The 288358-nt window shown below is 44.7% G+C and overlaps 1 protein-coding gene across 3 annotated transcripts; it reads right to left on the bottom strand.

The window, feature by feature from the left end:
- Positions 1-92925: 92925 nt before the first annotated feature.
- DNAJB6 (DnaJ heat shock protein family (Hsp40) member B6) lies at positions 92926-230939 on the bottom strand. Of its 3 annotated transcripts, none has more exons than XM_068235859.1 (10): positions 230832-230939; positions 189013-189100; positions 186701-186810; positions 182704-182769; positions 180703-180813; positions 173469-173603; positions 170080-170224; positions 164946-165016; positions 108403-108603; positions 92926-96945 (listed from the first exon to the last, which is right to left on the bottom strand). In XM_068235859.1, exons 2-10 carry the CDS (start codon positions 189075-189077, stop codon positions 96863-96865), a joined length of 987 nt encoding a protein of 328 aa, XP_068091960.1. In that variant the 5' UTR covers positions 189078-189100; positions 230832-230939; the 3' UTR covers positions 92926-96862. The 3 variants fall into 3 exon arrangements, with proteins under 3 accessions (XP_068091960.1, XP_068091959.1, XP_068091961.1); XM_068235858.1 differs by having other exon boundaries at positions 173469-173606; XM_068235860.1 differs by lacking the exons at positions 92926-96945; positions 108403-108603 and having other exon boundaries at positions 164186-165016.
- Positions 230940-288358: the final 57419 nt, after the last annotated feature.

A 288358-nucleotide genomic window follows, 5' to 3' on the forward strand; every position in this document is an offset into this window, starting at 1 on the left:
ATAGTCTGGCTGAGCGGTGTACACAGAGTGTCAGTAAACAATGGTATATAGTGTGGCTGAGTGGTGTACACAGAGTGTCAGTAAACAATGGTATATAGTCTGGCTGAGCGGTGTACACAGAGTGGCAGTAAACACAATGCTATATACTCTGGCTGAGCGAGCGGTGTACTACTGTTCCCAGCAGACACAGAACAGTAAACAGAATGCTATATAGTGTGGCTGAGCGAGCGGTGTACCACTATTCCCAGCAGACACAGAACAGTGAACAGAATGCTATATAGTGTGGCTGAGCGAGCGGTGTACCACTATTCCCAGCAGACACAGAACAGTAAACAGAATGCTATATAGTGTGGCTGAGCGAGCGGTGTACCACTATTCCAAGCAGACACAGAACAGTGAACAGAATGCTATATAGTGTGGCTGAGCGAGCGGTGTACCACTATTCCCAGCAGACACAGAGTGGCAGTAAACAGAATGCTATATAGTGTGGCTGAGCGAGGTACACAGAGTGGCAGTAAACAGAATGCTATATAGTGTGGCTGAGCGAGCGGTGTACCACTATTCCCAGCAGACACAGAACAGTGAACAGAATGCTATATAGTGTGGCTGAGCGAGCGGTGTACCACTATTCCCAGCAGACACAGAACAGTGAACAGAATGCTATATAGTGTGGATGAGCGAGCGGTGTACCACTATTCCCAGCAGACACAGAACAGTAAACAGAATGCTATATAGTGTGGCTGAGCGAGCGGTGTACCACTATTCCCAGCAGACACAGAACAGTGAACAGAATGCTATATAGTGTGGCTGAGCGAGCGGTGTACCACTATTCCCAGCAGACACAGAACAGTGAACAGAATGCTATATAGTGTGGCTGAGCGAGCGGTGTACTACTGTTCCCAGCAGACACAGAACAGTACACAGAATGCTATATAGTGTGGCTGAACGAGCGGTGTACTACTGTTCCCAGCAGACACAGAACAGTACACAGAATGCTATATAGTGTGGCTGAACGAGCGGTGTACCACTATTCCAAGCAGACACAGAACAGTGAACAGAATGCTATATAGTGTGGCTGAGCGAGCGGTGTACCACTATTCCCAGCAGACACAGAGTGGCAGTAAACAGAATGCTATATAGTGTGGCTGAGCGAGGTACACAGAGTGGCAGTAAACAGAATGCTATATAGTGTGGCTGTGCAAGCGGTGTACTACTATTCCCAGCAGACACAGAGTGGCAGTAAACAGAATGCTATATAGTGTGGCTGAGCGAGGTACACAGAGTGGCAGTAAACAGAATGCTGAGCGAGCGGTGTACTACTATTCCCAGCAGCGACACACAATGACTGGGGGGGACCCTGGCTAGCGTGGCTGGAGCGCGAACTACCCTGCCTGCCTACCCAAAGCTAAACCCACAGACAAATGGCGGAGATATGACGTGGTTCGGGTATTTATTTACCCGAACCACGTGACAGTTCGGCCAATCAGAGCGCGTTCGGGTCCGAACCACGTGACCCGTTCGGCCAATCACAGCGCTAGCCGAACGTTCGGGGAACGTTCGGCCATGCGCTCTTAGTTCGGCCATATGGCCGAACGGTTTGGCCGAGCACCGTCAGGTGTTCGGCCGAACTCGAACATCACCCGAACAGGGTGATGTTCTGCAGAACCCGAACAGTGGCGAACACTGTTCGCCCAACACTAGCTGTAACTGAACAGCTTCTGTAACAAAAACGCTTGGAAAATCGCTCTGATCTAGCTTTTTTCAGAGGGATTTTCCACTTTCCTATGCTTAACATTGAGGCTGAATCGCCTCAAAAATCAGCAGAAATGCTGCAGGATTCGCGTTTGCGTTTGGGAGAAAATCACATAGCTCTGGTGTGATCCATACCATTTAAATACATTAGCCAAGCGCTTTTAAAAGCGCTCAGAAGCGCTCTTGGTGTGCACCAGCCCATAGCGCTTGGCTTAAAAGTGATCGCCTGGTGCTCAAATTATACTCCGCTGGCACCCAAATTAAGAACAACTGAAGTGAGAGGCATATGGAGGCTGCCATATCAATTTCCTTTTAACCTATTTTAGTTCCTGGACGTAGAAACTACTTCCAGGAACCATGCGCGCTCCTGCGGCCGATCGCGCGCGTGCACGCGTGCTCCCGGCCCGCGGTTCGTTAGCCAGGCAATCAGTGAATCGGGCTATGGTGCCCGATCACTGATTCCTCTCCCCCGCTGAAAAAGCGACAGCTTCTCTCGGAAGCTGCGCCTTTTCTGGCTGTTACCTCCCCCATGCGTCTCTCTAAGCGTATTAAGCGTATGTTACGCTTAGAGTGACGTCATGTAAACAAACTCATGGCCGCCATCTTGTGGCCAAAAAGTAATACTATAACTAAAAGTAAAAAAAAAATAAAAATCAACACACATTTACATTATAAACCTATAGTTTACATCCCACCCAAATAAAATGTTTAATATTAAAAAAAAAAAACCATTACAATAAAAAAAAAAAAACATGTAAATATTTACCTAAGGGTCTAAACTTTTTAAATATCAATGTAAAGATGAAATATTTCTATATTTTTTTTATTTTAAACTTGTAAATAGTGATAGATGCAAAACGGAAAAAATGCACCTTTATTTCCAAATAAAATATTGTCGCCATACATTGTGATAGGGACATAATTTTAACGGTGTAATAACCGGGACATATGGGCAAATACAAAACGTGAGTTTTAATTATGGAGGCATGTATTATTTTAAAACTATAATGGCTGAAAACTGAGAAATAATGAATTTTTTCCGTTTTTTTTCTTATTCTTCCTGTTAAAAAGCATTTACAGTAAAGTGACTCTTAGCAAAATGTACCCCCCAAAGAAAGCCTAATTGGTGGCGGAAAAAACAAGATATAGATCAGTTCATTGTGATAAGTAGTGATAAAGTTATAGGCTAATGAATGGGAGGTGAACATTTCTCAAGTGAAAACGACGGAACGCAAATGGGTTAAGCAATACCAGTTATCTGGCAGCCATGCTGATCCTCTTTCTCTATTACTTTTAGCCATAGACCCTTAACAAGCATATGCAGATCAGGTGTTTCTGACATTGTCAGATCTGACATTAGCTTCATGGTTGTTTCTGGTGTGATTTAGACACTACTGAAGCCAAATAGATCAACTGGGCTGCCAGGCAGGTAACTGGTATTGTTTTAAAAGGAAATAAATATAGCAGCCTCCATATTTTTCTACAGTTGTACTCTAAACATACGCTATACGGTTGTCCTGACGCTTTTTTTTTTCCTGTGTATGGGCCGAGTTTCTGAAACACTCTGAAAGCATCTTAAATGCAGAGTTTTTGAATATTGAATTAGATCTGAAGCAGTGTTCAACTTAAATGTTTGTGTTGAAAATTGGTTATGTCGAGTTTTTCCAAATGAAGACTGTGCTGTGCTGGAGTTCACTATTGATTGCGCTGATCTCTGTGGGTGGCTGACTGCAATGCAAATGGGTTTGCGAACATTTCTTAACAAGTTGCAATGGCAATGTATTTCAATCAATGTATTTCTGATATACCTATTCTTCCTTAGAATACAGTACCTAAAGCAGGGTCCCCAAATGTCCCTTTTTTGGAGGGACAGTCCCTCGTTTTGAAACCCTCATGTCTCACTTTACTCTTTATTTGTCCCTCTTTTGGAAAAGATGATGAGCAGACCTGCATAAATGTATTAATTTTTCAAGGACATATAAAAAGGGCCACCTGTTGAACTGGGTGCCGGTTGATGCTGATAAAGTATTGGTAATGTAAGATTACTGATATTTTACTACAGACTTAGCTGGTCCCCTATTCTCACTCTAAACATGCAGCCCCATGCCTAACACTAACCTCACCTCCTAATACCCAACACAGAGGCCTAGTGCACACCGGAGCGTTTCCGCTGCGGTTTGCGATCTGCTTGCGGGTGCGGATCCGCTAGGGTAATGTATTTCAATGGGCTGGTGCACACCAGAGCGGGAGGCGTTTTGCAGAAACGCATACTCCCGGGCTGCTGCAGATTTTGGATTGCGGATGCGTTTCTGCCTCAATGTTAAGTATAGGAAAACCGCAAACCGCTCTGAAAAACGGCACTTCAGAGTGGTTTGCCAGGCGTTTTTTTTTACAGTAGCTGTTCAGTAACAGCTTTACTGTAACAATACATGAAATCTACTACACCAAAAACGCTTCACAAAACCGCAAAATGCTAGGTGAAACGCTACAGAAAAAGAAGAAAAAGCGTTTCAAAATCTGCTAGCATTTTGCGGATCTGCTAGCGGTTTTTGGTGTGCACCAGGCCTAAGTCCCTTCTTAAAAGGAACCAAGCACCCCTTTTTTCCCCTGTAGTTTCTCCTGGTTTCTTATAGCTATAGGACCTGCCAAGTTCCCCTCTCCACTTCTATCTGGCCTTTTTTATCCAGGGGCTGGTGTAAAGCAGAGATGGCCCGAACCTCCGATTTTCGGTTCGCGAACTTCCACAAACTTTCACGAACCGCAATAGACTTCAATGGGGAGGCGAACTTTGAAAACTAGAAACACTTATGCTGGCCACAAAAGTGATGGAAAATATGTTTCAAGAGGTCTAACACCTGGAGGGGGGCATGGCGGAATGGGATGGATGCCAAAAGTCCCGGGGAAAAATCAGGATTTGACGCAAAGCAGCGGTTTAAGGGCAGAAATCACATTGAATGCTAAATTGCAGGCCTAAAGTACTTTAAAACATCTTGCATGTGTATACATCAATCAGGGAGTGTAATTGGAGTACTGCTTCACACTGACACACCAAACTCACTGTGTAGCGCACCGCAAACAGCTGTTTGTGACAGTGCTGCTCGGATACCACTTTTCACTATCTGGAACTAATTCGGATCCGGATAACTCTCTATCCGTTCCGGGTCGGATATCTGGATCAAAAATGTTCCAATCCGAATCTGGGTCGGATATCCGACCCCACTATCCGTCCGGATTCAGATATCTGGATCAAAAAACCGGAAGTGCCCTTTAAATTGCTTTAAAAATGTTTTAAAGGGTCAATGAGGCATGTAGCATCATTATTTTTGAAAGGGGAACACTAATTGATGATGTGGGGACTTAAAATCTCCCCCCCCCCAAAAAAAATGGCTGTCAAAGGGCCAGGGGCCAAGTGCAAAGGGCCTAGTGCCAAATGCAAAGGGCCAATTGCAAAGGGCCAGGGGCCCAGTGCAAAGGGCCAAGTGCAAAGTGCGAAGTGCCAACACGTGCAAAGTGCCATGTGCAAAGTGACAAGTGCAAAGTGGCAACAGCTGGCATGGTGTGTGCACAGCACACACACACACAAACACATAGCAGCTGCAGCAGCACTGCAGCACACACTCTAAATGTCACATTTATGACATCAATCAAGCAAATTAATGATTTACCTATACTGTAGAGATAGTAAAGGGGTCAATCACTGAACAGCTTAGGTTTATAACTGTGTACAGCCCTTTGTAGGGCAGCAGCACTGGAGCAGGAGCATGTCCCTCAGCAAGCCATCATGGCAGCTCTCCTTATTATACAAGGGGGGCTGGCCAGTGTTCCTTTCTGTGATTGGGTGCCAGGGCTTAGGCTGGGAGGCCTCTGATTGGCTCAATGAGGTCATGTGGGGCTGGCCCTCTGATTGGCTCCCATGACGTCCTGGACCTCATACAGTATTTCAATGGTCCAGATATCCACGGATATCCGCATAGCCCAGCCAACTATCCGCAGATAGCTATCCGGATACTGGGACAGCTATCCGGAATCTGGATAGGCCTAAAAAGTTCAGCTATCCGGGTCTACCCGGATATCTGGAATCCTGATGAGCAGCACTGTTTGTGTAGTGATGGCAGTGCTGGACTGGAACGCACCATGGGCAGAGCGCAGGCCGTGGCGGATTTCAAACCCATATGGTCGCCGGGCTGTGGTAGCTCAGTGATCGAACAACAGTGACTGTCCAGCTGATCAAATTTGGTCTGTCCACAATGAAGCAACAACCTTACTATCTTGGGTGCGCCCCTCACCAACCCCCCCCCCCATCCCCATCCCCCTACCTCCCCCCCGCCCCCCCACCCCCAAAAGGGGAATTGACACATGTACATGCCTTTTGTTTTGTTGTTGCAGCCAGAAAAATTAGGCAGGCATGTACACGCACCAGAAAAATTATTATAGCGGTGGCTGCTAGCAGCGGCCTTAAAAATTCAGGAAGCCCCCTGGAGTTTTGGACCCTGTTGGTGGTGGCGGAGAAGGCAGTCAAGCGGCCTGCAGGCAGAGGTGCTGTATAGGGAGCGACTTAGTCTTGGGTCAGGCAGTCACACGGCGTGCAGACAGAGATGCTGTGTGTGGGAACTGACTTAGTTTTGGGGTGGGCAGTAGCCCCCCGGGATCCATGCCTCATTCATTTTGATAAAGGTGAGTTACTGAACACTTTTGTGACTTAGGCGACTTCTCAGTGACAATGCCTCCAGCTGCGCTGAAGGTTCATTCTGATAGGACGCTTGAGGCAGGGCAAGACGGAAGTTGGATGGCAAACTGGGACAGCTCTGGCCACAGGTCAAGCGTGCGCACCCAGTAGTCCAAGGGTTCATCGCTGCTCACAGTGTCTACATCCACACTTAAAGCCAGGTAGTTGGCTACCTGCCGGTCCAGGCGTTGGTGGAGGGTAGATCTTTGATCCACCACCCTACGCATGTCACGCTCCAGGAAGTAAGCGTACGGATCAAGTCGCAGATGGTGCCTTTACTGAGACTCACCAGGTTGGGCACCTCCTCATTTGGCATGAGTGTCCAGCTGTTGGGCCAGAACATCCCCATCTCCCCAGATTGTGTCCTTCTACTGAAATTGTAGAGGTGCTGGTTGACAGCTTTCTCCTGAGAACATAAGGAGGGTCAAATTACAGCGAGTCGGGCTATCACAAATGAGGAGTCTCACCGGCAACTTGTCTTGCAAAGTGTGGCATGGCCATGTAAGACCGCCTGAAATGCCCACACAACTTCCTGGCCTGCTTCAGGACGTCCTCTAAGCCTGGGTACTTTGACACAAATCTTTGAATGACTAGATTCAGCACATGTGCCATGCAGGGTACGTGTCAGCTTTCCCAAATTCAAAGCGGAAATGAGATTGCTGCCGTTGTCACACACCACGTTGCCGATCTCCAGCTGGTGCGGGGTCAGCCACTGATCCACCTGTTTGTTAAGAGCAGCCAGGAGAGCTGCTCGAGTGTGACTCTCCGCTTTGAGGCAAGACATATCTAAGATGGAGTGACACCATCGTACCTGGCATGCAGCATAGACCCTGGGGAGCTGGGGCTGTGTAGCTGGAGAGAAGATCGCAGCACCAGTAGAGTTGAACTGACACTCAGCCAAGGAGGAGGACGATGACAGCGAAGAGAATGTAGCAGGAGGAGAGGAGGTGGCAGCAGGCCTGCCTGCAAGCCGTGGAGGTGTCACAAGTTGGTCCGCTGCACAGCCACATACTCCCCGCTTGCCACCGGTCACCAGGTTGACCCAATGGGCTGTGTAAGTAATGTACCTGCCCTGACCGTGCTTGGCAGACCAGGCATCCCTGGTTAGGTGGACCATTGACCAACGCTGTGTGCCAGAGATGACACCACTTGCCTCTCAACTTCACGGTACAGTTTGGGTATCGCCTTTTTAGAGAAATAATTGCGGCCTGGCATCTTTCACTGCGGTGTCCTAATGGCCACAAATTTATGGAAGGCCTCAGAGTACACCAGCTGGTATGGTAACAGCTGGCGAGCTAACAGTTCCGCCAAGCCAGCTGTCAGACGCCAGGCAAGGGGGTGACGGGCAGAAATTGGCTTTTTCCACTCAAAGATTTCCTTCAGACACCTGGCTGCTGTGGGCAGAGGAGCATGAACCGCTCAAGGTCAGAGGCAGAGTGGAGGAGGGTGGCTGTGAAGGTGTAAGGGAGAAAGCGGCTGAAGAGGATGCACCTGAAGGAGGAAGAGTAGAAGGAGGGCTGCTTTTCTTTTGTGTGCTGCTTTTGCTCAGGTGCTCTTCCCATTGCAGTTTGTGCCTTTTCTCCACGTGCATTTGTAAGGCACTTGTCCCTACGTTGGTGTTGGACTTTCCACGGCTCAATTTTTGGAGGCAGAAAGAATAGATGGCATTGCTCCGATCTGAGGCAGATACATTAAAACATTTCCAAACCGCTGAGCCCCCCTGGGGTGATGGCACTATGGTGGCGTCAGCAGCTGACGTTGAAGGGCATGTTGGCTGGCTGTACATAGGTGGCGATACATGGCGCCGTACACTGCCACCAGCTGTTTCTGATGACGAGCTCACCCTGCTTCTTTCAGGAACTCATCTCCTCCTACTCCTCTCTGACTCCCCCTCTGAACTGCCCCCCTGTTCATCTGCTCTATTGGGAACATTCGTGGGATCCGTATCATCGTCATAATCATCCTGCCCAGCTTCACTTGCCTCAGACACCTCCAAAACTGCACCAACAGCAGGTACTTCATCCTCCTCCTCCTCACACGTTACATCCATAGTGTCGCCTAACTCAGACATATGAGGTGGTGTAACTTGCTTAGCGCCTTCATCTGGTTGTAACAATAATGGCTGTGCATCAGTGATTTCCCCACCAAATAACTCCTGCGAACTGTCAAATGTAGTGGATGTGGTACTTGAAGTAGCACTGGTGGCTGCGGAAGATGAGGTGTTCTGTGTTAAATGGTCAACCACGTCCTGACAATCGTGGGAGTTGATGGGACGTGCCTTCTTCTGAGCACTGTACTTTGGTCCAGGGCCGCACGAAATCACATCACCACGACCTCGCACAGACCTGCTGGGTGGCCTTCCTCTGGGTCTACCTCTACCTCTACCTGTTTTGTCCGTTGTGTCCATATCGGGGGGGATGAAGTGAAGTGTATGCACTGACTTGAGTAATACAATGTGCAGTCACACAGGTGCAGTTAACAGGTATGCACGGCGTGGTATATCACACTACGTGAACTCACGTAGGTAGGTGGGAGCACTGTACACAACAGGTAGGTATATGTAGTGATGGGTATTACAATGTGCACCTGTCACACACAGACAGGTACCGGACAGGCACAGTGACACTGTGTGCGCTCACGTAGGTAGGTGGGTGCACTGACTGAAATAAACAACAGGTAGGTATATGCAGTGATGGGTATTACAATGTGCACCTGGCACACACACAGGTAGTCGCTGAATGTGCTGGGCCTGGCAGTGGCACACACAGTAGGAATTACCAAGGCTTTCTATGCAACACATGTGTCAGTGGGCCACAAAAAAAAAATTGATCACAAGAACAAGATTAGTTCTCAAAAGAGCTGTTGAGGGGTGCTTTTTTAGCAATAAGAATCTTAAGCTAAGAAGCCTACAAGAGCCTAACTAATCTTTCCCTATGAGAGTCTGCAGCAGCTTTCCCTTCTCTTATTAATGCAGGTACACGAGTGAGTCCAACGCTTGATGCTGCCTGCCTTTTATAAGGGGGGGTGGGACTCCAGGAGGGAGTGTAGCCTAATTGGCTACAATGTGCATGCTGACTGATGCAGAGGGTCAAAGTTGACCCTCATGATGCTCTATGGGGGCGAACCGAACTTCCGGAAAAGTTTGCGGTTCTCTGCGATCGCGAACCACGGAAGTTTGCCAGGAACTGTTCGCCTGCGAACAGTTCAGGCCGTCTCTAGTGTGAAGATAGCATGTGTGACATGAAAGCTTTTGCTTGTTCTCTGATAATGCGTGCAATAAAATAGTTACACCAGTCCTCATCTGCCTGAAATTTCTGCGGTCGGCAAGGCCTTGCTGCAGAAGTAGGCAATCTGCTAAACTGAAGAGATAAAATGGACTTTTTTTTATTAATGAGCCATATTGTTCGCATGCATTTTTAATATGCTATTGAAATGGCCTGGGTGCTGAAAATTGTGCTCAGTTCATTAATGAGCACCCAGTATGCCCACATAGAGCCACCACAGCACCCAGCATAACACTATTGATGCGCTACAGCTCCCAGCATGCCCACCATTGAGGCAACACAGCTGACTCTCTGCCTGGGGGACACCTGGGGCACCCCAGAATAGATCCAGGGCATGTGCCACTGATCTTTCGGGCTAGCAACACCCCTGGAGAAGTGACTGCTTGGCCAGCCAGGACATTTGCATTGCGGTTCAGCGGGTGTTTGTAGGGTCATGGAGGGCAAAGTGTAGGGTGCCAGGACATCTGTGCCTATAGACTCCTGGGATGTGAATCTGGGCCTGATCATCGGTGATCATTGGTTTACGAACGTATGTACGTAGCTTTAGGCTCATTCTCTACAACCCAATTCCTGAATACAGACCAAAAGAGATGAATATTTTACATCCAAGTGAGTGAATCTGCCTGGATTTATCCATTGTTACAAATGAGCCCCTCACTCCGCTGAGCCCTTTCACCCCAGTAATGCATAATTCCAGCGTGTTTAATTAAATCTAATAATGAGCCAATAATTGCAACCACATTTGTTGTGGGAGAGCTTCCATTTATTTATTTATATCCTTTAAAAGTTTATTTTAAAATGTAATCACACAAAGGCAAAATAATGAATACCAAGGCACAAAAAATGACAAATGCTGTTTATAAAGTTGATAGATTTAATTAGTTTTTAACATTTTAATTTGCAGCGAGAGAGCTGAAATAACAGGGAAGATGTGAAGCTGTTTATCTCACTTTGTTCAACTAGTTGAAATAAAACACAATGTAGCTAAGTAGGTCAAGGGAAATGTGCTTAAATTATGGATTATTTCCACTTGTATTTATATACAGCTGGGCTAGTCAATAGGTCTGGCTTTCAGCTAGCAAGCTAAGTTCTTGGAATTTAAAGGGATCCTTGAGTTCCATGTGACATGATGAGATAGACATGTGCATGTAAAGTGCATAGCACACACATACAGTACATATGCTATGATGCTTTTCTTATTTCTCTGCCTGAAAGAGTTAATATTCTACTACCGTTTTTCTCCAGTCGGGACCCAGTCGGACTACTGATAAGGAATTACAGCCATAAAATACTTCGCTCTAGGAAGCCTAGTTCTCTGCCAGGAGAGCATAGATGAAAAAAGTCAATTTTCCATATATTTAAGCACTCTGAGACACAGAGACAGACTGTTTACATAGAGCTGAAACAAAACAATAAATCTGCTTTTTTTTAAGTTTTTATAAACCGGACATAAAACTGTGGGATATCAAAGTCCTTTTTAGGAGTAGGAGGATAGATGCAATCGTTTATCTCTTCACTTTCAAGTGTCACTTTAAAGAACAACTCCACCTCTGAGGCCACAAAAAAATACAAACCAGATGGATATAAAGCTAGAACATACTGTATTCGTCGTCATCGTCCCCCATCCCCCACAACCAAGAAATCCTACACCGGACTACTTCCGGATCCTTACTCCATGTACCTACGCCCCTGTATATTTCACTTGTGGATCAGGGACGTAGATATACCTATTGCTTATTTACCGCTGCTGTTTGCAATCACTGTGTCACTCCTGTTTGCCTTCATCGCAATCCCACCATTCCGTGATTGGTGAATTTGTAACAGGTATTCCCAAACCCGATCCATGCCTGTGATGAATAAAAGTCAGTGTCAGCGAGACATTATTTACAAAGTGAAAGTAAACACACACTTGTTCCCATTTACTTTACTCAGGAACTAAGTGTGTTTTGTGGCAAAAAAGTAAAAATGCACCCAAATACACTATTATACGCTATTACAGCAGAAAAAATAAATACATATTATTCTTTAACCCCTTTCACCCCTACCCCATAGTTACCAAAATAAAAAAAATGTAATAGCCGGGACAAATGGGCAAATAAAATGTGTAGGTTTTATCTACAATAGTACATTTTATTTTTAAACTATAATGTCTGAAAGCTGAGAAATGGTGCACTTTTTTTCAAAAAAATTGTTTGTTCTTCTTCCCTGTTAAATGCATCTAAAATAAAAGAATTCTATCAAAAAGTACTGCCCAAACAAATCCTAGTTTGTCCCACAAAAAATATATACTGTAGATCAGTTCAGTGTGATAAATAGCGATAAAGTTTTGAAGGGGAAAAAAAGTGCTGTCCCTCCTCGGGTTATTTTTATACAAAGTATTAATTTAGTGATAAAGACTTTGTCTAGACAAATCTAGAATCATATTAATACTCAAATATCATAAAAAAAAATGGCACAAGATACCATAACATTAAAAATGTAAATTGATAAAAATTAGTTGATAACCATTAGCTCCTATTGTGACACACACTCCTATCTCCCAGGAGCTCTGTTAAAACATCGCAGGAGATTTGGGCCCCGCTGGTGCCACCATAGGCCATAATAGGAATTACGGCTATAGCGGCGCTCCGTAAGTAATTTGGGCGCTGTCAAAAGACGGAGCACAAATTACTATAAAAGCACTTTATTTCAGCGATGGGTGGAAGCCGAATTACATAATTCCCCACCATTCATGGCAGCCTGGAGGGGGAATAGTAATAAATGCTGCCGGGACTTGTACAGGAGCAAGGTGAGCTGTTTTTATTGGCTTTATCCTGCGCCCAAATCTCCAGGCAGCTGTATAATAGTTACGCATCCCCTACCCCTTTGCGCGTGCGCACACACCACTCCCAGGAGGACAGTTCATGCTTCAATTAAATAAAAAATCCACAGGCACCATTATAGTTGCAGAGGGTCTTCTATACATTCGAGTCTCACGCTTGCATGATGTAACGTTTATTTTCACATCCCCATTAGTTCCAAAAGATGAAAGGCTCACAATGCTGATTCTACCACTACCAGGCTCTTTTCAGTAAATGACATACGCAGCCTATCATCATATAGTATGGTGCAATCCCCCAGTGCTCAATCCGTTTCATTTCCTTGACGTCTCCATGGTCTTTTCACATTATGTGCATGTGATTTTTTATTTATTTTATTTTTATTTTTTTCCATAGAAAAACTATATTCGCTTTCAGACTTGTGCACTCATATTTTTCCCGGTTTGAAAGCACACCATGATATGCTGCATATGTTTTTGTTTTTTTTATCTTACTGGATCCGGTATGGTTGCTCTGGTATAGACAAAACAGGTGTGGCTAAAATGTATCCACAAAAACACCTGATCTGGAGGAAAGACAGGGGGATCGGAGGGGTTTGGGGCTCTGCACAGCTCTGGGCCCCAATATGGTTACAGGGGCTGCTCCCCTGTAGCTACACCCCTAAGTGAGACCTACATTATGAGACTTCTTCCTCTTTACAAAATCCTCATGTGAGTCAGAGACACAGACAGGGGTGTTGCTAGGATCGTAAGAGATTCAGGGCACATCATCTGGAAAATGGGTATAGCCAGAACTCTGGGTGTGGTCATGGTCATATTTACATGAGCTTAACAGCGGTCTTAGTAGGCTTGCCCAGCAAAATGTTTGATGAAGCCCCCTCTCCATTAATACAAAAAAAATCCATGCTGGGGCATGCGGTGTGCCATGCTGGGTGCTGTGGTGCTATGCTGGGTGCTGTGGTGCTCTATGAGGCATACTGGTGCTGTGGTGTCTTTATGGGGCATACTGGGTGTTGTGGTGATATGCTGGAAGCTGTGGAGCCTCAATAGGGATCACGTACCATTGTGTGTCCTCACTGTTCCTCCCCCCGAAACCCCCTTTACAGCAGAGTATCACAGAGGAGGAACTACTCATCTTCTCAATCCACTCTCCAAGTCTGGAGACATCCTCTGTAGCTGGCGATTCTACCCACACTAGGAGAAGCCCAGAAGAAAAGTCTGCAGAATCTGGAGACTAGGTGGCAGGGCCGTACCTAGAAAGCCCCGGGCCCCACTGCAAAAAAAAACCTCCTTCTGGCCGGAGGTCTCCGATCACTAAGAGCTTCATAGAACTTCCTGTTTACACAGGAAGTTCCATAAAGAACTTAGTGATCGGAGACCGGCCAGAAGGAGGTATGTGCTCAGCTTGCCTGCCGCCGCCGTTGCTGCCACGAGCACCGCCAATTATTGCAGGAGGGGGAGCGCTAAGAGGAGAGCCCGAGGTAAGGGGGGGGGGGATTTCCCCCCTCCCCACCGATCTGTGGCCACAGCTCTCCTCTTATGCTGCGACCCGTCCTGCCCCCAAAAAGTCCCCGAGCGGGTCCTAGGGGGACCCCGGGCCCCCCTGCGATGGCGGGGGTCGTATCCCCTATTGTTACGCCAGTGCTAGGTGGCCAGAGATGAGTACTGCTGGCCCACTGCCTAATTCTGCCTGGGGGACATCTGGGGCACCCCAGAATAGATCCGGGCATGTGCCACTGATCTTTGGGGCTAGCAACACCCCTGGATCCAGATATATATAGAACACCTTCTACAACTGTGATGGTGTCCTTGTTTTTCTGGATTGGCTGGGGTGGTCAGTACATCGGGTGAATTCTATGACACTGAGCACAGAGCACGTTGTCTTTCCTCAGTGAAACGGTTTGTTGCGCTTCACAGTCTTGTAATGCACTGTGATATTTAATTTAATATGGAGTGTGTGCACTAATGTAAGGTAAGCTTCATATGTGCAGAAATATTACCGGGGGCTATGCAAATTATATAACACTTTTTACGTAAATAACATTACTTGTTTTATACAGACATTTCTGTTGCTTTAAAGAGAATCTGTACTCTAAAATTCTTACAATAAAAAGCATACCATTCTATTCATTATGTTCTCCTGGGCCCCTCTTTGCTGTTTCTGCCACTCCCTGCTGCAATCCTGGCTTGTAATTGCCAGGTTTAGGCAGTGTTTACAATCAAAAAACATGGCTGCTACCAGCATGTGATAGGCTCAGAGAAGCTCAGTCTGTGACTCATACAGAGCCTGGAGGGGGTGTGGAGAGGGTGTGTATAACTTCTACCTATCACAGCAGAGCAGGAAATTCCTGCCTGAGCCGACAAAGCTGACAAAGGAAAGAAGATTAGATTATGTAACAGAGATAATACAGCCACTGTGCAACTAGGAAAGGCTGCTGTAAGACAGGCCACATTAGAACAGGTATAGGAACTTATAGGATAGAAGAAATAAGGCTGAAAATTTTGTTACAGAGTCTCTTTAACAATGTAAGTCGCTGACCAAATTAGTTAATGTTAGCCGTAACATAAATTGGGTAACAATTGGTTCCTCAAAAGGACATACAGTAACATACATAATACAAGCAAGGCATATCTTGTTTGTAAAGCTTGAGCTATGCTACATAGTCAACCAGTTTTCTTCCTTCTCTCCGCATGTGACCTGACACAATTGCTCTTATCATTATAAAGAGGGTAATGTTGTGTGCCCAGGAATATTGTTTGAAATTTGGGACCTTGTGGTTGGTTGGTTGGGGATGAGGTGGAAACGTCCTTTCTCCTATGCATGAGTATGGTATTATTCTTTGTGTAGCAAGTGCCTCTATGCTTGCTACACAGCCAAAACAATTAGGGCACCTGTTTTTTCACTAACCTGAGGAAGCAGACAAGTACCCACAAAAAGCGTTTTTTATGTGCTCAACCTTTTTTTCAATAAACTGGTCAAATTCTTCAAGACAGGTAAGATTCCCTCTTTGTTTAAAAGGTCAACAGCTTCATTAGCCTATCTTTTATGTGTTGGACACCTCCACCCCTGTTTTAAGTTTCTTCTCATACCTCTTTAGAGGTGATAGAATGTTCCTCAGGACAAACAAAAAAACGGAGTTCGACCAACCAGTTCCTGTTACAGACCTGGAAAACCGAGTGGGGCTGTTTAATTTCCCGTCTGCTCTTATGGTGATTGCAAGGATTTGTGAGTATATACATACTTAGCATTTCGCCTTTCTGAGTCTTACATGATTCTGCACTATTCGGCTCCTGGTCTCCTTTTGTTTTTTAGATGAACCTGGGGATAATACAATCACAGGAACCATGGGCATAAAATATCTGTACACTGATTGGTTCAGGGACCCGACCCCATGATCCTGTGCACCAATCATTGCTGCCTTGGGGGAGCTCATTACAATTTATTTTCTTTCTTTTTTTAACTTTGTTGTGAACTTTTTATTTTATTTATTTATCTTATTTTAACAATCATCATGGTTACCAACTGTAACCATGATCAGTGAGGGACAGGGAGGACATTGATTGCTCAAGGGCTATTTTCGGACATACAGTAGGTGCTACATTCTGGCGGCATGGGCGGATGCTTTTCAGGATGTAGGACCTAGGTCCTCACGGCATAGTTGATTTAAAAGACATTTTACTGATTAGGTGTGAAAATATTACCTAGGAGAAAACTTAGGAGAAAAAGTGAATTGAACAAGGGCCATAGGGGCTGATTCACAAAGCTTTTCTGTTGAATTTTCCCACCTCACTTTTTAACTCACAATGGGGTTATTGCACAAAACAGTGCATGGCAATATTACCCTTACTACCGGTAGCTTCTACCACAAGTTACGCTATTACAGTTCTCAAGTAGTGTAAGCAATGTTATGGTAATGCACATTACTAACGAGCGTTACCATTTGTAATGCTCATTAATGTAGCAATACTTGTACTACTCGAGTACCACAGGTTGTGCTTATAGCGTAACTCATGGTATACGCCTTCGGTAATATTACCATGCGCTGTCTGACCATGGCAATATTAACACACTTTTGTGCATCAAGCCCATTGGCTTTGATACAAATCAAGTTTTCTACTGATATTTTGTCACCTTATCACAATGCCTTTTAACCTCCCTAGCGTTCTGGACGAGCTAGGCGCCAGAGACGCCGGACGTCACCGCTCAGGCCTCGCTGGGCCGATTTGAATATTTTTTTTTTTTTAAAACACGCAGCAAGCACTTTGCTTGCTGCGTGCCTCACTCGATCGCTGCCGCCCGCCGCCGATCCGCCGCTACCCGTCGCGATGCAGGTCCCCCCCAGGCGAGACCCCGTGCGCTGCCTGGCCAATCAGTGCCAGGCAGCGCTGAGGGGTGGATCGGGTCTCCCTGTGACGTCACGGCGTCGATGACGTCACAACGTGCGTCGTCATGGCGACGGGGGAAGCCCTTCTGGAAATCCCGTTCAGAACGGGATTTCCTGACGGGCCATTGCGCCGGCAGCGATCGGAGGGGTGGGAGGGACGCCGCAGGGAGGGGGGAATCATGTAGCTAGCGCTAGGCTAGCTACATGATAAATTAAAAAAAAATTTGCAAAAAACTTTCCCGCGGCCGCAGGGCCATGGGAATCAGAACGCCAGGCAGGTTAAGTAATCAATCAAGCAAGAAAATAATATTGACAGTACTTTTTCAATCCCAGAGTGCTGCATTTATTTTAAACAGAAGATGGAATTAGGAATTAAATTAATTAAATAGGAGCCAATTTATATCCCCTTAAATGACTTAAAACTCATGATTTATCTCTCCTTAACTGATTTAACTCTCTACTTATTTGACTTAAAGTGTACCTGAGACAAGAAGCATCTCAGGTACCATACTTACCTGGAGCTTCCTCAAGCCTCCTTCAGGCCACTCGTCCCTCGCCGTCTCCCTTGGTTGCTCCTGTCACCCGCAATACTGCCCGAAAGTCGCGTTTCGTCATGCATGCGTGGCCTGGCCCACTTCCCCATCGCACTCCCACGGCTGGGAGCGTTCTGCGCTTACTTGGTACCAGTGGCGTCCCTACCATTGGGCGCAGGGGGGCGTGGCGCCCCGGGTGACTGACACCCAAGGGGGTGTCGCCACGACCACCCATGGTAGGGGAAGAGGAGCGCTAGAAGGAGGGGTGGGGACAGCGGCGGGGAGGGGGGACAGATTCCCCCCCCCCCTCACCTGGGTCCCCTCCTTCTGCCTCTCTTCCCCGCTGCCCGCCCGCGCCCGGGACCCCCTAGGTGTTCAACTCCCCGCAGCCCACTGCGGGGACTGCCTGCCTGAGGCAGAGCAGGGCTACGGGAAGATGGCTGCCGAAGCCCTGCACTGGAGACTATTTGTGTCTCCATCTTCCCGTAGCCCTGCACTCTGCCTGTCAGCGCGGGAGATTTGGCTGCAGGAGGATCGTCGCTAAAGGATAGTCGGGGAGCTGCGCGCCAGAGGCCGGCCAGCCAGCCAGGTGAGTGATTTTTTTTTTTTTTACAGGTTTATTTTCAGGTGACTGTTGCCCACTTAATGATTATTGTCTGAATGCTCCCCAAATAGCGATTCTTTTCTGGTGAATGCTCCCCAAATAGCGATTATTTTCTGGTGGATGCTCCCCAAATAGTGATTATTTTCTAGTGAATGCTCCCCAAAGAGCGATTATTTTCTGGTGAATGCTCTCCACATAGCGATTATTTTCTGGTGAATGCTCCCCACATAGCGATTATTTTCTGGTGAATGCTCCCCACATAGCGATATGCTTCAGTTTCTCTTTAACTCATGATTTATCTCTCCTTATCTGTATCTCCACTAACCAGTCCCTATGTGAATGAACTGTAAAAAAAAAAAAAAAAAAAAGCCATAGGTGCACCTTGAGAATAATGAATTGCTGTGCATACAGTACAGTTCTCTATCAAAAGACATATGTTTGACCTTATTTTAATCACAATTGACATGATTTACAAAGCCTTTCACCTGTTTTTTGCATATAGGAGAAGTAATTTTAAAGTGACGTTAATCAGGAACAACTTACTCTGAGTGATTATTTTGCTCGTAAATGGGCTGAAAGGGTATTTTAATCAAATAGAGCCCCTTCAGGTGTAGAATACATTTTGCTGTGTCTTTTAGTTTGGGCCAATGTCACATAAAAAATAGGCAGGGACAAACTCAATCCATCATTCAAAAATGTAATTTTCAAAATTATGATCAAACTTGGTAAAGTTTCAGCAAAACTACAGGGGTTAGTAGCTTACAAAACACCTACTTTTGAATAGCCCTGGTTGTTAGCTTTCCATAATGGTGACATTTAGGCCTTTTTTCTGTTGTCCAGACTCTTCTGGGCCTATGCAATGTATGGAGCTATGGTACTTTGCTAACAAAATTGTCTTGTTCAAATTCACATGCACACTTTGGAGTTTATGGTATGCAAGATGCCCAACTAGCTATCGGCTGAGGGATATGTAGTATTATTTTAACCATGATACCATTTTAGGTTGTTTTAGCATTGAGTACCAAAATAAAAAGCTTGTAAAAAGTATACAAAGTGACAGAATTTAAAATAGGATATAAAAATTGCTACCTTAGGGACTCCGTTTTTTAAATATGTATGCCATTAGGGGGTATATTACTGTTATTTTTGCAAATAAGGGCTTGCAATAACTGCTAGGGTACAATAAGAAAAAAAAATGCAACATTGAAAAAATACACCTTTATTTCCAAATAATATATTTCTCCATACATTGCACTAGGGACATAGTTTAAGGCTACTTGCACACCAAGACGTTGCGTTAGGTGCTACGTTAAGGTTGCATAACGTGCACCTAACGCAAGGCCTGATGCTCTTCGATGTGGACGTCAGAGTGAGCCGCGTTGTGCAGCTCACTCTGTCGTCCGCGATGCCGTGATGCGCACTCTTGGACGCATGCGGCATCATGTGGTCCCGCCGGCGAATCGCCGCACAGATCGGCCGCACCAGGAAGTAAACACTGCACGTCACAACGTGCAGTGAATATTAATTAGCCATGTGCCTGGCCGCTCTCCTCTCCTCCCCAACATGACTGCGCATGTGCAAACAGTCTAACAGTCTTAAGCCGCTGTAACGCTGTAGCATGCTGCACTTTCGGCAGAACGTGCAGCGTTACATGTAACGCAACGTGGGCTGTGTGAACAGCCCACTTGTGTTACATTGCTGTGCGTTGTGGGAGCGTTACAGGCTGCACTAACGTGCGCCTGTAACGTCCCTGTGTGTAAGCAGCCTAAATGTTGGAATAACCAGGACAAATGGCCATATAAAAGTGATGGTTTTCTATGGATGTCTAAGGTGTCATTGTTTATTTTAAAACCAGTGGAGGGAAATGAAAAAATAGTGTGCCGTGTTTGGGTTTTTTCATTTTTTTTTCTCTTCTTTTTCCCTTTTAATAATGCATAGAAAATAAAGTAATTACTACTAAAAAAAATATTGGCTATAAAGTCTAATTTATGGCAAAAAAACAAGATATAGATCATTTAGGTGAGAGGAGTAGTAATAAAGTTATTGGCAAATGAATGGAAGGGATGCTGAAATATAAAAATTGCTTACGTCCATAAGGTGACAACAACCCTGAGGGCTGAAGTGATTAAGGAAATATTCAGGATTTCACATTTATGTGCATAACGTGCAATAGCTTGTTTTGTAACTGCAACATTCAACATTAAATCATTGTTATGCATGTGCTTTCTGGTGTGAGTGAAGATGATATACATGCTTACCTTTCCTGCAATGCTGATCCAATTTCTGTAAGCAAAACTGGAGCTGCCCTTTAAAGGGGAACTGAAGAGAGAGGTATATGGAGGCTGTCATGTTTATTTCCTTTTAATCAATACCAGTTGCCTGGCAGCCCTGCTGGTCTATTTCTCTGCAGTAGTATCTGATTAAAACCAGAAACAAGCATGCAGCTAGTCTTGTCAGATCAGACTTATAAGTCTGAAACACCTGATCTGCTGCATGCTTGTTCAGGGGCTATGGCTAATAGTATTAGAGGCAGAGGATCAGCAGGACTGCCAGGCAACTGGTATTGTCTAAAAGGAAATAAACATGACAGCCTCCATATACCTCTCTCTTCAGTTCCCCTTTAAATGATTAAGCAGTGTTTGTTGCAGGGACTGCAGGAAGAAACACTTAAAAGACATGACCAGACTAAAGATTTCCCAGCTCAAAATAATCATTTCAGAAAAGGCTGTCCTTTCTGTTTCTTAACAACCCGTTCTCTGATTTCTCAAGACCCTGTAAGGAGTCAATCCCATCTAAAGCTGCCAATTCCCGAGATCCAGCGTTCTGGAACATTGCACACTTTAAGGCACTTGTGCTATAATAGAGGACTGTACACAACATGGGGCCCTGTTTGAATGCAAGCGAATGCATTTAGTGATCACTAAAAATACACTCTGTGCTAAAAAACACAATGGTGGGTAATATACTTGATAACTGTCTTATTATAACTTGTTGAGAACAAATTTCTGCTGGAAAAAAATGTCTTTTCATTTAATGCAAATCTCAATTTAAGGTAACTAGTTTGATTCCCCCCACACTTTTGTTTCCTGAAATAATCCTTTCTATTGAATGCGCTCGGCTGATCACACAGAGCTCTGACGCCCACACTTACGCACGTAGTTACTCTGTGCACACTGATCACTCTGATCCCCAGCAGCTCGGAGGAGAAGCAACGGGAAGAACATACACATTTACCTTGAAAATTCCTAACCTGGCATTTTACACAAAATGATGCTATTGTGTGTATTCTATTATATTTTTTATTATTATTATTTATATAGTGCCAACATCTTACATAGTGCTTTACATCGTACAAAACAAATATTGGGGAACATATATACATGAGAAGTTCAAGACACTGTACTGTCATGACATCCAGTTATACATACATACAGTACATACATACAGTGGGTTGCAAAAGTATTCGGCCCCCTTGAAGTTTTCCACATTTTGTCATATTACTGCCACAAACATGACTCAATTTTACTGGAATTCCACATGAAAGACCAACACAAAGTGCTGTACACATGAGAAGTGGAACGAAAATCATACATGATTCCAAACATTTTTTACAAATAAATAACTGCAAAGTGGTGTGTGCATAATTATTCGGCCCCCTTTGATCTGAGTGCAGTCAGTTGCCTATAGACATTGCCTGATGAGTGCTAATGACTAAATAGAGTGCACCTGTGTGTAATCTAATGTCAGTACAAATACAGCTGCTCTGTGAGGGCCTCAGAGGTTGTCTAAGAGAATATTGGGAGCAACAACACCGTGAAGTCCAAAGAACACACAAGACAGGTCAGGGATCAAGTTATTGAGAAATTTAAAGCAGGCTTAGGCTACAAAAAGATTTCCAAAGCCTTGAACATCCCACGGAGCACTGTTTAAGCCAGGCATGGGCAAACTTGGCCCTCCAGCTGTTGAGGAACTACAAGTCCCAAAATGCATTGCAGGAGTCTGACAGCAACAGTCATGACTCATAAAGGCAAATGCATTGTGGGATTTGTAGTTCCTTAACAGCTGGAGGGCCAAGTTTGCACATGCTTGGTTTAAGCAATCATTCAGAAATGGAAGGAGTATGGCACAACTGTACATCTACCAAGACAAGGCCATCCACCTAAACTCACAGGCCGAACAAGGAGAGCGCTGATCAGAAATGCAGTCAAGAAGCCCATGGTGACTCTGGACGAGCTGCAGAGATCTACAGCTCAGGTGGGAGACTCTGTCCATAGAACAACTATTAGTCATGCACTGTACAAAGTTGGCCTTTATGGAAGAGTGGCAAGAAGAAAGGCATTGTTAACAGAAAGCATAAAAAGTCCCGTTTGCAGTTTGCCACAAGCCATGTGGGGGACAAAGCAACCATGTGGAAGAAGCTGCTTTGGTCAGATGAGACTAAAATGGAACTTTTTGGCCAAAATGCAATTCGCTATGTGTGGCGGAAAACTAACACTGCACATCACTCTGAACACACCATCCCCACTGTCAAATATGGTGGTGGCAGCATCATCCTCGGGGGGTGCAAGGCTCGTCTGAACAGGTGTGTTTTTAAAGTACAGTACATTTTAAGGTTTCCAGGCTTGGAGCATGACGGACAGGCTGTGGGAGGAAGTTCTAAAGAAGAGGGGCTGGATGTGAGCGTGAGAGGAGGTGACCAAACTAGAGGACACAAACGGTCTCCTGGGAGGATTGAAGGTCAATTCTCCAAGCTGATCCAGGCAAATCCGAAAACAGCTTAAAAACTAGTTAAGTATTCATCTAAATGAACCTTTGACTACATGAGAAAAACATAAATGCATAGCCAACGTAGGCTGCTGCTGCCCAGAGCACTACCTACTGAGCCTGATGGGGCACAAAGAAATCATTCAAACAAAGTATGCTGTTCTTTATGGAATTAATTTTATGCAACTTTTAGTTACACTTGGTATGGTTAGTATGGTATTCCCTCACGGAGTACTGTGTTTTGAGTGTGCCTGAGCCAAACCTCGGCTACTAAATCCCATACTTCAGAAGAGGGAAGCCTGGATCCTAATGGGGCTTCACTCACTGTCCTCTGGTCCCCCGTCACCAAGCACGGACCCCACAAAGATTACCAACAATATGATCAGGTCCGAGCTCCTCTTCAAGCACGTGCAGCCGTACTGCACCTGCGTAAGTATGGCCATGCCTGTGCAGCTACAGCACGACCCCGCTCGTGCCAGAAGAGAGGCTTAGCCTTGATCAGATGGAGGGTCCCAGGCAGCAATGAAGGACCAGAGGACAGTGAGGGAAACCTCTGAAGGATCCAGAGGCTTCCTTCTCCTTAGATATATATGTATTTCTGAACCCAAACTTTGGCTTGGGTGCTCTTTAAGAAAGAAACAGGCACACCTGCTTATCCATGCATTATCTAGTCAGCCAATCTCATAGTAGCCAGGGGTGTAACTTGAACATCACAACCACCCCTTCCACCCCTCCCGCACACACACATAACCAGGTCCTAACATGTTCAGAGGGTCCATGCGTGGCAATAGTGGGGGCGAGGAGGACATAGGAAGCCTCTGGAGATCCCTCTACCTAGGTAAGTATCCAGCAAGGCAAAGCTCCATAAGGTAAGCACAGAGGTATATTAACACTGGATTCATATACCCCTGTGCCTTGTCTGTTCCTCGCCACGTTTCCCTCAGTTCCTGTCACCACATGTGGAAAATTTGACTTCAGGCTAAAGTCAAGTTTTTTTGACAGGAAGAGGCAGACTTTCTGTTCTCTTTCTCCATTCCCTCCCTGGTCCCTTACCTGGTCTGATAAGTCTCAATTTCAGCTGTGACATTCAGTAGGGACAGATTTGGCATAAACCACATGAAAGCATGGATCCATCCTGCCTTGTGTCTACAGTTCAGGCTACTGGTGGTAGTAAAATTGTTAGGGGCATTTTCTTGGCATACTTTGGGCCGCTTAGTACCCATTGAGCATTGTTTAAATACCACAGCCTACCTAAACATTGTTGCTGGTGGAACAGGAGATTTGCATCATGGATGTGCAGGTGGCAAATCTGCAGCGAAGGCATGACATTATCAAGTCAGTATGGACCACAATCTCTGAGAAATGCTTACAACACCTTTTTGAACCTCTCCCATGAAGAATTAAGGCAGTGCTGAAGGCAAAAGTGGGCCCACAGGTAAACCGTGCTAGGCTCATGAATATTTGGTCCCACCCACTTTTCACAATGGCACAGTACGTAAGGCATACATTTTCCCCTTTGTTGGTGCTCAGAATCTTCTGGGACCCTACAAGGCCCCTGATTGTCCATTATCTGTTTGATTCTTTTGTTAACAGTTAGCAATAAAAACACCTTCCTTATCCCAGAGAACTATGGTCATGACTTTTGCTGATGACCAGGAAAGGATATACCTCACAGGAGCCTATAGGCACAGATGTTCTGGCACCTTAGACTTCGCCCTCCATGAATGGGCAAACTCCAGCCGAACCGCACCACAAGTGTGCTGGCTGGTCCAGCTGTCACTTCTCCCTTACTTCCCTTGCCTGTTATCGGTAGCTAAAGGTGACCCTAAGTATTAGGTAGCCAGAAGTACCCTCAATATTAAGTAGCTAGAGGTGCCACCAAGTATTTTTTAGGTATCTACAGGAACCTCAGTGTCAAGTAGCTAGAGGTCTCCCCAGGTATTAGGTAGCTAGAGGAACATCAGTAACTATTAAGAACTATTAAGTAGCTAGAGGTGCCCTTGACTGAAGGGAGATCTTGTCAGTGGAATGCAGAGAGCAGGGTGATTAACCTCTCATTTACACTCTCATCAAGACTCTGCATAGAAGGGAGGGGGGCACTCGGGGAGGAGAGTGAGCTACAGTGCCTTATGGTAAATCCGGCCCTGCTGATGACATTTGGGTCTTCAGTTTCTTCTAAGATTGTTGTTTGGTCTCAGGATGATGGTGGTGTAGCTATGTTTTATGCACAGAGATGAGTTTGCCAGAAAAATGATCACTAGATCACTCAGAATGCTGTAGTATCACCTTAGAGGTGTCTATTAAAGGTTGTTGTTGGTTTTCAAACATTTCAGCAGCCAATTAGCTGACAGCTTCTGCATACTCAACTGCTCGTTAATTAGAAGCCCAGCATGTATGCTGTATTTTAGCTAAAATTCACTGATGTGCCAAAATCAGGTCTTGAACATGATCAAAAATTTCACGAGTTGACACAATTGAATATCTTCAGTTTTAAAATCTCCATGCAGAAAGTTGGCGTACCATTCTTTCATAGTTGAGTATGGCAGGCGATTGTCACTCATACAGTCATGGATTTCTTTTGAAGTTTTCTTCTGAAGACACAGGAACTTGATGATGGCTCATAGTTCAACATTTGAAATTGCCACAGTTTGTTGTTGGTCTAAAAAAAAAAAATAGTGCTATGATCCTGCTTGTTGTCTCTTTACAATATAAAATAACCATCTCTCCATTATTGCTTTCAGATTTTGAAACGTGGGTTGGGTCAAGAACTTTTCAGCATTCACTGTAGTGACTAGCTGCACAGTCACAACCCCCTGTTGCCATGCACTACTCTGACAGGAATATGGAGACAGTCATCTACTCTTATTAGCAACACCAATTGTGTGTCATACTTGTCTTTTTGTTTAGTAGTAGTGGTTAGCGCTCTCGCCTTGCAACGCTGGGTCCCCAGTTTGAATCCCAGACCGGTCAACATCTGCAAGGAGTTTGTATGTTCTCCCCGTGTCTGCGTGAGTTTCCTCTGTGTACTCTGGTTTCCTCACACATTTCAAAAACATACAGATAAGTTAATTGGCCTCCCCCAAAAATTGGCCCTAGACTATGATACCTACACTACATTATACATACATAGACATATGACTATGGTAGGGATTAGATTGTGAGACGTTCTGAGGGACAGTTAAGTGACAAGACAATATATTCTTTACAGCGCTGCGAAAGATGTCGGCACTATATAAATATTAAATAATAATAACAATAATAAAGGGTTAGGGGTCCTGCTTGGTAATGAGGGGGAATGTGATCATTTGTAGAGTGGTCCCCCTTCTCCTTAACCTTGGGGAGGGGACTACCTTGAGCCTGAAGGTGCAGGTTCCAGGTTCCAAGCCAGTATGCAGTGAAGACAGTCAATAAATATACCAAGATCTCAAATGATTTTGGCCATGATTTTGTGAGATTTGGCCATATTGCAGAGGAGTGCAGGGCCAGCGCTACAAGTAAAGGCAAGGGGCCCATTGCCCCCGAGCCCCAGAGTCCATAGGTGCCCCCCAAGCATCTTCCAAATAAAATGTAACATGTCTATAAGGGTTGCCAGGTTTTGCAGCATGTGGTGCAGGGGAGGCAGCAGGCAGATGGAGGCAAGTGGAAGACCAGGGTACAACTCGCCTGTTAACATCCTGGGAACTAGTGATGGGTTGTTCGCGAACGAGCCGGGTCTAAGATGCTGCGAATAACAAGAGCCGGCGCCCATTTTGAGGAGAGCCGGTGCCTCAGCCACCCCACACAGCTCTGCTTTGCTCTGTAATAAAGGGTGCTGAGGCATGCCAGGATATGTAGTCCTCCTTTTGCAGCTTGTAGGAGTGTATGGGGCAGAGCAGAGCAGTAGCAGGAGGGATTGCCCCAGTCAGAGAAGCAGTCTGGAGTTGTCATGGAGATGGGGCGGGGCTTTTACTCCGATTCTGAGTGGTGTCTAGTGATATTTAATGAAGAGCCGATTTAATGGGAGCCGATTCAGAAGAACCGATTTTCTGAGAAGAGCCGGAATTCCCATCACTACTGGGAACTTCAGCACATCTTTTTCCCCTTGTATAGTCACAGCGTCTCCTCTGGCTCCCTCTAGTGGGTCGTCTCATTACTGTACAGCATTGGTACTAAATAAGGAACTACTAATTACAGTGACAAAAGTAACATGATAAAATTTCAAGAGACAAAAGGGTGGGAGAGCCCTGTCCTTGAGAGCTTACAATCTAAAGAACATTTGTGAAAACACATGGGCATGCATGATAAAATTCACTTTGGCCAAATGTATAAGTCCACAAGAATAAACAAAAACATATTTTTACACAGATGAGACCATGGGTGAAAATACATGGACATGCATGCAAAAACATATTTTTCCTAAATGCATTAGTCAGTGGGTATGAGGAAACACAGTTTCAAGAAAGTTCTCCTTTTCACAAAAATCCATAGTTTTTTTCCTACAACCATTAAAGCGGATCCGAGATGAAAAACGAACTATAACAAGTAACTTGTCTATATATCTTATCTAAAGTTTAGATAGTTTACACAGCAAATCTAGCTGCAATCAGATTTAAATGATTATTTCTTCCTGTGATACAATGACAGCAGTCCTGTTGTTTGTAAACATTACACAGAGGCAGGCTTATCTGAATCATCAGCACTCAGACTGTGAAAATAACCTAATCCCCCCTCCTCCCTCCTCTCCTCTGCCTTTGAAATCAATGGCTAGCAACACCTCCTCCTCCTGCCCAGACTGAGCTCCCATGAGCCCTTGCTACTGCCAAGGCTCTCTGAAAACCTGTGGGCGTGGTTTATTTAGTTTATAAGGAATTAAAGCATTAAGACAAAAACAAAAAAGTATTTGGCTTGAGGAATGCCCTATAAACAATAGGAAAGGAACACAATTATGCAATGAGTAAAAGTTCGTATCTACTTTAAGTCAGGCGAAAATGCAAATTTTACTACGAAAGTGAAAAATTTGAGCTCCTCCCTATTCTTGACCTTTGTTTGGCCCTATAGCAACTTAGGTGGTCAAGGCCCCATTACCACCTCTATATGTATGAATTGAGGAAATACCACGATTCTGGGACTCAGATGCCCATTGCTCTCTTCCCTGTAGCAGATAAGGCCAGAGGGGCCTTGTGACCAGGGATGCTCATTCGGATCTCGGGTACCCGAATGAATCCAGATATCCGACCTTTTTCTATTATCCGGGTCGGATCCGGATTCCAGATAGTTCTGCTGATATCCGGATAGCTATCTGCAGATAGTTCCACCACTGATCCGGATACCCGCGGATATCCGAATTACCCGGACTACCCGAGTCACCTCTTCCTCCTCCTCCTCCTCCTCCTCCTCCTCCTCCTCCTCCTCCTCCTCCTCCTCCTCCTCCTCCTCCTCCTCCTCCTCCTCCTCCTCCTCCTCCTCCTCCTCCTCCTCCTCCTCCTCTAGTGGGTAAGACAAATACCTACTACACACTGAGTCCTGGGTTCTAATCCCAGCTATGGTATGTGAGCTGGCTTTTCAAAAAGTACAAATCCTTAATCATGCTACTTTTTCTATTGAATTGATCATAATGGTAGTATGGTACAATGATTGCTAGGCCAGCTTTAGCATGTAGTGTGGCTGATGGTCTAGTGGGTAAGACAGATACCTACTACACACTGAGTCCTGGGTTCTAATCCCAGCTATGGTATGTAAGCTGTTTTGAAAAACTGCAATTTTCTACAGGATGATATAAGAGGATGAGAGAGAGAGAGAGAGAGAGAGAGAGAGAGAGAGGTATCCGAATCCGGCCGGATAGTATAGATAATAGAGTCGGATATCCGAATTCTGTTCGGGTAGAAAAAAATTCCAATTTTGGATATCCGAATCGGATTCGGATAACTGGGTACCTGGATCCGGATTCGGGCGGGTAGTAAAAAGTACTACCCGAGCATCCCTGCTTGTGACCAAAACTTCAGTATTTAGGTGTGTTTTCTGTTTATTTTTAACACAGTTCAGTACTGGGAGGTTAGAAGGGGCCATGCCAGGATGCTTCCTTTGGAAATTAAAAGAGGAACTGTAGTGAAAATAACGTAATGAATAAAATTGTTTTTTTTTTGGTTTGTTTGTTTTTTTACAATATTTATTTATATATGATTTAGTTGTTGTTTGCCCATTGTCAAATCTTTTTCTCTCATTCTGAAATTTATCACAGGTGGCAACACGTTAACCCTCCTGGCGGTATATTAAAAACCGCCAGGGGGCAGCGCAGCCGTTTTTTTTTTTTTTTTTATATCATGTAGCGAGCCGAGGGCTCGCTACATGATAGCCGCTGCTCAACGGCATCCCCCCAGCCCCGAAGAACGGGATTTCCTGGAGGGCTTCCCCCGTCGCCATGGCGACGGGGCGGGATGACGTCACCGACGTCATGGACGTCGTGACGTCTAAGGGAGTCCCGATCTACCCCTTGCTGCTGCCTGGCGCTGATAGGCCAGGCAGCGCAGGGGTCTGGGGGGGGGCTGTCCTGCGACGCGGATAGCAGCGATCGAGCGCGGGGCAGCGGCGATCGAAGTGCTGACGCAGCTAGCAAAGTGCTAGCTGCGTTCAGCAAAAAAAAAATTATTCAAATCGGCCCAGCAGGGCCTGAGAAAACCTCCTGCGCGGCTTACCCCGAACTACGTTCGGGGTTACCGCCAGAAAGGTTAAAGTGAACCTTAAGCCAGAAAAAAAAATGAGTTTTACTCACCTGGGTCTTCTACCAGCCCCCTGCAGCAGTCCTGAGCTCTCGCAGCCACTCACTAAGCCTCTGGTCCCCCGCTGCCAGCTAGTTTCGTTTTTGCCAACAGGCCCGTCAGGACTGGCCACGCGTAGCTTTTTCCGCATTCTAGACTGTAATTAGCGCTATTGCGGACCACAACACGTACAAAAATACGCGTTGTCGCATATCTACGCGTAGTTAATGTGGCAACGAGTATCTTTGTACGCGTTGCGGTCCGCAGTAGCGCTAATTACAGTTGGGAATGCGGAAACAGACATGCGTGGCCAGTCCTGACGGGCCTATCGGCAAAAACGAAACTAGCTGGCAGCGGGGGACCAGAGATTTAGTGAGTGGCTGCGAGAGCTCAGGACTGCTGCAGGGGGCTGGTAGAAGCCCCAGGTGAGTAAAACTCATTTTTTTTTCTGGCTTAAGGTTCACTTTAAGTCCTCATGTCAGGTGATCTCTGCAGAATGTTTGTTTCTGAAAATTCCGAGACCAGTGAAAATAACACCTGGGCCCATATGCAATTAACTTTTTCATCTGAGTATTCTCCTAGGAGATAATTTTCATATTCTCTTTAAAATAACTTTTAAGCATTTTACAATTGAAAAAAAAAGTACTTAAAAGTTGTTGAAAAAGTACTTTCAAAAGTATTTTGAGTATGTTCTAGCTTGCTGGTGGTGTAAAAGGCATTTTATCACAAGTTGTGATAATATCACCTAGGAGAAAACTCAGGAGAAAAATCGAATTGCATATGGCCCCTGGTCTCTTAGATTGCTCTTGGTCTGGGGCACAAAATAATAAAAATCTTAGAAAAAAAGTACTACCCAAAGAAAGCCTGATTTGTGGGGAAAAAACAATATATAGAATATTTTGGTGTAATCAGTGCTGGGCCGAAATTACGCATGAGCGTAATTAAGCATCGTAATTCAAAGTAAATTTACACGTAAGCGCTACGCGTAACTTACGGTCTTACGCGTAATTATTTACGCGTAAGCAGTAAAGTGGTATCGTAATGACACTGTCTACCGTAATTGCTAGGTATGCGTAATTTTACGAACACTTACGCGTAATTTTACGCGTAATTACTAACGTAAAAACTTCCCTTTTCTAAGAGTAGCCAATCAGTCAACATCCTAAGCAACCAATAGTATCTTCTCCCGCCCTTCAGTATAAGCGTACGTTTTGACGCATACGAATGATATGTACGCAATAACTGTTACATTGAAGGCTATTGAGTACATATCGTCCGTATGCGTCAAAAAATACGCATTAATGGGTATTATGGCACTACGCGTAACATCGTAGTGTAAGCGCCTACATTACGGTATCCTTAAGCGTAACTGCGTAAGTTTACGTGTAATTACAGTGATGTACCGTAGATAATTTCCTACGCCGTAACCATAATTGCGTAATGCGTAATAGCGTAAAATTACGCGTAATGATCCGTAAGCGTAGATTTTTCCATTACGACCAGCACTGGGTGTAATAAGTAACAATACAGTTATTGGTTAATGAATGGAAGAAGCATGATGTGAAACGTGCTCTGGTTTTTAAGGGGAAAAAACTGTGGCTGGGAAGTGGTTAATCAGCATCCATGAAAAACGTAAAATATCAGCCTTGACTTACTGAACCTGTCATTTCAAACTCTTACAGCAAAATTACACAACCTTTAAGTAAATGTAATAAGCGAAATGAATTATGAGCTGATGATCTTTGCCACTGGTGACAGCTATAATTATGCTGAGAGCAAACATAGAAGAGGTGTAAAGGAGTTGTTTTAATACTCTTGCTAATCCTGGTGATAAATGACATACCAGCGTTTGTGTTGAGAAGAGAGGGCAATGCCGGTGACAAGGAGACAGTGATGAATGGATTCCAGTGAATGGGAGATTCCATGAGACCTGCCTGCGATACCTCTTCTGTAATGATATCCAGCTCTGCAACGTCGCTCATAAAAAGAGCTTATCATTTAATGTCCATTTATACTTTCTCTGTGCCTTATGCCTCAGTGATGAATACAAACTCTCTGCTATTGGCACAGATGCTTCTAATGGTAATAGCAATAACTGAAGTTGTGCATAGACACCAGAGGACTGACAATCATGCAGGCATAGGCCAGGGTATACTCTCTTTTTCTATTGGAATATGAGATGATGGCCAGGGGCATAACTGCAGGAGAGCAGCCCCTGTGACCACAGGGCAGCCAAGAGCTGTAAAGGGGAGCCACCTACTACTTCACGTCTTCCGATAAAGTGGTCCATCCTTCAAATCAGGTGTTCTGTGGCTACACTTGTTATGGATTAGATGACTATGATGGCCTCACTTGTTTTATGACACTTGCAAGACAGGCCTCTAGGCAGTGAGGATCACCAAGGGTAGGCAGGGAAAAGGGTCTGAACATTGGGGGGGGGGGGGGTAGTCTGAACATCGGAGCACTAACCTTCCACAGAAGCTGCTGGTTAAGGAGGATCCGAGATGAAAAACTAACTATAACAAGTAACTTGTCTATATATCTTGACAATAAAGTGCTTGAATATTGATTCTTCATTAACCCCTGCTTTACCAAGCTTAAACCAAACCTCCCTAACCTGCCTATCCCCTTATTTATTCCTAACACCGATCTTCACATCTCTCTTCCACCTAACATTAAAGTTTCGTACACACTCTAGATAAATTCGTCTGAGGTGGCTAATAACGACCGCTCCTGCTTAGAATCTAGAGCAGGCTTGGGCAAACTTGGCCCTCCAGCTGTTAAGGAACTACAAATCCCACAATACATTTGCCTTTATGAGTCATGACTGTGGCTGTCAGACTCCTGCAATGCATTGTGGGACTTGTAGTTCCTCAACAGCTGGAGGGCCAAGTTTGCCCATGCCTGGTCTAGAGTGTCTAGCCGCAATACCCCTCGGCATGCCGGCGACCAATCAACCCACTCAGATAAACCCACTCTGTGTTGCTACTTGTGCATCACAGTCACGTCGCCAGCCTGGAAAACAAAAGAAATGCAATGTAATGAACCGCACCACCTTCAGGAATATATCTTCATCTGTTTATTAGGTAAAACACATACAAACTTTAGGGCCTGTTTCCACTATCGCGAATTTGCATGCGCTTGCCGCATGCAAATTCGCATAGCCAATACAAGTGGATGGGCCTGTTTCCACTTGTCAGGATTCATTTGCGTTTTTCTGTGCAGAAAAAATCTGCATGGCAGAGCCATCAGAATTCGCATACCGCTATGCGAATCACATACAATGTATTTAATAGGGAATTCGCATGTGGTATTGGTATGCGAATTTTCATGCGAATTCGCATGAAACCAATGGAAAAGCACACAGGCACTGCCATGGTTAAATTAATTATACATCGTCATCCATGCGAAATCGTATGTGAATTCACATGAAAATTTGCATATAACCGCATGCGAAATTCGCATCCGCATGCGAAATTTTACCGCGGCGATTCCCACCGCACAAGTGGAAACGGGCCCTAAAAAGAACTGTTAGGGAAGACAGTCCACTGTTTCGGGCTCCTGCCCATCTTCATGTTGCCCAGTTCTGAAGTGACATACAAGCATATATATATATATAACCAATCACAGGCCACAGTATATACTAATTGGAGGACCTGATGGGGAACTGCCTATCTGCATGTCAAAACACTCCTCCCATATTCCTATTGGTGGAGTAAGTTTAAATCAAAAATATACTAAAGACACTAAATATAAAAGCCAAAAGACATCAGGCATACCTCCTAAGTATGTCTGAGATGGTAGTTCCAATGATAGCACAACTATCTCTTCCTGAGTTGTATTGGACTCCTCTGTTTGACTCCGGTTGCGCTTGTGTTTCTTACCCCCGCGTCTGTTCCTGTGTCTCCTACTTCCGGGGAAGGATACCTGGAGGAAAAAAAAAATCGGTGATGACCCACCAGAAGAGTTCACACCAGATCGATTTTGGAACTTTTTTCTAATGTTCTTTGGTCTACCCCTCTCTTAGGAGCTGATTGGAAGGGTTTCCTTATGGTTTTGCCGTATGTTTGTCACTATGGTGACACTATGACGCTTTTTCTGATAGGATGACTATCCCTTGTGTGACGGTTACGGCGCTTTCCCCTTTTTAGTGCGACGTTTTCGGCGCATCACAGGCTATAGCGTGATGATAGGCTGCTGGGTAGTTGTTCCACGCCCCTTCAGATAGGCAGTTACCCATCAGGTCCTCCAATTAGTATATGAAAAAACAAAAAAAGCTTGGGCTCTGGGTGTCAACAAGGAATACAAAATTTATTGAATATCATACTGACAAACCTATCTCCAAGAACAATACTGAGCAATCAACTGTTACCAACAACACAAAGGGTTAAAAACAAGAACATAGCAGATAGCTCCATGCGTCAGCTGTTTTAGTTGAAATATATACGCATCAATTGCAACATGTGTGTGATAACATAGCAATCATGCATTCATCACTTGCCCGTGCATTCACCTCAAAGTGCACCGTGCCCAGTAGCGTGTCCAATTGTTGGGGGGCCCCCTTAAACCTTTTAACAACAGGGATTGTAATCCACTCACAGCAGTGATTTAGATCGTTTGTTTATGGCAGTCGCATCCCATTATATTCCCCTATTGTGCAATAGGTAAGGCTGTGACATGGGGAGATCTCACCAACTTGGCCGCTTGTGTTACTCCCATCCAGAAACGCCGCCTCACGTAGACCCAGCTGATCCTGGAAGTCCCGTCAACCCTGCTCAATCGCAGCAGGGGATTTTTTGGTGATGATTCACCGGCAAGGAGAGAGAGCGCGCCAGACGTGGAGCAATAGCGGGCACACGTTGCTCTGATGCGATCAGCTGACCGAAGCTCCGCCCACCGATGCGTTTCGAACCACCTAGGTTCTTTCTCAAGGTGTGGCTCGTTCCTAATGCGTCACCCTTTTCACTGCATGTGTCACGCCCATCCCTCATTCCAGCATGCATTGAAAGGAGGAGGAGAGCAAAGAAAGAGAGGGAGGAGGGAGGCAAGACCGCGCGTCCTGACCAATCCCTGGATATCTCACACCCTGCATCATCATAACATAGGCAACCCGGGAAAGCTTTACGTACTGCAGCAGCCTGAAGCAGCAACAAGATTCAGCTGTAAGAGTCCATAGCAGTGCATATATCATCATAGTTTCAATTATTTTGGTTTTTCTCATCATAATTGCCTCCAATTAGTATATAGCCTGTGATTGGTTATTTATGTATATATATATATACATATATATATATATATATATATATATATATGTATATATATATATATATATATGTATATATATATATATGTATATATATATATATATATATATATGTATATATATATATATATATATATATATATATATATATATATATATATATATATATACTTGTATGTCACTTCAGAACTGGGCAACATGAAGATGGGCAGGAGCCCGAAAAAGGTGGTGCAGATCATTACATTTCTTTTGCAGACTATTTGTCCTGTGGTGTCTGGGACTTTTGATCTGCACACCTCACCATCTAATGTTGATGGATGACCAGTGAGTGCGACTTCATACAAAGAACTTTTAGCCAGCTTAGAAAACAGCATTGCATCTGTACAGCCTGAGCCTTGGCCCTGCCCCTGTACTTTCACTCAAGGGTTTGAGTCCAGGGCAAAGTGCCTTCTACGCAGTGGCATAGCTAAGGAGCTATGGGCCCCAAGTTTTACATGCACACTATAGATAACAATTGATACGGCGCACCAAAACTTGCCAAGGACAACAACAGTGTCAGAGGTGCAAGTAGGGGATGGGAAATAGTTTTGTTATGATTACTAATATTTAAAACATCTATAGAAGAGATTATTACAAACACAGGGCCAATAGAGAGCTAATATTGTGCTTGAGGGAGGGCCCCTCAGGGCCCCTCTGACCCAAGGGCCCCGATGCGGTCGCTACCTCTGCACCCCCTATTCCTATGCCCCTGCTTCTACGTGTGTATGAGCAGAGCCGGATTTACCATAAGGCACTGTAGGCACGATCCTACAAGCGGCTGATGGAAAGGCGGCTCACTCCCCTGCCCAAGTGCCTCCCTCCTGCTTTACCTTTGCAGAGCCCTGATGAGAGTATGAATGAGAGGTTACTCACTTGGTTCTCGGCATTCCACTAATGAAATCTCCCTTCAGTCAGGGGCACCTCTGGCTACTTAATATTGAGGGTACCTCTGGCTACCTAATACTAAGGGGCACCTGTAGCCACCTATCACAGGCAGTGGAATTAAGGGAGAAGTGATAGCTGGGACAGCCAGCATACTTGCGGTGCGGTTTTGGTGGGGGTTTCTAGGTTAATGGAGGGTGAAGTTCTGGGTTCAAGGATATCTGTGCATATAGGCTGTGATGTAAATCCAGGCCTGTGTATGAGGCTTGAAAAAAAATCTGTCAAATAAATACATATTTATACATACGGTATATTGTTCCAGAGTGAAAATAACTGTAAATAACTTTTTTTTTCTGTGTAGCTGCAATTTACAGAAGCTAACATAATTCTGACAGCTCCAAACATCTTATTGCGACAGTCTCTGGTCTCCGGGACGTGTCTGACTCTGTACAGTATCACAGTCACCTGTGAGACAATTCAGGGTACCAGTTCAGGTCCGCTTTTAAAGAGAAAAACTCCTTCCTGACTCCAGGTGGCAGTTAGATAAAATCTCTGGATCAACTTTGTTGGGAATAAACTAGTAATTATAGCTGCGGACGTCCTTCAATGCAAAGAAACCATCTAAACCTCTTTTAAATGCAGGTATACAGACTTCCTGTGGTAAAATATTCCACATTTTAACAAAAGAACCCATTCCTAAACATATGGCAAAATCTTTTTCCCTCCATACACAGATCATGTCCCCTTTGTACAAATTTAGAGGCAAAAAGCTAATCTGCCAGATTTTTGTAGTGCCCTCTGATGTATTTATACATGTGAATCATGTCACCAATTAGCCGTCTTTTTCAAAGCTAAATAAACCCAGCTCATCCAACCTCACGTGATGTCAGGTGATGCCCTTAAGTGCAGAAGAGGAGAGGACCAAGTGATGGACAAGATAATTGTGCCCCACTGCAGCTTCTTAGCATATTTATACTAGGGACTCTACATCAGCTTGCACTTGGGGGGGGGGGGCAGATGCAGGGGTGCTGGCTGGGGTGATTCTCCAAATGCAGAAAGAAAAACTTTAGAACTAGGAGGCCCTGGAAGCTTAATGTCGTGGTACAGTTCTTGCTGGCACAATAAGACAGACTTCCGGGGTGTAGTGAGCCAGTTTATTCCTTCAAAAACATTTTAAACATTTTTGAAAACAAGAGTCTGCTGTTAGAAGTCACGTGGCTCATCCATAGGACCAGAAGGTAATTTTTGACTGTTCTTCTCCTTTAAGGCTGCTTTCACAGTTAGACGTTGCAGGCGCACGTTAGAGCAGCCTGTAACGCACCCCAACACACAGCAATGAAAAATCAATGGGCTGTTCACAGTGCCCACGTTACGTTACACAGTAACGCTGCACGTTCTTTTGAAGTGCAGCATACTGTGCGTTCTAGCCGCGTTAGACTGTTTGCACATGCTCAGTATGGGTGATTTTTTATTTTTTATTTTATGGGCGGAAAGGAGGCAGGGAGAGTCCGCTACGTAGCCAGGCACATGGCTACTTATTATTCACTGCACTTGCAGTGTTTACTTCCTGGAGCGGCCGCTGATTGGCTGGCGGGACCACGTGATGCGGAGAGCTCTGCTCACGTGGTCTCCGCAGCTTATCCGACAGAACAGGCGCACCAAGAGCTGCTTTTAACGCGGCTCTTGGTAGCATCCTGCTCTACCACCACCAGGCGTTGCGTTAGGGGCACGTTATGTGACCTTAACGTGTCATCTAACGCAACGTCTTACTGTGAAAGCAGCCTAAAGCAGGAGGATTAGCCATACCATGCCAGGGAAAAAATACAAACATATAAGTAGATAAATACTTGATCTACTTACATAACAGATGAATTGTACTGGCCACATTTTGATTTCAGTAAATGTTATATAGTAAATGAAGAGAATTCTGTTCCTGGTGGGAACCATATATTTTGCCCATAGTTTGAGGCTGAATCCTGATGTCATTTCTTCCCTTAAGTTTTTTTTCTTTTCTCTTCCAATCGCTGAGTCACCTCCGCCTTGCTTGTAAACACGAGTGGGCAGAGGATCATGTTTCAGCTAGGCAGCTTCACTCTGCAGTCTGCTCAGCCAATTAGTGAGAAGCAGGAAGGTGGGAGGAGAGATAAGCCTCCCTTCTATCACTATGGTTAGGGATGGCACAGAATAGAGCCTGGGGGACAAAGAGAATATAATAACAGCAGAGACATTTCTGAATAGATAGTAGAGCCTGTACTGCACGGTGAGATGTCCGGCAGCATTTTAAAAACACTGCAGTGTTTAAATAGAATTTGGTTTTGTGGCTGCACTGGCTGACAAGGTAACAGTAAAAAAGGGCGCAGGAGGCTAGTGGACAAATCGGGCGCCGCCATTCACTTCTATACTAATTATCGTTTACTGGGCGCCGAACAGGAAAAAAGGGCGCCCGAGAATAATAACGTTTTCCAACGGCGCCCGAAGATTTTTCATGTTTTATAACTGCTTGTGATGATTTACATTTCTTATTTCAATAAAACATTATTTTAAATGTTATCCCTTACTGTTTGTAAAACATTATTATTCACGAAACAAAGCGATCAGTACGTAATGTAAATTGTAATATATTTTATCCCTTACTGTTTTTAAAACATTATTCTACACACAATACAGTGAGCACTAAGGAGGGTCTTAGGTTTAGGCACCAACAGGGGGGTCTTAGGTTTAGGCACCAACAGGGGGGTCTTAGGTTTAGGCACCAACAGGGGGGTCTTAGGTTTAGGCACCAACAGGGGGGTCTTAGGTTTAGGCACCAACAGGGGGGGTCTTAGGTTTAGGCACCACCAGGGGGGTCTTAGGTTTAGGCACCACCAGGGGGGTCTTAGGTTTAGGCACCAACAGGGGGGTCTTAGGTTTAGGCACCAACAGGGGGGTCTTAGGTTTAGGCACCAACAGGGGGGTCTTAGGTTTAGGCACCAACAGGGGGGTCTTAGGTTTAGGCACCAACAGGGGGGTCTTAGGTTTAGGCACCAACAGGGAGGTCTTAGGTTTAGGCACCAACAGGGGGGTCTAGGGGTTAGGCACCAACAGGGGGGTCTAGGGGTTAGGGGTAGGTACAGGGAGGGTTACTTAGTAATTTTTTTTTAAACGTTATTATACGTTTCACTATTTAAACGAAAGATTAACGTTTTTACAATTGCCGATTTAATGCACATTATTTAATGATTTATAACTTTTTAAAACATTAATTTTAAACGAAATACAGTACAATACATTTTTAAACGTTATCCATGCTTATCGTTTAAAACCCTGCGCCCTTTTTTCCCAGCGCCCCTTTTAAACGTACGCGGCTGACAATCCCTCTTTAAGAAAACCGTAGACATTTTTGTGTACAGATCCAAAACTAGCTGCACAATAATTTTCTATTTCTGAGCATGGTAAATGATCTCTGCATTCAAGGTCAGCTAGTACATATCTTCTACATCGCTAGCAATGATCATGCTGTGTATGGGCAGAAAGGTTATTCAGAAACTCAATAATCACAGAACACAGTATAAAAGCAACCTACTACCCTGGCATTTCCAGAAGGCTCAAAGCAGTTAAAGAAAGCAGGAGCCTGGTAGTATTTCCAAGATTATTCCTCAAGGGTGAAAACAAATACTGAAAATTATTTGCAGAAATAAATGCAATCTTCCTTCTTTCTGCTGCCTGCTCTGTAATCTCAAATAATTGATCACACTTGTTCTTTTTACATAAAGAAATTCTGCACTTACTTTCGTCAGAACCCCAGTTTCATGTTTATCAAGCCAGACATGGGCAGCGTGGTAAGAAAATAACGATAATACGCAATAGTAATAACTGCAGTGATAGGTGGAATGATGAAAACTAGGATTTTGGCAAGCGAAGCAGGAAAAAAGGGCGCAGGAGCCCATTCATGGAAAAAATGGCGCCACCATAGGTGCCTATTATAAAAGCTGCGATTAGCGGCAAAAGGAAATTTGGGTGCCCGGTGGGGGCCACTATTAGTTGCTTCCGGGTGCCGAAATTTACCACCTTTTCGCAGCTTCTATAATGGCTGTAATATGCTGCAAACAAGGTCAATTTTGTCGCTTGGAGGCTCCTGATTAGTGGTAATTATTTGAAATATCAGGTGCCGCCCGCTATGCAACGCCGCTATTTGCATTTCTGCAAGCCCCTGGGGCCCAGGATTCTATCAGGGGCTGATAATACAAATCATTACCGCTAATCAGGCGCCAAAATGTACCTACTTTTCTGCACATCACGGATTTGTGGTGTGGGGGAGGGGCCACCAGGGAGGATTAGGCACCACCAGGCGGTGGTCTTAAGGTTAGGCACCACCAGGGGGAGGGTCTTCGGGTTAGGCATCGGTAGAGGGAGTACTCTGTGTGAAAGTAGGGTTAGGTTTAAGCCATAGAAAAATATCAGTAGTAGAATATTGCTAATTCTAGCAAGATTATACTAGCGGCAAACCCCTGCTCCCTTTTTTTCCAGGCACCTTGTTTACATGTATGCCTTGGTGAGGACACATGGACAAGGACAATCACATCAGCTCGATTTTATATACCGTACATCTATATATTGTGTGCGCAGGTAGTCCCCGACTTACGAACATCCCGAAAATGGGAACAAGTCAAAAACTTTTTTTTAAAAAGACCTTGTGGTTTTTGAGAAAATAATTTTTAAAAAACTTCAAAGAAAAAATGTTTAATAAATATGGTAAAATGATATTTAGCTGGGGTACATGATCCTTTAAACTGAGTTCCGCATTCTGTATACATATTTTATACATTTAAAACCAAACCTGGGACCCTCTGGAAGTTTGTGTGGATTATGTGAAATAATAAATTCAATTTCAAAATCATAATTATGTATAATTGCAAAATGTTGCATGAAATGATGCTCCTCACTAGGGCAGAAGTAGGCACAAAGGGGGGCAGAGGTGGTGCAGAAGCTACAGTGGAGGCAGAGGGTGAAGCAAGTGGTGATTGCTGGACCCCGAATTTCATCTCCCTCCGAGTTGCGAGGTGGAGTAGTATTGTATGCCCGCCGGGGATTTGAGCGGCAGCAGGGTGAGCCGACATTCAGCTCACCCTGCGCCCAGCTCACTGGCAGCGTACATGTACGTACGCGCAAAGGGAGACACTGGGGGAACAGGGGGAAGGAGGTGACATAGTGGGGTGGCACAGAGAGGGACACTGAGGGCACAAGGGAATAAAGGTGACAGAAGGGGACACTGAAGGCACAGGAGGGCACAGAGGAGGTACAGGGGACAGAGATGACACAGTGTTCTGACATAAGAACGGATTCAGGCTAAGAACAAACCTACAGTCCCTCTCTCATTCTTTAAGGCCTCTTTTCCACAGACTGTTGAGCTGTGTGCTCAGCTAGCAGTTACCAGGCAGCAGTGAGCAGTTACCAGGCAGCAACAAGCAGTTACCAGGCAGCAATGAGCAGTTGTGCGAGTTTGAGAGGCATTTCACTGCCTATCAACAGGAAAAGAGGCCTTAGTGGGGAGTAGGGACTACCTGTATATTATTCTAACTTACCAAGATTGAGTGGGGTTTGTTTATTAAGATGCAAACACATAATTACAAAATTACTATTGCCCACAGGGATCGGGACTGTTGGGGGAAGGTTTGAACCTGAGTGCTGTACCAACACACTGGTAGCCTACAGGGTTGTGACACATTCTGTTACAGAGTGGGTAGGAGGGACGACAGCCCAGCACATGACAGAGTGGCTTTCAGAGGGCTGGGTGAGTAGAGGAATGTGCTTGGCCTGCACTCAGTTGAGGCAATCTGGCAGTCCAGATGTTTTGGGGCTGCCAAATACTCACAAGACTCTTGGCCTCCGCTGAGAACCATCCAGCATGTGTACGAGGCTTTAGGATGGAACTGAGAATTTAAGATGTTTTATAAAAAAAAAGTGAAAAAAGCAGTAATGAACATGTAAAGCTTTAGAGAAGACCAGAGATGTCGCATTACAAAGATTTTTTTTTTACTTACCCAGGGCTTCCTCCAGCCCCAGAAGCATGGATGCGTCTCTCGTCGTCCTCCTGTTGTCCTCCGTTTCATCCCCGGTAACTGGCTCAGTCGGCTCCAGTCTGGCTCGGCCGGGGTCTTCTGCGTTACTGAGCCAGATACCGGGGCTGATAACCGCTAAACGGATTACCGCGGGAGGACATCGAGGGACGCATCCATGCCTTTGGGGCTGGAGGAAGCCCTGGGTAAGTCAAAAATCTTTGTAATGCAACATCTCTGGTACACTATGGTTATTCTAAACGTCAGGCGGTTTTCTTTTTTTAAGAGCCTGCGATTTTCAAAATCGCTCTAAAAGCGCTTGTGCAATGATTCCCTATGAAAGTGTTCACATCTGAGCGGTTCCTTCGTTACCTGTACACTCACACACACACACACACGCACGCACGCACGCACACACACACCACCTTCCCCAACTTGTGTGTGCAAAGCCGGACCAGAGAAGAGAAACACATCGGGCTGTGCATTGCAGGCATCATGCTTGCCCCCTCTGCTTCCTCCTAAACAGCATCTCCTCCCTGCTGACCCGCAGCATCCGATCCCCAGGATGCCGGCTATGTGCTGCACCGGTGCCGCATCACTCACCCGCTCTCAGCAGATTGGCGATGGTATCACCAACCATAAGTGAAGCCCTGCTTCCTCTCTGACTACAGCGACGCCTCATGTGACCCAGCAGCACGTAACAGGTCCCATGAGGCACCACTGTAGCCATAGATGCAGGATGCTGGATGGACAAATCGTTCCATCGCTGGAACGCTGAGAGCAGGTAAGTGAAGCATCGGTGGGGGTAAGATGGAGAGTGCGAGAAGGGGGACATTTGGGGAGAAGAGATACCTCTTGCCACCCTCTAATTGTTGCCGCCCTGAAGCATGTGATTCACATTGCTTCATGGAAGAACCGCCCCTGTCCTGATGTGACAATGAATGTGCCAAAATGTACATGCTAAAGTCATTTCACAATAATGTAAACAACTGTACCATTGAAGCAAGGCCATGTTTGCTATGCATAACCAGACATGTTTAAATAATTAATGTTACATGCCTATAAACCAGGTATGTGCTCATTGATATACTGAATCCCTTTTCTCCATATACCACTACGTAGACTAGAAACACTGTAAGTTTAAATAATTCCACAAACCATGTTTTGCGCACTCCTCCATCTCTTCATTATTTCAGACATTTTATCTTCTTTTTATTGATAAACACACGAAGCTCGGGGAATAGTGCTTTGTGGTAATTCATATATATTTAAAGTGATATGGTACGTACAAACATGAGCACATTCTTAATCAGGCTGGGGAGTCGTTCTCATTCCGATCACATCAATTCCCGCAGGACCCTCCCCGAACTGCATGAATATCAATAAGTGGTGGAAGTAAAGAGGAAGGGGACAAGTACAGAATGGAGAATGGAGTGTTAGACACTCAATTACAGACCAGGAGATGGAATCCTACAAACTAAATAATGTAAATGATGCTGCGCCGCTGTTGTATAGCCTGTATTCCCTCATGTGCAAGGAAAGTAAGGTAGAGAATATATACATATACAGACACAGACACAGACGGGGATGGGCTCATGCCGGATAAGGGTGCTTTCTGGTTGCTTGAGGGTCATTGTTAAAAATAGGCCTAGCTAATACAGTGCTATACCCCACTCCTATATACATTACATGCCATGTGCTCTGTATTAATGGTTAACCGCTTGAGGACCACAGTCTTACACTCCCCTAGTGGCCATTTTTTACAATTCAGGCCACTGCAGCTTTAACAGTTGCTAATAAACTGAACGGCCATACAACTTAGCACACAAATGAATCTGCCCTCCTTTTCTTGCCACCAACAGAGCTTTGTTGGTGGCATCTGATTGTTGCTGCAACATTTTTTTTTTATTTATTTAAATGTTGTTTTATATTTAATAAAAATATTGTTTTTTCCCCCTTATACCCAATGTTATAGGCTTTTATAGGCATCAGCCTATGAGAGCAATTCGTTTGTGAGCCGTTAGAGGGGACAGCTCAGTGACCGAGCTGTCCCTCGTACAGCAATGCACTAGATCGCAGCGCTGTACAAGCCATTTCGGTCGGTTTTTGGCTTTTTTTCAGCCTGCCAGCCTTCATTGCGGCTGGCAGTTTGTAACTCAGCGGGCATGAATGTGCATTGGCAGCCGCGATTCCCTCTAATCTTCGCCCCCAGAACTTGACGCTGAGCGTTAGGCGGCCGACAGCCTATCAGCGTTAGGCTGTTGGGAAGGGGTTAAAATACAGTAAATTACCGTTTTAACCACAGTGTTAAACCACCTTAGTGACCAGGCAATTTTCAGCTCTGTGCTGGTGGGGTCTGACTGCCCCCGAATGTTTGTTTGTTTGTTTATTTATTGTTATGTATTTGTTTTTTGTTAAAATGTCCTGTTTTTTTGTTTTTGTTTTTTTTAAAGCGGAATATAACCCTGCATTTCAACTTTGCTTTAAAACATTATTTACAGCATATTATATGCAAAAAGCATTTTTTTTTACTAGATCAGCATTGGAAGGGTTAAACACAGAGGTTTAAAGTTCCGTGAAGAGATATGCAGAAGTTCAGATTGTTACATTCTATTTAGTTAAATATATCTATTGAGAAATGTTACACACTCTTTGGCTGTCCTCCAGCTCCTTCTCAGTCAGAGAGAGTGAGTCACATTCAACACTTAGATACATTTATGTAAACAAAATGTATCTATGTCAGCTTCGGATGCGTCTGCAGAAATCTCCAGGAACTTTAAAGCCCTGTGTAACCCTTCCAATGCTGGTCTAGTAAAAAAAAAAAATGCTGGTTGCATATAATATACTGTAAATAATGTTTTAGAGCATAGTTGAAATGCAGGGTTATATTCCGCTTTAATATACATATTTACATATTCCCCCCTCCCTATCCCCCCCCCCCCCCCCCCCCCCGCGCCAGCCAATCCCCATGATCAGCTGTCATAGGCTTTAGCCTGTGACAGCCGATCACCGCCAAGAGTCAGGAGGGGACAGCCGTGTCACGCGGCTGTCCCCAGTACATCGTTGCTGCAGTCGTGTAGAAGTTAAGCAGTCTGTCGGTTTTGCAGGAAGAGGCTAAGCACAGCAGAGCCCACAAATAGCCTAATGGAGGCCATTAATGATCCAATCTTTTTCTTACTTTTTTTTTTCACCCAAAAGTATCCATTCTATATATTCTTCTTGTTAAAAAAACAAACATCAGTTTATTGAGCATTGATTAATAGGACATAGCAGTTTTTAAACATTGTACAACAGTAAAGCATCAGAAGGTACATCAATCCATTCAATGGGCTTGATTCACAAAGCCGTGCTAACTGTTAGCACGCTGGTGAAAATCCCATTATCACGCCTAAACTCAGTTTAGTCGTGATAAAAATAAACTCGCGCGCAAAGTTTTGTGCGCAGCGCCATTAATCCCTATGCGCGCACCTGTGATCAGCAGCACAAAGTGTTGCTAACTCAGCTAGTGCAAAGGTAAGCATGCCTAAAAGTTTTTAGGCGTGCTAACTGGGTTAGAACCGCTTTGTGAATCAGGCCCATTATATTCACTCAGTCCTGGTGCACACCAAAAACCGCTAGCAGATCCGCAAAATGCTAGCAGATTTTGAAACGCTTTTTCTTATTTTTCTGTAGCGTTTCAGCTAGCATTTTGCGGTTTTGGGAAGCGTTTTTGGTGTAGTAGATTTCTTATATTGTTACAGTAAAGCCATTACTGAACAGCTTCTGTAACAAAAACGCCTGCAAAACCGCTCTGAACTGCCGTTTTTCAGAGCGGTTTGCGTTTTTCCTATACTTTACATTGGAGGCAGAAACGCATCCGCAATCCAAAATCTGCAGCAGCCCCGGAGTATGCGTTTCTGCAAAACGCCTTCCGCTCTGGTGTGCACCAGCCCATTGAAATACATTACCCAAGCGTTTCCACATCCGTAAGTGGATCGCAAAACGCTGCTGAACCGCTCTGGTGTGCTCTAGGCCTCAGTTTGCCCTTCTGTTACATAGATTTGGAAAGATTGGACAAAAAAGATAAGCTCATCAGTGGCTACCATAAGAAGTTTGCCTTCACCACTGGCAATTCAAAGAATAAGTGGTGTTTACACATTTCGCCTGAAGATGGCACTGTGAATACTGCATGCCTGTATAAGATTACCTAGACTGTTGTGGATCGTTGGTTCTTGTTTTCAGGTAGCTAGGAACAAGGAGTTAAATTGCTGCTTCATGTATAGGGCTGCTGAATCCTGTAAATAAACCTAGTTTACGTTACCCTGCCTCCGTGCCTACTGAACCCCATAGAATGGGACCAAGGGGTCAACCACCAGGTACATATCTCAATTCTGATTTACTCTGTAGATGGAAATCCATTTTATTCCACAGTTAAAATTTTTGAGAGATGAGTGATTTTGTTTCATTAAAAGAAAAGAAAACGACTCCTGGCAAGTTAATCAGCGCAATCAGGTTAAAGAGGACTATTTATTGTAACATCTTTTATAGTATTTGTTTCGCTCTTTTATACAGATTCATTTCGTATTGCACTTAACATAATAAGGGATTCAAAGCAATTTATGTAACAAGCAACAAAATTATGTGCGGCAACGTAACATAATCATACACATTTATCATGTAGAATTGTATTTGAAAATAGGCCTAGGTTTCAGCATACCGAAACTCTCCTGCAAGTAATAAGCTGAAATATTTGATTATCTTGGTGTGTTTGAGTGTTCCCTCCTAAGATTCATAATAACACCGGTATTTATTGCCGGGAAAGAACAGAGAATTTTTTTCTTTTCTTTTTTTTAATGTTCTCCCATGTTTCCGAGTATCGCAGTAGGGATTATTAATTTATGTTGCACAGATGCTACAAAGTATTAACCTAGTGGGTGCATGAGCCTAGATTAATCAATATTATTAACAGCAGCGATCTAAGCAAACAATATTTAATACAGAATAATTAGCCAGAGGTGATCTAATGTTACTTGTCTGTCCGATCAGTAAATGGCTGGCTGTAAAAAAAAAATATATTTTTTTGGTGGTAAAGAGCTCCTCTAAGTGGTCATTTGAGATATTGCGGTTATGAAAAGACAATGGCTAATCACACATTGGTGGTCTGTTTGTGTGAAGTCAGCACTCTTTAAAATAAAAATGATGAAAAAAGCAAGTGTATTAAAATATTATCAGCTAAAGCGTATGTGTGTGCGTGTGAGTGTGTGTGTGTGTGTGTGTGTGTGTGTGTGTGTGTGTGTGTGTGTGTGTGTGTGTGTGTGTGTGTGTGTGTGTGTCGGAAAGATGTTATTACATGTGTGCGTGTGTGTGCCGTGTCGGAAAGATGTTATTACATGTGCGCGTGTGTGTACCGTGTCGGAAAGATGTTATTACATGTGCGCGTGTGTGTACCGTGTCGGAAAGATGTTATTACATGTGCGCATGTGTGTGCCGTGTCGGAAAGATGTTATTACATGTGTGCGTGCGTGCGTGTGTGTGCCGTGTCGGAAAGATGTTGTTACATGTGTGCGTGTGTGTGCCGTGTCGGAAAGATGTTATTACATGTGTGCGTGTGTGTGCCGTGTCGGAAAGATGTTATTACATGTGTGCGTGTGTGTGCCGTGTCGGAAAGATGTTATTACATATGTGCGTGTGTGTGCCGTGTCGGAAAGATGTTATTACATGTGTGCGTGTGTGTGCCGTGTCGGAAAGATGTTATTACATGTGTGCGTGTGTGTGCCGTGTCGGAAAGATGTTATTACATGTGTGCGTGTGTGTGCCGTGTCGGAAAGATGTTATTACATGTGTGCGTGTGTGTGCCGTGTCGGAAAGATGTTATTACATGTGTGCGTGTGTGTGCCGTGTCGGAAAGATGTTATTACATGTGTGCGTATGTGTGCCGTGTCGGAAAGATGTTATTACATGTGTGCGTGTGTGTGCCGTGTCGGAAAGATGTTACTTCATTAAGTCTGGGGAACCTGGAAGGTATTCACTTGAAGAGGAATTGTAATAAAAAAAAAAAAAATTTCATACAATATTACTCTTCAAATGATATATATTCTGAAATGGCGTCAGGTGCAGCTCTGTGAAATGTATGGTTACTGAGAGGTCCAAATCCAGTACAAAATACAGGCCTGCTTTTATGTGCGGGCGAGGCAAATCATTGCCTAGGGTGCAGCGGTGGGGGAGGGGGGGACGAGCGCATGCAGGAGGAGCGATACATTCACTCACCTGCTTGTATCCGCACACATCCTATATGACTCTGGGTCCGATCTAATGGTAACGGCGCCCCCTACATCACAGGGGGCGCTGTTACCATTAGACGGGACCAAGAACCAGGAAGACAAATGCGGCGCGTGTGGATGCAAGCAGATGATTGAGTGTATCACTCCTGCTGCATGCATCCCCCAAACGCTGCTTCCCCCCTCCCGGATACCAAACAAGAAGCAGCTCTCCGCCTGCCTCTCTAGCTACCAACAGTGGGGTCTCTCTTGTTCCCTGTGGGCTGCTCCTTAGCTACCAATGGGGGGGATCTCTCTGGCTACTAATGGGGGTATCTTTGGCTCCCTGGGGCAGCACTCTCACTACCTACAAGGGGTGGCTCCCTGGCTACTGGGGGGGGGGGGCTCTTAGCTGGGGTTGGGGGTTGGCTCTCTGGCTACTGACAGGGGTCTCTAGCTCCTTACAGGGGGGTGGCTATCTGGCTCCCTATGGGGGGGGGGAGGCAGCTCTCTGGCTACCTAAAGGGGGTGTCTCTGGCTACCAACGGGGAAGGGTGGGCAGCTCTCTGGCTACCTAAAAGGATTCTCTCTGGCTACCAATGGGGGGGGGGGGGTCTCTGGCTCCGTACAGGGGGGGGGGGGGGAGGCAAGACTCTCTGGCTACTTACAGTGGATCTCACCAGAGGCTTCCCCCTCCTGAGGCAAGTATCTGCATTGTTTGCATGCAAACCTCAGAGGTTTACTTTAAAGCATAATCTCAATGAGATGCCGGTATGGATGTATTTCCACTGCTACGGTATCCACACCATTTCCCCTCAAGAGATTTGAGTGGGGGAACGCTGCCTATTCCGCCAATAGCCTTGCTGACCGAATCCCATGGTGGTGCAGTTTGGATGGCATGCTATATTATACCGCAGCACAAACCTGAGTCCCTATAGTTGTGCATGGCCCGGCTACAGGGATTCAGATGCAGACTCACATCGCTGCAAGTGCCAGTGTGTGTCTTGCAGGATGCATGCCGGCTTACTGGAAACCCTAATTCCCAGAGTGATGCAGGATTCCATATGCAAATTCATACAACTTGCAAATATGACCACTGGAGTTCCACCTTGGCGGAAATCATTGGTCAATTTTCAAGCTGCATAAATTTGCATACATTTGCATGAGCTTGGAAATCTTTTCATTGACATTCCTACTTCATTCTTCACAAATTCTGCTCTGGTACGTTCAGATTTTAGTAATCCACACCCATTTTTTCCAGTGGCACCCCTCAGAGGCGGCCTTAGAGTATGCGGGGCCTGGGGCGAGTGTCACATGGCCTAGAGCCATAAGTGTAGGCCATATACCGTATCGCCACGTTCATGGGCTTGTCCGCCTTTAATGCAGTATTCCTTATTATTATTGTTTGAAAACAATTGTGTCAGGTAAAGGCCACTAAGCCAACCAATATAAAAACAAACATTTGCATGGTGGTTTTAAGTGCGGGGGTGGGGGAGCTCATGCTTCAATTAATTTGGAAATTCTAAGGTTCATGTTTCACAAAATTCACATTGTTGTAGTAACTTTTGTCTTGCAAAATTCAACAAATTCAGCAATCATGAGGCCCCCAACATGACCAACTCAGCAATCATGAGGCCCCCAACATGACCAACTCAGCAATCATGAGGCCCCCAACAAGACAAATTCAGCAATCATGAGGCCCCCAACATGACCAACTCAGCAATCATGAGGCCCCCAACATGACCAACTCAGCAATCATGAGGCCTCCAACATGACCAACTCAGCAATCATGAGGCCCCCAACAAACAAATTCAGCAATCATGAGGCCCCCAACAAGACAAATTCAGCGATCTTGAGGCCCCAACAAATCATGAGGCTCCCAACAAGACAAATTTAGTAACCATGAGGCCCCCAACAAGACAAATTCAGCAGTCATGAGGCACATAAATAGACAGCATTTCACATAAATAGGCAGAATACCCCCTTAATATGGTAGACACCTCTCACCTGGCAGCAGTTCCCCAAAATACACTCAGTCTGACAGCAGTGGTTCCCCAAAAATAGGTAGCCCCAGGTCTATAGGTGTCCCCAGAATAGGTGGCCAGCGGTATAGATGTCCCCAGAACAGGTGGCCAGGAGTAGAGATGTGCCGAGAACAGGTAGCCAGGGGTATATGTGCCCAGTATATGTAGTCAGGGGTATATGTCCCCAGTATATGTAGCCAGAGCCAGAGGTATATGTGCCCAGTATATGTAGTCAGGGGTATATGTCCCCAGTATATGTAGCCAGAGGTATATGTGCCCAGTATATGTAGCCAGAGGTATATGTGCCCAGTATATGTAGCCAGAGGTATATGTGCCCGGTATATGTAGTCAGAGGTATATGTGCCCAGTATATGTAGCCAGGGGTATATGTGCCCACTATATGTAGCCAGGGGTATATGTGCCCAGTATATGTAGCCAGGGGTATATGTGCCCAGTATATGTAGGCAGGGGTATATGTGCCCAGTATATGTAGGCAGGGGTATATGTGCCAAGTATATGTAGCCAGGGGTATATGTGCCCAGTATATGTAGGCAGGGGTATATGTGCCCAGTATATGTAGGCAGGGGTATATGTGCCCAGTATATGTAGGCAGGGGTATATGTGCCCAGTATATGTAGCCAGGGGTATATGTGCCCAGTATATGTAGCCAGGGGTATATGTGCCCAGTATATGTAGCCAGGGGTGTATGTGCCCAGTATATGTAGCCAGGGGTATATGTGCCCAGTATATGTAGCCAGGGGGATATGTGTCCAGTCAGTCATGAAAGAGAGACAAATGAGGAGGACGGAGGGACAGGGCTCCCAGAGGGACAGTTGGGACTTGGGAGTGTGACTGACTGAGCTATGAAATAATCCTACCGGCTACCGGACCGTCTGCTCTGCCTCTCTGCAATATGTTCAGCCGGGCCAGTCCAGCGGCTCAGTCAGTGATTCTCTGACTCTCTGTGTCAGTTCGGGACCCGGGGTCGGCTCTTCAGGTCGGCTGCCGCGGGGAGCGCTCTCGGCACATGCATCTGACGTCAATCGTGATGTCACGCGCAGAGCGCACACCCCAGCAGCTGGGCAGACAGAGGAAGGATTCATTGACAAGTCACGCAGCGAGCCGTCCGGATGCCGATGTGCGCTCCACTGCCACCACATACAGGAAGTCTGGGGCTTTCAGGTGACAGGTCAGTGAGCGATCGGCGGCCCGGCCAGTGGCGGTGCGCGGGGCCTCTTGAAGCGCAGGGCCTGGGGTGATTGCCCCACTTGCCCTTCCCCCCCCCCCCCCCCAAAGGCTGGCTCTGGCACCCCTTCGGTAGCAGTAACTGTTGTCCCAGGCCAGGGCAGTAAAGCTGACTGCAATGTCAACTACTTGTCAACCACAGGCTTAAAGAGAACCTGTACTGAGTTAAATTATGTAAAATAAACACATGAGGTAACTTCAAATGAACATTACATTGCCATCAGTTCCTCTCAGAAGCTCACCATTTTCTTCTGACAATGATCCCTTCCAGTTCTGACAACATTTTGTCAGAACTGAAATATATCAGTTGCTGTCAGTCATATATAAGTTGCTGTCAGTTATAGCTGAGAGGACAACTGATGTGTCATGTATCCCTATGGCTCAAGTGGGCGATGTTACAGTTTAACTGTGTGCTGACCAGAAAGCTATGGAGTAATGGCCATTTTCAAAATGGAGGACAGAGAATTTAATTGATCACAGTGGACGAACAGGACGCAGGAGAGGAGAAAGAGATTGATAAGTAGAGTAGAGTACACAGGGGTAAGTATTACTTGTGCATGTTTATTTTGACTTTTAATTTTCAGTTCAGGTTTTCTTTCAAGGGACACTTAAGTCAAACAAAAAAAATGAGTTTTACTCACCTGGGGCTTCCAATAGCCCCCTGCAGCTGTCCGGTGCCCTCGCCGTCTCCCTCCGATCCTCCTGGCCCCGCCGGCAGCCTCTTCCTGTTTCAGTGACAGGAGCTGACAGGCTGGGGACGCGAGTGATTCTTCGCGTTCCTGGCCACAATAGCACCATCTATGCTGCTATAGCATACATCATATACCATATAGCAGCATAGAGGGTGCTAATGTGTCTGGGAACGCGAAGAATCACTCGCGTCCCCAGCCTGTCAGCTCCTGTCACCAAAACAGGAAGTAGCTGCTGGCGGGGCCAGGGGGATCGGAGGGAGACGGCAAGGGCACCGGACAGCTGCAGGGGGCTATTGGAAGCCCTAGGTGAGTACAACTCATTTTTTTTGTTTGACTTAAGTGTCCCTTTAACCCTCCTGGCGGTCTATTAGAAACCGCCAGGGGGCAGCGCAGCAGTGTTTTTTATTTATTTTTAAATCATGTAGCGAGCCTAGTGTTCGCTACATGATATCCGCTGTGCAGCGGCATCCCCCCGCCCGCTTCGATCGCCTCCGGCAATCTTTGATCAGGAAATCCCGTTCAAAGAACGGGATTTCCTGAAGGTCATCAATGTCGTGACGTCAAAGGGAGTCCCGATCCACCCCTCAGAGCTTTGGCGGCGATCGGAATGCACACGCAGCTAGCAAAGTGCTAGCTGCGTGTTGCAAAAAAAAAAATTATGCGAATCGGCCCAGCAGGGCCTGAGAAATCCTCCTGCGCGGCATAGCCCGTGCTCGGCACAGGCTTACCGCCAGGGAGGTTAAAACCCTCTAAAGACCAGGCTATTTTTCACAATAGAGGGCTGCAATTAGTCAGGGTGCTGCACAGCCCTGCAACTTAGCACATACATGATTTTTACCTCCTTAATAAGACACTCTGCCGAAGGGATCTGATCGCTGCTGCAATCTTTTTTTATTTTATTTTATCTAATAAGAAAGGGGAGGCTTTTCCCTCCCTCCTTCCTCCCTCTCCCTCCCTCCCCCCTGTGCCATCCTAATCTCCATATGTAGGCGATTGGCACTCATCTCCGCCTCTCATAGTCATCAGCCTATGAGAGGGCTCCATTCGCCAGCCAATCCAGGGGACAGCCGAGTGTCAGCCGTACAGTGCTGCAGGAGATCGCAGTGCTGTACAAAGGTAAACAAAGGGGAATTACTTCTCCTTTTGGCGGAAAACGGCCTTTCAGCCGTGATCGTGGCTAGCAGGCTGATCACGGAGCTCCACTCCGAGAACCGGCAGGGAACGATCGTGCGCATGTGTTCCCTGCTAAACTGCAGCTCCAGGACTTGATGCCAATCGGCGTTAGGCGGTCCTGGGGCTTCCACCGCGGTCACGCTCATTGGTGTAACGCGGCCATTAAGTAGTTAAGGCTCTAACCCACCTTGCAATTTTTCCGAGGATTTTCTTCAACCTGTGATCTATTTATTTATTCATTTTGAACGAGCGGTCGTGTCCACAATCTCACAACGTCGGTACAGGCATGCCATCAGACGAACGTCCTTTAGCATTGCACAGCGATAACAACCATCACGGCAGATCTTTAAGATCCCCAATGACTCCCGCGCAAAGTACCATGATCGTTTAAAGTTTTGTTCGCGCACGGTGTGTGCCGTTGCATGACATCGCGCATACCCACGGGCCGTAAGATGTTACGGGGAGCGTTCTTTGTCGTGGAACATCGTTGGGTTCCATCTTCCTGAGTCGCAAGGTGAGTATGTAGCTTACAGGGACACTGTAGGGGGGTCGGGGGAAAAGGAGTTGAACTTACCCGGGGCTTCTAATGGTCCCCCGCAGACATTCTGTGCCCGCGCAGCCACTCATCGATGCTCCGGCCCCGCCTCCGGTTCACTTCTGGAATTTCAGACTTTAAAGTCTGAAACCCACTGCGCCTGCGTTGTCATGTCCTCGATCCCGCTGATGTCACCAGGAGCGTACTGCGCAAGCCCAGTATGGTCTGTGTCTGCGCAGTACGCTCCTGGTGACATCAGGGGGTTTGAGGACATGGCAATGCAGGCACAGTGGTTTTCAGACTTTAAAGTCTGAAATTCCAGAAGTGAACCGGAGGCGGGGCCGGAGCATCGGTGAGTGGCTGCGCGGGCACAGTATGTCTGCGGGGGACCGTTAGAAGCCCCGGGTAAGTTCAACTCATTTTTCCCCGACCCCCCTACAGTATCCCTTTAAGGTGGAGATTGGGGAAGGGGAAATATTCGTTTTAATCTGGAGGAAGCTCATCTTCCTGACGTGCCTGGAGATGCCGGCCATAGATTGTACCGCATGTTTGTAACTGGGATATAATGAGGAAGTGCTGATTCATTAAAAGGTGAGGAAAATCTGAGATCGGCTTTCAGCCCCTGAGCGCTTTTGCAATTATTTGTGGAATCAATGTTAAATCCATTTCAGTGACATTTACACGTGTGATAAGCAACGTGTTGTGACACATTCTTCTATCTTAGCCTTATTGCAACACATCCAGTCTGCAGCATCTGCTTGATTTGGATATTCTCTGTACATATTGATCTGATCATGTGTATTTACAGCTTTCAGATGGGATTATACCAGCTATTGTTTTTTGTTTATAAACTTTTTTATATTTAGCAGTAAATAAATGGATGAAAAACTCCAAGAAAGATACTTAAAGAGGAATTGTAGTGAAAATAACATAATGAACAAAATTGCTAATTATTTACAGTATTTATAAATTATTTAGTCAATGTTTGCCCACCGCCGGGCCAGCGCAGGCTTACTACTCCGGGTCATAGCGACCCGGAGTAGCACACATAGCACAGAGAGACTGAGATGTTCGCCGGTGAATGGTTTGGGAACCGTTCACGACGTCCTGGCAGGTACAGCTCTGTGGAATGTTTGTTTACTGAGCTTTCCAAAGCCAGTACAAAATATACCTGCTCTCCCAGAATGCTCTAGGAGTAGAGATGTCGGCCAACGGTTCGGAAACCGTTCGCCGGCGAACACCTCACCCTGTACTACTTCCGGGTCGCTATGACCCAGAGTAGTACGGCTGCACTAGGCCGGCGGTGGGCATCCTTGATTGCGCGCCTGTTGCCGGGCATTTTCTGCGCATGTGCGGAACGTCATGAGTGACATCACGCTTATGCGCAGAGATTTGCCGGCAACAGGCGCACGATCAAAGACGCGCACCGCCGGCCCAGCGCAGCCGTACTACTCTGGGTCATAGCGACCCGGAAGTAGTAGCAGCCCATAGGGGTTCGCCCGCGAACGGTTCACCTACATCCCTATCTAGGGGGAGAATTCCACATAGCTAAACAGCTAAGATAGCTAAAGGGTTAAGCATCACTGGGAAGGGTTACACACCAATATACAGCAATATATAGATATAGGAAGTGGTTTTGATGCTGAAACCAGGAATAGTGACATCAAAGTGGGTATCCTGGATAATTTAATGTATTCTACTATATGTCACTACAGGGCCTCTTTAAGGTGTATTAGAGATGCCACATATGTCTTGTTTTTCCAGCTCAATATACCGGTGATGTCTCCCAGCTTTCCAAAGGCGAGCCAGCACTCTATTTTATGAAAGCTAAAATACCAGTGTCCTCTAATATAACAGTAGTAGCAGTAGGGTATTGTACCGTGTTAGCCATCAGTAAAAGCAAGAAGTTTTAAATCAGGATGATACCATTTATTGGCTAACTACAAATGAATAAGAATGAACAAGCTTTCGGCCTTGCAGCCTTCGTCAGGTTTACATCCTGTTAGTTTGCAAGCTGGTGGTACAGACAGCTTATATACATGCAACATCAAAAGGGAAAACAGATATTTTTTTCAAGCATAAATACATCATGAAGATGCCTTAATACAAACAGACCATCTAAATGGGGTAAGATAAGGATCCTTGTTTACTTTATTGCTCACAGACCTGGTATTAGGATTGACCCAGAGGTATCGTAAATTCTTAGTTCACAAGTTCAGCTAGGGTGACTGAGACAGTTCATATATCATCAATCTCATACCAATATAGAAAGTTGTTGTCCTTATTCAAACCCTTCTGCACAGCTTTGAAACAATTTATAAATTTTGTTTCTGCTATTAATCGGTCATTTGACGTTTTGAAGCCGCCCTTCAGGGCAGTGACACGAAGATCATCCATGCTGTGTCCGTTGGACCGAAAGTGTGTAGCAACTGGGAGTCCAGATTTGGTATCATTAATAGTGTGCCTGTGTCCATTCATACGTTTGCGCAGAGTTTGTCCAGTTTCTCCCACGTACATAACATTGGGGCATTTAGCACACATGATCAGATATACCAGATTGGTGGACCCACAAGAAAATTTACCTTGTACTCTGTACTCCTGTTGTGAACCTGGTATCGTTACCCTGTCAGTGGAGTAAATGTGTCTGCAGGTCCCACATATTTTTTGTCGGCAGGGTGATGTTCCGTTTTGTTGAGGCCTATTCAAAGAGCTCCTGACAATCATCTGTTTTAGATTGTGTGGTTGCCGATATGACAAGAGTGGAGGTTTAGGGAATATCGTTCTCAGTCTGTGATCCTTGTGTAAAATGGGATGAAGTTCCTTAGCAATCCTCCTTAAGATTTCCAGGTGTGGGTTGTAGGTGACAACCAAAGGGACACGTTCCTCTTTCTGGTTTTGCTTATATTTCAGGAGTTCAGTCCTGGGGATGTTGCTGGCTTTCCTGATTTGGGCCTCAGCCATGGGAGGACTGTAACCTTGTTTAATGAAAGTGTTCTTAAGGTGATCCAGGTGCTTGTCTCTGTCCATCCTGTCAGAACAAATCCGGTTGTACCTTATAGCTTGGCTGTAAATTATAGAGTTCTTAATGTGCTTGGGATGAAAACTGTCATATCTTAGGTATGTGGGATGGTCTGTAGGTTTGCGATACACAGAGGTTTGTATGTTGTTACCCCTGATGTATATGGTGGTGTCCAGAAAGTTAATCTCTGTGTGAGAGTAGGTAAGTTTCAATTTGATTGTATGATGGAAGGCATTGAAGTTCCTGTGGAACTGGAGAAGATCATCCTCACTTGCGGACCAGATGATTAAAATATCATCAATGAAGCGGAAGTAGGCCAAGGGTTTTATGCCACATGCATTGAGGTATTCCTCTTCGATTTTGGCCATGAATAGATTTGCATACTGTGGAGCGAATCGCGAACCCATTGCCACGCCCATCTGCTGTAAATAGAGGTCCTGTCCAAAAGTGAAATAATTATGAGTGAGAATGAATTTGATCAGTCCAGTAATAGGCTTTACAGGTATGCCCTGACCCTGAAGATATTTACGGCAGGCCGAAATACCATCACCATGGGGAATGTTCGTGTACAGGAACTCCACGTCCATCGTGGCCAGTATGGTTCCCTCAGGTACTGGGCCGATGGCTGACAGTTTGTTCAGGAGGTGGGTGGTATCCTGTAAGTAGCTGGGTCTTTTACAGACAAGAGGTTTCAAGATGTTTTCCAGCCACCCTGAGATGTTCTCTGTAAGAGTTCCGCTCCCTGAGATTATGGGCCTGCCTGGGTTTCCCTCTTTGTGGATCTTGGGAAGCATGTAAAAGCAGGCTGTTCTAGGCTCTTCAGGGATAAGGGTCCTTACATGTAGTCTGATGTTTGCAGGCAATCTGTTAACCATCCTATTAAGTGCCATCCTGTAGCCTTTTGTGGGGTTCCCCTGTAATTTGGCATAGTGAGCGGTATTGGATAATTGTCTTTGTGCCTATTACTGGACTGATCAAATCCATTCTCACTCATAATAATTTCACTTTTGGACAGGACCTCTATTTACAGCAGATGGGCGTGGCAATGGGTTCGCGATTCGCTCCACAGTATGCAAATCTATTCATGGCCAAAATCGAAGAGGAATACCTCAATGCATGTGGCATAAAACCCTTGGCCTACTTCCGCTTCATTGATGATATTTTAATCATCTGGTCCGCAAGTGAGGATGATCTTCTCCAGTTCCACAGGAACTTCAATGCAGGGCCGGCGCTACCATTAAGGCAAAGGAGGCAGCTGCCCTAGGGCCCCAGAGCTTGTAGGGGCCCCCAGTGGCTACAAGAGGAAAAAAAAAATTTCAAATCGGCCTTATAGTTTTTGAGAAAATCGATTTTAAAGTTTCAAAGGAAAAAAAAGAAATACACATTTAAAAACCTGCCGACTTTAATGGTTAATAGCAAATCCACCTTAAATGCTAAAAACTCTAAATTTGCAGGATATGTTAAGGAGATCATTAGGAATAAGAGGAAAAAACTATTTTTCAAAAAGACCTTATAGTTTTTGAGAAAATCGATTTTAAAGTTTCGAAGGAAAAAAGTATACTTTTAAATGCGGTAAATGTCACTTTTAGTAGCAAACCTAACGGTAGTGTAATTTTACATGCATCAAACGAAAGTGCAATAATTTTCCTGACGGGGTTTCCAGGGGGGTCTATACGCAGCCGCAGCGCTTTGGCCAGGGATCGCTATACAGCCGCAATATGGCTGTATGAAGATCCCTGGCATTTTTTCCTATTTTCCCAATTTTTTTTTTATGTTTAGAGTGTGGGAATTTTTTTTTTTTTTAATTATGTGGGGTCCCCCTCCTGAAACTTTTTAACCCCTTGTCCCCCATGCAGGCTGGGATAGCCAGAATGTGGAGCTCCGACCGATTGGGACTTCACACCCTGTTATACCAGCTGCAAAAAAGGTCCCCTAATGCCGATTTTTGTTCCGGGGTATATGTTGGGGGGGGGGGCCCCCAGGTTTATTTTGCCCTGGGGCCTCATTGTTGCTTAAACCGGCCCTGCTTCAATGCCTTCCATCCTACAATCAAATTGAAACTTACCTACTCTCACACAGAGATTAACTTTCTGGACACCACCATATACATCAGGGGTAACAACATACAAACCTCTGTGTATCGCAAACCTACAGACCGTCCCACATACCTAAGATATGACAGTTTTCATCCCAAGCACATTAAGAACTCTATAATTTACAGCCAAGCTATAAGGTACAACCGGATTTGTTCTGACAGGATGGACAGAGACAAGCACCTGGATCACCTTAAGAACACTTTCATTAAACAAGGTTACAGTCCTCCCATGGCTGAGGCCCAAATCAGGAAAGCCAGCAACATCCCCAGGACTGAACTCCTGAAATATAAGCAAAACCAGAAAGAGGAACGTGTCCCTTTGGTTGTCACCTACAACCCACACCTGGAAATCTTAAGGAGGATTGCTAAGGAACTTCATCCCATTTTACACAAGGATCACAGACTGAGAACGATATTCCCTAAACCTCCACTCTTGTCATATCGGCAACCACACAATCTAAAACAGATGATTGTCAGGAGCTCTTTGAATAGGCCTCAACAAAACGGAACATCACCCTGCCGACAAAAAATATGTGGGACCTGCAGACACATTTACTCCACTGACAGGGTAACGATACCAGGTTCACAACAGGAGTACAGAGTACAAGGTAAATTTTCTTGTGGGTCCACCAATCTGGTATATCTGATCATGTGTGCTAAATGCCCCAATGTTATGTACGTGGGAGAAACTGGACAAACTCAGCGCAAACGTATGAATGGACACAGGCACACTATTAATGATACCAAATCTGGACTCCCAGTTGCTACACACTTTCGGTCCAACGGACACAGCATGGATGATCTTCGTGTCACTGCCCTGAAGGGCGGCTTCAAAACGTCAAATGACCGATTAATAGCAGAAACAAAATTTATAAATTGTTTCAAAGCTGTGCAGAAGGGTTTGAATAAGGACAACAACTTTCTATATTGGTATGAGATTGATGATATATGAACTGTCTCAGCCACCCTAGCTGAACTTGTGAACTAAGAATTTACGATACCTCTGGGTCAATCCTAATACCAGGTCTGTGAGCAATAAAGTAAACAAGGATCCTTATCTTACCCCATTTAGATGGTCTGTTTGTATTAAGGCATCTTCATGATGTATTTATGCTTGTCTGTTTTCCCTTTTGATGTTGCATGTATATAAGCTGTCTGTACCACCAGCTTGCAAACTAACAGGATGTAAACCTGACGAAGGCTGCAAGGCCGAAAGCTTGTTCATTCTTATTCATTTGTAGTTAGCCAATAAATGGTATCATCCTGATTTAAAACTTCTTGCTAATATAACAGGTGAAACAGTCAAAACAACAGCATTCAGTGTGCGCCACAGTGATGCGCTCGGTTACTGTGAAGAAAATGCTTTATTGATGTGGGTTTTTTTCAGTACATAAATCGCTGAAGGCATGGGGGAACAGAGTTGGCATGGGGGAACAGAGTTGGCACAGAGGGACATAGAGGTAGTACAGGGGACAGAGTTGGCACATAGAGATGGCCCAAACGGTTCGCCGGCAAACAGGAACCTGTGAACTTTGGTGGTTCGCGTTCGCGGAGAACCGCAAACTTTTCCGGAAGTTTCGATTCGCCCCCATAGTGCATCATTAGGGTCAACTTTGACCCTCTACATCACAGTCAGCAGGCACATTGTAGCCAATCAGGCTACACTCTCTCCTGGAACCCCCCCCCCCCCCACTCCCCCCCCTTATAAAAGGCAGAGTCAGGCATTGGACTAATTTGTGTGCCTGCAGTAATTAGAGAAGGGAGAGCTGCTGTGCAGAGACCTATAGGGAAAGCTTAGTTAGGCGTCTTAGCTTGCTCCTTGCTGATTCTTATTGCTAAAAAAGCATCCCTCAACAGCTCTTTTGAGAGCTAATCTTGTTCTTGTGATCTTTATTTGTGTGTGTGTGTGTCCCACAGACACTTGTGTTGCATAGACAGCCTTGGTAATTCCTACTGTGTGTGCCACTGCCAGGCCCAGCACATTCAGCGATTACCTGTGTGTGTGACAGGTGCACATTGTAATACCCATCACTGCATATACCTACCTGTTGTTCACAGTGCACCCATCCACATACGTGAGCGCACGCAGTGTGATATTTAATACCACCAGTCACTGTACCTGTTCACTGTACGTGTGTGTGAGACAGGTGCACATTTGTAATACCCATCACTGCATATACCTACCTGTTGTGTTCAATGCACCCACCTACCTACGTGAGTGCACGCAGTGTGATATACCACTCCATGCATACCTGTTAACTGCACCGTGACTGCACATTGTATTAGTCAAGTCAGTGCATACCTTTCACTTCATCCCCCCCAATATTGACAAAACAAAAGACAGAGGCAGGCCACCTGGCAGGTCTGTTCGAGGTCGCACTGCCGTGATTTCGTGCGACCCTCGACCAAAGTACAGTGTTCAGAAGAAGGCACGTGCCATCAACCCCCAATATTGTCAGGACGTAGTTGACTATTTAACACAGAACACCTCATCTTTCTCAGCTTTCGCACGGAAGCATGACATATCTTCCTCCTCCTGCTCTGATTCTGGCACCCCACTTAACACTCAGTTGGCCGCCACCACCAAAGTGCCATCACCCCAGGGCTCAGCATTGTGGAATTTTTTTTTGTATCTGCCTCAGATGAGAGCAATGCCATCTGTACTCTTTGCCACCAAAAATTGAGCCATGGAAAGACCAAGACCCGCGTAGGGACAACTACCTTACGAAGGCACATGATTACAAAGCACAAACTGCAATGGGATGACCACCTGAGGAAAAGCAGCACACAAAAGCAAAGCCACACACCGCAGTGGAAGATACCAGGCCGCAATTTTTTCTCAAAAAAGGCGATACCTAAACTGTACCGTGATGTTGAAAGGCAAGTGGTGACATCTCTGGCACACAGCGTTGGGTCAAGGGTCCATCTAACTACGGATGCCTGGTCTGCAAAGCACGCTCAGGCCTGCCCGAAGACTAAGTCAGTCCCCACACACAGCATCTCTGCCTGCACGCCGTGTGACTGCCTGCCCCATGACTAAGTCCCTCCCCACACAGCATCTCTGCCTGCAGGCCACTTGACTGCCTTCTCCGCCACCACCAACAGGGTCCAGGACTCCAGGTGGATTCCTGAATTTTTAAAGAGACTCCGTAACAAAAATTGCATCCTGTTTTTTATCATCCTACAAGTTCAAAAAGCTATTCTAATGTGTTCTGGCTTACTGCAGCACTTTATACTATCACTGTCTCTGTAATAAACCAATGTATCTTTCCCCTGTCAGACTTGTTGGCCTGTGTCTGGAAGGCTGCCAAGTTCTTCAGTGTTGTGGTTCTGCTATGAACTCCCCCTTCCAGGCCCCTCTATGCACACTGCCTGTGTATTATTTAAATTAGGGCAGCTTCTCTCTTCTCTATTATCTTTTACAAGCTGGATAAATCGTCCTCTGAGCTGGCTGGGCTTTCACATACTGAAGAATTACAGACAAGGGCAAAGCTGTTTGCAGGAAGAAACAAGCAGCCTGAAACTTCAGTGCATGAGAGATGCAGGGGGAAAGAAACACACAAATGATCTCTTGAAGATTCAAAAGGAAGGCTGTATACAGCCTGCTTGTGTATGGATGTATTTTCTATGTGTGGACATACTGTACATAAACCTACTTCCTGTTTTGGTGGCCATTTTGTTTGTTTATAAACAAACTTTTAAAAACTGTTTTTAACCACTTTTAAAACACTGTACCATCTCTGTTGGTACAGTGTTTTGACTAAAGAACGGATTCAGATTAAGAACAATCCTACTGTCCCTATTGCGTTTGTTAACCGACTACCTGTACATACAAAACTAGCAGCTTGGTGGGAAGGAATGATTATAATGAGGGACTATTTAAGCAAAGAAGCATGGAAGTCCCTTTTTCAAGATGAACACATTTTTAAACAACCCATTTGTGGGCTTTATTTTTACAGGAAGTACCGTATGTTGTTTCTGTTTATGCTCTGTTAATAATTATCAGCTGCACTGCTCTTCTTGTCCACACAGAGGTGCTGAAACTGAGGAGGACTGGTCATGTCCATCAACTTGTTTAAGAGTGCCAGTTTCCGATGAAGTTTGTTTATGTGGACTGGTATTTTGACTCATGATTTAATAATTAAAGCTTGCCAGTTACTGTGTGTCGGTTAGAAGTCATGCAGTTGGAGTCTTTTTTGAATAATTTGTTTTGTATGTTTTATTTGATCATTGCCTAGATTGGGTTTGAGTGTACGGTCGCATGTGAAGTAACTGTAACAGAAATTACTAAGATCACCAGAAATCAGTACCCTGATAATCAACGCATAAGACTGATAAATTATTTGCCTGGATTTTGTACTTTGCCTGTAACAAATACCGGTATCTATATATACCTGAGTGAGTGGCAGTCTGGTATCTCCCATTTTAAGGAGGTGACCACCAGACAGTATCATAACCTACACACTGAGGTGGGGAAGAGTGATTAGTCTCTCAACATTGGGACTATGGTCTTCTAAAACTGGAAGCAGGACTTTTTTCCCCACTATCTCACAAGGTATTCCCCAGTGTTGCGCATCATGTGGTTGAGTGTAGCTTAGGGGGAGAGACACCAGCATGCTCACTGGCTGGAAAAGGGGTTAGTGACTATTGGGGGAAAGCTGTACTGTTTTTTGTTTTTTTTCTTTGATCTTTGGAAACTAATGGCTTAAAATTCAAAAGGCAGTATTGCCAGCTAGTGGCAGACAAAGTCAACAGTGTGCCCCTGTGCAGGATAAATGTAGAGGGCCCCATGTGAGTGGGCGTGGTCAATAGATCATGGATGGATCCAAAAAAGTATAAAGTATGTGAACCGTCTTTGCATTCTGTGAGCATTGTATGTCTGAAGCACAAATTTTAACCTATTTATTATTATGTCTCATACATGACTGAGATACAAGCAATTACCACTGCTCCTCCTGCAGCAGTGTCACAGATGAAAATATATGTATATATATGTATGTGTGTGTGTGTGTGTGTGGAAAGATATCTTGCTGATATCTCCCACAGTGCTTTTTACATAGCAGGGGCTTACGTAACTAGCGGGGACTCAGGGAGCAGCACCTGGAATCGCAGGGCGGCCCAGAGCTGTGGGGACCCCAACTACTAACCTTCTCTTCCTCTAATACAGGGAACTATACTTCAGATCAGGTGTTTTTGTGGCTACACTTGTTATGGGTGTGCACAGTCCATAGAGTCGAGCAAGCACACCAGGCTGGGTACTTGATACAGACAGTGGCAAGTAGATGCAGAGGATATCAGCACACCAAGTTTCAATGAATAGCATGCTTTTTATTGTGCTCTGTATCTACAAAGGTCCAACAATGCGACAATGTGGTGCGACACTGTATAACAGAGCTTGTTTTAACATATTTATTGGCTCTTAAGAATAGTTGCATCTAGTTACTTGGTAGATCGAGATCTGAGTAGTATGCCAAGACTAAAGGACTGAATTAGCAAAATGCTTCTTTCCCCCCTGGGGGAGGAGGTGTTTCTGGATGCCTGAGTTAGGTGTGAAGGGCCAGGTGAAACTTTCTGTTTGTTGTGAAGTTCCAAGGCTGTCATCCTTATTTCCACTGCTTAGTCACTGACCTGCAGACAGCATGTTATTCCAAAAACTTCACTATAGGCCTGAAAGATAAATCGAATTTAAACCGAAATCACGATCACCAAGATCACAATTTCAGAATCGTCAAAGCGGCGATTATCGCTATCACATCATTTCCACATGAGGAAAGTTTGAAGAAGCGGCTTCAAACGTCCCCAAAGTCCCGGCGCGTGCGGCCCGCAGCGTTGGACATACCTTCAGCACGAGTCCAACGCTGTCCATCCTCCATCGCCATCTGCCGGCTCTTGTGCTTGGCAAAACTCTGTCATGTGACATACAGGAAGTATTCCGTGCATTAGAGCCTGCAGGAGGCGAAGTGGTCCATGTCAGGAGACGAATGTCCAGTACTGATGCAGCTTGAGAGACAGAGGAGGCACAGAGAGACACAGAGTGGGCACAGAGACAGAGCGGGCACAGAGACAGAGCAGGCACAAAAGGGGCACAGAGACACAAAGAGGACAAGAGAGACCCAGAGGAGGCACAAAGAGAGACAGGGGGACAGAGGGGAAACAAATAGTCACAGAGGGGGAACTAAGCTTGATTTGAAGGAAATCGTGAATCGATCGAAATCGTAATTTTGGACAGAAATCGCTCCATTACATGTTTTCCTAAAGGCAGCTGCACATTTGTAATCCCAATCACTGCACCTGTTCAATGTTCAGTGCACCTACCTACCTACGTGAGTTCACGCATATTATTATTATTTATTATTATTATTTATTGTATTTATAAAGCGCCAACATATTACGCAGCGCTGGACAATAAATATATACAATGATACAAGGATGACATACATAGGGTTATACACATAGAACAAAGTTATACATACAAATTGTACAAAATACATGATCATGCAATATGGGCTGGTTAGGTAGGCCCAGTAATACAAGTACAGGCTGTCATAGGACAGGAGCACATGATCCTGTAGATTACACTAGGGAGTGGAGGACCCTGCCAGAGGCTTACAATCTAAAGGGAGGGGTGGAAACACTAGGGGGGGCTGTTAAATATTCCTTAGAGAGTTACTGTGTGGTAGGAGGTGGGTAGGCCATCATAAAGAGGTGGGTTTTGAGGGCTTGCTTGAATGTGTTGAAAGAGGGAGCAAGTCTGATGGGTGGTGGAAGGGCATTCCAGAGGGTGGGGGCAGCTCTTGAGAAATCCTGGAGGCGGGCATGGGAGTGTGAAATGCGCGGGGTGGTGAGGCGAAGGTCGTTGGAGGAACGGAGGGGGCGACCTGGTGTATACTTGTGGACAAGCTGCGAGATGTAGGTAGGGCATGTTTTGTGCACAGATTTATACGCCAGGCATAGAATCTTGAAACTTATCCTGAGACGGATAGGGAGCCAGTGCAGGGATTCACAAAGGGGAGATGTGGATGCAGAGCGGTGCGAAGAATGGATGAGTCTTGCAGCCGCGTTCATCACTGATTGAAGGGGGGCAGTGCGTTTCAGGGGGAGGCCAGAAAGGAGTGAGTTACAGTAATCAAGGCGGGAGATGATGAGGGCATGGATGAGCAGTTTGGTCGTGTCCGGGGTTAAGAATGGGCGGATCTTGGAGATATTACGGAGGTGGAAATTGCAGGCTCTTGTGATGTTTTGGATGTGTGGGATGAAGGAGAGGTCAGAGTCCAAGGTGACACCCAGGCAGCGGGCCTGGGAGGTAGGGAGAATGGTTGTGTTGTCGATTGTGAGGTGGAAACCTGGGATGGGTGCAGCAGCATGGGGTGGAAGGATCAGGAGCTCAGTTTTGTCTAGGTTAAGCTTTAGGAACCTAGCTGACATCCAGGAGGAAATTGCTGAGAGACACGAGGAGACCTTGTTTATGGTGGTGGCTGAGAGATCGGGGGTATGGAGGTAAATCTGAGTGTCATCTGCATAAAGGTGGTAATTGAAGCCCAGGGAGGAGATAAGCTTGCCAATTGAGGAAGTGTATATGGAGAAAAGAAGGGGGCCTAGAACAGAGCCCTGGGGGACCCCAACTGAAAGGGGGGCAGGAGTTGAGGAGGAGCCATTGAAGGAAGTGGTGAAGGAGCGATTGGATAGGTAGGAGGAGATCCAGGCCAAGGCAAGCCCATGGATGCCCATGGACTGTAGTGATTGGAGGAGGAGGGAGTGGTCAACAGTGTCAAATGCTGCAGAGAGGTCAAGGAGGAGCAGGATGGAATAACTGCCTTTGGCCTTGGCAAGGGTAAGGTCGTTGACCACCTTGGCGAGGGCTGTTTCAGTTGAGTGCGCAGGTCGGAATCCAGACTGTAGGGGGTCAAGTAGGGCATTGGTGTTGATGTATTGGGTAATGCGCTGGTGGACTAGGCGTTCGAGGAGTTTAGAAGCATAGGGAAGGAGGGAGATTGGGCGGTAGTTTGAGGGTAGGGATGGGTCGAGTGAGGGTTTTTTCAGCAGGGGAAGCACAGTGGCCTGTTTGAATGCTTTGGGGAAGATGCCTGTGGAAAGGGAGAGATTGAACAAGGAGGTGAGGACTGGGGCCAGGTCAGAGAAGTGGGGACGAAGAGTATTCGCGGGTACCGGATCACAGGGAGAGGATGTGGGGGGGGAAGCCACTAGCAGCAGGCTGACTTCATCAATGGTGGCAGGAGCAAAAGAGGCGAGGGGTGGATGAGACAAGGGAGCCGCTGGGAGGGAAGGCAAGGGGACAACCTGAGACGCATTGGTAAGGGAGGGATGGAGGAGGGAAATTTCATTGCGTATTGTTGCAATTTTAGTGGTGAAGTGGTTGGCAAGGTCATTGGCTGAGAGGGAGGAGCTGGGAGGGGGAGGAGTGGGGTTGAGGAGGGAATTGAAGGTAGCAAAAAGCTGTCGAGGGTTGGAAGCTTAGTTAATACCACCAGTCATTGCACCTGTTCATAGTACCTGTGTGTGTGTGTGTGACAGGCAGCTGCACATTTGTAATCCCAATCACTGAACCTGTTCACTGTTCAGTGCATCTACCTAACTATACCTACATGAGTGCACACATAGTTAATACCACCAGTCATTGCACCTGTTCACGGTACCTGTGTGTGTATGTGCGACAGGTAGCTGCACATTTGTAATCCCAATCACTGCACCTGTTCACTGTTTAGTGCACCTATACCTACGTGAGCACACACATAGTTAATACCACCAGTCATTGCACCTGTTCACGGTACCTATGTGTGTGTGTGTGACAGGCAGCTGCACATTTTTAATCCCATCACTGCAGTGCATACCTGTAACCTGTTCAGTGCACCTACGTAAACGCAAGCAGTGTAATATACCACCTGTTCGAGGTTGTGCTGACGTGATTTTGTGCGGCCCTGGCCCAAAATACAGTGGTCAGAAGAAGGCATGTCCCATCAACTCCCAAGATTGTCAGGACGTGGTTGACTATTTAACCATCTGGGGGATAATCCCGAGCTGAGCTCGGGGTAAGCCGCCACAGAGGTTTTCTCAGGCCCTGGTGGGCCGATTTGCATAATTTTTTTTTTGTTGCACGCAGCTAGCACTTTGCTAGCTGCGTGTATATACCGATCGCCGCCGCTCCGCGCTGATTCGCCGCTACTCGCCGTGCCGTGCCGCTCCCCCCCCCAAGACCCCCTGCGCAGCCTGGCCAATCAGTGCCAGGCAGCGCTGAGGGGTGGATCGAGACTCCCTCTGACGTCACAACGTCGTTGACGTCGATGACGTCATCCCGATCGTCGCCATGGTGACGGGGGAAGCCAAACAGGAAATCCCATTCTGAACGGGATTTCCTGTTTGCTTTGTATGCCGGAGGCGATCGGAGGGGGTGGGGGGATGCCGCTGCACAGCGGCTATCATGTAGCGAGCCCTGGGCTCGCTACATGATTTAAAAAATAAATTTTTTTAAAAAATAGTGCTGTGCCACCTCCTGGGCGATATAATTGTATCCCCCAGGAGGTTAACACAGAACACCTCATCTTCTGCAGCCACCAGCGCTACTCCAAGTACCACATCCACTACATTTGACACTTCGCAGGAGTTATTTGGTGGGGAAATCACTGATTCACAGCCATTATTGTTACAACCAGATGAAGGCGCTAAGTAAGTTACACCACCTCATATGTCTGAGTTAGGCGACACTATGGATGTAAGGTGTGAGGAGGAGGATGATGAAGTACCTGCTGTTGGTGCAGTTTTGGGGGTGTTTGATACAAGTGAAGCTGGAGAGGATGATGATGATGATGATTATGATGATACGGAAGCCACGTGGGTTCCCAATAGAGGAGATGAACAGGGGGACAGTTCAGAGGGGGAGTCAGAGAGGGGTAGGAGGAGACGAGTTGCTGAAAGAAGCAGGGGGAGCTCCTCATCAGAAACAGCTGATGGCAGTGTCTGGCGCCATGTATTGCCGCCTATGGACAGCCAGCCAACATGCCCTTCAACGTCAGCTGCTGACGCCACCATAGTGCCAACACCCCAGGGTGGATCAGCGGTGTGGAAATTTTTTTAGTGTGTATGCCAAAGATCAGAGCAATGCCATCTGTACTCTCTGCCACCAAAAATTGAGCCATGGAAAAGCCAGCACCCATGTAGGGACAACTGCCTTACGAAGGCACATGCAGAAAAGGCACAAACTGCAATGGGAAGACCACCTGAGCAAAAGCAGCACACAAAAGCAAAGCCACCCTCCTTCTCCTCTTCCTCCTTCAGGTGCATCAACTTCTTCAGCCGCTTTCTCCCTGGCACCTTCACAATTACAGCCAACCTCCTCCACTCCGCCTCTCACCTTGCGCGTCTCCTGCTCCTCTGCCCACAGCAGCAGTCAGGTGTCCGTGAGGGAAATCTTTGAGCGGAAGAAGCCAATGTCTGCCAGTCACCCCCTTGCCCGGCGTCTGACAGCTGGCTTGTCGGAACTGTTACCCTGCCAGCTGTTACCATACCAGCTGGTGGACTCTGAGGCCTTCCGAAAATTTGTGGCCATTGAGACACCGCAGTGGAAGATACCAGGCCACAATTATTTCTCAAAAAAGGCAATACCCAAACTGTTCTTGGGAAGTAGAAAGGCAAGTGGTGTCATCTCTGGCAACCAGCGTTGGGACAAGGGTCCATCTGACCACGGATGCCTGGTCTGCCAAGCACGGTCAGGGCAGGTACATTACTTACACAGCCCATTGGGTCAACCTGGTGACCGATGGCAAGCAGGGAGTACGTGGCTGTGCAGCGGACCAACTTGTGACACCTCCACGGCTTGCAGGCAGGCCTGCTGCCACCTCCTCTCCTTCTACTCCTCCTGCTACATCCTCTTCACTGTCGTCCCCCTCCTCCTCCTTGGCTGAGTGGCAGTGCAACTCTACTGGTGCTGCGATCTCCTCTCCAGCTACACAGCCTCAGCTCCCCAGGACCTATGCTGCATGCCGGTGTCACGCCATCTTAGACATGTCTTGCCTCAAAGCGGAGAGTCACACTGGAGCAGCTGCTCTGAACAAACAGGTGGATCAGTGGCTGACCCCGCACCAACTGGAGATCGGCAACGTGGAGTGTGACAACGGCAGCAATCTCATTTCGGCTTTGAATTTGGGAAAGTTGACACATGTACCCTGCATGGCACATGTGCTCAATCTCATAATCCAGAGATTTGTGTCTAAGTACCCAGGCTTACGGGACGTCCTGAAGCAGGCCAGTAAGTTGTGTGGGCATTTCAGGCGGTCTTACACGGCCATGGCATGCTTTGCCGATATTCAGCGGAGAAATAACTTGCCGGTGAGGCGCTTGATTTGTGATAGCCCGACTCGCTGGAATTCGACCCTCCTGATGTTCGACCGCCTGCTATAACAGGAGAAAGCCGTCAAACAGTATCTCTACAACTACAGTCAAAGGACACAGTCTGGGGAGATGGGGATGTTCTGGCCGAAGTACTGGACACTCATGTGAAATGCCTGCAGGCTCATGCGGCCATTTGAGGAGGTGACAAACATGGTGAGTCGCCGTGCGTAGAGTGGTGGATGAGCATGAACCGGAACAGTTACAGGAGGAAGCATTGTGGGATCAATTCTCATCAGAACCAGATGTTTCCTCAACACCTGTGGCAGCACAGAGGGGGGAGGAGGAGGAGGAAGAGTTGTGTGTGGAAGAGGAGTCAGATGGTGAGGAAGGTGTTTGTTTGATTTTTGAGGAGGAGGCAGCAGAAGAGCAACCACAGCAGGCATCGCAGGGGGCTTGTGCTGCTCAACGTTCCCATGGTATTTGTGGCTGGGGGGAGGAGGAGAACTTACCTGACATCACTGAGGTAGAGCAAGAGGAGTTGGATAGTACGTCTGGATCCAACTTTGTGCAGATGGCGTCTTTCATGCTGTCCAGCCTGTTGAGGGACCCCCTATAAAAAAAAACTCAAGGGAAATGAGCTGTACTGGGTGGCCACGCTACTAGACCCTCGGTATAGGCACAAAGTGGCGGACATGTTACCAACTCACCTCAAGGCAAAAAGGATGCTGCACATGCCGAACAAGCTGGCAACTATGCTTTACAGTGCATTTAAGGGTGATGGTGTAATGGTTAAGGGCTCTGCCTCTGACACAGGAGACCAGGGTTCGAATCTCGGCTCTGCCTGTTCAGTAAGCCAGCACCTATTCAGTGGGAGACCTTTGGCAAGTCTCCCTAACACTGCTACTGCCTATAGAGCGCGCCCTAGTGGATGCTGCTCTGGCGCTTTGAGTCCGCCAGGAGAAAAGCGCGATATAAATGTTATTTGTCTTGTCTTTTCTTGTCTTGTGATGTCACAGCACAATGGAATAAAGGTGCAACTGCCAGTAATCCTCCTCCTCCCCTGTCCACGCAGGCAAGTACAGGACGCTCCAGCGATCTCATGGTGATGTCGGACATGCGGATATTCTTTAGTCCAACGCTTTGCCTTAGCCCTTCCGGATCCACCCTCCACCAACGCCTGGACCAGCAGGTAGCCGACTACCTGGCCTTAAGTGTGGATGTAGACACTGTGAGCAGCGATGAACCCTTGGACTACTGGATGCGCAGGCTTGACCTGTGGCCAGAGCTGTCACAATTTGCCATCCATCTTCTGTCTTGCCCTGCCTCAAGCGTCCTGTCAGAAAGGACCTTCAGCACAGCTGGAGGCATTGTCACTGAGAAGAGAAGTCGCCTAAGTCACAAGAGTGTTCAGTACCTCACCTTAATCAAAATGAATGAGGCATGGATCCCGGAGGGTTACTGCCCGCCCGAAGGCTAAGTCAGTCCCCACACACAGCATCTCTGCCTGTACGCCGTGTGACTGGCTGCCTGCCCCAAAACTAGGTCGCTCCCCACACAGCACCTCTGCCCGCCGGCCGCTTGACTGCCGTCTCCGCCACCACCAACAGGGTCCAGGACTCAAGGCGGATTCCTGAATTTTTAAGGCCGCTGTTAGCAGCGGCTGCTATAATAATTTTTCTGGTTCGTGTAGATGCCTGCCTAATTTTTCTGGCTGCACTGCAGCTGCAACAAAAAAACAAAAGGTATGTACACGTGTCAATTCCCCTTCGTGATCGTTACCTTGCCGCGGTGAAGGGGCTTGCGTATCACAATGAAGCAATGACCGACGGCTATATGAGTGTGTTGGGGCTGGGGGGCACACCTGAGAGAGATCTGTTGGTGGGGGGGAAAGGGGGGGGGGAATCACTCGTGTGCTGTGTTGTGCGGCCCTGCAGCTTGGCCTTAAAGAGGAACTCCAGTGAAAATAATGTAATAAAAAAGTGCTTCATTTTTACAATAATTATGTATAAATTATTTAGTCAGTGTTTGCCCATTGTAAAATATTTTAAATCCCTGATTTATATTCTGACATTTATCACATGGTGACATTTTTACTGCTGGCAAGTGATGTAGCTGCTGCTTGCTGTTTTGGCAGTTGGAGACAGCTGTAAACAGCTATTTCCCACAATGCAACAGGGTTCACAGCCAGGAAACTGCCAAGAGTACGTACTTGGAATTTCTTCGTGGGAGGGGTTTCACCACAATATCAGCCATACAGCGCCCCCTGATGGTCTGTTTGTGAAAAGGAATAGATTTCTCATGTAAAAGAGGGTATCAGCTACTGATTGGGATAAAGTTCAATTCTTGATTGGAGTTTCTCTTTAAAGCTGCAGTGGCCAATTTAGTAAAAATGTGCCTGGTCTTTAGGGGGGGTTACCACTGTGGTCCTCAAGTGGTTAAAGTCCTTTGGGGCTTTTTCTCATCCTTTTTAATACTGTATGTTCTAGCTTTGGGGTATTCTTTTTTATACTGTTTGTTGAAATATGGCACCTGGCCCCTTTCCGCTTTATTATTTAGAATAAACATACAAGTAATATAAAAGGCTTGACTAAATCCAGCTTCCTAGGCACAGGCTGTATTGACTTTCACAGATCTGATCCTGAGCGATATAAAGCAGGCAAGGAGTTCAAGGAGTGAAGTACAAAAGATGACATCTGGATAAACCAAAGTTCTGCTTTGGTTTGTTTGTTTCACTTTTCATAAACCAGACCCGGTATATTTTATTTGTTGCTGTTGCTATCATAGCCATTCTTCTATACTTGTCTGTGCCAGCTCTTATACACGTGTTTTTTGGGGAATAAGGTACGACTTCCTTTTATCATTTTTTCTTTTTCATAAGTTGTAAATGTGTGTTACTGAAACCAACATGTTCCGTGTTATCCATCCACATCTTTAGCACAGCATACTGTATATTGATGTTCACTCTTCAGACAAACCTAAGATGTGCTTTCGAAACACAAGTCGTGAACACAATCCTCCAATATCTGCTGTGCCTATTAAGGTGCAGAGAATTTGCTGCATGACTCGACAACTCAATCTTTAAGCCTTACCATCCATATTCTAAACAGGATATGACCCAGAGGGATATACCACCCGGGATATAAAACTTTTTCCATCTACTTTACTTCAGTTCTTGTCTACTTGCCTTTGCAACTAATGAAAATATAGGACAAGCATCTTCTAAAAAACCCAATCTTTTGGTATGGTCTGTACCACTATGTGGCAAACTTAACCTAAGACATTTTATTTTGTTTGGCACTTCAGTAGGGCCAATGTTACTAGTCGGACAGAGAGCCCTACAAAGAGTGCTACATTATGCAACATTTCAAATTAAAATACACCTTTACTTCTATTTAAACAATTCACTAAAAAAATATTTAAGGAATCTCTTAAAGCGGACCCAAACCAAACTTTTTTTTAATTCAAAATATTTAGTTGCACCACTCTGATACATACAAAGATAAATAAACACTCCTTCAAGCCTATGAGCATTTCAGTGCATGCTTTTCACCCTTCTCTTTTCATAACTAGGATTATACAGGTGGCAGCCATTAGCAATTCCTCCATTGCCGGACACTACCTACTCCAGCATTTTGCCGGATTCTGTCCCGGCAATTTGAAAGGAAGGGAGGGGTTTTCCAATAAATGTAAAATATTTTATATTTGTCATCATGCAGCTGAAAAAAGGCTGCTATTTATTATTATAATTTAGAAAATACATTTTATTTCTGAAATCTTGTATTTTTAATTTAGGTCCACGTTAAGAGAGAAGAAAACCATGTTTTTCACATTCTATGATCATATCTGAAACGTTAGCAATGTTGGATGAGGTGGTCTTCCATAAAAATTCCTGGGAGTTAGACTTTGGGAAAATTCAGAATTGCCAAAAGAGGAAAGGGATTGGTTGGGTTAAATGGTAAATAATTTGGAGCATAACTTCTATTTTAATTTTAGCTTGTTCCAACTTTTTAGGGAAATCTTGGTGGTATCGGAGGCTGTTCTTCTAACAACCAAAATAGGTTTTAAAATCAAAACTAATTAATAGAACTGTTTCCCATACATATTTAGCCAATTTGGAAAATTGTCTTTAGAAGCAATGGCAGATAGCTGAGCTATCATAGCTGATTCATAATATTAGTAGAAGTATGGGACACCCAATCCACCCATGGACTGTTTTTCTTGTCATCATTTTATTATTATTATTTTTTTCAAACAATTATAATTTTATTGGAAGATGTGCAACAACCACATATATATACATGGTCAGGTAAGTTCAACATATAATCAAGAGCATGACAATTTTGTGTACATACATATCTTCTGATAAGAACAGACTTCACACTTAAAGAGACTCCGTAACAAAAATTGCATCCTGTTTTTTATCATCCTACATGTTCCAAAAGCTATTCTAATGTGTTCTGGCTAACTGCAGCACGTTCTACTATCACCATCTCTGTAATAAATCAACGTATCTTTCCCCTGTCAGACTTGTCGGCCTGTGTCTGGAAGGCTGCCAAGTTCTTCAGTGTTGTGGTTCTGCTATGAACCCACCCTTCCTGGCACCTCTATGCACACTGCCTGTGTGTTATTTAGATAAGAGAGAAGAGAGAAGCTGCTCTAATCAGCTGGATAAATCGTCCTCTGAGCTGGCTGGGCTTTCACATACTGAGGAATTACAAACAAGGGCAAAGCTGTTTGCAGGAAGAAAAGAGCAGCCTGAAACTTCAGTGCATGGGGGAAAGAAACACACAAATGATCTCTTGAGATTCAAAAGGAATGCTGTATACAGCCTGCTTATGTATGGATGTATTTTCTATGTGTGGACATACTGTACATCAACCTACTTCCTGTTTTGGTGGCCATTTTGTTTGTTTACAAACAAACTTTTTAAAACTGTTTTTAACCACTTTTAATGCGGCGAGGAGCGGCAAAATTGTGACAGAGGGTAATAGGAGATGTCCCCTAACGCACTGGTATGTTTACTTTTGAGCGATTTTAACAATACAGATTCTCTTTAAGGGACAAAGGTAATACAGAAGATAGTACTGAAAACAGAGACAAAGGGCTTGATTCACAAAGCGGTGCAAAGTGTTTGCACGCCTGTGAAAAGCCCTTTATCACGCCTAAACTCAGTTTAGGCGTGATAAGAAGAAACTCGCGCGATCTCCCGCGCGCAAAGTTTTGCGCGCGTAGCGCACCGCGCTGCGCGCGCAGTGTGCCGTGCTTCGCGCGCAGCGTCCATTGAGCCCTATGGGACTTTGCGCGCGGGAGCTTCGCGCGAAGAGCAGCACAAATCGGTGATAACTCAGCTTTGCACCGCTTATCACGCCTAAAGTCTTTTAGGCGTGATAACTGAGTTATCACCGCTTTGTGAATCAAGCCCAAAGTGTCCCATAATAAACAGAATGATAAAAAGTACTATACTATAAATCTTAACCGTTCACAATTATATATTCACATAAGAGCTGGTGGTTGTTCAATTATGAGATATAGATGAGTAGAGATAAAAAGAATACACATCTATGCACATTGTAATGAAAATAATAACACCTGCATAGTATATGTATTGACCATAGAAGATACAATCTTAATTAGAAGCAACCTAATAGAGAATGTAAATTATCAGAAATTAAAGCTATTGATTAGGTCCATAATGGAGTTTGAGATATTTCATGATATCTGGGAGGGTGGGATAACAGTTGGGCCTAAACACAGATGCGCATTGAGGGGAGGCCTTGATTGCCTATCTATCATTAAGTCTCGATATTCCTGGCTATCTAAGAAGTCAAACCATTGGGCCCACATAATCACATATTTTTCAACCTCCTCTGTGGTGGAGTGGCGTTGTCATCATTTTAAAGGGGATTGTAGCCTATTTATTACCTCTGACTGAATAGAGGCTGTTTTGAAAAGGGAAGAAATATGGATTAGTATAGTAATTTAGGTCTTCCGTAGTACTTTACAGAGAGTATATTGTCAAGTGACTGACTGCCCCTCCGAGGTTCTTACAATCTAATCCTTACCATTGTCATGTGTCCTTATTGTAGTCTAAGGTCAATATTTGGTGGGGAACCACTTAACTGTATGTTTTTGAAATGTGGATGAGGTGGGGATGAGGAAACCCATACAAACACAGGGAGAACATACAACTTTCATGCATGAGGTGTCCTAGCTGGGCTTGAACTGGGGACCCTAGTGCTGCAAGGCCAGAGTGCTATCCACTTCACCACTGTGACTTCAATGGCGAACATCCACACTCCACCGAGATAATGTCCTGGTCAGTATTCAAACCAGCTGCAAATTCAAAGCGTTCATTCATGTTGCCACTTACCTTGTCTTAAATACTATGTAGGAAAAAATATTAATTAAGGCTAGGCATACAGCGCGATCGATATACCAAGCTGATCAATCCCTCCCTGATCGTAATGCAATGAAATGTTCCACTACATGGCAAACTCAATTTAAATAGATTGAAGTGGAAATTAGAGATGGCCCGAACGGTTCGCCGGTGAACAGTTCCAGGGGAACTTCCGGGGGTTCGCGATCGCGGAGAACCGCAAACTTAGCCTTACCGGAAGTTCGAATCACCCCCATAGTGCACCATTAGGGTCAATTTTGACCCTCTACATCACAGTCAGCAGGCACATTGTAGCCAATCAGGCTACACTCCCTCCTGGAGCCACTCCCCCCCCCTTATAAAAGGCAGGCAGCACCAGCCATTTTTCTCACTCGTATCCCTGCAGTAAATAGAGAAGGGACAGCTGCTGCAGACTCTCATAGGGAAAGATTAGTTAGGCTTTTGTAGGCTTCTTAGCTTGCTCCTTGCTGATTCTTATTGCTAAAAAAGCACCCCACATCAGCTATTTTGATCTATTTTTTTATCTTCTTTTTTTTTCTGTGTGTCCCACTGACACTTGTGTTGCATAGACAGACTTGATAATTCATACTGTGTGTGCCACTGCTAGGCCCAGCCTACCTGTTGTTCACAGTGCACCCACCTACCTACGCGAGCTGAGCTCACGCAGTGTCACTGTGCCTGTCCGCTACCTGTCTGTGTGTGACAGGTGCACATTGTAATACCCATTACTGCATATACCTACCTACCTGTTGTTCACAGTGCACCCACCTACCTATGTGAGTTGAGCGCACGCAGTGTCACTGTGCCTGTCCGCTACCTGTCTGTGTGTGACAGGTGCACATTGTAATACCCATTACTGCATATACTTACCTACCTTTTTTTTACAGTGAACCCACCTACCTACGTGAGTTGAGCGCACGCAGTGTCACTGTGCCTCTCCGCTACCTGTCTGTGTGTGACAGGTGCACATTGTAATACCCACTGCATATACCTACCTGCTGTTCACTGTGCACCCACCCACCTAAGTGAGCACACGCAGTGTCACTGTGCCTGTCCAGTACCTGTCTGTGTGTGACAGGTGCACATTGTAATACCCACGGCATATACCTACCTGTTGTTCACTGTGCACCCACCCACCTACGTGAGTGCATGCAGTGTCACTGTGCCTGTCCGGTACCTGTCTATGGGTGACAGGTGCACATTGTAATACCCACTGCATTAGGGCTGCACGATATATCGATTTTTTATCGAAATGGCGATGTGCGCTAGGACGATTTCAGTATCGTCAGAGCGGCGATTTTTTTTTCTTTGCGGCCGTTTTTCCGTGTTCAATGCGTCCGTTGTGCAGGCTGAACAGGTGACTCTAATCGCTGTTATTTATTCCCTCTTACTCCCTCCGTTTGGGAGTAAAATGCTCCGGTATTCCTAGGTGACCCGGAAGTAGATTAGTCTGTGCATTTCCTCTATCAATGCACTTGTATGGGGCACAGCTGAGGGCAAGGAACACGTGGTGTTTGCCCTCACATTGCATCATTTCCACCCACTATCTGTCTGCCTATTGCCTCCTCCCTGCAGTGTGCGAGCTCCCAGCACAGCTTATCTGTGTCTGAGAGAGCGAGCAAAGTGTGAACGGCAGGCTTGTCCGAGCAGGGCTTAAAATAGCCCAGTGCTCCGAGACAAAAAAAGCAAAGAGAGCTGCCGATGCCTGTGTTCCACAACATTCCGGTGTTCCGCGCTGCGTCCCACACAGTCATAAATTATAAACTGTGCCTGCGTTCCTTATATGGCTTTCCGGGTCAGTGCACCCGACCTCGGAGGTCGGGTGATGAATCGCCGCTCAACGCTGCTGTGGAGGGGGGATATGAATTACACAGGCATGACAGGCTGAAGATAAGGATTTAAGAAAGGTGTGACATGACAAAAATACATCTGCTTGGACCTTCCCTTTAATTGTGTAGTGTTAGCTGCGTCTACAGTGCACTTCCTCCTTCTGTTGTGAAAAACCGTGGAAAAAATCGAAATCGCAATTTCTAAGAGAAAAATCGCAATTTCAATTTTTTCCTAAAATCGTGCAGCCCTACACTGCATATACCTACCTGTTGTTCATTGTGCACCCACCCACCTACGTGAGCGCACGCAGTGTCACTGTACCTGTCCGGTACCTGTCTGTATGTGACAGGTGCACATTGTAATACCCATCACTGCATATCCCTACTACTACCTGTTGTTCACTTCAGTGCACCCACCCACCTGCGTGAGTGCACGCAGTGTGATATACCACTCCGTGCATACCCGTTAACTGCACCTGTGTGACTGCACATTGTATTACTCAAGTCAGTGCATACCTTTCACTTCATCCCCCCTCCCGACATGGACAAAACAGACAAAACCGGTAGAGGCAGAGGTAGAGGCAGACCCAGAGGAAGGCCACCCGGCAGGTCTGTGCGAGGTCGTGGTGATGTGATTTCGTGCGGCCCTGGCCCAAACTACAGTGCTCAGAAGAAGGCACGTCCCATCAACTCCCAAGATTGTCAGGATGTGGTTGACTATTTAACACAGAACACCTCATCTTCCACAGCCACCAGCGCTACTCCAAGTACCACATCCGCTACATTTGACACTTCGCAGGAGTTATTTGGTGGAGAAATCACTGATGCACAGCCATTATTGTTACAACCAGATGAAGGCGCTAAGCAAGTTACAACACCTCATATGTCTTATTTAGGCGACACTAACGTGTGCGGAGGGGGATGATGAAGTACCTGCTGTTGGTGCAGTTTTGGAGGTGTCTGAGGCAAGCAAAGCTGGACAGGATGATTATGATCATGACAATGATACGGATCCCACGTATGTTCCCAGTAGAGGAGATAAACAGGGGGACAGTTCAGAGGGGGAGTCAGAGAGGAGTAGGAGGAGACTAGTTCCTGAAAGAAGCACAGGGAGCTTGTCATCAGAAACAGCTGGTGGCAGTGTCCGGTGCCATGCATCGCCACCTATGTACAGCCAGCCAACATCCCAGGGGGGCTCAGCGGTTTGGACATTTTTTAATGTGTCTGCCTCAGATCTGTTCTCTCTGCCTCCAAAAATTGAGCCATGGAAAGGCCAACACCCACATAGGGACAAGTGCCTTACGAAGGCACATGGAGAAAAGGCACAAACTGCAATGGGAAGAGCACCTGAGCAAAAGCAGCACACAAAAGAAAAGCCACCCTCCTTCTACTCTTCCTCCTTCAGGTGCATTATCTTCAGCCGCTTTCTCCCTTGCACCTTCACGGCCACCCTCCTCCACTCCGCCTCTGACCTTGAGCGGTTCCTGCTCCTCTGCCCACAGCAGCCAGGTGTCTGTGAAAGAAATCTTTGAGTGGAAGAAGCCAATTTCTGCCAGTCACCCCCTTGCCCGGCATCTGACAGCTGGCTTGGTGGAACTGTTAGCTCGCCAGCTGTTACCATACCAGCTGGTGGACTCTGAGGCCTTCCGTAAATTTGTGGCCATTGGGACACCACAGTGGAAGATGCCAGGCCGCAAATATTTCTCTAAAAAGGCGATACCCAAACTGTACCGGGAAGTTGAGAGGCAAGTGGTGTCATCTCTGGCACACAGTGTTGGGTCAAGGGTCCACCTGACCACGGATGCCTGGTCTGCCAAGCACGGTTAGAGCAGGTACATTACTTACACAGCCTATTGGGTCAACCTGGTGACCGATGACAAGCAGGGACTACGTGGTTGTGCAGCGGACCAACTTGTGACAGCTCCACGGCTTGCAGGCAGTTAGCCGTTCCTGATTTTTTTTGCCCACAGCATGTCTGCTGCCTTCCTTGGATGTGTGGTGGTGGTAGCCGTTTCTTAGGCTCCCACTCCGGACCGGAATCGAACCCTGATTTCCTGGCCATTACCCGTGGTCACTCACAATGGCAGACTTGCCCTCCATAACAGATTCTTGTTGCAGGTACTGAACAGCAAGCAGAACAAGTATTTAAAAAAATAGATGTAAGCTTTAACAATGGTAGAGAAAGAACCATCGAAAGTTGATAAGGCAGTCAGACATTACCTGATATCACTTAGGAAGAGCAATCTCGCCATAGTCCACTACTACTGTAGTGGGAGACTTGAGATGGTGTGTGCTGGAAAAGGTGTTCTCACAGGAGGGGGTGGATCCCCAAATCTCCTTGTTACGCAGGGAGAGTAGGTGGATTGATGACCTTGGTACTTTGGCGCCAAATGGCATGAACGAGGCATACAATTTAAAATGTTTCCTGTGATTCTGATTTAATGTGGCCTGTCTCTTTAAGTTATGTGCCCGCCCTTTGATGGGTGTGTTTTAATTGTCTATATATGTGACTGTTGCACAAGTACCTGTAAGCACTTGATAAAGACCACTAGGTCGAAACGTTGTGCTTTTGCACTGTGGTTTCTGCACAATAAAATTGGCCAATCGGCCTAAAATCCAGGTCGAGACCCAGTCTTTTTTTATTCTGGTGTGGTGGCCATGCCCTGCACCCCTTTACAGTGCTGCGCCGGGGACATGTCCCCCCCTTGCCCACCCATAGGCTTCCCGATCCATCCAAGAGCCCACCGTTGCTGCACTGCACAGGGTGCCTCTGAACATATGCAACAAGAGCTTGTCTGATATTTTTGTCATGGCCATACTCCCCTCCATGCACGAGATGGCCTTATTGTGAATGCAGGAGTACAGCTGCACCTGCACAGTAAGCCAAAACTGCTCATTCACGAGTGGCTTTGTGCGACGGCGGAGGTGCACTCATACTCTCATATGCACAGTACAGGACCGTGCCCAACAACAAGAAGAGTGTTGGCCAGAGGTGTTGGGGTTGAGGAGGACATGGGCAGTCCAAGGCCGGATTATTACTTTTTCTGCCCCTTGGCAGCAGAGCCCCTCCCATTCCATGTGTAGCCTCCTCTTCCATGTGTAACATCCATTTACGGTAGCTCCTTTCTTTCACATGCAATTCCCTTGGGCATCATCTCCCCTTTTTCATATGTTGTTTCCCAATTGCAGCCTTCTCTCTTTTTTGTGTAGCAACCCCTATTTCACATCCAGGTGCCTCCTTGGGTTGCAGCCACCCAAGGCCCAGACCTTTGTGGCCTTTCCAGAAATCTGACCCTGGGGCAGTCTCTGCACCATTAAAAAGCTAACCTCACCTTAGGTATGTAACCTTTTTGTTTTTTCCTCTTTAAAGAGACTCTGTAACATTAAAAAGATCCCCTGGGGGGTACTCACATCGGGTGGGGGAAGCCTCCGGATCCTAATGAGGCTTCCCACGCCGTCCTCTGTCCCACGGGGGTCTCGCCGCAGCCCTCCGAACAGCCGGCGACTGTGCCGACTGTCAGTTCAATATTTACCTTTGCTGGCTCCAGCGGGGGCGCTGTGGCGACTTTCTGCACGGAAATAGACGGAAATACCCGATCTCCGTCGGATCCGCTCTACTGCGCAGGCGCCGGAAACTTGCGCCTTCGCAGTAGAGCAGACCCGACGGTGATCGGGTATTTCCGCCTACTTCGGCGCCAAGAGGCATCAGAGCGCCTGCGCAGGAGCCAGGAAGGTAAATATTGTGTCACGGCTGTACGGAGGGCTACAGCGAGACCCCCGAGGGACGCAGAACGGCGTGGGAAGCCTCATTAGGATCCTAAGGCTTCCCCCACCCGAGGGGAGTACCCCCCAGGGGCCGTTTTGTCGTTACAGTTCCTCTTTAAGCTGTAAGCTATTGAAAAACAGTCTGTCACAATTGCAGCTTAGCAAATGTTTAGTTCTTATAACATTAACATCTGTATAACGTTAGAGCTACTGGAAGACTACAGTAATAATTATCTGTGAGTTCATGGATCTTGTTTTACACTTGATTAGTAACTGCTTTATATAAGGAGAAGTGCAGATGTGCAGATGGGAAATAAGCTGTAATCAAGCCCACACAGACAGCGCAACCTCTGTTCCCCAACACATTCTTCTGCAGGTGGAAGCAAGACAAATGGCACAAGTTGGTTGTAGTCTGAGTCTTTATTATAATTATGAGGCATGAGTCACAATGAATCTTAACTGAAAGGGCTCATAGACTGGAACAGCCTCTCGGGAATACAAAGAGCAGTATTTTTAAGTAGAATGTAAATATACACAAACACAATAATGAAGAGTTTTGTCATTCCTTCTATTTCCACCCATTGTAGTTAATCTACATGTTCATTATCTGGAATAAAGGGAAGGAAAGCAATAACAGGTCAACTTGCGAAAACCTAACTTCAGCCCACAGTTTTGCTTTGGAGGGATGGGAGGAGGTGCCCAGTCTAGGGTTAAAAACGATAAAGTTATAAAGGTTTAAAAACTATTAGTATCTGCTTTTCCATATTCTGTATATTTATTGGACTCTAAAAAAACAACAATGCGTTTCATGGGTCATTCCCCCTTCCTCAGGTCAATTTCAAGCAGTGTCTTAGAGTAGTACAGCTACAGTAGCAAGTAAAAGTATGTGAACCCTTTGGAATTATATGGATCTCTGCACAAATTGGTCATAAAATGTGATCTGACCTTTATCTAAGTCACAGCAATAGACAATATCAGTCTGCTTAAACTAATACCATACAAATAATTAAATGTTGCCATGTTTTTATTGAACACACCATGTAAACATTCACAGTGCAGGTGAAAAAACTATGTGAACCCATGGATTTAATAACTGGTTGAACTTCCTTTGGCAGCAATAACCAAACGTTTCCTGTAGTTGCAGATCAGACGTGCACAATGGTCTGGAGTAATTCTTGATTATTCCTCTTTATAGAACTATTTCAGTTCAGCAATATTCTTGAGATGTCTGGTGTAAATCGCTTTTTTGAGGTCATGCCACAGCATCTCAATTGGGTTGAGGTCAGGACTCTGACTGGGCCACTCCAGAAGGTGTATTTTCGTCTGTTTAAGCCATTCTGTTGTTGATTTACATCTATGCTTTGGGTCGATGTCCCGTTGTGCAACACACATCTTCTGCTGTGCTTCAGCTGGTTTATTAGTTTAAAACGGACCTGAACTCAGAACTTCCTCTCTGCTCTAAAAGATACACAACAGCATAATACCCTTTAAACAAAAAAGATTTCTTTGTTACAGCTGATACAAATCCTGCAATAAATCTGCAGTGTCAGATTCATGGAAGCAGACATCTTGTTAACAGCCTGTGCTTTCAAATGAGCTTATCTGCCGTGGCAGTCATGTGACACAGGGGATAGATCCGATTACAACTTGTGATTAGACACAAATGAGGGGGAATTAAACAGGCTAAACTCTAAATACATCCAGGGTGCATTTCTCTATGTTTTCCTTCTGTCCTGTGCAAGAGTTCAGGTTCACTTTAAGCAGACTGTGATTGTCTATTGTGACTTAGATGAAGATCAGATCACATTTTATGACCTATTTGTGCAGAAATCCATATGATTCCAAAGGGTTCACATACTTTATCTTGCTACTGTATATGCCCCTAGGGCGCCCTCCTCTCATCCCTCCAGTTCTTCCCATTAGTTAAAGAGAACCAGAGACCATGAGAAAAAGATGTTATACATACCTGGGGCTTCCTCCAGCCCCATAAGCCTGGATTGCTCTCACGCCGCCGTCCTCCGCTGCCTCTGTTCGCCGTACCGGGTCCCGTCATTTCGGCCAGTCGATGCAAGCGCATGCGTACAGAGCTAGAGGGAGCCCCTGGGCATGCGGAAGACTGGTCGCGTCCGGCGGAAGTGACGGGACCCGGTACTGGTGATAGAGGCAGCGGAGGACGGCGACGTAGGAGCGATCCAGGCCTATGGGGCTGGAGGAAGCCCCAGGTATATATAACATCTTTTTTTCATTTTTTAGAGAATGTTCGTCTCTGGTTCCCTTTAAGGGTTTTCTGTGAGAGTAACATCAGGGGATATTTTTTTTTGTGTGTGTGTGTTTTTTTTCTGAAGAATAATCCTTGAGGGCCCATTTCCACTTGTGCGGTGCGAATCGCCGCGGTAAAAATTCGCATGCGGATCCGAATTTCGCATGTGGTTGTATGCTAATTTTCATGCGAATTCGCATGGATGACAATGTATACGAATTTAACCATGGCAGTGCTGGTGTGATTTTCCATTGTTTCTATGCGAATTCGCATGAAAATTCGCATACCTAAACCGCATGCGAATTTCCTATTAAATACATTGTATGCGATTTGCATAGCGGTATGCGAATTCTGATGGCTCTGCCATGCTAATTTTTTCTGCACAGAAAAACGCAAAGGAATCCTGACAAGTGGATACAGTCCCATTCACTTGTATTGCTATGTGAATTTGCATGCGAAAAAACGCATGCGAATGCGCGCTAGTGGAAATGGGCCCTGACACATCCGCTCAGAGACAGTATTGTATTGTCTATTATTGTGATTGCCTTTCAGCAATCACAGGACTGTTCCCAGGAGTCGCGAGTTGAAGTTGACAGACCGGACACACCCACAATTTTATTTTCTCTTTGTAGAGAGTAGGAAATGGTTAGAATGATTTGGAATTTTTAGCCCTTGCTGTAGCCCCATTGAAATTTCCCCCACTTCCAGTTCTGTTAGGCGTCAAAAGAAAATGGGATAATGGTCTCCAAATGTGACAGCCAGCAAGATGACATTCCGGACTCGCAACAAAGCCAAATCAGATCCCAACACCAGGACAGGAAATAAGAGTCATTTTCCCCAATGGATACGCAGACAGCATTAATACCCTGGTAGACATTGCAACCTTTCCTCACTCTATGCAAAATGAAATAGTTTTGCCAACAACATGAAAACTGAATGCTGGATTGTGATTGGTTGATATGGATATCTGCTTTTGACCTACAGTGGTTTGTAACTCTGTAATGGTGTGCCTCCTTGCAGACAAGGGGCTTGATTCACAAAGCGGTGCTAACTGTTAGCACGCCTGTGAAAACCCCCTTAGCACATGTAAACGAGCCTTTGGCGCGTAAAACTTTACGCGCGCACTGCACAGAGCGCAGGGCGCTCCGCGCAAAGTGCCCATTAAAGCCTATGGGACTTAGCACGCGCATAGGACTTTGCGCGCGCAAAACTTTGCGCACAAAACTTTGTGCACGATCTGATTGAGAAATCTGGTGCTAACCTACTTGGCACGTCTAAAGACTTTAGACGTGCTAAGTAGGTTAGCACCGCTTTGTGAATCAAGCCCAAGGACTGTAAAAATCCACTTGCTCTAAAACTGTAGGATACATCTAGCATTTTTGCCACCTGATCAACCATCCGATTGAATAATTTTATCAAATGGGATGAAAATCTGTGCCACAACAAGCATGTGTGATAGACAATTCGACTGATTTTGGCCTGAAATTATTCAAATGTATCAAACAAGCAAAATCTTGCTCCAGTGTGATTGATCAGGGGTGTGCAGCGGTAACAGTCAGTGATATTGCGATGATTGAATGCGGCAAACCCTAGCTGCTGTCCCCCCAAATGTAAATGGGCCCCCCTGGTGCCCCGTGCATTGTAAATCTCACCTGCTCCAGTGATTCCTGGTTATGTCCGCTGCCTCTCCTGAGCGCCACCTGGTGCATGTTTGTGATATCACACATGCACCATGTGCTATACATGCTCCCCTATGGTGGCTCCATGTGATGGCAGTGCTCGTGAGAGACTAGGAGGAGGTGCAGGTGGAGCAGGTGAGATTACAATGCATAGGCACTGGGGGGGGGGGGGGGGGATATTTACATTTGGGTAGACAATGACAAGGAATCGGCCTGCGGTGAATGGGCAGTAAACAGAGCTCTCTCCAATCCGAGAGAGATCTGTCTCGACTCTTAACTCCGTCCATACATCGCTATATGTAGGAGCACCGTAAGTCTCCATGAAGAGGCACAATGACATTTACATTGATGCTCAGGGAGGCTTGATAAATATTTAATTAGTGGCCTCTTTATTGTTTTCACACAAACAAAATCCACTTGAAACACCTCATAACAGAGACTTGTGGAAGCTGCCATTTTGGCTTCCTAAAATTCGAATTGCTTGTCTGTAACGCTAATCCTCTGGCCACAATATGTACAAAATCACAGGTATGCAGATCAGGGGCTTGATTCATAAAGCGGTGCAAACTGTTAGCACGCTGGTGAAAAGCCCTTGATCACGCCTAAACTCAGTTTAGGTGTGATAAAAACAAACTCGCGTGAAATTCCCGCGCGCAAAGTTTAGTGCGTATAAAGTTTTGCGCACGTAAAGTTTTATGCACCCATTAAACCCTATGCAACTTTCTGCGCGCACCGGACTTTGCGCGCGTAAAACTTTGCATGCTTTTTTCCTGAAAACGGTGCTAACCTACTAGTGCAAAGGTTAGCACGCCTAAACTTCTTTAGGCGTGCTAAGTAGGTTAGCACCGCTTTGTGAATTAAGCCCATGGTGTTCTGACTTTTACAGTTAAGGTATTTCTTGCAGGATATACTATATTCAGGGGTCCGGCGTTTATGCCAGGAGATTGGCTCCCTAAGAAGCAAACCCAGTACCCATTACAACTTAAGCATCACTATAGCAATTGAAGGACAGTCCAAGATGGACCCCTTTGGTCCACGTAGGTGCAGTCACAATCTATGCCTGCCCTGCTACACCACAATTATGTGTTCTATGTGCATGGCGGGTACTGTACTCCTTGCTATTGATGAATATTTGCTGGGACTTCCTCAGTCCTCTCTGACCAGTGACCACTACGAGTCCAGCCTGAATTGGTCATACTTCACCTGGTAAGTCTGGGAGGGGAATTCACTTTAGAGAGAACATTTATACCCCTACTTTACTTGAGAAATACTAAATAAATGGTAATTGGGCCATTTTTTAAACAGGTCAGTTGTGTGATCTTTAAGCTGATAGCAAAAGTGGAGTTGCCACAAGAGTGTTGATTTGTTTTATCCCTCCAGCTGGAACTTTGTGAATGGGTCAGTTTACATGGTGTTACTTGTAGTACTTGTTTACAATGATCATAAGCAGACTGATATCTTAGGATGGGTTCACACTAGAGCCAAAATTGTACTGTTTTCCACAATGGAGTCCTATGGATAAATGGACATGTCTATGGATCCTATGCTATTTATTGGATCTATAGGAGCCATTAGGGGTGCCCGTTGCAAAGATCGTGATCTACCAGTAGATTGCAAAGACATATAGGTAGATCCCACACTGCCCACCTGTACGGGTCGTACTCTCTCTTAGGCAGGGAACACACTTGACTTTCAGTTTTTCGCGCGCGTTTTTCTGCATACTTTTTCTGCACACCAAGTGTGTTTCCATGCAGGAAAACGTGCTTGTTTTTTCACAGACACTGATGTAAATGATAGAGGAAACTGCCAAAATGTGCAGAATCATCATGCAGAATGTCAGTTTTTTTTCTGCGTGCGAACAACACAGTAAGTGTGCACTAGCACATTGATTAACATGAGTTCTCAGTTTTTCTGTGCAGAAAACGCGCACGAAAACAGTCAAGTGTGTTCCCTGCCTAACTCTCTCTTTGACTTGGATGAACTTAGTGCGATATGTTGCTAAGTTTTGCACAGCCATGTAGAGGATTATGAGGTTGCAAGGTGGGTAGCCATACATTTAGAAGCATTATGTGCTGCTGCTGATTATAGTGTTGCCAGACACTGAGCACGATATTGTAAGCATGATATTGTGACTTTTTGGTCAAGCACTGTTTTATTTGGCTTATTGAGGAGGACTCTAAGGTATGAATCTAACTGGCGGCTTGTGGTAATCACTGAAGGACTGTCGTTCTGCATGTGCTGCAGTTGTGGCTAGCATCTGTAGGTAAATTTTACCTGTAGATCATTTTCAATTCATAATTTTCAAAGTAGCTCGCAAGCTAAAAAGGTGTGGGCACCTCTGGAACTTTAGAACATAGACGTTGCAGTACCAAAAACCGGTCCAATTGAGATTATTTACAACCAATCCGATCAGAATTTCTGATCACGCAAACAATTTTTCACTAGAAATTTGACCGCTAGTGGCCACCTTTAGGCTTTGGAAAGCTAATGATTGATACCGGTCGGTCAGGTAATAATAATTTCTAAAGCTGCTTAGCTTTGCACCAGTTCTGTAAACAGGAATTCTGCTTCATATGGAGCAAGAAAATGTACCCAAAGTTGACTGTTCAGCCCATCTATACTACTGAATTCTCATCCTGATGCAATGCTAGGGAAAAAATTGGTCATGCATGGCTCCCCCCTCACGCCCCCCTTCAGCGCTCCCCGGCTCCCCCCTCCAGAAATGATGGCAGACGGAGGTCTGTGTGCCTATGTCTCCAATGCCGCTTTTTCTACTTCCTGTCAGAGGTGTTGGAGACATATAAGAAGCAGGGACGCAGAGGGGTGGGGGCCCCATCCAAAGTTTTGCAGGTAGGCCCAGTGAGTCCTAGTTACACGCCTACTCACTACATAGGGATTGTAGCAAAATCGCAGTGTGGTGGGTCTGATCCTTTCCTCTTTTTGAGGTGCCCATGCATCAGAAGATGTATGGTCAGATCAACCAAGAGACCGATCTCTCTCTGATCTGGCTGCCCATACAACCCAGGACGATTCCCCTATCGATTTCAGTATGTAATCTCTCAGGAATCGGCCTTGTGACGCCACATTCATTGCCTCGCTGCACCCTATGCTGTCCCCCCTAATGTAAAATGTTCCCCTTGGAGCAGTATACTTTACTTGTCCATTGCTGGCTCCGTCCGCATACATGCGCCACTCGTGCTTGCCGGCGTAACATGGGCGCGTGCACATTACAACCGCAGCCACGTGGGACACGTGTATGTGGCTCGATATCGGTCACATCGTCCATCGAGCATGCTCTCGGAGGCATCTTTACTGCTAAGGAGTATAATGCGGACACTTGCCATCTACCTACCACTTCATTAATCAAGAAAAGGGGCATTATTAGTAAATCAGGCCATCGATGCTAATTATTTTGGAAGTAAGATGGTACATCTAATATACAGCCCAATATTTCATCGCTTATTCTGCTCTGACAAACATACAAAACAAAAGATCTCATTCATTAAGCTGTTTACTTGAACTAGTTTCGTTCCAGACAGAGAGCTGAGTAAAGTGATGTCAAGCAGTCCAGCATGCAGGTGTAATTAATAGATTAGTTGGTTCTAAGGAAGTGGTAAATACTTCTCTTCAAATGCGCAACTAAACCAGGCAATCAGCATAGCAGATTAGTCACTGGAGGCCTAAATTGCTGATACTGTAATTGTCATATTTATTGTTGATTAAAGTGAACCTCCAGACTAAAAATCTACTCAGCAGAACTGAAAAGGCTTGGTGTTTCTTTAACAGTTTCACGGCATCAAAACTTTGTTTTTCTTACCAAAGCATCATTTTTAGCTGCATTTTTAGCTAAGCTCCACCCATCAAAGAGACCTCCCGGGGCGTTTTTTCCCTGATGCTGTGCAAAGCATGATGGGATTTCCTATGTTGTTATTCACATTGCCTAGCAACTGGGAGGGGTGATCAGGACACAGGACAGTTGGAACTGTGTCTCATGCTCCCTGTCACCTCCTTTCAACCAAAAAGATGGCTGCCATCATGAAATCAAACATTTGCCTGTTCTTTTAAAACAGGGTGGGTAAGAGATTATATTACCTATCTATTTTAATTAACATAACTAATGTAACTTAATAACAGTATGTTTGTTTAGGCTGGAGTTCCTCTTTAATAATATACAGCTGACCACCATTAGAAATATAACACTACAACAGAAAATGTGGCTGCTTCATAACTAGGGATGGCCAATGAGATGCAAATAATTCTAAGTTAATGCATGCTTATGCCATTTTCTATACAATTGTATCCATCTTCAAAATGGACCAATCAAAACCCATACAGGCTTGATTTAAATGGTCCATTTTCAAGATGCATACATTTGCAGTGAAAAAAATTGCATAATCCTGCATCAGCTCAGAATTATTTGCATCTCTGTGACCAGTAACAGACTTTGTTGTCACTTGTCCAGTTCAGGGTCCTTTTATATTTGGTGCACGGTGGTGTGATTTGGAATAATCGCACCGCAGTTTAAAATTTTCGCTGTGTGTCATAGCCACGGTGCAATGCAAGAAAAAAAAAAAATAACGTGGAACTTCCGGTGCACTTTCCGGATAACCACGGAAATCACATGGTAATACACTGCAGCTTCTGCGTTACCCGGAACACTTCCCCCACACTGCATCGTACGCAGTGTATCATGTGCTTGTAATGGCCATTGCTACTACAAGCTGCAGCAGGAGAGATTATCGTGACACAAATCCCCCCACCCAGACCCGGATTTACATCACAATAGCCTATAGGCTCAGAAGTCCTAGACTGCGCAGTAGAGTGGACCTGATCAGGCTCAGCTATCTCCACCAGAGCCCATCAGAAAGCTGCTGCTGCGTCTACGCTGGACTGGGGAAGGTAATTATTTACATGTCCGATCTTCCACTGCTGACAGCACTGGGTCCTGGAGGGTGAAGAGGATGGGGGAAGCTTCATTAGAATCCAGAGGTTTCCTCCTACCAGGGGAAGTTTTCTTTATTACAGCACCTCACAAAGGTAAAGTGGGAAGGTGGCATTTAGTGAGCCGCTTTTCCATCATCAGGCACCTGTAGGCATGTGCCTACAGTGACTTATGGTAAATCTGGGCCTGACCCCCACCAGTGTAAAAGGACCCTTAGTATTTTCCATATACACAGATGTTTCAGATCTAGCAACAAATGAGCGCACACAAATTTGTAAATGGTCTGGTTTCGCTAAATCATTGAAAAGAACAAAACATAAGATAAATAAATTTCTGTTCAATCGATGTTCGATTGTTTCATTAAGTGAAGATTGCTACGAGAGGCCATTCTTAATGATCAAGGAGTGCAGGAGAAAGGCAAGTTCACACTGCAATCTGTTGCATTTCTAAATTGGCGTCTTCCAGCATTGCACGTGTTGCCTACATCGGCCTGTATATTACAGAAGAGCCTGGCACACCATGGTGGCCAAACACAAATGTAAATGTAACCCACTAGCAGTCTTTTCTAAGCACTAGTGATTTGAAAGGCTGTTGCTAATGCAATGCTATGGGGGATTTTTATAAAATCACATCGCTCAAGTGGGATCACTCCCATAGCATTACATTAGCAAGAGCTTTTCAAATCACAAGCGCTTAAAAACAGCTTAGTAACGTACTGCTGGTGGATTCAAGGCCTGAACGAGCTAATGGTGGGACCATTGCAGTGCATCGCTGTGTATAACTTGTGTTATTATACCTCAGCCCAACACGTGTAGAATAGGCATAACCAATGCGAAGTGGGGTATAGCGGCTGGCAGGGGCGGTGCTTGTGAACGGCTGGATTAGCTTTGTATTGCATGCAGCTGAACTGGTGCGAATGACATTAGATCTCAGCAGAGCTATGATCTAATATTGAGCAAGGCTACATAAGCACATGATCGATATCAGGTACATATCAAACTTTAACCCTTTTCAATCCATTTTATCAATCAATTTTTTTCCTGCTGTCTGGGGGGGGATGTGGGTGATTGATGTGTGCTGCTGCCGTGGGTGCTAGGCAGTTGCCTAGGACCCGTAGAGAGTCTAGGGGCCTGGTGGATGCTAGCTACCACCAAATTTAAAAAAAAAAAAAAAGCAAGGAGGCCATCAGCGATGGGCAAAAACTACTATCATGGCTAGGGCCCCATTTCCTCTTAATACATTTCTAGGTACCGCTGGGGCATGGGAGGGGGGGGGGGGCATGGCCAGCTCTTGCGCTGTAGCCAACATAGGATTGGACATATGTAAGGCCAGATTTATACTTTTTTTCACCCCTAGGCCAAGTATATTGGGACTCCCCTTCCATGTGCAGCAGCAGCACCCCTCCCATTCCATGCCCATCCCCTCTTCCAAGTGTATCAACCCTGTATTGCTGCTCCTCCCTTTCATGCACAGCTCCCTTGGGCATCAGCTTCCCTTTTCATGTGTTACTCCCCATTTGCAGCCTTTTCTTTCATATATAGGCAACCCCTATTTCATGTCCAGGTGCCCCTTGTGCTATAGCCGCCCAAGGCGTGGGCCTAGGTGGCCTTTCCAGAAATCTGGCCCTGGGCATAGGACATAGTCATCATAGGATTGGAAAGGGTTGATAAGATTACAGCAGAAAGCCTTTCATACATACAGTCACGATAAAGTCACATCATAAAGTTAAACTTCAGCCAACAAAAACTATATCCTCTAGTTTGAATGCAAACATGGACTACAGAAACTTCCACAAGTAGAAAGAGAAAGTATTCTTTACACGTTTCCCTACAGAAGTCACCTCTAGCACTGAAACAGAACACTGACAAACAGTTTAAGGGAGAACTTATTTATTATTTAAGCTTAAATGTCTCATAAAAAAAACCTCAGGATCCCTCTGAAGGTAACAATCTTCTCTCACTTGCCAACTTCGAGAGATATTTGTCATGTTTTTACTTCTTTTAGTCTGATATACATGTGTTTGCTCTGAACATAATACAGCAGTACAATCCTGTCTTATTAACACAAATGGAGAAAACATTTCTTCAAATAAATACAAAGGATGGGGGGGGGGGGGAGGAAAAAGCATAAAAACGAGAGAAAGAAACAAAACACATCAGCTGTATGCTTAGGAGTTCAGTCTTGCATTTTGTGTTTTGGATGTACCTTTTTATTTACTTAGATAATTCACTTAAATCTAGAAACAAGGCTTCACACATCGTGGTTGGGAGCCCTGAAGTAAAAAAAATCAAAACCAGAAACAAAGTGACCTTGCAGGGCAAGAAGGTAAAGGCATGGTAGGGGGAATTTGGGGGGAAAGGGATGCAGAAAGGTGGGTGGTGGGTGGGTAAATAGGTCAACACTAAAAAAGGATGAATGAGGTATGTGGCATAATTAAACTAAAACAGAACGAGGCCTGCAATGTTCAAGCATAAAAAAAGAAAACAAAAACTATTGGCCACCAGAACCGTACAAATGTATGCTAAACTTTTCTAGTGTATATAATACAAGGTTCAATAGAACTAGGGTAATGCAGGTACCTAACCACTTAAGAAAGGGTGACGAAGCAGGTGGTTTTGGTGTGCGCACCCGGGCACCAGTAATTCGGGTTTTTAGCAATCGCCGGACCCTGAATTGCTTCTCCCTCCTAGTTGCTACGATTCAACTGGGGAATAGTATTTAACGCCGCTGAGGATTTAAGCGGCAGCAGAGTGAGCCGTCATTTGGCTTACCCTGTGCCCAACTCATCGGCGGCCAACTCATTGGCGTACACATAGGTACGCATTAATGATGCTTTCTTATGGAAGCCACCATAACACAAGTGAAATGCACTGGATAGTGTAGGCAAAGTCAGCTCTCCAATATGGATCCAAATTGAGGTCAATAAGAGGATTAAACAAACTGAAGCGAGCTGCTGCTGTGGATGATTTTCAAGTAGCTTGCGGTCTTGAGGAAACCGGTTGTAAGTGGTGAAACCCCCATTTTCACCCTGGATTGGTCCATATTTCATCATGCTTCACATCATCACCTTTCATTTTGTAGTTAAATATCTGCATAGGCCTCATTCCCTTCTGGGTTGTGAGATTTTACATTTAACATTGCATCTCACATTCTCCATTATACAGGTATATATATATATATATATATATATATATATATATATATATATATATATATATATATATATATATATATATATATGGTATATATTAATAGAAGTTGTTTTACAATTATTGTGCAGCATACATGGTTGATCCCTTCTGTGTTTGCACCTTTTATCCATCCCATTTCCATTCCTTTATTTTTTTTAATTCCCTTCCATGTATCATTTTAACTACCTTTCCCCCATCAGTTTCTTTCTCCTTTCCCATCCTGTATGGTCAGTTTGTTTCTGGGTTTCCTAAAATTCACAGAAAATTAAATTGTATCTGTACATAGACCAGACTCAAAAAGGAGGTCTTCATTTGGTGGCATGAGCCAAAATCCAGGCAAACAATTCACTAAGTTTTTTTTTTCTCCTACTTAAAGTTCCACCTCACATTCATTTTTCCATAGTCAATGAGAGACAATGAGAAGACAACTGTTACAAACTGCTTGTGAGGAACTCTACAAGTGATCTATGCATAAATTGTATAAACACTTTTTTAAATCTCAGTTTGAAATTACAGATCAAACATACTCTTATTAATTAACTACAAATTCTGTTGGCAGCATCTTTTCCAAGCTGTCCTTCAATACAACAGCCATGCACCTAAACGTATAGCATGAGTGTCAGATAAACCAGCAGATAGACCTGCCAACCAGAAGGTGTTCATATTTTGCGAGAGAACCTGGACATTTAAGTCTCTTCATTGCAAATATCCTGGTAGAAATATAGGAGCACTGATTTTACATTTAGAAAGAGTCCTCCTAGCATGTCTCTATAGGTGGGGTTCAAAAATGTTCCATACTCTTTGGGCTGTCAGTGTCCCACCTGATTTTTCTACTTGGGTCAAAAAAACTTAGTAGGGTGGAACTTATACTGATTTATGACTACAGGGGAACTATATCAGCTGCCATCTAAAATTAAGGGGTGAAAGAACAGGATTGTATATTAATTTACATTTAGAGCAGAAAGCTGAAAACATTGATTGGCTAATAGATTGAGCAAGCAAGTCAATAAATGTTAGAATCCTTTTTCAAAACTCTCTGCTTTGACTAATAACTAACACATTACAATACTCTACTACGGTTTACATTTAGATAAAAGAGTGTATACAGATCGGACCTATAGATCGTTTAATGCAGTCACACATCTGATGTCATCACTCTGAAGGAAGAAGAGCAACATAGGGTATCTTAAAGAGTTGAGGGGAATTCTTACCAGTTGGGGCAAAGACAGAAATAGAAGCTTTGCAGAGGCACCAACTCTTCCCCAGACCATCCAAACTTTTTAATGGAAGATGGGTTTTCAGATTCCATACTGTGAAGAACAGCTAGGAATTTCATATAGAGAACATTACCATCAAATTATCTGGATGATTTAGAGTACAAAAAAAAATCTACCCATAATGAACATCAGCTTTGGATGGACTTCCAATTCATTTATAGATTGACTTTAGAAAATAATCTGTGGAGGCTGGGTAGATTAAATGTTATTGACAATGTTATACTTACCTCTTGCCTTCAGAGAACAAGAAATTCAATGTTCAGGTCCCATAAACTTATGAGCGGCCACAACACTCCATCATTCAGCCACATCACATAACCAACTAAGACCCTCATATTGAGGCCTATGAAGCCTTCTCACAGACAATGACGCAGTGCAACTGCGGAGAAGTGTTTGAGAACTGAACTTATAAAGTCCTGATTGACCAGATGGTTGTAGGTGAGGCAAGGGTAATCAGGACTTTAACACTGACCTCCTTGTCCTCCAGAGAATAATAACACTTCCAGGAGGACTTCTTTAATTACTTGACAAAAGATAAGCCCAGCTACAGTAATCCTAAAATTTAGACTTCAATTTTGAGTAGTGTTGTCCTTATACTATCAAATTTCTAGGTTAACTCATTAAAATCAAGACATAACCTAATGTTCATGTCAACAACTTATTTTCTTGTCCTACGCTGTCAAACTAAGCACCCACCAGTCAACCAAGAAGATCAATTCACTGCAAATGTACTAGAACAAATACATTCTAAGAATAGAAAAATGAAAATCACTCCAGTTCCTGAAAACAGTCCAGCAGAGTGGTGAGAATCACAGCTGATGAAGATCAAACACAATACAAACAGCATTTCACAAGAACCAACAGCAACAGCTGTACATTCAGAGTAGGAAAGATTGACAAATGATACCTACTGCCAAAAAGAAATCTTGGCTGTGATACTTTAAAGTACCAACTGCTTTAATCCCTATGACACAAAGTGAAATATTTCTAGTGCAATCACAATATTATTTGAGTTTGTTCATACTGATGGGAATTCATGAAAACTTGAACAGAACAAATTGGAGCTGGAAGCTGTTCAGCCTGTTGTGAAGATACTTCCCTGTGCTGGACAGTATTGCGGTCTACCGGCTGGACACCAGTCACTGTACCAGCAGAGGGAAACTCAATCACGGTGTGTAGACAGATGGGCCAGTGCTGCCAGCAGCCATCTATCATTATATAATTAGTCTGGTGACAAAGCTATAAGGGAATATACAAAATAAAACAAAGAAGGTGTTAATGATGCAGCCAAGGAGCTGTGTTGCACTCTAGTGTGGGGTAACTAGAACTGGTGAGTCCAGGTTAGTGGTATGGTCTGGAAGGCTTCAGTTTCTTCTGCTCCTCTCGAAGCTTCTGTCTCCTTCTCTTGTTGCTGTCTTTGAGTCCTGAGAAAACATGGTCAGTGAGGAACTATTGAAGGTCACATGCTTTATCTTGTAAAATGTAATATTAGGGAACAACATTCTGGCTTACGGTATGTGTTTCACTCATTAACAAGGGCTCATATGCTGGTAAGAGATTAAGAAGAGTATTGCATTTTGGAACTAATGTACCAATTCACCAGAATATGATAAGATACATATCCACTTAGACACTGCACAAATAGAAATGATAAAAGAGGCACTTTTATAGGACATACTAATTAAAGCAATACTGAAGCGGGACGAAAAAAAATGAGTTAGATACTCACCTATGGAGAGGGAAGGCTCTGGGTCTCAAAGCCTTTCTGATCCTCTCTCTGTCCCCTCATTCCACCACTGGGCCCCGATGAAGTTCTTCAAACCAGCTTGGTTGAATACCTCTTCGGCCCTCCTCCGGCAGCCTTTAGAAGTATTTGTGTCCATGAGTACTTCCAGAGACCAGCAGATCTATACGGCACACATCTGAGTTTGGACTTGCCCATTTGCAGTACAGATGCTCCCGTCTTCGGAAGCTCTTGAGGACGCCAAGGAGTCCCAAAGGCATGGAAATTCAAGGCGGGACATCGGTGGAATGAGGGGACAGAGAGAGGACAGGGAAGGCTCCATGGGGTCCAGAGCCATCCCTCTCCATAACTGAGTATCTAAACAATTTTTTGAAGCTCATTTCAGTATTGCTTTAACACCTGTTGGCCTTGAAACCATTTCTGGAGAAGAATAGATGGATGCACTGTATCCAAAATATAAAATACAACATGGATTACTGGAAGACAGAGGGGAAGGTTGTAAAAAGAAAGAAATTTGGGAATGGCGATTGATAATCAAGCCTATGATTAGGAGAAGTAATATTGTGTGCAGTGTGTCACTGGAGGACACTATCTAATGTGAGGTGTTACGGGTCTAACCTACAGCTCAAACCTAAAAATGTACAATTTGGACAGAGGCAAGAATGGAGCTACCAGATTCTTACTAGAGATGGTCAATCAGATGCAAATAATTCCCAGCTGATGTAGCAGTACGCAAATTCTGTATGCAGATTTACGTAGCTTGAAAATGGACCAATCAAAGCTGGAATTCCATTGGTCCACTTTCAAGCTGCAGAAATTTGCATGAAGAATTTAAATAGTACAGCATCAACCACCTCTACTTCTTATATCTCATAAGAACAGCAGAACGTCTACCTACTAAGAACAGTAGTAGCGCGTCTCTCTTTACCTGGTGATTTTGGGCACTGCGGTGATTTGGTGATCTGTATAGTAAATCCAGGGGTAAATATGGCTATCAAACTTGAGCTAAACATGGCAGTCTTCATAGAATTCTCTGTTCTGGTACTCTTTAACCACTTGAGGACCGCGGTGTTCCCCTAGTGACCAGGCCATTTTTACTTAATTGGGCCACTGCAGCTTTAAGGCAAAGCTGCAGGGCCACACAACACAGCACACAAGTGATTCCCCCCTCCTTTTCCCCCCACCAACAGAGCTCTCTGTTGGTGGGGTCTGATCGCCCCCACATTGTTTATTTTATCAATATTTATTTCATTTATTTTTAAATACATTTTACTATTTTTTTTTCCCCATTCCCGTCCCTCCCTCCCCCAGCCAGCCAATCATGTGATCGGCTGTCATAAGCTTCAGCCGATCGCTCTCCTGTGAGCCAGGGGGACAGCCATGTCACACGGCTGTCCCCAGTACAGCGCTGCTGCAGATCGCAGCGCTGTACAAAGTAATTAGACGTCGAAACCGCTGTCTAACAGTCTCTTGAGCGGCAATCGCCCTTGGCGCTTGGGAGACTGAAGGCGGGGTGGAGCTCTGCCCCTCAAGCATGAGATGCATGCACAGCCTGCGCGCGATCTCCTGCTAGCCCCATAGACGGCCGTTCACGCCAATCGGCGTGGAGCGGTCCTGGGGCTGCCGCACTGCTCACGCCAATTGGCGTGGAGCAGTCGGCAAGTAGTATAAGTAAACTTATAACTTTTGGTAACTCAACCCCAAGTTTCCCCTCGATCAATAATGCAGTTAAATAGTATTCTTAATTTTGCAGTGACCTGTGGAGTGATCTTTGGTCTGAAAGACATGGACAGGTGTGAATGCCAAAAACTGCCCTTCCTTTTACACAACACAAATACCAGCCTGCTTTGGTATATTCAAATTCACTAACTGAGTCCTTGCCATTGGTGGCTAAAAATTGCTGCAGGGATGTGTTTCAAACATTTTTTTTCTCTGTCAAGGGAATTCTCCATACAAAATCCCTACAACTTTATTATTTTTAAAAAGATGTTTTTCCGTTAATTACAACATAAAAAAAAAAAACATGCCCACCCCTCTTATCAAAAATCCATGCTGTATTCCCCAAAGAGATCGGAAGCACACTACTAAGTGTCTCCACACCACCCCTTGCCCCTCCCCCTAGCAATACTAACCTATTGGGGGGTACTTTGCTAAAGAAAACCTGCCCCCACCCCCAGCAGAGCGCCCTAGTCAAATGTTAGAGTATCTCCCCTCATGCTTATGCTGGAAGGGGCAGGGTGAATTTATATTGAAATCTGGAAGCCCCTTTAATAAGGAAAACCAGAAGTCTTTCCCTGCCCAGGTTAGTAGATAAGTGCATACAGGTACAGGTGAACACTTCCCCATTAACGCCTGGTCTACATAAACAAGATTAATCGTCTGACATCAAGAGCTTTAACTCCTTGTCAACTCACTTGTCTATACGGGATAAAATATTTTGCCGTTAAACAATTAATCTACTTTCTGTAGCCCGGGCCTAAGGCCACACTACTAATCCAAATCGATAATCACCTCATGCATCATACATGAGACTTCTTCCCAAATCAGACTAAAAATCTGGAATCTCTCTTATAAAAGCACAAATAAAAATAATTTAAAGTACCCTTGAATTGGGGAAAACCCTGTTTATTAAAGCCTGTGGTGGGCTAAATTACTTGACACTGCTCATCATTGTCCCATTGGTGTCCCCACCTCCTGTTCCCTGTGCCTGGTCCTCTTATTTCCACAGTCTTCCAGAAATTCCTCCGAGAGGTACAGAGTGATTCTGAACAGTGAAAGTGCCAGTTTTGAACGTTGCCTGCACAGTGAAAGTGCTCAAGTACCAACGATTGCTTTCCCTGTGCTCACGCAGTTTGAAACTTGCACCTGAACAGTTCTGAATTGAACGCCACAGATAGAGGGGGCCTTCCTAGTTTTAATATTAAATGGAATTCTCCAGGATCATGCACTTTTGGGGGGTGGCAGTCTGCATACTATACAGACACAGAACAGCTACCAACTATATACTGTATGGGCAGACACTAAAGCAGTAAAACATCTCACATCTGACACACAAGACTGGCAAAAATATGACACTGTCCACCAAGAATGACCTCAGCAGAGATAACCTTAATGCTAATTAAGATTCTTGACTTCCAGGGTTGGGACAAGGTCATTCAGTGCTGAAGGCAGAGATGCTAAAGTGCAACTCCGCCCATCAAACCTTGATTGCTTGCTCAGGCCTCGGGTGCCCACACCACTTCCTCCTCCAATCACTTTCTTATGCTAATACTGAAAGGTGCTCCTCATTATGTCCACTCCACTTCAAATGACACCCTGCTTGCATGTACTCATTTAGGCTGACTAAAAGAGATGCTCCCCCATTCAATCCCCCTGACTCTGATCGTCCCCCCATACAACCCGCATAGCAACATAGCGCATCGTCCGCTACAAAGCTACCATGCAATTGTGCAACCCGGCCCAGCAATGTTGCCCAAGGGGATCAGGTCCTGATCCCCAACGAGCGACATCAGTCAAAGGTGTGTACCTTTAGCACTATGTTATTAACGATTGACAGCAGGAAATCAGAGCATGGTTAGGCTGTGTCTCTACTGTGCAACTGTACCCAACTGCAGCTTCACTGATTCAATTAAGCCTCATTAACCTCTCCTCACAACAGCACACAAGGCTGGAGGCCCTGCACGCCTGGTCCTGATGGCTTCCAATTTTCATGAACAGGAGCCATCTAAACAGTAGGTGTAGTGCCTTCTCAGGGGATAAACTGCTATTGCAAACAGTAATGCTGTACAGTACCAAAGTGTAATCAACTATAATCAATGTGTTCCAACAAAAGAGATAAATTAGTTTCAAATGGACACGTTGTGTTCTACAAGACATTTTGCCTAGTACAAAGCAACTTCTTAAGTTCAAATGAGGTTCAATTTGCAATGGAAAAAGCCACTAGTACAACGGTCAGGAACCTTTTTGGCTGAGAGAGCCATAAACGCCACTAATTTTAAAATGTAATTACGTGACAGCCACACAATATGTTTCAAACTGGCACAGTGCGCATGCGCAGCAGAGGGCTCGCGTCCCTGCTGCCATGGTGATGTGTATACAGTTGATCCTCCTGGCAGCAGAAGTGTCAGACACGTCTTCAGCTTCTCTTGCGTTTCAGCAACCTCAGCAAATTTCCCAGAGAGCCAGACAGGAGAAATACCGACTAACCACTTGCACAATTAGCTAGATGACTTGGGGGTTTATTTACTTTGTAGGACAGGTGACAGGCAGCCTATTGGGCCAATCAAAGTGCAGGGATCTCGTCCTACAAAGTCACTGGACTTGACAGGATTCAAGGTAGGACAATTGGAGCAGTCAGTTTTGGGGGTAGCGCGAGTAAGTTAGTAGTGCATGCTACAGCAGTAGCGTGCCTACTCTGAAAACTTTACTTGCACTGCCACACTAAGATGTGCTGCTTGAGCAGTGTAGCTTAGTGAATCAACCCCTACTGATGTGTATGTGAGCCAGATGTAGCCATCAAAAGAGCCACGTCTGGCTCCCGAGCAATATGTTCCCTACCCCTTACTAGTAGTTGTGACGAAAAATTGTGTGGCTTTGGATATAATATAATCTTGAATAAATTAGAGGCTTTACAGAAATACAAATAAAGCAACTGCAAAGCCTTGATTCCAATAAAGCCCTGAGAGCTTTTACCAGACATTGCACATTATTGATATGTAAGAGCGATAGGATTTCAGCTAATAATACTGACGTACAACAAGCAGCCCAAAGCAACCAATTACATGTTGGCTTTAACGATATTATAGTAATGATTTTTGATTGGATGTTGTAGGTTGTTGCATGTCCATCTTAGATCACTGAATTCTGCCCAAAGCTAACGGGCTGTTTTGCAATAAAATTAAACCTTAAAGGAATCCTATCGATTCACATATGTTTTTCAATTGACACAGGAATTGTTTGGGAAGTGCTGCTAAGTACTGGTATATACATTTTAGTAGCAACTTCTTTGTTTACGGTTATCAAAATACATTCAAACTTTACTGACGCCAAAACTGACGGCTGACTGAGCCATGAGGAGAGGGGAAATTCCTCACACTTTATCAGTTAACTCTGTGTGACAGAGAGAGAGAGCCCCCAACAGCTGAAGATCCTGTGTCCTGTGTTTCTGTCTGAAGTGTCTGAAAAGAGCAGAGGAAATGTAACTAATTGTCACAGCTTTTAATACTGTTTTTGCTTTCAGAGTTTGATATGTTTGATATTTGCTTTCTGTAGTCTGATATGCAACTCTGGCTGTGCATTGAAGCAGACACCCCTTCTGCAATTAATTTGTTCCAATATAGCTAAATCCTACCCTTTAATAAATTACAGCTTTTTCCTCTGATATTTAACATGAAAAGTAGGAAAATGTTTACACAGCTACTTAGACATTATTTGCACACTGTCATTTTAGAACACTTGGGTATCGATAGTATTCCTTTAAATATGCTTAAGCGTTAATTACCGAGATTACAAATAAACAGTGACAAACCGATCCACTTCCATAGAGCTTGGAAAATGGAGAAAAGGTTTAAAGGCACCATGCTGTGAAAATGGCTGTGATTTAGGGAGATAAAGGGTGGTGCAGTGGTAGAAGTTACGTTGCAGTTAGTGTATCAGTCAAGTGTAAATATAAAGCATTCATATTCATTTCTGAAGTACACTGATGCTTTCACATCAGAAGCCAAAGCATGCCCAATAATCCTGTATAAATGATGTTAATCCTGTGCAGAAACCGATGGGATCTCTGGATTATTAGCTAAAATGCCTGCCCTGGTCACATTAAATGAAATATCATTTCTCCTCTCTTGTGGACTCTCCATGAGGACTTCTCCTCCATGCTATGTGGCACAGACTACAAGCAGTTTTCTGGCCAAGCAAACTATGATCTAACAACCATTCAGCCAGACCAGCACATCACCAGACAGTAAACTCTGAATGATCCTGAATTGAACTTGGCCAACATAAAATCAGCAGTCTTAAAACATAACCTAGACTACCTTCCTTGAAAACCAAAGAACAAAGCCTTTGTTTGTTTCAGGGCTAGACCCAGCAGAAGTGCGGCTGTTGATGAGTGTCAAGAGGAAGCACCTCCATGTCAGGGGTGATTTTTCAAGCCATCCTATTGGTCCTTCAATGTGCTGGATCATTCACTGACCTGTAAAGAGGCTTAGGAACATCTGGAAATATTGACAATGCCAACATTTTGTTGTTTTCACCAGTGGTTTTATAATTTTTTTTTATCATACACTTAGTTCATATTGCTATAATCCGGAAGTGGAGTGAGCAGGGCAGCAACAGAGAAGACTGGAGCTCCATTGCACGGAACCCGAAAGAGGTGAGTAGTCCCGTAGTCCCTGCCTGCTGCTGTAATTTCTTGTTTCTGGAGGGGAGAGCGCTGATGTGGGCCGGAGGTGAGAGGGGAGGCCGTTTTCACCCGCTGCTCACCCCTCCAGGCTACCTAAATTAGGGGCACCTATACCAGGCTAGGCTACCTATACTGGTAGCACCTATACCAGGCTACCTATACTGGGGGGCACCTATACCAGGCTACCTATACTGGGGCACCTACACCAAGCTGCCTATACTGGGGGCTCCTATACTAGGCTACCTATACTGGGGCACCTACACCAGGCTACCTATACTGGGGGGCACCTATACCAGGCTACCTATACTGGGGGGCACCTATACTAGGCTACCTATACTGGGGGCACCTACACCAGGCTACCTATACCGGGGGCACCTACACCAGGCTACCTATACCGGGGGCACCTACACCAGGCTACCTATACCGGGGGCACCTACACCAGGCTACCTATACTGGGGGCTCCTATACTAGGCTACCTATACTGGGGCACCTACACCAGGCTACCTATACCGGGGGCACCTACACCAGGCTACCTATACCGGGGGCACCTACACCAGGCTACCTATACTGGAGGCTCCTATACTAGGCTACCTATACTGGGGCACCTAAACCAGGCTACCTATACCGGGGGCACCTACACCAGGCTACCTATACTGGGGGCTCCTATACTAGGCTACCTATACTAGGGCACCTACACCAGGTTACCTATGCTGGGGGAACTTATACCAGGCTGCCTATACAGGGGGCACCTATAACTGGCTATCTATACTTTAAGTATGTGTTTTTTTAGTATACTGCTTTTCCATTTTGTTTTTTGTTTTTTGGTTTTTTTTTGGGGGGGGGGGGGGGGGGGGTGCCCATGAAAAGTTTTGCAAGGGGACCCAGTGATTTCTAGTAATGCCCCTGGATGACACCATGTAAATAAATGGAGCAGCAATAGGGACAAGATGGGTCTCTCCTGCCTCAGGGTTCCATGGCAGCTTCTACACCCCTGTCTCAATGTTAAATATTCAATTCCTGGGTGAGAACGCCTGTACCACAGAGCTCCATTCATTCTAAGCAATGCAAACACCAGCTGCTTTGATTTCACTGGTCTGTGCAGAAGCAGGACTGCAGAGAGACTTGCAGTATATAAATATTGGAGAAGATTATCTAAAGTATACGTCATATTCTGTTTGCTGTGCAAATGTCAGCATCCAATGAGGGACAGCTTAGCACAGGGCATGACATTCACTTATCTATCAGCACTATTTTCTGGCAAGAACTTAAAGGGAACCTGAAATGAGAGGTATAAGGATTTACATTTATCTCCTTTTAAACAATACCAGTTGCCTCACATCCTGCTGATCTCTGGCTGCAGTACTGTATTTTTGTGATCTGCATGTATGTTCATTCCATCATTATAGGTCATATTACCTTCTCAACTACCACCTCTACACTATCGACACCCAAATCAACCTTCGCACCCCTGATCTCTTCCCCCGTACTTTGGATAAAATCTCCACTTCCTTGTCCACTATCTCTACCTGGATGTCTGACAGATTTTTTTAAACTCAACCCGGAAAAGACTGAACTTATGATTTTCCCATCCCATTCATTTAGTCCCCGTTTTGATGTCTTTATTACTATCAATGACCCGTTCATCCGCCCTGTCCCTCAAACCCATTGTCTGGGTGTCATCCTCGACTCAGCAATCTCCTTTCCCCCCCAAAACATCTCCAGGTTGTGCCACTTCCATTTCTGCAGCATTGCCAAAATTCACTCCCAACTAATCCCTGATACCGCCAAACTCCTAGTCCATGATCTGGTCACCTCCCTCATCTGGACTACTGAACCACCCTCCTTTCTGGACTTCCCAAGACTAGATTGCAATTCCTGCAATCCGTTATGAGTGCAGCTGCCAGGCTCATTCACTCCTCCCATTGCTCCTCATCAGCTGCCCCACATTGCAAGTCCCTTCACTGGCTCCCTGTCCCCCTCATCATTAAATTTAAAGTTTAAACTGATCTGCCTGGCATGCAAATCCATCCACCATATCTCCCCTTCTTACATCTCCGATCTCATCCTAAGATACTCCCCAACTTGCTCAACCATGACTCTATGGATGTTCACTTCTCGCATCACCTCGCAAGGCTCCAGGATAAAGCCGCCCTTACTCTATGGAAGTCGCTCCATCCATTAGGCTTGCCCCACCTTTCAAATCATTCAAGCAGGCCTTAAATCCCCATCTGTTTACCATCGCTTGCCCGCCATCTTCATAGCTCCAATCCCCTTCCTTGGACTTACACTCCACCTCCTCCATGTGTCCCTCTCCCCCACCCCTTAGATTGTAAACCTTTTTTGGAAGGGCCCTCTTCCCTGCATGCTCTTCTCCACCACCATCTGAACTCAGTGACTTGGCCTCTGTATCTATCGCTTCCTTGCAATCTGCCCACCATTGTTTCTTGTTGTTTCACTTTTTTGTGTACTATTGTTTAACGCTTTGAATGTTCCCGTAAATGTTGTTTAAAGTTGTATTATCTCCCCTGTTGTATTATATTGTACAGCACTGCGTAATGTCAGCACTTTATAAAGCTGAATAATAATAATTTGCAGTACCACTGTAAATGAAAAGTATATCCTCCACCATGGTTGTTCTATTTGTAACTTTGCAAACTCTGTTATATATTGTGTGTTTCAATGTATTTATAAGAAACCTAAAGTCAATAATATAAAAAAAATGCAGATGAACTTACCTGAGGCTTCTACCGTCCCCCTGCAGCCGCTTGTGCGCGCGCCAGGACAAACCGATCCTCTGGTTCCCCGCAGTTTCGATTTTCAGCGACTCAGCCAGTCGATGGCCACTGTGCCTGCGCGGCCCTGGTTGCGTACATCCTTGTTCACGATCCTGGCGCCGGGAGCGTCCTGCGCATGCGCAGTATGAGATTCTCCCATACTGTGCATGCGCAGGTCTACCCCCCAAAAAAGAAACTTTGTCGCTGCGGGGGACTGGAGGATCAGTTTGTCCTGGCGCGGGCACAAGCGGCTGCAGGGGGACGGTAGAATCCCCAGGTAAGTTGAACTGGATTTTATTCATTGACTTTAGGTTTCCTCTAAATATATTGAAACACACAATATATAACAGAGTTTGCAAAGTTACAAATAGAACAACCATGGTGGAGGATACACTTTTCATTTTCAGTGGTACTGCAAATTATTATTATAATTATTCTGCTTTATAAAGTGCTAACATTAGCAGCACAAGCAGCTAGAGGACCAAGGTAGAAGCTGGCTGGTATTTTAAATATATTTACGGCAAAAAGTACAGACATGCTGACTTTGCGCATTGCTAGTTAATGCAAATTGCGTATTGCATGTATTAAAGAAAATCCTAGACTAAATTAGGGTTCTACATTCTGCACTCCTCTTCAACCTTGGGAAACCTTGGGAAATGAAGCCCATAATGGTACCGAACCCTTACACAAGCAATTTTCTAGACAATCTGATAGGTCTAGTTTACATGGACATTTTTTTTTTTTAAAGTGCGTACAGTGCTTGTATGTGTTTATCAAGGCATTCCTTAAGGCAGGGTTCACACTTATTAGTGTGGAAAACACAACACTTTCTTTTGCAATTTCCAGTCACTATTTGTGTTTGAATGAGTTTTTCGCAGGAGCTTTTTCACAATTGCACAATTTTCCAATTTTTAAACAGGAATCCAAATCTCCTTCAACTTCCATTGCATGTGTGGCGATTGCGTTCTTGAAAATTTGCACACCACTTTAGATAAGTGTGAATCTTGCCTAAGTGAGTCTCAGGCAGCACCAGACAATTGAACATGCAGCATTTTTATCAAGTTTGCATGTATTTAACTTGTTAGGGTTTGCGTGGGTTTTTCCTGATCAACGGTTGCTGGACACATTGGACATCAAATATAATGGCCTAAAAGGCTTTTTTTGTGTTCAGGCTGATTGCCATTTCACATTACAGCATTTTATGGCTTTACTGCACACCTGAAGTGAGAGAGACACGAAGGCTGACATATTTATTTCCTTTTAAACAATGCAAATTGCCTGGCTGTCCTGCTGATCCTCTGCCTCCCATACTTTTAACCATAGACCCTGAACAAGCATGGAGATCAGGTGCTCTGACTGAAGTCTGACTAGATATGCCCCATGCTTGTTTTAGGTGTGTGATTCGGACACTACTGCAACCAAAGCGATCAGCAGGACAGCTAGGCAACTGGTATTGTTTAAAATGAAATAAATATGGCAGCCTCCATATCACTACCAGGTCTAGGGTTCTTTAAATGTGGCGTTTAACTGTTTGAAAAACCTCTGTAAGGCTCCCTGCACTCTGCATGAGATTCCGATTTTTAATCGTTTTTTACATCCGATACCGATTCCGACTTTTAATCGTTACTGCATGCTGCGTTTTTTACTCCGTTTTTCTGTTGATTGCATTCAGGGAAAATTGGAATTGCAAATCGGAATCGGAAAACGGGTTTGCAGTGTGCAGGGAGCCTAAACTGGGCCTTATAGATAAGTACAGCCAAGTGTTACTCATTTGTGGCTATGCTCTCAGCAGTATGCATGCCTGTATTCTGTGCATTAGTACAGACTTGTGCTGTGCAGGTGGATTACATCAGTGAACAGCAGCTTTTCTGTGTCTTTTCTGGCAGTGTTGTGCATTTACTTGACTGGCTGATATACACATTACCATCGTTAGGACCTTCATTATGTGGTCTGTGCACACCTGCTGAATAATGAGATTCCCCAATGATGTTTGTGCCCCTCAGTTTATCTTGCTCCTCCTCCTCGTCGCTGATTAAGCTGTGAGTGTGCCTGGAGACAGCGGGAGGTCGGTGAGGCCTGGAGGGCCGGCTGCTGCTGGACGGTAGAGCGTTCTGTCCGCGACGCCTGCACTCCTCTGCAAGGCCCAGCTCATCGGCTACACCTGAAAACAAGCAAAGGAACTCACGTCAAAATGTACACGTCATACCTCCCGACACTTTAAGACACACCCCTGCCGCACCCCTAGTCACGCCCCCACTACACTCCTAGTCACTGATACCGGAAAGAAATCAGAAGCAAAAGACAAAGTTTTAACATTTAGACCACACTGGTCCTCTTTCTCATCATTAGTTCTCCTTCATTTTTACATTTACGATAAGAAATATGTCAATTTAAATTATAAAAATAATACTTGGGGTCTATTAAACACAAATGAGGGAAATAGAGGGATTTAGTTCCCAAAGAGGATAAGAAGACACAGAGAGCCCAATATAGTGTAGTATGTACTGAATTTATGAGGAATGAAAGGGTAAGTATAGTGTTATACTCACAAATCTGGGTTACCGTCCAAGTAACCACTATGTAGGCAGGTGGGGAGTATTAGACCTGTCCCCACTCAGGATTAAGAAGTCGCTCTCTGTAGATTGGAAATCCCCTCCACCAGGGGTGGACACAATGATTGTACAGTTGTACAGAGGCGCCACAAGTATAAAAAGAGGTAAAATATTTTAAAAAGAACACTGGGGGGTTAGCGGTGGACTTACCTCCCCAAAGTAGACATGAAATGTTGTTGAGAACTTCAACAAATAAACACTCTATTTACGTACTCCGGGTAAGTGCGATGCATTTCGTGTGATATGCCCACAAAACGCGTTGCACTTACCCGAAGTATGTAAATAAATTGTTTATTTGTTGAAATTATCAACAACATTTTGTGTCTACTTTGGGGAGGTAAGTCCACCGCTAAAATATTTTACATCTTTTTATACTTGTGGCGCCTCTGTACAACTGTACAATAGATCCCAAAGAGGGACTGTCCCTCAGGACAGTAGGGAGCCATGAGATGTTAAAATAACAAAAATGAATCGACGAGTCCACTGTTACATAAATGTTACAATGAGTCTGTTACATTAATATACAGTGGGTTGCAAAAGTATTCGGCCCCCTTGAAGTTTTCCACATTTTGTCATATTACTGCCACAAACATGAATCAATTTTATTTGAATTCCACATGAAAGACTAGTCCCCTCCCCAGCATAGACAGATGTGCCTCCAGTATTTGCAGCCCCCTCCCCAGCATAGACAGATGTGCCTCCAGTATTTGCAGCCCCCTCCCCAGCATAGACAGATGTGCCTCCAATATTTGCAGCCCCCTCCCCAGCATAGACAGATGTGCCTCCAATATTTGCAGCCCCCTCCCCAGCATAGACAGATGTGCCTCCAATATTTGCAGCCTCCTCCCCAGCATAGACAGATGTGCCTCCAATATTTGCAGCCCCCTCCCCAGCATAGACAGATGTGCCTCCAATATTTGCAGCCTCCTCCCCAGCATAGACAGATGTGCCTCCAGTATTTGCAGCCTCCTCCCCAGCATAGACAGATGTGCCTCCAATATTTGCAGCCCCCTCCCCAGCATAGACAGATGTGCCTCCAATATTTGCAGCCCCCTCCCCAGCATAGACCGATGTGCCTCCAGTATTTGCAGCCCCCTCCCCAGCATAGACCGATGTGCCTCTAATATTTGCAGCGTCCTCCCCAACATAGACAGATGTGCCTCCAATATTTGCAGCCTCCTCCCCAGCATAGACAGATGTGCCTCCAATATTTGCAGCCTCCTCCCCAGCATAGACAGATGTGCCTCCAATATTTGCAGCCTCCTCCCCAGCATAGACCGATGTGTCTCCAATATTTGCAGCCTCCTCCCCAGCATACTAATGCACTGCACTTTGTCCCTTGAGAAAGCTTCCATTAGGAAGTGAAACATGTCGTTTTTTTTTTATATGGTGGGGGGTCTTTGTAATTTGTAACTAAGTACTCTGAGTTGAAGTAGGAGGAGAGTTTTCTCCAATATAATTTACCTACTGTATCAACTTTGATTGTAGCCAATAGTATGACAGTCCTACTCTAATTTTAACTGGACCAATAAATGTTAAGTTTTATTCCCCTGAAAGGGAACTATTTTGTTAGTTGTTGTTTAACTCAGGATCTGTGTTGTTATTTTTTCCTCCCCAGCATAGACAGATGTGCCCCCAGTATTTGCAGCCTCCTCCCCAACATAGACAGATGTGCCTCCAATATTTGCAGCCCCCTCCCCAACATAGTCAGATGTGCCTCCAATATTTGCAGCCTCCTCCCCATCATAGACAGATGCGCCCCCAGTGTTCGCAACCCCCCCTCCCCATCATAGACAGCCACTTGTGCCCTCAGTATTGGCAGCCCCCCTTTCCCACGTACTGACAGTATTTGCAGTCTCCCTCTCCAGCATAGACAGCCACATGCGCCACCAGTATTTTCAGCTGCCATCCCCAGCATAGATAGTCGCATGTGCCCCCAGCATAGAAAGCCATACGTGCCCCCAGTATTTGCAGCCCCCCCTTCCCAGCATAAACAACCCCTGTGCCCCCAGTGTAGCTTCCCCCTCCCATATGCAGAGCAGAACAGCAGACTCGATTCACTCACCAATCTACACAGCCAGGATTCCTTTACAGCTCTGCCATGCACAGTGTCATCTCTATGAGCCCTCCAGCAGCGCATGTAATGAGAGATACCACTAGAGGGCATCAGAGATGAGGCTGTGCAACAGAGCTTAAAGGGAATCCCGGCGATGCTGATAGTTGAGTGATGCACATCCGCTAGCTCACTCCACTTCTATGGTTTCATCGCTTGGGGCCCAGAGCAACCAGAGCCGGATTAAGGCTAAATGGGGCCCTAAGCAAAGTAACTGATTTGGGCCCCCTATCATGTCGTAATAGAATCAGAAGATGCAGCTGCACAGCAACATACTGCACACACCGGGGCAGCCGAGCTACTGGTTGCTATGAGCAACAGTCCGCTTTCCTCTGTGGGTGCACAATGCAGGGAATAGCAACGGCAAAATGCAGAGTGAGAGATGAATGGCTGGGACATTTGCACTCAGGGACTGGGACACCCCTGTGAAGAGGGCGCCAGATATCACAGCAGCTGCACTTTCCCCCTGCATCTCCAGCCTGGCAATAGCAGAAAGCTCTGGACACCGCCAAACCGGAAGCCGTTCCCCAGACAGAATTACATAACCACCCCCACCACCGAACAACCGATTTCCTCCCAAACTAGACAGCCACCATGCAGCCTCCATCCCAGTGAATACGATAGTCCAGCAGAGAAGGCAGCCGCAGCGGGGGAGAAGGACAGCACCAGATGACTCACATTCACCTATTGCGATCCAAGCAATAGAGGTCCCGTCATCCGGAGCCCATCTGTCTCCTCTAGAGTGCTGCCGCTCTGTTACTACTACTATTACTACTTCCTGTCTGATCTGAGAATCAGGAAGTTCAGAGCGAGCGGCTGCACTGTAGAAGAGACAGATGGGTTTCAGATGACGGGATCTCTATCGCTTGGATCATGGATAGGTGAGTGAGCATTTGCTATTTGTTGCTATCATTCTTGCTGCAGCTGTGGTTCTCTGTGGGAAGGGAGGGAGGAGTTGGCAGCGGCAGAGCGCACAGTAGCAGGAGGGGGACCTAGGAGGAGAGCCTGGCTCTGAAGACAATCAGCAGCGCACGGCATCATTTGACAAGACAAGACAAATAACATTTATATTGTGCTTTTCTCCTGGCGGACTCAAAGCGCCAGAGCTGCAGCCACTAGGACGCGCCCTATAGGCAGTAGCAGTGTTAGAAAGACTTGCCTAAGGTCTCCTACTGAATAGGTGCTGGCTTACTGAACAGGCAGAGCCGAGATTCGAACCCTGGTCTCCTGTGTCACAGGCAGAGCCCTTAAAGGGACTCCGAGCAGTGCCTGTGGGTATGCCTTTAAGCATACCCACAACTAATTACATCCTCACACCTACCAGCATGATGTTTGTAATTATATCCCCCTGGGTTCCTTATATTTCATTGCATTGTGCTGAATCGAGCTGCCGACTTTGGAGAAAAGTCATCCTGTGGCCGAAATTTAAATCGCGAAAATAGCGAAAACTAAAAGGCATAGGACGACCGTTTATATATCATTGGAAAGAGGAGAAAGAGAGCTTTAAAATGATATGCATCTTTCCATAGTTACTGCACTGCTCAGAGTCCCTTTAACCATTATACCATCCAGCCACTGCTGACAGGATGGCGAGGGCTGGTTTAGGTGCTGATGGGGCCCCTTTGACTCAGAATGGGGCCCCAAGCGACTGCTTTTGTTGCCTGGTTGGTAATCCGGCCCTGAGAGCAACTTCAGCGTTCTCGCTCGTTGGCATGCGCAACCACGATCTACTAAGCAGTCCTTTGCGATCGACCATTAGGTCGCGATCAGGCCTGGATTTACCTCGCAGTAGCTTATAGGCACAAAAGGCCTAGCACCTTACACTTCGACCTACATGAACCTAGAAACCCCTGCCGAACCGCACTGCTCACCCAGCTGTCACTTCTCCCTTACCTACCTTGCCTGTCATAGGTAGCAACAGATGTCCTTTAGTATTAAGAGGCCATAAGTACACTCAATATTAAGTAGCCAGAGGAGCCCCCAAGTATTAGCTAGTTAGAGGAACCTCGGTATTAAGTAGCTAGACATGCCCCTAACTGAAGTGAGATATCGTCAGTGGAATGCCGAGAACAGGGTGAGTAACCTCTCATTTACGCTCTCATTAGGACTCTGCATAGGGAGAAAGGGAGGTGCTCAGAGAGGGGAGGGAGCCGCCTTTCCATCATCAGGCACCTGTTGGCACGTGCCTACAGTGCCTTATGTTAACTCGGACCCTAGTCGCGATGGACGTATTGGGAATCGCTATAGCAGTCACTCAGTAGTGCTATGCGATCCACATCTAGTTGCTACCATTTAGTTCTTCCACCTCCAGAGATCCCATATGGGTGCAGGTTGTACCTGGATGTGCAACTCAGTGCACAAAAATACAATGGAAAAGTGAATCTCTCAGTGGAATGTTCAAGAAGACACTTTTATTTGAGCATAAAATTCCAGATATGCAGTAAAAACAATCACATTCAGAGGGTCCTACTCTAGTAGGGACCCTCTTGACAAATACACTTCCCACCCAATGTGGTACTATATCAATGTTACTTGCGATCAGATGTGCAGTATTGCCCGCTTTCGTCCCGACTAGTTTCTGCCTTCCGCCATCATCAGGGTATGACCCCTGAATGTGAGTGTTTTTACTGCATATCTGGAATTTTATGCTCAAATAAAAGTGTCTTCTTGAACAATCCACTGAGAGATTCCCTTTTCCATTGTATTTTTGTGCACTGAGTTGCACATCCAGGTACAACCTACACCCATATGGGATCTCTGGAGTTGGAAGAACTAATCTCTGGAGGTGGAAGAACTAAATGGTAGCAACTAGATGTGGATCGCAGTGCGCTACTGAGTGACTGCTATACTCTATTTGTGGTGTCCAGGATACGCCTTGCAGTAGCTGGCAATTGGAATACAGCACAGCTACCACTCTGGGGCGCCTCTTATACAAAGACTAGTATTGGGAATCCCTGGCCTAAAACCAAATTGCATTAATGCAGTGGATGCAGTACTGCACCCTGAATGCTAAAGGGCAACCTTAGCCTTTACCTGGACAGCCTGTGCATAGAAACAGCCCTGATTTTGAAGGTTTGCACTGTTTAATCAAACCTTACACTGGTTACACACAAACAGACTAATAAGACTGTGTGTTGCCATTTGCCATCAAAAGAATCAAGAGAAAACTCTGATATAATCATGCTGTCTCTCTCTCTGTTGGAGAGATTTTCCTGCATTTGTCTGGACAGGAAGTGGCTTGAGTTGAACTATAACATAAAGCTGAAAGACTATAAGGAAAGGAACATAGACACTCTGAACTCTGGGAAATGAGTAAACTCCAGCACAAAGGTGTTCTGCCAGTGGTAAAATCACAAGCGTGAGATAAAAGTATACGTAAATGGTTAACTTTAAGAAAACATCAACTTTTGTTCCAGCTATCATAAATGTTACTGCTATAAAATAAAAATATAGTTGCCGATTTAGAAAACAAAAAGTTCCCAAGTGTGCTGCTCACAAAGTGGCAATGATAAAGTCACACTGAGTTGAAATATCAATATCTATGCCTCTGAACCAGAGCAGGATTACCCACCAGGCAACCTTGGCAGGTGCCTGGGGACTAGTGGGTGTTGAGGGGTCCATCAGCCACCTTCCCTGACCTCTCTCCACTTCAGCTTACCAAAAAGACCACAAGAGGCTCCAAATCTACTATGTTGCCTAAGGCCTCCTTACATCTTAGTCCCTCTCTGCTCTGAACCAAATATTCAACCGCTTGTGGAACTACAAATACAAGTGGAAGCCTGGGAGCGCCGCAGCGAGTGAACATTTGGTTCAGAGGCGTAGATAGTAGATATAGAATATAAATAGCCACAGGTCTTCAGCTGTTAGGAGTGAAGTTACAGACATAACAAACACAAGGCTCTTTATTTAGGCTGCTGATATCACAACACAGCCTGTCGCTTATCAGCGCCGACTGCATTTTACTTTTCAGCACGGAGGAGTCTCTGGCCTTGTGAATCGCATCTATTTTCATCACTTTGTTAAATGATTTGCTAATGAAATGGTATTTGCTTCTGCTAAAAGGTTAAAGCAGCCCTGAACTGAAAATTAAATGTCAAAGTAAACAAGTCATTCTTACCTCCTGTGTAGTCTACTCATTAATCTCTCTCCTCCCCTGTGCCCTGTTTGCTCACTGTGAGCAATGGAATTCTGGACATTTGATTGGGATGAAGTTCAATCTTAGGTTAAAGTTCCTTTTTTAAGTCTGACTTAATCTATTCAGACTTCAGTTGCAAGTTGCATGCTTGCTTCAGGTGTGTCATCCAGATACTCCTGTAGCCAAAGAAATGAGCAGGACTGCCGGGCAGTGATGCTCGGATACCCCCAATCACGAATTCGAGTAAATCCGGCCATGATTGTGATCCGGATTTGAATCGGAGCTCCGGATTAGACTTGGATTTTAGCGTGATTACATGTAGAATTTCACTTTAACGTTAATAGCACAGCCCCCATACATGCTACAATAACCAAAATTGCGTGGATTTTAAAGGTGATCAGTGGCTGCAACCTAAAAAATTTTTTTCAAAAAGACCTTATAGTTTTTGAGAAAATAGATTTTAACCACTTTACCCCAAGCGGTGTGGATATCTCCGTCCCTTTTTCCACCCTGTAAACACCAGGGACGGAGATATCCGCACCTCCCGCCGCTGTCCGCGCTCCCGCTCGCTTGTGCACGCTGCCACCCGCTCGCCCGGAGATCAATGAACGGGAAAAAACGTTCCTGTTCGTTGATCTAAGCCTCCGCAATGATCAGCTGCTTCTATGAGAAGCAGCGCGATCATTGTAATTTTCCCAGCCTCATTGTGCTTCCTGTAAGCGTACTTCTGGACGCTTACAGGTCGCAAAAACAAAGTTACTGTGGCCATCTTGTGGCCAAATAGTAACTCTATACCCTAAAGCATTTTTCATATACAAATACATTAGTTTTACACTAAAAATTAACTCATTACCCAGTGTTCTCCCCAGAATTATTTTCCAGCCGGGTGGCATGAAATTGTAGCCGGGTGGCATGAAAAAGCAGCCGGGTGGGGAGAGATGAAAATGCAGGTCAACTCTGCTTACAGCATAGGAGGTGGTGAGGAGGTGAGCCAATGACAGCCGGGTGGTCAACAAATCTAGCCGGGTGGAGCACCCGGCTAAAAGAGCCTGGGGAGAACACTGTTACCTCCCACACTCCCCAATTATTATTTTTTTTGTAATAAAAAAAAAAAATTACAATAAAAAAAAAAATACATAAATAGTTACCTTAGGGACTGAGCTTTTTAAATATTTATGTCAAGAGGGTATAACACTGTTACTTTATAAACTATGGGCTTGGAATTAGGGATGGACGCAAAACTGAAAAAAAGCACCTTTATTTCCAAATAAAATATTGGTGCCAAACATTGTGATAGGGACATAATTTAAACGTTTTTATAACCGGGACAAATGGGCAAATACATTTTATGGGTTTTAATTACAGTAGCATGCATTATTTAAAAACTATAATAGCCGAAAACTGAAAAATAATGAATTTTTTCCCACATTTTTTCCTATTTTCCCAATAAAACACATTTAGAATAAAATAATTCTTGGCATAATGTCTCACCTAAAGAAAGCCTAATTGGTGGCGAAAAAAACAAGATATAGTTCATTTCATTGTGATAAGTAATAACGTCATAGACGAATGAATGGAAGGAGCGCTGAAAGGTGAAAATTGCTCTGTTGCTCAAGTAGTAAAACCCCTCAGTTGTGAAGTGGTTAAAGTTTCAAATGAAAAAAGTATTTGTGATTTAAAACCGCCAAAACCCGCCATTGTTAATAGCAAAGCTCCCTTATATGGTAGAAACACCAAATTTGCCAGATATGTTAAGAAGAACAGTGGGGACAAGGGGGGAACATTTTTTTTTTTTCAAAAAGACCATATAGTTTTTGAGAAAATTGATTTTAAAATTTCAAAGGAAAAAAGTATACACGTAAATGCGGTAAATTAACATTAACTGTCATTTACCGCTATCACCGCATTTAAATGTATACTATTTTCCTTTGAAACTTAAAGATTTTCTCAAAAACTATAAGGTCTTTTTGAAAAAAAAAATCCCTCTTGTTCTCACTATTCTTCTTAAGGTGGACCCAAATTAAAAATACAAGATTTCAGAAATAAAATCTATTTTCTAAATTATAATAATAAATAGCAGCCTTTTTTCATCTGCATGATGACAAATATAAAATATTTTACATTTATTGGAGGAACCCCTCCCTTCCTTTCAAATTGCCGGGATTTTTCCGGCAAACTGGTGGATTAGATGGTGTCCGGCAAAGGAGGAATTGCTAATGGCTGCCACCTGTATAACCCTAGTTATGAAAAGAGAAGGGTGAAAAGCATGCACTGAAATGCTCATAGGCTTGCAGGAGTGTTTATTTATCTTTGTATGTGTCAGAGTGGTGCAACTAAATATTTTTAATTAAAAAAATGTTTGGTTTGGGTCCGCTTTAACATATCTGGCAAATTTGGTGTTTCTACCATTTAAGCAAGTTTTCAGGTGATCATCACAAATACCGGGCCGAATACTTGGAATAACGGCTGAATTTGTGATTGACTGCTGTGATTGATTCCCGATCACGGATTCGGATCACAATGTCAAAAATGCTGGTGAATCACGGCTATGCTGTGATCACAGATTGTATCCAAGCAACACTACTGCTAGGCAACTGAAATGATTTATAGGGTAATAAATATGGCAGCCTCCATATACGTCTCAGTTTAGGGGTCCCAGATGAGTAAGATGGACCAGGCGGAGCCTCTGATTTACAGTCAGTACACAGGATTACAATGTAACAGGTCCTGCATTAATGTTTACACCTATAGCCAGGGGTGTAACTACAAATCATGGGGCACCCCAATGGACACGCACTTTCCCTTGCCTACCCCTGGTGAGCCTCATAGCCTGGGAGCCATCTTCCAAGGGTCATAATATTTACACCCATAATAATTGTAGCCACAAAAAACCCTGATCTGAAGCATGGACCCTTTATGAGAGGGTGTAGTAGTAGTTAGGGCCCCCTTACAGCCATGGGCCCCCCTGTGGTCATAGAGGGGGCTGCTCCCCTGCAGTTACACCCCTGCCTAAAAGCCCCATTTTACCTAAAACCATCCCTGTGGAGATACTATTAACATTATGGGAAACATGCCTAGTGCAGTATATGTGCCCTGCTACTGGATATCTCTCTGCCTGTACTTACAGAAGAGTCTGAAACTGAGAAACAGGCTACCTCTTGGGCTTAGTTCACATCAAATAGCTAAACCTCTGTGTCTTACTAGCCCTAAACTGCATAGTGAGGAAGACAGTCAGCTGAATGCAGAGGCGTATCTAGAGGGGTATAGGCATGACTCATGCCATGGGCACCACAGCACCATGGGCGCCATCCTGTGCTGGGCCACTATGGCTGCTCCTGCGCTGCACCACCATGCCTTCCCCCGTGCCTACCCATCACTTAGATCTCATATCAGATTAATTCTGTTATCTGGGGTACTTGGTAGTGTTAGAAAAAAAGAGGACAGTGAGAGTATAGGAAGAGACATGTATAGAAAATTAACTTCAGCAATATCCCGAGCCAAAAAACACAGGCAACCATAACACATGTATGCGAGAAAGGATGCTGTTTTTAGATGGGAAGTGGGCTCTAAAGGGAGGGGTGGGGAGGAGGGGCGCAATTTCAGTGTTTGCCATAGGCTCTATATTACCCAGGTACTCCCCTGGCTGAATGGGGTCACACAACTACAAAGTAGGGAGCAGCATAGTTGAGGTAGGTCAGAAAATAGCAATGTGCAGTATTCATTTTGTGGAGCTGTGGGGTAACGAAGTATGAGTGTATCACAAAGTGTTCCTCATTCATCTGCCTAAGTTCTAAGATAGTTGTCACCTTCTCATCAAGCTGCTTGGTGATAGTCTTGTAGCCTAGTCCAGCTGAGTGCATATCCACAATCTTGTCCCTGACATCTCTTGGACAGCTCTTTGGTTTTGACCACGGTGGCTAGTTTGGAAAAAGGATTGATTGCTTCTGTGGACATGTGTCTTTTATTTAGGTCCTATAACAAGCTGAAATTAGGAGGAGACGCATACAGTGAAGACACCTGCAAGAGTGAAATCTTGCTGGTTGATAAGGGACCAAATACTTATTAGAGATGTCACTTTACCAACAAAAATCAGGATAGTTAAAACTATGGTCTTACCAGTAGTAATATATGGCTGTGAAAGATGGACTTTAAATAAGGTCATGTGTAGAAGAACTGATCCTTTTGAATTGTGTGTTTGGAGAAAGCCTCTGTGAGTCCCATGGATTGCCAGAAGAACAAGTCCATAGTTAAATGATAAACCTACCATTAAAAGTATAGACTGGTCATTTCAGCTCAGCTCGTCCATCACCGCCGGAGGCTGCCGCTCAGGCCCTGCTGGGCCGATTTTCTTCAAATAAAAAGCAGCACACGCAGCCGGCACTTTGCCAGCCGCGTGTGCTGCCGGCGATCCGCCGCGAGCAGCGGCGAAAGAGGGTCCCCCCAGCCGCCCGAGCCCTGCGCAGCCGGACCAATCAGTTCCGGCCAGCGCTAAGGGCTGGATCGGAGGCAGCTGACGTCAGGACGTCGGCTGACGTCCATGACGTCACTCCGCTCGTCGCCATGGCGACGAGGAAAGCCAAACAAGTAAGGCTGCTCATTGCGGCCTTCCTTGTTTATTCTGGGCGCCGGAGGCGATCGGAAGAACGCCTCCGGAGCGCCCTCTAGTGGGCTTTCATGCAGCCAACTTTCAGTTGGCTGCATGAAATAGTTTTTTTTTAATTAAAAAAAAACCCTCCCGCAGCCTCCCTGGCGATCTCAATAGAATGCCGGGGAGGTTAAAGTGAACTAGAGCTGGTATAAACAAATGGATACTTACCCGGGGCTTCCTCCAGCACCATAAGCACATGCGAGTCCCACACCGTCCTCCCGCGGTCTGCCGTTCAGCTGCGATCAGCTTTGGTAACAGCTCAGTCCTGTCCAGTCTGGGACTACTGTGCATAGGCGCCTATGATAAAAGCCGCATTTTGCGTCATAACATGAAACTTTGGGCACATGACGGCAGCCTCAGGGTGCCCAATTTTACCCTTTTTTGCCACAATTGCAGCTTCCGTAAAGCCGCGACATGCAGCTATGAAGGTAAATTTGGTCGCCCAGAGGTGGCCAATTAGCGGCAAGAGGGGCCATTTGTTGCAGATAGGCTTGTGGAAAAAAAATGTCTTTCGGGTGCAGAGCATGAACGGGAAAGGGGGGGGGGGGTTGCTGAAGAAGGGGGATTTAGGGTTAGGTGCTACCTTTTTTCCAGGTGTCTTTATTACATGTATGCATCAAATACTTCTTTCCCTCACTGTAAATAGGTGGTTTGGTTCTTTGGGAGAGCAGTATTGCCCTGGTGGCACCACTAAAAAACCCTTACAAGAACTTGGGGTGTCTGTGTGAACGTTATTATTACTTCTACTGTATGTTATACAACACATCAATGTGGAATGTAACTATTATACACAAGAAGGTACATGTTTGTAATTCTGCCTTTTTTCAGTTTGTCAATGTCTATAGCCATGGATTCCCCTCACAAGTCCCTCCTACCCCTTCAGTCAAGGATTTTCTTTGCTCTTTGCATGATTAGGTATAAATATGCTGACTGATGGGGAAAGTGGGCTCTGACTCACCTTGTTAGAGTTTTATATAGGGTGGATCACAGCTGAGTAGACAACTTCTGATTGACAGTCCCAAATTTCCCCAGTCAGGAAGGGAGTGTTGTACCGGAATAGAGCACACCTTGCTGGCAAAGTCTACCGTATTCAAATACATATTGCAATGTTTGGAAGTGCGCAATCAGAGGTGATGCAAAAAGGAACCCGAGGTGAGAAATATATGAAGGTTATCATATGTCTCTCACCTTAGCTTAAAGCGGACCAGAACTCAGAACTTCCACTCTGCTCTAAAAGGAAGTCAACAGCAGAATAACCCTTAAAAATATTTTTGTTACAGCTTTTATCATATTTGCTTTTGTGCGCAAATAGTATTGTCTTTTTACAAATTACAAGTTCCCAAAATACAGTTTATTTGCTCTGAAAGCTGCCATTGCATTTTCTTGCATAACGGCTGTATTTATATATTAAAGAGACTGTAATATCAAAAAGATCCCCTGGGGGGTACTCACCTCGGGTGGGGGAAGCCTCGGGATCCTAATGAGGCTTCCCACGCCGTCCTCTGTCCCACGGGGGTCTCGCTGCAGCCCTCTGAACAGCCGGCGACAGACCCGACTGTCAAGGCTCCAGCAGGCTCCAGCGGGGGCGATGTGGATGCTTTCGGCTCGGAACTAGACGGAAATACCCGATCTCCGCCGGGTCCGCTCTACTGCGCAGGCGCCGGAGACTTGCGCCTGCGCAGTAGAGCAGACCCGACGACGATCGGGTATTTCCGCCTACTTCGGAGCCGACAGCCACCAGAGCGCCTGCGCAGGAGCCGGGAAGGTAAATATTTACGTCGCCGCTGTACGGAGGGCTGCAGCGAGACCCCCGAGGGATGGAGGACAGCGTGGGAAGCCTCATTAGGATCCCGAGGCTTCCCCCACCCGAGGTGAGTACCCCCCAGGGGACAGTTTGATGTTACAGTTCCTCTTTAAAATGTATGTAGTGATCACTTCTCAGCTGCACACATACTAGAAGCAGAGAGCTCAGTTGCAGCACTTTACTAATGTTTACTAAATGTATCTGACAAATAAATGTAAACAAAAGTTGTTATCACCTCTCCGGGTGTGGTCAGAAGCTTTCCACTGAAGCAAGGAGCTTTCCACGGAAGATAAAGTGCTGTGTTTAACTGTATGAATGCTGTTCTGCTACAATTTTTTTTTTGTGGCAGTAGATTTTATGCTGTAAATAATGTTTTAGAACAAAGAGGAAATGCTGAGTTTCATACCACTTTAACATGCTCAGCCAAGCATATGGTGGTGCTTCAAAGCTTGTGAACCCTTTAAAATGTTCTATATTTTATATAAATGTGATCTAAAACATCATCTTTTTTTAAGTCCTAAAAGTATATGAAGAGTAACCATTTAAGCAAATGTAACAAAAATTCTTATATCTGGTCATGTGTATGCTGCAGCTAACATTCTGTATGTGGGGAAAAATACCGTATATTCCGGCATATAAGACGACTCCCCAAATTTTCCAGTTAAAATATAGAGTTTGTGATATACTCGATGTATAGGACTACCCCTCTTCCAATGCACACCAAATAAAAATTTTAAAAAATTGTATACTGGTGCTATGCATAAACAGATACTGGTGTGGTGCTATATGTGGTACCCAGTATACAGGCGATTGGCTGGTTGGAGTGGCCAACTCTCACCCTCTCTAAGTGGATTGGTCAGCTCTCCTCGTCTACCTTTATCAGAGCGGTATGAAATAATAGATCGCCTGTGCCCATAAAACACGCCTCTTTCACCCTTTTGGCCCGCCCTTGTATCCTATTTACCTCCTTCTCTGCCTCTCAGATCTCGCACATGTGCGCCTGCCCCGCTTCACTACAGTCCTCAGCAGCAAGATCTGAAAGGCGGTAACAGGATAGGCATATCACCTGGCATCAATGACACCCGGCGTATAAGACGACCCCTGACTTTTCAGAAGATTTTCAAGGGTTAAAAAGTAGCCTTATACGCCAGAATATACAGTAAGTGAATCCTTGGGATTATCATATAATTGGAAGGTGGAATTAGAGCCTGGTATCAGCACAAAACTGATCAAACTGTCAATCGGGCATGCGGCATAGGCTTTCAGATCTGATAATTATCGAATCTGATGGTCTATCAGCCACTTTAAAGAAGAATAAGGTGAGTGTTTTGGAATGGTCAAGTCAGGTTCCTGAGCTTAAACCAGTTGAAATGTTGTGGAAAGACCTAAAGCAAGCAGATTAAATGAGAAAATCCCCAAACATCCATGAGTGGAAGCTGTTCTGCATGGAGGAATGGGCTTAAATGCCTCTGAATCAATGGGGCTAATTCATGAAACTGCGTTGCTATAGCAGCGGGAGCTCCATGACAGCACTGCACTCTAAATCCAAGGCTGCAAGGGTGAGCGTAGCGTGCAGACCTGAATTTAGAGTGAGGCTAGAGCAGCGCAGCTTCATGAATCAGCCCCAATGTGTAGGACTGATCAACAGTCTTCTAGAGTACTAAAAGTTATCCAGATTAAGTCACTTTATTTTTTCTTACATGACATTTTCAGTTGCCCATGAAATGAAAGCAGTGGCCAGCAAATTAGCCGATCCACACTATAAGTGCTTTTCTGAGCGCTTGTGATTGCTGAGTGATTTTCTAAGCGCTTTTTAAAAATCACTCCCATTCACTTTCATTAAAATCAGGGTAAAAATCACGTTAAAAAAAAAAAAAACGAGCACATTGCATATGCAGAGATTTTTACGTGATTTTTATGAAGTGAATGGGTGTGATTTTTAAAAGGCGCTCAGCAAGCGCTCAGAAAAGTGCTTATAGTGTGGATCCAGCCTAACCGCTGATCAAGAGTATTTTTCTAGTCAGACGCTCTCTAACTGATTGATGCTAATGGCATTGATTTGCTAGCCACTGTTTTTGTTTCCTGGGTGATAATATGCATCCATGGCAAATTCTCCTCTCACTCCTGTTTATCAGCAAAGGATCAATTATGCACCAGAATTCCTGGTTTTATCACATACACTATATATTGCGTTTCACTTTCTTTTAGAAATTATAAATACACTTCCATAACAAAAACTGAATTTTTAGAGCAACGCATATGAGCCTGAAAGACTCTGGGCCATACGTATACATGCATACAATGTTACTGAAAGCAAAAGGCAAGATATGACATGTCCCTGTACAACATAGATAAGGAACATTTCCATGTACAATGAAACATCTCTGACACGGTTCAGGTGGGGGTCATCATGTAATGCTAGACACACAGCTCCAGGTCATGGAGGAAATTACATTCCAAGGCATCAGCAGATATTGAGCAACATTTCCATTTTATAAGTCCTTGCCAATTTACGCAAACGAAAGAGGTTTACATTGACCAAGCTTTGTATATTTCAGATGTCAAGGGATTATGGGAAAATTTAATGACTAGGTTATGCTTTGACATTGCATTTAAAGGACAACTGAAGTGAGTCTATGGAGGCTGCCATTTTTATTTCTTTTTAAAGAGACACTGAAGCGAAAAAAATATATGATATAATGAATTGGTTGTGTAGTACGGATAATTACTAGAGCATTAGTACCAAAGAAAATATTCTCATATTTTTCTTTCCAGTTATATCGGGTTTTTTTGTTTTTTTTAAATAATATTGCATCATTCTCTAATATTTGCAATTCACACACTATTTAGCATTCTAAATGATTATACAGAGCAGGCTAGTGAACTTTTGAACTGTCCTCTGCAGAAAAAAAAAATACAGTGACAGACACTTGAGATAATAAGCTTCAGAAGACAGAGCTCTCTGCGACTTTGAAAGTCGTGGAGCTCAATGGCTCTTTTGCATAGATAACAACTGGAGTCTCTTAACTCTTCCTATACTGGAAACAATATTAGACTTATGTCTCTGCTCCTTATGTTTTATTTCTTAGCTGTACTACACATACAAATCATATCATAATTTTTTTTCCTTCAGTGTCTTTTTAAAGTTAGTACACATGATACAATTTTCCATCAGATTGAGGGTTGTGTTGATTGTTTCCAACAGGTCAGATCTGAATTTTCTGATCACTTCTATACAAAATCAATCAGAAAAACATTACCAGTGTTCTACAATCAACTCCGCCAACCTACTCTCACATTAACACCCCTCACCACCACCACCTAATTCTATCTTTTCCTCTATTTACCAGCCCTATCCAGACTCCTCGCTACTCCTCACAGTTCGATTATCAAGGAGTGATGTAGCCAAAGCCCTCTGACGCTACCTCATAGCTGCTGCTTCTCCATCGCAAGACTATGCGGAGTTCCCTGAACTCCACCACCCATCCACTGTAACCACTACCACCTTTGCAAATTCAAGCGTATTCTCCCATGGACCCACCAACTTTAGTTTTGGCTTAACTATAGTTGAACTCTGGCATGGTACTGCTACAAGGTGCTGAAATCTTCCCTGCATCCGCTAGCCAGAGTTTGGTTATGCTATAGTTGAACTTCAGCACCAAAATTACCTCATCAGTACTGCCATAGCCGCAGTTTACATTGTGGTCTATGGCGGCACTCCTCACACGGGCCTCAGTTGGGAATCACTGTGCCTAGTGTGCCCCCTACTCACCTTTCCGAGCGTCAGTGCATCTTCCTGGTCACCTATACCGAGTGAGGGGGGCCCAGTAGGGTTGCCCTATACGGAGTCCAAAAACTTCTGATAGCAGCCCTGGGGTCAGAGGCTGCTCTACGCATGATGGATTCTCATTATTATCAGACGGTCATTATCAGCTACCTCGGCTAAGTTTCATATAGCGTGGCTTAATGCTGCCACCCTGATTGGTAACCTGATCGCTAACCTGGTGCGAATATTTAGATCAGGCCTTCTGACTTTCCTTATTTGCATGCTTGTTCCAGGTAACACCTCAGAAGGCGTTAGATGTAGAGGTTCAATAATACTATAGGGAAACTAGAATTTTGCTATTTAGGAGCCTTAGCTGCATTCTAACGCAAGGTGTCCTTTGAGAGACGCGATGAGAAGAAAGAGCGGGCCTGTCACTCACAGCAGCTTCTCACATTCCAGAAATACTTGAAAGGTTACACTTGATTGGTTGCTTTGTGTCACCTCATCATTTTTTGCTCTTTTTTTTCTCCCTCGGCTGTCATAATTAAGTTCTAAAGTATGTTTTTCCTGTCGGTCGGGAAGCCTGTGATACTGTGGTTTCTTGGCAAGTTAGAATGTTTTACTTAACATTTCATCGTTGGTTCAATGGCTGCTAATTGCTAGGTGTCAGTGCTATCTTCCTCATAAGTCTTTCCAAGCTACAGGAGCGTTAAGCTTCCTTAAGAGATCTTATGGGATTACCAATGATAGTGAGTCATGGTGGCTCTGCAGCTATGGTTCACACAAGGTTTTCTTCAATGCTGTCGGCTGAGGAGTTAACAGCCGTGTGGGTGTATCTTTCTGCTCACATCTCCCCTGCTGCTGCTGCTAGCTGTAATTTTTAGAGACTACCTTGATGTTGCCATGGTAACTGTGAATCAGAATTCTGCAGGCCTAGACCTACAGCTAGAACTCAGGGTGCAGAGCAAGAACCTTAGGCAGTAATTAAACTTAAATGAAGTTTTACTTATTTTTACTTTCTTTAAAAAAAATGTTTCACCCCCTCTTAGGTTGGCATGCTTTTGTCAGGCTTTTTAGAATTGATGGCAAACCACAAAGATGATTACTGTATATACTCGCATATAAGCCTAATTTTTCAGCACAAAAAATGAGCTGAAAAGTTACCCCCTAGGCTTATATGTGAGCTAGTGGAGCAGAACGGATGGTGGAACAGGTTTTGTTACTGGCAGAGGAGCGTAAGGATCATGTACTAGTGATAGTGCTCTTGCCAGCTGGCTCCCTGCTGTTTCTGTGCTCCCCATCCCCTGCAACATGGTGTGCAGAGTGCACTGCTCAAGACTACCTGCATCCCTTAGACTTGCATACCAGCAACGTGTCAGCGGTGCAATAAACAGGGACACAACTTTATCATTCTTGGGAGACATATGGCTACGGGGAGAGGGGCTGACTTGCACTGGGGGCACATCAAGCTACTGTGGAGTGGGCTATACTGGGCAGGGGGCTTATATGAGAGTCAATCACTTTTTCCTGGTTTCTGAGGGAAAAATGGGTACCTCGGGTTATACGCGGGTCGGCTTATATGCGAGTAGGTATTCCATCTCTTGATGTGTTTTAATGAAAAAACCCATGAGGCTGCTTCAGATTGGGGTTTAAATATCCTTTATGCCTTTTTACATGTTTTTACTCATCAAAAGTTACCAGCTGCAAAACTTTTTTAATATTCTCTCAGCTTAATTTGGAACAACTAGGGATGCGAGAACTAGGCAGGCCTCCTCTGATGTGTCCTAGAATTTCTAGTTGCAGATAGAGGTTACTGGCATCATGACATTAAACGAATAACTGTTATCTGGCTGCAGAAGGTTTGGTACTCAGGGCCAGATTTCTCTATAGATCACACAGTTTAGGCTTTGAAAGGAACCTGAACTGAGTAAAATTATTTAAAAAGTAAAATTATTTAAAGTAAACACATAATTTAGCTGCAAATGAATACTTGCCTCACCATCAGTTCTTCTCAGAAGCTCACCATTTCCTTCTTACAACAATCCCTTCCAGTTCTGACAATATTTTGTCAGAACTGAAATATACCAGTTGCTGTCAGTTATGTATCAGCTGCTGTCAGTTACAACTGAACGTGCAAGGTAATGTCCATGGTTTCCTATGGCTGAAGTGGGCGAGATAACAGTGTAACAGTGTGCTGACCAGGAAGCTGTTATGGGGTAATGGCCATTTTCAAAATAGAGGACAGAGAATTCCATTGATCACAGTGGACAAATGGGACGCAGGAGAGGAGAAAGAGATTGAGGAGCAGATTACATGGGAGGTAAGTACTGTATATACTCACATATAAGCCTAATTTTTCAGCACAAAAAAAATGTGCTGAAAAGTAACCCCCTCGGCTTATATAAGGGTCGATGGAGCAGAAAGGATGGTGGAGCAGGTTTTGTTACTGGAAGAGGAGCTTAATGATTGGTACACCAGTGATCCTGTTCTTGCCAGATGGCTCCCTGCTGTGAGCGTGCCCCCTATCCCCTACAACACGTTGTGCAGGCAGAGTGAGCTGCTCAAAACTTCCTGTGTCCCCGGCTTGTGGAGCAGAGCGTGCAAGCAACGTGTCAGCGGTGCAATGATCAGGATTCTACCTGTGTGGCAATTGCTGTGACTCATATCTATGACGCCATCTAGTGGCATCTTAATCTATCATCCTTGGGGCACATCTGGCTATGGGGAGAGGGGCTGACTTGTACTGAGAGCACATCTGGCTACTGTGGAGGGCGCTATACTGGGGAGATGGCTTAACCGCGAGTGAATCACTTTTTATTGGTTTCAGAGAGAAAAGTGGGTACCTCGGCTTATGCGCGGGTCGGCTTATCTGCGAGTATATACGGTATGTTTATTTTGACTTTTTATTTTCAGTTTAGGTTCTCTTTAAAGGCTCAATTCCTTGCATGACAGATCTTGGGCGAGTTTTATACAAGTGCAGGCTAGTGATGCATCTGTTGCTATGGAGGGAGGAGGAGGGAAGAGGACAACGGAGCAGCGTCCCGCGGTGGGAGGAATGGTGAGAACAATATGATCGGGGGCTGCTTGGGCATCGAGGGTCGTTAAGAATGCTACATACCGAATCTTAGGGAAATACTCACATTATATGCATGCACAATTCCCGCCCACTGAAGACTTTATTGGCCACATAGGCCAAGTTTAAACTACCACTGAACTGAAAATTGTTTAACTTACTTTTAATGATGATTTACGTGCGGTGCTGTAATATATCACAGCAGCATTTGCACCTCTCCATTGCCCCTCGCTCAGCCGCAAACTTCGACTGAGCAGAACGTTGATTATGAGTGGGGAGGAAGTGGCCATTCCCTCCCCTGGTCTGCTCCTAGGAACACCCCCTTCACTCCCTGCTGATGGCTCCCGATATCACTGTAATGAACTAAAATCGCATGCAGCGCAGGAAAGCTGCGATGTGTGTGGGCTTGAGGAGATTGAGCTTGAAACGATAGTACAGTGATATTGGGAACCATCAGTGGAGAGTGAAGGGGTTGTTCCTAGGGTCAGACTAGGGAAGAGGAACTGCCACTTCCTCCCTGCTCATAAACAACGGGGGCCACAGGAGGTGCTAGAGGTGCAGATGGTGTTGTGACATATGTTACAGCACTGCACGTAAATCGTCATTAAAAGTAAGCTAAACAATTTTCAGTTCAGGAGTACTTTAATCTAGTTAGTGAGCTTGCCTGGGGCACCATTCAGCAACAGCTCATTCTGCGTTTTACTGAACTTTAATTAAGCCTTTACTTACAAAATAACCTTCCTTATTCACTGGTGACACAGAGTCTTAATTAAAGGGAACCTGAAGTGAGAGGAATAAGGAGGGTGCCATCTTTTATTCCCTTAAGACCACTTTCACACTATATACCTAGCGTTGTGATGAGCTCGCAATGCAACTGTGGCAAAAAAGGTGCATCGTGCATTAGGAGTGTGGATTTTTTGCCACAAAAATTAGGGATGGTCATTGAGATGCAAATTATTCCAAACATATGCGGAATTAGACAAAATACTAATGCAGGTTTATGTAGCTTTAAAATGGACCAATTAAATTAAGTCAAGATGGAATTTGATTGGTCCTTTTGAAGCTGCATACATTTTCCTACCAGATTTGTATAATCCCGCATCAACTCCGAATTGTTTGTATCTCACTGACCATCCCTAGTAGGGCTTAGATTGTGACAGCTAGTGACAAAGACTATATGCTGGTAATGTATAAAGTGCTGCAGAAGATGTCAGTGCTATATAAATAGAAAATAAATAAGTAAATAAAAATGTGCTTAATAAGTTAAGTGTGCAGAGAAGAGTGATAATTAGGAGTTTCCGATTACAATAATAATAAAAAAAAACAGGTAGGTGTTTTAACCCCCTCTGAAAGAAAACAAAAATTGAACAGATTTCAGCGGTCTCTGCCCCCTTAAAGGGAACCTGAAGCGAGGAAAATTAATTAAAATAAACACATGACGTAGCTGCAAATGAATATTACATACTAACCACCGTCAGTTCCTCTCAGAAGCTCACCATTTTCTTCTTACAGTGATCCCTTCCAGTTCTGACAAGATTCTGTCAGAACTGAAAGATACCAGGTGCTGTCAGTTATATACCAGGTGCTGTCAGTTATATATCAGCAGCTGTCAGTTAAGCTGTCAGTTACAACTGAATTTGCAAGGTAATGTCCATGTTTTCATATGGCTCAAGTGAGTGATATTACAGTTTAACAGTGTGCTGAGCAGGAAGCTGTTATGGGGTAATGACCATTTCTAAAATGGAGGACGGAGAAATCCATGGATCACAGTGGACAATTGGGACGCAGGAGAGGAGAAAGAGATTTGAGTAGTAGACTACACAGGAGGTATGACCTGTGTATGGTTATTTTGACGTTTTATTTTTAGTTCAGGTTGTCTTTAACCTCCCTAGCGTTCTGACGCCGGAGGTCCCCGCTCAGGCCCCGCTGGGCCGATTTGAATAATTTTTTTTTCAAACACGCAGCTAGCACTTTGCTAGCTGCCCGTTTGCTGCGATCGCCGCCGATCCCCGACGCGAAAGAGGGCCCCCCCGCAGACCCCGTGCGAAGCCTGGCCAGTCAGTGCCAGGCAGCGCTGAGGGGTAGATAGGGACTCCCAATGATGTCGATGACGTTATTCCGTTCGTCGCCATGGCGACGAGGAAAGCCCTGAAGGAAATCCCGTTCAGAATGGGATTTTCTGACGGGCATAGGCGCTGGCGGCGATCGGAAGGGTGGGTGGGAATCGGAAGGGAGGGGGGTATCATGTAGCTAGCGCTAGGCTAGCTACATGATTAAAAAAAAAATTAGGTTTAAAAAAACCATGCGCAGTCGGCTGCGCATAATGAAAACGCCAGGGAGGTTAAGGACCAGAGATCGCTAGTACCAGAAACGGCGGAATCCCGACGGACAACGACGAATCGCCACACATACCCGCAGCAAGTCGGGAACCTTGGCCATGCACTCTGCCATCTCTATGATGGCAGAGTTCCTGTGAAAGGAGCCGCTTTCATTGGCTCCTGACCCTGCCCATCAATGCAAGCCAATGGGAGCTGCTTAGGTTGATAGACAGGGTCAGGAGCCAATGAAATTGGCTCCTGACCTGCTCACAGGGCTCTGCCATTATAGAGACGGCAGAGTGAGTGAACTGCGTCAGGGAAACAGCAGCGAGATCATCGGGAGTGGCGAAAGCGGCAAGAACGCGCGGCGTTGGTTGTCTGAAATCTACGCCCTGCCAGCCAGGTAGCCACCAAAACAGGGCGTAGATTTCAATTATTGCGGTCCGAAAGTAGTTAAGCGATGAAAACTTATTTTTTTTCCTTGTAGTGATTATGAATAAAGCAAAAGCATGTGACTAGCGGCACACGAGGCAGAAACGCTAGCTGATAATGAGGCTGTGTTCCCACTTGAGCTGAGAACAGACATTTTTTTGTCCATTCTCCAGTCATCTCAAAACCTAAAGTGACCGGCTCCTATTTTATAAATAAGAGTCAGGCTGCAATGAATGCATTGAATCTGTTGAGGTAAGCGTGGCGCACTTCTGTGCCATCTACGATAATCCCGGGCAGGAAGAAGCGTTCCACATACAGTGGGTTGCAAAAGTATTCGGCCCCCTTGAAGTTTTCCACATTTTGTCACATTACTGCCACAAACATGCATCAATTTTATTGGAATTTCACGCGAAAGACCAATACAAAGGCTATCATTCATAAAGCATTTCCGCGTGCAGTAATGCTTAAAACAGCTGACTTTACCGACCACTTAGCAAAGTCAGCATTCATAAAAGGCTCTTTCCGCATGAAAAAATGACACTGCCGAGCAGAGTGATAAATCACCGCCTTGTGCGGTGATTATCGGAACAAATGTAGCAAAATGTTAATTCATAAAGATCACCGCAAGCGGTGTGAGGCCGGGAAGTACCGCTCCCTCTGATGTGGCGATACCAATGTAAGTGAATGGAGACACACAGACCTCCCAGGCAGCTGCAGCAGAGCGGAACACAGAGAAATGTATCAACTCGGCAGCTTCCGTGTCTCCGCAAGCCTACCGCCAGCCTAGTTTGGGGAATCTCCGCACTGCTACCGCACATGGATACTTTTTTATGAAAGCCCACCCAGAAATCTAAAACACCGCCAGCGGTGTTTTCCCGCACTGATTCTCCATACCGACAGCACTTTCATGAATGATAGCCAAAGTGGTGTACATGTGAGAAGTGGAACGAAAAAAATTCATAATTCCAAACATTTTTTACAAATCAATAACTGCAAAGTGGGGTGTGCGTAATTATTCAGCCCCCTTTGGTCTAAGTGCAGTCAGTTGCCCAAAGACATTGCCTGATGAGTGCTAATGACTAAATAGAGTGCACCTGTGTGTAATCTAATGTCAATACAAATACAGCTGCTCTGTGATGGCCTCAGAGGTTGTCTAAGAGAATATTGGGAGCAACAACACCATGAAGTCCAAAGAACACACCAGACAGGTCAGGGATAAAGTTATTGAGAAATTTAAAGCAGGCTTAGGCTACAAATAGATTTCCAAAGCCTTGAACATCCCACGGAGCACTGTTCAAGCGATCATTCAGAAATGGAAGGAGCATGGCACAACTGTAAACCTACCAAGACAAGGCCGTCCACCTAAACTCACAGGCCAAACAAGAAGAGCGCTAATCAGAAATGCCCATGGTGACTCTGGACGAGCTGCAGAGATCTACAGCTCAGGTGAGGGAATCTGTCCATAGGACAACTATTAGTCGTGCACTGCACAAAGTTGGCTCTTATGGAAGAGTGACAAGAAGAAAGCCATTGTTAACAGAAAAGCATAAGAAGTCCTGTTTGCAGTCTGCCACAAGCCATGAGGGGGAGACAGCAAACATGTGGAAGAAGGTGCTCTGGTCGGATGAGACCAAACTGTAACTTTTTGTCCAAAATGCAAAACGCTATGTGTGGCAGAAAACAAACACTGCACATCACTCTGAACACAGCATCCCGACTGTCAAATATGGTGGTGGCAGCATCATGCTCGGGGGTGCTTCTCCTCAGCAGGGTCAGAGAAGCTGGTAAAAGTTGATAGGAAGATGGATGGAGCCAAATACAGGGCAATCTTGGAGTCTGCAAAAGACTTGAGACTGGGGCGGAGGTTCACCTTCCAGTAGGACAACGACCCTAAATATAAAGCCAAGGCAACAATGGAATGGTTTAAAACAAAGCATATCCATGTGTTACAATGGCCCAGTCAAAGTCCAGATCTAAATCCAATCGAGAATCTGTGGTAAGATCTGAAAACTGTTGTTCACAAACGCTGCCCATCTAATCTGACTGAGCTGGAGCTGTTTTGCAAAGAAGAACGGGCAAGGATTTCAGTCTCTAGATGTGCAAAGCTGGTAGAGACATATCCTAAAAGACTGGCAGCTGTAATTGCAGCAAAAGGTGATTCTACAAGGTATTGACTCAGGGGGCTGAATAATTATGCATACCCCACTTTGCAGTTATTGATTTGTAAAAAAAAAAATGTTTGGAATAATGTATGATTTTCGTTCCACTTCTCACGTGTACACCACTTTGTATTGGTCTTTCACGTGGAATTCCAATAAAATTGATTCATGTTTGTGGCAGTAATGTGACAAAATGTGGAAAACTTCAAGGGGGCCGAATACTTTTGCAAGCCACTGTATATCCTATGGGGGTAACGCATCTGCCCCTGGCTACAGTCAGACCACAGCGGACACTACACTATCCGCTCCCACTGGCCATATGTAGTCCGGTGGGCAGAGGGGAGCACAACTTGCTGCATAATTTCAAAAACGCATATAAAACACTCATAATGTATCTCAATGGAGACACACAAGACTGCATTTTACATGTTTTTGATGAAGTTTTTTTATGTGAACCACTTCGCATCCACACCTTGTTTCCCCCTTATGGACCGGAGCAGTTTTGACAGTTTAGCTATGTCCCGATTAAATCAGCAATAACTTTATACCTACTTATGACCCATAAATGAAATATATATATTTTTTTTCAAGACAAACTAAGCTTTCATGGTATGGCATTTTTTCCCTCAAACAATTTTGTTTTCTATGTATCTTAATGGGAAAAAAATAGAAAAAAAAAACATTTCTAGTTTTACCAATTGCAGTTTAAAAATAAAAACTGAGAGGCCTGGTGCACACCAAAAATCGCTAGCAGATCCGCAAAATGCTAGCAGATTTTGAAACGCTTTTTCTTATTTTTCTGTAGCGTTTCACCTAGCATTTTGCGGTTTTGTGAAGCGTTTTTGGTGTAGTAGATTTCATGTATTGTTACAGTAAAGCTGTTACTCAACAGCTTCTGTAACAAAAAACGCCTGGCAAACCGCTCTGAAGTGCCGTTTTTCAGAGCGGTTTGCGTTTTCCTATACTTAACATTGAGGCAGAAACGCCGCCGCAATCCAAAATCTGCAGCAGCCCTGGAGTATGCGTTTCTGCAAAACGCCTCCCGCTCTGGTGTGCACCAGCCCATTGAAATACATTACCCAAGCGTATCCGCAGCCGCAAGCGGATCGCAAACCGCAGCCGAAACGCTCTGGTGTGCACTAGGCCTTACTGTAGATAAAAAACACATCATCTTTGGCTGTCCTTAACGTTTATCCCGCTGATTGGAGGGAAGGGACGAGGGCGGGTAGCGGCGATGCGGAGGAGGCGGCGGAGCGGCGCTGACAGACAGCGCTAGAGTAAACATTGTGCTGGCGACACGCTGCGTGTCGCCAGCACTGCGGGGAGTATAGCGGCAAGCAGGGGGGTCTTTGAGACACACGATGGGGCAACAGAGGCTGGTGTTAGTGTTTCCAACCAGCCTCTGTGCCCCTCTAACGTAATACAATGCCACCTCGGGTTCTCTTTAATTGACCGCCAGGAGGGTTAATATTTACAATTACGGTATTATGTATAAATGATTTAGGCCCAGTGCACACCGAGCGGTTTTTGGAGCGATCCGACGGCCGCATCCGCCTGGAAAAACGCTTGGTTAATGTATTGCAATGGGATGGTGCACACCGGCGGTTTGAGGTTTTTGCCAAGCCGCAAACGTGCCTCCTGCTGCGCGTTTGCGGTTTGCTAAAAAAACTCAAACCGCCGGTGTGCACCACACATTGAAATACAATAGCCAAGCGTTTTCACTGGCTGATGCGGCTGGTGGATCGCATACAAAATCCGCTTGGTGTGCACCCGGCCAAATATCTGCTCTCTGCTCCCAAAACCGCTAGCGTTTTGACGATCTGCTAGCGGTTTTGGTGTGCACTGGGCCTTAGTCAGTGTTTGCCCATTGCAAAATCTTTCCTCTCCCTGATTTACATTCTGACACTTATCATATGGTGAAATTTTTACTGCTGGCAGGTGGTGTCAGTGGAACTAGCTGCTGCTTGCTTTTTTTGGCAGTTGGAAACAGCTGTTATTTCCCACAATGCAACAAGGCTCCCACAGTGTGACATCAGCACCACGGTCCTGACATCACACTGCAGGAGGGGTTTCAACACAATATCAGCCATACAGAGCTCCCTGATGATCCGTTTGAGAAAAGGAATAGATTTCTCATGTGAAAGGGGGTATCAGCTACTGATTGGGAAGAAGTTCAATTTTTTACGGTTTCGGTTTCTCTTTAATTTTTCGTCCGGGCACGCTACATGTGCTAGTGGCAGTTAATTAACATAGTAGAGGATGTACTAGTGAAGTATCGTGGGAGCAATACATCACTACCGCACGCCAAATAAAGGCAGCAGCCGTTGCTAAGTAACATACGCTATCCTGTCACTAGTGCAGGTAGCGTGCCTGGAGGAAAAATTAAGTTGCACTGCTATATTACCGCTCGTAACAGTAATTTACTTGTGCTGTTTGGCAGCACTATTCGTAGTTAATCAATCCCTAGTCCCTTCCTTCCTTGTGAAGTTAACTTGAAGGCCAATACACACGCTCAGCCAAATCGTCTGTTGTCTGATTTTGGTCTGGTGGACAACAATCAAGCGTGTGTACGGGTGGCAAACGACTAGACAAGCCACTGATAACAGGTGGATTGCCCAATCCATCCAGCAGAACAACTCACATGAATGTTAGGCTGATATCGGCCACGTGTGTACGTCCTCGTTGGAACAACTTACGTGTTTTTATAGCGGTCATTTCGTGCAGTCTGTGGTTTTGTTTGCGTTATGTCAATGAATTGCTCATTCAGTTGCTCGGTGTGCTGAAAATACAAGTCATGTATAGGTTTGTCATGTGGTCAGTCATGTCGTGGGGTTGGCTGTGCATTTTGTTAGACGTGTGTACGGATCTTTTCAATTCTTTTCCACGAGCAGTTGAAGACGGTGAATTCACTGCCTGTCAGCTGCTCCCATTCGCCGGTTGGGCGCTAGCTAGAGTTCTGCATGAGCGGTGGACCAGTATATTGAGCAGCAAACAGCTAGTGAAAGTGGCATTACAATCAACACTAAAGATGTGCTATCATGTCTAGTGCTGAAAAGGGTAGTCTAGGTACATGACTTATATCCCAGTAGACATAAATTGTTTATCTGTTCTATCAAAATTCTACTGTGTATGACAGCTTTACGGGATACCAGCAGAAACACCGGGGTCAAAAAACAAAGAACTGAGCATCTGATGGCAAAGTACGTGACCTGTTAAAACGGTATGTTAGAATGATTTCTTGTTCCATACTAGTGCAAATAACTACAGCTCTGCCTGCACAGGAAAAGACTGACCACCTGCTCACACTCGGAACCGCAAATCACAATCACAATCGAGTAGGGATTGCATTCGTGATTTTGCATTGCTATTTTGCTCAATGGCGTTTTGCGATTCTCATTCCAGTGAATGAGAATCGTCACTCAATCACCAGGAATATGCTGCATGCAGCACATTAGCGATTGACAGAATTCACCCACGAGCTGCAATCGCCACAGCGTGAGTTGTACTGCAGCTACTTTGGCAACCTTTGCTGTCGTTTTCCGCCGAACGTAGCCAATCCTGGATGCTACAGGTAGCGTCTAGGATGAGACGAAACAACTGGATCTACTGCAGTGTTTGAGAAGATGTCAGGAAATACCAGTACAGTGCGAATTCGTATCATATGAATGGAAGTGGCAGTTGATCCCTTTAAGGCCTCTTTTCCACGGGCAGTTGCTAGGCAGTAAAATGCCTCTCAAACTATCACAACTGCTACCTGCTGCCTGGTAACTGCTCATACCTGGTAACTTCTTGCTAAGCACACAGTTTAACTGCTTGTGGAAAAGAGGCCTAAGTGTAGCTTTCGTCGCCCACTGGAAACATTGCATTTACTGCCTCCAAGCGTCCATCTGAACCAGCCGTAAGGCCTCTTTTTCATGGACTGTTGAACTGTTTGCTCAGCAAGCAGTTACCAGGCAGCAACAAGCAGTTACCAGGCAGCCGTGAGAGTTTGAGAGGCATTTTGCTGCCTACCAACAGTCTGTGGAAAAGAGGCCAAAGATGCAAGGTTTGTGTTCTCTGCTTCAAAGCTCCAACAACACAATTCATTGTTCATCTGTCCCTTATGTTCTTTATTTGGCAAGAGGTTGCAGTTCTTCTCAAAGTATAGGCAAAAATGAAATGATAAAGCTCTCTATAAAAGTAGAATATATATAATCCAACTAGTCCTTCTGTAGGAAATTCTGTCTAGATGACATTACTGACTTTGCAATTTGCCCACATCTGGTCTATTAGATGTAATTTTGAAAACATCTGTACAGCTTCAAATCAACATACCCAATGCTTATTCACAGTCCTCTTATCTCCAACTCCGTTTCTATTCCCTGTATACATTCAATATCCCTTTAAAAGGAACAGATTTGGATGCTGCATGCAGAACGAAATGTTCCACTGATTAGGAGCTTACAGAGCCAGATAAGTATTCAAACAGCGTGTTCTCGCCTGCTAACTGCATTACACAGATACACCGACACCAGTACAAGCCAGGTGTCCAAGGACATCCCCAGGCTCCAGCCTCACACTCGCAGGCACCAAGCGGCGTTTAAACTCAAGTCAACCCGAGGTAAATCAATGTACGCCTGCACAGGGCAAGGCAGAAAGAATGAAGCCATTCACATTGTGAGCTGGAAAATAAGACGCAGTGAAGATTTCACACAGCTGTGAAGAGAGAGTGGGTGCTTCTGTGACATGTAAAGGATGCATTAATGGAGGTAGACTACTCAATAATAGCCTTTAAAGTGTCCCTGTAGGCTGGTACCTATAGAATGTGCATCTTTCCTTTAGCACCTAGTGATCTGATTGATTATTGATCCAGCCCAAACAATAGCAGAAGTCACGGCTACTGGTCATTGGCATACTTTAAATAAGGAAAATGAGAAGTTGGAAAGCTGGGAATGCTTGTTTATTGGTACAATTGAACACCAAAGTGCAAAACTTGCGTATATCATAACAGTACACATACCAAATAAGAGAGTCAGGAAAAGGGTCTTCACGGGTCATTCAACATATGGAGGCCCACAATGGAGATCCTATGAGCTTTACTTTTACAGGCCTAATACATGCAGCCCCTCCCCCCCCCCCCCCCCCCCCATGTCTAGAGGAGGGGGCAGGGAGAAAAAAACTGAAAAGGGAGGAAGCTATGTTGATCCTACAGACAGAGGCTATGGGACCCTATGTTTACACTAATTGCCTCACAACTACGACATGCGTCATGCGTAGTTTAGTACACGTGCGGCTTGCTGGAGAGCATGTTCGCTCTAAGCGGACACACGCGGAACGAGGATCACAGGGCGGCGCTGTGTTGCGGCGTGAGGTCACATGCCAGCTTCCAGATGAAATATATACAGGAAGCCCTCGCTTTGGATCTGTAGCCTCCGCAGAAGCGCTGTACTGTAGCAGTGCCAGCTTTCCAACTTCTCATTTTCCTAACAATGTACTGCTATGCTAGAGCACGCTGCTTAGCTATTCAAGAGGAATGCACTATGTGGAGCCACCTGTGCACAGTTCATGACTAAGTTCACGCTGTGGTGCCAACCTGCTCCAATTCCTTTGTCCACTTGATATTTTAAATAGGCACTCCAATCTAATTCAAGGAAAAAAATAAGATTCTTTTTGGAATGATAACGCATAGCAATCAACAAAACCAACTGATAAAATCCAGCCTCAGGCCTGGTGCACACCAAAAACTGCTAGCAGATCCGCAAAATGCTAGCAGATTTTGAAACGCTTTTTCTTTTTCTGTAGCGTTTCAGCTAGCATGTAGCGGTTTTGGTGTAGTAGATTTAATATATTGTTACAGTAAAGCTGTTACTGAACAGCTTCTGTAACAAAAACGCCGGCAAAACCGCTCTGAACAGGCGTTTTTCAGAGCGGTTTGCGTTTTTCCTATACTTTCATTACATATTACATATACTTACATTGAGGCAGAAACGCATCCACAATCCAAAAAATGCCTCACCCCGGGAGTATGCGTTTCTGCAAAACGCCTCCCGCTCTGGTGTGCACCACCCCATTAAAATACGTTACCCAAGCGTATCCGCAGCCGCAAGCGGATCGCAAAACGCAGCCAAACCGCTCTGGTGTGCACTAGGCCTCAGTCCATCTTGAGCAAGCACAAGCACAGGTTCATTTCAGGCCTGTTTCCACTAAATCCGAATACGCAGCCTTTTCCCGCAAGCAAGCTGAAACGCTGCCTATTTAGACATTAGCTTGACGTCTGAATTGCATGCCGCTCAAAGCCAGATTTATACTTTTTCCACCCATGGGCCAATTTTCTTGCTACTTCCCTTCCATGGCCTAAGGCCTCTTTTCCACGGACTGTTGAGCTGTGTGCTCAGCAAGAAGTTACCAGGCAGCAGCAAGCAGTTACCAGGCAGAAGTAAGCAGTTATGCAGCAACAAGCAGTTTCCAGGCAGCAGTGAGCAGTTGTGAGAGTTTGAGAGGCATTTCACTGCCTATAAACAGTCTGTGGAAAAGAGGCCTGACAAACAGGGCTGCTCAAATCCGGATATCTCCCAGTTACCTGTGCGAGGGGGGGGGGGGGGGGGGGGGGAGCGTCAATCTTACCTGTCTGAAGTCTTCTTCGGTACGTCCCTCGGCACCTCCCACGATGCGGTCCAAGCGGCGGTCACGTGATTACAAACACTTCCTCCTTCCGGAGGAAGTGTTTGTAATCACGTGACGCGCGTGGAGCGCATCGTGGGAGGCGCCGAGGGACGGGCGAAGAAGACATTAGACAGGTAAGATTGACACCCCCCCCGGCCACCGCGCACAGGTTTACTGGGAGATATCCGGATAGCAACTATGCGGGTTTCTCCTGGATCTGGGTTTGAGCAGCCCTACTGACAAACAGTGGTGCCCGATGGTCCCTATAAGGGCTCATTTCCATGGGCAGTTGAACTGTGTGCTCAGCAAGCAGTTACCAGGCAGCAGCAAGCAGTTGTGAGAGTTTGAGAGGCTTTTCACTGCCTACCAACTGTTCATGGAAATGATGCCTAAACCATGGTTGACCAACCTAAGGCCTCTTTTCCACGGACTGTTGATAGGCAGTGAAATGCCTCTCAAACTCTCACAACTGCTCACTGCTGCCTGGCAACTGCTTGTTGCTGCCTGATAACTGCAAACTGAGCACAAGGTTCAATTGTTCATGGAAAAGAGGCCTAAGGCCTGGAACCCACTACAAAACGCTATCGCTAATCACAATCGCTAGCGTTTTGTATGAGCAGTTTGTAAGCGATTTCATAAACGTTTTAGGGAGAGATTTTAAAAAGTGTATTCAATTTGCCTGCGGTTGTGTAGCGATTAGCGTTTTAAAGTCTGATTGGTCTTTCCAATTAATTACAGTAACTTTCAAACGCTAGCAAAACCTCTCCGTGCAGGTTTTGATGAGCGATTACGCCAGCGATTATATACTTTACATTGAAGTGCAAACGCTAACAAAATGCTGCATGTCCTGCGTTTGCGATTTCGCTAATCGCAATCGCTTCTGTGGAATTTGCACCATCCATTTACATTGGCAGAGCGTTTAGGGAAATCGCTAGCAATTTAGCACGCTCCCTAAACGCTCAAAGAAAAAAAAATTGCTCTAGTGGGTTCCAGCCCTTGCTTCAAATTTGCATTGGCCCCATTCCAAGCTGCAAGCAATCTTTTGCCTCTTTTCCACGAGCAATTGAACTTTGTGCTTAGCAAGCAGTTGCCATGCAGCAGTGAGCAGTTACCAGGCAAGTAACCAGTAGCAAACAGTAGTGAGAGTATGAGAGGAATTTCACTGCCTATCAACTGCCCATGGAAAAGAGGCCTTATGGTGGCTATATATGGTACAAGAAAAACGTTAGATTATCCCGTATATTCGATCTAAATGATCGAATCGAATGAAAGTTGAAAATAATTTTTTTTTTTGATCAAGAAATTCGAACGATTATCCCGTTTTTTCGAGAAAAATCAGATCGGACATGCTGGAAAAATCTGTATATTCGATCTAACGGAATAATCGAACTAAATTAACTAATCGAAAATAAATGAAAAAGTGTACCATGTATGGCCACCCTTACGCCTAGTTCACATTATAAAGCGCCATTGCAAGCACTGAGCACTTACGTTAACTCCTTTAACTTTTTAGCTTTTTCCGGTGATTTGCAATTTATCAAAGGGCTTTTGTAAGCACTTTTGTTTGGCGATTGGTGGGTTTTTTTTTTTAACACAATCAGCAAGTGAACTCTTTGACCTGGAACGGAATCTCATTAATATTTTTTTTTTCATAAAAGCGCTCACAAAATCGCTTTGTAAATCGCTTAGCAATTTTCCTATACCTTCTATTGAATCGCAAACACTCAGGAAATGGTGCAGGACCTGCTTTTGTGATTGGAAAGAAAGCTCATCGCTCATTGAGGCAAATTGCTCAAGCACTTTCAAAGATCAAAAAGCACTCATAGTGTGAACAAGCCCTTAAAGGGATTCTCTTGAACTTTTAAAAAACAAAAACTGTCACTTACCTGGGGCTCCTATCGGCCCCCTGCAGCTGGAATGTCCAGTCCATGCTCCTGTGCGGCACAGTCCCACATGCGTCAGCGGGAGCTTACTGTGCAGGTGCAGTACAGGACAACTTCATACTGTGCCTGCGCAGTAAGCTCCCGAAGCGCGCAGGAGCGAGAGCACATGCGGCCACGGCCACGCAGTCACACTTCTATTTGTCTAGTTCAGGCATGGGCAAACTTGGCCCTCCAGCTGTTACGGAACTACAATTCCCACAATGCATTTGCCTTCAAGACTGTGGCTGTCAGACTCCTGCAATGCATTGTGGGACTTGTAGTTCCGTAACAGCTGGAGGGCCAAGTTTGCCCATGCCTGGTCTAGTCAGACGAATAATTACACCGGTGCCGGCGGCGAGGAAGGGGTGATCGGAGGATGACGGCGCAGGACATTCCAGCTGCAGGGGGCCCAAAAGAAGCCCCAGGTAAGTGGCAGTTTTTGTTTTTTAAAAGTTCAAGCGAACCCCTTTAAACACAATTTGCATCAACTCATACTACACTGCTGTTGTGTTGTATATCACTGCTTGCAGGCTATCCTGCTTCCAATGCAAAGGGGATATCCATTGTTTTTCCTTTTCAAGGCCATACATGACATCTGTCTAAGGGACGGTTAATGTAATGCAGATCATTTACCTATTTCTCTGTATAGAAAGGGTTTGCTTGTTGCCTAGGAGACTAACACAAAACACAGATATAGGAAGCTGTATGCAGCAGTTAAAACGACACAAGTCATATGATTTATGAGGAGACTTTAAACCATAACGTGACATGTGCTCCAGCAGTTCCTTTCACTCTCTGTATATGTCATAAAACATAAGCAATATTAACTACATTATTTCTGCAGTCTATTTAAGGATTGAGAAACCCAAATAGGAATAGTGGAAAGTTTTCCTGGGACTTTCATCTCTTTCAGTGTCAAAGGGCAATCCCAATTCAGGAAGTTTTAGTGATAATTGCAGGCAAGCAGGGCTTTTTATAGACTTTTTGCTGCGCGAGGCAAACTTGTGAGGATGCGGATCAACGGATATTTTGCATCCTGCTCGATTGACTAAGCTGGTCGATTCCAAGACAAGACACAAGACAAGACAAACAACATTTATATTGCGCTTTTCTCCTTGCGGACTCAAAGCGCCAGAGCAGAGCAGCAGCCACTAGGGCGCGCTCTATTGGCAGTAGCAGTGTAAGGGAGACTTGCCAAAGGTCTCCTACTGAATTAGTGCTGGCTTACTGAACAGGCAGAGCTGAGATTCGAACCCTGGTCTCCTGTGTCAGAGGCAGAGCCCTTAACCATTACACCATCAGCCAACTGCATCCACATGAAATCAGCCACTTTTCATTGATTGGGCATTCTAGAACACACCCGATTCTCTCTCGATTTGATAAAATGATGGAATCGAATGGTCAATCGTACAGCAAAATTGCTGGATGTATGGGCACCTTAAGGCCTCTTTTCCTTGAGCAGTTGATAGGCAGTGAAAAGCCTCTCAAATTCTCACAATTGCTTGCTGCTGCCCGGCAACTGTTTGCTGCTGCTTGTTGAGCACACAGTTCAACTACCCATGGAAATTAGGCCTTTTACACCAGAGCTCATTTCCTGCGTTGACGTAAAGTCAATACTTTGAGTTAACCAAGGTAAATAAAAGTCCATAGACTTTCATTTTACCTTTCACATCCGACGCTGTGTTTGGTGCGTTGCTGTTTGACACACCCCGCAGCTTTTAATCGTCCGGAGTCGGCGTTTTCCCGTCGGGTGAATTAGAACTATCATCGCTAATTAGCATAGCATCGCACCGCAACATCCCGACGTCTACGCCGCAAATCATAACGCATGCAGGAAATCGGCTCCTGCAAGCGTTATATGAGGTTGAAAGAAGCTTGAAGGCCACTGTAAGGGCTCATTTCCATGGAGAGTTGAACCAAGTGCTCAGCAAGCACTTAGCAGGCAGCGGTGAGCAGTTAACAGGCAGCAGTGAGCAGTTGTAGGAGTTTGAGAGGCATTTCCCTGCCTAGCAACTGCCCGTGGAAAAGAGGCCTTAGGGTTCACCTTTTCTTGTAATCAGTTTTGCAGATAATTATTGGCAAAAAGTGATGATCACCTTATTTATTAAATGAGCGGTCAGAGCGATTGCTACTTTATAGACTCCCAAATTGGGCCTAGTAGAGAATGCAATTTAGGCCTCTTTTCCACAGACTGTTGAGCTGTGTGCTCAGCACGCAGTTACCAGGCAGCAGTGAGCAGTTACCAGGCAACAGCAATCAGTTGTGAGAGTTTGAGAGGCATTTCACTGCCTATCATCTGTCTTTGGAAAAGAGGCCTAACGTCATTGGAGCAGAATGGAGAACAAAGTGGAGGGGAGGAAAACCTCTACAAGATGTTCCTGCACCATGGACGCACCAGGTTCAGTTTATTTTTCCCCTGGTTTTTGTCCTGTAAATCTAGGTGTGTCTTATGGTCAGAAAAATTTGGTAATTACTCCTAGCAAGGTAGGAGTTTCTGGCTAAACTAAATCCATACACTATTGCTGCCTCAGTTGTAAAGAACTGTAATTTGAACATGTTGTCCTGTCTAGTTGGCTTCAAACTAAAAAGGTAAGATAATAATTAATAGCATTCCCTTACACACAGGCTTGTGCAGTTCCAATCTACGTTTAAGGCTGTTGTCACACATGGTGCAGTGCAATTGTTCTGCGGCATGAGAGCCAGCCACAAGACAATTGCACTGCACCCTTTCCCCTTGCACGTTACCCTGCAGCAGACTGCGACGACAGGGTAATATGCATAGTTCCGCCCCCTGCTCAGTGACATGCTCTCTCCTGAGCAGGAAGTATGTAACTGGATTACCGTCGCTCTGTGCATTTGTGTTACAACTGTCAGTTTAGACTGACAGACTCTTGCCATTGACTTGCATTGCTGCATAATCCGTGTGGTAGGTACAGATCATGCAGCAATGCACTGCAGACTTTGTGGCAGCTTAGCACTACTTCCATTGCACTGGACCATGTTCTCATAGTGCCCATAGACTTACATTGCTGTGGCAGAGAAGGGTATCACAGCATGTGGTACCGGTCCATGAGTGAGAGAGACCTAAGACAAATCTGTCACGTATGGTAGGTTACATCTCCACTTACACAGGCCCAATAGGGAAGAATTAATCACAACAAAGCCACCTACATTGCCAGTGCCATAAACCAGTTCTCATGCATTTATTAATTCCAGGCCTATTCCGTCATAGGTTTCGAAATTTTGCTGCGCAATTTGTGCTGAAGCGATGGTGAGCCACATTCTTTTTCCGCTACATGCTGAATACTTCACTATATTTGATAAAATCTATTTCAGCCCAAACCAGCTGCTCTCAGGAAAAAGCTATGCTCGGAATGCAGGGACAGAGGCTGTGTTGTAACTTGCAGTTAACAAAATTCCAGATGTAACATCAAATCACTTAAAGGTCATCTGTACTGAGAACCCTGAGCTTGCTTTGAGGATGTGTTTTAGACTAGGTCCACAGTGGCCTCACGGTCCCTGTAATAAACAGGAACGTAACAGATCAGGAAATCGGCACTGACCATTATCCGTGTGTTGTATCACATACAGCCCATGAAAATACAGGGTGGGACAAGGTGCCCCAAGTGTCTTTGTATGTCTTACGTCGATATAGAGGTTTAAAAGTGGTCTGAAACTCTGACAAAACATTCAACAGAAATGTGTTTTTCTTCTTTTTATTACTCATACAGTTACCCATTTGCTTTTGTGCACAAGTAATATTGTCTGTCTACAAATTAGGCCCGGTTCACATTAGCGTTTTTTTTTTGCGGAGCCAGACGTACGGATCCAACCATCAGGATCAGGTAAAACTGTCAGTTTTTACAGACAGTGAGCTGTAAACTGTCAGTTTTTTATTTGTTCCTATGCAGTTGCAAAACCTTCCATTTCCTTTCCGCTGGGCACAACGGTCCGGAAAAATAGGTCCTGCAGCATTTTTTTGTCCGTTGAGCAGAACGGACAACAGATCCGCACAAGCGGATGGATGTGAACGGATAACATTGGATCCATATCGCATACCGGACAGTTTGTACAGTATACATTCCGCTTCCGTTCTGCTCAACGCTAATGTGAACCGCGCCTTACAAGTCTCTAAAGTGTCATTTATCTTGCCCTGAAAGCTGCCATTGCGTTTTATTCTAACTGCTTTTTATTATATATTAAAATCTTCTAATAAGCTGTTCTGAACTGTGTGTGTGCCTGAAGCAGAGACAGCTTCTCAGAGTGTTTTTTACTTGTTACACAAAAATGTATCAACATTGGAATGTAAACAAAGATTTTTATCTCCAGTCTTGATGTGGATTTAAAGCTGAATAGCCTTTCCATAGCAGGACAAAGTTCTGTGTTTAACCATTTCAGTGATGCTCTGCTACAATTTTAATTCTGGGATAGAAGCTTTAAAGTTGTAAGAAATCTTTTAGAGCAAAGTAGAAATGCTGACTTACAGACCACTTTAAGATTTATTGTACATCAGAAACGCATTTCTCTGGTTTCCACAGCTTCAGGTTAATAGCACAGTGTCTAATCTCTGTAACATGGATAAGGGGCTAAAGACGCTCCTGACCTGTGCACTGTGTTAATAACCTGAGGAAGCGGGTGAAATCTGAGAAATGTATTTGGTGTCCAATAAATTATTCTTTAACCTCCATATCGAGGCAAGACTGTTCCTCTTATTAACTCCCAAAGTGGTAGTTTACACACACACTGTATAGTGTAGTCCTCCTTTTAGGGGTTATCCCTGCAACGGATATCCAGTCGTTCCAGTGGACTTTTTAAATTGGAGTGTGACCCAAGTCCGGAAGAGGACCTTCCATCCGAGTGGAGACAGTTTTCTCCGTATGCTCTAAGGCTAAGCAGTGGTTGCCTAAAAGCAACCCGTGTTTGTAAGCAGTATTATTGTGGATTTTATTTCCCTTTTGGGAAAATATTACACTATTGGTGCTTCTGGTCTATTTCTCTTTCTTTTTTTTTTATTTCCAGTCACTGGAGTTCTGCGCTGACCTCAACACACCAGACACCCCCTAACTAGTCACTGAAAAGAATGTTTGCAGTTTATACCAAATGTGCCAGGATTTAGAAGCATGAACGTCAGGGGCTGAACTGGGGATGTGATATCAAAGGGAATGGATGACCCCGCCCACAGGGAGAAAACTTAGCAGGATAAACAGAGAGCATACATTATACATGATCTGCAGCTGGAAGGTGCTCGGTGCCTGGCAGAGATGAGAGGCTGAACAGCCGTTACATTCAGCCTTGCATATGAAAGGGACCTTACAGCTTTAAAATTTATAGTTGACCTACCTGCACCAGGGAAGGGGGAGAGGTTAGTGGTCCTTGGTGCTATTTATATAGGTTTCCTCCGAGGTCTATAAAGGTCACTTACTAATCTGGAATGCTGGATCTTTAGTGACAATAGGAGTCCGTTGTACTCCTCCTTGTCCGTCCCACCTGAAACCTGCTCCATCTTGCTTCACCTCTCCTTCCCCTTTATAACAAGAGTCCTAAACTGTCACCCAAGCAAGTCCCAGCCCCTTCAAAAGCGAAAACCGTTGTGCACGTGTACGCGCCTTAACACTACAAATCATCACTGTATTTGATGAAATATAATGCAGAATAGTGATAATTTATTGTGTGTTATGCAGAGTTAAGCTCAACACACACCATACAATCTTGGTTGTACAGATTTACCAAATCTATGTAGTATAAGGGCCAACAGATTGAAAATACCTGGAATGATTGGATAAACTCTTATACTACATGAAAGTGGTAAGATTGTACAACCAAGATTGTATGGTGTGTGTTGAGCTTAAAGCAGCCCATACACATAGATTACCACCCGATATTACAAAACGAACAATTTCTTTCTGAGAAGAACCAATTTCTACCACCCACAGCACAGATTTTTAATAGACTCCAGCAGGTGAAAATCGAGCAACGCTATGTACCGTGGATGTGTTGGTGCTGCTGCCGCTGCAACTAATCAACCTAGAAAATTTCCATCCAGAGTGATCTGATTTTGACCAAAAATCGATAATCAATCAGAAATGTAAAGATATCTATTCTGATTCAATCACAGTGAACAAATCTGGATGGAATCAAAAGTAAAAAGTGATGTGTATGGGCACACATCCTTCCACGGCTGTTCTTTTTCCAGCACTGCTATTTAGTCACAGTGATGAAGGCTAGTCAGCTGTTGACATAGTCAACAGTCTCCCTGGAGAGGGTGGTAAACACGAACAATGTCTTATTGGACTGATCTTGTAATGTTTATGCAGAGCAACACCATAGAAAACAGGTTTAATTAACTGTTAACATCTCTTTTAAATGCTTAATTTGCATCCATGAGTTGAAGTGACCAGGGCTGGGCTCACTAATGACGAGTCCGTGAGGACTCAAATTCATAATTAAAACGAGCCTTGATTGTCGCATCTGTGCGGCTGGATTATGAGGGGTTAGTTACCCACAATTCCACTGTCCTACCTGTGCTCCAAATAGCTTGCACACATCCTATTGGTCGCATTGCAAGCCTCACTACACACACTTCCTCCTTCAAGCCGGAAGTGCGCTGCAGTGAGGCTTGCATCACATCCAATAGGACGCGTGCAAGCTATTTGAAGCACAGGCAAGATGGTGGAATTGTGGGTAAATAACCCCTCATCATCCAGCCACACAGCTGCAGCAATTAAGGCTCATTTTAATTACGAATTTGAGTCCTTACAGACTCGTGATTAGTCGTGAGCCCAGCCCTGTGTCAGTATCCTACACTGGATAACATTGCTGACGCGTATGTATTATTATGCCTGTTAGATCAAAATTGTTATAGCACCAATGTTGCAACATGATGTGCAGGATCCACTCTGGAGCACAGAGTGTCAATCAATAATTCCTCAAGATCTGCACCATCCAAATGTCCATCTTTATTAAAGTATCAAATTCATAAAAGCATAATAAAATAGCGTGAAAAAATGGCAGATGACGCACAGGCGTTTTGGACAAATAGTCCTTTCTCAAAACATCATAGATCCACACTGATGATTTGAGAAAGGACTATTGGTCCGAAACGCCTGTGCGTCATCTGCCATTTTTTTTACGCTATTTTATTATGCTTTTATGAATTTGATACTTTAATAAAGATGGACCTTTGGATGGTGCGGATCTTGAGGAATTCTGTATTATTATGCCTGTATACATTCAGCACTGATGACACACCCACACGATGACATGAGAACAGTTTGTTGCAGCTTCATTTCCTTCATTTCATGATGAAAATGCAGCAACAGATCTGTGCATGCAAATGGCAATGGTGCCAGAGTGTTTCTGGTTCTTCCAACTCTTTCTTATGCACAAAATGTGTTGACACACAAAACCACAAAATCGGAGATTGACAGAAGAATAGCGTGTGTGGTTTTCATAACTCAAGTTGCTCTCCTCCTCCACATGAGGGTTTTCATGGTATTTTGGATCCAATCGTGGCTTTAAACCTGTGTAGGCGTTTATGTATCTAAGTGCATTGAGTAGCTCAACAGACTGTCTGAGAAGATTGCAGCCAATAGCACAGACAGATTCAGTCTGTACCTTTCCCTTCCAGTCTAAGCAATTGTGATGGTTCATTTAAGGGTAACTCAACAGCTACATACCCAGAGTACGATCTATTGTTCAAGAGCAACTCATATGGCAGCCTAATTTCTCATTCCAAGGGAAATAGAGGCATAATGCACAAATAGGTTGTGTGTGTTTTTGTTTTACTTTTCATTTTCAGGTTAAGGTTGCATTAAGCTACTGTATCAGAAACAACCAGAAATAAGACTGCATTATCAGTATACTTTCTGTAAAGGTTATTGTGCTGCTACTCCTCTTTTAGAGAAGAGAGGAAGTTCTGAGTTCAGGTATGCTTTAAAGCAGATCAGAGATGAAAAACTAACTATAACAAGTAACTTGTCTATATATCTTACCTAAAGTTTACACAGCAAATTTAGCTGCAAACAGCTTCAACAGTTTATGATTATTTATTCCTGTGATACACTGAGGGCAGCCATGTTCTGTTTGTCACATTACACACAGGCAAGCTGATCTGTACCTCCAGCCCTCAGCCTATGAAAACTTCACTCCCCTCTGCCTCTGAAATCTCTGGCTAGTAACCTCCTCCCCCTCCTCAGACTGAGCTCCCATAAGCCCTTGCTACATGGGTCTGAGAGTGCCAAGGCACTCTGGAGAAGCTGTGGTCCAAGCTTGTTTAGTTTATAGGGAATTAGAGTATTAAAACAAAAAAGTATTTGGCTTGAGGAATGCCCTATAAACTATATGAAAGGAACACAATTATGCAATGAGTAAAAGTTTATCTCAGATCCAGTTTAACTTAATTCTTCTCAATGAGAGGAGTTCACACGTCAAGCATCTCACTGGGTAACTGCGTAGGGGGAAAAATGCTGCGGGCAATTTGGTGGTGCAGATTAGTAATGTGACTTACACAAGAGACCAATGATGTCAACAGGAAATGCCATCAAGCAATGGACAGGATACAATTATGTGCCTTACCAATAACCTTATTTAAAAAAAAAAAAAAAAAAAGTGTCAACATAACATGCTACCAGACAGCTTGCAGTATTGATCATAAGGCAGGGGTTACACTTAGAGGAATCACATGTGCAAACAGCCATGCAAAAACACACATAATGTATCATATTAGCCTACCGCAATTTCCAGAAGCATCTGCGATTCAGCAATGCAATATACTTTTTTTTTTAAAACACAAGAGTACATGCACTAGTTTATCATACGCCACATGCGATTTCCATTTCCAATCATTACTAGAATCGCAGATGTTCCAAAAATCATGGCTGCCCCATAGAGAATACATCATTTCCGTTTAGCATTTTCACACCTGCGCTTCACCCAAGTGTGATCTCTGCCTTAATGCTGGGGATACACAGTACGTTTCTGTACGTTTCGGGCCAGCTGAATATTATCAGCTGGCCGGATCAGCTGGTCGATACACGGTACTTTTCTGTACCGTGTATCGACCAGCTAATCCGACCAGCTCATAATATTCAGCTGGCCCGATGAAGCCGCTCGACCTGCACCCGCTCGACTCCCGCCGGCAGACGATGGCAGGGAATCGAGCGGCTGATAAGGACCGCCGGCGGGGACGAGTGCGAATCGATCCGCGCGGACGAGCAGGGACGCGGCTGGAGTCGATCCAGCGGCTAATCGGCCGCCGGATCGACCCGTCAATGCCCAGCATAACAGACAACTGAAGTGAGAAAAATATGGAGGCTCCCATATTTATTTCCTGTTAAACAATACCAGTTACCTGACAGCCCTGATGCTCTATTTGACTGCTGTAGTCTCTGAATAACACAAGAAACAAGCATGCAGCTAATCTTGTCAGATCTGACAGAAACACCTGATCTGCTGCATGCTTGTTCAGGGTCTATGGCTAAAAGTTTTACAGGCAGATGATCAGCAGGACAGCCAGGCAACTGGTTTAAAAGGAAATATGGCAGCCTCCTTGTGTCTCGTTTCAGTTGTCCTTAATGCTGGGCATACATGGTTCGTTTATTCTTATCAATCGAGCCGCTGATGGCTCGATTGATAATATCCGACGTGTCCGATCACTGCAGCAGATCGATTCTGTGCTTGATCCCCACGGGCAGACAATAGAAAAAAAATGAGCGGCAGATAGGAAGCGGCCGCGGGGACGAACGGGAATCAATCCACGTGCCCGCGCGGACAAGCACCGTGTATGCCCAGCATTAAGCAGATTTGCATTTATTTTGAGTGTGAGCTTCAAGAGTCAGATTGCTCCAGGGTGTATAAATAGTCAGTGTGTCACAGCTACACATTTCAGGACCACTCCCTAGATAAACAGCGAGTGAAATTATACATATCAAGCATCTAGACTTACCTGTCTCGTTATTGCAGAGCACAAAACACTCATTATAATAAATTAGAGCAAGACAAGAGGTATATATAAAATAAAAATAAAAAAATATGTTAAAAATTGTATGGCCTAGAGCATTTTATGGAACATTAAGTGAACCATACAAAAAAAAAAAAAAAAAAGTACAGCATAAAGTGTTGTAAAATACCCTTCAGGGATTTTAATATGATCTGTTTTATGCTGGGATTACACAATACTTTTTTTGCATTCGATTCGGCATGCGATGTACTATTAGCCATTCGGTTTTCCGCTCGATTATCTTTTCTTCCACTCATTTTTCTTATCTTTTTCCCATTGACTTCAATAAGAAAATCGAGTGGAAAAGAATCTAGCGGAACATCGGACATGTCGGAATTTTATCATCGAAGGCATCTATCTGAACTATTCTTACAAAAAAAGTATTGTGTAATCCCAGCATTAGTCTAATTGCCTCAGGTCACTATTTCTAATCAGATGCTCAGTAGGGATGGCCAATGCAATGCAAATGCGCTATGGTTGCATTTAATGTTCCCACTCTTGTCCGTTTTTTATAACTCTGTACAGAGCCACACAAGAAAACAATGCAATAGAAATAATAAAAAAAAAAAAATAAGCACAGTAAAAACAAAAAGTACTACCCAATTGCAATGTATGAATGGGAATATACACTTGTCATGACTGCACGGAAGGACACTGGATTGCACAAGCAGCACCGCTGGGCCTGTTCACCTGTAAGATCCAGCAAGAGCGTGGAACTAGCCCTAGAAAATCATACTTTATACAGTTTAAAAACAAAACACACACCAAGCTAAGCAGTTATGGCACATTTTATACTACAGTGCCGACAGACTCCTTAGTTTCGAGTGGCATTTTTTTTAGTACACCTCGGGTATAACTGCCATATGGGTGAAAAGTTATTTTGCTAACTAGTTGACCTAAGCCCATTTAAAAATGGGCTCTAGGTCTCTTCACGCCGCCACCGACAGTCAATGTGCGTACCCGCCGCGCACACCAGTCCGCCCGCTCGACTGGCCCGCCCTGCGTCCTGTCCCAACGGCTGTCAGTGCTTGACATGCGCAGTAGCGCAACACACTGACAGATACAGGACGCGGGGACCCTTGTAAATTACACTTAACACACTTTTGCTGGTCATACCAGGTGTACATAAAGTTTTTCAGGCTGGGGGCTCAGTAGGCAGTGCAGAAAAAACAAGTTTTTCTGCATTTTCGGTTTCTACATTTTTGGGTGCAGTTTTTGTATGCATTTTTGGTGCATTTGCATTTTTTCAATAATTAACCTTTTCAATGGAGTAAATTACAGTATAATACTTAATATAAAAAAAACATCAAAAACATGTAAAAACAGAGTTCTCTGCACCTCCATTGAAACACATGGTGTGTTTTACATACATTTTTGAGAAATATGCTGCAAGTTGAGAGTTTTGAAAAATGCACATTGTAAAACCCATAGCTACATTATTTATGCAGCCCATAGAGACATTCATTATCAGCATTAACACGTGCGTATTCTGCAGCGCTATCGTTTCTGCCTAGTGTGCGCCGAGCATGAAAAGTCATAACATATTTAGCTCTTTTGTAGGAAAGAAAGCTTCAATAGTTCTCTTTTCACTGCCTGTATCTAAATAAAAAAGGTATCTCATTCTCTAGTCTGTACTGTGTAAGAATAAACTGCAACAGACATGACCTCTGTGCACAATAACCAATCCCATTCTATTGTACTTGTTAACCCTTTACTCCTGGAGACATTTCTCCATCTTCTTTCAAACGATCAAAGTGACAAAGAGGAGATCCAACTAAACCTTTTCTGTTAACCAACCCCCCCTCCCCCTCCAAATCTTGTAACAGGACCATGAACCCTGAAGCCAGAAATGAAGCAAATCACTCCAATGAGGACAGGAGAAGGATCTCATGTCCTGGTCTGGAAAAGGGTCTACTTCCTGTTCTCTAGGTACGCTCTTAGTATCATTTCTGGTTGAGATTTTTCCTCTTCTTGTTCTGACAGCATAAAGAACCTAGCCTAACAGGACCATGAAACAGTGAATAAAGTGAAATCCTCCAATAAAGACTGGAAAAGGAACTCGTGCCCTGGTCTAGCATATTCTGTTTACTCCCTCTTCTATGTGAGAGCAGGCAGAAGACAAATCCTCCCTAAAAATATTGACAGCAACAGGAAGAAGAAGTTTTAAGCACCCCACTCTATACATCTCTATAAGGGCTGACTCACTATGATTGATTACTCTCAGTTTGGAAAAGAGCTACAGCAGAGTCACCCGATTAGGGTGTTCTCAATGTAGCATTTTGATTTTAATAAAATCGAAAACATGCTGCCTGCACAATTTGTAGACTTATTTTTCTTAGAGAGTCTGAAGTGACAAAAAAAAAAAAAAAAAAAAAAAAAAAAAAAAGATACTCACCTAAGCAGAGGGAAGGCTCTGGGTCCCATAGAGCCTTTCCGTTCCTCCTACAGCCCCAATGGGTCAGAGTGTTCACTTCCGCCACTGAGGGGGGCTTATGCAAACTAAGAGCTCGAGTGCTCCCAAAGACAGCCGCTCCATAAAGCGTAAAAAAGCTTTACAAAAATCACAATCATAGTGCGCATTAGGCCTACCGAGTTTTAGAACATCAATCTGTCTGTTCCAAGGGAGCAATCTACAAATAATTATATCCACCTGCTCAGTACTGCAAACAGGAAGTATTTCCTGGAGGAGCTCAAGATGGCAGCCTTCACAGCACTCTACTAACAGGTGTCATTGATGCATGCAACTACACAACATTTTCCCATATTGACAACCCCTATTAAACCAGGCTACACCATTAGCAACCATTGCTATATACCACACATGGTCACTGTTGCACAATCCAGATCTAGCTACTCACAAGGTTTTAAGTCAAGGTTTAAAGGTTTGTTGCGTCACCTCCAAAAACATTAAATGTGCATCTCGTTACGGTCAAGAGAAAGGAAAGGTCAAAACCCAGAGGGAAGTTTGTACTTTACTATATAGTAGCATATCTTGGTCCAGGTGAAAAGTGGGTAATTTTTTTTTTTTTTAAAGCAGAACTTGAAAAGGCTCCCAGTAAAGCAAATGGTTTAGAAGCAAAGACCTTATCAAACTTGAACTCCATGGTAAATGTCTTAGCGGTATATGAATTAGAGTTGGGGTTGGACAGATGACAGCTATATGCAGAGAATTGGTGCTGCTAATGGACAGAAAACCTCCAATACTAAAAAGAGTTTAAATAATCCTGAATTGGGAGACCTATGAAGGCTGAACATTGTATACATTTATTTTTTCAAAGCAGACCTCCAGTGAATATCACATGTTCAATGGGTCCATTTCTTCTATAAAGTTACAGTGAGCTGCTGTGTCCTCTTTTTGTTTCCCCCGGGGCTGCATGTCTGCCAACTTCCAGGGCGTAGCCAAAGCCACAAACTCACACCCCTTCCCTTTGCTGAAAAAAGTCATTTGTTTTCTATATCTGGAGTACAGGAAACAAATTGGAGGGTTCCTCCCCCCCCCCCCCCCCCCCATCGGGGCTACATGTCGGAACCAAGAAGACAGGTGCTGAAGGGAGTTAAAATAAGCCATAGGAAGCTTATATCTAGCATATACAGAGAAGCAACAAAAAAATGACTTTTTAATCTGGTGGGGGACAATTCTATAAATAAAATTTAAAATAGTGATAATGGACAGAGAGAAAAATTAGGATCATAATAAGCAGAGAATTCTAATATCCACTGAACTAGGAAAAGGAAGCGGAGTTCTCAATGGCCTCAATTCACTAACCTTATCTCCTGTCTTTAATAACATTACTAGCGTGGTCACCATGGTGATGAGGCATGTCGTATTCAGGAAACATTTTACCTCAGGCAAACCTAAAGTTAACTCTTCTGTCTTAAAGTTAACTCTTCAATCCTTAAAATAACTCCAGAGTTAAAGACAGGCTGTTTATTAACTGCGTGTGAAAATAACTACAGAGGAGGTAAATTACAGAGGAGGTAACTTAAGGAATGAAGAGATAAAATAACTCTTACTGTGTGGAGGTAAGTTATCTCTTGCCTTATTATCTCCAGCATGATCTTAGTGAATTGAGGCTGACAGTTACCAGTCAATAAGCCAGCAGCTGTGTAATCATTGGCCAACTCTGCTTACACTTCCTGGGTCACAGGAAATTTGCACGGTTGGAGAATTTTATGCTCAACATTAATTAGGAGAAGCTGGCAATCACAGTACAAATGATTGAGCCAACATAGTGATTATTACTAGAGATGGTAAAATGAGGATAAAAATTATGCAAATTCTGTATGCAAATGAATGCAGCTTAAAAAAGGACACTCGTAGTAAGATATATAGAGGCTGCCATATGTATTTCCTTTTAAACAATACCAGTTGCCTGGCGTCCTGCTTATGTTTCTAGAATCAGTGTGTTCGATTCATCCACCTGAAAGAAGCATGCAGTTAATACAGCCAGACTTCGGTCAGAGCACCTGAACGGCATGCTTGTTCAGGGTCTATGGCTAAAAGTACCAGAGGCAGAGGATTAGCAGGACAGCCAGACAATTAGCTTTGCTTAAAAGGAAAGAACTATGGCAGCCCCCATATCCCTCTCACTTCTTTGAAAACAGAGCAATTGAATCCTGGCAAGGTGGAATTCGATTGGTCCGCTTTCAAGCTGTATACATTGCATAATCCAGCATCAACTCGGAATTCTATGCATCCTAATGATCGTATCTAACGATTACTTGTACAAATGCCCATTTGTGATAGGCTCCCTGTAAATGGTTACTCCTTTCTGGAGTGCAGTTTAATGATGGTCATTGCTTTTTGCCATTCGCTCAGATTAACCCAATACCAAGGAAGAAGCGCAAGAGCTTTTGTATACAAAGAAGAAGGAGATGGTTAGTGCTTCTACTGATTTCAATGTAATGTGTTAGTATATATACATTCCACATCTAAGCATTCCCTGTTAGAACCCCACACATTAGTAAATGTGACATGGCTGCGCAAACAAGCAAATCCAGAAGGATATTCTTATAAGGAAAAAATAAGTGTTAGTATGAAGTGCCGTGAATAAAGAACCCAATTATGAATGTTACACTTATTTTCTTATTTTGGTTTTATTGCCATTTAAACAGCAGCAAGCAAATATTTATTAAACCAGTTACCTTAAAACAATGGCATCTTATTGGCTGGAAGCTCAGAAGACAGATGTCTGGCTGGCGAATTAGGACATCACTGTGAAGGGGGCATGTCAGTCATGTGACCGCTTCACCAAACTGATGTCCTCATTGGCCACTGGTACCTGTTAAGGTGGCCGCTAACGATACAATTCTCCAAAGATCTCTCATTTCCAATCATTGGTATGAACAATCAGAAACTATTGTTTGGGACCATTAACTGACTAAAATCACCTGACCAATCCGATCAAATTTATGGAATATATTTGAAAATCTTAAGCTGGCCACTAATGGTCCAATTTGTAGCGAAATATCGTTCGAGCGATCAGAAATTCTGATCGGATTGGTTGTAAATAATCTCCATTGGTAGACACAATCGATTATGAACGAGTGAAAAAAATGTCGGCCGAATTAATTTTCGTCGAACGAAAATTTGGATTTTCTTGGTGGTCGTGATAGATAGGAAGCAATGATCGGTTAGTTGATGGTGTAGTGAACGATTTTTCGTCCGATCAGAATTTCTGATCGATCGAACGATTTTTCACTAGAAATTGGACCGTTAGTGGCCAGCTTTATGATTTCATTATTCTGAACGGATTGGTTTGATTTTCGTTTATTAGTGGTCGCGCGTGATCATTTCTAATCATTCATATGAATGATCAGAAACAAAAGATCATTTGGCTAATTGTAACGTTCGTGGCCACCTTTAGGCCGAGCGTAACAGGTATTAAAGAGGATCTGTAACGACAAAACGTCCCCTGGGGGGTACTCACCTCGGATGGGGGAAGCCTCAGGATCCTAATGAGGCTTCCCACGCCGTCTGCCGTCCCTCGGGGGTCTCGCTGTAGCCCTCCGTACAGCGGTGACGTAATATTTACCTTCCTGGCTCCTGCGCAGGCGCTCTGGCTGCTTTCGCTCCGAAGGATGTGGAAATACCCGATCGCCGTCGGGTCCGCTCTACTGCGCAGGCGCAAGTCTCCGGCGCCTGCGCAGTAGAGCGGACCCGACTGAGATCGGGTATTTCCGCCTCCTTCGGAGCGAAAGCAGCCACAGCGCCCCCGCTGGAGCCTGCAAAGGTAAATATTGAATTGAACAGTCGGGCCTGTCGCCGGCTGTACGGAGGGCTACAGCGAGACCTCCGTGGGACAGAGGACGGCGTGGGAAGCCTCATTAGGATCCTGAGGCTTCCCCCACCCGAGGTGAGTACCCCCCAGGGGACGTTTTTAATGTTACAGAGTCTCTTTAAAGTGAACCCAATGTGAGAGGGATATGGAGGCTGTCATATTTATTTCCTTTTGCCTGGCACCTCCTGACCCCATGCCTCTAATACTTTTATCCATAGACCCTAAACAAGCATGCAGCAGATCAGGTACTCTGACTCCGGTTTTACCGGATTAGCCATATGCTCGTTCCAGGATTTTGACACAGACTATGTATGCCAGAAGATAAACAGGGCTACCGGGCACTTGGCATGGTTTACAAGGAAATAAATATGGCAGCCTCCATATCTCTCTCACCCTGAGCTACCTTTAACAGATTTAAGAGATGATCAATGAAATGTAAAGATTTGGTTGCAATTTGTGTGCAGACCGAAATAAGAACACTTTTAGTCTGCATACAAATTGCATCAACTCAGAAAAAAATAGCTCAGCGATCATCTCTGTTGGTGTTGAGTCATATTCATCAAAACACCTTTCAGAAGAACCATTTCTATCGCACACCAACTAGTCCTCTACCAAAACCTTTCAGCTATAGAACGCACATCTGAGTGTGGTGGTAGCTATGTAGCATCTTAGCCAGTTCTTATGAAAGGTGAATTTGAGAAATCGAGCCCAGTGAGCTTACATTAGTGCTTACTTTATGCAGCGGCTAAGCAGCATCACCGCGGCGGCCGTCTTGTGAACCAATATGAAGTATTCCGTTACTGTGTCACGTGTGATCATGTGTGTACATGAGGAGTGATGCAAACCATGCATAAAGAAAACCCAGTGTGGGGGGGAGATCAAAACACTTAAAGGCTTCTGTGCTGGCCAATAAGCAACTAGGGATGACCAATGAGATTCAAATAATCTCCTAACATTCAGATTTCATGTAAATGATATGCAGCTTGAACATGGACCAATGAAAATGCACAGGAAGTTATTCTGATTGGTCCAATTTCAAGCTGCAAATAAATTATATGACATTTGACTGTTAGGGGAAATGAATTGCATCTCATTGTCATCCTAAAGCAAACACAAGCAGTTTATTTTTGGTTCCCTGCCACCCAACAAAGGTGGAGCCTATCATCTTATTGTTTCTGGTCTTCGCTGTGTTTTTGTTAAACTACATTTATGTGGACAAAATGGCCTCCGCTGGTCTAACAGCAAATTCTCCACTATACAACTGACTGGTTGGACACTAGTAAACCAGAAGGACTAATCAGGGCTACATTCACATTTCCACAAAGCAGGTGTCTGAAGCGGTTCATTGGTGGAATGAGGGAGGGAAATTTTCACCCATTGCATATATACTTCCCTGCAAGTCACATCTCCCCACTGTGTCTGACCAATTACTCTGGACCTATCAGTACAATATAAAATAAGCATATATATGTCTACTCTAAAGCAAACATGTCAGGTTTGCATAAAGGAGCTCTGCAATACCTTAAAGGGGAACTGAAGTGAGAGGTATATGGAGGCTGCCATGTTTATTTCCTTTTAAGCAATACCAGTTGCCTGGCAGCCCTGCTGATTCTCTGCCTCTAATACCATTTGCCATAGCCCCTGAACAAGCATGCAGCAGATCAGGCGTTTCAGACTTTAAAGTCAGATCTGACAAGACTAGCTGCATGCTTGTTTCTGGTGTTATTCAGATACTACTGCAGAGAAATAGACCAGCAGGGCTGCCAGGCAACTGTATTGATTAAAAGGAAATAAATATGGCAGCCTCCGTATACCTCTTACTTCAGTTCCCCTTTAATGGCCAAGTCAAACACTTACATAGGAAAGTTCTTTAAAGGACAACTGAAGCGAGAGGCATATGGATCTGCCATATCTCTTTTTAAAATAGACCAGTTTTCTGGCAGCCCTGCTGTTCTACTTGGCCGCAGTAGTGTCTGGATCACACCATAAACAAGCATGCAGCTAATCCTGTCAGTTCTGACAAAGTCAGAAACACCTCATCTGCTGCATGCTTGTTCAGGGTCTATTGCTTAAAGTCTTCTATGCAGAGGATCAGCAGGATAGCCAGGCAACTGGTATAGCTTAAAAAAGGAAATAAATATGGCAGCCTCCATACCCCTTTCGCTTCAGTTATACTTTAAAAACACAATAGGGAAGATTTGCGAAAAAACTAAATCAAAGAAAAGTGGGGAAGTCAGAATCTCTGTAATAACCAGCCTCTTCCCCAGAGTGTGATACGCTATTTCTCCAGTTTGGTTTCTTTGTTTCAGAACCTTTTTACTTCAGGGGATTTTTCACGATATAAGCCTGCTTACTATTAGTACGTGTGTGGAAACCAGTGAGACTGGAAAGAATTTAAGCTTACGTCTGCACTATTAAGTAGGTTTTCATTCTTAAGGGAAAAAAAGTTTTCCTCCCTCTATTCATTTTGGGATGCATTTTTCAGAGTTTTATATGGAAACGTAACCAGTGGAGAAATGTTGTTGCTTTAACAAAGCAATTACCAAATAAAGCCTTGTCCACATTTCCACATTCCTGCTCACATATTTTTCACATAGCGAGAGAGAGGTTGGATTCTTTAAAGCGGAACTTTAGTTTTTCTGAACAGACTGAGGAAAGACAAACTGCTGTCAGAGCGCTATTGCTGTAAGTTCTTGCTGGGGAAATCCCCCCTACGTTTTGCCCTGGCAACCCCTATTCCATTGTTATGAACTGAGCAAAGGTGGACATGCAGTTGATCTGCCACCAAATCGACCATTAGATAGATTCCTCTCTGATTGAATCTGATCAGAGAGGGATCTATTGCCAGCCTACATATTTCCAATAGATTTCATCTATTGGAAATGATGCTAGCGCCACCGCCCCTCCAGTCAAGGTTGAAGGCTCACCTGTCGCGTCAGCACAAATCCTGGCCTCTTCCAGTGTCTTGCGTCACCACGTCGGTGCCATGTGGTACAAGCGCTCACTGTGACGCCAGACACAGAAGTAGTACAGGGGTTGTGCCAACAGACAGGCTCAGCTATTTTCACCTGAGCCCGAAGGAAAACTGCACCTGCGCGAGGCTCACACTGGATTGTTATAATCCTGGGATATTCGGTGGCAGGAACAAAGGGACGAAGGAGGACGGGGAAAGCCTTGTTAGGATCTAGAGGTTTCCCCCTCCCGAAGGCAAGTCCCCCATACGGGCACTTTTTTTTTTTTCTTACAGATCCTCTTTAAACAAGGTCAGGTGAAGGGAAATCTCACAAAACTCCAACAGCAATAAAACTTGACACCGATTTTAAATCCTTCCTCAGTCAATCAAAACTTGCATTTATTAAGTTTTGATTGCAGCGTAATTTTCATTTATAGTTTTTATTTTTAATATGATCACATTTTTCCTTTTCTTTAGTTCTACCTCTACAATGAAGCCATGTGCGAAGACCTGTATAGCTTGATCAGCAATAAAGTGAGGGGAAAGAGTGCAAAGGAATTGGTCAAAAAATGAAAGAAAGCTTGATTGCCATTTCTTCTTCTTGCACTTTATATTATAGTTTGCCCAAATCTCATAAAAGTTCCCAACACACTTTTATTTTTAAGAATCTAAACAGAAACGCCTCAGGCAAACACTCATTTCTTTTTCCTTCAGTGGTAAAGTCAACATGAAAGATTGACTTTCCAAACTTTACAAGTAAAATGCCCCTTTGATTTATGGAGCACATCTTGAGGCTGCTGGCTTACTCGGCAAACAAGTTTCTTGCATTTTTCAGTGTGGAGTACAGTGGTACTAATATATTCACACAGGAGAAGCATTAAGCAGGTGGTAAACAGTGCGGAGGAGGATTGTGGCCAAGCCCCTTCTATTCCCTTATATTTTATGAGAAAAGGAGGGGTGAAGGAGATCCCGGCATGTGCGTGGAAAGCTTAAATGGTTAATGAACTTATAACAATGGCTAAATCAACTCCCAAAAAAGCCCACGTCAGTAATTGTAATGAGAGATCTGAGGATCAATGATCAGCGTTCTTCCCCAGGCTCTTTAAGCCGGGTGCTCCACCCGGCTAGTTTTGGTGAGCACCCGGCTCACCTCCTCCTATGCTGTGAGAAGCACTGGCCCTGCCTTCTCTCATCTTGCACCACGCTGACGGAAAAAAATTCTGGGAAGAACCCCGATGTTTGTTTTTTAAAAAAAACATTTTCCTTTACCAGCAATCTGTACATTGTACACTAGCAGAGCTGTGGCAGCTGTTTTACACTCTTGCAGCTTTCCTTAGAGTACCCGAGCCGAAGCTCGGGACCAAAGTTAAAAACTTACATAAAAAGAGAGGGAAGCCTCCTGATTTTATTGAGACTTTCCTTTCGATTGTAATGTCCCCCATCGCTGAGCGCGGCCCGCCAGAAGATTAGCGGCAATGCATTGTCGCTAATCATATCGGGGCCGCGCAGCTCTTCTTTCTCCAGTGTGGCCGCGCAATAGCTGACCCAGCCCGCCCACTCATGCACTGTAAGCCAGAGCCACGGGCTACATACTACTGCACATGTGCGGGTGGCCTCACACAGCTAGTGCGTGCCCACATTTCAGAAGGAAGAGCTGCACGGTTCCGATGTGGACGGGGGCCGCACTCAACAACGGAGGGCTGGCTTCAAATCAGCAAGGGAAGCCTAAATAGGATCCTGAGGCTTCTCTCAAGGTATGGCTATGAATTTGATCCTGATCTTCGGATTGGGATCGCTTTAATCCTTACTTCCCAGAACTGCTGTTTTCCATAGGTCAGTGGTGTGTGCCTTTCTCCCCTCTCCTATAGATCATTTGCTGCTTTCGGCCAGAGTTGCAATTCAGCAACACTCAGGGATGTGTGCCTATGCTTGCTTTACCTACTATTAAACTGTAAGGACTCTGTAGTGCCCAAGAGGGGGAAATCCACATAATACTGCACTACAGAAAACAAAGTCCAGAGGGTAAAACAGGCAAGGTCTGCTGGGCTTTAAATATTGTGGTCTACCTAATCCTTGGTCATATTAAAATATACCAAGGTTTGCTGAGAGGTAAGAAAAATTGAAGTTTGGGCTATTGCAATCACATGCCTGGGTCTTATAGACCTTTATTTCTGACTGCAAATTGAAATATTTTTTGCAACATTACTCATATGCCAGCTTTAAAATCTGACCAAAATAAATAATCTGCTGCATGTGCTTTAACATAATCTGTGCTCTGCCATCAGATCTGGCCACAAACAGGAAGTGGACTGGCAAGAACACTCATCAGAATTGGCTTGCAGATCAAAGCGATGTAATCCTGCTTCACACATCAATAACCAATGGTGGCCGCATTGGGAAGCTGTAACTGTATAAACAAACAGCATTCCCAGCTGTGCCTCTTCTGTACATGTAAAACTCTGCTGGTAAAGGAAACAGCACAATTAACCACTATAGCGCCACGTGGTGCTCATCAGTAGTGGTGTTCAAATATGGGGTAATGAAATTCTGAAACCTGAATCAGCCCATCACCACCACACTTCAGCACCCAGACATGTGGACAGAGCCCCCCCCCCCCCTTCCCCCGGGTGCTGAAGTGTGGTGAAAGGCAAATATAGGTTTTCAAATTTCAATAAACCGATTTCTAACACTAGTCCTTAGATCTCTGCAGGTTGTCAAAATCAATTACAATCGGATTACTGACCTGGAGACTGATTGGGAGTGATTTACTACATTTACAAGTACAATTAACCTTAATTAAAAAAAAAAAAAAAAAAAAAAAAAAAAAAGCAGCTTCTGAGAATTACCCAAATATCACACAGACACAAGAATGCTACAAGTACCATAAATAAAAGAATGCACTACAAACATCAGCATTTATTCATATCCAACGTTTAGCAAATGACAAAATAAAGTGTCTTTTCTTACTGAAATTACACAATAGCGGCAAAAAAAAAATAAAAAAAAAGTGCTAAACCGTCAGCACCCATGCACGAACAGAGGAAAAAAAAACAAAGTATAATAAAAACAAACCTGAAATTATAGAAACCAGAAATTCCTTGTTTAACATCCCCGTTTTCAGGATGTGTGTCCATCCCGTAAAATGCTTTGCTGGCAAAAGTTGGTCAAATAGCAGATGGACAGCTAACACTTGTTCACATTTTAAACAAAATGAAAAAATAATAATAAAGTCATGCGGTTAGTTCAACCACTAATGAAATATCACGGCCCACTTCTTGTTCAACCTTACGGCTGCCAAGGCCCCCCACCCCCGTTACACTAAGCTACTATGGCCCACATGGCAAATCAAGGTAAACTTTTTTTTTTAAAAGTGCATACAGAAATGTACGTTATTAAGAAAAAACTTGTATGGTCCTATGAGCGTGGTCCCAAAACAGAACTGAGAGTCTATGACAAATAAGAGAAACGCTCCACGAGCTTCTCTGACTTTAGGTCTTAGATTAAGTACAGATAATTTCTGAACAGTTCTTTAGATTTCTTCAAAAATGCTCCTGATAATCCACAAATGGTGCTTGTTTAGTTTAATATTTCTGTTACATGCGTGCGTTGAATTTTACTTGTTATCCAAGCGTAGCAGCTGCTCCTTACCATTTATTGTTAAAGACTTTAACTGCCCGTCTTCTTCAACTTCAACTCGTTCTTGTCCATTTTCCACAATCCTGCAGAGTCAAAACAACAATGTAAAAGAAACGACAACACTCAAATCCGCATAAATCCTAATTTAGGATACAACTAAAGAAATCTGCTTTGCTAACACCATTAAAAGTAGAGCTGGGCAAACATCAGGAGCTAAGCAGCTGATCCTGACCCTAACTAATTTTTTTTTGCTAATATTTTTCAGTGGGGTTGCTTTCTAAAAAATCCTTCTGTGTACTGTAATGAATAGACTGACTCTGGAATTCCAGAATGATATGTCCATCCATCGTTTAGAATGAAGGCAAGCCAGGAGAACATGTCTTATGTCAGTGTTTATCAAACCTCTCCTTGCGACTCCCCAACGGTGCATGCTTTGCAGGCAACCTCACCTAAGCAGCACAGGTGGGGTAATTTGTTTCTCATCTACATGGAATCCGCCTAGCTGAGACACTAATTACCCCCACCTGTGCATAGGGGAGGTTGCCTGCAAAACATGCACTGCTGGGAAGTCACAAGGACAGGTTTGAGAAACACTGTTTTATGCATCACTGTGTTATGTACTTGACAGTTTCCTGATCTACTGCATGCAGCCACATGATCATAGCTTTTCATTCTTAAGGCCATGCTAAAAATATATATTTTCTGACCTTTGATAACAATGGAGTTTAGGTTGAGTAAAAGGAGACATGCAGTACACATTTTTAACAAAATTACAGTAAGGTTTTTTTGTCCTCGGCATCCTGGAAGTTCAACGAGCTGTGCAAAAAACACATTGAAACTGGACATGTGCGAGTTTCAAACCACACAGGCTCAGTGAGAAAACACTCATGCACAGGTTTTATGCTTTTTTTTCCCATTTTTTAAACATTCGAATGTGCTTGTTTACAGCCACGGGAGCTTTCTGTGGAGGGGATCCAAACAGCTAGTTTTGGTGAGCACCCAGCTGGTATCAGCTCACCTCCTCCTATGCTGTAAGCAGAGTTGCTCACAGAAGCACCGACCCTGCATTCTCATGTCACCCCACCCAGCTACTTTTTCATGCCACCCGGCTAATATTTTATGCCACCAAGTTGGAAAAGGTTTCTGGGGAGAACACTGAAAGTGTACTTGTAGTGAAAACAAGTGCCCCAAATGGGTACTGTCCTCAATAGAGTGAAGTCTCTAGATCACAGGTGTCGAACTCCAGGCCTGGAGGGCCAGATCCATGCCATTGTTTAGGATGGACTGGGAAAGCGAGGAATGTGTTCTACCTGATGGACTACACCTTTCCCGATTCAGACCCATCAATTTGAGCTGTGTCACAAATGTGTGAGGACCTTGGCCCTCGAAGGACCGGTTTGACATCCCTGCTCTAGATAATCCAGAGGCTTCCACCAGGCTACTCCAGCCATTGTCGACGGCTCGCCCATGCGCAGTAACTGTTCTGATCAGACTCATCCTTTTCTGCCAAAGCCTGAGTAGGTCCCTGCTACTGTGGACGCCACATTGCGCCTGCACAGTAGCAGGAACCCAATCAGGCTCAGCTTAGCCGAAGCGGGTTGGTGCTGTTGCACAGGCGCAGGGCGGCCATGCTCATTAATGTATGGGAGGGTGGCTGTGAAGTTTCAGATGGTCCTGGGGTCCAGGCAGGCTCTGGAGGAGAAAGTGGGAAGCCTCTGAGGGTTCAGGAGTATAGAACATTAATTAGAAAAGAAAAAAACTCACAGATTTGATTTACAAGCTTTGTTTTGCTTCAGGTGTACTTTATGCTGGGAATACACTGTTCGTTTCTGCAGCTCGATTTTGCAGTCGATTCTCTTATCTTCCGCTAGTTTTTCTTATCTTTTTCTATTCACCTCTATGAGAAATCGAGCGGTGAAACGATCGAAGGGGAAATCGGACATGCTGGAAATGATCTATCGAACCATCTAAATGGCTCAAAAATGAACAGTGTATTCCCAGCATTAGAGTCAGGAATCTCTGCGTGAAATATAAACAACTTCAGTAAGAAGAAGAAGAAAAACTTGGGCAAGGTCAGCTGAACAATGGTTTTGCTAACTTTGTAGAAAGCCAGGGTCACGTCTGTGTAAGCATGTTGTATGTGTGCAATACTGTTGAGTCAGGGGATTTCACATGCTGCAGGGCTGCTTTATAAAGCAGACTGTTCGCACTAGAACACAGCAAGACATTAATAGGGTTTCCGAAGCAAAGGAAAAACAAAAGCATTATTAATCTGCTATGTCAATATTTGTGCTATGAGACAAGTAGGCTGTAGATCCTAAGTTATTACACTAGCCTGACTGGAATCTCCAGATCACTGAAGATAAAATGAAAACACCGGGCAAACTAACAAGCACCAAGTGTGTACAGCTATTAGAGAGGCAGTTTCTGTCTCTTGTACAAAACAGAACAGTTAAAATAAAAAAACCACACAAAATACTTTAACCTGTTGTGGACATAGGTTATTGAAATATTTGTCCTGTTTCCAGCCTCTTCAAGATTTACCATATTTTTTGGTCATGTAAGACGAACGCTGCCTGTATATATGCCGAATACAGGGAGTCCTGACTTAGGGCTGGTTCAGACGGACGTTTGTGCAGCGTTTACAGCCAGCGTTCGGGGCTTGGCGTTAAACGCTCCCATTCAAGTGGATGGGAGCGTTTGTACCAAGCTTTTACGCGCGTTTACACGAACGCGGCGTTCGGGTCCCGATTTTCACTGGCGTTCAAGGAGCCCCTGGAAGCTACATGTTGCTTCCAGAGGCGATTAACCGCGACGGGTAATGTTCCCCTAGGGGAAGAAAAAACGCGACCGCATCCGAACGCAATGCGAACGCTGCTGAAAGCCCGAACGCATTGCCGCCGCGACGCCAACGAACGCGACGCCTCCAAACGTCCGTCTGAACCAGCCCTTACGAACGCCGGCTGATACAATCCACCGTGATGTCGGGGAGTCCCTGTATTGTCTCCCATCTTTCCTCCTCTCCATCTACCCCCCACCCCCTGTGTGTCGTCCTATGCCGAAAGGGGGACAACACAGGAGGACACAGTAATTGGGGAGACCATCTACAAGACGCTCCTGGACCATGGACACACCAGGTTTAGTATATTTTTTTTTTCTTTCCTTTAAACCTAAGTGCGTCTTATATGCCGAAAAATAAGGAGTCTGGCTCCAGGGCTTCTCCTGTAATCATACAACTTAGCTGTTGACAGCTTAGCAATGACAGCTGAGCTTGTGTGCCAGTCAAAGGTTAACCTGATTTGTCTATTGACCCTGTGACCACTGTGAGCCAATCATAGTGATAGAGAGATGCAGGGGAGGATCTTGTCCAGAGGCCAAATCATGTGGGTCCCAAAGTGGTTAATTTATATAAAAATATACCACTTCGTAATATTTCAAGACAAACTGCAATTATTGTAAAAAATCCTGTGAATGCCCCGTGCAATAGCCCTGCTCTTTCTCAACTGAATACCTCTACGAAAGCTTAAAGGACTTACGAGGTGAAAACTAAAAAAAGTTCACTACCTGAGTATTTCAAATCCACGGAGGACGCCATCTGTGCCCTCTGTTTACTTCCGCCGGGTCCCCGCTCTGTTATCAGCCCCTCGGTCAGGCTCTCATTCCTCAAGTAAAATGGCTGCTGGAGCTTGCTGCGGCTGTGCAGTCCGCACAGGCACGAGTGCGGCTGCGCAGCTCTCTGGCTCCTCCCACCGCATCCTCGCTACAGGCCGTCTCCCGTGCATGGATCGGGGGGGGGGGGGGGGGGGGGGGGGGGAGTAGTCAGAGGCCCTAGAGCTGTCTCACGTTTATGCAGACTGCGCAGCCAACCGGGGGGGGTTCGATAACAGAGCAGGGACCCAGCGGAAGTAAACGGAGGGCACGGATGGCGTCCTCCGTGGACTCAAAATAGACTCAGGTAGTGAATTTTTTTACTTTTTACCTCGTAAGTCCTTTAAAGCTTCTGCCCCTAATTTTAAATGAATGACATATTTTGCAATAATTAGTAACCCAAAATTTTGCACACTGCAGTTCTGCATTTTCTAAAAGAATACTTTTGAAAGTACCAGACTGACCCAGTCCTGTACGGCCATTTCTTTTAGAGGAAGTGAAATTTTATTGGATGGTTTGCTGATCAGTCCCCCCCAAATCATCATCCATATGAAGTAAATCAAGAGGAGCTAGGAGGAAGTATTTTTGTGGCTAGCAGTAAAACTACAGGTACATCAGCTAGATGACACTCAGTCCAGGCTGCCAATAAGGAATTTCTCAACCAAGAATGTAGCAGTTGTAAGGGAGACGCCAGACATCACATAAAGATACAGTGTGATTGTATCTGAGTGCACTGCCTTCTCACCCGCTTGTCAGAAGGTGCTCCGGCATGTGCCCTGCATCATCCCTCCTCCCCATCCATAGCAATAGACACATCACCAACCTCTAGACACTAAGGCCGGGTGCACATGAGCGGTTTTTGTAGCGGTTTGCAAACCGCTTCGGCCTGTGAAAACGCTTGGCTAATGTATCTCAATGGGATGGTGCACACCAGCGGTTTTAGGTTTTTAGCAAACCGCAAACATGGGTCCTGCAGCACTTTTGAGGCTTGCAGAAGCGTTTCTGCCTCAATGTAAAATGTAAAGTATAGCAAAAGCTCAAACCGCTCTGGAAAATGCTAGATCAGAGCGGTTTTCCAGGCGTTTTTGTTACAGAAGCTGTTCAGTAACAGCTTTTACTGTAACAATATTTGTAATCTGCTACACAAAAATGCTCCAAAAACAGTTAGGCATGTTTAGAAAACCTCTCTAAACATGCCTAGAATCACTCAAAATCTGCTTCAAAAACCTCTAGCGTTTTGAGGATCTGCTAGCGGTTTTGGTGTGCACTGGGTCTTAGTATGAGAAAGCTGCCCCAGGGATCAAGTCCTGATCCCGATAGACCCAGTCCCTGCTCAGTGTGCTCAGAAGCATTTCATTCTGGCGGATGGTTATCTCCTGTAGTTCCAAAGGACGCTCTGTGAGTGGCATGAGTGAGGCCAGAAGGTTTAAATTGTTTTTATACTCATTCACTCAAGCTTCTGGCTAAAGCACACATTCCGGCTGGAGTAATACATTACCTCTTTGTAGTAATTTTCCTGCCATTTATCATTTTGGACGATGTGGAAACTGATTTGAAGCTGCCCATTCCTGATCCACCAAAAGACGAAGAGGAGAATGAGGTGAAACCGCCGTGTCCAATGGAGCCAAATGAAGTTGTAAAACCTTAAGGAAGAAAGCCAGTGTTAAAGAAAAAAGAAAATTAGTAAAGAAAAGAACACAGTCATTAGTTGAGACAATTTAAAGGAGAACTCTATGAAATGGTTATTCAAGTCAGCAGCTATGCAAGAACTAATTTACAGTGGGTTGCAAAAGTATTCGTCCCCCTTGAAGTTTTCCACATTTTGTCACATTACTGCCACAAACATGCATCAATTTTATTGGAATTCCACGTGAAAGACCAATACAAAGTGGTGTACATGTGAGAAGTGGATCGAAAATCATACATCATTCCAAACGTTTTTTTACAAATAAATAACTGCAAAGTGGGGTGTGTAATTATTCTGCCCCCTGAGTCATACTTTGTAGAACCACCTTTTGCTGCAATTACAGCTGCCAGTCTTTTAAGGGCATGTCTCTACCAACTTTGCACATCTGGAGACTGAAATCCTTGCCCGTTCTTTGCAAAACAGCTCCAGCTCAGTCAGATTAGATGGACAGCGTTTGTGAACAGCAGTTTTCAGATCTTGCCACAGATTCTCGATTGGATTTAGATCTGGACTTTGACTGGGCCATTCTAAACACATGGATATGTTTTGTTTTAAACCATTCCATTGTTGCCCTGGCTTTAGGTTTAGGGTCATTGTCCTGCTGGAAGGTAAACCTCCGCCCCAGTCTCAAGTCTTTTGCAGACTCCAAGATTGCCCTGTATTTGGTTCCATCCATCTTCCCATCAACTCTGACCAGCTTCCCTGTCCCTGCTGAAGAGATGCACCCCCGAGCATGATGCTGCCACCACCATATTTGACAGTGGGGATGGTGTGTTCAGAGTGATGTGCAGTGCTAGTTTTCCGCCACACATAGCGTTTTGCATTTTGGCCAAAAAGTTCCATTTTGGTCTCATCTGACCAGAGCACCTTCTTCCACATGGTTGCTGTGTGCCCCACATGGCTTGTGGCAAACTGCAAACTGGACTTCTTATGCTTTCTGTTAACAATGCCTTTCTTCTTGCCACTCTTCCATAAAGGCCAACTTTGTACAGTGCATGACTAATAGTTGTCCTATGGATAGATTCCCCACCTGAGCTGTAGATCTCTGCAGCTCATCCAGAGTCTCTTGACTGCATTTCTGATCAGCGCTCTCCTTGTTCGGCCTGTGAGTTTAGGTGGATGGCCTTGTCTTGGTAGGTTTACAGTTGTGCCAAACTCCATCCATTTCTAAATGATCACTTGAACAGTGCTCCGTGGGATGTTCAAGGCTTTGGAAATCTTTTTGTAGCCTACGCCTGCTTTAAATTTCTCAATAACTTGATCCCTGAAATGTCTTGGACCTGTCTTGTATGTTCTTTGGACTTCACGGTGTTGTTGCTCCCAATATTCTCTTAGGCAACCTCTGAGGCCCTCACAAAGCAGCTGTATTTGTACTGACAGATTACACACAGGTGCACTCTATTTAGTCATTAACACTCATCAGGCAATGTCTATAGGCAACTGACTGCACTCAGATCAAAGGGGGCCAAATAATTATGCACACACCACTTTGCAGTTATTTATTTGTAAAAAATGTTTAGAATCGTGTATGATTTTCGTTCCACTTCTCACATGTACACCACTTTGTGTTGGTCATTCATGTGGAATTCCAATAAAATTGATTCAGGTTTGTAGCAGTAATATGACAAAATGTGGAAAACTTCAAGGGGGCCGAATACTTTTGCAACCCACTGTATGTTCATAAAGACTGTATGATGTTGGCTACCAAATGAGAGGGCAGTAGATCACCCAATAGGTGCGTGCCGTCTAAATAGAAGGACCGGTCCTTATGGTTAAGAAGTGTCAAGCATAAGCTCTTCTGAAATGACCACCTTAAAGTGGAACTTAACTCAGACCTTCCTCTACTCTAAAAGATTAGCCACAGGATGATTCCCCACCACCACCACCTGGGAGGGGGATCATTACAGTTTATGGAAATCCCTCCCAAACAGGACAGACAGCCGCCAAGGCACAGCTCACAGCTATGATTCACACCTTCTGCTAACTAACTTGACACTCTGATCTAGCTGAACAAGCACAGAGTGCAGTCATGTTAATAATGTGTTGTGGAACCATATGTGAAATAAAGACTTCATTGTGTGCTGTACTAGAGTTTGGGTCCACTTTACCGATGCAAAGTTTTTTGCATTTTAAGCCATTTAAAAAAATATGTAATACAGTGTTCTCCCCAGGCACTTTTAGCCGGGTGCTCCACCCGGCTAGATTTGATGACCACCCGGCTGTCATCGGCTCTCCTCCTCACCTTCTCCTATGCTGTAAGCAGAGTTTCCCTGCATTTTCATCTCGCCCCACCCGGCTGCTTTTTCATGCCACCCGGCTACTATTTTATGCCACCCGGCTGGGAAAAAATTCTGGGGAGAACACTAATACTTAAAGTATCTTAAAAAAGGACCCTAAATAACAGTGTAATATACTTGAATTAGTTAAAGGGAACCTAAAACAAAAAGAAAACAAAAAAAAAACAGTCTAGCTTACCTGGGGCTTCTACCAGCCCCTGTAGCCGCCCTGTGCTCACACCGTCACTGAGAGATGATCCTGTTTCCCGCCTCTCAACTCGATGGCCACTGCACATGAGAGGCCCTGGCCACAAGCCTCAATCGCTCTCCTGTAGCCGGGAGCATTCTGCGCAGTAGAAATTCTCATCCTGCGCAAGCACAGCGAAATCGGGAGGCGCTCAGGCCAGGGCCGCGCATGCAGAAGAAAGAGGGGAGCTGCTGGTGACAGGAACATTGCGGAGTGACAACGCGGGCACAGGACAACTACAGGGGGGCTGGTAGAAGCCCTAGGTAAATTAAACTTTTTTTCAATTTACTTTAGGTTCCCTTTAATTTAGCCCCATTTTACAACAGCAGCATGTCAATTCCAGTACATACAGTTACTCTGTTCCTATACTAAACTATGGTGCGTTGTCGCAACATTAAAAATGTGCTTGTAAAATCTCACCACCACTTAAAATATTCTTTCCTTTGCTGTAAATTGTTCCAAAAATCAAAAACCAATAGGCACAAGAGTATGGGTTTGTTAAGAGATTTAACAGCATACAGTAGGAATGTTGTGACAGTATCTTAAAACACAGCTAAAATCAATAATGCAAGCATAATGAATTCTTGATAAGCGCTTTATTTTAGGCTCTTAAGGACACTTGAAGGGTTAATGTACTTGTACTAAAATACTGAGCACAGCATAATACAATCTACTACCTGAATCAAATGGAGAGAAGCCGGTACCAAAGCTGGGAAACCCTCCAAAAGCTGAGAAGAAAGAACCTCCCCCGGGCCGATTTCTACTTCCTCGGTGACCTCTTCTGTTACCAAAGAAGTCATCAAAAGGATCATCTGCTTCAGGAAGGAATGAAGTAATGAGCAAAAAATTGAACATTTTGCAGAACACATTGTACATACTGATTACATAGAGTGGAGCCGATTTAAAGCAGTCAGCGCTGCTACAACACACAAGTTTATGTTTAACAGATGCAGTACAACATATGGTGAGCATCTAGTCTAGCTCTGATGTAAACAATGCTAGAGTTCAGCTTCATGCATATCTTTATAGTTTCATAAGGCACTATATTGCAAGATCCTAGCTGAACCATCCTTAGCTTTCCTTCATTTTTAACTATGTTTAAAAAGGAAAAAAAAAATATATCAGCCTTCATATTCTTCTTACTTCAGGTGTACTTTAAAAGGAATCCGAGGTGCGAGACCTATGGAGGCTGCCATATTTATTTCCTTTTAAAGAGAAACCGTAACCAAGAATTGAACTTCATCCCAATCAGTAGCTGATACCCCCTTTCCCATGAAATCTATTCATTTTCTCAAATGGATCATCAGGGAGCTCTGTATGGCTGATTTTGTAGTGAAACCCCTCCCACAGTGTGATGTCAGCGCCTCACAGCACTGAGGGAGCCTTGCTGCATTAGGGGAAATAACAGCTGTTTCCAACTGCCAAAAATACAAGTAGCATCTCCTTCCAGTGACATCGCCTGCCAGCAGTGAAAATGTCACCATGTGATAAATGTCAGAATGTAAATCAGGGAGAGGAAAGATTTTACAATGGGCAAACACTGACTAAATCGTTTATATATAATTATTGTAAAAATTAAGCACTTTATCACATTTTCACTATAGTTCCTCTTTAAAGGGAACCAGAGAGGAACGAAAAAAAAAAAAAAAAATATTTTATACATACCTGGGGCTTCTTCCAGCCCCATAAGCCTGGATCACTCCCACACCGCCATCCTCCGCTTCCTGGGTCGGCGGTACCGGGTCCCGTCACTTCCGGCGGACGCGGCCAATTGTCCGCATCACAGGGGCTCCATGTATGTACGTGTGAGGCTGCGCAATATGCAGCCTCACACGTACATACATGGAGGGAGCCCCGTGTGATGCGGACAATTGGCCGTGTCTGCCGGCCGACTGGACGGCCATGACGGGACCCGGTACCGGCGGATCCAGGCAGCAGAGGACAGCGGTGTGGGAGCGATCCGTGCGTATGGGGCTGGAGGAAGCCCCAGGTATGTATAAAAGCTTTTTTGGGGGGCCTCCGGTTCCCTTTAAAGAATACCAGTTGCATGGCAGTCCCGCTGATCTTTCGGATCTGTAGGGTCTAAATCACACACCTGAAACAAGCATGCTGCTAATCTTGTCAGATTTGTTATAGACATCTGATCTGCATATTTGTTCAGGGTCTATGGCTTAAAGTATTAGAGGCAGAGGGTCAGCAGGACAGCCAGGCAATGTGCATTATTTAAAAGGCTATAAACAGGTTAGCCTATCCCTCTCACCTCGGGTTCCCTTTAAAGTGAGAAGTATATGAAGGCTGCCATATTTATTTCCTTTTAACCTCTTTAGCAGGCTCGGGATGGAAATCCACAGCTCAGAGCGGTAATCCTGTGCCTGAGTGAATCATATGCAGGAGCTGTTGCAGATCTCGCTGTGGTATTTTTTTTTTCTTGTTTTAGGGTCCAAAAGCTTGTGAAAAAAAAAAAATGTCACGGCCTTTAGACCCCAAATCTGGAAATAATCATAACACCAGTTAACAATACCAGTTGGCCGGCAGCCCTGCTGGTCTATTTGGCTGCAGTAGTGTATGAATCACACCAGAAACAAGCCTGCAGCTAATCTTGCCAGATTTGACTAATGTCAAACACTTGATCTGCATACGCTTGTTCAGGGTCCATAGCTAAAAGTTTTGAGGCAGAGGATCATCAGGATAGCCAGGCAACTAGTATTGCTTAAAAGGAAATAAATATGGCAGCCTCCATATCCCTCTTGCTTCAGGTTCCTTTTAAGGGGAGGTCAGGAAATAGTAGCCTCGAACGGCAGGCTGCATCAGATGGCCAGCAAGACTGGGCAAGACCCATTGAAGCCCAAATCCATTTAAAATGGAATATACCCCTAAATAACCTAAAAAGCTCTCCCATTCTGCAACTTTTTCTGTGTGCATGCTTTGATTTTATTTTAAACATTTAATTCCACACTAAGAATTATTTAGAAACTGACAGAGTTCTCCAAGTACAACAAAAGGCAGCCTGCTTGAGACTTCAACTTTAATGACAGGCGTACAAAGCTTAGTATCCCAAAATTGTTACATTGACAAATATGCTATTTATTGAAAAGGAAATTGTCTTTACTGTCAAAACACAGCATATAATTACAGCAATTACAGAAAGTCAGATCCTGCTGACTTGTGAACCTTACAGGAATTAAGCAGACTCAGCACCAAACTACAAGTACGGTAAATCTATCTACGCAAGTGCAGGGGAACTCACTCTAGTCCGAAAGTCTTGAAATTCATAAAGGGCATTAACCCTTTACAAAGCAATTTCTGGCTCCCCTTTAATCTGGAATGAAGACAGACATGTCTTTGTCCGAAACATTTCCTGGCAAGTGTCTGTTGCAACCAGGAGTCGATAGATAAAACTATCAGGATCTGCAACATGAATGCTGCTGCTATAATTTAACATTGTTTGCTTGTTCCTAGCCGGACGCCATGCTATTTTAGGGTCTATGAACTTATTTGATATAGACTGATGTGTTAAGGCTTGTAAAGAAGTGCAGCTTAAAGGGATACTGTAGGGGGGTCCGGGGAAAATGAGCTGAACTTACCCGGGGCTTCTAATGGTCCCCCGCAGACATCCTGTGCCCGCGCAGCCACTCACCGATGCTCCGGCCCCGCCTCCGGTTCACTTCTGGAATTTCTGACTTTAAAGTCAGAAAACCACTGCGCCTGCGTTGCCGTGTCCTCGATCCCGCTGATGTCATCAAGAGCGCACAGCGCAGGCCCAGTATCGTCTGTGTCTGCACAGTACACTCCTGGTGACAGCGGGAGCGAGGACACGGCAACGCAGGCGCGGTGGTTTTCTGACTTTAAAGTCAGAAATTCCAGAAGTGAACCGGAGGCGGGGCCGGAGCATTGGGGAGTGGCTGCGCCAACACAGGATGTCTGCGGGGGACCATTAGAAGCCCCGGGTAAGTTCAGCTCATTTTCCCCCGACCCCCTACAGTATCCCTTTAATGCATGACCAACTGCTGAACAAGACAAACCGCACGACTTGTTTACTCAACCATTACGTACACAGGAGCTGACCAACTAAACAACCAACTCACTTAAATGCTGCGTGTGCGCACCATATCCGCATTTAAAAAAAAAAACAAAAAAAAAACGTTCAAACGGCTAGTACACGTGGCCAACCTGTTGGGCAATTGATCCGCCGCTCAGTTTAGGCAAACCGCCTCTTGTCACTTGCCACCTATACACATGTCCAACCTACCATCCAACAGACAAGTCTGGACAATAGCTGGGCAGAAAAGTTACATGTATGTATGTATGTATGTATGTATGTATGTATGTATGTATGTATGTATGTATGTATGTATGTATGTATGTATGTATGTATGTATGTATGCATGCATGCATGCATGCATGTATGAGCTTTTATTTGCCCAAATATCTGCATATGTTGTCACCGCGATTTATTGAAAAACTTTTAAAGGATACCCAAGGCGACATGTGGCATGAGGTGATAGACATGGGTATGTACAGTGCCTAGCACACAAATATGCAGTGTTCCTTTTTTCCTTTCTCTGCCTGAAAGAGTTACATATCAGGTATGTAAGTGGCTGACTCAGTCCTGACTCAGACAGGAAGTGACTACAATGTGACCCTCACTGATAAGAAATTCCAACTATAAAACCTTTTCCTAGCAGAAAATGGCTTCTGAGAGCAAAAAATAAAAAGGGGAATTTCTTATCAGTGAGGGTCACACTGTAGTCACTTCCTGTCTGAGTCGGGCCTAAGTCAGCCACTTACATACCTAATATGTAACTCTTTCAGGCAGAAAAAAAAAGGAACACCATAGTTATTTGTGTGCTAGGCACTGTACATAACCATGTCTATCATCATATCATCATGTCACATGTCACTTCGGGTATCCTTTAACAAGACGACAGTTTTCTTTGGATTTATAGTCTGTAGTATGCTGATCTATGTAATACAGTAATTAAAGTGTCTTCTTCTGCTCTGGAGGACGGACTGCTGCACAGTTTGACATTGGATTGGAAAGGGTTAAAGATGGAGGGGAAAAAAAGGTGGAAGGTAATTTCAATACAAAGTGATCATTTTTACTGAATACCAGTGACTAGCACCAAATGTATATATGTGATGCCCATACAGCAATCGTTACTAATACAAACATTTGCCATCTCAATCCACAAAGATTCAATAGTTTACATCATAAATCACAAATGTATTTGCTACAACGGCAATATTTTGTTTTGAGCTCAATCCTGCCTTTAACCACTGTGTAGCCGCCTAACACAGGATGGCAGCCGCAGAGAGGCTTCCTTATTCCTCCACCACGCACGGGCGCATGATCTCACAATGTGCGAGATTTGCAGGGAGCTCGCGTTCGCTCTAGCATGAGCGCCTGTTAATAAAAAGTGCAGGTATCGGTGATCAGCCTGCCAGCCCATGATCGCATTCCTCAAGAGGTGAAGGACCACCATCATTAAAAAATGACATGTGTACACATTTATAAGTACATTGCTCCCAGATTAAAATGTATTACAAATTACTTTTCACCTATGCTGCTGTTGCTTCCAGTATGTAATAAATATCAGAAAGGTTTTGGACTTGTCCATTTCCTCATGGGGGATCCCCAGTTTTTACTTTATTCTCTAGCTCTTTTACAGGGAATACTTCGGTAAAGAAAAATGGCAGCCACACTCCCTGCACATTTGCACTCAATTCTGAGAGTTGGACTGCTGTTCAGTAAGTACTAAAGAGCAAAAAAAAAATAAAAAAAAAAATTAAGAATCTCCCCTTAAAGAGAACCCGAGGTGTGTTTAAAGAATGTGATCTGCATAGTGAGGCTGGATCTGCCTATACAGCCCAGCCTCTGTTGCTATCCCAAACCCCACTAAGGTCCCCCTGAACTCTGCAATCCCTCATAAATCACAGCCATGCTGTGAGGCTGTGTTTACATCTGTAGTGTCAGTCTCAGCTGCTCCCCCGTCTCCTGCATAGCTCCGGTCCCTGCCCCCATCCCTTCCCTCCAATCAGCAGGGAGGGAAGGGATGCAGGCAGGGACTGGAGTTCTGCAGGAGGCGGGGAGAGCTGCAGACTGACACTATAGAGATAAACACAGCCAGCTCTGACAAGCTGTTTGTCAGCAGCGTGGCTGTGATTTATGAGGGATTGCAGAGTGCAGGGGGATCTTAGGGGGGTTTGGGATAGCAACAGAGGCTGGGCTGTATAGGCAGATCCAGCCTCTGTATGCAGATAATATTCTTCAAACCCACCTCGGGTTCTCTTTAAGAAGCTGGGACTAGTTTTGCATGTACCACCTAATGTTATTCTGTAAGAAGTCATGGCCAATTGAACTAGGTGCAGTGCCACAGGCCTATAGCTCTCTGCTGGTAAAGTGAAGAGAAAAGCCTTAAGCTGGCCATACACTGGCCCGATTTGCCGCCGTTTCGACAGCAGATTCGATCACTGGGATCGAATCTCCTGCCAATCGTTAAAGTACACGCCGAATTTCGATCCATTCCGTCCGATCCAGTCGATCGCGCTGTGCGGAAAATAACCGTCGATCGCCCGCGGGTAAAGAGCGCATTGCTAGCGGCGTTCGAGTGCCCGACGACTGACGCAATAGAGCCGCATACATTACCTGCTCCGCTGGCACGACTCCCGGGTCTCCGCTCTTCTCCGTCTCCGCTCTGGTCTCCGGCATGCTTCCCTTCTTCCTGTCCCGGTAGGAAGTTTAAACAGTAGAGGGCGCTCTAATGTTTAAACTTCCCCCAGACAGGAAGAAGGGAAGCATGCCGGAGACCAGAGCGGAGAAAAAGAGCAGAGACCCGGGAGTCGCGCCGGCGGAGCAGGTAATGTATGCGGGATGGGGGGGAAGCGGCGGCAGCACCACCACAGATTGTGAACGGTTTCAGGCTGAAATCAGTTCACAATCTGTTTGCAGTAAAGGCAGCCATACGATCCCTCAGGTGTACCTGATTCTAAATACCTATTTCAAATAAAAATAAACTTCTATGTTCTCCTATGAAACATGATTACCTGCAAAGCTTTACTTTGTCTCTGTGCAGTCCCACTCTTCATACCTGCTGCAAGGCTACCAGCAGGAAATGAGTGTCTAAGGAATGAGACTTTAAAGTAAAGGTATGTAGCTAAACATGCTTCAGAGAGGAACATACAACTATATTTACTTGTCTGTTGTTCCCATTTCCTGTCTGAAGACTGGCAACAAGTCTACATAATGAAGTGGAAAAAATCAGAGGAAATTAACAAAATAAGTATCTAGCTATTCATGCTTCAGAAAATTCACAAATACCTTTTACTTAAAATGCATGATCATCTTAAAGCGGTTTTCCCAAGCCATGGAATGCACATCACTGCCGGGAATCCTCATTTTACTTGGCACACTTCCAAGCTCAAGTCTTTCCTATAGAACTGAATTTTTTTGGGGAGGGAGGTGGGGGATAGTTATAGATAACTATTGCCAGATCGTTTGATTGATAGGTACAGAGAACATGGCAAAAGCTGTACATTTTGTAGAAGCTCTATTATATTGGTTGGGAAGCTGGATGGTGTTTTATCAATTCTAACAGTCCTGGGGGTTTTTAAGGTAATGCAAAAGCTAGGTTGGAGATACACTATTAATAAAAGATTGAGTCATACTGCTACAGAAGGTTGTTGCTGCCTGTAGATGCAGTATACGGATGCTGAAAAATTGTGCAGAAAGTATATAACTGTTTACTACTTCATTTGGTCCTACTTTTAGATACCAGTTTAGGACAACCATAATGCGAGAACACAGTCCATCTGTAGAATAGACTGCACACTTTGGGAACTAACAATACATGTAACTGAAGCAGTACCGAGATATCGCTACCTAAAAACACAATATAAAGTTACATAACATACCAAATAAATCAAATGAAAATGGATCTCGTCCTCCGAAGAACTCTCTGAAGACATCATCTGGGCTTCTGAAGGTGAAACCATATTCAAAGGGGCTATCATAGTGGCTTCCACCTAAAAATGTAACAGACATCGGTCAAAGCAAATTACATTATGTATAAAGGACTAATATATAAACATCCATAACCAGAATTTTTCAGTCATCATATTGAAAACAGGGTCAGCAAATGATCACTGTGTCACTAGGAATACCACTAGACAACTAGTTATTCTCAGGGTAACGAAATTAGAAAAAGTACATTATTTTGTTGTAATATTAGTCTTTTCAATTAAAGAAGAGGAACAGTCAGCATATATACACCATATCTAAAAGGATTGTTCAGCAGTCTGCCTAGCATAAAATGCATAAGAATGCAAAAGGAATTTGATGCCTTACTTTTATTCTGCCTGGGCTGTGATCACATGATCATGCCCTGCAGGATTCTACATACTTGGAGAGAAATCCAGTATTACCACAAGGTGAAGATTTATCCCAGTAAGACATCTGAGCAGGAAAATTCCTGCAGGCATAATCATGTGACCACAGCACAGAGATAAATAAAATTAAGGCTTTCTGCTCAGAAACTAGTATCTTTTGCAAACCTTTTTATATAATCTGCTACAGGGAGTGTTCTGGATAGTTTAAATCGGGACTGTAATGGGACTTCAGAGTAAGCCTGTATTTAGGAGTGTTAATGTGAAATTACTCTGTGTCTACACCAGGCACAGCCTGCACTGGGACTGATACACAAGAAGACAACCTGGTAGAACGTTACAGGAGCAGAGGGCCCAGTGAATAGGTAATGTACACTAGAGGTCCGCTTTCAGTATCACTCACTTTTGAGAATAGGTATGTAAAAGTAAGGTTTGGAAAAGAATGAGGTACAGTTCCACAATTTGCGCTTTTAAATGGCCCTACAACCATTCAGCCAGGCTCTGTTTGGTTAGAGTAGTGTTTGCAATAAACACTTTAAAGAGACACTGAAGCAGTCAAAAGGTGGCCATACACTGGTCGATTTGCCATCAGATTCGACCAACAGATAGATCCCTTTCTGATCGAATCTGATCAGAGAGGGATCGTATGGCTCCTTTATTGCAAACAGATTGTGAATCGATTTCAGACTGAAACCAATCACAATCTGTGGAGCTGACCCCCGCCTCCCCCCCCCCCCCCCCCGCACACATTAACTGTTTTGGCCAGGGCGAGTCTCCGCTGTCACTGCTGCTGCTTCTCCGCTCCGGGCCCCAGACCCTTCCTGCAGCTACTGAACTTCCTGTCCAGGGGAAGTTTAAACACTAGAGGGCGCTCTACTGTTTAAACTTCCTGCCGGGACAGGAAGTTCTGTGTAGCTGCAGCCCTGGAGCCCAGCGTGGAGAAGAAGCAGCGGTGACAGCGGGGACTCGCACCGGCTGGAACAGGTAATGTATACCTGCTGTATTGCGTCGGTCATTCGAACGCCGCTATCGACGCATTCCCGACCCGCCGGTGATCGAGAAAAATCTTCCGCACGGACGGATCGACAGGAACGATCGATTTCGGACGGAAATCGATTGTTCTGTCAGTGGTGTGCGCGGCGATTTCAAAGCCGATTCGATCACTGTGATCGAATCGGCCGTATATCGGCGGTAAAATCGTTAGGTGTTTGGGCCCCTTAAATGGGTTCAAAAGTTCACTAGCCTTTTCTGTAAAATCTTCCCTGCAGAGGGAAAAAAAAACTTCTCGAGTGCCTGGCAGAGTTGGAGCTTAATGGATAATTTGCATAGATAACGAGTTTCTTATATCTTCCTTTACTGGAAACAATATTAGACTTGTGTCTCTGCTGCTAATGTTTATTTTTCTTAGCTGTACTACACATACAAATCAAATAAATTTTTTCCGCTTCAGTGTCTCTTTAACAAATCCCTGATCAACCAGTGAAATGTTGGCCCCCCCAAAAAAAATTGAGAAATATATCTGAAACTTACCACCGCCGCCACCTCCACCTGTTAATCCCTCTTTTCCGTATCTGTCATAGATATCCCTCTTCTTGGCTGAAGAAACAAGATATTCTCATGTAAAGTTTCAGATAAACTAAGGTTTCTCTTTCATTAATATTTATTATATTGAGTACATAATTAGGGAGACAGACAATGTACAAGATCATGCAATGGAGTTCAACTCAGACAAATTTAAAATCGCCATTCATAAAAAGTTATGACTTCCAGTCTCACAAATAAAAACAGCGGTTTGCTGTAACACAAAACTTAATGAATGAATATGGAGGGTGCCATATTTATTCCCTTTTACATTGCTAGTTGACTGTACTTTTCGCTTTAGAAGTTTGTGTCAAACCTGTGCCCACACTGATGGTAAGCTAGCCACCCTGGCGTTCTATTAAGATCGCCAGGGTGGCTGCGGGAGGTTTTTTTTTTTTAATTAAAAAAAAAACTGTTTCATGCAGCCAACTGAAAGTTGGCTGCATGAAAGCCCACTAGAGGGCGCTCCGGACGCGTCATTCTGATCGCCTCCGGCGAACAGAACAAACAAGGAAGGCCGCAATGAGCAGCCTTCTTTGTTTTGCTTACCTCGTCGCCATGGCGACGAGCGGAGTGACGTCATGGGCGTCAGCCGCCTCCGATCCAGCCCTTAGCGCTGGCCGGAACTGTTTGTTCCGGCTATGCTGGGCTCGGGCGGCTGGGGGGACCCTCTTTCGCCGCTGCACGCGGCGGATCGCCGCGTTGCGGCGGCGATCAGGTAGCACGCCAGCACACGCGGCTGGCAAAGTGTCGGCTGCGTGTGCTCCTTATTTGATAAAAATCGGCCCAGCAGGGCCTGAGCGGCACCCTCCGGCGGTAATGGACGAGCTGAGCTTGTCCACACCGCTAAGGAGGCTAGTTGAAATGCATGATACATCCTGCATAACGAATAAAAGTGCTATTAACTTGATCCTACAGCTTTTGTAGTAGTAAATTGGCACTCTACAACTACCATAATATTAAAACATTAAAGGGGTTCTCTGGCATGTATATATAATAATAATAATAATAATAAAAAAAAAAAAAATATCAACTGACACTTACCTGGAGCTTCTATCGGCCCCCTGCAGCTGTCATGTCCCGCGCTGTCCTCCTATGATCTTCAGTTTCCCGCCGCTGGCACTAGTCTAATTATTCGGTAAGTGTCAGTTTTTGTTTTTTTAGACATGCCAGAGAACCCCTTTAAAATGAACCCAAGATGAAAATTATATGGAGGCTGCCATATTTATTTCCTTTTAAGCAATACCAGTTGCCTGGCTATCCTGCTGATCCTCTGCCTCTAATACTTTTAGGGCCCATTTCCACTACACGCAGACTCTGGATGCAGAAAACTGACTACAATTAGTGCCTATGGGAAATCTGCATCAGAAAAATTGCATTTGGTGGAAACAGGCCCATAGGCTTTCATTGAAGTTTTTCTGCATCTAGAATCTGCTTGTAGTGGAATCAGGCCCTTAGCCATAGATCATGAACAAGCATGCAGCAGATCAGGTGTTTGGCATTGTCAGAACAGACAAGATTAGCAGCATACTTGTTCGGGTGTACTTCAGACACTACTGCAGCCAAACAGATCAGCAGGGCTGCCAAGCAACGGGAATGGTTTTAAAAAAGGAAACAAATATGGCAGCCTCCATATCACTCTCACTTTAGGTTCACTTTAATAGCAAAGCATAACACCTACACAAAAACTATATGGATAATTAGGAAGTGTATAGCACACATTGGGCATGACTCACAAAGCCTTTTCACCTGTTATTCTCGGTTTTCACCTTATCTACGTTACTGTTTTATGCTCCCTAAGAGCAAAAATACCATATAATTAAGGGAAGAAAAGGTAATATTGAAATTAACTTAATCAGGAACAACTTACTTTGAGTGATTATTTTGCTTGTAAAATGTGCTGATAGAGTATTTTTATCAATTAGGTGACAAGCCATTTATGAAGTTTTGTAAATAGAGCCCATTGTAGCACGTATATTGAGGTGGGACAGCTGGTTAGTTCACATTCCATCATGTGGGATTCACCAATTACAAGCCTCTACTATTCTCATATTGTAGTCTTTGCAGTAAAGCCTCTCTTACTCCTCCCATTACCTCCCCTCTCCACAAAGCAGAACAGGCCTTCAAGCAGTACAACAAACATTCTGGAAGCCATCTGGCAACAATTATTGCAGATGCGCCCGTAACTTGAAGGGTAGAGGAAGTGCATGAAGCCCCTGGTAAATCATCACTCAGCTCCATCAATCCAAAAGGTGAGCAAGTGAAGTAAAATTGATAAATAAAATGGCCACCTGTAAGCCATTTTGCCATACTCCCTTTGTTCTATACAGCATAAGACTAGTTCTCTTCTTTCACATGTTTTCATGGGTTTGGAATGTGCTACTAGGGATGATTTGTCTGTCTTGTAGATAAGGATGGCGCTGTGTGAATCTCACCAGTCAAACTAGCCTTAAATTAAACAAGCCACTGATGAAAAATATACCTCTAATAATAATAAACGACTGACTGATCTTATCCACTTAAATATTAATATGTATTCATGTATTCATTTATGCTGTATTCTGTATTCCAATAGTTAACTTAGAGATTTTGTGAGGATCCAATCAGGTTATTGGTAGGAGGAATGATTGTAATGTGTAATTTGGGGTATATACCGAAACTTCTGTTACGAGCCTTCCTCGGCAGACAAATTTTTCGTCTCCTGTACAGTAAATAAACCAATACTTTACTTCCAAGACATCGATTTGTGGTATTTCACAACACAAGGGAGAAGGCAGGACCGATATTGCCGAAACCCAGCTACACCAATGCCAACCGAGCTCAGGAATACTTTGTGTTGAGAAATAGACACCAAGTAGAAGTGAAGCTATCAGGAATGCAGCCTTACTTAAAATTATATAAGTCTGACAAGCCTAAATCTAGAAACAACAAACAGGATCAACAGCTGATAATTAAAATGCTGTGTAGCTCTTGTAATTACACACTATAACACATCTGGAATTTAGGCAACAGCTGACACCACTATGCAACAAATACGTACAACTGTGTGTTTAAATAAAACCTGCAAGCTCAAAGCCTGCCATGTGCTTCCAAAGAACTCCCAAAATGCACTGTACCATACTACTAAGGTTAACTACTCTTATTAACACTTACTATACATATTAAACAGGTAACAGATCCAGAGAGGTCACATGCAATACACCTTGCCAGTAAGGAAATAGGAATGTTAAAGAAAACCTGAAAAGAAAGGGATATGGAGGTTGCCATATTTAGTTCCTTTCCTGGCAGTCCTGCTGATGTATTTGGCTGCAGCACTGTCTGAATCTCATAGTCAGACTTCAGTCAGAAACATCTGATCTGCATGCTTGTTCGGGGTCTAATGCTACGTACACACATGCGACAACGATCGTTCGTTAAGAACGACGAACGAACTTTTAATTGATGAAAGAACGACCTAAGTAAAGATAGTTTTAAAATGTGTGTAACGATCTGATCGTTAGAACGAACGTTACATCACAGAAAGCAACTATTGCGCCTGCGCATAAAAATGAGAAGTTCCATGGAGAAATAGTGAAATGCGCATGTCAAGCCTAGTACGAACGATCGTTTCCAACGATGTACTACTTTTGCAAACGATCGTCGTTGGTTAAAATCCGCCGAGACAGAACTTTCTTTTGTAGCGATTTGGCTCGTTCGTCGTTTGCCTTAATAGTCGGTGGTTCGTTTTTTGTAACGATCGTCGTTGGTAAAGATCGGGGAACGATCGTTACAAACGACTATAGTCGCATGTGTGTACGCACCTTAAGGCTAAAAGTATTAGAGGCTTAGGATCAGCAGGACAGCCAGGAAACTGGTACTGCTTCAAAATAAATACATATGGCAGCTTCCATATGTCTCTCAGTTCAGGTGTCCTTTGAGAAACAGATATTCATTTTATATTACTTACGATCTGATAATACTTCATAAGCCTCTGCAACTTCTTTAAACCTTCGCTCAGCTTCATCTTTATTGTCAGGATTTTTATCTGGATGCCACTTTAAAGCTAACTTTCGGTACCTGAAATATAGAGAAAATGCAATAAATTATATAGATTCCATACATAACATATATACCCAAAATGTTATTTAAAATTATTAGGGTATAGGATTACAAATGAAAAATATTCTTTGCTTAGATTTAACAACTTGCTTTGATGATTGGTTATACTTCAAAATATTTCAAATACAAAATATATATTTAAATTTAAAAAAAAGATAAATCGTATACAAACAATATGATTTTCAGCTTAATTGCTTTTGGACGGCAGTGATTGAAATCTACACCCTGTTTAGAGGCTGTTATTCCTGCCACTGTACCACAATTTATCAACCAATTACTGGTCTGAGCCATGCTTATGTGCAAGCAGGAACCCAACGTAATGGAATGCTGCGCCCAAAGTTATTTGCTCGTGGAGTCACATACAGTCAATGAAAAGCATGTTTCACTGTACTGCAGGCAATATGCTGTAAACGCACTGCATGCAGAGTGTTGAGATACCGAACTTCATCAGACCATACCATAAAGGCTGGACTGTGAATGGTGCATTGCTTTTGTATTGTTGTGCGATGTTCTGCGTTACAATGCATCTGTTACGATGCACTGCAAGAAATATAGTAGAGGAGAACAAGGCAGTAGAGTTGGTACAAAAATCATCCGACTTCAACATTTATGAAACCAGCGACTCCAGGTACCCAAAATTACTCCTTACAGGGCTATGGAGCAGGTACAAAAATCATCCGACTCCAACTCAGTTTCTGAAACCGATTCTAGGTACCCAAAAATTGCTCTGACTCCTTGCAGTGCTATGGAGTTAGTACAAAAATCATCCGACTCCAACTACCGAAAATTACGGCGACTCCTCGACCGACTCCAAAGACCTGGATAAAAAACACTCTTAACAACAATATGCGCAGTTCGGGCAGATGCAGCAAAAATCTGACCAATCCTTTGCTTCTAGCAATTTCCAGTGCACACCATCAAGTTGGCTACACATGAACACAATGCAATATAAACAGGACCAATACATATTTGGCATGCTCAGTCACACAGCAACTAAGACGACTATTGTTTATAGGTCATCTGCGATTGGTCTGCTGAAGAATTCACTTCCAGTTAAGGGACAATGCTAGCTTTCTGAACAAATAAATGGTTGAATGGAGAGTGAATATTGGCTCATGTCCTTATATGCTAGATACACACTGTGCATTCCCGCACTTGATGCGCCCGTCGATTCGCGTCGACTCGATTATTTCCGAGCATTTCCGAGCGCATTTCGATGACTGTTAGGACGATTCACATGTAAAGTATGCCAAATCGACCTACCCATCCATCGAAACGCGAAACGGACATGTCGGAAATAATCTAGTCAACGCGAATAGACTGGCGCATCGAGTGCGGGAACGCACCATGTGCATCCAGCATAAGGCTGGGTTCCCACTTGCAGCCGGACCAAAAACAGCTAGCAGCGGCACACAGTATAGTCTGTTGTGCTCCAGCTTGAGCGGCTGCGTTTTTCAACCATAGGCTATATGGGAAATGCATCCACTCTTCCCGAAGAATTGCAGACAGCACAGAAGTGTGCATCAAAGTTAGTGTTGCCTCGCACTCACTACTGGATCGAACCTTAAAGGGGAGCGCTACAGCTGAAAGAGGGGGATGATGTAAATCTTCAAATGGGCAGGAAGCTGGCACATCCAATATGTATCTTTATACATTTTTTGAATAAAAACGCTAATGTTTCGGAGCCACACAGGACCCCTTTAATTCCAATGCTGCTGCCTGTCTGAACCCCATCGCGTCCTGAGAGTGCTGAGAGGAGCTCTGGATTCCCATTCTCTTCAATTTGATATTATAGATTGACAGATGATTGCCTACGAGCGAATGTTGCCTTGATAAAGGGGTCCTATGTGGCTCTGAAACTTTGGCGGTTTTATACACAAAACACAGATACATATTGGATGTGCCAAATTCCTGCTTTATTTGAGCATAGAAGTGTGGTCTGCTTACCGCAACAGATCCAACGGATTGCAGACTAAATGAACAGATATTTATAAAACAGGATCCATTCACGGTCAGTTTTGTGGTAAAACGTACGAAAAAAATTTCTACTGTAGTGGGAGCATAGCCTAATCCATCATTGCACAGTTGTTAGACTTATGCAAAATGCTTTACCACTGAAGGAATAGAATGTTTCAGCAATGGGTTCTTAGAAATACTTACGCTTTCTTAATGTCTTCTGGCAAGGCGTTCCTATGGACTCCCAGGACGTCATAATACTCCACCATGATTTAAGCTGGATTGTGCTAACCTGCAAGCAGTAACAGCACTAAGTAAAAACAACATTCACAATATGCAACTGAAGGCAACGTTAAATAAACTTGCAGCATTCTGAATACTGTGGAATTAGGATCCAGAGATATTCATGTCATGACAAATGCAAAAATATTTCCTTTTGCTCATAAAGATTGAGGTGCTTAAATATTTGGGAAAGAGTATTTACAATCCTGAAGGAAAGTACAGCATAAAGCGTGGTCATTGGCTGGAATGTAGATTGTATCTATATTTAGAAAAGCAGACTCACAGCAGTGCTGCAGGATTTAATTAGGTCATGCGGTGACCTGCTGCATGTCAGGAGTGCCAATCTATTCAACTGAAAATGCCAGGGACAAAGCCAGGCGGTACACCACACAGTTCTGTGCCTTTGTTAACCGTACAATAAAGGTGATGGTGTGACATAGGTCAAAGGATATTTAAAAGAAACAATCACTGAAATTCCCTGTTAGTGTTAAAGTGTACCTGAGCTGAAACACATCTCAGGTTTTATACTTACCTGGGGTTTCCTTAAAGTGGACCCAAATTAAAAATATAAGATTTCAGAAATAAAATCTATTTTCTAACTTATAATAAATAGCAGCCTTTTTTCAGCTGCATGATGACAAATATAAAATATTTTACATTTATTAGAGGAACCCCTCCCTTCCTTCCATATTGACGGGACAGAATCCAACAGACTGATGGAGGAGATAAAAAACAAACAAAAACACAGGCTGCTACTGATGATGTCACAGGGGAGGTGATCTCAGTTTGTGTGAGATTTCACATAGACGACGCCCCTGTGAGGGAGGGTAGCTGATGACAAACACACCCATGATTTAAAACCTCCTACTAAGCTCAGAAGTAATGGCTGCCACCTGTATAACCCTAGTTATGAAAAGAGAAGGGTGAAAAGCATGCACTGAAATGCTCATAGGCTTGAAAGAGTGTTTATTTATCTTTGTATGTGTCAGAGTGGTGCAACTAAATATTTTGAATAAAAAAAAAAAGTTTGGTTTGGGTTCGCTTTAAGCCCCCCTTGAGGGTAAACGGTCCCTCACCGTCTTTCCGGGTGGCTCCTGTCGCCCGCAGTACGGTCGGATAGCGTGGCAGAGTCGCGTTTTGATGCGCATGCAGGGCCAGACGCCTGCTCCCGCCTCCAGAAGCGTTCCGCATAGAATGCTGCTGGAGATGGCAGCACACAGCCACGCATGCGCAACAAGACCAGGTTACCGGGCCGTACTGCAGGGGGACAGGAGCCACCCAAGGAGACAGCTAGGGACCGAGCGGCCTCAAGGGGGCTTAAGGAAGCGCCAGGCAAGTATACAACCTGAGATATGTTTCATCTCAGGTTCACTTTAAACAAGAATTACATTTGTAACATATACATACATATAATATTTTTTAATCGGCTGAATACGTTTTAAACTCCCAGTCTAGGCTGCTGATTGACTTCCCGGTCAAGACAGCAGCTGGGTAAGTCAGTAAGAACAAGGCAAAGATGATCATTTATAATTATTTAGTATTTATATAGCTAGCGCCTACATCTCCCGGAGCGCCGTACAAAGTACATATAGCAATGTCACTACTGTTCCTCAGAGGGGCTCAAAATCTAATCCCTACCATAGTCATATGGGGCCAATTTTAGGAGGGAGCCAATTAACTTATCTGTATAGTTTTGGGATGTGGAAGGAAACCGGGTAGCTTGGAGGAAGCCCACATAGACACAGGGAGAACATTCAAACTCCTTGCAGATAGTACACTGGCTGGGATTTGAACCAGGGACCCAGCACTGCAAGGCGAGAGCGCTATCCACTAAAGGTAAAAGGTAGGCCATTACAAAGATAATCTGCAGGATAGATGATGATGATTATTGTATAATAGGCAGCAGAATACCAGTGACTGTTCTATCTCATGGCCCTTTATCAACACCATTAGCGCAATGTACAGGGGCCCACCAGGAGCACGGCGACCCGTGGATTCAAACTATGCATGCATCATAACTGGCCGGACTGCACATCTGCAGGAATTGCTGGATCTGGGGCTAAGGTCACAACCTGGGGGGGTGGGGGGAGTAATAAAAACATGTTGAAGATTTAAGTGAGCAACATCACAATGATAATGAAAAGCAGTCACTGATACTGACTTAGTTACAAAAGAAAAAAACATTCCAATAGCTTGGGTAAGGCAGGTATCACCTGGCTCCAGCAGTCACATATCTGCACATGCAGCTGATGTTTGTATATGTCAGCTGTGCAAAGTCAGAACATGTGACCAGCATATTCATTCTGGCTTAATGACTCAAAGTATTAAATGCAGAGATGAGAAGACAACCAGGAAAGCAGCTTTTTTTTTTTTTTTTTTTTTTTTTTTTAAATAAAAACAGGTAAGCAAGGAAAGCTATCATAATCTTTCAGTGTAGGATACACTCGGGCTAAGTTCACAGTGGGACGCTATGGGAGCATCTTAACGCAGAAAGTTGCATTGCAATAGTAATGCTACATACACACTTGAGATAAATGTCTTTGGGAAAATAAAAGATCACAGACCAATTTTACCCCATTCCATGTAGTATGAGAGCCATACCTACACAGTCTATCCTATTGAGCTGAACTCCCCATCAGATAAAATCTTTGCAAGATTCAAAAGATCAGTGTCTGCAAAAAAATCTGTTCTTGCAAAAGGCATTCATAGGGCTGGTGCACACCAAAAACCGCTAGCAGATCCGCAAAATGCTAGCAGATTTTGAAACGCTTTTTTTTATTTTTCTATGGCGTTTTGCTAGCGTTTTGCGGATTGCTGCTGCGGTTTTCAGTATAGTAGATTTCATATATTGTTACAGTAAAGCTGTTACTGAACAGCTTCTGTAACAAAAACGCATGCAAAACCGCTCTGAAGTGCCGTTTTTCAGAGCGGTTTGCGTTTTTCCTATACTTAACATTGAGGCATTTTTTGGATTTCTGATGCGTTTCTGCCTCACCCAGGCATTTTTCGTTTCTGCAAAACGCCTGCCGCTCTGGTGTGCACCACCCCATTGAGATACATTGACCAAGCAGATCCGCAGCCGCAAGCGGATCTGAAAACGCCCAAAAAGCCGCTCGGTGTGCACCAGCCCATAGTCTATGATATCTGCAGATCCTCATACACACCTTGTTTAACAGACATTCATCTGCATATCTGACAATCATTTGCAGATCTGAAGATCCATCCTAGTGGATCTGATCTGCAGATGAATGTCCGTTATGTGTATGAGGATCTGCAGATCTCAGACTATGAATGCAATTTGCAGGAAATGATCTTTTGCAGGAACAGATTTTTTGCAGATACTGATCTTTTGAATGTGTGCAGCATCTTGCAAAGATTTTATCTGATGGGGAGTTCAGCTCCATAGAAAAGACTGTGTAGAGTATGGCTCTCATACTACATGGAAGGGGGTAAAATTGGTCTGTGATCTTGCCTTTTCCAAAGACTTTTATCTCAAGTGTGTATGTAACACAAGTCTCTGGAATGTTCAGAGTGCATGCAGTACACCGGGATCCAGAGGCATACTTTTCATTCATACATCACAATACACTCCCCACAGCTGCTCATTTCAGTATAAATGCTGTACACACTCATCCGGGATCTTTAGTGAGGTCTACTATTGCTCTCTGCATATCATTTCCTATTCCTGTAAGAGGCCTGACAGGCTTTTTCAAAAACAGGATGCAATAAGTACAGCTTGTCAATGAGATGCTAATAATTATAGCTTGAATGCAAATTCAGTGCCAACTTTATGCAGCTTGGAACTGGGCCAATCAATTAAAACCAGCAGGGAGCCCATGTGACTGGCCAATTCCAAGCAGCATACAATTATTCGGATACACTTAAGGTGGCCATACACTTATGCTGGGCATACACGGCACGTTTATGCGCCGGAATAGAGCCAGCAGCTCGATGCCGGTGCACCACCGCTCGTCCCCGCGGGCACTTCCTTCTTAGCGCTTATCAGCGCTTCGTTTTTGCCTATTGTCCTCCCGCGGGGATCGAGCCGGGAATCGATCCACATGGTGATTGGATATGTCGGAAGTTATCAATCGAGCCATCAGCGGCTCGATTGATAAGAAGAATCTGAGCCGTGTATGCCCAGCATTATAGATTTGCAGCAGATTCAACAATCAGGGCTGGAACCACAGGAGCGCTTTTGGCAGCGTTTTGGCAGCACTGCGATACGCTAGCAGTTTGCCAAAACGCTGGGCTAATGTTAATGGATGGGACAACTTCCACAGGAGCGTTTGCGTTTCCCAGAAACGCAAACGCAGGACCTGCAGCATTTTGGGAGCGTTAGCGCTTCAATGTAAAGTATTGAAACGCTAGCAGAAACGCTCAGCAAAACCTAAACTGAGCGGTTTTGCTAGCGTTTTGCGGTTCAGCACACTAACAAAATTAAAAATAATTCACAGGACCAATCAGGATAAAAACGCAAAACGCTACGCACCCGCTGGGCAAAAAAATACAATGTTGCAAAACACTACCAAAAACGTGCATGAATCCGCTTGCAAACCGCTCAGACAAAACGCTAGCGGTTGCGTTTTGCGTTTGCTGAATTCAGTGGGTTCCAGGCCTCAGACAGATTTCTGTCAGATGCCTGTCAAGTCAAATCTGAGAGGAATCTGATGTGAGCCACACACTAGGAACAGATTTCCAATAGATTTCAGAATGAAATCCATAGGAAATCTATTGGAAATCATTATTGCACCATTGGATCCAATACAACTCTATGGGCCATCAATCTGCTGCCAGGAGCAGTCTGACCTAGATTTTCCATCCTGTCAGAAAGATCAGATCGATCGGCTGATTTGATGGAATCTATTTCTGATCGATGGCCGAAATCGACCAGTGTTTGGGCCCCTTTAGAGCCTGAACACACTAGCGTGGTTCTGTCAGCTTCTCTCTGCTTTTTAGTAACGCATTAAAGGATACCTGAAGTGACATGTGACATGATGAGATAGACATGTGTATGTACAGTGCCTAGCACACAAATAACTATGCTGTGTTCCTTTTTTTTCCTTTCTCTGCTTGAAAGAGTTAAATATCAGGTATGCAAGTGGCTGACTCAGTCCTGACTCAGACAGGAAGTGACTACAGTGTGACCCTCACTGATAAGAAATTCCAACTATAAAACACTTTCCTAGCAGAAAATGGTTTCTGAGAGCAGGAAAGAGGTAAAAAGGGGAATTTCTTATCAGTGAGGGTCACAATGTAGTCACTTCCTTTCAGGACTGAGTTAGCCACTTACATCCCTGAGATTTAACTCTTTCAGGCAGAGAAAGAAAAAAAAGGAACACAGCATAGTTATTTGTGTGCTAGGCACTGTACATACACATGTCTATCATCATGTCACCTGACAGTTCGGGTATCCTTTAAAGGAAACCTGTGACGAGAAGTGTCTCAGGTTCCATACTTACCTGGGGCTTCCTTAAGCCCCTTTAAAGCCTCTAGTCCCCTCTCCCCACATGGCTCTGGTCTTCGGCAATTAAGCCCAAAAGCCTGGCTGAGTCGCGCATGTGTGGCCCGCTTGCGCAGAATGCTCCCAGGGAAGTGAGCGCGCTAGGGAAGTGTGACTCGGCCAGGCTTTCAGGCTTAACTGCCAAGGACTAGAGCCGCCCGGGGAGAGGACGAGGGACGAGTGGCCTTAAAAGACAATTGAAGTAAGAAGAATATGGAGGCGGACATATTTATTTCCTCTTAAACAATGCTAGTTACCTGGCAGCTCTGCTGGTCTATTTGGCTGCAGTAGAGTCTGAATCACACCAGAAACAAGTATGCAGCTGATCTTGTCAGATCTGACAATGTCAGAAACAGCTGATCTGCTGCATGCTTGTTCAGGGTCTATGGCTAAAAGTATTAGAGGCAGAGGATCAGCAGGACAGCCAGGAAACTGGTATTGTTAAAAGGAAATTAAAATGAAATAAATATGGCAGCCTCCATATCACTCTCGTTTCAGTTGTCCATTAACCTCCCTTCAATACTGCTTGGGAGGTTAAGGAAGCCCCCAGGTAAGTATGGTACCTGAGATGCTTCTTGGCTGAGGTATACTTTAACCTGTAGCCGACCGTGTCACGCCGATGGGCGTGGCCGCAGCAGCTCCAGGCTCTATTTTGCAGGAGATCGCACGCAGGCTGCGCGCGCATCTCCTGCTTGGTGGGCGGAGCAGAGCTCCGGCCTTCAGTCTCCAAGTGGCGCTTGGGAGACTGTTAGACGGCGAAACGCCAATTACTGGTACAGCGCTGCGATCTACAGCAGCGATGTACTGGGGACCGCCGTGTGACACGGCTGTCCCCTCCAGAGGCGCAGGGGTGATCGGCATCACGGGGATTGGCTGGCCCCCCGCCAGCTAATGTATCCCCCCCCCTCCCCCTGAGGGAGGGGGGGGGGGGAATACATTAGTATTTAAAAAAACAAAAAACACCTTTATTAAAAAGTACACAAAAAAAACAAACAAACCTACATCTGGGGGGGCGATAAGCCCCCACCAACAGAGAGCTCTGTTGGTGGGGAGAAAAGGGGGGGGGGGAAATCACTAGTGCGCTGTGTCGTGTGGCCCTGTAGCTTGGCCTTAAAGCTGCAGGGGCCAATTTCTCAAAAAATGGCCTGGTCGTTAGGGGGTTTTTACTACGGTCCTCAAGTAGTTAAAGCTACAAGACGATTGGTGTTGCTGGAAAGGTAAGAGAGGAGTGCTAGTGTTTTGGCACTTAAAGTTTACCTGAGACTAGTGTTGATATTACTGCGCAGCTAAGTACTTGTAGCTAATCGGAATCGAAAAGTAAATGAGACATCTGTGACCACGGGAGAAGGGTGGGGGTTAACATACTTATGTGACCTTCTGATCCCATGCTTCCTCCTCCAACCCAGAAGGATGAAACGTAGGAGCAACATGGAATGCGATGTGGGACGCATCGGATCAGACGGCCACATGGATATGTTAATCAGGGCTGTGCAATCAGAGTTGGAGTCGAGGAGTCAAAGTACGTTTGGGTACCTGGAGTCGGAGGTTTCATAATCTGAGAAGTCAGAGTTGGATGCTTTTTGTACAGACTCCACAGCCCTGTTAACCCCCCCTTTCAGTGGTCACAGATGTCTAATTTACATTTAGATTCTGATTACCTACGAGTACCTAGCTACTTGGTAATCTTAACACTAAGTTTTTACCTACTTGGGGTTTCTTCCAGTCCCCTGCTCCCTTGCCATCCTCCCAGTCCCCTCTGTTGTGTCGCTGACAGCTCCATGAAGTCCACAACTCAGCTGAGTCGCGGACTACTTCACATGCGCAATTCTGGCTGTGCACCACACAACTGCGCGCATGTGGCCGGGAGTATTCTGCACAGTTCACTAAGATGAACTGCCCTTGCGCACAACACTACCGGAGATCAGGTGCACAGTAATCCACATGCACAGTAATCCAAGACCCAGCTGGATCACTGATTTCACAGGGGCACAATGGAGCGGACTGGGAGGATGGAGAAGGAGCTGACAGACTGGGGCGGCTGGAAAAAAAACCAAAGTAAAAATCCTTTCCTCCTCTTCGTCTTAGGGTGGCCAGTAACAATACAATTTGCTTAACAATCATTCGGAAGTGAGCATTTGGGACCACTAATGGACAAAAATTCTGATCAGATTGGTTAGGATATTTTTATTAACTAGTGGTCCCAAAACGATCATTTCTGATCATTCATACAAAGAATCGTTCATAGACAATCAGCAAATTGTATTGTGGCCACCTTTAGGTTTACTTTAACAGACACCTGAAGAGAGAGGGATATGCAGGCTGCCATATTTATTTCCTATTGAACCAATTGCATGGCTGTCCAGCAGATCTTGCTGGCATCGGTAGTGTCTGAATCACACACCGGAAACAAGCCTACAGCTATTCCAGACTTCAGTAAAACACCCGATCTGCATGCTTGCTCAGGGTCTATAGCTATAAGTATTAGAGGCAGAGGATCAACAGGACAGCCAGGCAAGGTGCATTATTTAAAAAGGAAATATGTAAGCTTCCATATCACTCTCACTTCAGGCGTCCTTCAAAATTCAAAGAAAAGGCAGCTGACCAATAGCTGCAATTACTACTGTGCATCCAGTGCGCTTTCCAAGCAATGTGAGGAAAGCTGAAGGTCATGTTATGAAAATTCCGACTGCTCCAGCACACCCACACAAGCTATTTTTGTAGCCCTCTGTACTCCAGTGTTAAGATATGACAAGCTGTGGCTCATGTCTGGATAGAGAGATCCCCCCTCAGCCAGGCTTGTGTATGGGGACACCAGAAAGGAAAAAGCATAAAATTGCAACATAGGGATGTCTCACTAGTAAACAAGGAGAGCACAAAGATGCGCATTAAAGCCCCAGCTTAGTCCTACTGTGTGGATTTTATTATACATTTGTAATGCAAAAAGTTTGGTGCAATGCACATAAAAACAAAATGCATAATGCAATATGGTTTTAATACCTGGCTGGCTATTGTAAAATGGACCATCTTTGTGAATGTGTGGCCTGGACTGGCTGAAACGCAGTCCCCTATCATATCAACACCCAAAACAGGCAGCCACGGAGGACACAGAAGGGTAGACAAGCAGTATTTTTCTTGCTTTCAAAGGTTTTTTGTTGAAAGAAGAAAGAAAAAATTACAACATTGGAAGAAAACTTCCAGCACAATGGGATATAACTTACAGGAGTCATGAGCCAAAAATAACCTCCCCCCACACTTCGTCCAGCCCCTTGCAGCTGATATGTCTTACGCTGACAGCTCCGCTCGCAGCCGCTGGCCCAGGGACCCCAGGTGGTGCATAGGCCGACCTCCTCTAGTGCGCCGTACACCGCGGACAATGTGGACTTGATTGAGAGCGGCGCTCATGCAGATGCACTAAAGCAGGCATGGGCAAACTCGGCCCTCCAGCTGTTACGGAACTACAAGTCCCACAATGCATTTGCCTTTATGAGTCATGACTGGCTGTTGGACTCCTGCAATGCATTGTGGGACTTGTAGTTCCTTAACAGCTGGAGTGGGACAAACAAACCCTTTCCAGGATGCCCAGTTTAAGAGAGAGCGGGGATAAGTAAAATGTTTTGATGAAGTTTTGAATAAGGCAGTCTTTTTCTATGAACACATAGGCAGTGTATACCAGGGCTGTGGAGTGGGAGTAGTAACAATTTTGTGTACATGGAGTCGGAGTTGGAGTCGGTGGTTTCATAAACTGAGGAGTTGGAGTCAGATGATTTTTGTACCAAATCCACAGCCTTGGTAAGTATTAGACTAGAGTCTGAGTCGAGGAGTTCGAGTCATTTTGGGTACCTGGAGTCGGAGTCAGTGGTTTCATAAACTGAGGAGTTGATGATTTTTGTACCGACTCCACAGCCCTGGTGTATACCCCTCCCCTGTGCTCCACCAGAGGCTGCAGAGGAAGGAAGTAGGCAAGGACAGGTGATCTGCTCTGTGATAAAAAAAAGCAACTCTCATTCTGGCAGGTCCATACACAGCAAAGATCTCTAGGACAACATTTTGTGAATGCATAGTCGATAATCACCTTCACAAACAATGTGTTCAATGGAAAGAGAATCGAAATCGTCAAAAAGTAAACAGGTCCTAAGGTGCAGTTAGAAAATCAGGACTTTACACAGCTCGTAGTCAGTCTGCCATTCAGAAGATGCTGATAAACGCTATTTGACTAAGGATAAGCTGACTGGTACGAAATTCACTTTCACTTGCGATGAAACAATGTGAGTGTAGGTGGGCATGGGCCGTGGCGGGGGCAATTTGCTGCAGGCAAAACTGAATTTCATACTTGCAGGCTCATCCTTACTTTGGCATGTCGACAATGCGCCAGGACAGAGAATGCAGTTCATCCACATTTGTTCACTCCAGCCTACACAAAATTACTAAAGGGGAACAGTTGAGTAGATATTAAGCTGCTAATTCACATTTGCCAACATAGCTGCAAGAGTGGTTTTACTAAGTTTATAGGCAGAAACAGCTAAGAGTTGTACTGTGGGAAATATAACTTAGGGCTTTGTGCATTAAGTTGTACAGGTGACAAATTTCTTCAAGTACCCCAAAATCTGCACGGAGCTTTGCATGCCATTACATAGCTCTACTGTGTCATTTCATAAATGCTGGTCTTACAATGGGCATGAAAGGTGATGCAATGGAGTATAATCTTAAAGGACTGGAGGTGAAAATAATGAAACGATTGTATCCATCTTCCTTCTCCTAAAAATGACTTATATTCCACAGTTTTATTTCATGTTTAAATCTACTTTTTAAATTTTAACTATTTTATTGTTTTTGCTCAATGACATATTCATTGAAGTATGCCAGAGCTAAAATCTATGAACTATTGTCCCTTTTTATCTCTTTTTTCTGCTAGGAAAGTGTTTTAGGGCCCGTTTCCACTAGAGCGAATCTGCATGCGTTTTCTGCATGCAGATTCGCATAACGAATACAAGTGGATGGGGCTGTTTCCACTTGTGCGGGATTCTGTGCGGTCTGCTATGCAGAAAAAAAAATCTGCATGGCAGAGCCGTCAGAATTCATATGCCGCACACGAATCGCCGGTAACATAATTTAATAGGAAACCCGCAAGCCTATTAGTCTTGCAGTTTTCCCGTCGTTTCCGCTGAAAAACCCATGCTTGCCGGCATTGACATGGTTAAAATCGCATAGCGCAAACCGCCGCATGGAAACGCGAACAAATCTGCACCTGCATGCGGAATCGTTGACGCGTTTTCCACGACAGAATCCCAATGCACAAGTGGAAACGGATCCTTATAGTTGGAATTTCTTATCAGTGAGGGTCACACTGTAGTCAGTTCCTGTCTGAGTCAGGACTGAGTCAGCCACTTACATACCTGATATATAACTCTTTCAGCCAAAGAAAGGAAAGAAAAAAAAAAAAAAAGGAACAGCATAGTTATTTGTGTGCTAGGCATTGTACATACACATGTCTATCTCATGTCACGTCACCTCGGGTATCCTTTAAACTGTGAAAAAATTTCCAGCAACTGCAGCTCTAGGTTAAAACCCCTGGGAGAGAATATGCTGCAGGAAATGACATCACCAACAGGTAATAAAGCTACAAATATCTCAGCGCTGACTGTTAGATTAAGAAGGAGAACAATGGTACTGTATGTAGTATGTTGACTTTGTGCTCACAAATGTACAGCTCATTTTTAAAGTGGAAAAGGAAAATGTACAGCAAAGAGTGTTTCTTCGTAAGTGGACCTTAAAGGGAACCTAAACTGAGGATATGGATTTTTCCCTATTAAAATAATACCAGTTGCCTGCAGGGCTGTGGAGTCGGAGTCGGACAATTTTGGATGCCTGGAGTCGGAGTCGGGAAAAAATGCACCGACTCCGACTCCTAATGAATTTGTAACTGTAATTAAAATAGAAAATATGATAAAATGTTCTATTTCTCAGATAATAGTCATTAAAAATAATGTATATATACAGTAATAGCTGTGCTTAGTCCACAAAAATGAAATAAACCAATCAAAATGAGTTACTTGTGCTGCTTCAATAAAGCAGTCCCCGTATTTTTAAGGTCAGATATACATATCTGATTGTGACTGTATATATGATGTGTACACAGGAATCTCTTATATATACTAAATAACATCTATGCTGTAAGAATAAAGCCTGATGTGTAGCTGTGTCACTAATAGAGATGGTCAATGAGATGGAAATAATTCTGCATTGATGCTGATTTATGCAAATGTACTCTTTGCTGATGAAATCAAATAATTTGATATGTTAAAATTTGGTTTGGTGACTACAAATTAAAGGGTAACCGAGACGGATGAAAAGTAAAGTTTTATACATACCTGGGGCTTCCTCCAGCCCCCTTCAGGCTAATCAGTCCCTCGCTGTCCTCCACCACCCGGATCTTCTGCTATGAGTCCTGGTAATTCAGCCAGTCAGCGCTGTCCGGCCGCATGCCGCTCCCACAGCCAGGAACATTCTGCACCTGTGCAATAGTGCTGCACAGGTGTAGTATGCTCCTGGCGGTGGAGTGTGTGCATGCGCACTACACCCGACTGGTTCAAGTACCTGGATTCATAGCAGAAGATCCAGGTGGTGGAGGAGGACAACGAAGGACTGATTATCCTGAAGGCGGCTGGAGGAAGCCCCAGGTATGTATAAAACTTTAATTTCATCTGTCTCAGGTTTACTTTGTTACACAGTAGTACTATACTCTACATATGCACTCCCCACAGAGCTGCAGGGAATCCAATGAGAATGCTGTGCACATTGAACACAGAGGTGTTGTCTGTTTACAATCTCCTCATTCCCCTGCAGAGTACCTGCACTTCATTCTTACATGTACCCACACTTACATTATCTAGGGCCTGATAGATGTTCTTTGTTCCGGTTTGTACCTTTTACAAGTACTCTTACCAAGGACTAGTTTTAGTCTAAAGGGAATAAATATAGTAGTCTACATATCCTTCTCACTTCAGTTGTCTTGTAAAATTCCTAAGCGTTGGCAGTTAAAGAGAGTCTGAAGCGAGAATAGATCTCACTTCAGACCTCATAGCTAGCAGGGGCATGCGTGCCCCTGCTAAAACGCCGCTATAGCGCGGCTTAACGGGGGTCCCTGTCCCCCCAAACCCCCTCCGTGCAGCGGGGGAGCGCTTCCTGGTTGGGGCAGGGCTAACCGCCGCAGCCCTGCCCCATGCGCGTCTGTCAGACGCGTATCTCCGCCTCTCCCCGCCCCTCTCAGTCTTCCTTCACTGAGAGGGGCGGGGGAGAGGCGGCGATGCGCGTCTGATAGACGCGCTGGGAGGCAGGGCTGCAGCCGTTAGCCCTGCCTCCAGGAAGAGTTTTCCCTACGACCATTTTACGACCAACTTTTGCGGGGGGTGGGTTGGGGGTGAAGGGACCCCCGTTAAGCCGCGGGATAGCGGCGTTTTAGCAGGGGCACACGTGCCCCTGCTATATATAAGACCTGAAGCGAGATTTAGTCTCGCTTCAGTGTCTCTTTAAGAGACGAATTTCATGTTACATACTTTTAATCAACAAAATTGTAATATGCAAATTAGAGGAGTCGGAGTCGAGGAGTCGGAGTCTGAGTCGGTGGAATCCTAAACTGAGGAGTCGGAGTCGGTGGATTTTTGGACCGACTCCACAGCCCTGGTTGCCTGGCTCTCCTGCTGATCCTGTGTCTCTAATGCTTTCAGCTACAGCCCCTGAACAAGCATGCAGATCAAATGCTCTGACTGAAGTCAGACTGTATTAGCTGCATGCTTGTTTCAGGTCTGTGATTCAGCCACTACTGTGGCCAAAGAGATCAGCAGGACTGCCAAGCAACTGGCATTGTTTAAAAGGAAACATCCATATCTCTCTCAGTTTAGGTTCCCTTTAACTCTTGCACAGGACAGAAGGAAAGCAGAGATATGATCATTGTATGTATTTAAATAGTTTAGCCTCTCTAATTTCCCCTCTGTGACTAATTACAAGTTGAAATTTGATTTTAGCTGAGTCATCTGTCTGCCATGGCAGAGCAGCTAATTGGTAAACAGGATGTTAATATTTCTGCTTCCATTAAAGCAGGAAGTAGACACACTGCAGATTTATTGCAGAATTTTTATCAACTGTAACAAAAATCTTTTCCTTTAAATAGTTTACTCTTTTCTACTGGCAGAGATGGAAGGAAAAACCCAGACAGCACCAACTGCCATTATCTATAAACACATCCACTAACAGTGTGAGAGCGTGCGTGTGTACGGCTTGCTTGGCGGTTGGAGACGTTATTTCTCACAATGCAATGAGGTTCAAAGACAGGAATCTATCAAGGCCATGGCCCTTATGCCTGGTACACACCATGTCATTTCCAGTCAAATCGACGCATCAAATCGATAATTTCCTCCAGGTCCAATCAATTTTGTACTGAAGTGATCGAAAAATAGATTGGGAAAAAAAAAATTGATTGGAAACCTGATTGGACCTACCAGAAATTGATTGATTCCAACCGTCAATCTGACGGGAAAATGTATGGTGTGTGCCAGGCTTATACCGTGGGACGGGATTCACCACAATATCAGCCACACAGATTTAAGAAAAAGGTAAAGATATCCCATGGGAAAGCGGGTATTAGCTACTGATTGGGATGAAGTTCAATCCTTGGTTGAATTCCTCTGTAAAGTACACCTGAAGTGAGAAGCATATTGTGGCTGCCATGTTTATTTCCTTTTAAACAATAAAAGTTCCCTGGCCCTCTTGTTGATCTTTCTGGCATCAGTGGTGTCTGAATTACACACCTGAAACAAGCATGCAGCTAATCCAGTCAGACACCCCTTATCTGCATGCTTGTTCGGTGTCTACAGCTAAAAGTATAAGGGCCCGTTTCCACTACGGCGGTTTCGCCAGCGATTCTGCAGTTTCCCCGCACATGATTTGAACGGGGAAACTCTGCCATAGGGGATTACGGGGCCACGGCGGAATCGCTTGCGGGAGCGATTCGGCCGGAACCCCCTGCAGAATTTGCGGTGGAGGCTGCGAATCCCATAGCCGTGCATGGCACGGCTCATGGGATTCGACTGCGATCCCGCCCACCGGCTCAGTGCGGCGTGCGTCTGCGAGATGCACGCCACACTAGTGGAAACGGGCCCTTAGAGGCAGAGGCTCAGCAGGAAAGCCAGGCAATGTGCATTGTTTAAAAGGAAATAAATATGGCAGACAGGGAGCGTATGAGAGGAATCGCCACCGGGAGACTTGGGCGCAGGAAACAGCCGGTATGGCTTATCCTGCTCCTGCACAAGTCCCGGCGACGTTAAATACTATTCCCCCTCCAGGCTGCCATGGATAGTGAGGGAATGAAATAATTCGGCTTCCAGCAATTGCTGGAGGCCAAATTATAGTGTTTTATAAGTAACTTTAGCTCAGTCTTCTGACAGCGCTGAAGTTACTCACTGTGCTCCACTATAGCCGTAATTCCTGTTACGGCCTATGGTGGGGCAGGCTGCGCCCAAATCTCCTGCGCTGGAATGAAAGTGTTCCGAGTCAGGGATGCTCTCACGAGTAATCACGAGTGTGTAAACACTCAAATATGTGATTCAAATGAGTGAGTATTAATTAGCTCAGGTGTGCGTCAGGGACATAAGGGGCTAGTTACCCATAATTCCGCATCCTCCCTGCGCTCCAAATAGCTTGCACGTGTCCTATTGGACACGTTGCAAGCCTTTCCTGCAGGCACTTCCTTAAGAGAGCATCCCTGATGGCAAACTCCATATCCCTCTCACTTCAGGCTTCCTGTAATGCAAAGTATTAAAAAAAAAAAAAACCTGCACAAAGGCATTAGACTGTGCGTGCAGCACACAAAACCAAAGAAAAACAGAAATCTAGTCTGCTGAGTCACCTTTCACTCAATTTCCTGCTTACAGATCGTGTTGCATTAGGAGAAAGCCAGCAGGACACAATCAGACCATATCACCTGTTATACACAGTTTGGTTTCTGCACTAGTATTAGTAGTAGTAGCATTTGGCCACTGAAGTGCGAGTCATTCAAGTCTGATCATTTCCTTTGTAAGGCTGCAGCAAATTGACAGAATTTGAGACTATTTACAGGGCTATATTACTTTGCATCGCTGTATACCAGATCTCAGTCTTCAAAGGAAGTGCTGCAGAACTGACTCAAGATACTTCTTTCAAATCATAAATAACTGGATTCTTTTGTTCTTGGATAATGATTCCGGATGGCGGATGCATTACGCAGAATGATTCAGTATTGCAGCACACAACTTGTCAGGCAGCAAGTGCTCTATACAGGTGCTGGAAAGGGGCAAAAAGGCTAATAATGATTGCTAGAAAGCAGTGAGTTCATGCATGATCAGCTCAAATGCATAATCCTTCTCACTCGATATTCCCCATTCTGACAATACAGACAGCAGTGTAGTGTGGGCACCCCCTCCCCTACCAATCAATCACTTTCCATTGCTGTGCGAGGCGGCCATATGCCTACGGCTGGATTCACAGCGGTCAATTGCATAACGCATGTGTTATAATGACTGAACTGCAATGGAGGCTGGACATGGCCTCAATTCACTAAGCAGCTTAGACTAATCTACTGATGGTTTGGTGTAAACTAGCAAACAGTCACATCAAAAGGGAATTCACTAATAATTACTGAATGTTTTAGACCTGGTCTAAAACATTCGGTAATTAGGTCTAAAGATACGTGTAGCTATAACAGACATCCTTCTCCTCTGATGAGCTCTCCTCTAGATACAATTAAACCCCTGCATAATTAATTCAAAAAGCTCCATCCTCACATCTTAAATACCTCACAGAAGTACTTCACCGACCGAAATCAGCTGGTCGAATCGTGGTCGTGGTCAGTGTACCGCAGTAAATTGTAATTTTTTTTCAGATAAAGGTTTTCTATGACTTTTTTAATCTATTTTCACTAAAAGTACAGTACTCTGATTTTTTTTTTTTTATTTTTTTTTTTTTACTTGGTTTCCACAGAACCAAATTTTATATTTTCAAGCCATTCATATAAGCAGGTCATTCACAAGTCTGGTGTTCATAAGTTGGGGACTACTTGCACATGCTATACCAATACGAGTTTGGACTGTTTGGAAAGATCTTTCTGCCATCAGAATTGGCAAAATAAAATCAATAAGATCATTTGAAATTGGCCCACGCTGGACTACAGGCCATAATGTTTAGTTCAGGCAATGCTTGATAAAAGTAATTTATTAGGTGCTGTGCACAACGATCAGACATTAGGTTATCCAAATAAGGACAAAAAGATGCTCCAAATATAGATATGTCACTTCGATTGGCGAGATAAGCGAAACCCAGACATTTACTTCAAGGGGAATGTTGAAATCATTCTTGCGAACAACTAAAGTCTGCAGAGACCAGAGCCAAAAACACTGTTACATGCCATTCTATATAAACAGCTCAGCAAAACAGATTAGCAGATAGCTCAGTTATGGGTTCCAAAGACCGCTCTTACACACTGTAAGTGATATACTAAACAAGAATAGGAGACTTAAACATTGCCTTTACTCCCTAGATCACCCTCCCTGGTTTCTGATTGTCAGTAGAGCTGAACAGGGCAGCATGACATTACTCACACAATTTTCAGACTTGCAGCTGTTCCACCCACAGAAAACTCATTTGGAAAAGTCAATCACGTGATAACAGATCTATGTACAAAGTATAGCACTGCCAGCAGGGTGGGAGTTTCTTCCTCTCCACAGAGTCATCACCTAACCTTGCCCACCTACTTCCGCTGCCCCTTCTGTGGAGAAATGAGAAAATAGGCAGGGTCAGCAGCACTTCCCCTTCTGGGTTAAAATTGGATAAGGGAAGGGTGTAGACTTCAAAGTTAAAAGACAAGACAAGACAAATAACATTTATATCGCGCTTTTCTCCTGGCGGACTCAAAGCGCCAGAGCTGCAGCCACTAGGACGAGCTCTATAGGCAGTAGCAGTGTTAGGGAGACTTGCCTAAGGTCTCCTACTGAATAGGTGCTGGCTTACTGAACAGGCAGAGCCGAAATTCAAACCCAGGTCTCCTGCGTCAGAGGCAGAGCCCTTAACCACTACACCATCCAGCCACATGGTTGCCTTTTCTTGCGGACTGAGATTCTGGCCCCTGAAGGACGAAGTGTTTTTTTTTTTTTTTTTTTTATTAAATACACTTCCTAATTCCTGTGATTGGTTCACAGTGATCAGGGGTCGGGAGCCAATGAAACAAGCTCTTGACTGAGATACAGAGCTCAGCTATCTTTAGACAGCTGAGTTTTTTACCGCTGGGCTGCACAATTGCATTCCGTGCCTGGGATTGGGCACCGTTAAGATTACACTACATCAGGCTTAGGCAGCCACAAGTGTGGCATAGTTTTAATGGTCCTGGACCGGTTAAGTGACATGAGATAAACTTTTGTGTGTACTGCGCCTAGCACACAAACAAAAGATGCTGTGTTGCTTTTCTTCTTTCTCTGCCTAAAAAAAGAGTTAATATTCAGTTATGCAATTGACAGTTTTTCTCCAGTCAGACTATAGTGTCCCTCACTGGTAAGGAATTTGAGCCATAAAACTCTTTTCTGGCAGATACTGTATATAAAGAGTATAAGCCGAGATTTTAAAAAAGTGGTCCAAAAGTGGGGGTCTCAGCTTATACTCGAGTCACTAACCCTTGAGTGTGTGACATCTGTGTCTACCGAGTGGCCCCGCAGGCATGGCATGAAATAAGTGCCCCCCTAAGTGTCCTCGAGTTCACGGGATCTGTGTTAGAGTGCCTCCTCTGTAATATGCGAGTGGAATAATGGTGCGGCCACAATGTACGTGAGCAGTGCTTGCATCTTCCGCTCCCCCTCGAGTCTTCCCGCGCCGCACCAGAGCGGAGCGATGTGTTTGCTTCGGCAATAAGCAGAGTAGTGCACAGCGTTCACTCACCGCCCACCCCTCCCCCCCCCCCCATTCTGCACTGCCGTGCCTAATTAAAAGAGCCACTAGAGGGCGGCATAGAGATGAGACTCCGACAGGCGGCTTGGACCGGTGAGGGAACGCTGTTCACTACTCTTCATCCGGAACCAACAAATATCGCTCTGCTCGGACAAGTGGGGGGTTCGGGGAAGAAGAGAGACTTTGGAAGAAGCAGAAGATGCAAGTGCTGCTCACATACGTTTTAGCCGCATCTTTAACATCACCGTGGACCAGTGAGTGAACGGCGTGCACTACTCTTATTATTTCCGAAAACCAATACATATCGATCCCCTCTGGCGGGGAGAGCGGAAGATGCAAGCGCCGCTTACATACATTGTAGCCATATCATTATTCCATCAGCACATTATGGAGGAAGGGGAGGGAGTTTGGGTACCCGATTTTTACGCGTCGCTCACATAAAACAGCCTCACCATAATACTGCCAGCATATGGTGGAGGGAGCACTTGGGAGACACAGATGTCACTTACAATTGGGGGGAGAAGGGTGCGTGCAGGAGCACATGCGCTGAATAGCGCCACCAGCCAAATGACCAGGGGAATTTACAAAAGAATGAAACAGCCGAAGAGAGACCCCACACATCTCATGGGGCTGGAGGAAGCCCCAGGTAAGTGTAAATACACCCATTTCAGGTTTCCTTTAAAGAGGCACTCCAGTGAAAATAAATGTAATAAAAAAGTGCTTCATTTTTACAATAATTATGTATAAATGATTTAGTCAGTGTTTGCCCATTGTAAAATCTTTTAAATCCCTGATTTACATTCTGACATTACATGGTGACATTTTTACTGTTGGCAGGTGATGTAGCTGCTGCTTGCTTTTTTGGCAGTTAGAAACAGCTGTAAACAGCTATTTCCCACAATGCAGCAAGGTTCACAGACAGGAAACTGCCACGAGTACATACTCAGAGTTTCTTGTGGGAGGGGTATCACCACAAAATCAGTCATACAGCGCCCCCTGATGGTCTGTTTGTGAAAAGGAATAGATTTCTCATGTAAAAGGGGGTATCAGCTACTGATTGGGATAAGGTTCAATTCTTGGTTGGAGTTTCTCTTTAAGAACTAAGCACCTGAGCATTCCTACTGGTCAGCGAAGTCATCCATCACATTAATAGGGCTTTATCATTATATACTTTATTCACGCTGTTCAAGTTTACATTAGGGTGGTTTTAACTACCACATTTCCCATTGCCAGCAGGTGACACATACCCATAACAAACTTGTCATTCACCTTGGCACTACCATGTGACTATATCAAACTGATTTGCCTGACTATTACAGATCACATGAACAGCCTTATTAAATGGGGAGATTTAATTTCATGGCATAAATATAGTTTGATACAGAAAATGGGATAAAAAGGCAGCAGCTTTCACTGCAGAGGAAGAAGAATACATATGCTGTGATGTCTCCTGGGCGCTGGAAGATATTCATAACAAGCTATTTTAACAACATCTTCCCGGAATATATTAAGTGTCAATAACCAATTGGCAAACTATATCTGAACTTTCCAGCTCTATAGAGAGGACCTGAGAGGGCAAGCTTTTCAACGCTGAAGAGAAGTTTTCAAAACGCAGCTTTAAGTAAATAGGTTGAAGCCCTAGATGAGTATTTTTTTAAAGGTGTAACCCTGTAAACTTGCAAGAAACAACAATGCATAATATTCTGTGCGCTACATGCATGTACTTTTTGTAATACTTAGGGCTCTTTCACATCAGAGCTTGCGTTGGAGAACGCTCAAAGCATACGTTTTGTTGTATGCCTTTTACTGCGTTTTGATATGCGTTGCACTGCAGTGAGTGTGCGTTTTTAATCCGTTTTCAATGCGTTACAGCACATAGAAAAACGCAGGTAATTTTTTTTTCTTTTAGTTGTCAACTTTCTACATTGTTCCTCTGTTGCATTCTGGGACTGATTGCCTGCGTTAACGGATTAAAAACGCGCATAGTGTGCGTTTTAATTGACTAACATTGTAACGCATAAAGCTAGCGTTGGCCAAAAAACTGCGCCTGGGTGCAGTGGAACGCAACGCACAAAAAGGCTGCGTTATATCTGAAAGCTAAAATGAAAGTCTATGGACTTTCATTTCACCTTGGGTAACGCAAACTTTACCCTTTGCGTTGAAACGCAGAAAATCTGTCCTAATGTGAAAGAGCCCTTATTACAGCACGCCTGTAGTGAGAGGGATATGGAGGCTGACATTTATTTCCTTTTAAACAATGCACATTGCCTGGCTGTCCTACTGATCCACTGTCTAACCTCCCTGGTGGTATGATTATTTCCGGATTTTAGGGTCTTTGTAATACGTTTCAGACTCTAAAATCTGGGGGGAAAAAATCATGCTGCCAGAACGCCAGCAGCAGCCCGTGCTCTCACTCCCCTCCCTGGGCTCCAGCGCTGCAATTTTACCTCCATCCTCCGGGTGGCGCTGTAACTCTGGTGATATTGCTGTCAGTGATCTCACTACAGAGTGATTCAGAGCCTCAGAGGACAGGAAGGAGCACGGCTACCGATTTCCGGATCCCTAGGGAGGTGAGTAAAAGCACCCGCTGCGCACTACACTGTATAGAGCTCCTGGCGACTAGCCCGAGTTACACTCAGGATTACCGCCAAGGAGGTTAAAGGACAACAGTAGCAAGATGTATGTGGAGGTTGCCGTATTCATTTCCTTTTAAGCAATACTAGTTGCTTGGCTGTCCTGCTCATCCTCTGCCTCTAATGCTTCTAGCCATAGACCCTGAACAAGCATATAGCAGATCAAGTGTTTCTGACATTGTCAGATCTGACAAGATTAGCTGCATGCTTGTTTCTGGTGTAATTCAGACTCTACTGCAGCCAAATAGATCAGCAGGGCTGCCAGGCAACTGGCATTGTTTAAAGGGCAATAAATATGGCAGCTTCCATATTCTTCTCACTTCAGTTGTCCTTTAATACTTTTAGGGCCAGTTTCCACTTGAGTGCAATATGCAGCGTTTTCCAGTCTGACTCACATGGGGAAACGCTGCCTATCCCAGAAATATCTTGTTGGTGCGATTCTGGATTGCATGCCAGCAGCTTTTTATTTCCCTGAACCCTTAAATCTGTGCATTCAGAAACTGACAACCAGTCAACAACCAGTGCGTCTTGCAGGATGCACACCAGCACCGGAAGTGATGCGAGTGTGCATTCAGTTTGCTTAGCCATGCTATGCACGGCTAGAGATTCAGATGGGTGCTGCAGAAATCTGGTGCGATTCAGTCGGCAAAGAATTGAAAGTATAGGCAGTGTTTCCCTGTCTGAAGGTAAACGCTTCCATTTCAATGCAGCCATAGACCCTGAACAAACATGCAGATCAGATGTTTGACTGGATTAGCCACATGCTTGTTTCAGCTGGACGACTCTCCCCAGTCAGTCATCCCTGTCTGCCATTTTCGAGGCAAGTGCCCCAGCATGGCGTCCGTATAATAAGATTCACAGGAGCACCACATCAGCTAGGTTCTTGTGTGTAGCCTTGTCCCCTTGCAGGAAAAGGCCTCTACCTTTTCTAAAAATAAATAAAAAATATTAATCTACCATGTGAACATAGCTTTTCAAGTTAAGGTGGCCAAATATCTCTCGATCTGGCAGCCAATTGACCATTGATTTAAAAAAAATAAGAAAGAAAAAACGGTGTCGCCAACAAGAGCATGCCCGATCGGTAATGGCGAGCGATACTGGGAAGAACAGCAAGCAGGGCTGTGGAGTCAATACAAACATCAGCCGACTCCCAACTCCTCAGTTTATGAAACTACCGACTTCAACTCGACTCCAGAAACACAAAACGGCTCCGACTCCTTAGTCTAATACTTACCAGGTCTGCGGATTTGGTGCAAAAATCATCCGACTCCTCAATTTATGAAACCACCGACAAACTCCAACTCTGGGTACCCAAAATGGCTCCGACGTCCGACTCAAACTCATCAGTCCTGGCGACAAGCGTGTTGTAACCTGTACTGCTGTCCTACCTAACATAAATAATGTCTCCCCCGCCCCACTATACTTTACCTATTGGTGTCGGATGCTGGCTCTGGAGCTCTGTCCACAATCCGCCCTACGTAGTTGCCAGCATGCACTTGTGCGCTTGTATGCAGATTGCAGACAGAGCCGGCGGAGGACACCGACAGGTAAAGTATACTGCACCAGTGGCGGGGGTGGTGGATGACCATTTTACATTAGGGGGCAGCGTCAGACCGGCAGATGTGGCATTATAAGGCCTATTCCCAAGAGGCTTCATGCTGGAATCAACCTGCGGTACATGGACAGGCAACAGATCTCTCCCTGATCAGAGAGAGATCTGTCTTTGTCAATCTGCCCATACATCATCTGATGCATAGGCAACTTTATTCAATACAGATGATACAAAGCAAGCCCGCTTCTCCAGAACTGTAGATCAAGGCTTTTCAACTAGTGGTACGCGTACCAACGGTGGTACTTTGCTGTTGACCAGACGGTACATTCCAAGTTTTCCTGCCACTTGATTGCCTGCCACCTGTCATGGTCCTGTCCTGCCTCCACAAAGTTAATCTACCCCTCGTTCGCTCCTCACTCTGCTGCCCTGCAGCATACTTCAGACCTCAGATTGGTGAGGAGACAGCCAGGCGAATAGTGCACAGTGATGGCAGGTATACTTCAAATATAGAAAATTACATCACTGCTCACTTCCTGAATTTGAAGTATACGTGCCGTAACTGCATCGTTTGCCTTGCTGTCTCCTCACTGCAGCCAGTTTACCACTGATCTGAGGTCTGAAGTATACCAGAGGGCAGCACTCTCTGGTGGTGGGGGGAGGCTACCTATTTTGAAGTAGGGGAGGGAGGAATTGGAAAGACTACCAAAATTGGCAATTTACCTACAGATTGCCAATAATGACAATCTGCAGGGTAGCAATCTAATGTTAACCACTTCACCACTGAGGGGTTTTACCCCCTGACCACCAGAGCAATTTTCACCTTTCAGCGCTCCTTCCATTCATTCGTCTATAACTTTATCATTACTTATCACAATTAAACGAACTTTATCTTTTTAGTTTTTTTCACCACCAATTAGGCTTTCTTTAGGTGGGACATTATGCCAAGAATTATTTTATTCTAAATGTGTTTTAATGGGAAAAAAGGAAAAATGTGGGAAAAAATTCATTATTTTTCAGTTTTTGGCCATTATAGTTTTTAAATAATGCATGCTACTGTAATTAAAACCCATGAAATGTATTTGCCCTTTTGTCCCGGTTTTAAAACCGTTTAAATTATGTCCCTATCACAATGTTTGGCGCCAATATTTTATTTGGAAATAAAGGTGCATTTTTTTCAGTTTTGCGTCCATCCCTAATTACAAGCCCATAGTTTATAAAGTAACAGTGTTGTACCCTCCTGACATAAATATTTAAAAATTTCAGTCCCTAAGGTAACTATTTATGTATTTTTTTTTATTGTAAATTTTTTAATTTTTTTTTTTAATTACCAAAAAAAAAAAAATGGGAGTGTGGGAGGTAATGAGTTAATTTTTTGTGTAAAAGTAATTTGTATGTGAAAAATGTTTAGGGTGTAGTTTTACTATTTGGCCACAAGATGGCCACAGTAACTTTTTGTTTAATGCGACCTCCAAGCGTCCTTCTGGACTCTTGGAGGAAGTACTAGGAGGCTGGGTAAGTTTTTTTTTTCTCACAATGATCGCGCTGCTCATTAGAGAGCAGCGGATCATTGCGGGGCTTAGATCAACGAACGGGAATGGATTTTCCTGTTCATTGATCTCCGGGCAAGCGGCGTGTTTACGAGCGGGAGCGCGGGCAGCGGCAGGAGCGCGGAAAGTACGGATTTCTCCGTCCCTGGGGGTTAAAGGATGGAAAAAGGGACGGAGAAATTTGTACGGGCGGGGGTAAAGTGGTTAATCATTTTCCCCCCACCAATGCCTCCTGCTATTTCCCTCCCATATGCTCCCCCTTTTCTTAAATTGTACCTTTCTGAAAAAAGTGCCCCTGGGAGGTACTTAACTCAGGTCTGGGAAATTTCTGGATCCTAAAAAGGCTTCCCCCTTCCGCCTCAGTTGAGGGGATCCAGTGCTGGGACCTCCTGGAGGTCTCCTTGTTGGTGCGAGCACATGCACAGTATCAGCTCTCTGCTCTGGCGGAAACAGCCGATCCTGATTGGGGCAGATCTACTGCACAGACACACTGGTGGTGCTTGAAAATTTTCAAGCAATAAAAGTGGTATGATTAGCGAAAAGGTTGAATAGCCCTTCTGTAGATAACAAGTCTGGGTAGAGCTGCCTACAGCCTCTGCTACTGCAAGTCTCCCCACACACATCTTGTTCAGGATAATCACATGATCAGGAGTCCAGCCAGAGGTTTCTAGGCTCAATCAACCCTGTAGTGAAGGTGAGGAACATGACAGAATAACAGCTGGACAATAACAAATGCAGGCAGGGCTGTGGAGTCAGAGTAATTCTGGGTACCTGGCGTCAGAGTTGGTGGTTTCAATAAACTGAGGAGTCTGAGTCGGATGATTTTTGAAACAAATCCATAGACTTCGTACAAATTAGACTCAGGTAGTGATCTGCAAACTTGGCTCTCCAGCTGTTAAGGAACTACAAGTCCCGCAATGCATTTGCCTTTATGAATCATGAGTGTGGCTGTCAGACTCCTGCAATGCATGGTGGGACTTGTAGTTCCTTAACAGCTGGAGAGCCAAGTTTGCAGATCACTGGACTAAGGAGTTGGAGCAATTTTGTTTGGTACCTGGAGTCAGTGGTTTCATAAACTGAGGAGTCGGGAGTATTTTTGTACCGACTTCACAGCTCTGAATGCAGGGCATATTTAAAGTCCCATTACTGTGTTTATTCCCACAGACTGACAGTATAGCCATAGGAAATTTGGGCTACAATGCGCCCAGATCACAGGACATCACAGCCTTTTCACATTACAAATAGAATACGGCTTTTGTTTTAAATACAATAACCAATTAAATCACACAAAAGTGTAGCAAAGCTGTGGCGGTTCACATGGTGGCATACGCATGTTCCAGCTGAACAGTGAATGGCAAATTGTCTGTGAAATGTTAGAATTGATTTATTCATCACACATCGACCCAACAGAACTTGCTCATCTCAAGAACATGCTCATTACTGCTATGGCGAAGGCAGGAGGAAAATTTGTTTTTGTTTATTTGCTACAATGCACAAAATTATAGCAACCCACCAATACTTGCAATCAGACAGCCTTACGCAATAGCACAACCAGCCTGGGATGGTGACACAAAGTAGGCAGGTACATAGATATATGCTGTTGCTGCTTAGTTCTAACCCAGCCATCTCACCTGTGTCTGATGGCAGATATTAACATTTATCCGACCAGGCTAGGTTTTTCTAGTCCTGAGCTGAACAGTTTTGGGTGAACCCATGCTCAATGTAGCCTCACACTCTTGGCCAGCAGCAATGTTATCCAACATGATTGGACTTGAGCATTCTTACACGTTTTTCTGGTCACTACCAGGGCTGTGGAATCGGTACAAAAATCAGACTTAAGGTTCGTATACACGTCCGATAAAGATCGTTCGTTACGAACGATTCGTGACGTTTACACGATATTCAAATTAGACTGAAAAGATCGTTCGTAATGAACGATTGTGTACACACGTGAACGATATAAGTATAAAGTACTGAACGACGAACGATAAAAAAATGCGTGCGCAAACGGAAGTGACGTTATGACAGGCAATAAGAACATGCGTTATCGGACGATCTTTGTACACACTGCAACGATTGAACGATTATCTTTCGAAAAAATCCGCCGGGTTGGATCGGTCCGATTGAACGATAACGATCGTTATCGTTCACAAAAACGATCGTTCACACTTTTTGAACGCACGATTATCGTTCCGATTGTCGTTATCGTTCGTTTTTGAACGATCGTTATCGTACGTGTGTACTCAGCTTTAGTTTATGAAACCACCGACTCAGACAACAGGTACCCAAAATTGATCTGACTCCAACTCCTCAGCCCTGGTCACTACAGCCATAAAGAATGGTAATGCCCGTTCCTGTAGCCTGTCGGGCCACCCTCATACTTATCCTAAAAAAGCATTCCTGGCTGCAGAAATGCCACTCACAGCATGGTTTCTGTTTTTCCACACCAGTCTGCTTAACCAGAGACCCTGCGCATAAAAAAAAATCCCTGGGCATCAATAGTAGAGATGGCCAATCAGATGCAATGTCGGCTTGCACGCAAATTGTATACAGCTTTGAAATGGGACATCTAATTCAACATAATGTGCATTTGACTGGCCAAATTCCGAGCTGCGTACAATTTTCATGCAAGCTGGATTTGCATCTCATTGTCCAAAATCCACAGGCCTGGTAAGTATTAAGGTGCGTACACACATGCGACTATAGTCGTTTGTAACGATCGTTCCCCGATCTTTACCAACGACGATCGTTACAAAAAACGAACCACCGACTATTAAGGCAAACGACGAACGAGCCAAATCGTTACAAAAGAAAGTTCTGTCTCGGCGGATTTTAACCAACGACGATCGTTTGCAAAAGTAGTACATCGTTGGAAACGGTCGTTCGTACTAGGCTTGACATGCGCATTTCACTATTTCTCTGTGAAACTTCTAATTTTTATGCGCAGGTGCAATAGTTGCTTTACGTGATGTAACGTTCGTTCTAACGATCAGATCGTTACACACCTTTTAAAACTATCTTTACTTAGGTCAGTCTTTCATCAATTAAAAGTTCGTTCGTCGTTCTCAACGAACGATCGTTGTCGCATGTGTGTACGTAGCACTAGACTAAGGAGTCGAGGAGTCAGAGCCATTTTGGGCTCCCGGAGTCGGAGTTGGTGGTTTCATAAACGTAGGAGTCGGAAGATTTTTGTACCGACTCCACAGCCCTGCTCAGGATATTATAAATGGAGCTGGTAACCAGACAACAGCAACTGAACCCTATACATATCAATATTACCAAACATATCACATAGTTTCACTATGAAGGCATTATTACACACAGCCATAAATTAATAGGGAAAAAAAAACAAAACAAAAAAAAAAAACAGGGGTCCTCAAAGACAGGGCTGTGGAGTGGGAGCAATTTTGGGTTCCTTGGAGTCGATTGTTTCATAAACTGAGTCGTCGGATGATTTTTGTACCAATTCCAAAACCTTGATAGGGCTGCGAGTTTGAGGACCCGTTTCCACTAGAGCAAATCTGCATGAGTTTCCTGCATGCAGATTCGTATAGCAAATACAAGTGGATGGGACTGTTTCCACTTGTCAGAATTTCTGAGTGTTTTTCTGTGCAGAAAAAATTTGCAGAGCCCTCAGAATTCGCATACCGCACACCGCTATGCGAATCGCTTACAATGTATTTAATAGGAAAAATGCATGCGGTTTTGGCATGCGATTGCGCATAAAAAATGTAAAAAAAATAAATAAATAAATAAAATCACACAGACACTGACATGGTAATCGCATATACACTAACCTAGGTGAAATCGCATGCGATTTCGCTCCCGCATGCAATTTCGGCAGCGGGGAATCCGCGGCGATTCCGCACCACACAAGTGGAAACAGGCCCTGAGTATTTTGCGGGGACCTTGAGATAGATGTTTCATAAACTGAGGAGTTGAAGTTAGATTTTTTTGTGCCGACTCCACAGCCCTGCTCAAATATAATTCAAAGTATTCTCAAAACGCTATTTTTTTTTTCTTCATCAACTAAGTCAACTTCAGACTTTTTTAAATACAGACACGAGGCGAGGATGGGGCAAGCTTTAAAAAAGCACTGTCCTTCCTCTACCTGGCACAAATTCTGAACTACCTTTGTATCAAAGGTCTGCACTTTGAAAACCAGAGCTATGGTGTAGGTACAAATATCAGCCAACTCCTTAGTTTATGAAACCACCCAGTCAGAGTACCCAAAATTGCTCCAACTCCACACCCCCGTTTAAAACTAAAATGATGACTACTTGTTGCAGCGGTTCATAGATCTTCAGTACTGGGTGTGATCAGGCACATTTTTGTCACTGACTACTATCTGGCCACATAGGGCCTGTTTCCACTACACGCAGATTCTGCATGCAGAAAACTGACTCCAATGAATGTCTATGTGCCTGTTTCCACTGAATGCGACTTTTCTGATGCAGATTTCCCATAGGCATTCATTGGAGTCCGTTTTCTGCACGCAGAATCTGCGTGTAGTGGAAACAGGCCCTAAACAGGAAGGGGGTGGGGAGGTTGTCACAGGCCATAAATTAGTCGCAAAAGGTGCCCATTAACGGTACAATCCTGTGGCAGATTGACAGTTCTGGAAGGCTGCAGTAATTGATTGTAAACAATCTCACATGCCCATTAACTGGCAGATAATGGGCAAGATCATTCGTTTGCAATCAATTACAGCGACAATCGGAAATGATCAATAGACTGCCGAATTTTACCATACATGGGCACCTTTAGAGCCAGATGCAGAAAGCAATTCATTCTACCACCTTGTCCATTATTGTCAATAATCCCAGCCGAGGCACTATCTGCAAAGAGTATGAATAGAACCCCTGTGGATTTCCTCCGGGTACTCCAGTTTCTTCCAACATCTCAAAACCATAAAAATAAGTTAACTGGCTTCCCCCCTAAAATTGGCGGTAGGTATTCGATTGTGATCTCCTCTGAGGGACAGTTAAATAAGACAACATGCCATGTGCAGCGCTGCGGAAAATGTTGGCGCTATATAAGTAGAACATGTGTTACCGAATATATATAACCAATAATTTAAGGGCTACCGGTATAATTTAAGCCAAGTTTGATAACTATGTTAGTTTTGGAGGCACTCCAACATAAAAATTGTTAAAATTCAACTCTACAATTATTTTTTATTCAAGCTAAGCAACGGTAAAGATAGCAAGGTGGGTGTTGATTGTCCAGCGACTAATAACGCACCACAAACAACCAACAAATCTAGCAGCAAGTGAAATATACCATGGTGACATCAACTAAAGCAGTCTTCTATGCATCATTCAAGGCCAAACCTCTATGCAAGAACGTATGGTATGTTATTTATGGAATATTCTTAGATACAGCACCGAAACCTTTCACAATCTTCAGCAGAAATGACTGGCCTACCAAACTCCAGCATATGTGGGTTGTCAACCGAACCAAGTGATCGTTTCACAAAATCTTTTTAAAAAGTTAAAGCAATTTCAAACATGCTTCGAACGTCGGATTATTGACTGATGTGCAGGGATGAGCTTTGAATAGATTTTGAGTAGCTACCTACTCGAAATCACACTTCCTCCTTCAACTCCTTAATGAAACCGAGTCCGTTATGAACATGCTTCCGCTTTCAACCCGGAAGGAAGAAGCGTGGTAGTGACACGAACGCGACAAGGGACGCAATTGAAGCACATTAAAGCTGAAGGCAGCATGGGTATGTTGACCCTCCCTCACCCGCCCCCTCAGGGGTTCTAATTAATGTTTCAAATCCACGTGATTTTGAGTAAGTAGCTAAAATTAATTTGAAACTCATCCCTGCTGATGAGCTACACACAAGTCACACACTTTGTGCATCATTACACCTTGGGAGTTTGTCTATTGTGCCTACCCCGAATGAGACCAATTTGAGACCCTACCAGTTTGCAGACTTGTGAACACAGAATTTACAATCTCTGCAGACATAATACAATGTGTGTAACATACCACTTGTTAAACTTTTTCAGCTAAATAAAAAAAAAAAAAATAAAAAAAAAAAAAAAAAAAAAAACTGCTGAAGATGCAGTCTGATTAGGAAAGGGCTTTGTATCAACAGACGGTCAACGTACCATGTCTTCTGGTACCTTTACAATGGGACGCTCCTATTATCACCAGACAGGAAGCGAGAAGTCAATTCTTGCAGATCACCCCACTACCACGGACTGACACCATGCATTGTCCTCTCTGCGCATCCAGTTTCGATCGCACAGCAGCCACAGGCAAGAGTGCTCCGGGCATGCGCTGGATCAAGGCTCCAGGACACAGCCATAGCGGAGCATGCATAAAGAGGGGCAGGGGTGCTCGGATACCCCTTTTTAAAATCAGAATTGATTCGGATACCGATATCCGGATCCGAACTTTTTGGTATCCGAGTAAACTCCGATATCCGAACCCAATATTCTGGATATCCGGCCGGATTCGGATATCCGGTTGGAAAACCGAAAGTGACCTGAAAATGGCTTAAAATGCTTCCAAAAAGTCTCTTCAAAATGGCAAAAACCCCTTTCGGGTCTCTCTCGCTCTCTCATTTTTGCCATTGAAGGTGATTTTGGCTTCTGCTCGGATATCTGAACTAACTATCCGCCCGCATTTCAGATAGGAAATCCGAGTTTGCTCGGATAGTCTATTCGGATTTTAAAAAATATCCGAATTGCTATTCAAAGTTCGGATAGTGGGAAAAGTTTGGATTATCTGGGTAGTTCAGATATCCGAAATCTTGCTGAGCACCACTGAAGAGGGGTGCATAATTGTGCTGAGCATGTGCCCTTGACTCAAGAAAGAGGGGCATGCCAAAATGCGAAGCCCCCATAACATCTTCTGGGTCAGAACTCCGTTAACCAGTAATATCGCTTGAGCCATGGGGAAGCATGTAATAAAGACGCCTGAAAAAAGAAGGGCACAAGTAGAATAATCGATTCATTTACTACAATTTAAAAAAAAAAAAACGCAATTAGCGGCAATGGATGGAATTTTAGGCGCCCAAATTTCTCTCTACTGCCGCTAATCGAGGCTTTTATCCCTGCAGCCTATGGCGGATTTTTCCAGTTTCAGAAACATGGTCAGCATTGCATTTTAGTAGGAGGGCTTTTTTTGGTCTCTAAGTCCCCTATACCTTCCTTGTGGTTTTGGGTCACCCCTAGCTGCTTGGTTACTGTGTTATACTGGTCCAAGCCCTATCTCATAGAGCCATATCAATCCCTGCCATGCACTGAAGAGGACAAAAAGTCTGAAACAGGCTGTCTACATGTCGGGTTGGTATTGCTCTGTAAAATGTAAAGCTATAGGCTTGCTATGCAAGCTTGGCTTCTGGGGTATAAAGAGATAATGCATATTCAGTAGTGGTGACTATTGGGTAACCACAGATATTCACATTAAGCTGAATTATCGCAAATTCCTTCTGTTTTAAGAAGGCAAACCACACTTAGCATTGCTTTTTAGTAGGAGGGCTTTTCGGTCTCTTTAATGAGAAACCGTGACCAACAATTGAACTACATCCCAATCAGTAGCCGATAACCCCTTTTACATGAGAAATCTTTTCCTTTTCACAAACAGACCATCAGGGAGCTCTGTATGGCTGATATTGTGGTGAAACCCCTCCCACAAGAAACTCTGGACCATGGTCCCGGCATTTTCCTGTCTGTGAACCTTGTTGCATTGTGGGAAATAGCTGTCTACAGCTGATCCCAACTGCCAAAAAAACAAGCAGCAGCTACATCACCTGCCAGCAGTAAAAATTTCTCCATGTGATAAATGTCAGAATGTAAATCAGGGATTTAGAAAGATTTTTACAATGGCCAAACACTGACTAAATCATTTATACATAATTATTGTAAAAATGAAGCACTTTTTTATAACATTATTTTCACTGGAGTTACTCTTTAAGTCCACTCTACCTTGCTTGTGGTTTTGGGTCACCCCGAGCTGCTTGGTCAATGTGTAAAAACATGGACATTAACTTGCTCACTAATTGTTCATTCAGTCATAACTGACAGCAACTGATAAAAAAAGGGTCCTAAAGCTTTCAGCTTCCAGTGAGACAAGTCTGACTAGATCTAGTCAGAACTGGAAGGAATTGTTAGAAGAATATGGTGAGCTTGTGAGAGGAACTGACGGCAAGGTAAGTATGTAATATCCATTTGCAGGTACATCATGTATTTTAAATAATTTTACTCAGTTCAGGTTCCCTTTAAGGATGGTGAATGAGATGCTAATCATTCTGAGTAGAAGCGCACATTTTGCAAATGGGGCCAAACAGCAGCAGTTTCATCTCCAAGCCATATACAACTGCAGCCAGCTCTATTCACAACTGCTGAGTGAAGCTGCACTTTGCAACTTGTCTAGCCGGTATCATGTTTCACATTACTGGAAATGCATAAAACAAGAGTGAAAGTACAAACTTCAAGACGATCGAGTATTTCTGTTCATACTGTATAGCCAAGCAACAACAGAGAAAAACATCCTTCCACTAACTTCAGGCAGAAGGAATTGTACACTATTTTAAATCACTGTTTCACAAATTAGTGTTCAGTACAAGGTACAGCCATGTCACTTGGTTTGCAAAGAATGATGAGTTTTTAAAGTGCAAAAAAAAACAGTAGAAAAGTCTATGAACATGAGCCGTTTAAAATGAAATCTGATTTTAAATTTTCCTCAAAGTTTCAGGTCTGGCACACATGTGCAGAATCATTCACACAATCAATCACTCCGACCAATCAGAAGTGCCAAAACACCGTACATACGTGTACAATGGCATTTCCAAGGGTCCTATAAAAAGATCAATCCCCAAGAGCAACATGAATAGAACCGATCAAGATTTACCAGCAGTTCTGATCTTGAAATGACAATAGAAAAAAAAAAAATTGTGTGTATTGTTTACTCATGTTGCCCATTCACAGTACAATACCCTAAAACGATTGAATATATAAACTAAATTTCTATCGATTAATCCAAATTTTGGAAGTCTTCTTTCAAACTGATCTGATTGCTTATCGTTTTTCCCTCCGTTGGTGGGCCTGATCAATCATTTCCAATCAATCACAACGATCGGTTGGTTAGGAAAATGGATCATTAATGGGCACCTTTACAATCTACAGCCAATACAAGAATTCTTAGGCCTGGTGCACACCAAAAACCGCTAGCAGATCCGCAAAATGCTAGCAGATTTTGAAACGCTTTTTCTTATTTTTCTGTAGCGTTTCAGCTAGCATTTTGCGGTTTTGTGAAGTTTTTGGGTGTAGTAGATTTCATGTATTGTTTCAGTAAAGCTGTTACTGAACAGCTAATGTAACAAAAAACGCCTGGCAAACCGCTCTGAAGTGCCGTTTTTCAGAGCGGTTTGCGTTTTTCCTATACTTAACATTGAGGCAGAAACGCACCCGCAATCCAAAATCTGCAGCAGCCCGGGAGTATGCGTTTCTGCAAAACGCCTCCTGCTCTGGTGTGCACCAGCCCATTGAAATACTTTACCCTAGCGGGTCCGCACCCGCAAGCGGATCGCAAACTGCAGCAGAACCGCTCTGGTGTGCACTAGGCCTATCTGAATAATGTGTTGAGTAAATTTTGGATTCTATGTACCAGCCTAGCCAACACAGGCATAACAGTAAGTATACAATGTTCGTTAAATGCAGATGTTATAAACACAGCATAAACAATTACTATGTAGCAGATGTGCTTTCATGCACATTATCCAGAAACATACCTTGGAAAGTGTGTTAGAATAATGTGATGATGCATTACAATGAGATGTGAACAGGCCAATACATGAGCAGTGAGTTCTCATGCAGCGACGCAGAGCAATGCTGGGCACATGCTGTGAACTAACCCTACGAGTACCTTCTTACTGACACACTGCATTGCAATGGATAATATAATCACATAGCAACCGGTGAGGCATACTTATTACGTACTGTATGCGTCACATCACATGCATAACACATGGTGCCACCTTTCCCCAGGATGTGCAATGCAAGCCCCAGTGTGCAAGTATCCTCAGGGAAATACTTTGCTTCTATGTAGGCAGAAGAAAACAGCATATTGTCATTGGAGTTGCTGTATAGAGTTTGTCAGTGCAAGTAAGTCCAGTACACTGCATAAACCAGTGTACCTGTCAATTCCATATCCTGCCACACATGGAACTCGCTATAGGCTCCTGTGCTGCAGGGGAAGGATTGTGGCAGTAAAGTTTGCAGTATGAAAAAGCAAGACAGTGCATGCAGCACAGTGGCATAGTGGTTAGCTCTCTCGCCTTGCAGCGCTGGGTCCCCAATTTGAATCCTAGCCAGGGCACTTTCTGCATGGAGTTTGTGTGTTTTCCCAGTGTGTGTGGGTTTCCTCCTGGCACTCCGCTTTCCTCCCACATCCAAGAAACACACAGATAAGTTTATTGGCTTCCGCCTAAATTAGCCCTAGACGATACATACACTTCATTATACATACATACACAGACATAGGACCATGGTGGGGATTAGATTGTGAGCCCCTCTGAGGGACAGTTAAGCGACAAAATAATATACTCTGTACAGTGCTGTGGAAGAGGTCAGCGCTATACATAAATTAAAAAAAAAAAAAAAAAAAAAAAGACCTCAAACTCTGAAAAATGCAGTGGTCCTTAAAGGGAACCTGTACTGAGTACAATTATTGAAAAAAAACACATGAGGTAACTTCAAATGAACATTAAATAGTTACCTTGCCATCAGTTCCTCTCAGAAGCTCACCATTTTCTTCTGACAATGATCCCTTCCAGTTCTGACAACATTTTGTCAGAACTGAAATATATCAGTTGCTGTCAGTTATAGCTGAGTGGAAAACTGATGTGCCTGGTAATGTTCATGTTTCCCTATTGCTCAAGTGGGCGATGTTACAGTTTACCAGTGTGCTGACCAGAAAGCTGTTATGGGGTAATGGCCATTTTCAAAATGGAGGACGGAGAATTCCCTTGATTACAATGGACAAAAAGGACGTGGGAGAGGAGAAGGAGGTTGAGGAGTAGAATGCATGGGATGTAAGTATGACTTGTTTATGTTTATTTTGACTTTTAATTTTCAGTTCAGGTTTTCTTTAAATTACCTGAACTAACATGCCAATTAAGAGACTGGTATGCTAGGTACACACCATGCAATTTTCTGAAAGATTGATTATTTCCAACATGTTCAATCTGATTTCCCTTCACTTTTATGAAAAACTGATCAGAAATCAGATTGGACATGTTGAAAAATCGTTCTGACAGTAAATCTGTCAGAAAATTGCATTAAGGTGGCCATACACTGGTCGATGTGCCATTAGATCGACCAGCTGACAGATCCCTATCTGATCGAATCTGATCAGAGAGGGATCGTAGGCTGCCTTTACTGCAAACAGATTGTGAATCGATTTCAGCCTAAAACCGATTAACCATCTGCTGAGCTGCTCCTGCCGCCTGTCCCCCCCCCCTCCCCCCGTATACATTACCTGAGGCTGGCTCCCGGGCATCTTCTCCGCATTGCACGGCTCTGTTCCGGCTCCATTACGGCGCTTCCTGTGTTACTCCGTGACCAGGAAGTTCAAATAGAGTGCCCTCTATTTGAACTTCCTAGTCACTGCAGTGACACAGGAAGCGCCGGGATGGATGGAGCCGGAACAGAGCCGTGCAGCACGGAGAAGACGCCCGGGAGCCAGCCTCAGGTAATGTATACTTGATCGGATCGGCCGCCGCTAGCGACGCGCACTTTACCCGCGGGCAATCGAGGGTAATTTCCCGCACGGCGCGATCGACGGACCGATCCGATTTCGGGAGGAAATCGGATCGGCGGCTGCGTTTACCGCGAACGATTGGCAGCAGATTCGATCCCAGGATCGAATCTGCTGTCGAAACGGCCGGGAATCGAGCCAGTGTATGGCCTGCTTTAGTCCTACTAATAATATCTAGTCCCTTTCAACTTTGTTTGCATTGCAAGGGTAAAAAATAAACAATGTTTCTATCTATGTATGCAAATTAAGCATTTCAAGGGCAGTAATCAACAGGGCTCCCCTAAAATGTAAACAGAAACCAGAACACTTCTATTTGGCTGAGAAAATACAGCTGATAACATGACAGAGCAGTCATGTCTAAAAAGCTATTACGTTTTACTCTGAAAAAAAAAACAAAAAACCCACCACAAGATTCTGTTCTGCATTACCATGGTTTACCATTAATACTACAATCACCTAAGCTTATTTTCAGTTCAAGATTGCTCTATAGGAAATGGTCATGAGAAAAATATGGAGACTGACATTTATGACTTATCCCTAAAGTTGGCCATAAACTAAACAATCTGATTGCACATTTTTTTCCAGTCTTAACTTCAAAAATCAGTTAGGCAAGTATGATCCAACAGGGTAGATCAGTGAATCGGAGGCCAATGACAACATAGCATGACTGTACTCACCAGGGTTGCTCTCCAGAATCGCGAATATTTTATGTACCCGAAAATTCGGGTCATTTTTCATGGTTGCCGAATCCTGCTGATTCGAATTCGAACCTACCCGAATAGTGCCTCTCAAATTCAGCCGCATAATTCTGAATTTCGGCAAAAATTTGTGTTCGGAAATTCGGATCTCTTTTTTATTTAAAAGTCCTCCTTCTCTCTCTCTCTCTCTGAGGGATTTGTAGGATGTTAAAAGCCAGCTTACATGCATTGGCCAGGAATCGAACCCATGTCCACTGCTTGGAGTGCAGCTATGCTCACCACTATACTACCGACAGCACTACATGCTGAAGCCAGCCTAGCATGTGCCATTATCATATACCAGAGAGAGAGAGAGAGAGAGAGAGAGAGAGAGAGAGAGAGAGAGAGAGAGAGAGAGAGAGAGAGATTTAACCACTTGCCGACCGCACGCTTATACCGTGCGTCGGCAAAGTGGCAGCTGCAGGACCAGCGACGCAGTACTGCGTCGCCAGCTGCAGGCTGATTAATCAGGAAGCAGCCGCTCGCACGAGCGGCTGCTTCCTGTCAAATCACGGCGGGGGGCTCCGTGAATAGCCTGCGGGCCGCCGATGGCAGCTCGCAGGCTAAATGTAAACACAAGCGGAAATAATCCGCTTTGTTTACATTTGTACGGCGCTGCTGCGCAGCAGCGCCGTAAGGCAGATCGGCGATCCCCGGCCAATCAGCGGCTGGGGATCGCCGCCATGTGACAGGGGACGTCCTGTCACTGGCTGCACAGGACGGATAGCGTCCTGTGCAGCCCGGATCACCGGGGAGGGGACAGGTAGGAGAGGGAGGGGGGAATTTCGCCGCGGAGGGGGGCTTTGAGGTGCCCCCCCCCCCCGCCAGCCACACGCAGGCAGAAGAGATCAGACCCCCCCTGCACATCATCCCCATAGGGGGGAAAAAGGGGGGCAATCTGATCTCTCTGCCTGCACCCTGATCTGTGCTGGGGGCTGTAGAGGCCACCCAGCACAGATCACTAATAACCATGCTGGTCCTTAAGGGGGGGTAAAGGGTGGGTCATCAAGTGGTTAAAAAAAACAAAAAAAAAAACCATCCGAATTCCCAAACACAAATTTTTGCCCGAATTTTCTTACCGACCCCCGAACCAAATTTGGCGATTGCATCCGAATTTTCACCGAATCCGAATGTACCTGAATCAAATTTTGGTACATTCGAGCATGCCTGGTACTCACACTGAAAGATCACAATTCTCATACAGCAAGATCTCTAACTTGGAGGGTACCTCTACACAGGCTTAATTCTTAGCTGAACTACTGCATTTACCTTTAGTTTATAAATAGCGCTGTAAATATTTTTGTGAAGAAATGTGTTTTTCAGAAAGTAAGTCCAAAGGGTCTGAAGATACCTAAATGCAATTAAGCAAGAGACTTTGAACCTATCCAGATCTGCTTTAGGATATTAGATGCTAGCTAAAAGTGCAATGACATCTCTCAGACTACTCGAGCAGCTCAGCCTAACATGATTGTATCTATCGGCCACAGCATAACCATATAAAGTCCCTTCCAATTAGCAGCAAAAGAAAAATTAGGAAAAAATTAAAAGTTTTGGAAGCTTTGAAGCAAAAAAGGTGCAAGAGAAAGTAGAGTCCTGGAGACATTGCTCAGTTTCTGTACCCACACTAGATGAAACTCAGAAGATAATGACCACCTCTGCCAAGAAACCAGCATCTGTTAAGCCGCCCCCCCCCCCCCCTCACAGCCAGTGATCTGCTTGGCGGATTATTTCATGCGAGCACTGGGTAAGGACATCGTTGTCTCCACCCACCCTGCCCGCCACATGACAACACACACAGCCGCCAGATCAACTCCTGCCGATTCCCTACGGGCGGCCGGATCGATTCCCACTCGTCCCCGCGGGCGCTCCTTATCTTCTGCTCGATTCCCCACTATTCTCCGCCCGTGGGGATCGAGCTGGGTATCAATCCGGCGGGTCATCGAACCTGTCGGAAATTATCAATTGAGCCATCAGCGGCTTGATTGATAAGGGTCCGTGTATGCCCAGCATTAGTCAGTGTTTACTGCCTTCAATTTAAACAAATGCAGATTATATTATTTCAGGGAAGATGGCAAACAGAGAACCAGGGTCAGCATAATAATATAGAAAGGAATGCTTGTGAGGTTTGAGGTGTGACCAGTGGAGTGGTCCTATCCTTTTGGTTCAGTGAAAAACACTTGGAAAAATGCATATTTTGATGTTTACATTTTTTTTAAAAAAAAGCAAAACAAAAAAGTAACAATGTAAGACAGCCTGGTGCCTTACATGTATAAAACAAAACAAACTTTCTGTGGAGTGGTTCTTTTATGTTTTTGTGGGTTTCCTTCAAAAAACCAACTTCCTCCAGAAAGCTGTGCTACATAAGAATGTAAATCAGAGCAAGCTTTAAAGTGTACCAGAGACAAATTATATTCAAAGTTTTATACATACCTGGGGCTTCCTCCAGCCCCATCCTCCTGGATCGCTCCCATGCCACCATCCACCGCTGCCTCATAGAGAACAGCCTGTCTAATTCTCCCTTCTCAGCAAGTAATGAACTAGTGTGATTTGAGCTTGCAGCTCTCTGCAGAGTTGAGAGCTAATATGTAAACAAAGGAGTTTAACCATTTCTGTGCTCTCAGCAAACCAGAAAGAAACTGCACTGCAGCATGTCTGAAGGAGCTCTACAAGCTGCAACAAGGAAATGTTTTTCTGTAAAGGTTATTATGCAGTAGGGATGCTCTCTTGAGTAAATTCAAGTGCCTAAGCACTCAAATTCATGATTTAAATGAGCATTAGTGTTCTCCCCAGGCTTTTTTAGCCAGGTGCTCCACCCGGCTAGTTTTGGTGAGCACCCGGCTGTCATCAGCTCACCTCCTCCTATGCTGTAAGCAGAGTTGTGCAGAGAAGCGCCGGCCCTGCATTCTCTCATCTCGCCCCAACCGGCTAATTTTTAATGCCACCCGGCTGGAAAAAAAAAATTCTGGGGAGAACATTGCATTAATTACTGCAGGAGTGCAGGTGGGACATAAGGGGTTATTTACCCATAAATCTGCATCCTCCCTGCGCACGTCCTACTTGGAGGAAGTGCGGGTTAGCGAGGCTTGCAACGCGTCCAACAGGACATGTGCAAGCTATTTGGAGCACAGGGAGGATGTGCATTTATGGGTAAATAACATTTTATGTCCCCGCCACACACCTGCAGAAACCTGCATCAGCTCGGATCGCTACCACGCCGCTGGCTGCAGCTTCGAGAACCGGGTCCAGTCATGTCAGTCAGTCGGAGCCAGTCTGACGTAAGATTAGTGCGCTGTTCGCGTATCTCTCCAGCAGCCACTTGAGAGATACATAGAGGGCGCACTTCTCCGGCGTAGACTGCCCTCAATTGGCTGAAGTGCGGGGACTTGGTTCCCAAAGCTGCGGGCAGCGGCATGGGAACACTGAGCGGATGGGGCTGGAGGAAGCCTCAGATATATATGAAACTTTTTTTCAGCTCTGGTACACTTTAAGCCTCGGGCGCTAAAAAGGTTGAGGTGAGCCAGTCCATAGGGAAATTCTGATAAAGTGATTGGGTGGACAGCACCCTCTTGAACTGCTAGGTTTCAGATACATTTGGCCAATTAGAATGCTTTAAGTTGTAAATGTTGCTACGAAAGGAGAAGTGTTGCCTATGGACTTTCACACAGATTCCTCTCGAACATAGTAGCTCCAAGCCTCGTATACACAGAGTATAAAGGGAGACCAATGAATCTGGGGCCAATGTACAAACGCTAGATTATTAGTAATGGTAATAGTCATCAGCCGATTTGGCAAAGTTTAATCTAGCATGTGAACAAGGCTTCTGAGAAACAAGCCAGCGCCAGGCTTGTAGTGTGAACAAGAGTTACAAATCTATAGCATGCTTAGAACACATGGTAGACTTTAATGTGGACCTGAACTCAGAACTTCCTCTCTGCTCTAAAAGATACCAACAACATAGGAACCTTTAGAGAAAAAAAAACATTTCATTGGTACAGCTGATGCAAATCCTGCAATAAATCTGCAGTGCGTCTACTTCCTACTTTCATGGAAGAGTTAACATCCTGTGTTTACAAATTAGATGCTCTGCCGAGGCCACCAGCTGAGAGATCAAATTACAGTTGTGATTAGTCACAGAAGAGGAGGAACTAGACAGGCTAAACTAGAAATGCATACAGGGTGCATTTCTCTAGGTTTTCCTTCTGTCCTGTGCAAGAGTTCAGGTCCACTTTAACTAGGTTTACCAACTGGCAAACCCCGACATCTGCCCAGTATTGCCATCACCAGAAAAAATAAACATTGAAAATGAAGACACTGAGGTCAATGGCTACATTCACACTGATTAGAGTAGACACATCTCCCTTGTAGCCACAGACCCCAGACATACATGCATATCAGATGTTCCAGGTTTTAGTCTGCCTGTATTTGCTGCATGCTTGTTTCAGGCGCGTGTTTCAGACACTATTGGTGCACAAAAGATCAGGAGGATGCCAGGCAGTCTAGTATTGTTTAAAAAGTAAAATAATAGCAGCCTCCAGATCCCTCCCACTTCAGGTGTTTAAACAATGAGTACAGACACAGATTTTCTGAAATCTAATGTAGTCTCAAGAGCCGAGAATAATGCATAAAGGAGATACATAAAGAGGAATAATGCATAAAGGAGATGCTGGGAAATAATGGCCAATCTGAGAAGTGCTGGGACTGCTGCTGCCCGCAGTTACCAGCCAGATCCGCTCTCTTGTGAAGAAAGAAAAGGAGGCCTGTGATTGGCTGATCAGCAACAGCTGCACTCCTCAGATGTCGCGGCTTCCCCGGGCACAGATGCCCGCAGCCTGCACGGCACATCCACCGCACACAGCAGAGAGGAGCGGTGCCAGGCCGGAGCGGCATCCAGCAGCAGCCATTATGTCTGCAGTCCCCCATCCCCCCTCCTCGCCCCCGGGCGGCGCGGCTGCTGCGGAAGCGGGAGGATCACGTGCAGGAGCCCCCCTGCAGCCCCTCACCGGCCACCATCACCCCCTCGCGGCTCACCTCTCCCCGTGGTGATGTCTCCGAGTGCTGACTCCACTCCGCTGCTGTCTCTTCACGCACTGAGAGTCGACCAAGAGCGGAAGTATGCGTTACTAACGCGATGTCTGCTGGCGCGTCACTTCCGGTCGTTGCCCCGGGTGACAAACTGGAATTTTCTGGAATGTGCAGTGCAGTGAGGGGTGACAGGCTGGTGGCATTGTTGGCCAATGTGCCTCACACAACCCCAGCAGTGCCACCAGCCTGTCACCCCTGTGTGCTCCCCTCAGAGCATATATCACGCTGCCTCTCCTCATATATCTATGTACCTGAGCCTCTCCGATTGTTTCTCGCCTCACAAATATAGAGAGATACACTTTATCATCTGGCCCTCAGAGCATCACATTATAGTACAGAGTATAGTACATAATAGAGTATATAGAACAGTATAGGGGAAGGAGGGGAGACACTGGGAACTGTATAGGGGTGGGAAGAGGGGCACTAGACACCAGGGATTTGTATAGGGGAGGGACCGAGGGAGGGGATCACTAGACATCAGGGTACTGTATGGGGAGGGAGGACCACTAGACAGTAGGGATCATAGCTCCCCACTGTCTCTCTTTGGGAGCCCTGTCCTTCTGTCCCTCCTTCTTCCTCCTCATTTGTCCCTCTTTCAGGACTTTGTCCCTTGTTCTATGTAAATATATATATATATAGCGGAGAAGAAGACAGCGGAGACCGGGGGACTTGCGCCGGCAGGATCAGGTAATGTATGTGTGTGTGTGTGTGTGTGGGGGGGGGGGGGGGGGTTAGGGGAGTGACGGCAGCGGCAGCTCCACAGATTGTGAATCGGTTTCATAGTGAAATCGATTCACAATCTGTTTGCATTAAAGGTAGCCGTGCGATCCCTCTCTGATCAGATTCGATCAGAGAGGGATCTATCTTTTGGTCGATCTGATTGCAAATCGACCAGTGTATGGCCACCTTTAGGGGAGCTCAGTAAAGATAGTCCAGTCCACAACACTGGAGTAGTTTATTCCAAAACACTGGAGTAGTTCATTCCACAACAATGGGGCAGTTAATTCCACAACAATGGAAAAGTTCTCTCCACAACAATGGTGCAGCTCTTTCCACAACAATGCAGAGGAATCCTTTTCTCTCACAGCACAACAGAGGTATGCTAAAGCACATTTGGAAGAGCCAGCTTTCTTTAGAATAAGGTGCTGTGGACTGCTGAAACTAAAATCTAGTTATTTGAGCATAACAAGGGGCATTATGCAGAGAGGAAAAACAACACAGCATTTCAAGGAAAAAAACCTGCTACCTACAGTAAAATATAGTGGTGTTTCCATCATGCTGCGGGGCTGTGCGGCCAGTGCAGGGACTGGGAATCTTGTCAAAGTTGAGGGACGCATGGATTCCACTCAGTATCAGCAGATTCTGGAAACCAATGTCCAGGAATCAGTGACAAAGCTGAAGCTGCCCCAGGGCTGGATCTTTCAACAAGACAACGACCCTAAACACTGCTCAAAATCCACTAAGGCATTTCGGCAAACCGCTCAAGTGCTAGCGCTTTTTAAAGCGCTATTGCTATAATACCCTATGGGTAACGCAAATCGCCAAGCGCAAACGTGTAGCCTGCACCATTTTCAGGCAATTTCCCGGCAATTAAGTTTAATGCTATAGAAGCGCTAATCGCAATCGCGGAATAATCGCTGCAGTGTCTAGTGATTTTTCCGCGTTAATCGCAGAAATCTCACTCCTGCAAAATGCTGGCGGTAATCGCCGGCGTTTTGCGCTTCTAAGTGTGAATGGGGCCTTAGCCACAGCCCCTGAATAAGCATGCAGATCAGGTGCTCTGACTGAAGTCAGACTAGATTAGCTGCATGCATGTTTCCGGTGTGTGAATCGGCGAGGAGCGGCGGCCATCTGGCAGTACACGCGTGCTAGCTGCATGTACCAAAAAAAAATTATGCAAATCGGCCCAGCAGGTCCGGAGAAATCCTCCTGCGCAACATAGCCCGAGCTCAGCTCGGGCTTACCGACAGGAAGGTTAAGGAATTCAACAATAAGGCACACAAATGGTGTGCATTTTTTTTCAGTCTAATGCTGGGAATACACGAGTCGATTCTGGTACTCGATTCTGCGCCCGATCGTTTTGCCCGCTCAATTCTCTTCCACTCGTTTTTTTTGTATTTTCATTTCACTTCAATGACAAATTGAGCGGCAAAACGATCAAACGGTGATCGGACATGTCAGAAATTATCTATCTAACCATCTTATCAGCTCAGAATCAAGCAGTGTATTCCCAGCAAAAAAGCTGAATGCCTTTCTTGTCAGCTCATTAATTCACTGGCTATCTAGACCAGGATACACCTGTTTACCTATGCTAAAAGGGTGTGTGTTTTGTGTTGGTTGTAAGCTAATTGTTTATCAGGTAAACAACAGCAGTACAGAGCTTGTGCCTGTCTGGGAGAGACCAGTAATGACTGCTAAACAGTCAGGCTTTCTGAGTGAAAAGATTATTATCACTCAGTGATAATCTGTCCCTACAATGACTGAAGCCTGTGTGAGATGCTCAGATACACCTGGTGCACACCAAAAACCGCTAGCAGATCTGCAAAATCCTAGCAGATTTTGAAACGCTTTTTCTTATTTTTCTGTAGCGTTTCAGCTAGCGTTTTTGGTGTAGTAGATTTCATATATTGTTACAGTAAAGCTGTTACTGAACAGCTTCTGTAACAAAAACGCCTGGCAAACCGCTCTGATGTTGCATTTTTCAGAGCGGTTTGCATTTTTCCTACACTTTACAATGAGGCAGAAACGCCTCCGCAATCCAAAATCTGCAGCAACCCGGGAGTATGCGTTTCTGCAAAACGCCTCCCGCTCTGGTGTGCACCACCCCATTGAAATACATTACCCTAGCGTATCCGCAGCTGCAATCGGATCTGAAAACGCGACCGAACCGCTCTGGTGTGCACTAGGCTACACTGCACTCTGACAGCAGCAATACTAGAGAATCCAGAATCCAGCTAGCTTGCAATCTGCATTGCTCACTACCTCCACTCTCTCTCTCCCCCCTTCTTCTCCCACTCTTCTTTAATAGTTAGAACTCCTAATTTAAAGTGAAACCGAGGTGAAAATAAACTGATGAGATAAACAACCATATTTATCCTCCAACTCCTAAAAATGACTTTTTTTTAAGTATCCCAGGGTTTTATTTCATATTTAAATATTTACAAAATAGGTTGAATGTTTCACGGTCTTTAATCAGTGGAAGCCTATTAACCTCCCTGGCGGTATGATAAGTGCGGGTGCGCGGCTGCGGGGGGGGGGTTCACCTTTTTTTTTTTTTTTTTTCTTAGCATGTAGCTAGCCTAGCGCTAGCTAAATGCTTCCTCCCTCCCTGCCGCGTCCCCCCGTATTTACCGATCGCCGCCGGCGCCGCTTGCCCATAAGGAAAACCCGTTCTGACTGGGATTTCCTTGAGGGCTTCCCCCATCGCCATAGCGACAAACGTCGTGATGTCGCCGACGTCGTGACGTCACAGGGAATCCCGATCCACCCCATAGCACAGCCTGGCGGCGATTGGCCAGGCTGCGCCAGGGGTATGCGGGGGGGGGGGGGGCCTGTATCGTGGCGGGCGGCGGCGATCACAACAAACACGCAGCTAGCAAAGTGCTAGCTGCGTGTTTGAAAAAAAAATTATGCAAATCGGCCCAGCAGGGCCTGAGGAATCCTCCGCGGCGGCTTACCCCGTGTCCAGCACGGGGTTACCGCTAAGGCCACATACACACATCAGACTATAGTCTTTGGAAAATGAAAGATCACAGACCAATCTTACCACCCTTCATGTAGTATGAGAGCCATACTCTACACAGTCTATTCTATGGAGCTAAACTCCACATCAGAAAAAAATCTTTGCAAGATGCTGCACACACAGATGCTGTACAGACACAAAAGATCATAAACAAAAGAGAGGGAGCACCGTTTCCAAAAAAGAGTATGCAGCGTGCCCAAGGTCTCTCCCCAGTGCCTCCTGGGAAGTGCAGTCCAGATAAAACAGAAAGGACCGGCACCGCTGTCTTGTATCAAAGCTCTTTTAATAGCACCAAAGTGGCAGCAGTGACAGACTGCTGTTTCGGTTTACACCTTTATCAAACTGCTCAAAGCCATCATGGCTTTGAGCAGTTTGATAAAGGTGTAAACCGAAACAGCAGTCTGTCACTGCTGCCACTTTGGTGCTATTAAAAGAGCTTTGATACAAGACAGCGGTGCCGGTCCTTTCTGTTTTATCCAGACACAAAAGATCAGTAGCTGCAAAAGATCTGTTCCTGCCAAAAATCCATTCCTGCAAATTGCAATGATAGTCTATGAGATCTGCAGATCGTCATACACACATGATTTAACTGACATTCATCTGCAGATCAGATCCACCAGGATGGATTTTCAGATCTGCAGATCTGCAGATGAATGTCAGTTAAATCATGTGTGTATGATGATCTGCAGATCTCATAGACTATCATTGCAATTTGCAGGAATGGATTTTTGGCAGGAACAGATCTTTTGCAGCTACTGATCTTTTGTGTCTGTACAGCATCTGTGTGTGCAGCATCTTGCAAAGATTTTTTTCTGATGTGGAGTTCAGCTCCATAGAATAGACTGTGTAGAGTATGGCTCTCATACTACATGAAGGGTGGTAAGATTGGTCTGTGATCTTTCATTTTCCAAAGACTATGGTCTGATGTGTGTATGTGGCCTAAGGAGGTTAAATGTCCCAGAGTTAGGCCACATACACACATCAGACTATAGTCTTTGGAAAATGAAAGATCACAGACCAATCTTACCACCCTTCATATAGTATGAGAGCCATACTCTACACAGTCTTTTCTATGGAGCTGAACTCCCCATCAGAAAAAATCTTTGCAAGATGCTGCACACACAGATGCTGTACAGACACAAAAGATCAGTAGCTGCAAAAGATCTGTTCCTGCCAAGAATCCATTCCTGCAAATTGCAATGATAGTCTATGAGATCTGCAGATCATCATACACACATGATTTAACTGACATTCATCTGCAGATCAGATCCACCAGGATGGATTTTCAGATCTGCAGATCTGCAGATGAATGTCAGTTAAATCATGTGTGTATGATGATCTGCAGATCTCATAGACTATCATTGCAATTTGCAGGAATGGATTTTTGGCAGGAACAGATCTTTTGCAGATACTGATCTTTTGTGTCTGTACAGCATCTGTGTGTGCAGCATCTTGCAAAGATTTTTTCCTGATGTGGAGTTCAGCTCCATAGAAAAGACTGTGTAGAGTATGGCTCTTATACTACAGGAAGGGTGGTAAGATTGGTCTGTGATCTTTCATTTTCCAAAGACTATGGTCTGATGTGTGTATGGGGCCTTAGAAAAAATGCAATAGTTCATGTATTTTAGCCCTCCGTGCCCTCAGAAGTTGTATTCTGCCAGGAAAACTTTTATGGCTGTAATTTGTTTATCAGTGAAGTTTACTAGATTCCTGACAAGCTCCTGACAAGGCAGAATCAGTCACTTCCATGCCTAGAAATTAACTAATTCAGGCAGCAAAATAAAACAAATAAAACAGCCTGGCTATTGATATGTTTTGCACTGTACATACATGTTTATCTCATCATGTCACATGTCGCCTCGGAAACGCTTTAAAGATCTGTAGCTACAAATTATCCCCAATCCTCCATCAATAATGTTCCCTAATAATCTGTGATGCTATTCTCCCCAAGTATTGCAGAATCCTCAGTAGAGCCATGTCCACAGCGTGCCACCCCAGCATTGCAATGTCCCCACAGTCTCCTGGGTACAGTTAGGACTTCCCAGAGTCCCTAGCAAAGTCTGAGCCATGTGTATCCTTCAGTCTCATATACCCCCCTAGCATCCTCGTTGTGTTTAGGCCAAGAATAGAACATAGGACCCTATTGCTGCAAGGCTAAAATGTTGTCTTTTATCCCGTCACTCGCCATTCCTGCTTTCTCTTTCTGTGTCTCCCCTTTACCTCCTCTCTTCCTCCCCTCCCAGGCCCATACACAACTCACTTTTTCTGCTGAGTTTGATGAGTTAAGGGATATTTTCACACCTTGTCACAAATGCCATTTAAACCACCAGCAAGCAAGAAAATACTCAAAATAAATTTGATTGTACTTTTTCAAAAACTTTTCAGTAATTTTTTATTGTAATATGCTGAAAAGTTATTTTAAAGAGAAGATGAAAATTATCTCCTAGGTCGGAGATAACCCAGGAGAAAAAGTTAATTGCATATGGGCCCCAGTCTCTAAACTCTCTACTCCTGTCTTTCTCTCTTATCCTATCTTTCCTTCCTTTCCTCTTGATATCACCATCTCTAAAATAATTCCATTAGTGTGTGACCCTTATTATTATTGATATAGCATAGTAATAGTCTAATATCTTACCATATTATTATTACTACCAGGGACATAAGCCCGTTTAATAACGGGCTCTAGGTCCGTCACCACCGCAACCTGTCAGCGCGCCAGGGGGCCGGGCTGTCCTTCTCCCGTCCGAACAACGGCTGTCCCTGCGGCACATGTGCAGTATCGCAAAGCAGGGACACACACACACACTGACATGGGACGCACAGACACAGGGGTTTTATTAGGTAGGATAATACTGTATACAGTGGTTTGTAAAAGTATTCGGCCCCCTTGAAGTTTTCCACATTTTGTCATATTACTGCCACAAACATGAATCAATTTTATTGGAATTCCACATGAAAGACCAATACAAAGTGGTGTACACGTGAGAAGTGGAACGAAAATCATAAATGATTCCAAACATTTTTTACAAATAAATAAATGCAAAGCGGGGTGTGCGTAATTATTCAGCCCCATAGTCCCCAGTCAGTTGCCCATAGACATTGCCTGATGAGTGCTAATGACTAAATAGAGTGCACTTGTGTGTAATCTAATGTCAGTACAAATACAGCTGCTCTGTGACGGCCTCAGCGGTTGTCTAAGAGAATATTGGGAGCAACAACACCATGAAGTCCAAAGAACACACCAGACAGGTCAGGGATAAAGCTTTTGAGAAATTGAAAGCAGGCTTAGGCTACAAAATGATGTCCAAAGCTTTAACTACTTTCGCCTCCTGGACGTAGAAGCTACGTCCAGGAGGCCATGTGCGCTCCCGTGGCCGATCGCACGCGCGCTCCCGGCCCACGGTTTGTTAGCCAGTGAATCAGTGAATCGGGCCATGGTGCCCGATAACTGATTCCTCTCCCCCGCTGAAAAAGCGACAGCTTCTCTCAGAAGCTTCGCCTTTTCTGCTTCCCAAGTCCCCCTACGTCCCTCTAAGTGTACATGTTACGCTTAGAGTGACGTCATTGTAAACAAACTCATGGCTGCCATCTTGTGGCCAAAAAGTAAAACTACATCTAAATGTAAAAAAAAAAAAAGAATTACAAAAAAAATAAATATTAACCTAAGGGTCTAAACCTTTTAAATATCTATGTAAAGATGAAATATTTCTATTTTTTTTATTAGCTTGTAAATAGTGATGGATGCAAAACGGAAAAAATGCACTTTTATTTCCAAATAAAATATTCTCGCCATACATTGTGATAGGGACAAAATTTAAACGGTGTAATAACTGGGACAAATGGGCAAATACAATACGTGGGTTTTAATTATGGAGGCATGTATTATTTTAAAACTATAATGGCTGAAAACTGAGAAATAATGATTTTTTTTCAGTTTTTTTCTTATTCTTCCTGTTAAAATGCATTTACAGTAAAGTGGCTCTTAGCAAAATGTACCCCCCAAAGAAAGCCTAATTGGTGGCAGAAAAAAACAAGATATAGATCAGTTCATTGTGATAAGTAGTGATAAAGTTATAGGCTAATGAATGGGAGGTGAACATTGCTCGGATGCATAAAGTGAAAACGACTGAGGGCTGAAGTGGTTAAACAACCCACGGAGCACTGTTCAAGCCATCATTCTGAAATGGAAGGAGTATGGCACAACTGTAAACCTACCAATACAAGGCCGTCCACCTAAACTCACAGGCCAAACAAGGAGAGCGCTGATCAGAAATGCAGTCAAGAGGCCCATGGTGACTCTGGACGAGCTGCAGAGATCTACGGCTCAGGTGGGAGAATCTGTCCATAGGACAACTATTAGTCGTGCACTGCACAAAGTTGGCCTTTATGGAAGAGTGGCAAGAAGAAAGCCATTGTTAACACAAAAGCATAAGAAGTCCCGTTTGCAGTTTGCCACAAGCCATGTGGGGGACACAGCAAATGTGGAAGAAGGTGCTCTGGTCAGATGAGACCAAAATGGAACTTTTTGGTCAAAATGCAAAATGCTATGTGTGGTGGAAAACTAACACTGCACATCACTCTGAACACACCATCCCCACTGTCAAATATGGTGGTGGCATCATGAAAGGTGGTGCTTCTCTTCAGCAGGGACAGGGAATCCATCTAATCTGACTGAGCTGGAGCTGTTTTGCAAAGAAGAATGGGCAAGGATTTCAGTCTCTAGATGTGCAAAGCTGGTAGAGACATACCCTAAAAGACTGGCAGCTGTAATTGCAGCAAAAGGTGGTTCTACAAAGTATTGACTCAGGGGGCTGAATAATTACACACACCCCACTTTGCAGTTATTTGTGTTTTTTTTAATGTTTGGAATCATGTATGATTTTCATTCCACTTTTCACGTGTACACAGGGCCAGGCCGAGGCAGAGGCTGGAGAGGCTCCAGCCTCAGGGCGCAGCGTAGGAGGGGGTGCACAATTCATTCAGCTGTCATTCCCAATTGTGTTTGAACCAGAAAGAAATAAGAAAAGGGGATACATAGCAGTGACTGCAAGCCAGATAACTAGAGATTAAGAGGTTGGGGGATCTGGGGCACCTATTAGTCTAATAGCAATCAGTGTGTGACGGCTGGGGTGGGAGGGATGGAGGGGCGCACTTTGCTGTCTCAGCCTTGGGTGCTGAAGGACCTTGTCCCGGCTCTGCGTGTACACCACTTTGTATTGGTCTTTCATGTGGAATTCCAATAAAATTGATTCATGTTTGTGGCAGTAATGTGACAAAATGTGGAAAACTTCAAGGGGCCGAATACTTTTGCAAACCACTGTAAGTATTCATGTAGCACTCACATCTTCTGCAGCACTTTACAGTGTACACAGTCATGTCATTGACTGTCCTCAGAGGAGCTCACAATCTACTGTTTACCATAGTCATATTCTAATGTCCTACCATATTGTTATTATGTATTTATATAGCACTGATATGTTACTTTTTTATGGAAACATTGTTTTTTTGTTGGGGGGATGGGGGGGGGGGCAGAGGAGAGAGTGAGGGTATCCAGTAAATTTGTCCAGTATGGGGCCCACAAATGTCAATTAGTCACATGGTTCTTCCTCAGACTCCATAGAAACATGCCTACATCTACCAGGTCGGTAATCTCTTCTCTCCATTTTGGCAAAAAGGGGGATTTAAAAGGTGACCTGCAGGGAGCATGTTTCCACAAACTTTCCATGGTACGACTCCTGCTCTATCTTATCAGTTATCGTGTAAGCCATGATGTCTACCACTTAACTACACACCCGAAAGTAATATGGGGTTAAATATAAAACTTGCAACAGTTTGGACGACGACCCTGTCATATAGGAGAGGCTGGTATCAGAAAATAGCCCTAGCATATTCCTATTATCAATTGAAGGTGTTATCTTTTAATTGTAAAGCACAGCAGCCATGTCAATGTGACTTAAGGTGCGTACACATGCACTACCAAATGCAACAACGGGTCCGCCGGACCCTCCCGCTGGACGGTCTTTAGCCGAGAGTATGCACGTGTGTACAGATAAGGCTGTTCCTGAATGAACCGCTGAGCAGATCACTTATAAACAGCCTTATCAGTCCGCCGACAGCACGTACACACGCGCATACTGTCGGCTAAAGACCGCCCAGCGGGAGGGTCCGGCGGACCCGTCATTGCATTTGGTAGTGCGTGTGTACACACCTTTACAATCTGGTTCATTCAGCTACTAACAAAAAGAAGTAATGGACATTTAAACATTTAAACTTTCCAGCTTTTTTGTTATTAGCAGTGCTCACTCACCCAGATAAAACTAATTTGCTTCTGTTCACTCTTCTGGGAGAGAGAGACATTAATGTGTTGTTCCACTATGGTGATAAATGTATGCAACAGATTATGTATGTAAATTACCACATTAATATTGATGATTCTGATGTCACTTCCTAGAGGAGGGTTATGTAAACACATCCTGGATTCCATGAGACATACCTGAGGAAGAGCTTCATCTGAAACGTGTAGTGTGTGTTATCTGATCTGGATTATTCAACATAAGCATGTTTAGTGAAGCCTATGAAGTGCTGTCCCATTTTTATTTTCATTTGCTTCATTTTCTGCAGAAGAGGTCAATGTGTTGGTGGATAACTGGCCCCGGCTTACCTCCCTCAAAAGAAGTCCTATTAATGTTAATCAGAGGGTGATTGGTCTACTATTAGTGACATGAGATTTACTGGATCTCTCATGCACGCATTATCTGAGGCAGCCACCTGACTTTATTGGCTCATTTTCAGCTAAGCAGAAGCTTTCCAAGGTCCTGAATATGCTCTCTTTGTCATGGGGTGCCCTGCCTAGGCCATACCTAATCCCACATCCCAGCATAAGGTAAGTGAAGAGGCAGGGAGAGACTCAGCGAGTATATGACACCCCCCCCCCCCCTACACACACACACACACACACACACACCTTCCTGGTTGAAGGCTGAAGAGGAACTCCAGTGAAAATAATGTAATACATAAAAGTGCTTCATTTTTTACAATAATTGTGAATTAATGATTTAGTCAGTGTTTACCTATTGTAAAATATTTCCTCTCCCTGATTTACATTCTGACATTTATCACATGGTGACATTTTTACTGCTTTCAGGTGATTTCAGTGGAAGGAGATGCTTGTTTACTTTTTTGGCAGTTGGAAACAGCTGTAATTTCCTACAATGCAATGAGGTTCACAGACAGGAAACTGTCAGGACCATGGTCATGACATCACACTGTGGGAGGGGTTTCCCCACAATATCAGCCATACAGAGCCCCCTGATGATCCGTTTGAGAAAAGGAAAAGATTTCTCATGGGAAAGAGGGTATCAGCTACTGATTGGGATGAAGTTCAATTCTTGGTTACGTTTTCTCTTTAAAGAGGAACTGTAGCAAAAAGAGAGAAAAAAAATAGATCAATAAATTGCAAAGTGAGAAGTTAAAAAATAGAAGAGAGAATAAAAAATAATTGATATTCGCCATGTAATTTGTTCATATTTGATCCACAATCAGCCTGCACATCATCATCTTTGCTACAGACAGGCATGAGAAAAACAGACAACACCAACTGCCATAATCTATAACCACATCCCCTAACGATGGGATAGGCTAAAAGGTTGCTGGAAATTGGAAATAGCTGTTATTTCCCACAAAGCAACAAGGCTCACAGGCATAAAACTGTCAGGGCCTAGGTGCTAACATCACGCTGTGGGAGGGGTTTCACCACAATATCAGCATATACAGATACCCCCCTGTAAGGCTTGGTGGTGTATTCTCCACAGTCAGCATGCAACGCATGAGCTGGCGTGGAGGAGGTACACACACTAGCACCAGGAAACAGGCTATCCCTAGTATAGTGGAGGGGAGGACTGACTCCAATAGGAGATTGTGGCGCACAGAGCCGGTGCAGATCTGACAGCCACAAACAATGCTTTCGTTATAACGTCTCAGCGCAAAGTAGCGCTGAGCGCACAAACCAGAACTGAGGAGATCAGGACAGGTAGACAGAATGAACGCTTGCTAGCTAGCGGCTACTTAGCGACAGCAAGCGTCCAAAACCAGACAGACTGGAATGAGGCAGCCAATGCGATGCGGCGATGGCGTGCCTCACAAAGACAGGACAGGATAGTCAGAAAATAGCAGGATTAAGATAGATGAACGTAACACAGATAAATATACAATAAGTATGTTTTCCTAGCGTATTACAATTACAGCTATCAATGAAACTATTTGTAACGTCTGACTAACATATGTATATATCGGCAATGAACCGATATATGACATAAGCAGGAACGCTGACTAAGACTGGAGCAATACAGGGGACAGGACTCAGAAGGATTCGCTATCTCTTCGCAGAGATGAACGCAATCCACAAACGGTAACAGGACAGGATTCAGAAGGATTCGTTATCTCTTCGCAGAGATGAACGCAATCCACAAACAGTAACAGAACAGGATTCAGAAGGATTCGTTATCTCTTCGCAGAGATGAACGCAATCCACAAACAGAACCAGGAGCAGGGTAACTACCTCAGCACGGGTGGTCACGGTACGCGCAACCTACCAAAACGTGCTGGAAAGCTGACTAACTGCACACAGGATATAAACAGTTCGTGTACGTATACATCAGCGACACTGATGTATTAACGTAACACAAATACAAGGAAAATAATAAACGTGCTGGTATGCATATATATTGGCAATGAACCAATATATGATGCAAAGACCAGCAAAGTATCTTTATAACAATAAACACGATCGGGGGCTAAAGCGACAGCAAGGCAGGCTTAAGCTGAAGCTATGAAAACCCAAGGAAACCCTGCAGGAAGCAGATCTTTATACTGAGGTCATCCAATGGGAGCAGACATGCAGATTCCCACACAGGTGAATGATAATCAGTCACAAGCTGACAGCAGGGAAAGACAGACAAAGCTATGCAACTTGCATGGAAATAGATCAGAACTGCCTGAGCTGCAGCACTACTTCCAGCAATAGCTGCTGCAGCAGCGATCATTACAGTACCCCCGCCTTTAAAAGTGGATTCCAGACGCTTTTCAAAACTGAAATTTCCAACAAAACAGTCTGACTGATAATTCATGATGACCGGGACAGCCCGGCAAGACCGAATTCCAGAATCAGTCCCCACAAGACTGGACCCATCAGAACCAGAACCTACAGAACCATGCCCATCAGTACTACAAGCCCCAGTGTGACACCCATCAGAACCATGATTTCCAGAAGAAAGCCCTCCGAAACTCCCTGAGCGATACCCACCGCCTTCCAGGAACCGTTCAGAAACGCCAAAGCCTTTGCAATGCCCACCGGTACTGTCTTTACCAACACAAAACCCACTGTTGAACCAGTCCAAGGCACCAGGACAAGTTTTCTCAGAGACCTCCCAGAACACCTTGAAGCTCCAAAGAGATCCCCATAGGTCAGAATGCCCTTTAGGCTCACATGGAGAACTATCAAGAACCCCTATGGAACCTAGGGCAATTCCCGAGTCAGGGCCACAAGGACAAACATCAATATCAGGGCTTTCAGGGACCAGAACCATCTCTGGGCATGCAGGCAGACTGGCAACATCAGAACATGTTCCCACTAAGGAAGCATCAGAGCACGCTAACACCTTAAACACACTTGGGCATTCTGGCACACAAAGAACATCTGGGCACACTGGCACAAGAGAAACCTCTGGGCATGTCAGGGAACTGTGAGCCTCAGGGTCAGCCAAGACAGGACCAAAACCAGGACTGGCCAAAAAAAAATCATCATGACTAGACTTCGCAACTACTGGATTTTTACACGAGAATGCAGGATCAGACTTAGATGTCGCTGATTCCAGCAAAGTCAGTAACAAATCAGATTCAGGGGCACTAACAAGACGGGACAAATCTTCTGATGTATGCACTGAACCAGATAGGGACTCCACAACTACCTCTGGACTGGGCAGAGACTCATTTAATACACTGGATTGGAGCTCATGAGGCGCTGCAGAACAAGTCAGTATTGCAGCAGCCCCCACTGGACTAGGCAAAACTGAGGAATTCCCTGGACAGGAAGGGGACTCTGGAACCTCTGCCACAGCGGCCAGAGAACCAGAATCTTTCAGCATACAGGGCTGGATTTCAGGAACACTCATCAGACCGGACTGAAATTCTGAGATTTCTATTATTTTGACCAGAGAATCAGAATTATCCATGTTACAGGGCAAGACTTCTGAAACATTCAGAGGACAGGGCTGGAGTTCCTCGGCTGTTACAACACTGGAGAGGGACTCAACATTGGTTAAATCAGACTGTGTACAGGGCAAGGTATCTGACACACTTGCTGACGAGGACAATATTTCAATGGCTTCTGCTTTGCTGGGCAGAAATTCATCAAGTTTTATTAGAGCAGACTGTAATTCCAAAACAGCTGCTAGACAAGTGAATATTACTGCAACACCAACTGAGGTAAGCAGTGCTTCAGCCTCCTCTGCTAGAGGGTTTAAAGTATCCAAAGTACTGGGTGAAGCATAAGACTCTGCGACCACAGCTTCACTGGACAGGATCACTGAACAGTCCATATTGCAGGGCAAAACCATGGAAGCACCTGCTGGACAGCATAATGATTCTGTGACCTGAGTTTCATTGGAGAGATCTACTGCACAATTCATGGTACAGGGCAAATTTATTGGAAAATTTTCTGAACAAGGTAATAATTCTGCGATTTCAGGTTCACATAGCAGATGCTCTGAGCTATTCACGAAACTAGAGCGAGGTGTAGAAACAGGAAGATCAAGACACAATGTTTGCGCATCTGAATCACCATTCATTTGTAAAATTGGAAAATTCAGATGCTGGGGTTCTGAGTTTACTAGACAGGATTGCTGGGACTCGGAAACTGATGTAGTGCATCTATTGGCATCTGCTGGATCAGACAGGAGTTGAACTTTATTAACACAGGTAGTTTCTGCAGAAGTGTTTGCAGAGACAGGTAAGATTTTTCTGGTGTCTGTTTCACTAAACAAAGAGTCATGAGTACTGGCTAGGCTGGACTCGGAAGTCAGCAGGACCTCTGGATTCTCTGCTGAGAAATTTGCGCAGGGCAAGGTTAAGAATGTATCAGTGGCTTCTGTTTTACTGGGAAGTAACACTGAGTTATCCATGGTACAGGGTGGAATTGCAGGAACTTCAATTTCACACAAAAAGAGCTCCGAATCACCTGCTGAATCAGCCAAAGGTGCTGAAGCAGGCGGGTCAGAACGCCAAATTTGCGAATTCGGAGTCACATAAAAATCATCCAAAATCAGTTCCCACACATCAATCAAGGGAGCCACACAGTCATACCTACACACACCAGCCTCTATTAGGTTATAGGCTGACTTAATGCATGCGTTCAATACCATTTCACTTTTTGCACTGTAAAATTGACAAAATGAACTTGAATCATTCTTCCATTCACAGACCAGGGCTTCCATCTCTCCCCTCTCGAATGGAGGATCCCATGCATACTTAACAGGCAGATCATGGTTTGCAGATATGATTGTGGCAGGCACATGTATAGGGTTAATTAGCAGGTGATTGGCAGATTCCTTATTCTTAAGAATCTCCAATACCTGTAGCAAGTGTTGAACTGTAGTGTATGCAAACTTCCCTTGGTTCACAAATAAGTTGATTTGTTCAATACTCTGTAATATCTCATCATAATCATACTCAGATAATTCTTTTAAACAAAAATCTTTATTTTCCCTAGCCAGGGAGGAAAGTTCATTAGTAGTTTCATAAGTCCATTTAACTCCCCTGAAAGACAATTGCATTTCATTATCTGTTAATGGCAGAATCTCATTATAGGTCTCAGTCGCTAAGGATAACGATTCTGCAGATTGGACACGTTTCTTAGAACGTTTGCGTTTTGCCTTTGACCTTGCGGTTTTTGGTGATTTATTCAAAGCTGCAGGAAAATTATCAGTAACACTTTCTGCTTGCTGCTCATTCTTGCAAGCAATTGAAGGAGCAGCTGATTGGCCTGCTGCCAGGAGTTCATTAAGAGGAAAAGGCAATGGATCTATGCGCAACCAGTTATGGATCACAAACGCTAGAAATTCCAGCGGTCTATCTTTCAAATCGGAATGATTGAGAACATCAAATGCCCACTGGAATAATTCCCCTTTAAACAAAATATAACTTAGTTGGAGTGCCCAGGTTGAAACAGGAGTCGCTTGGAGATCAGGATTGGTCAGGAACCTGGCACATTCAGAGAAAAACTCATTTTCTGTTTCAGAGCTAAGTTCTTCAAATTTCTTAAAGGAACAGGAACCATAATTAACAGTGTCATACTTTCTGGGAATCCCCCCCACAATGGGGATTGGTAATGGGGTTTTCATAATGTAAGGCTTGGTGGTGTATTCTCCACAGTCAGCATGCAACGCATGAGCTGGCGTGGAGGAGGTACACACACTAGCACCAGGAAACAGGCTATCCCTAGTATAGTGGAGGGGAGGACTGACTCCAATAGGAGATTGTGGCGCACAGAGCCGGTGCAGATCTGACAGCCACAAACAATGCTTTCGTTATAACGTCTCAGCGCAAAGTAGCGCTGAGCGCACAAACCAGAACTGAGGAGATCAGGACAGGTAGACAGAATGAACGCTTGCTAGCTAGCGGCTACTTAGCGACAGCAAGCGTCCAAAACCAGACAGGCTGGAATGAGGCAGCCAATGCGATGCGGCGATGGCGTGCCTCACAAAGACAGGACAGGATAGTCAGAAAATAGCAGGATTAAGATAGATGAACGTAACACAGATAAATATACAATAAGTATGTTTTCCTAGCGTATTACAATTACAGCTATCAATGAAACTATTTGTAACGTCTGACTAACATATGTATATATCGGCAATGAACCGATATATGACATAAGCAGGAACGCTGACTAAGACTGGAGCAATACAGGGGACAGGACTCAGAAGGATTCGCTATCTCTTCGCAGAGATGAACGCAATCCACAAACGGTAACAGGACAGGATTCAGAAGGATTCGTTATCTCTTCACAGAGATGAACGCAATCCACAAACAGTAACAGAACAGGATTCAGAAGGATTCGTTATCTCTTCGCAGAGATGAACGCAATCCACAAACAGAACCAGGAGCAGGGTAACTACCTCAGCACGGGTGGTCACGGTACGCGCAACCTACCAAAACGTGCTGGAAAGCTGACTAACTGCACACAGGATATAAACAGTTCGTGTACGTATACATCAGCGACACTGATGTATTAACGTAACACAAATACAAGGAAAATAATAAACGTGCTGGTATGCATATATATTGGCAATGAACCAATATATGATGCAAAGACCAGCAAAGTATCTTTATAACAATAAACACGATCGGGGGCTAAAGCGACAGCAAGGCAGGCTTAAGCTGAAGCTATGAAAACCCAAGGAAACCCTGCAGGAAGCAGATCTTTATACTGAGGTCATCCAATGGGAGCAGACATGCAGATTCCCACACAGGTGAATGATAATCAGTCACAAGCTGACAGCAGGGAAAGACAGACAAAGCTATGCAACTTGCATGGAAATAGATCAGAACTGCCTGAGCTGCAGCACTACTTCCAGCAATAGCTGCTGCAGCAGCGATCATTACCCCCCCCCCCCCCCCCCCCTTCCTGCTGATCTATTCGAGTAAGGTAAAGATTGCTTGTGGGAAAGGGGTATCCGCTACTGATTGGGATGGAGTTCAATCCTTGGTTACAGTTCCTCTCTAAAATCCATTCCCACAAATTGTTCTAGCTAGCCCCTTCCTCACAACTGTTCTAACACACTAAAACTGTAGGTGTAATAGCCATGCCTCCCTTCTAATCAGCTTGTCTGGCATGATGGATGCTTGTCCTTATAAAAAATAATGCAGGCTGAGGTTGCCAGGGCAAGTGCCCCTGGTTGACTACATAGTTCGATAAGGACCTTCATGTTTGGAGTGAGGCTTTAATTGTAGTTCCAGAGATATTAGCTGCTAAAGTACCAAGCAAATAATATGCAGATAAAGACTCTATATGCAGATATAGACTGGTCAATTAAATGCTATTTTTTCCAGGAGCATGTAAATCATATGCAACTTGAAATTGGGCAAATCCAGTCTACAGAAATGCATTTAACTGGCCTTATTCCAATGCTACGTACACACATGCGACAACGATCGTTCGTTAAGAACGACGAACGAACTTTTAATTGATGAAAGAACGACCTAAGTAAAGGTAGTTTTAAAATGTGTGTAACGATCTGATCGTTAGAACGAACGTTACATCACAGAAAGCAACTATTGCGCCTGCGCATAAAAATGAGAAGTTCCATGGAGAAATAGTGAAATGCGCATGTCAAGCCTAGTACGAACGATCGTTTCCAACGATGTACTACTTTTGCAAACGATCGTCGTTGGTTAAAATCCGCCGAGACAGAACTTTCTTTTGTAGCGATTTGGCTCGTTCGTCGTTTGCCTTAATAGTCGGTGGTTCGTTTTTTGTAACGATCGTCGTTGGTAAAGATCGGGGAACGATCGTTACAAACGACTATAGTCGCATGTGTGTACGCACCTCAAGCCACATACAATTTGCACTGCATTTGCATGCAAGCCACATGAGGAAAGAACAATCCCTCTCAGGACAAAAAAAAAAAAAAAGCAGACCTATAAGTACTTCTATATATGGGCTATGGGCTTTTAGCAGGCTTGAAGGTCTAAAGCCCTATCTATACGATGCGATTCTTTGAGCGATTTGATTACGATTCTATTTACGATCCGAATAAATCCGACATGTCCGATCGGGATTCGATTCGATTCAATTTGATTTGCCATTGTTTTGCAATGGCGAATCGAATTGAATCAAATTGAATCCCGATCGGAAATGTCAGATTTAATCGGATCGTAAATAGAATCGTAGTCGAATTGCACAAAAATCGTATCGTGTAGATTGGGCATAATGCTGGGAATACACCATACAATTTTCTGTTAGATTTACCTGCCAGATAGATAAAGTTCAACATGTTGGAAATTTATCTATTTTACCATCTATCTGCCGAGCAATTAGGCATTGTTCTACTCAGCAGGAGATGACCAGAAGACAATGCACCAGAGATAATGACTATTCTCTACAGAAAATAATCTAATTATGCATGTTTACAGAAAATCTAACTGAAGAATCTAACAGAAAATTGTATGGTGTATTCCCAGCATAATGCCTGGTACACACAATATAATTTTACGTCAGATTGACGGTCCAATCTATTATTTCCAACAAGTCAGATCGTTTTTCTGATCAATTTTCTGATCACTTCTATACACAATTGATCGGAAATCAGATCGAACCTGTTGGAAATAATCGATTAGACCATCAATCTGATGCAAAATTGCATCGTGTGTACTAGGCATAAGGCAGGGGTCACACTTTTTAGATTTGGCAAAACGCACGCTGCCACTAGAGATGATCAATGAGATGCAAATTATTCAGAAATTATGCAAATTTTTATGCAAATATGTACAGTTTGAAAATGGACCAATCAATTTAAACCAAGGTTTACATTTATTGGTCCATTTTCAAGCTGCATATATTTGCATAAAGATTTGCATAAATGTGCATCAACTCGGAACAATTTGCATATCTGTGATCATCCCTAACTGCCACATTTGTCATTGAAGTCAATGGCTATTCGGGAATCGTATTTTTTGTTTTTTTAGCATTTTTCCCTCACAAAAAGTTCCCAATTACAATAAGGAAAATCACAAGGGAATGGGCTGAAAATTGCGCACAGAAAATGCCAAAAACTGAAGAATTGCACAGAAAACCACTAGGACAGGTATGACTCCTGCCTGAAGCATTAAAGTAAACCTGAAGTGAACATTTTAGTAACAGTTAGATACATACTTTACAAGAAAGAATGGACTGGATAGTCTTGAGGCTTTCTCCATCATCCCCAACGCCACTGATCCAGCGCTGGGACCCTCTAAGCCATGGGTGTCCAAACTTTATAGGCCAAGGGCCAATGCCATATTGTTAGTCTTGAGAGTGCTGGGGGGCTGAATTAGTGAAATTAAACACAGTTGTGATTGGCGTTAGGTGCACTATGCCTGTGACATTTTGTCAAACAAAATATTTCAATGGGAAATAACCCATATACTGTGTGCAGTTAGCAAGGTGGCAGCTGCTATTCAGTGGCTGTTACTGCTGCCGTCACAGTGGCAGCTGCTAATCAGTGGCTGTTATTGCTGCTGGCACAGTAGCAGCTGCTAATCAGTGGCTGTTACTGCTGTCGGCACAGTGGCAGCTGCTAATCAGTGGCTGTTACTGCTGCTGGCACAGTGGCAGCTGCTAATCAGTGGCTGTTACTGCTGCCGTCACAGTGGCAGCTGCTAATTAGTGGCTGTTATTGCTGCTGGCACAGTGGCAGCTGCTAATCAGTGGCTGTTACTGCTGTCGGCACAGTGGCAGCTGCTAATCAGTGGCTGTTACTGCTGCCGGCACAGTGGCAGCTGCTAATCAGTGGCTGTTATTGCTGCTGGCACAGTGGCAGCTGCTAATCAGTGGCTGTTACTGCTGCTGGCATAGTGGTGGCTGCTAATCAGTGGCTGTTACTGCTGCTGGCACAGTGGCAGCTGCTAATCAGTGGCTGTTACTGCTGCCGACATTGTGCTGGCTGCTAATCAGTGGCTGTTACTGCTGCCGACATTGTGCTGGCTGCTAATCTGTGGCTGTTACTGCTGCTGGCATTGTGGTGGCTGCTAATCAGTGCCTTCTGCTGCCACAGTGGTGGCTGATAACCGACAGGTGAGCAAAGGGGTAGGCAGAGCAGTGACATAAGGTTGCCCCTGCAGGGTCGGACTGGGACACCAAGGGCCCACCAAGAAAGTTTTAGCCTGGGGCCCGCAATTTGGGCTCACATACACATGTACTCTAGAAATTTTGCATGATTATGGTAGGGAATAGATTTTGAGCACTTCTAAGGACGGTCTCCAATAAGGACATGTCCACATGCGGCGCACGCAGCAAAAATAAATGAGTGTCACCACGCACTGGAACATGGGCGTGGTCATGATGGGTCATAGGCAGACTTAAAAAAAAACACAAAAAACCCCCACAAAATAAGTAGCGGTGTTATTCACAGAGATTAGGTCCGACCAGATACATTTTAGATAAAAATAATCAAGTAGTTACATGCCTCATGATAATTCATCAAGTAGTCAAATGGCAGCAGATTTCCCGACAAAATGCAATCAGATTGGCGGCAGATTTCCCGACAAAATGCAATCAGATTAGCTGCAGATTTCCCGACAAAATGCAATCAGATTGGCGGCAGATTTCCCGACAAAATGCAATCAGATTAGCTGCAGATGTCCCCACAAAATGCAATCAAATTGATGGCAGATTTCCCAACAAAATGCAATCAGATTGGCGGCAGATTTCCCAACAAAATGCAATTAGATTAGCGGCAGATTTCCCAACAAAATGCAATTAGATGGGCAGCAGATATCCTCACAAAATACAATCAGATTGGCGGCAGAAATTCCCACAAAATGCAATTAGATTGGCAGCAATTATCCCCACAAAATGCAAATAGATTGGCGGCAGATATCCCCACAAAATGCAATCAGATTGGCGGCAGATATCCCCACAAAATGCAATTAGATTGGCGGCAGATATCCCCACAAAATGCAATTACATTGGCGGCAGATTTCCCCACAAAATACAATCAGATTGGCGGCAGATTTCCCCACAAAATACAATCAGATTGGCGGCAGATATCCCCACAAAATGCAATTAGATTGGCGGCAGATTTCCCCACAAAATGCAATCAGATTGGCGGCAGATTTCCCCACAAAATGCAATCAGATTGGCGGCAGATTTCCCCACAAAATGCAATTAGATTGGCAGCAGATATCCCCACAAAATGCAATCAGATTGGCGGTAGATTTCCCCACAAAATACAATCAGATTGGTGGCAGATATCCCTACAAAATGTAATTAGATTGGCAGCAGATATCCCCACAAAATGCAAATAGTTTGGCGGCAGATTTCCCAACAAAATACAATCAGATTGGCGGCAGATATGCCCACAAAATGTAATCAAATTGGCGGCAGATTTCCCCACAAAATACAATCAGATTGCTGGCAGATATCCCCACAAAGGCAGGTCCCTAGTTAGTGGGGGCCCCCATGCTGGAAGAGGGGGAATTGTGTATAGAGCAGCGGGGAGGGGGGGAGGGGGGGAAGCCCCCCCCCTCCCTCACCTAGGGGCCCCCCCTTCCGCGCTCCTCCCCCCCTCCAAAATTGCAGCCAGCCAGCGGCAGCAACAGGGAATAGCTTACCGGGATCAGAGCAATAGCTCTGCGTGCCGCTGCTGGTCTCCTGCACTCACGCTGTCCAATCACGCTCTCACAGGAAGTACTGCGAGAGCGTGATTGGACAGGGTCAGTGCAGGAGACCAGCAGCGGCACGCAGAGCTATTGATCTGATCCCGGTAAGCTATTCCCCGCTGCTGCCGCTGCTGGCTGGCTGCAATTTTGGAGGGAGGGGAGAGCGGATGGGGGGGGGCCCTAGGTGAGGGAGGGAAGGCTTCCCCTCTCCCCGCCACTCTGTACACAATTTCCCCCCTTCCCTGCGCTGTCCCCCCCTCCTTCTCAGCTCTGGGGCCCCCAGGAGGCGGGGCGGCTGAGGCCTACCGATGGAAAAATCGGTGGTTTGTTGGCTCAGACCGAGCCTGGGCCCCTGCATGCATGAAGTGTTCCTGAAGCGTACCTATTGAAATTCCTGTCAGAAGCTTGAAAAAAGCACATGAAGCTCTGAGTTCATTCTCTATGGGAGCGGTAGGATGGGCTGACACAGGGCAACAAAGCTCTCTGCACTGAAATCTTCGAGAAGCAGAACTGAAGCACATGTAGAGGCTGCCCCATGCTTTTCAAAGTGAAACATCCAAGCAGCATTTCAGAGGCTTCAGACATGTGTCAAATGCTTGTCAGACGCTTGTGACTGAAGCCTATGGAGATTTTCCCTGATAAAATCACTTAGCCAGGACAGCAGCATGCCATTAATAGTAAGGCAGTTCAAAGCATCCCTTATGTGTTCAAACAGCACAGGGAGGCTGATGAAGTGCTGACTCGTCATTGACCCTGGCAGTGGCATTTATAAAGAAGACTTTCCTTCTGTAAATTCAATACATAACTCCCACTAGAACAGTAAAATATCGGTAGTTATATTTTCGTTATTCCACTATTGTATTTCCCTCCTTCTAGGCATACCCATTCCTAGTCACCTGACACTAACCCCCACCCTTAGCATACCCCTATCTATATGCCTAGCACTAACCCCCACCCATATCCCTGTCTAGATGCATAATACTAACCCCCCTTTCCAAAGCATTCTATCTATAGTATATAATAACTAACCCCTCTCCTGAAGCATACCCCTATCTATATGCCTAACGCTAACCCCTCTCCTGTAACATATCCACATCTATATGCCTAACACTAACCCCACTCCTGAAGCATAACCCTATCTATATGCCTAACACTAACCCCACTCCTGAAGCATAACCCTATCTATATGCCTAACACTAACCCCACTCCTGAAGCATAACCCTATCTATATGCCTAACACTAACCCCACTCTTGAAGTATATCCCTATTTAAATGCCTAACACTAACCCCTCTCCTGTAACATATCCCTATCTATATGCCTAACATTAACCCCTCTCCCGAAGCATAACCCTATCTATATACCTAACACTAACCCATCTACTGTAACATATCCCTATCCATATGCCTAACACTAACCCCACTCCTTAAGTATATCCCTATTTATATGCCTAACACTAACCCCTCTCCTGAAGCGTAACCCTATCTATATACCTAACACTAACCCCACTCCTGAAGTATATCCCTATTTATATGCCTAACACTAACCCCACTCCTGAAGTATATCCCTATTTATATGCCTAACACTAACCCATCTCCTGTAACATATCCGTATCTATATGCCTAACACTAACCCCACTCCTGAAGCATATCCCCATCCATATGCCTAACACTAACCCCACTCCTGAAGTATATCCCTATTTATATCAGTGCTGGGCCGAAATTACGCATGAGCGTAATTACGCATCGTAATTCAAAGTAAATTTACACGTAAGCGCTACGCGTAACTTACGGTCTTACGCGTAATTATTTACGCGTAAGCAGTGAAGTGGTATCGTAATGACACTGTCTACCGTAATTGCTAGGTATGCGTAATTTTACGAACACTTACGCGTAATTTTACGCGTAATTACTAACGTAAAAACTCCCCTTTTCTAAGAGTAGCCAATCAGTCAACATCCTAAGCAACCAATAGTATCTTCTCCCGCCCTTCAGTATAAGCGTACGTTTTGACGCATACGAATGATATGTACGCAATAACTGTCACATTGAAGGCTATTGCGTACATATCGTCCGTATGCGTCAAAAAATACGCATTAATGGGTATTATGGCACTACGCGTAACATCGTAGTGTAAGCGCCTACATTACGGTATCCTTACACGTAACTGCGTAAGTTTACGTGTAATTACAGTGATGTACCGTAGATAATTTCCTACGCCGTAACCGTAATTGCGTAATGCGTAATAGCGTAAAATTAGGCGTAATGATCCGTAAGCGTAGATTTTTCCATTACGACCAGCACTGATTTATATGCCTAACACTAACCCCTCTCCTGTAACATATCCCTATCTATATGTCTAACACTAACCCCTCTCCTGAAGTGTAACCCTATCTATATGCCTAACACTAACCCCACTCCTGAAGCATAACCCTATCTATATGCCTAACACTAACCCCACTCCTGAAGTATACCTCTATCTATATGCCTACCACTAACCCCACTCCTGAAGTATACCCTTATCTATATGCCTAACACTAACCCCACTCCTGAAGCATAACCCTATCTATATGCCTAACACTAACCCCTCTCCTGAAGTATACCTCTATCTATATGCCTAACACTAACCCCACTCCTGAAGCATATCCCTAGCTATATGCCTAACACCCCTCTCCTGTAACATATCCCTATCTATATGCCTAACACTAACCCCTCTCCTGTAACATACCCCGATCTATATGCCTAACACTAACCCCACTCCTGAAGCATACCCCTATCCATATGCCTAACACTAACCCCACTCCTGAAGCATATCCCTATCCATTTACCTAACACTAACCCCACTCCTGAAGCATACCCCTATCTATATGCCTAACACTAACCCCACTCCTGAAGCATACCCCTATCTATATGCCTAACACTAACCCCACTCCTGAAGCATATCCCTATCTATATGCCTAACACTAACCCCACTCCTGAAGCATATCCCTATCTATATGCCTAACACTAACCCCACTCCTGAAGCATAACCCTATCTATATGCCTAACACTAACCCCACTCCTGAAGCATAACCCTATCCATATGCCTAACACTAACCCCTCTCCTGTAACACATCCCTATCTATATGCCTAACACTAACCCCACTCCTGAAGCATAACCCTATCTATATGCCTAACACTAACCCCACTCCTGAAGCATACCCCTATCTATATGCGTAACACTAACCACACTCCTGAAGCATAACCCTATCTATATGCCTAACACTAACCCCACTCCTGAAGCATAACCCTATCTATATGCCTAACACTAACCCCACTCCTGAAGCATACTCCTATTCATATGCCCAGGCCAAGATTTACCTCACAGGAGCCTATAGGCACAGATGTCTTGGCACTGTAGATTTCACCCTCCATGTACTAACAAAACCCCACCAAAGTGCACCGCAAGTGTGCTGGCTGGCCGAGCTGTCACTTCTCCCTTACTTCCGTTGCCCGGCATAGGTAGCTACAGGTGCCCTTTAGTATTAGGTAGCTAGAATTACCCTCAGTATTAAAGAGAACCCGAGGTGGCATTTCATTACGTTAGTGGGGCACAGAGGCTGGTTGGGCACACTAGCACCAGCCTCTGTTGCCCCATCGTGTGCCTCAAAGACCCCCCCTGCTCGCCGCTATACCCCCGCAGTGCTGGCGACAGGCAGCGTGTCGCCAGCACAATGTTTACCTAAGCGCTGTCTGTCAGCGCCGCTCCCCCGCCTCCTCAGCATCGCCGCTACCCGCCCGTGTCCCTTCCCTCCCGCTGATAGGAGGGAAGGGACGCGGGCGGGTAGCGGCGATGCGGAGGAGGCGGGGGAGTGGCGCTGACAGACAGCGCTAGGGTAAACATTGTGCTGGCGATGCGCTGCGTGTCGCCAGCACTGCGGGGGCTATAGCGGCGAGCAGGGGGGTCTTTGAGGCACACGATGGGGCAACAGAGGCTGGTGCTAGTGTGCCCAACCAGCCTCTGTGCCCCACTAATGTAATGAAATGCCACCTCGGGTTCTCTTTAAGTAGCTAAAGGTGTCCCCAAATATTAGGTAGCTAGAGGTACCCTCAGTATTAAGTAGCTATAGGTGCCCATGACTGAAGGAAGATCTCATCAGTGGAATGTCAAGAGCAGGGCGAGTTACTCTCATTTACACTCTCATCAGGATTTTGTATAGGAAAGGAGGGAGAAAGGCACTTGGGAGGGGAGTGAGACGCCTTTCCATCATCATGTGCCTACAGTACCTTATGGAACATCCGGCCCTGCATATGGCTAACACTAACCCCACTCCCGAAGCATACCCCTATCCATATGCCTAACACTAACCCCACTCCTGAAGCATACCCCTATCTATATGCCTAACACTAACCCCACTCCTGAAGCATACCCCTATCTATATGCCTAACACTAACCCCACTCCTGAAGCATACCCCTATCCATATGCCTAACACAAATCCCACTCCATAAGCATACTTCCATCTAGATGCCTAACTCTAACTCCACCACTGAGGCATATCCCTCTTCATATGCCAAACACTAACCCCACTCCTGTAGCACATCCCTATCTATATGCCTAACACTAACCCCACTCCTGTAGCACATCCCTATCTATATGCCTAACACTAACCCCACTCCTGTAGCACATCCCTATCTATATGCCTAACACCAACCCCACTCCTGAAGCATAACCCTTATCTATATGCCTAACACCAACCTCACTACTGAAGTATATCCCTATCTATATTCCTAACACTAACCCCACCCCTAAAGCATACCCCTATCCATATGCCTAACACTAACCCCACTCCTAAAGCATAACCCTTATCTATATGCCTAACACTAACCCCTCTCCTGAAGTATATCCCTATCTATATACCTAACACTAACCCCACCCCTAAAGCATACCCCTATCCATATGCCTAACACTAACCCCACTCCTGAAGCATAACCCTATCTATATGCCTAACACTAACGCCCCTTCCCCTGTTGAAGCATAACCCGTACTAGATGCCTAATACTAACCCCCCCTTTCCACAACATTCACCTATCTATAGTATATGCACTAACCCCACTCCATAAGCATGCTTCCATCTAGATGCCTAACTCTAACTCCACCACTGAGGCATACCCCTATCCATATGCCTAACACTAACCCCACTCCTGAAGCATACCCCTATCTATATACCTAACACTAACCCCACTCCTGAAGCATACCCCTATCTATATGCCTAACACTAACCCCACTCCTGAAGCATACCCCTATCTATATACCTAACACTAACCCCACTCCTGAAGCATAACCCTATCTATATGCCTAACACCCCTCTCCTGTAACATATCCCTATCTATATGCCTAACACTAACCCCTCTCCTGAAACATAACCCTATCTATATACCTAACACTAGCCCCACTCCTAAAGCATAACCCTATCTATATACCTAACACTAACGCCCCTTCCCCTGTTAAAGCATAACCCGTACTAGATGCCTAATACTAACCCCCCCTTTCCACAACATTCACCTATCTATAGTATATGCACTAACTCCACTCCATAAGCATGCTTCCATCTAGATGCCTAACTCTAACTCCACCACTGAAGCATACCCCTATCCATATGCCTAACACTAACCCAACTCCTGAAGTATACCCCTATCCATATGCCTAACACTAACCCCACTCCTGAAGCATACCCCTATCCATATACCTAACACTAACCCCACTCCTGAAGCATACCCTTATCTATATGCCTAACACTAACCCGACTTCTGAAGCATACCCCTATCTATATACCTAACACTAACCCCACTCCTGAAGCATACCCCTATCTATATGCCTAACACTAACCACACTCCTGAAGCATATCCCTATCTACCTATCTATATGCCTAACACCCCTCTCCTGTAACATATCCCTATCTATATGCCTAACACTAACCCCACTCCTGAAGTATATCCCTATCTATATGCCTAACACTAACCCCACTCCTGAAGCATAACCCTATATATATATGCCTAACACTAACCCCACTCCTGAAGCATACCCCTATCCATATGCCTAACACTAACCCCACTCCTGAAGCATACCCCTATCTATATGCCTAACACTAACCCCACTCCTGAAGTATATCCCTATCTATATGCCTAACACTAACCCCACTCCTGAAGCATACCCCTATCTATATGCCTAACACTAACCCCACTCCTGAAGCATAACCCTATCTATATGCCTAACACTAACCCCTCTCCTGAAGCATAACCCTATCTATATGCCTAACACTAACCCCACTCCTGAAGCATACCCCTATCTATATGCCTAACACTAACCCCACTCCTGAAGCATAACCCTATCTATATGCCTAACACTAACCCCACTCCTGAAGCATACCACCATCCATATGCCTAACACTAACCCCACTCCTGAAGCATACCCCTATCTATATGCCTAACACTAACCCCACTCCTGAAGCATAACCCTATCTATATGCCTAACACTAACCCCACTCCTGAAGCATACCACTATCCATATGCCTAACACTAACCCCACTCCTGAAGCATAACCCTATCTATATGCCTAACACTAACCCCACTCCTGAAGCATACCACTATCCATATGCCCAGACCCTGATTTACCTCACAGGTGTCTATAGGCACAGATGTCTTGGCACTTTAGATTTCACCCTCCATGAACCTACAAACCCCCACCAAACTGCACTATAAGTGTGCTGGCTGGCCCAGCTGTCACTTCTCCCTTACTCCTGTTGCCCGGCATAGGTGGCTACAGGTGCCCTTTAGTATTAGGTAGCTAGAATTACCCTCAGTATTAAGTAGCTAGAGGTGTCCCCGAGTATTAGGTAGCTAGAGGAACCTCAGTATTAAGTATCTAGAGGAGCCCCTGACTGAAGGTAGTGGAATGCCAAGAGCAGGGCGAGTAACTCTCATTTACACTCTAATCAAGATTCTGCATAGGAAAGGAGGGAGAAAGGCACTTGGGAGGGGAGTGAGACGCCTTTCCATCATCAGGCGACTGTAGGAATGTGCCTACAGTGCCTTAGTATAAATCCGGCCCTGCATATGCCTAACACTAACCCCACTCCCGAAACATACCCCTATCTAGATACCTAACTCTAACTCCACCCCTGAAACATACCCCTATCTATATGCCTAACACTAACCCCACTCCTGAAGCATAACCCTATCCATATACCTAACACTAACCCCACTCCTGAAGCATAACCCTATCCATATACCTAACACTAACCCCACTCCTGAAGCATAACCCTATCCATAAGCCTAACACTAACCCCACTCCTGAAGCATAACCCTATCTATATGCCTAACACTAACCCCACTCCTGAAGTATATCCCTATTTATATGCCTAACACTAACCCCACTCCTGAAGCATAACCCTATCTATATGCCTAACACTAACCCCACTCCTGAAGCATACCCCTATCTATATGCCTAACACTAACCCCTCTCCTGAAGCATAACCCTATCTATAGGCCTAACACTAACCCCACTCCTGAAGTATATCCCTATTTATATGCCTAACACTAACCCCACTCCTGAAGCATACCCCTATCTATATGCCTAACACTAACCCCTCTCCTGAAGCATAACCCTATCTATATGCCTAACACTAACCCCACTCCTGAAGCATACCCCTATCTATATGCCTAACACTAACCACACTCCTGAAGCATAACCCTATCTATATGCCTAACACTAACCCCACTCCTGAAGTATATCCCTATTTATATGCCTAACACTAACCCCACTCCTGAAGCATACCCCTATCTATATGCCTAACACTAACCCCTCTACTGAAGCATTTCCCTATTTATATGCCTAACACTAACCCCACTCCTGAAGCATAACCCTATCTATATGCCTAACACTAACCCCACTCCTGAAGCATAACCCTATCTATATGCCTAACACTAACCCCACTCCTGAAGTATATCCCTATCTATATGCCTAACACTAACCCCACTCCTGAAGCATAACCCTATATATATGCCTAACACTAACCCCACTCCTGAAGCATACCCCTATCCATATGCCTAACACTAACCCCACTCCTGAAGCATACCCCTATCTATATGCCTAACACTAACCCCACTCCTGAAGTATATCCCTATCTATATGCCTAACACTAACCCCACTCCTGAAGCATACCCCTATCTATATGCCTAACACTAACCCCACTCCTGAAGCATAACCCTATCTATATGCCTAACACTAACCCCTCTCCTGAAGCATAACCCTATCTATATGCCTAACACTAACCCCACTCCTGAAGCATACCCCTATCTATATGCCTAACACTAACCCCACTCCTGAAGCATAACCCTATCTATATGCCTAACACTAACCCCACTCCTGAAGCATACCACTATCCATATGCCTAACACTAACCCCACTCCTGAAGCATACCCCTATCTATATGCCTAACACTAACCCCACTCCTGAAGCATAACCCTATCTATATGCCTAACACTAACCCCACTCCTGAAGCATACCACTATCCAAATGCCCAGACCCTGATTTACCTCACAGGTGTCTATAGGCACAGATGTCTTGGCACTTTAGATTTCACCCTCCATGAACCTACAAACCCCCACCAAACTGCACTATAAGTGTGCTGGCTGGCCCAGCTGTCACTTCTCCCTTACTCCTGTTGCCCGGCATAGGTGGCTACAGGTGCCCTTTAGTATTAGGTAGCTAGAATTACCCTCAGTATTAAGTAGCTAGAGGTGTCCCCGAGTATTAGGTAGCTAGAGGAACCTCAGTATTAAGTATCTAGAGGAACCCCTGACTGAAGGTAGTCGAATGCCAAGAGCAGGGCGAGTAACTCTCATTTACACTCTCATCAAGATTCTGCATAGGAAAGGAGGCAGAAAGGCACTTGGGAGGGGAGTGAGACGCCTTTCCATCATCAGGCGACTGTAGGCATGTGCCTACAGTGCCTTAGTATAAATCCGGCCCTGCATATGCCTAACACTAACCCCACTCCCGAAACATACCCCTATCTAGATACCTAACTCTAACTCCACCCCTGAAACATACCCCTATCTATATGCCTAACACTAACCCCACTCCTGAAGCATAACCCTATCCATATACCTAACACTAACCCCACTCCTGAAGCATAACCCTATCCATATACCTAACACTAACCCCACTCCTGAAGCATAACCCTATCCATAAGCCTAACACTAACCCCACTCCTGAAGCATAACCCTATCTATATGCCTAACACTAACCCCACTCCTGAAGTATATCCCTATTTATATGCCTAACACTAACCCCACTCCTGAAGCATAACCCTATGTCACAGGAGCCCTAGTGGCTGACCGCACTTAGCCTTCTAAACGGTGCCAGCGCACAGATCGTGCGAACTCTGGTCGCAGTCAATGCGCAGGAACCGTTAAGAATTAGCCGCAGACAACTCAGAAGGGAGCCTGTGAGACACGGGTAATTACAACGTCACCTACTGGTTCAGAGTAAACTGCCACCACCGCGGTTATCATGGGACCGTGGAGCCCACTAACTGACTGACTAGTCCTGCGAATAAAACGGTTAAACACACGGTATTCTGTCTAGCCAACAACAAACAAACAGTAGCGTATCTTCAGAGACCCGGGATCAGTTCTGTGTGTGTGCTGATAAGCAGGGTAGCGGATAGTGAATGACTTGGAGAAAGTCGTTTATTCACGCAATATAAATAATTAATATATACAGACAATTATTAAAAATCACAATTATTAAGACAGTAATAGCCAGTATAAAAAATAAAAGAAGGGAGAAAATACTTAGTTCCTGGAAAGATGTCCTTTTTGTGGGAAAACAGAGTTCTGGGTTTTCAATTTGAGTTCAGAGTTCAGACCAGGTGGATGCCAGCATATCCTCAAGCTGGCATCTGATGAGCTCAAGATGTTTCAGTGTGGAGGACACTGAGTTTGGGTCCTCAGCCATTCTTATGCCCCTGCTTCAGTAGGAGGGAGTGAGGGCGGGGAGCCATACACCCCCTTAGAAGATGAGATGAGCCCTCCCCTTATCCTGGGGGCTAGAAATCATATCTACCCATATATGGGCTCTATCTCACAGAACCGTACAGGTCAGGGCAGATTTATTAACATTTTCAGGTCTGTCTCGATTTACCCAGCGCCCTGATACCAGACATGAGGGGTGGGACCCCTGTGGTATCATCAGGGCATTTTCAAACTGCCTAACTGGCAGTCCTTACCTCAGAATGTTCTGAAACTTCCTCAGAACCAGCACCGGGACTCATGCTACACTTCCCAGACGTTTGGCGAAGCTGCCATCTCAGGAACCCCAGAAATATGACAGATCTGGGAAGTTATGGATTATGCTATGAGACTCAGCAGCTAGAACACATCCTGAATAAACCTAACAGCTGACTTCCCTTTGATCTTTACCAGTGAGCAAGGTGTCAAGACCTCCCGGAGATTTGTAGCCTGCCTGGCTGCACCTAGGCATCCTGATCACCCCTTTGTTAATTAACATCTACATGAGATCAGCTAGGTGTCACCTTATACCTGATGGATGGGCCATCCGCACAGCTTGAAGCCAGGGACTCTCTGGGCCCAGGCCCATTAGCATATCAAAAGAGCCATCCAGCCTTTAGGATGGTGCTCTCTCTGCTAAGAAAAGGACTTCAGCTCCCCCTACACACTCAACCCCGATTGTATCGATTTGAAGCGCAATCGATGCAGGGAATCGAGTGCGATCGCTTTTTCTTCACGGGCGGTTCCAGGACGCGCCTGCGGCCCCGCAACCGTCCGTGACACCCTATCTATATGCCTAACACTAACCCCACTCCTGAAGCATATCCCTATTTATATGCCTAACACTAACCCCACTCCTGAAGCATAACCCTATCTATATGCCTAACACTAACCCCTCTCCTGAAGCATAACCCTATCTATATGCCTAACACTAACCCCTCTCCTGAAGCATAACCCTATCCATATGCCTAACACTAACCCCACTCCTGAAGCATATCCCTATCTATATACCTAACACTAACCCCACTCCTGAAGCATAACCCTATCTATATGCCTAACACTAACCCCTCTCCTGAAGCATAACCCTATCTATATGCCTAACACTAACCCCACTCCTGAAGCATAACCCTATCTATATGCCTAACACTAACCCCTCTCCTGAAGCATAACCCTATCCATATGCCTAACACTAACCCCACTCCTGAAGCATATCCCTATCTATATACCTAACACTAACCCCACTCCTGAAGCATAACCCTATCCATATGCCTAACACTAACCCCACTCCTGAAGCATAACCCTATCCATATGCCTAACACTAACCCCACTCCTGAAGCATAACCCTATCCATAAGCCTAACACTAACCCCACTCCTGAAGCATACCCCTATTTATATGCCTAACACTAACCCCACTCCTGAAGCATAACCCTATCTATATGCCTAACACTAACCCCTCTCCTGAAGCATAACCCTATCCATAAGCCTAACACTAACTCCACTCCTGAAGCATAACCCTATCCATAAGCCTAACACTAACCCCACTCCTGAAGCATAACCCTATCCATATGCCTAACACTAACCCCACTCCTGAAGCATAACCCTATCCATAAGCCTAACACTTACCTCACTCCTGAAGCATAACCCTATCTATATGCCTAACACTAACCCCACTCCTGAAGCATAACCCTATCTATATGCCTAACACTAACCCCACTCCTGAAGCATAACCCTATCTATATGCCTAACACTAACCCCACTCCTGAAGCATAACCCTATCTATATGCCTAACACTAACCCCTCTCCTAAGACATACCCCTATCCATGTGCCTAACACCAACTTCACTCCCAGGGCCATAACTATGAATGATTGCCCCCCCCCCCCGTGATACTTTTAAGGGGCCCCATCCTACAATCACACCCCCCCCCCTTGCCCCCATACCTAGCAGGGAGGAGGGACCCAGACTTCTTTCTTCCTACACTGGGGGTCTCACTCCTATGCACCCCTGGCTCTGCCACCCAGACCTACAGACCAGCATCTCTACCTCTTCCCTGTCCGGTCTCTCCAGTCGCGTACGAGATGAATCGGCGCAGGAGACTTGGGCGCAGGATACAGCCTGTATGGCTTATCCCGCTCCTGCACAAATTCTCATTGATGTTAAATACTATTCCCCCTCCAGGCCGCCATGAATGGTGGGGAATGAAATAATTTGGCTTCCAGCAATTGCTGTTAAAGGAAGCAAGACTCTCACCTTGCAGTGCTGGTTCCCTGGTTTCAAATCCCAGCCAGGGCACAATCTGCATGTTGTATGTTCTCCCCATGTCTGCATAGGCTTCCTCTGTGCACTCCAGTTTCCTCACACATCCCAAAAACATTAAAATAAATTAACTGGCTTCCTCTTGACTCAACTATCTCTCTGCTGGTCAGGTGTCTGTGTGAGTTGCTTTTATGAAAATATGGAAATCCACCAGTGCTATCAAATTTCCAAACTTCCCTGTGGCAAATTTCCAGACTGACTAATTAGTCATGGCAAAGGCTGGCACACCCCTCTATAGAAGGACACATGACTCTCTACCACTGACAGGAGCTCTCCACTCACTTCCTGCCAGCAAATTGTTGGATTATGTTAGGATTAGGCTGGTTACAAAGTTACATCAACAGTATTAAGAGGGTGACAGTTGGAATAGAGTTAAACTTGGTGATAGGTACAGGAGGAGAGTAGAGAGGTGTTATACCTAGTCCATGAGGGTTAGGCAAGGCTAGGTAGGAATCTGAGGCAGGAGACATTATGCAGGGGCAGCAGGAATGAAAACGTTAAGCTTACAAGAGTAATGCTGGGATTACACGTTACGTTGTGCGCGTTTGATTCGGCGCAATCTATTAGTCATTAGATTTTCTGCTCTATTCTCTTATCTTCCACTCATTCTTCTTATCTTTTTTCTATTCACTTCTATGAGAAACCGAGCGGAAAAGAATCAAGCAGAACATCGGACATGTCAGATATTTTATCATCGAAGGCATCTGTCGGAACGATTCTACTTAGACACAGTACAAGGTAAGTATTTCTTACTACCAGCAGGTGGCACAATAGCCTTTCAAAATACACTATGGCAGAGCAACGAGCAGACCTGCTTCCGTGATATTATTGCAGAATCCCCTACCTACAGAACTGAGCAGAGAAGCAGTCTGATCACTCTGGAGCACATTACCAGCAAAATCTAGTGTGGCTTCAAGTCAAGAAAAAAAGAAAGACTGGCACTGCGGTCATGGGAATATTATGGAGATGGTTTTTAGGTATAGGAGGATAGGGTACTGGCCTCCCGTGTGCTCAGAATGCTGAAGTAAATATCAATCGTATCAACATGACAAAGAGAGTAAACCATCCGGCACTACATTCAGAGGTTAGATCTTATCTTTCATTTAATGCATCAATCTTAAAGATCATACATACAGATCCAATATTTCCATAAGTACATGTGCAACGTACCCTTGCTGATCCTAGCTGTGGGGCAGTGTGGGAGCAGCGGTCCGCCTGATGGCCGTTTCGCTAGAAAACAAACTTCTTCCCAGGCTCCGTGCGACCGTAGTTAAAATCTAGTGTGGTCAATTGACTTAAACCTCCCTCCCTGATGTCTGAAATGGTGCAATTTTTTCACATGCTTTTAGACCCTACAAATCCTACCGCCAGATAGATCTGCAGCATGTTGCTTCCAGGGTTGGCTGACGACAGGAAACTTGGGATCAGAATGTGGTGTCCACACAAACGACAGTAAAAGTACAGAACAAACGCTGCCATTCACTTGAATGGACAGCACTTAACCGACGAGCACCATGGCTGGCGGAAAATGACGCACAATCACCCATGTGAACCAGACTCCTGTAAATAACTGGTCATAGGTATTAAACAGTATACAAAGAGACCACCATATTCAAACATTTTTTAAAACAATCCTGTTAGATCTTGGTCCATGTTAACATACCGTAGTTACATCAAAGCATATCTGAAGATTTGTCAGCTGCTTTTGCTGGCTGTGACTCTCCTGTTCTATCATATCCTTAACCACCACAAGCCTGGACTGGGGACGCCTGGCATGGTAAAGCAGATCTGAACTCTTGCACAGCACACACTGAAGAGTCTTCATTCCACATAAAGTTGCTGAAAAAAATGAACTTCTTTGTGTTGTGTTCTTGTTTGTTTTTATTGAGATATAATGGCAAGGCAGGTACATACACATCCAGACACATATAAAACTGGGTAAAGATCATATCAGAAAAACATACTTATTCCACATGATAACAACGAAATACTGGCTGCAAAGTATTCGGAGTGAGTAGTAGAGTACAGGTATCTTAGACCAAGTGTAAGAAGTGGAATAACCTTACATTAAAGTGGTCTGAAATTCAGCATTTCTACTTAGCTCTAAAATATTCCTCACAGCTTTAAAGCTACTATCCCAGATTTTTTTTTAGCAGAACATCACGGAAATAGTTAAACAAAGCACTTTGTCCTGCTATTCAGCTTCAAATCCGCATCCAAACTGAAGATAACAGAATCTTTGTTTACATTCCAATGTTGATACGTGTGTGAAGCTGTCTCTGCTTTAGGCGCACAAACACAGTTCAGAACAGCTCATTAGAAGATTTTAATATATAAAAGAAAGCAGTTAGAATAAAATGCAATTGCAGCTTTCAGGGCAAGAAAAACTACACTTTGGAAACTTGTAATTTGTAGACAGACAATATTACTTGTGCACAAAAGCAAGTATGATATCTGTATGAATAATAAAACGTAGAAAAACACATTTTTATTGAATGTCATGTCAGAGTTTCAGACCACTTTAAGGGGTTGTATTCATCTATTTTATTAATAGGAGTGGGGAAATGGTGATGCCTTTACATGGATGGCCCTGTACTTAACAATTGGTTTCATACATAGCAATGTAGGTGTCAGCCTAGACATAGATTGGACTTCATCAAGGGGTTTATGGGCGGTTCTTCCATCTGTCCCATATTAGGTGGTATCTTTTAACTGTTAGAATTATCAACAGAATTACAGGGACAGTAGTCCTATTACTGGCAAGTAGCCTCGGTGTGATGTGAGGCTGCAATACAGATAAGCTCTCTGTTTCTCCATCTCAGTGTAACGATCGGTGTAACACAGAGAGGATCTGATCATCGGTGATCTGCAGTATCACCGAAAATACAGATATATACCCGATTATTGATGATCTGCAGTATCACCGATAATCAGTTATATTTCTAACCTCTGGACACCTGAGTAATATGAGTGTTTGTGCAACAGTAATACTTTGAGGAAAGCACCCGTATAGAGGGTGCCAGGCAGTAAGAGATACTACTCAGAGAACAGGTTCCTTCAAATGTTCTGATGCTCCCCAAGGGGCGGAGCCAGGCTGAGAGGGGGAAGGACCCGAGAGTGAGTGACACCAATGGTGAAGTGTCACTGACAGGTCTGTGAACTATCTCCAAACAGGGAAGATAGTTCTCGAGGTCAGACAGGCCAGGTCGGCAACAGACAGACAGATCAGATACAGAGACAGGAGACAGATTCGGAATCCAAAGACAAGCAGGGTTCAGCAACAGAGTATCCGATATAGCGAAGTACCAAATCAGAGATCAAGAGAGTGGTCAGGAAAGCAGAAAGTCATAACAGATAATAACAATGCCTAATCTTAGGTGTGAGCTCTGTGATCATCAACACCCTGGAACTAGTCTGATAAATAACAGAGTGATAATACAGTTCCCTAGTCTTGGGTGTGAGTTCCTTGATCATCAACACCCCGGAACTAGTCTGAAGTATAACAGAATGGTAATACAGTTCCCTAGTCTTGGGTGTGAGTTCCTTGATCATCAACACCCTGGAACTAGTCTGAAGTAATAACAGAATGGTAATACAGTTCCCTAGTCTTGGGTGTGAGTTCCTTGATCATCAACACCCTGGAACTAGCCTGAAGTAATAACACAGAAAATATCACAGATACTGACAAGGTCTGAGTGCTACCACGTAGTGATCGCAACGCCAGACACCAGAGAAATGACCAGCACCCAGTATATATACACAAGTGCTCTCCAGCGCCTCCCCTAAGTGCTGGATCAATGAAACCTGATAGAATTGTCAGCTGATCGGCTGAATCAGCTGACACCCTTCTGACTGTCATAAAGGCTCTGCCTCTCAACGCGCGCGCGCGTCCTTCTGAACCTGTGTGGACTATCAGTCCCAGCCACACCAGACATGTGTTGTAATGTATCTGCTGGTTTGAACGCGGGGCCAGCCGCACCGCTGTCAGAGCATGCAGCGGTTTCCCCGCGTTCAGCCATACTGCTAGTGGTAGGCCCATGCCTGCAAAAGGCTGCGTCGGACGCGGAATCCGCCGCCTTGTTCACTGGGCATGCGGCGGTTCCTCCGCGCTCCATCAGGCTAGTGGATGCCATGTTGGACGCGGAATTAGCCGCCTTACTCTGAGTACTCGCGGCGGCTTTTCCGCGTTTTCTCACACTCAGGCTATTCTCAATAGCTATTTCTCTCCACTTCTCCTCTCTCTGGGCTAGTGCACGCCAAAATCACAATAGCAATCGCTAGCAATTTGTGAGTGCGATTTTGTGAATCGATTTTCAGACCAATTTTTGAATGAATTGCTCAAAAACATGCTATATGCAGTGTGTTTGTGATTTTGAAAAAATCACAACGCTGCTATGAGAACACCGTCATAGGGTAACATTAGCCAAGTGCTTTTCAAATCACTGTCGATTTGAAAAACGCGCAGAAGCCCTCTTGGTTGGCACCAGCTCTCCCTCATTCAGCTTTGTTTCCCTCTTCCCCTAGTGCTGGGTGTCTTCTTTTCATACAGGAAAGCTAAATAAAAGTGCAATCCTGGTGAGGCAAATTATATTATTAGTGGTCAGGAGGAAACTGTGGGAGGAAGGAGGGCCCCACAGATTAAGTTTGCCCTGGGGCCCCAAGGCCCCTTAAACTGGCCCTGTTTGTTTAGCCAGATCAAACTGTCTTATCAGCAGCTGTAAATAGACTGCAGGAGAGCTCTGCCCAGGAAGCTCTAATGCTGTAAACACTGAAACCTATTGAAAATCTGTGTGTAGTGTGTAGAAGGATTCAATAAAATAGATCACTCTCTGATCAGACGATGATCTGAGAGGGATCTATCTGATGGTCACAATCTGATGACCAGTGTATAGCCACCTTTACACAATTTCCATTGCAGTCAGACTGCAGAGCAACCGTCATTTAGAGCCCTGGACTATTAACCCTTGCAATGAGACAAAAAGAAAAAAAACTGAACACAGACTAGTTCTAGGTAGGATTGCGATTGTATGTACGTATGTATGTTCATCTCATCATTATGTCACTTTAGGTACCCTTTTAAGCCCCATCTACACCATACATTTTTTTTGTGCGATTCGATTCGATTGAATCCGACATGTCCGAGCGGGATTCGATTTCGATTTGCCATTGCAAAACAATGGCAAATTGAATCGAATCTCGATCGGACATGTCGGATTGAATCAAATCGAATTGATGAATTGAATTGAATCGCACAAAAAATTGTATGATGTAGATGGGGCTTAAAGGATACTTAGCACTAAAAATATGCCAAAGCTGATGCCAACTGTGTGTGCGGAGAGTAGTGCAAAGTCTTACTGCTCTTCCCTTGGCCCGGCATCAGCCTTTGGTTTCCTGCAAAGCAGCCCGTTCTGAAGTCCAGGTTGGCGCACGCGCACTCCCACAGGAAGATTTACCCAGCATGCACATATACTGGACTTGAGGTCAGCGTAGAGAGCAGTCACAAAATGCCCAAGTGGACATACTGTGCATGCGCAGCATAGCATGACCGGGTCAGAGGGCACGACCCCACCGATCAGGACTTCGGAACGGGGCGCTTTTCAGGAAAACGGTGACTGACTACGGAGCAAGGGAGTTGTGGTAAGACTCTGCACTACTCCCCACACACACAGTAGGCATCATTTTTGGCATATTTTTAAGTTACCAGCCGTCATGCCTCATTAAGAATCACTGAGATCACATATTTCTCCACTGTGGTGTTTGATGGGAATATTATTGAAGCTCCTCATAAATAAGGTTAGATGCATTTCTAATAAAGTGCTCAGTGGTTTAGCGACTGTCAGTGTGCGAAGGGTTAATGCACCATTTTCCATTGTTTGTAAAATACAGAGTTCTATATCGTGCTAAAGACTGAAATGGTGATTAGTAGCACCTGAGAAAACTATTTTCTATGTAATGAGAATTCACAGAGGAGAGGATGTATGTGCCTTGGGGTGACGCACGTTTCATTGCCCGCGTAGAAGAAAATGACCTGGCAGTAAAGAAACGGTTTGTGCGGTAATAATAGATAACGGCTGCCCAGCGCGCTCGGATATTTCCAGGAACAATCTGCTCTTCTCCTCTCCCAGCTGATTGTATAGTTTAAAGGCAATGCCCAGTCAAGGTTCAAATGCAAAACTATTCATAAGGATTTTGCCCTTGAATTCCTAAATCTAATCTCCCGGTTCTATTACTTTCTTATTGTTCTTAATGCTTTGGCAAGAAGTTGTAAAGGTATAACGTCTGTTGCACAAAATCCAATTATTAGCATCTTCAGAGGTAGCGCCAGCCATGTGAGAATGGATTTTCCAGTTACTGGAAGTGAAAACTGGAGGTACATTTTTTATTGTTCCAGTGTTATCTCTGTAGGACCAGTAAAGCAGGACCAACCTGAACTTCTGTTAAGGGGAAAGAAGACTTAAAGAGACACTGAAGCGAGACTAAATCTCGCTTCAGGTCTTATATATAGCAGGGGCACGTGTGCCCTTGCTAAAACGCCGCTATCCCGCAGCTTAACGGGGGTCCCTTCACCTCCAACCCACCCCCCGCAAAAGTTGGTCGTAAAATGGTCGTAGGGAAAACTCTTCCTGGAGGCAGGGCTAACGGCTGCAGCCCTGCCTCCCATCGCGTCTATCAGACGCGCATCGCCGCCTCTCCCCCGCCCCTCTCAGTGAAGGAAGACTGAGAGGGGCGGGGGAGAGGCGGAGATACGCGTCTGACAGACGCGCATGGGGCAGGGCTGCGGCGGTTAGCCCTGCCCCAACCAGCAAGCGCTCCCCCGCTGCACGGAGGGGGTTTGGGGGGACAGGGACCCCCGTTAAGCCGCGCTATAGCGGCGTTTTAGCAGGGGCACGCATGCCCCTGCTAGCTATGAGGTCTGAAGCGAGATCTATTCTCGATTCAGACTCTCTTTAATGCTGGGAATAAACAGCTCGATTCTGTGCTGATAAGATGGCTCGATAGATAATTCCTGACATGTCCAATCACCGTTCGATCGTTTTGCCGCCTGATTAGAAAAATGAGCGGAAGATAAGAGAATCGAGCGGGCAAAACAATTGGGCGTAGAATCGAGCCCCAGATTCGACCCTTGTATTCCCAGCATAAAGTGGTTTCTACTTTGCTCTAAAAGATTCCTCACAGCTTGAAAGCTACTATCCCAGAATTTTTTTTTACCATCGCTGAAATGGTTAAACACTTTGTCCTGCTATTCAGCTTCAAATCCGCATCCAAACTGGAGATAACAGTATCTTTGTTTGCATTCCAATGCTCATACACGTGTGTAAACACAGTGTAACAAGTGAAAGGGAGCTCTCTGTGAAGGTCTCTGTGCTTCAAGCACAAAAGCAGCTCAGAACAGCTAATTAGAAGATGTTAATATATAATAAAAAGCAGTTGGAATAAAATGCAATGGCAGCTTTCAGCAAGATAAACTACACTTTGGAAACAGACAATGTTACTTATGCACAAAAGCAAATATGATAACTTTGAGTAATACAAAGTAGGAAACCACATTTTTATTGAATGTAACTTATGGCGGAGTTTCAGACCACTTTAAAGACTGCCTAGCAAGCTCATGGTGAACTAGAACTCCTAGGAGGGTGTAAGGGGCTGAAAGGGATGAAAAAGCCTCCTTACTAAAATACTACCCAAAGCAGAGGGTTGTCTTCTTAAAACAGAAGGTATTTGCAATTATTCAGGTTGGAGTAAGAGCTGAGGTGACCCACAATGCATCACTGCTGAATATTATCTTTTTGTTGTCCCTGATAGCTAAAAATGCAAATTGGGAATGTAGACAGTTCCCTACTGGTGCAATCTGGCAGCTCTCAGTATCCACTAGAGAAAGTAAAAACATGCAAAAGAGAGAGCGCTCTGAGTGACAAATAAATAGGAGCATCCACCCTGCCAAAGACAGGTCCAACCTGTTCAGAAGTGGCTGCTCATAGGACACAGCCCCTGATAGCGTTTGTCCCTTTAGGGGCCAGGGACCAGGCTCACGATCCAGCTCCAGGCGGGGAATCCGGAGGGCCACCAGGGAGTCACGTTCTCAGTTTGGACACTTCCAGGGAGGCTGTAGGCAGGCCAAACGTTAGATCCAGGCGCACCCTCACCTCGTGAGACCAAACGAGAGTGAGCATCGTCTATGCGATGTCAGTTGCATAAGATGGTGTGGAACTGAGTAGTATCGCGCGGCTAGCAGATATTACCGCTGTGACTTGCCACAAATAAAATAGAGAGTGGTGATATTAATATTAGCCTGATGAAACAGAGAACGTTTTCTCTGAGAAACGCGTCGTTTTTACTCATAAATAAGCCTCCTTTTATACCTTATTACCTCACCACTCTATTTTGTGACCAATCAGGAAAGAGCTTTCTCGAGTGCTCTTTTCTCCGTGTTTTCTAGGATATTTAAAGATTTTACTGCAGCCATCCTCCACATATGTATTAGTAGGGGATGTGATGCCTAGGATGGGAAGAGATGGGACTTGTAGGTGATTTATTTATTACCTTTTTTAACATTTTTACTTGCAATGTGTGCAATCCTATTGGACCACCTCATGATTGATAGGTCCTTTGACAAATAATACAGGAACAAAGGGGTGCGCTGTTGGGAGTAACCCGTACCCTCCCCTCCCAGCATCCTCTGGAGCCATCGCTCCACTATAAAAGGGTGAGGTGAGCAGACTGGACTCATTTGGCTGCTGGTAGTGGCCTAATATATTTATTAAGCTACCTTGATATGTGTAATATGTGATGTTTTATAATGTATATACTTTAGCACTTTAGGCACTCTAGGCACTTAGCACTTTGGTTACCCCTGACGAAGTTTCCAATTAAAGGGAAGGTTCAGGGAGGGTGGTTAAAAAATAAAAATCAATTTCCACTTACCTGGGGCTTCCTCCAGCCCGTGGCAGGCAGGAGGTGCCCTCGCCGCCGCTCCGCAGGCTCCCGGTGGCCGACCCGACCTGGCCAGGCCGGCTGCAAGGTCGGGCTCTTCTGCGCTCCAAGGCCCGGCACTTCTGCGTCCCACGCCGGCGCTCTGACGTCATCGGATGTCTGCAGGGCTGTACTGCGCAGGCGCAGAACTACTGCGCCTGCGCAGTACAGCCCGGCCATCTGTTTGTCAACTCAAGCTGAAGCGATCTTGGGTGCTGCAGCAGGACAATGACCCAAAACACACCAGCAAATCCACCTCTGAATGGCTGAGGAAAAACAAAATGAAGACTTTGGAGTGGCCTAGTCAAAGTCCTGACCTGAATCCTATTGAGATCATGACCTTAAAAAGGCGGTTCATGCTAGAAAACCCTCAAATAAAGCTGAATTACAGCAATTCTGCAAAGATGAGTGGGCCAAAATTCCTCCAGAGCGCTGTAAAAGACTCGTTGCAAGTTATCGCAAACGCTTGATTGCAGTTAATGCTGCTAAGGGTGGCCCAACCAGTTAATAGGTTCAGGGGGCAATTTCTTTTTCACACAGGGCCATGTAGGTTTTGAGTTATTTTTCTCACTAAATAATAAAAATCATCATTTAAAACTGCATTTTGTGTTCAATTATGTTATCTTTGACTAATAGTTAATGGTTTTTGATGAGCAGAAACATTTAAGTGTGTATATGTATATATATATATATATATATATATATATATATATATATATATATATATATATATATATAGATAGATAGATAGATTCTTGCTGCCTGCACTGACGTCTACCTGGATTTTGACTACTCTCTGCCTGCCGCCTGCACCGACGTCTGCCTGGATTTTGACTACTCTCTGCCTGCCGCCTGCATCAACGTCTGCCTGGATTTTGATTGCTCTCTGCCTGCCGCCTGCACCGACGTCTTCCTGGATTTTGACTACTCTCTGCCTGCCTTTTTGTACAGTTTCACAATTTTTTTCAGTTTATTCATACATTTAATTAATTCAACAAATTTGTGTTGTAGTATTTTATGTATATGCAGAATGTCTACCAGGCTATTATTCTGGCATATTTTGGTGAGTTATCTGAATCTGAGGCCTACAGTTCTTGAAAAGCAATGTACCGCTTTTGACTCATAATTCCAGACAGAAATGCACCGCCAGGGAGGTTAATAAAGGTGTTTATACATTAGACGATGGCCACCAGATCAACCATCAGGTAGATGCAGCTCTGATGGAATCTGATCAGAGAGGGATCTATTAACTACCCAAACACTTCAGACACATTTCCAAAGATTTCAGCATGATGTTAAAGGGGTTCTGTAGGGTATTTTAAAAACAAAAACTGACACTTACCTGGGGCTTCTACCAGCCACCTGCAACTGTCATGTGCAGGTGCCGTCCTCTACGATCCTCCGTTCCCCGCCACTGGTCACCACCCAATTATTCATCTAACTAGACGAATGCACCTTCGCCTGTCCGGCCGCATGCGTCCCCGCTCAGGCTCACGTCTCCGGGAGCTTACAGCGCAGGCGCTCTATGAAGTTTTCTCATACTGCGCCTGCGCATGAAGCTTTCAGAGACGCGAGCGGGAGCGAGGACGTGCGCAGCCCCAGCCGCGCAGGTGCAGTTGCATTCGTCTAGTTAGACGAATAATTGGATCGTGACTGGGGGAACAGAGGATCGTAGAGGACAGAGCGGGACAGGACAGCTACATGGGGATGGTAGAAGCCACAGGTAAGTGTCAGTTTTTGTTTTTAAAATACCCTACAGAACCCCTTTAAATTACTTTGCCATTTTTCTGGCCATAACCCCTTTAGCATCTCCTTAATAACTTATTTAAATGTCCTAACCTGAGGTAATGTGTCTGGATTTATGTGTTTTTTCTTTTAACTGACCCTTGTGGCCAGAGTTTAATCCAGTGCGGAATTAGTTTAATGCACTTTCTGTCCCAAGAGAGGATGTCAGAATATTTGCTCCTAATCTTTAGATGGGTTTTATGCAATGTCTGCACTATGCATGTTACAAGGCCAGAGTTAAGACACCTACGAATACTGGGGTGCCTCTGCACAGTGTTGGTGACTACACAAGAGAATGTGTTCTTTTGGACCAAGACCCTGGCTTTTAACTTAGCTCTAGGGATAGCAATCGTTCCTGGATAATAGATTTCTGTGAATGCATTTGTATGAACATTTGCATGTGAGTGTGCGAAGGGTTAACTGAGAAAGATAGAAGTTGTCACTTGCATGCCAGAAAATTAAGTCTTTCCTGCAGCAAAATAAAAACACGTAAAACAACCTGGTTATTAATGTTTTGCACTGTACATACACATGTCACATGTTGCCTGAAGTACACTTTAACCCTTACAGTGAGAAAAAAAAAAAAGAAATGGAACACAGCCTCGTTCCAAGCAGGATTGAGACTGTACATACACTTGTTTATCTTATCATGTCACTTAAAGAGACTCTGAAGCGAGAATAAATCTCGCTTCAGACGTCATAGTTAGCAGGGGCATGTGTGCCCCTGCTAAAACGCCGCTATCCCGCGGCTAAACGGGGGTCCCTTACCCCCTGAAATCCCCTCCGTGCAGCCGGGGATCACTTCCTGATTGAGGCAGGGCTAACCGCCGCAGCCCTGCCCCACGCGCGTCTGTCAGCGCATATCTCCGCCTCTCCCCCGCCCCTCTCAGTCTTCCTTAACTGAGAGGGGCGGGGGTGAGGCAGCGATGCGCCGCTGATAGACGCGCTGTGAGGCAGGGCTGCAGCCGTTAGCCCTGCCTCTAGGAGCAGCAAAATCTACGACCAATTTGGTTGTTGATTTTGCGGGGGGGGGGGGGGGGGTGGGGGGGGGATGAAGGGACCCCCGTTTAGCCGCGGAATAGCAGCGTTTTAGCAGGGGCACCCTGAGCTCTGAAGCGAGAATTATTCTCGCTTCAGTGTCTCTTTAAGTACCCTTTAACAGTGTCGGACTGGGAGGTGGAAAAGCTGAGAAAATCCACCTGCTGGCCAAGCAGCAGTAACCCTGTGTTATCACTCCCAATAGAAACCTGCAGTCTTTATTGTGAGCAGCAACACATGATTACTGCTGCTTTGCCAGCAAGTGGATTTCCTCAGCTTTTCCAGATCCCAGTCCAACACTGCCCTTTAAAGTGAACTTGTATCAGATTTGACACAGTGCCCAATTAAGCTAGGAATGCATGCTAGGTGACACTCAGGCAAGGTTGTTCAGGTCCATCTCAGGTGAGAATCCAGGCTGTGTGCAGCTGTCCCCTGACTCTGGATCTTTAGTGATGGATTCCCCCTATCAAACTGTTCCCCTCTTCAACCCACCCACCAGAAGCTGATCGATCTTATGCTGTGCCATTGGTTTCTCTCCCTTCTCCATGGAAATGAAAGAGATTGTATTCTTTGGTACTAAGACCCCGACTTTTAACCTAGTTGTAGGGCTAGCAGTGGTTCCTGGATAATTGATTTCTGTGAATGTGTTTGTAGGATCACTTGCATGTGTGTGCAAAGGGTTAACTTTGTCGGATTAATCGTTTCGATCGGTTTAGCCTGTAAATTGATCGCAACGATCGATTGGGTGCCAATGTTGTGCCATCGATCTCTGCCAGATATCTATGCCAAAAGCAGAGTAATGTATAGGTAAAATCCCACCTAGGAACTGTTGCTGAACCCCTTATCCGTTCATGAATCTGTTCAGTGGGTGTGGGATCATCCTGAGCACCAGGAAGCAAGAGGCGGGCTGTGATCTGGCACACTAAAGCAGTTAAACTACCAAGCATGTAAACCGCAGCCATGGGTGTCCGCAGAAAAATTTCCGGGGGGGGGCAAAAAGGGGGGGGGGAGGAAAAAGATTTGGGGTGGCGTTGTGTGGCACGCGTAGTGCGGCAAAAAATGGGGCTTTGTCATGCCGAAAAATGGGTGTGGTCATGAACCAAAATGTGGGTGTGGTCGTGGGTGGAGACAAGTTTACATGAACTGAGAAATGGTGGGACATTAGATTAGGACAGTGGTGGCGAACCTTTTGGAGGTCAAGTGTCCAAACTGCAAAGTCACTTTACTATCACAAAGTGCCAACAGCAATTTAAACTAAATATAAACGTTTTAACTCATACATAAACATTATGGAAAATCCAAGTTGAAAATAAACTGTGAAGATAAACAATTTCATTCATCCTACTCCTGAAAAATGTATTCATTTTTTTAAAACCTCCCAGTTTCATTTTCTGTTTTAAAAAGCGGAAAAAGTAGGTTTAATGCTATTGTCTCATATGATGATGATTCAGCTTTTTCCATAGTCTCGCAGCTAGCAATCATGTGACCCCCAACAAGACAAATTCAGCAATCATGAGGCCCCCTCATCAAGACAAATTCAGCAATCATGAGGCCCCCAACATGACCAACTCAGCAATCATGAGGCCCCCAACAAGACAAATTCAGCAATCATGAGGCCCCCAACAAGACAAATTCAGCAATCACGAGGCCCCCAACAAGACAAATTCAGCAATCTTGAGGCCCCCAACAAATCATGAGGTCCCCAACAAGACCAAATCAGTAACCATGAAGCCCCCAACAAGACAAATTCAGCAGTCATGAGGCACATAAATAGACAGCATTTCACATAAATAGGCAGAATGCCCCCTTAATATGGTAGACACCTCTCACCTGGCAGCAGTTCCCCAAAATACACTCATACTGACAGCAGTGGTTCCCCAAAAATAGTTAGCCCCAGGTCTATAGGTGTCCCCAGAATAGGTGGCCATCGGTATTGATGTCCCCAGAACTGGTAGCCAGGGGTAGAGATGTCCCCAGGACAGGTAGCCAGGGGTATATGTGCCCAGTATATGAAGGCAGGGGTATATGTGCCCAGTTTATGTAGCCAGAGGTATATGTGCCCAGTATATGTAGGCAGGGGTATATGTGCCCAGTATATGTAGGCAGGGGTATATGTGCCCAGTATATGTAGTCAGGGGTATATGTGCCCAGTATATGTAGTCAGGGGTATATGTTCCCAGTATATGTAGTCAGGGGTATATGTGCCCAGTATATGTAGTCAGGGGTATATGTCCCCAGTATATGTAGCCAGGGGTATATGTCCCCAGTATATGTAGCCAGAGGTATAGATGACCCCAGTATATGTAGTCAGGGGTATATGTGCCCAGTATATGTAGCCAGGGGTATATGTGCCCAGTATATGTAGCCAGAGGTATATGTGCCCAGTATATGTAGGCAGGGGTATATGTGCCCAGTATATGTAGGCAGGGGTATATGTGCCCAGTATATGTAGTCAGGGGTATATGTTCCCAGTATATGTAGCCAGGGGTATATGTGCCCAGTATATGTAGCCAGGGGTATATTTGCCCAGTATATGTAGGCAGGGGTATATGTGCCCAGTATATGTAGGCAGGGGTATATGTGCCCAGTATATGTAGGCAGGGGTATATGTGCCCAGTATATGTAGTCAGGGGTATATGTGCCCAGTATATGTAGCCAGGGGTATATGTGCCCAGTATATGTAGTCAAGGGTATATGTGCTCAGTATATGTAGTCAAGGGTATATGTGCCCAGTATATGTAGCCAGAGGTATATGTGCCCAGTATATGTAGGCAGGGGTATATGTGCCCAGTATATGTAGGCAGGGGTATATGTGCCCAGTATATATAGGCAGGGGTATATGTGCCCAGTATATATAGCCAGGGGTATATTGCCCAGTATATGTAGGCAGGGGTATATGTGCCCAGTATATGTAGGCAGGGGTATATGTCCCCAGAATAAGTAGCCAGGTGTGCCCCAGCAGGAGGGGAGCAGTGCAGAGAAGAGAGAGAGCTATGTGTGGACAGCGGGGAAAGGCGGACGTCTCCCCCCTTCCCTCACCTTAGGGGCCTCTCTCACCCTCGCTCTCCCCTCCGGGACGAAGTGTGCAACGGCTGGCAGCGGGCGGAACTTACCTCGTCTCGTCGCAGGCGCCAGATGGATTAGCCGCTACTCTGGTCTGGACCAGACCATAGTGCGGCACCAGAACTTCCGGCACAGGAGCGAGACGAGGTAAGTTCCGCCCGCTGCCAGCCGCTGCACACTTCGTTACGGAGGGGAGAGTGAGGGAGGGAAACCCTAAGGTGAGGGAAGGGGGGGGGACGTCCGCCCTTCCCCACTATGCCCATTGCTTTCCCTCTTCTCTGCGCTGCTCCCCTCCTGCTGGCTGCACGAGCATGCGGCCGGGGGGGGCAGCGGGCTGCCAGGGTCGGGCAGATGCCCGATTTTGCCATATGTGCGGACGCCCATGACTGCAGCAGTCACAAATCCAGTCCGTGGCTGTCTTGCTTCCACAGGGGCGAGCAGTGGAGCACTGGTCCTGTACTCCTCCCATCCTGTTGCAGTGTTCCCTTCGAGGGTATGGAGGTTGGTGACAGTGGGCCTCTGGTGGTAAAATGTCCAAATCCGGCTCTGCCTACAAATCACAGCAGGTGGTCCACTCTGCTCAGTATTATAAAACTTTTAGGCACGTGCCAAATAAATGAACTGCAAGTGGACTTTTTGTAAGGAGAAAACCAATATTAATGTGAAATATAAAACTCCACTGAGTGCTAATTTATTACACCAACATTGGACGTTCTTCAGCCTCTTCTTGATCAGCCGTTACACGAGACCTCCAGCCTGGAGAAGGTCCAAAAGTATTTGGCAGCAAAATTCCGTTTTTAAATCTGCTCACAAAATGGGATAAGTTTTGTTGTTAATGGAAAATGTGCACCTAATTTCCTGTTCATCGTGCTAAAGATGTGACCTTTTCATTGCATGAGATATTGTTTAATCATTTTCTGTTTTATAAAAGAGGAACAGATTTAATGAAACCCAAGGGTAGTAGTTTAATAAAGAATCATTTTCAGATTCCGCCTCAGCAGCGGTCCGCATGTTTCCCCGAGACACGCAGAACCCGCAGGAGCTGAATCCGCAGTGTGATACGGATGTATACTGTGACAGCATCAATTGCTTAACCACCCTGGCGTTCTGATTAAATCGCCAGGGTGGCTGCGGGAGGGTTTTTTTAAAATAAAAAAAAAACTATTTCATGCAGCCAACTGAAAGTTGGCTGCATGAAAGCCCACTAGAGGGCGCTCCGGAGGCGTTCTTCCGATCGCCTCCGGCGGCCAGAAGTAACACGGAAGGCCGCAATAAGCGGCCTTCCGTGTTTCGCTTACCTCGTCGCCATGGCGACGAGCGGAGTGACGTCATGGACGTCAGCCGACGTCCTGACGTCAGCCGCCTCCGATCCAGCCCTTAGCGCTGGCCGGAACTGTTTGTTCCGGGTACGCTGGGCTCGGGCGGCTGGGGGGACCCTCTTTCGCCGCTGCACGCGGTGGATCGCCGCGCTGCAGCGGCGATCAGGCAGCACACGCGGCTGGCAAAGTGCCGGCTGCGTGTGCTGCTTTTTATTTCATTAAAATCGGCCCAGCAGGGCCTGAGCGGCAGCCTCTGGCGGTGTTGGACGAGCTGAGCTCGTCCAGACCGCTCAGCTGGTTAAAGGACAACTGAAGTGAGAGGGATATGGTGGCTGCCATATTTATTTCCATTTAAACAATACCAGTTGCCTGGCAGTCTTGCTAACCTTTCTGGTCAGTAGTGTCTGAGTCACACCAGAAACAAGCATGCAGCTAATCTTGTCAGATCTGACAATAATGTCAGGAACACCTGATCTGCTGCATGCTTGTTCAAAGGCTAAGGATAAACATATCAGAGGCAGAGGATCAGCAGGTCAGCCAGGCAACTAGTATTACTTAACCACTTCAGCCTACAGTGTCGTTTCACCTTATGCATCCGAGCAACTTTCACCTCCCTTTTATTCACCAATAACTTTATCAATACTTATCACAATTAATTAATTATCTATATCTTGTTTTTTTCGCCACCAATTGGCTTTCTTTGTGTGGTCGTACATTTTTCTAAGTATAATTTTTTTCTAAATGCATTTTAATGGGAATATTAAGAAACAAATGGAAAAAAACTCATTATTTCTCAGTTTTCAGCCATTATAGCTTTAAAATAATACATGCTACCATAATTAAAACCCAAGTATTTTATTTTCCCATTTGTCCCGGTTATTACACCATTTAATTTATGTCCCTATCACAATGTATGGCATCAATATTTTATTTGGAAATAAAGGTACATTTTTTTAATTTGCATCCATCACTATTTACAAGATTATAATTTAAAAAAATATAGCAATATACTTGCTTGATATGTATATTAAAAAAGTTCAGACCCCCAGGTAACTATTTATGGTTTTTTTTTTTTTTTTTGTAATTTTTTAAAAAATTTTTGTAATTAAAAAATTTATTTGGGGTTTTTCGGAGTGGGGAGGTAAACAGGTAATTTTAAATGTAATTGATTGTGTATATTTAAAAAAAAAATGTATGTAGATGTAGTTTTATTATTTGGCCATAAGATAGCCACAGTGATTTTTTGATTTTTCATCCTGGAAGCAAGAGCTCTCGCTTACAGGAACTGAAGGGGTGACGTGGGACATAGAAAAATTGTGGCTTTTCAGAGAAAGTCGTCGGTTTGTCTTAGGGGAACATAGATCAATGAAGGGAAACTGTATTCCCATTCTTTCACTGTATTCCCATTCATTGGTCTCAGGGGCAGCGGAAGGCGGCAGGAGCGTGCGCGGGAGCGCGCGGCGCAGCAGCAGCAGGGCATAAATTATATCCGTCCAGATAGTCCTAAGTGGTTAAAAGGAAATAAATATGTCAGCCTTACATCCCTCTTGCTTCAGTTCTCCTTTAAATCCTAAGTGTGCTTTCCATGAAATTTACTTCTCATGGTGAATGGTTTTGGATACTTTGAGCATCTGTATATTATGCATAGCATGCCTTTTTTAGATGAATTCAAACTTCAGGGCATTCAATTAACCTTTTCTTCTATGTTTTCTTGTAGGACAGGGGTGCCCAAACTCTTTAGGTTAAGCGCCATATCGCCATTCTTGAGAGTGCTGGGGGGAAGCATGTGCCTTCGGTGCACAATGGCGGTGTGCATATTAGTGACAGGACCATTGCCCAATCCAGAACCGCCAGTATGCTAGTACGTCGCTGCTATTGGCGCTGAAGGTGGTTCAGAAGGGCTTACAGCAAGGCGCTACGTTGTATGCGCTGCTTGGCAGGCAGCATTTTGGGCCAATAAAAATGTATTACAGTACCTTCACATTTCACGCTACTTCAAAGAGAACGCACATAACTTAGGAGCACATGCTGCAGCAGTACCGCGCGTAGCATGCTCTAGGAAGTTTTATCTCATGGTGCTCAATTTAATGGATCAGCCCCATGGTCACTTGCAGTTACACTGAATGGGGCCCAATCCCAGCATTAAACCCACGGGCTTAAAGGGAACCTAAACTGAGAAAGATATGGATTTTTCCTTTTAAAATAATGCCAGTTGCCTGACTCTCCTGCTGATCCTCTGGCTCTAATACTTTTAGCCACAGCCCCTCAACAAGCATGCAGATCAGGTGCTCTGACTGAAGTCAGACTGGATTAGCTGCATGCTTATTTCAGGTGTGTGATTCTGCCACTACTGCAGCCAAAGCGATCAGCAAGACTTCCAGGCAACTGGTAGTGTTTAAAAGGAAACATCCATATCCCTCTCAGTTAAAAGACACCCGAGGCGAAAATAAACTAATGAAATAAACGATTGTGTCTATCCTCCTTCTCCTAAAAATGACTTTTTAAGATATTCCACAGTTTTATTTTATGTTTAAATCTACTTTTTAAGTTTTAACTGTTTTATTGTTTTTGCTCAATGACACACTCATTGAAATATGCCAGAGCTACAATCTATGAACTATTTAAAATTTTTATCTTTTTCCTGCTCTCAGAAGCCATTTTCTGCTAGGAAAGTGTTTTATAGTTGGAATTTCTTATCAGTGAGAGTCACACTATAGTCAATTCCTTTCTGAGTCAGGACTGAGTCAGCCACTTGATATACCTGATATTTAACTAGGGATGGTCGAAATGCCAATTTCCGATTCTGCGGTAAATCCGCATTCCGTCATGTACCAATTACCGATTCCGCTTTCCGTTACTAATTTCCGCATTCTAATGCGGAATTCCGCCCGACTTTAACATCGATTTTCTCAAAAACTATAAGGTCTTTTTGAAAACCTTTTTTGCATCTTGTTCAGAAGATTATGTTTAATAAACCCTGAAAATTTGGTGTTTCTAGGACTTACGGGGGCTTTGCTATTAACCGCTAAAGTTGGCGGATTTTTACTGTAATGTAAAATGCAGAAAATAGGCAGATGCAGATTTTCTGCATTTTACATTACAGTAAAACTCCGCCGACTTTAGCGGTTAATAGCAAAGCCCCCTTAATTCCTAGAAACACCAATTTTTCAGGGTTTATTAAACTGAATCTTGTGAACAAGATGCAAAAAAAAAGTTTTCAAAAAGACCTTATAGTTTTTGAGAAAATAGATGTTAAAGTCGGTGGAATTTCCCCGATTTCCGGTGGAAATTTCCACGATTTCCAGCGGAAATCCGCCTACGGCACTTGCATTACCGATTTCCGCATTCCGATGTGGAAATGCAATTTCCTATCGGAATTTCAGAAATTGCATTTCCGCGGAATCCGAATGAGCATCCCTATATTTAACTCTTTCAGGCAGAGAAAGAAAAAAAGGAACATAGCACAGTTATTTGTGTGCTAGGCACTGTACATACCCATGTCTATCTCATCAGGTCACATGTCACCTTGGGTATCCTTTAAGGTTCCATTTAACTACAGGGGAGCAGACCCTACCACTGCAGGAAACCCCCCTCCCCTTATGATGACTCATCACAGCTACTATGTACATGTACAGCCATATATTACCCACCTCACTATAAAAGGTGCAGGCATTCATTCCACCCTTACCCTGCCCTGTCGGCAGAAGAGGTCTGTCGGTCCATGAATCATGCAGGAGTAGCAGAGGCAGAGAAAGAAAGAAAGGCAGTACCAGTGCACAGTGCTGCCTGCCACCCCCTACAGTTTGTAGGCCACTAATGAGTTTATATGCACTCCAGTAATAATATCATAGAAGTATGATGTGCAAGTGGCAAGACCAAAACAAGTACAATATCAAAGAAAAAGAAGTCCAACAAATAGTAGCTTCACCACTTGTGAATGATAATTATAATTTTATTGAATATACAAAAAACAACCTCAATACAATCTAAAATCAACTAAAACCAACCAAAACACAAACAGCGTTCCCCCATGGGCTAATAACAGGGGAGAAATAAGTAAACCGCTTCTCTCCGCAAGTGACCCTATTGGCTATGCAGCCATGCAAGCTGCATACATTTGCATTAAAAAATTGAATAATTCTGTATCAACTTGGAATTATTTGCACTGAGTGGACAATACCTCCTCACCCTCCATATCATGCGTGGGCCAACCTTCCCTTAACAATTTCTGTGTGATTCCCTCCTTTCTGTCTATGTAAAGAAGCTCAGCAGTGACTTCCTCCAGCACCGGGTCTCATCTTCCCACCTGTTCTGCAGTTACCCACTTTCATCCAACCACGAGCCTAGGCCTAGCTTCGCATGTGTTGCATGGTGTCAGGTGACATGCAGTAGGCCAGGATGTGGGCGGCTGCAGAAGAGGAGAGCAGTACAGACTCAGCACAGGAGGAGGAAGGATACCAATGTCTATGGTCCACTGCTGTGCTTCCTTGCATGGGGAAGGAGTGTTTTTGATGTGATTTTGCCATAATCGTACCTGAAATGGTATTAAAAACAGAAAAAGGTGAGTGAAGCTGAATTCTGCACATCCTTAGGGCCCTTTTCCACTGCAAAACGCAACTGCAAACTTATGCGTTTTTCCCAATTTTGATGTGCGTTTTTTATGCGTTTGCGTTTTCCGGTTTTCTGATTGGCAAGTGGCAAGTGTTGTCTTGAAAATAGATATTAGTTAAATCAATACAAAATGCAAAACTTATTTCTATGCGTTTTTCATGCGTCCCTATACTTTACATTGAAACGCAAAACATGCGTTTGCGTTTTTTTTTTTTTAAATCGGAACGCAGCAGTGGAAAAGGAAAACATACAGATAAGTTAATTGGCTTCCCCCTAAATTGGCCCTATACTATGATACATACACTACCTGATACATACATAGACATATGACTATGGTGGGGACTAGATTGTGAGCTCCTCTGAGGGACAGTTAGTGACAAGTAGTGTTGGGCGAACATCTAGATGTTCGGGTTCGGGCCGAACAGGCCGAACATGGCCGCGATGTTCGGGTGTTCGACCCGAACTCCGAACATAATGGAAGTCAATGGGGACCCGAACTTTTGTGCTTTGTAAAGCCTCCTTACATGCTACATACCCCAAATTTACAGGGTATGTGCACCTTGGGAGTGGGTACAAGAGGAAAAATTTTTTTTAGCAAAAAGAGCTTATAGTTTTTGAGAAAATCGATTTTAAAGTTTCAAAGGGAAAACTGTCTTTTAAATGCGGGAAATGTCTGTTTTCTTTGCACAGGTAACATGCTTTTTGTCGGCATGCAGTCATAAATGTAATACATATAAGAGGTTCCAGGAAAAGGGACCGGTAACGCTAACCCAGCAGCAGCACACGTGATGGAACAGGAGGAGGGTGGCGCAGGAGGAGAAGGCCACGCTTTGAGACACAACAACCCAGGCCTTGCATGAGGACAAGAAGCGTGCGGATAGCATGCTTTGTACCGCCATGCAGTCATAAATGTAATAAAGATAAGTGGTTCAATAAACAGGGACCACGCGGCAACGCTAACCCAGCAGCAGCAGACGTGATGGAACAGGAGGAGGCGCAGGAGGAGAAGGCCACGCTTTGTGAGACACAACAACCCAGGCCTTGCATGAGGACAAGAAGCGTGCGGATAGCATGCTTTGTACCGCCATGCAGTCATAAATGTAATAATGATAAGAGGTTCCATAAACAGGGACCGGCAACGCTAACCCAGCAGCAGCAGCAGCAGCAGCACACGTGATGGAACCGGAGGAGGCGCAGGAGGAGAAGGCCACGCTTTGTGAGACACAACAACCCAGGCCTTGCATGAGGACAAGAAGCGTGCGGATAGCATGCTTTGTACCGCCATGCAGTCATAAATGTAATAAAGATAAGTGGTTCAATAAACAGGGACCACGCGGCAACGCTAACCCAGCAGCAGCAGACGTGATGGAACAGGAGGAGGCGCAGGAGGAGAAGGCCACGCTTTGTGAGACACAACAACCCAGGCCTTGCATGAGGACAAAAAGCGTGCGGATATAGCAGCAATGCTTTTTGCCGCCATGCAGTCATAAATGTAATACAGATGAGAGGTTCAATAAACAGGGACCGGAAACGCTAAACCATCCTAGATGTTTATTGGTCATGTTACTTGGTTGGGGTCCTGGAGTGTTGCGTAGTCGTTTCCAATCCAGGATTGATTCATTTTAATTTGAGTCAGACGGTCTGCATTTTCTGTGGAGAGGCGGATACGCCGATCTGTGACGATGCCTCCGGCAGCACTGAAACAGCGTTCCGACATAACGCTGGCTGCCGGGCAAGCCAGCACCTCTATTGCGTACATTGCCAGTTCGTGCCAGGTGTCTAGCTTCATGCCCGGTTTCAGGTCCAGCGGTGCCAGCCACAAATCCGTCTGTTCCTTTATTCCCCTCCAAATTTCCTCCCCTGTGTGCTGCTTATCCCCAAGGCAGATCAGCTTCAGCAACGCTTGCTGACGCATGCCAACAGCTGTGCTGCACTGCTTCCACGATCCTACTGCTGCTGGTGCTGGGTTAGCGTTTCCGGATGAGGTACAGCTTTGAGATGCGTTGGAGGAGAAGGAGTCAGAGAGGTAGGTGCTGCTGTTGTTATCCAGTGGGAGGGACGGCGGTGCAGCTGTTTGCGGCGTGGGCAACACCCGCGCCGTAGCAGGTGAGGAATCGCTGCCAGGCTCCACAAGGTTCACCCAGTGCGTGGTAAGGGAGATGTA

Source organism: Hyperolius riggenbachi, chromosome 5 (assembly GCF_040937935.1).
Source record: "Hyperolius riggenbachi isolate aHypRig1 chromosome 5, aHypRig1.pri, whole genome shotgun sequence".
Lineage (NCBI taxonomy): Eukaryota > Metazoa > Chordata > Amphibia > Anura > Hyperoliidae > Hyperolius > Hyperolius riggenbachi.

Coding starts and splice junctions, on each gene's coding strand:
- DNAJB6 (XM_068235858.1), bottom strand. CDS start 189,077: ATGGTGGAGTATTATGACGTCCTGGGAGTCCATAGGAACGCCTTGCCA. Junction 182,770..186,700: donor TTATGAAGTATTATCAGATC/GTAAGTAATATA, acceptor TTGTTTCTTCAG/CCAAGAAGAGGGATATCTAT. Junction 170,225..173,468: donor CTTCTCTCCATTTGATTCAG/GTAGTAGATTGT, acceptor TTCTTCCTTAAG/GTTTTACAACTTCATTTGGC.